General features: G+C 36.7%; 1 protein-coding gene across 1 annotated transcript; it reads right to left on the bottom strand.

Moving 5' to 3' along the window:
- Positions 1-39,782: 39,782 nt before the first annotated feature.
- Positions 39,783-202,481, bottom strand: grin2da (glutamate receptor, ionotropic, N-methyl D-aspartate 2D, a). The gene is made up of 19 exons (XM_055055179.1): positions 202,114-202,481; positions 130,784-131,416; positions 130,525-130,662; positions 126,513-126,779; positions 120,565-120,752; positions 113,425-113,565; positions 94,948-95,062; positions 87,379-87,584; positions 85,238-85,406; positions 78,576-78,729; positions 72,170-72,295; positions 70,466-70,578; positions 68,458-68,574; positions 67,840-68,000; positions 62,328-62,397; positions 61,701-61,818; positions 53,252-53,313; positions 52,880-53,050; positions 39,783-49,060 (listed from the first exon to the last, which is right to left on the bottom strand). Exons 2-19 carry the CDS (start codon positions 131,246-131,248, stop codon positions 45,926-45,928), a joined length of 5,916 nt encoding a protein of 1,971 aa, XP_054911154.1. The 5' UTR covers positions 131,249-131,416; positions 202,114-202,481; the 3' UTR covers positions 39,783-45,925.
- Positions 202,482-278,017: the final 75,536 nt, after the last annotated feature.

Raw genomic sequence — 278,017 nt, 5'->3', positions numbered from 1 at the left:
ATGCTTGTCTTCATCAAAAACAAGCTTGATGAAGCAAGAGTTGATTGGAATTTAGATGTAACAAAATCCTAAAAGAAACTTGTCACAAGCTGCCAAGCTAGCCGTACAATGCAATCCTTTAGATTAAACTCTATATATGTCTTAGGATGGCCCAGTCAAAGTCAAGAGGTATCCACGTGATTCATGTCAAGACTTGAATTACCTGATACTTAACATTATGTTTCTGTTTTTACCATTTGATTCTGACATACATAATGTGGGTAATATTATTCAGGGTTTTTTTTTTAGCAGAAAGTTATTTATTCATATTTCTGTAAGAAATTATTTATGACGAGATACAATTCAATACAGGTTATATACATTGTTATTATATCATTTATGTGCTTGCACCAAAATAACAATTCAGATATTTGTAGATGACATCTCGATGGAATTTATGCACATTGACCTGTTCTAGTTTATCTATTTACATTGAGGGAAATCATTATTTGATACCACTCTGATTTTTTTTAAGCTTCTCGGTTATACAAATTTTCTTTAAGTTCTATGGCAGTTTTATTTTAATATGAGACATATCTGAAAATGTGAGAAACACTTTGCTTAACGATAGAAATGAATTTGCATGTCATTTAGTGGATAACCATCTGTTGGCAAGCACAGCTGTATGACATTTTCTCATTCTGCATTCCAATTACCTCGAAAGTCAGAATTCGGAACTGAGGGTGATCGGATTTTCTCCCTGTGGGAAATCTGGTGGCATTTGAGTTAATTTTTCCAATTGGGAATTAAGAATTTCTGAATTCTGATTAAAAATGTACCACACACTTACAATTGGTCACCAGTTTGCACACTTGTGAGAGATTTTCAACCACCATTATTTATAGAACCTCTTTAAATTCTCAGTGTTTCTTTGCTATTTGCCAATTTAAAGCGTTATGTTCTATATCAAATCTTCTACAGAACTGGAATTGGGAAACACGTTAGCCCATTCCATGACATGAGCAGTATTCTTCTTTAGCCACTAGCTAAATAAAGCATTAGTTATGTTTTCAAAGCTTTTGTCATGCTGGAAGATCCTTTCACAACTTGTCAGTGTTCTGCCTCATGAAAGAAAGTCCTTGTGCAACATTTAAAGGTGTATGAACCTTTTCATTATCCCCTCAGTGTAGTGAAATTCTCTTATGCCCCATAAAGAGTACATAGCTCCAAAGGATAATATTTTTCAATGTTTAGTGTCAAAACACTTTCCAGGAGATTTAATAATGTATCACAAATTTCTTTTTGAGTTTTTCATGAATTTCTTTGTTTTACGTTAAATTAAAGACATACATTTTTAAAGATTCTTGAAGAAACCAATAGAAGTTTATGTAACTTCAGCAAATGTTCAAGCAAACAGTGCAACTGACAAGTTTATCTTAGAGCTCTTTGTACATTTCTCCCAGTACCGTTGCATGTGACATGTGTGTTTATCTGTGCTTGTTCTGCTTCCATAGACTCTGTCATGGTTGAGTGGCCCCATCAGCTCCTGGCGACCCACAGAGTGATACAGTGGGGTGTGACTCATTTTGTGCACAGGCTCCTGTTTGTAAATGTCTGGGTACTTTATTTGTGAGGACCATAAAGAAATTGCTCCGGCTTGCTAACACAGGTAAAGTAAGACACAGCTTTTTTTGTCTGACTATCTGACATTAAAGCAGCCAGTATAACTTTAGCTCCTTTTAGGTCAACTATGATTAACACCTTTATTTATTTATGTTAAAAATCATGCTAAATTAAATAGATCATTATTCCATGATTTTTTTGTTACTTACTTTGATGTTGAAAGTCTACAAGGCCTCAGAAACAAAGAAGCCGTTAATCGTAACCCTCCTAATAGTTTTGGAATTGTCTCAACAGCATCTTATTTTTTTGGAGACATATTCTGAATTCAGATGAAACTGAAGTGAAAGTGTTTGACAAAAGAAGGGGGATGAGGGTGTAGATATCGTTCAGAAAATGCAGAGGCGGCAGCATCATGTGGTGTTGGTGTTTGCTGCAAAATGGCAAGAGGAGTTCAGCAAATAGATGGTATCATAGGAAAAGAAAATGATCGTCATGATTCACAGTTCAAGTTATGTTCAAGCTGTGTTGTGCCACCATCATTTGGTTTACCTGTGCCTTGCCTGGTTGGCTACCTGCTTCACCTGAGTCTCACTCTACTTAAGTGCCTCTCAGTCTCTGTCTCTTCGCCAGATTATCGACCGCCCCATGCCACTGGTGATTCAACATACCCTTCCAAAGCTCCCAGCAGTTTGATAGACTCTCCTTATGCTCACATATTTCTCCTTTCTGCCAAGCCCTTGATGGATTTCTCCTGCTCTTCCAATAACTGGACCACGACTCATGCTCTGCATCACGACCTCCAAGTCTCGCCTTCGCCTATCTGACAATTACCACTCTGTCTGTCTTCTTGTCTTCTTGTGTTTGTCCTCAGCCTGATTATTGACTACATCCTTAAGATGCTGGATCTGTACGTAGTACACTTTTTAGTTTATTAAAACAAAGTGTAACTTTTACTTAAAATATGCAATGCTTATGATTTTACAGTGTCACTTAAATAAAACACAAAAATACAGAAGTAGGATTCTTGTAACAACATCAAACCAGTATGACATGAGCTGCGGATGAGAAAAGATATGTATCATATAAAGAGTTTGGATCTGTCTGTGGTTGCAGCTGTTTGTCATCGGGTGTTCAAATGTAACAACTCAGCAGCAATCTGGAAAGTGTTGTGTGTTCTCTGTGGGATACAAGCTCACCGGTAATCCCATCCTACATACATGTCAAGGTTTGCCTTTGGCCTACATCTTTATCCATTCAAATCAATCAGTGTAATGAAAAGTACAGCTGTAAAATGGGTCACAACCACCTTGGGTGGGCTCTCGTATCTCTCATATCTTCAGGTTAAGTGAGCTTCACTAAGTACGATTGCAATGAAAATCTGTAAAGTTTTCCTAAGAAACTGTTGACACAATGTTAGGGAACATCCCATAGAAATTATTTTGTGCATTAAAACTGAATGTTGTTATAGTTATTTGCATGTTATAACAGAGTAAAAGTTTCTGATAATATAGTGTTGTATATATCTGTGTCACACATCCTTGGCCACCATTAAATAGTTTTGATAACAGATGGCTCATGCTGTTCAGGCTGGGGTAGACTGGGAAATCATAAATATTAGAGTATAGACGACTTTTCAAATTAAATTTAAAGCCAAGAATTAGGAACCCTCCTGCCATTTATGGTGTAATATGTGACTCATAATTACAAACATAGTAATAGCGAGGGAGCACATGGCCTAGTTAATGGGTTATTCCCGAGTCAGGCCAACTGGTCCTGAGTCAAAATGCCTTCTGCTGCTGCAGAGATCAGGGGACGCAAAACATCTGCAAGTGCAGCCATCGTTTTTACATTTGCTTTTGTTTCTTGACATCGGCTTAAAATCCAAAGCAGCAAATGTCAAACTTAAAGTTGTTGTGACTTTAATGTATTAAGCAAATGGAATTTGTGTAAACTAAAAGACAATACCCATTAGTGGTGAATTATTTCTAAGATACTTTCTTAATTATACTTTAAGCCAATTTCATTTCTATGTATAACTGTGTGAAATCAAATCAAATCAGATTTTACTTGCATGGCACATTTCAGCAGCAAGGCATTTTAAAGTGCTTTACATCATAACAAACACAAAAACACAAAGTCATGCAACTTAGAATCAACAATTGAAACATTACATTAAGTCAAGTGTTATCATTAAATCTGTAATTAATTATGTTTCAAAAGCAACTATAAACAAGTGGCTTTTTAATCAAGATTTAAAGGAAGTCAGTGAAGAATAGGAAAACAAGGATTATCATTGACGTCCATGAAGAAACATAAAATGTCGTCAAGAAACAAAAACAAAAGGTTTCTGCTTTGAAGCCATTCAAGTTTTTTTTTTTTGGGACACTTTTTCATGGTTCATTCATGTGTTGAAATTGTTTATTTTTTTTTTATTTAAGTGCAAAGGTTGTTGTGCAGTTTAGGACTGTTAGAGTGAAAGGTAATATGGTTGCCTTATGCATTTACAGAGAAACTACCGGACAGGAAAGGCATCAGTGTTTCTTAAGCTCATGTATACATTTTAGAGTCACTGAGGTGGTCCAAAGGAGTGAAAAAAATAAATTATATTGAATAGTGATCATTATGTAAATGAAGTTTTGGTTCATGTAATAGAGATCTTAAATCACACCAAAGGCAGAGCCAATAGAACCTTAAAACAAAAATAATACACAAGGCAATTTTTCAAGTATCAACATCCTGATCCCTCGAACTCTTTGTGTCAGATTTGTCACAAAACACAATAACAACCCCAAAGTGCCACTTTCAGAACAATAACGTTTTCCAAGATGTCAGTGACAACACAATGGCTTAAAAGTTCAGAGTCCTCAGTCAAAAACAGAAACACTGACCTTTATGAATAACAAATCAAATTTTAGGAAGATCTAATTAGGGCAGGCGTTTTTGTTTCACCCATCACTCATCGCTAAGGAGAGTTAGGGTGATCATTGACCTCAACCAAGAGCAAATCTTCTTTTCTTTTTTCTTTCATTTAGAACTGGAACACAGTTTGACATCATTCCTACATCTGAAATATATTATATCAAATGACTTGCTATAGTAAAAAAAATTAGCTTCAATGTTTTCTCTACAAATCCAGTGGTGCAATTGTGGCTTCAACTTTTTTATGGTTCAGTTCGTTGGATAAAAATATGTAATTTAAAAATAAGATTTTCATTTTTTAGATGAACATGATAGTAGATTAAGATTCATTGAGGAAATAAAATGATTGGTAGCACCATTTAACTGCCATCTCCAGAAAAGCCCTTCTGGAACCACTTCTTCTTCTTCATAGACGTTTAATGGCCGTCAGCAGGCAGAAAGGGTGCCTTAACAACAGCAGCAGCAGTAGCTCTGTCAGCACAGAGAACAAACTTCTGCTTAACACGGCACATAAAAATGTCCCAGTGGACATGGAAACCTACTGCTTGTGCCTGAGGCATCCTTTAAGAGCTCCTCTGTGGGGTAATTGAAGTAAAACTCTCCTGGCACCCAGATGTTAAGGGGTAACCAGGGCACCAATCCACAAATTAATTAATTGTCCATTTTTCTGTCATACTGAATATTTCAAGTAAAATTCCTTTTCTTCTTCCATGTCAATATGAAATCTGAAATTACAAACATATAGAATTATGTCAGAGAAACAGATTATTAATGCAACTTACTTTAATTAGAGCAGAAATGTGCCAACAAAAACATGGGCATAAAAGGAGGGGATGCAAAGAAGCTGCAATGCACCACATGCAGAGTCTTTATAGATTGTCTTTCCACTCTTTCCTTCATCTTTGTGTGTTTGTCTTAATCTCCTGGGATCCCTCTCGCCCCCTCTTTCTTGCCCTATCCTCTATTTATAGCTTCCTGTCAGGGAATTCCAATTCATGAGCAGAGCTAAAAATAACCCGAGCGTGCATTGATCTGCACATGTGAGCAATAGTGTTGAAACAAAGGATTTCTGCATCAGTGGACTGGAGCAGCTTGTACTGCAGGAGAGACAGATGGCAGGTTTCATTATCTTCCATTCATCAAAGTTGTGTCAATTACTTCAGGGATTTTGAAAATTCAAACCTGAAAGTTACCAAATATTACTTTTGTGACAGCTTGACTTTGTAATAATAAGTACTATTTCTGTTGTCGATACTGTAAAGATTTCAAGATTAAATATGTGCAGCATGTTTTTTCTTTGTGGGGTATGCCTTGTCTCCAACACTCAATTGGTGCAAGGTGGGATACACTCAAGATAGAGAAATTGCCATGGAAGCATATGGCAACAGATCTCCCCATTGATTTGATTTGTTTATTTTCTTTTACTGTGGAAGAAAGGTGGAAAAAGTAAAAGAAAACAGATGCAGAACAGTAAACAGCCCTGAACAATCTCAATGTTTTGCTTAATTCTGGAGTAAAATTCTGGATAAACTAATTATCTAATAAAACACATCCTTAATCACTATAAAATAAAGTCTGGATGCTTTTACATTTATATTTGTGTAAAAGTGATTGAGTGTTTTCATGTTATATTAGCAGGAACTTTCTCGAGTGTGTTCAAGAGAAGGAACTTAAAGGAATTTCCTATGCTAAATCCTGCACCATATGGGGCGGAGCTGCTGGGAAACAACACAAATCTCCTAAGAGACTGACAAGTAGCCGTAGATTTCAGTGCTTCAGCGAGTTGCGCTGACAGCTTGCCTGAAGAGAGAAATCATCATATCAAACAACTCCTAATCATGGTTGTATTTTATTCTGGTCCGTCAAATACCTTTTGATAATGCTGGTTTAAGGTCGTAAGAAAATGGCAGTATCCACAGCGTACTAACAAGGACTTTTGACGTTTTGAAATTAGATTTAAAGGGACGACTGAGGCTATGACCTCAGTAATAATAACTGTACTGAGGTTTTACTGAAGAAAATAGAAAATGCATTTGGCCACCAAAGGATTTGTGTTATCATGATGTTGTACAAACGGTAAAGGGGGATTTTGACAAGAAACTCCCTATTATATTTCAGTATTTTATTTGTTGATGGATGTATTTTGAGAAAACTTTAATCAATATCACAAACATTATCACAAAAGTGTTAAACTCACATGATGAATTGGTTTTAGAATCTTTGTCACATAATAAAGAAATTGAACTTGCAGTCTGATGATACATATGCAGTATGCAGTATATATACACACACACACACCCCCACACACAGTTTGAAGGGTGCCCAAGCCCACACCCCCGCACACACACACACCTACACACACACATGCACACACACACACATGCACACACCCACACACACCCACACACACACACACACACACACCCACCCCCACACACACCCCCGCACACACACACACACCTACACACACACATTCACACGCACACACACACACACGCACACCCACACACACGCATGCACACACACACGCTCAAACACACACGCTCAAACACACACGCACAGAAACACACACCTACACATATTTATATACACCTATATATATATATATATATATATATATATATATATATATATATATATATATATATATGTATAAAAAATTCCCTTCTCACCCACCGCGGGTGGTTCTTATCCTCTGAGCTCGGGTCCTCTACCAGAGGCCTGGGAGCTTGAGGGTTCTGCGCAGTATCTTGGCTGTGCCAAAGACTGCACATTTCTGGACTGAGATGTCTGATGTTGTTCCTGGGATCTGTTGTAGCCACTGCTCCAGTTTGGGGGTTACTGCCCCGAGGGCCCCGATGACCACAGGTACCACTGTGGTCTTCACCTTCCAGGCCCTCTCCAGTTCTTCCCTGAGGCCCTGGTATTTCTCCAGTTTCTCGTGCTCCTTTTTCCTGATGTTGCAATCACTTGGTATTGCTACATCTACCACAACGGCTTTCCTCTGATGTTTATCCACTACGACAATGTCTGGTTGGTTCGCCATTACCATTTTGTCTGTCTGGATCTGGAAGTCTTCCCACAGGATCTTAGCTCTGGCGTTCTCCACCACCTTTGGGGGTGTTTCCCACTTTGATCTCGGGGTTTCCAGTCCATATTCTACACAGATGTTTCTGTACACTATGCCTGCCACTTGGTTATGTCGCTCCATGTACGCTTTCCCTGCCAGTATCTTGCACCCTGCTGTGATGTGCTGGACTGTCTCAGGGGCCTCCTTGCACAACCTACACCTTGGGTCTTGTCTGGTGTGGTAGATCTGGGCCTCTATTGCTCTGGTGTTTAGGGCCTGTTCCTGGGCGGCCAGGATGAGGGCCTCTGTGCTGTCCTTGAGTCCAGCTTTTTCCAGCCATTGGTAGGATTTACTGATATCAGCCACTTGGGTTATTTGCTGGTGGTACATCCCATGTAGGGGTTTGTCCTCCCATGATGGTGTCTCTGGCACCTCAGCCTCCGTTCCCTGTTGTCTGAGACATTCACTGAGCACATTGTCTGTTGAGGCTTTGTCCCTGATGTATTTATGGATCTTAGTTGTTTCGTCCTGGACAGTGGTTCTCACACTCACTAGTCCTCTGCCTCCTTCCTTGCGGCTCGTGTACAGTCTCAGGGTGCTGGATTTGGGATGGAACCCTCCATGCATGGTTAGTAGCTTTCTAGTCTTAATATCTGTGGCTTTTATCTCCTCCTTTGGCCAGCTGATTATTCCAGCAGGGTATCTGATTACTGGCAGGGCATAGCTGTTTATCGCACGGATTTTGTTCTTGCCATTGAGCTGGCTTCTCAGGACTTGCCTTATTCGTTGGAGGTATTTAGCTGTGGCTCCTTTCCTTGTGGCCTCATCGAGGTTGCCATTTGCTTGTGGTATACCTAGATACTTGTAACTGTCCTCTATGTCTGCTATTGTTCCTTGTGGGAGTGAGACTCCTTCTGTGCGGATCACCTTCCCCCTCTTTGTGATCAGCCGACCACACTTCTCTAGTCCGAATGACATCCCAATGTCAGTGCTGTAGATCCTGGTGGTGTGGATCAGTGAGTCGATGTCTCGCTCACTCTTGGCATACAGCTTGATGTCATCCATGTAGAGGAGGTGACTGATGTTGGCCCCATTTTTGAGTCGGTATCCGTAGCCAGTCTTGTTGATAATTTGGCTGAGGGGGGTCAGGCCTATGCAGAACAGTAGCGGGGACAGAGCATCTCCTTGGTATATGCCACATTTGATGGACACTTGTGCAAGTGGTTTGCAGTTGGCTTCAAGCGTGGTTTTCCACAGCTTCATCGAGTTTGCAATGAAGGCTCTCAGAATCCTGTTGATGTTATACATCTCTAGGCATTCAATGATCCAAGTATGCGGCATTGAGTCATAGGCTTTCTTGTTATCAATCCAATACACACCCACCCGACACACCAGGTTGGTGTGTCGGGTTTTGCAGTCTCGGGCAACTGTGCGGTCTATGAGGAGTTGGTGTTGGCTCCTCTGGTATTTACACCGATACCCTTCTGTGCCGTGCTCATGTGTTTATCCATGTGTTTGCTTATCTTGGCCGCTATGATGCCTGACATGAGCTTCCAGGTTGTGGAGAGGCAGGTTATTGGTCGGTAGTTGGGTGGGACTGGACCCTTTGATGGATCCTTCTGGATTAGGATTGTCCGCCCTTCAGTTAACCATTCAGGGTGAGTCCCACTTTGTAGCAGCTGGTTCATTTGGCCTGCCAGTCGCTCATGGAGAGCAGTGAGTTTCTTTAGCCAGTAGGCATGGATCATGTCAGGCCCTGGTGCTGTCCAGTTTTTCATACCTGAGACTCTTTCTTGAACATCTAACATCTACAGTTACCGGGGCTTGCTCAGGGAGGTTGCGGTGGTCCTCTCGTAGAGAGATCAGCCACTGTGCATTGCTGTTGTGGGACGCCTCCCTTTCCCATATGCCTTTCCAGTATTGTATTCAGTCTCCAGCCTTGGTGGGTCTGCTCTGTTGTTATTACCCTGCCATTGAGAGTACACCTTAGTTGGTTGAGTGGAGAAGAGCCGGTTAATCCTTCTGGATTCATTCTCCCTTGTGTATCTTTTAGGCGGCTGGCCAAGGCTTGGAGCCTCTGTTTGGCAGTTTCAAGTGCTTCACGTATGGGCATCTGCCTGTACTTTCTGGGTACTGGTCTTTTCATTGTACCCTTGTGGAGCTCTGACAGTTGGCTCACTTCCCTCCTTGTTACCTTGATTTTAGCCTCTAACCGTCTTTTCCATGGGGGGTATTGGGTCTCATGGTTGCTCTTATAGCCAAGTATCTGTTATGGTGTTGGTAGGGATCGTTCTCAATGCTGCATTCACATTCTCAATGAGACTTTCTGATGGTACTTCACTCAGCCGTTGTAATTGGCGCCGAGGAGGCCTGGTTGTCATTCGGGTCATGATTCTCTCTCTCAGGTCAGCAGCTGTCTCGTTCAGCTCTGTTTCGCTCATTGGGGCCGTGTATCCCCTCACTGGGTGGGGACTTGTAGTTAAGTTAATGCCGTAGCATTTGTGTTGTATCTCGTCAATCTCAAGTTGTGATAGCAGTTGCCGTTTGCGGATGTTGGAACACTGAGCTACTAGTTGTTTAGCGCTTAGTGTTGACTGGGGATGTCGAAGTAACCATTCCTTCCCCAGTCTTTGCATGTAACCTCTCTCACTAGGGTTACTTGAGTAGTAGCATTCCAACAGATCCACGTTTTCATCTCTCGCCCATTTCCGTCTTGTTCCAGTAGCCCATTTGTCATCAAGGTGCTCTGGTTCCCCAACACCTGACGCAGACCTTGTTTGGCCGGGCGACGTCTGAGCCGACATGTTACGCAACTTAGTATCTCTCATGGTATGAGGTAGGCAGTAGCTTGAAGGGTCTTGCCTAAGGACCCAGACTGGATTCGAACCCTGCCCTCTCGGGTGATATACTGATGCCTTATGTATTGAGCTATCCAGTCAGCTCTATATATATATATATATATATATATATATATATATATATATATATATATATATATATATATATAGGTATATATCTATATATATATATATATATATATATATATATATATTATAATATATATATATATATATATATATAGGTATATATATCTATATATATATATCTATAGATCTATCTATATATCTATCTATATATATATATATATATATATCTATATAGATATATATATATAGATCTATATATATATCTATATATATATCTATCTATATATATATATATATATATATATAATATAGATATATATATATAGATATATATATAGATATTGCTAGATAGATCTATCTATCTATCCGTCTATCTATCTATACACATATATATATTTTTCAAATCGTTTCCAATAAGTTTTGGTTCAGACTTCTAAAAGTCTGTTTTTGTTCCATGTTTTTTACATTTTCGTTGTCCAAATCTGCCTTCAATGAATAAATGTGGTTGTCTTATTTTCTGTTTCGAGTTAGCAATAAAAATGTTGAAATAGATGAATTTGAGCAGTGATGTTGTTAAATGTGGGGGAAGCCGGAGCGCCCGGAGTGAACCCACACCTACACGGGGAGACATTTCCCCCCGTGCAGTCCTGTCTTTTTAATATTAAAATGTCCAATTAACATCATCTGAACTTCTTTATCCAGTTATTCCCAATCAGCCAGTTTTGAAATCTAATGTGCTGGAGACATAATTTCATGTCTACAGTGGATGGACTTTATTTCTGTTTGTGAATTTCCGCAGAAGTGACGGAGATACAGCCTTCCTAAATCGTTTCCACAGAGATAATTTTTTCATGGGTCTTTCTTGATCACAGTTATCCGTCTCCTCAGCTGACTCTGCAGCATGAGTCTCTGAGTCCTGAGTTGATGTTTGTATTGTATCTTCATTTAATGTGACATTTCTCTGTGGAGGTGATGTTCTCTGGTCTCTCTCTGGTCTCTGGTCTCTCTCCCCTTCTGTCCCCATTTGTACAGAAGTTGTCTGGGAGATCTCTGCTACTATGTCTAAATCATTTCTTGGTATTTTAGTGTCTTGAATCAACTTCTTATTTGTCTCCATTGGGATGACAACACCTTCAGTTTCAGCTCTCGTTGTCATCTGCTTCTTTTTCTGACATTTAGATTCAGTCAATTCTTCTGAAATAATCTGCTGAATGATCACTTCTTCTTTAGTTAGAATCTGGTTTATAACAGAGGCTGTCTGAAGCCCTTCTGCTTCTGAAACTCCCTGTTTACTGCTTGCTCCAGAAACCCTGTCATTATTTAAGGTTTCCAATTCAAAGCCAGGTTTCTTTGACGTTTCTATTCTGTTTTGACTTGTAGATATCTTGTACAGCTTTTTCTGCCCATCCTGGTACCCATTCAGATCAGCCCACTGAGTTTCAGAGGGCTGATCTCTTAGAAATAAAAATATCTCAACTTGCCTAAAAATTGTTTGTCGAACTGGTTTCAGATGGTTTCTGGTGTCCAACACATGTATCTCAACTTGCCTAAAAATTGTTTGTCGAACTGGTTTCAGGCGGCATCTAGTGTCCAATACATGTATCTCAACTTGCCTAAAAATTGTTTGTCGAACTGGTTTCAGATGGTTTCTGGTGTCCAACACATGTATCTCAGTTTGCCTAAAAATTGTTTGTCGGACTGGTTTCAGGCGGCATCTAGTATCCAACACATGTATCTCAGGTTGTGTACAAATTGTTTGTCGGACTGGTTTCAGGCGGCATCTAGTGTCCAACACATGTATCTCAGGTTGTGTACAAATTGTTTGTCGGACTGCTTTCAGATGGCATCTAGTGTCCAACACATGTATCCTAGGTTGCATAGAAAGTTTTTGAGGGACTGGCTTCAACTGATAGCTGGTTTCTTGTGCGTCTTGCTCTGTTTCCATTGCAGCAGACTTGTGATCAACTGTTTGTGGGCAATTTTCTGACTCTGTCTGAGTTTCAACAGAAACCATTGGACTCTTTTCTTTGTCTTCTTACGGACAGTATTTTCCTCATCATGTCTTTCTGTTTTTTAATTTCAGCAGTTAGTTTCTTATTTATTGCAGACATCTCATCAAGTTTTTTTTCATGAGGTACTTCTGTACTGCAATATGGACCAGTTCAAATTCCATCAATTTGGCTACACACTCACACTTGGATGACTTGTTGCCTTTTCAGAGGGGTAGGGTGAAACCATTGAAACATTTTTTGTTCCAATGATATCAGGGAAAAAGCTGATATCTACATGAGGCTCTGAGTCGGGGAGCGTTTTCCAAAAAGTCTTCGGTCCGCTGTTGGGCAAAGCTGCCTGATGATTTTGTTTTTCTGCCAGAGGACCTTTACTAATGTCATCATTTTCAGCAAAAAACGACAGATCAATGCAAGCACCTTCCTCGGGAAGGATTTCCACAACAGTGGGGTCCTCTTGTTGCGCTTACTCCTAGAAAGCTGTTTGTCCCCTTTTTGATTGACTTTCTTTGGTGAGCTGGAGATGTTTTGCTCTTTGGCGTCCGGCTGTGTGGTAGAGATCGCCGTGCTGTCAGGAAAACTTTCCTCTTTCAAGGATGCGTCTTCGTCACGTTCTTGTGAATCCATTGAAACATTTTTTGTTCCAATGATACCAGGGAAAAAGCTGACATCTAATTGAGGCTCTGAGTCGGGGAGCGTTTTCCAAAAAGTCTTTGGTCTGCTGCTGGGCAAAGCTGCCTGATGACTTTGTTGTTCTGCCAGAGGACCTTTACTAATGTCATCATTTTCAGCAAAAAACGACAGATCAATGCAAGCACCTTCCTCGGGGAAGGATTTCCACAACAGTGGCGTCCTTTTGCGCTTACTCTTAGAAAGCTGTTTTTCCCCTTTTCGATTAACTTTCCTTAGTGAGCTGGAGATGTTTTGCTCTTTGGCGTCCGGCTGTGTGGTAGAGATCGCCATGCTGTCAGGAAAACTTTCCTCTTTCAAGGATGCGCCTTCGTCACGTTCTTGTGAATCCATTGAAACATTTTTTGTTCCAATGATATCAGGGAAAAAGCTGACATCTAATTGAGGCTCTGAGTCGGGGAGCGTTTTCCAAAAAGTCTTTGGTCTGCTGCTGGGCAAAGCTGCCTGATGACTTTGTTGTTCTGCCAGAGGACCTTTACTAATGTCATCATTTTCAGCAAAAAACGACAGATCAATGCAAGCACCTTCCTCGGGGAAGGATTTCCACAACAGTGGCGTCCTTTGTTGCGCTTACTCTTAGAAAGCTGTTTTTCCCCTTTTCGATTAACTTTCTTTAGTGAGCTGGAGATGTTTTGCTCTTTGGCGTCCGGCTGTGTGGTAGAGATCGCCATGCTGTCAGGAAAACTTTCCTCTTTCAAGGATGCGCCTTCGTCACGTTCTTGTGAATCCATTGAAACATTTTTTGTTCCAATGATACCAGGGAAAAAGTTGACATCTAATTGAGGCTCTGAGTCGGGGAGCGTTTTCCAAAAAGTCTTTGGTCTGCTGCTGGGCAAAGCTGCCTGATGACTTTGTTGTTCTGCCAGAGGACCTTTACTAATGTCATCATTTTCAGCAAAAAACGACAGATCAATGCAAGCACCTTCCTCGGGGAAGGATTTCCACAACAGTGGCGTCCTTTTGTTGCGCTTACTCTTAGAAAGCTGTTTTTCCCCTTTTGGATTAACTTTCTTTAGTGAGCTGGAGATGTTTTGCTCTTTGGCGTCCGGCTGTGTGGTAGAGATCGCCGTGCTGTCAGGAAAACTTTCCTCTTTTAAGTTTGCGCCTTCGTCACGTTCTTGTGAAACCATTGAAACATTTTTTGTTCCAATGATACCAGGGAAAAAGTTGACATCTAATTGAGGCTCTGAGTCGGGGAGCGTTTTCCAAAAAGTCTTTGGTCCGCTGCTGGGCAAAGCTGCCTGATGACTTTGTTGTTCTGCCATAGGACCATTACTGATGTCATCATTTTCAGCAAAAAACGACAGATCAATGCAAGCACCTTCCTCGGGGAAGGATTTCCACAACAGTGGGGTCCTCTTGTTGCGCTTACTCTTTGAAAGTTGTTTGTCCCCTTTTCCATCTACTGTCTCCAGTGTGTTGGTGATTGGTTCTTTTTCAATTGGCATTGAAGAGTCCTGCAGTTCGATATTTTCTGCAGACTTCTTCAGCTCCTCAGCTGCGTGCAGCTCCCACCAAACTGCAAATGACATCTTCTTCTTTTTGCGCTTGGGTGGCTTGGTTGGTTGTAACTCCCTTTCCACAATGTTGTCGGATGCGACCTCTTCTACTGTCGGTTGGTTGGACTGCATTGTATCCTTTGGTTTATTCGGGTTGTGAATTAAAATCACTTTCTAGAATCTCTGTAAAAATTCAAGTAAAGTTTGATGTCAATCTCCTAAAGAAATGAGCACCAAACAAAGTTGAAGATCTTACTGTGAACTGCTAAACGAACTCTCAAGACGAACGTATCACCAACGGCTGCTAACAGGTTGTGACATCAGTAGATCGATGTGAGGAACTTTTATAATCGCTGGTGATGTCAGAATTCTGCCTTTGGAGTCACATTGTGATGTCATAGTTTCAGAAAATGTCAGTGGGCTTTTAAACTGTCACTGGTTGCCATTACCAGTGACTATGGTAACCATGGCAGGGGAGGCAGGTAAGGCAGAGCCTCACCTGTAATAATGGAAAAATATGATAAAATAATTTCCCTCTGCCATATATATATATATATATATATATATATATATATATATATATATATATATATATATATATATATATATATATGAACCCACGGCGGGTGGTTCTTATCCTCTGAACTCGGGTCCTCTACCAGAGGCCAGGGAGCTTGAGGCACAGCCAAGATACTGCGCATTTCTGGACTGAGATGTCTGATGTTGTTCCTGGGATCTGTTGTAGCCATTGATCCAGTTTGGGTGTTACTGCCCCGAGGGTCCCGATAACCACAGGCACCACTGTGGTCTTCACCTTCCAGGCCCTCTCCAGTTCTTCCCTGAGGCCCTGGTATTTCTCCAGTTTCTCCTTTTTCCTGATGTTGCAATCACTTGGTATTGCTACATCTACCACAACGGCTTTCCTCTGTTGTTTATCCACTGTGACAATGTCAGGATGGTTCGCCATTACCATTTTGTCTGTCTGGATCTGGAAGTCCCACAGGATCTTAGCTCTGGCGTTCTCCACCAGCTTTGGGGGTGTTTCCCACTTTGATCTCGGGGTTTCCAGTCCATGTTCTGCACAGATGTTTCTGTACACTATGCCTGCCACTTGGTTATGTCGTTCCATGTACGCTTTCCCTGCCAGTATCTTGCACCCTGCTGTTATGTGCTGGACTGTCTCAGGGGCCTCCTTGCACAACCTACACCTTGGGTCTTGTCTGGTGTGGTAGATCTGGGCCTCTATTGCTCTGGTGTTTAGGGCCTGTTCCTGGGCGGCCAGGATGAGGGCCTCTGTGCTGTCCTTGAGTCCAGCTTTTTCCAGCCATTGGTAGGATTTACTGATATCAGCCACTTGGGTTATTTGCTGGTGGTACATCCCATGTAGGGGCTTGTCCTCCCATGATGGTATCTCTGGCACCTCAACCTCCGTTCCCTGTTGTCTGAGACATTCACTGAGCACATTGTCTGTTGAGGCTTTGTCCCTGATGTATTTATGGATCTTAGTTGTTTCGTCCTGGACAGTGGTTCTCACACTCACTAGTCCTCTGCCTCCTTCCTTGCGGCTCGTGTACAGTCTCAGGGTGCTGGATTTGGGATGGAACCCTCCATGCGTGGTTAGTAGCTTTCTAGTCTTAATATCTGTGGCTTTTATCTCCTCCTTTGGCCAGCTAATTATTCCAGAAGGGTATCTGATTACTGGCAGGGCATAGCTGTTTATGGCACGGATTTTGTTCTTGCCATTGAGCTGGCTTCTCAGGACTTGCCTTATTCGTTGGAGGTATTTAGCTGTGGCTCCTTTCCTTGTGGCCTCATCGAGGTTGCCATTTGCTTGTGGTATACCTAGGTACTTGTAACTGTCCTCTATGTCTGCTATTGTTCCTTCTGGGAGTGAGACCCCTTCTGTATGGATGACCTTCCCCTCTTTGTGATCAGCCGGCCACACTTCTCTAGTCCGAATGACATCCCAATGTCAGTGCCGCAGATCCTGGTGGTGTGGATCAGTGAGTCGATGTCTCGCTCACACTTGGCGTACAGCTTGATGTCATCCATGTAGAGGAGGTGACTGATGTTGGCCCCATTTTTGAGTCTGTATCCGTAACCAGTCTTGTTGATAATTTGGCTGAGGGGGTTCAGGCCTATGCAGAACAGTAGCGGGGACAGAGCATCTCCTTGGTATATGCCACATTTGATGGTTTGCAGTTGGCTTCAAGGGTGGTTTTCCACAGCGTCATTGAGTTTGCAATGAAGGCTCTCAGAATCCTGTTGATGTTATACATCTCTAAGCATTCAATGATCCAAGTATGCGGCATTGAGTCATAGGCTTTCTTGTAATCAATCCAAGCCATGCACAGGTTGGTGTGTCGGGTTTTGCAGTCTCGGGCAACTGTGCGGTCTATGAGGAGTTGGTGTTTGGCTCCTCTGCTATTTACACCGATACCCTTCTGTGCTGTGCTCATGTGTTTATCCATGTGTTTGCTTATCTTGGCCGCTATGATGCCTGACATGAGCTTCCAGGTTGTGGAGAGGCAGGTTATTGGTCGGTAGTTGGGTGGCACTGGACCCTTTGATGGATCCTTCTGGATTAGGATTGTCCGCCCTTCAGTTAACCATTCAGGGAGAGTCCCACTTTGTAGCAGCTGGTTCATTTGGGCTGCCAATCACTCATGGAGGGCAGTGAGTTTCTTTAGCCAGTAGTCATGGATCATGTCAGGCCCTGGTGCTGTCCAGTTTTTCATATCTGAGACTCTTTCTTGGACATCTGCGGTAACCCGGTAACCACAGTGATGGTTACCGGACTTGCTCAGGGAGGTTGCTATACATATATGTATATGCATGTATGTATACACTGCCTGGCCAAAATAAAAGTCGCCACCCAAAAATGGTCACATATTTAGTTGGACCGCCTTTAGCTTTGTTTACAGCCCGCATTTGCTGTAGTATTGTTTCAAAAACCTTCTGCAGTGTCACAAGATTTATTTCCATCTAGTCTTGCATTAATTTTTCAGCAAGATCTTGTATTGATGATGGGAGAGTCTGACCACTGTACAAAGCCTTCTCCAGCACATCCCAAATATTCTCAATGGGGTTAAGGTCTGGACTCTGGTGGCCAATCCATGTGTGAAAAAGATGTCTCATGCTCCCTGAACCACTCTTTCACAATTTGAGCCCGATGAATCCTGGCATTGTCATCTTGGAATATGCCCATTCCATTTGGGAAGAAAAAAATCCATTAATGGAATAACCTGGTCATTCAGTATATTCAGGTAGTCAGCTGACCTCTTTCTATGGGCACACAATGTTGCTGAACCTAGACCTGACCAACTGCAGCAACCCCAGATCATAGCACAGCCCCCACAGGCTTGTACAGTAGGAACTACTCTCTTCTTACCCATCACTCTGGAACAGGGTAAATCTGGACTCATCAGACCACATGACCCTCTTCCATTCCTCCAGAGTCCAATCTTTATGCTCCCTAGCAAATTTAAGCTTTTATTTTCTACTTAGCCTTACTGATTAGAGGTTTTCTTATGGCTACACAGCTGTTCAATCACAACTCCTTGAGTTCCCTTCGCATTGTGTGTGTGGAAATGCTTTTGTGTTCACAATTAAACATATTCCTGAGTTCTGCCGTTGTTTTTCTTCTATTTAATTTGACCAAACGTTTAAGTAATCGCCTATCACGATTATTCAGGATTTCTTTCCGACCACGTTTCTTTCTGGACAACAATGGTTCTTCACCATCCTTCCAGTTTTTAATGATGCATTGGACAGTTCTTAACCCAATTATAGTGGTTTCTGCAATCTCCTTAGATGTTTTCTCTGCTTGGTCCTATAGTGATGCTAAAGGCATTGATGGAAATACAGATGCAGGATTTCTTCCATCTGGTTCACTGAGGTCTTTGTTCTTCAAAACAGCCTCTTACATTTTATCATTTATCTTTGTGTTTTGTATGGAAAGCACTTGAGGATTATAGATCAGTGATTTCACAGCCTAAAAACTGATTTGTTGATTTAAATTTTGAGGTTCATGTTTGCAGAAACTCGGTTTTCTAGAAAAGACGAACAAAATAAACATATTAAAGGTCAAAGGTCATTTCTTTAATTCTGCTTGTCAGAATAAAGTTTCCCCATGATGAGACGTCCAAAGAGCGAAGAAGATGGAAACGCAGCAGGTTGGTGATGAACACACACACACACACACACACACACACACACACACACACACACACACACACACGCACACACACATAGACACCTATATATATTATACATTAACATAATCTGAAATGAGAAATTAGACCTTCTTTTTCATGTATTTTTATAGAAACGTTGAGAAGTGCTTCCTTAGCACTCTGAGAATATGCAAAAAAACTGATTAAAAAAAAGAAATCTTTAGTGCATCTACTTGCTGACAAGCACAGGACATAATGCAGAATTTAGGATGCTGGTACTGGTCAGTTAGAAAATCCAGTTGAAAATCCAGGCTGCAGTCCTAATGAACAGGATATACATTTCATCCTGCAATTCAGTTCCATTCTATATGTCTGTGGGACCAATTTAGAACAAACTCAACTCAAGTCTTTCAAGATAAAGAATATTCATTCTGTATTATCAAAATTAAATCCAATAGAGTCCAGATTCATTTCATTCCACTCGTATCACATTATGAGTGGAATGAACTACATTAAAAACAAGCAGATTTTGATACTTATGAAATAGTCAGCAGTACAGTAGTGGATGTGTGTGATAAAACGAAACACAAGAAAACAACAGACTGGTTAATCTTATTCTTCTTCCCCGACCTTTCCAACTCCCCACACATTCAACAAATCCAAACCACAAGTAGACTCAGAAAAATAAGAAGTATATGATAAAATCTTTAGCATATACTTTCAGCAAAAAAAAAAAATATATATACATATATAGAAGAGATATAGGAGAAAAGATAAACTGCTATAGCAGAATGAGAGGCAGGGGGATGGAGAAAGACAGAGAGTAAGACTCATTTTGAGTGTATGGGAAATTAGTCTACTGAATGGTGTGTGTGAAGGATTTCGGAAAGGCATTATGTCTCAGCTAAGGCTTTTCTTTCTCTTAATCCTTCCAACTTTCATGTACTGTATTGCAGCAGAGACAACTGTGAGAATCCTTCTAATATATTCCCACTATAATGCCTGAGTAACTTATCACCAAACTTTGAAAGTGCACTAATAACAATGGAAGAAATTTGAATAAAGGAAGAGAAGAGGTGTGGGGCCCATATGGCAAGTGAAGCCTAGAAAGGAGAAATGGGCAATCAGCAGCGAAGATACCAGTGTCAAACCCATATAGCGTGTGCACTGATATGAAGTTTGTGGAATGTTTTAATGTGATGAATATGATGACAGAAGCAACTCGCCCCAGGATGCTTCCATCAAAGAGCACCCAGACTCTTAAAGTAAAATATGGCTGTGATCACAGCTAGAGGCTGAGATGAAGCGCACTGACGTGGCTTCAGTTACATAAGATGCGACACGGCCCCTGTCCTCAAGTGCTTTTGATGAGTCCACGTTTTAAGAGTAATTCTAATAGTCCCTAATAGTCCCAGTTCAAACCTTGTGAACTGCGGGTTAAAATAATAAACTTGACATAGGCATACACTGACTTGTAAAAATATCCTTCCCTATTGTATTCTACCAAGAACATTTATTTTGTTCTTGGTAAAATGCTAAGAACATTTGAATTTAGGTCCCCTGAACCAATACTTTATTGAACAATAGTTATAGCTACAAATCTTGGAGATAAATGCTGAAGCATGAGTCTACCATCTATAAACATTAAGAATGAAACGTGTATCTAATCTTCTTTGCAACAAGCTCAGGGTCAGTCAAATTGAGACAATGGTGTCTGTGAACAGAAGCATTTAAGTGGCCACAAAACTAACTGCATATCACAATGAATACAAAATTTCCAAGATAAAGACAGATGGTGATGTAGAATCAAGGTGTTCTGATGTTTTTATAATGCTTGCACAAATTTTTTTATCAGAATTTGTGGGAAGATGGGAGGTATCATACAAAAACCCCAGATGCCCAAATCTTTTACAGGCTAAAACAGAGTTTCAAATTTCTGAAGGATAATCATTCTGCATAAAAACAAAACATGTGTCTGTTTACTTAGAGTAAAATAAAACTGATGTTTTCTGGCATTGAGAATAAAAAGATTGAAACATAATTATCTTGGCCTCATCTTGACAGAATGTAAATCCAACAAAACAGATGATATTTTTATTTACATAACTGGAAGTGTTTACATTTCCCAAAAAATACTCGACTGATGCCTCAGCTTCCTCTTAGAAAATGCCAGGGGCCACATTAGATTTGCAGAAGCTGCCAAGGCCTGAAGGACCCTGAAGCTCTTATCTTACTCCTTCTCTCCAAAGGTCTATATTTAACCTCATCACCCCAATGCAAAGATGAGTGTACATGTTAAGGACATGCACAGGCCCAGAAACATTATGTATTTTGCCCAGGCTAAATCAGATGCCCCAATGCAAAGTAGTAGCTAACGCTTGCATTAGTTAACAAAATAGATGGAAAAATTTGTGTCTCTCATTTGATGGAATACCATATGACAGAAAACATTGTGTCAACATGAATAAAACAGATCAGGTAATAAAAGTCTTTGATGACAAATGAGGTGTACTAATGATGATTTTTTTTTTTCTCAGAGAAGTCTCATGATGACATTTCTGAAATGTGACCCATGAATATTAAAATATCGCTGCTCCAGTGCATGTGTACACATGTAAGCATGTGTGTGTGTTCAGGTCTGTGATGCCTCCTGACCCACTTTGGGCCTCCTGCTAAGCCAAATAAGAGGCCGAATGGCTGACTGTTTTTTAGCCCTCGGCCACTCAGCTACAGCACATCTGTGACAGACTGCTGGACCGCAGGCTGGACCTGGAGAGCTTCTTCACTGATGGTCTGAAGCTGAACTGATGTGGCTGTGACAAACATTTTGTCAGTTAAATATTTATCATTCTTGTTTAAGTTCAACATCAACAGTCAAATATGCGACAATAGTAAAATTACATGATTGAAATCAGAGTTTTTGTAAATGCAAAAAACTACAAAAACTACAAGCATGCAGAGTTTTTCTCTAGAAAAATTCTGCATGCTAGAGACAAGGTTATGAACATTTGAAAAAACAAAACAAAAAAAAACTAAAACAAAGGTTGCAGTAAAGACATGTTACCACTAGCTGGCAGCAAACCATCTTCTTATTAATAGTCTCATCATGTACATTTTATAATCCCTCCGTGACAAAGTACATCTGTCCACTTCAGTATCTGCACATCACTTACCACTGACTTATTTATCTGTTCCTAACAAAGATGAGTGGATAAAGAATAGGTGCAAAACAGAGATCAAGGATGTGATTGCATCTTGTTTGACCAGATGGTACATAGAAATATTTAAACAAAAAACTACATTTCATTTTTTTAAAATAAATCCAACAAATCATTCACTATAAGAAAAAAGTATTTTTTTATTTCTATAAAAAATTTGAATTTGAATTTGTGAGCAGACGAAAGGGATATCTGCTGTAACAGTTGTTTAATAGTGGGGGCAGAATGACCTTAGCTTTCACTGAGATCAGAATGTGATAAAGAGTTCTCAGAAGATCTTATTTTAAATTACAATGTTAGGAAAGATACACACTGTGCCATAATAAATTAGAAACAAAATTTAACATGAAGTCCCACCATCTGCTGCTAAGTAACTGTCACTTTGTATGATTCACTGTGTAAGAATTAGTTGCTTTACCATTTTATGAGCACATTAATGTAGTAAAGTTAAAGTTGTTACTCAGTAAATATTCAGATTTAAACAATGACTAATTATAAGTGTCTTTTGATGGTGAGGGTTACTGAACAGCTGAAAACTCCCTCCATCCATTATCACACACGATTATTCCTAGTGGGGTCGCCAGGAGTGCTGCTGTCTAGCTCTGTATTTATTTATTTGTTTAATTAATTAATTAATTTATTTATTATGTTTGGCATTCCCAAAGGAATACATTCAATTTTGTTGAAAACAAAATATAAAACCTTTTTTGAAAGATTATGTATAATTCCTTTTATAAAAAGAAGTATAAGTACAGACACCTACCTAAGGAATACTCGGAGAGATCAATAAACCCACAAGTTTATGTTTTTTGAATTTGGGAGCAAGCCTGAGTGCTATCTAATCAAATCAGTCAAACACAATCCCAATCTTTATTCATAATTTAATTAGTTATATACATTCCAGTGTGTTCCTACTCATAATGTAACGCAGTCAAATTCAGTTTATATTCAATCTACCTAAGTAAGCAAATTACATCAAGGGTTTGGTTTTGCAAGCATGTGATGACAGTGGATGGGTGATTCACTAAATGGGCTTTGACTTTGCTGCAATCCTGATTCTCTGCCCTTTAAACTTTAAGAAACCTTCAGCAGAACCCAGCGCAGTGAGGAGGCATTTGGTGTGAGCCGCTGAGGGTTCAGTCAGACCTGACAGAAAAAAAAAACAAAAAAAACTGAAGCTCTTCTCCACAGGTACTTTCAAAATTGAAGAAAAACAGAGTAGTGAATAAAAGCTTCCATCATCAAGGAGTTTAACGGCAGCACAATTGGTAATTCCAAGACGAGACTTGCTTCTGATTAGCCTAAAAAAATTGATTTATTTTAACAAGACTCCTAAGAAATGTATTATTCTATTTTGACTTACATTCTGCCTTTTATCATCTTCCTGTCTGTTCCTGAAGATTGCACAACTGAGAACTTGAAAAGTTTCCATTGCTACAGAAAATGATGAATAAAGCAATTTCTTAGGCAGTATGTATGTTTAAAGGTATTATTTTTCATAAGACTGGTTAGGTTTTTCTTAACAGTCAAACAATTTTGACTTTTACTGTACTCCAAATGATGAAATTCAAATTAACAAGAAAGAAAGGGCATTAAAACTTGCATTTAGTTACCCTGTCCAAGACTCCTTCACAGTTATGGTTTTTAAATCCTGATATTTATGATGTTCAAAATTTTAAGAAGTCTGAAGTGCAAGCAGAGACAAAAAAGAGAAACACGAGGAAATAATGAAGAAGCCTTCCCCGCTGGTATTCTTTTAAAATGTTTTTCATATTTAAACTATCTTCCCTGAACCTACATTTTTAAAGAGTGATATATTCTCAGCAGTCATCAAGCAAAAAAGTGTTTTGTTTTAGACATTTTCCATGGTGTATTGATGGTAAATATTTACGGTGTGTTCCAAAACTCACTGTCAAAGAGAAAATCTACAACAATATTGCCATTTTACTGCACAATCATCATATGACAAGCTATCTCTGTGAGCATCTCCCTTTTCTCCTATATGTGCAATGTCCTCATTTCTGCCTGTCTCCTCTTCTCTCAGACTGAGCTGGGCTCAGAGGGTGTGCTAGACATCATGCTGGCTGTCATCAACCAAGGCACCTCTTTCACACAAGCATACACAGCAAAAAACAAAGATGTTTGTATTTCTGAACACGCCCAGGCAGATAAAAGCTCATTCTCTCACTCAGAAACATGGAAAGAAACATCTTTCACCCATCTCAAGTACATTAAAAATAATTCTACTTCAAATCTTGATATTGAAAGAATAATATTCAGTAAATTGGCCATCCTTATTTTTATTTTATTCTTTGCACAAACATTATCTTAACTCTAGGCAGAGGCATTATCCCTAGATACTAAGCAGGTTGATCTTCTGACTCAGCCAACAATAGAAATGTTGCATACAGGTAACACAAAAATACCTTCTGATCCAGTTTCTTTTACACTTGATGATCCAAATGTTTCTGGCACAATTTCAAAAACTCCAGAGAGAAGAGGTGAGGACTTAACTAGCAAACCATTACACTTTTTCATCTTCTACCATTAAGTATAAGATCAGACTACATAACCACACAATGAGATTAAAATTAGTATATCCTTCTGCATTTAATCTTCACAAATTAAAATGCTGGGTCAGTTACATTATGAGGCCATTAGGTCCCAGAATTCAAGGTCTTTAAAGTTCATACAAATGTTACTCAATGTGATTGCAAGGTAAAGTTCAGCCCCCCTTTGTTTGCTGTAGATATTATTTCAAGTGACAAACGATGACAAACTCAGCAGGTACCTATTTTTGACTGGTGTTTGAAAGAACTCACTGTGCTGTCATTGCTTGTCAATTTTTCAGTCTGTAAAAAGTTTAAAGGTGTTGAGTTTTCTGAACAGTTACACTACCGCTGCTCCAGCAAATCATAAAGAGCCACAAAAAGCTTTGGATGTTTTCATCTGTAATTAAATACATCGGGCGTGACTAACTACAGCTGGACTATTGTTTTTTTTTTTGTTTGCTTTGTTTTGTTTTTTTTGCAGCTGCAATTCATTTTAAATATATTATGCAGCTCAACATGTTTGAGTAAAGATAAAAACAAAACACAACTCTTGATTCTTAGTTTTGTATGTACCAATAATCCGTTTTTTCCCCAGTTGTATGATGGTGACACAGATAAGTCCAAAAAACTTAAAACTTTATAATTTAAAGGGAAGTGCTCGATGTCCTGGTGTAGATCAAAGGTTATGAAAAGGTACGCTTTTTGTTCAGCTCCTACATGCAGCTGTTGTACGAATAATTGAACTATGCACCCTTGCTGCAATTTTTTTGGAACTGATTTTTATGCATCAATGTCTCCAAATGGTCAAGAAATAGTTAATCCCAAGCTTAAAACCTATAAAGTGAATGTCACATGCAGTGCCTTAGTAGAGCATCAAGGTACTTATTTTAAGTTTAAACAGGGGAGGGCTTGTGGAGCTTTGGGTTTCTGCTGGCCTCTAACAGCTACATGCAAATCGCCCACAGATATGCTAAACTCTGAACAGACTAAATGGCTTCTGACACAGCAGCAGAATTGTCTGTGGTGCACTTCCCAGGTTGATCTCTTTTTATTACAGCTCACCTGAATTCAGATCCGATTGCTCCACTGGATTTCTGTCATTTCCACTCACAGTTCAGCCCACACACACTCACATACACACCACATCTGACTAGTACACCAATGGCCTTCGTAATATGATTTATCACGTCGGGTTGAAACAAAGATTAAGTGTTCAGCCACGAAAGGTTTACATAATGTGAAAATTCTTGCATCTGGCATCCTCTGGTGGCAGATTGTTGAAGTGATTTCTCACTTCAGATGTTAAACTGCTTCTAAGGAACTCCACCTTAACATAAATCATTTTATAATTAAATACTACTTAACTTATAGTGGCTTGGACCTCAGAAGGGAAGCCATTAGGCAGATGCAAAACTAATGCAAAATATGTTCCAGAGCAATTGCTTCTAATTTTGTTCAATGCCTTTGCACTCCCCAATAATCATATATTTAGATATAGTAGTTCAGAATCTGACAGGAATATCAGCAAGCAATCTGTAAAATAATAATATGCATACTACACTTATAAAATGCATGATTAATCAATAATCTAAAGAATGTTTGTTCATTTTTAACAAAGTTTTTGAAGCAAGTCAGAATTAAAGCGACACTATTAAAACCATTGATGTAATGTCCTTTATGCAATGGATCTTGTATGAACTCAGATCTGTCCAACACTTTTGGGATGAACTGGATGGCTCAGTGTGAGCCTTAATCTTCTCCTGTGCCTGAATGGGAGCATATCCCCGAAGACACAGTCAAATATCTGCTGTAAAAAAGAAAAAAGAGTGGAAGCTGTTAGGACAGGAGATTGATGGATTGTCTGTGCTCTATTTTCTAGTTTTGTTCTGCCTCCTTTTGGCCCCTTACCCGTTGATCAAAACACATTCTTTTCACCTCGCCTCACTGAAATCAGAAATACATCATTTATGGCACATTCAGTGTATGTGTGAGGTCACGATAACCCATCTGCCCCATGAAGCTTCGATCAAACTCAATTTAGTTGTAAACAGCATGGCATTCATTCCAGACTGAGTCCACAAAAAATTACTCATGTTTTGTGCACCATTCTATACACGCATAATGATACATACATATATATACAAGCATCCATTAGAGGATAATATAAAAATTCTTTGGTTTGAATTGGAGTGCTGATGAGGTGGATGCAGCTGTTGTACAATTAATTGAACTATAGATGTTACAGATTGATTCCAATTTCATTTCCAGTAGGTTAATAATCTGTATTGTCCCTCTACAAAATAACATGCAAGAAATGAAATAAATACAACAGTTCAAGTATTACTATCTTATTTTCTCTGACAACAACGAAGAGAACATTCTCATCACACTTTGTGGTTGAACATATATATACATCTAGTTGAACAATGTGTGTGCCCAGTTGATTTCTTTTTTTTGGGGGGGAGGGACAAAGAAATCTGTGGGAACCACTGCCTTAAGGGATGAGAATGTGAAAGTTTCTCAATAAAACTTAAAGTACATCACAAATTAAATTATAGATTCTGAAATAGAAAGTCCATTAAACAACTACAAGGTCAAATAAAATTCTCATTTGACATGTAGATTTTAAATTTTTGAATAAATACTGGAACAATTTTTTCTTCCTTTTTTTTTGTTTTACTCCTTCCATAAAATAATATAGAGTAATGGTAGGTAAGAGCGTAAGAGTGATTCAATCAACTCTGTCTTCAACAACAAGCTGGACCAGGTGGTCTGGTGATGTGTTTGAGTGATAGAAGTGCAAATATTTCATGGCCCTACTTTCTCAGTGAAAAGAGAAACCCGTCATGGAGATACTACAGTATTGAGTTGGAGGTGTCACTTTTAATTCTCAACATCTTTATGACCGTGTCTCCCTCCTGCCCTGGCCTGACTTATGATCTTGTATCATTAGCCAGCGGCCCCAGTGTAAGGGTCTGTCATTCCATTTCCACACGTTACTCTGCATTGCGTTGAAATGCAACATACAGTAAATGATACATGTGCTTTTTTCTGTCTCTTTTAATATGTAAAGTCTTGCTTTGACAGATATATGAGTAGAGCCTCCCTATTCGGACGCTTATGTTTCCTTTTTGCTTATTCTCTGGTGGATTTCTTATCACCATTGGCACTACTTGGTTAGGTCTACACTCCACAGCCTGCTCAATATGAAAATTCAGGGTTTGAATTTCAACATGACTTTAGAACCTTTAAACATTTTGAAACATGTACTTGTTACACCTAACACTTTCATCCCACTGTTGCCCAACTTCCTTTCAAATGTCAAATGTTCTTGATTATGATTGATTTGTAAAACTAATTAAAATCTAAAACAGGAACTTTGTTGTTAACTCTATGTTTGATGGTTGAACTCCTAAGAGGGTGTCTCAAGAATTTACAACCCTTATGAATGCTGGCTGTCCATTGCCTGTCTGTGCTGAGAATGACTTACTCACCTCAGGATCCCAAATGCCTGAAGTTGAGTTGGTCATATTTTACAGAGATGATTAAACCTTCAATCCAAGACAATCAGGTTTGAACAAAGACTAACAAGCAAATTGGTGACTTCCCCTCAAAGAGTAACTTCATGATGTTGTCACACTGTAGCATATAGGCACATCATGAATGGTACATGCTTTATATACTTAACCAATAAGTACAGAATGTTTAACATCATGTGCATCATTTTTCAACAGGTGTTCTGTATAATGCACAAGACAGACCCTCCAGTTTGCAAACTGACAAATACACTGCATAACATTTTCACACACTTTTTGACAGATATATTAAGAGCTGAGCTAAGAACAGATATATTAAGAGCTTGCTTTCTTAACTCCTATTGAGGAATGACCTTTGAAAATATAAGATAATTGTAATTCAAGAGTCAGAAGTAAGCCACAACTCATGCTGGCTGTAGATAGTATTGGTTATTTCGAGGTATTTCATCATCTAAAGAAAAGAGACAAGAAGTTTCTTCAAAGTCAAACCATAACTATCCAAATCATTAATAGTAAGCTGTGCTGCAATACAATCCAGCAAGAAAAATAAACCAATAAAAGAATAAGTTGAGATCTTTCCTTTTTTGTGCCAGACCTTCTTTTTTGATCCATCACTCTTTCTCCTTTCCCTTACCTTTCATCTTCATTTACCTCTCTCAAGATATCCAGGAGTCATTCCTTATGATCAAAGATATCTCTGCATTTTGTGCACCGACAAACTCACAGGGTCTGTCTCAGCCTTTTTATTTAAGGCATTGGTTTTTTTCTTATAATTCCCTCACTTAGTTCCAACCATTCCCTGTTTTGGCCCAATTCTTTTACTGAAAATTATTCACTAAACACAAACTGAGAACATCATGTTATCATGATTTCACATTAGGACACTGGAACATGTTCACAAAAAAGGGATCCCAACTACTAACACAGTCTCCAAAAGGCACATGCTAAAAGAAGGGAAAAAAATGTGAAAAATATTTTGACAGGCAATCCTACAAACATTGTCACTCCTCTGAATAAATGTGACAAAACTGACAATCAGATTTTACTGTGGTTTTTTAATGTGACTATAGCGACTGTCACATCTACCACACAGACATTTTGAGTAAACATTGTTGCTTGCTGTAAGCAGTTTCCTGAGTAAAGGAATTGATATTTTCTACTATAAAAATAAAATTGTATAGCTGACATATTGTCAAAATATAAATATTTTTGTGATTCCTCTTTGTATCAAAAAATAAAATGATTTATTGGAATTTCTCTAATTGGAATGTATTTGGTCTACCTGGACTAAAACATTTTTGACATGCCTGGACCTTCTTTCAGTTGTAATATAGATGTACTTTGGCAAGGATAGGAAAATAAGGTTCATGAGCTGTCCTCAAACTTAGAAAATTTTGATTATTGACAAATATTACTGTTACAGCATACAAATAATCTACAAACATGTAATTTTAAAAGTGTACCATTATTGGTTCCATCGCAGTTTCTTTGGAATAAATAAACTTTTTTTTTAAATACCAAATATACTTTGTTTCTCAATGATAGTTCAACAGCACTGCGTCATCTGTGTGACAACAGAAACCTGTCCTGTCCTGTTGCCAATTTCCTGCATACATGTCAACTGTTTAGTGACATTAAAATGCATTTTGTCTAAATCTGTTAGAACAGTACAATTATGTTGTCATAATAGTCTTTCAGGTTTTGGCTCTAAAATGCACATCAATGTAAAAGTGAAAGTGTTTTTCACTTTGTTTCATCCACTAAAACTTTTGTGATTTTGTTAGGCGGTTGCCAGGCTGTGACACTCAACCAGTGCATGCAGACTCTTGTTCTGTTTTGTACAATTATAAGCACAAACAACCAAAAACGAATTTTCTTCATACTGAATATCAGAAAGCTGTCGTCAGCTTCAACAAGTATTATCTGGAATTTGTGTATGAACTTACACCAGGCATCTTTCATTAGTCTCTACCTGGATGGAACTGAGGTCGAAACCAAAGCTAGATATAGAGGTGACATGGACTTCTATCTAAATGAGGTTTATGGCTGGTCTGTATGTCCAAATCAAGTCTATTGTTAAATGGGACACTTCAGATTGTACAGGTTGAAGAATTGTGTCACGTACCCATCCGTCAATTTTCTATATCCAGTCGTCCTTTCTGGTTTGTGTGGGAGATGGGAAGGCAGAGGAAACCCTGACCATGTCTCTGGTCAATCACATGGCAACACAGAGACACACAGAACAAAACAATCAAGCACACACATACTCCTACCTAATGGACTTTGTGGCAGGAAGCCAGAATACTCTGAGAAAAACCAGGCATGCATTTGGGAGAACAATGCAAACTCGATGCAAAGGATTCAAGTGGGGATTTGAACACTTATTGCTGCAAAGCAAATATGTTACCATCTGCACTAATGTGTAGCCCATCCAGTAACCATTACCCACATAGTGATAACACATTTTTTCCTAATGAGACAAAATTCTTGTTTTATTTTTTATGCTCAGGAATCTTGTGTGAGATGTTAACTGTAGCGTCTTTGATATTTTCCTCTTAGTGACTTAATATGAAGATATCTCATAAGCAATCCTGACCCCTGATTTTTATATATCACTTGAATATAAACTTACATGAAAATGAAATGAGGCATATGTCTGACTGACAGTTGTATAGTATATTTTCTTCTTCTTTTGCACATTTTCTGTTTTTCTCAACTATTTTCTTTTCATCTATACCTTTCAGGTTAAAATAAAAACATAAAATGGTGTAAATATAATTAAAACTGTTTTGAATCAAATTTCCACTGTACTGGTGACTGCAACAGCACTCAGCTAAGAGCGTGACTTTTTGTAACACAAATAAAATAATATAAAACTCAAACACATGTATTTGAAAGTATTGTTTATTTTTTACCTCCACCTAACTGTAAGCAACAGCCTGAAAGTGGTTCCTGATCTTTACTAATACAGCTAAGCATTCAGTATGCTAGTCATGCTTCAACAATTCAAAATAATCAACTAGAATTAAAATACATTAACATCTAATTGGGATACCAATGTGAAAATGCCAGTTTAATGGGTAATTTAACATCTGGCCAAACCAAGGAACTGCAAACTGCACAGTTCTATTAGTCGTAATGTTAATTATTGTGCAGCGTCACTGGAAAACAAATAAACAGCATAATTACAAGGTCAGAGTTCATTTTTCAATGTGGAGTAAATTGATCAATTTAGTTGTCTAAGGATTAAAGATATAAAACAGAATGTTTTAGATTATACTCATTATGGTAGAAAAAATAAAATTATTTAACTCAATGGTTCTCAAACTGTGGTACAAATGCCACTATGGACAGTTTCACTGCTTGTAATAGTACTCAGAAAAAAAGGTAAGTGCAGATATTTTAATATTGGGGTAGACAGTAAACCATGAACAAATCCTAATGAAGCCAAGGTGTAAATTCAAACTGGAAGACTCTTTAGCCCCACCTGCATCATCCAATCGGTGCATCCCGCTAATCAACGACGACCTATCATCGCTGGACCAAGCCATGTCACAGCCAATCACCGACCATGCCCCAGTTGATAAGGATGTCCATCCAAGGCGTCTTCCGCTTCGCTGCTGCGCTCAACTCACCTCTACCCCTTCTCCACCTCTACTGTCCTGGCTCTCCAGGCATACCTCATTCACCGACCTCCATCACCAGTATCGGGTCCCGGGGATGACATTCCTATCAGCATTGGGAATGCTCATCCGAGCTTATCGCAATCATAGCTCGATGTCTTTAGAAGGGGCCCGAGCGCCAAAGACTTAATTTATGCTGTCAATAAACTTTTTTAATCGCTTTCTTTCTGTGTCTGAGTCTCTCCAGATTGAAATGGTTACTTACGTGGTTTACAGAATAACTCAGAATTTAGGACTGGGATGATGTTTTGAACTTTAGAAGTGTACATTCTTCAGTTTAAATAAATTCCCTTTATTGCAAGGTGACCACAAAAAAGTTTAGAGGAGTAGCTTGTGACTTATATTCTGGTTGAATCTTAATGGAAAAAAGGGGACTGATTTATTGAAAAAATTGTGCCTGTTGGTATTCTTATGAAGACTTTTATCCAACTGGAATGCAAAAAGTGAGAAATCATATCTAAAAGGACATTTTATGGCTGTTATTAAAATGATAAGATTCAGAAAAGGTCTTATAATTTGATTTCATAAAAATCCAGTTCACTGTTTCCTGTAGTGAGGAGTTAACAAGTGAGAGGAGAAGATCTTGGACAGGGGTCTATATTAACACTCACACTACCCAAGAGAAGTGAATCCCTCTGGTAAATAATTCAGATTAACCTACATCCATTAAAAGAACCAAATTTACAATATCTAACGAATCTAATCAAACATTTTACTTTTGAAATTCTGTATCAGAATTTTTGAACTTTCTAAAAAATGTTGATTATGCTTAATACTTGTTGCATGTTTTAAAATGATTTATTTTTACAAAGTATACAGACAAATTGATACTAGCATGACCAGTTTAACAATAACTATAATAAAATAACCTGTGACAGATGTTGTCAAAAAGTTTACTATAATCATATTCAGGTCAAAGAATTCAAATGTAAGAAGATACTGGTTAGAAAAAAGATTATCCCTCTTTTCTCTTCACCTGTCAGAACTGCAAACAGCAGGATGTGCTCTGATATCTCTTCCCCAGAAAGTAGGACACAGCAGGAGGAAAAAATAGAAATCACTTGAGTTTTTATCTCACCCAATGTGTCTCATTTTTCAATCTGATCCTGCACATATCCTCTGGGTATTAAGTGAAACCACTGCATTCCCTAAGTATTAAAACAATTGAAAACAAAACATGCAGAAGTTTGCATATTTGGTGGAACAAAAAATTAGAAGAAGCTAGAGAAATAATTTTCTTAATTCTAAAGACTGTTTATTAATTTATTTTACATCAAATACTATATTTGCATTATTTGCAGTTCTTATGTCAATTTCATGCTGAATGAAAATTCAGAATAGAACTTGGAATGAATATGATGATTAAATGAAAAGCTAACAAAAACACGAACAAGGTGAACATAACATGAAGCTAGGAAGGGAAAATAGGCAAGTAATAAACATACCAACAGGATCCAGACATGAAAAATACCCAGGCAGGATGCAGCTTGATAGTTTAATTGCCAGAATTTGTAAAGCAGCCAATCAGGTAACGACATATATTTTCCTTGGCAGTTATGTACTTTACATCCAAGAGCAAAAATTAGGAATACTGTAAATATTAGATTCACTTTCCACTTCTCCACTATATTTATTCATATCAAGGTATTTAGAGTTGTAACAATTAAAATAGGCAATTGGGAGCATTTTTAGTGGGGATCTTAAGTATTTGCTGATATATCTGCAGCTGGCAGAGTTCCCTCCTGTTAATGCACCGGAAGGACGCACCACAAACTTACTTGTAGTCATGAATAGATTAAACTCAAGACATTCTTTTAGAAACGAAACACTGCTAATCACTGTTCAGAAAATAGAGTAAAATTATATTAACAGCATAATAAAAATGTTATATTTTTCTGCTTTGATGCAACTGGACCGTTTTGATAAAGTAGCTATTTGATGACTCCAAATGAGAATTTTTTTTATGGCTGAGAGAAAATGTATTCAGTAAGTTGTAAAAAATTTTCAAGAAAGAAAAGTCAGCCTAAGTTTATTTGATATTTATGTCTTCTGTTTTCAAGAATACAGGAATAATGAGGTTCCAGAAAAGATAAAGTGAATAAATTTATACATCTGACAAGAAGATAAAAGTGAGAAAAAGAAAAAAATCTAATACATTTTTCATCATAGGCGTTGTACAATGCTTCAAAGAAAAAAATCCATTACAAAGCTGAAAAAAAGAGTTTTCAGATTTCAAATATTTAATTTGCTTGATATTCAGCACTCCAAGAAATTAGAATAATTACAACAGTGATTGCTTATATAGAAGATGATGTGATAATGATTGAAAGTATTCAACAGTGTTCTGGTTTTCAAAAAAAAAAAAAAAATTAGGGTCAAATATGAAGAACATGTATTATGTAATCTTACATAATACATGTAAGATTAGGTATGCAGACAATCAAAATGGGAGATGCACTAATAATTCAGAGGGTGGAACTGAGTGATCTTCTTTTGATCAACCCTAATTCATTAACAGCAAGTTATATCCTCTAAATATTGTTTCATATTCATTAATTGCATCAAAATTACAAATTCTCACCATTTACTTACTATATACAAATGAACCAACTTGCACCATGATTTGACGCAGACAAAGCTTGTGGCCAAATGCTTTGATGCATAAATGAGGATAATCTTGCAATTTCTTCATTTTCTATTGGATTTAAAACCAGTACCTCCTAACAATATGTGGAACGTTTGTGTATTTTTAGTAGTGAACACAAACAAGGATCCTAAGAGGAATGTCATTGTCAAGGCTTACATTTTCCTCATAGTTTTTATGCTAATGGCTTTTCCCCTTCTCATTTGAAATATTTTCCAATTGTAAAACTTGAGTAGAATATAGTTTATGAGAAAGTATTTCTCAAGACAGCATTGACTTTTGGCCTGCTGGTTCCCAAATCTTTGGTGAACACAATTTAATCCTTCAGGGAAGGAAGAATTTATTAAGATTTCATCTGTGAAAGTAAATCTGTCATCAGAAGACTGTTTTAATGAGGTATTGATGTGTCAAGGTGAGCCAAAAAACTGTGGATTAAGCTCCAGCATTATCACCACATCAGGTGATTACACTGATTAACGCACTACCAACCAGGCAGACAGAGCTAATCAGTGGAATCAACAGCTTGTACATGTGACTGGAATTATATCCTCCTGATAAACATTGTAGCTGTTGTCTTCCATCCTTACATGAATCTGTCAAAAAAATAAATCTCTTCATTATGAACATGACTCAGTCGGTTTCCAAAAATCTGTTAGAGCTGCAAATGTCTTCAAGCATGTCTTGGGGCTCTTGAAAGGCAGCAGAACAGGGTTTCCTTCAGTTATCACAGCTTATTCTGCTGTTACCTGCGTTGCCCCTGGATACGGGAGCAATTTCTTTTTTTCTACCATCATGCCGTGGCTCGTATTCTAGACACGTCTTGTGTGTGTGTTTGTGCTTGATGTGCTATGGTCAAGGGCGCGCACATAAACATAAAGAGAAGGTCACATGTACAGGGAAAATAAAAAGATATGCATGCATCCCATCCAAGGACATAAATCCAAAAGGGTCATACACGTTTACACTCACGCTACATTATTAATATGCTCCCACACTGCAGTGATAAACTCAACTGCATTTTTCCCTGATTCATCACCACTTTCTTTTAGTAACAGCACGTCAGATCCAACATCAGAATGAAAACTTTAGTTCTAAATTTTGATGACCATACCAGACCAAATTTGCAATGAATGGTTTTAAGTATTGAACAATAAAAAATGTGTTATAGTGAAAAGAGTTCAAGTTTCTGCAGTGCTCCTCCATGTTACGGCTCCCAGAGGGAAGGCCCTTATTGCCTATTTCAATGCTGCTACTGGATACTCGGTGCAAGTTTAAGCTTAAACAATATATTTACAAGACTCACTGATGTGCAAGACAAAGGGAAATCTTAAGTTTGCAAAAAAAAAAAACTTTCTGTAATCTTTCTCCTCAATGCTAGGTGTCACGATAAAAAAAAAAAATGATACAGAAGGAATTGTACAGCAATGAATGTAACTACAAAAAAAAAAAAGTATAAATCCGTCAGTTTTGGCTGTGAAGTCTTTTAAAAGGTTTTATAATACAAGAAGCATTTGGAAATCAAATGTTGCTTCCATTAAATATATTTAACAAAATCTCTTCCTATAGCACAGACAATGTTTTAAAAATTCAGAAGCGTGCAAGACCAAAGTGTTCAGTGGTCTCAGTATGGGATTAGTTTTAGAGCAAGCCGTTGCTTGGTAAAGGTGACAGTAAGCTGAACCTGAGGCACTTTAGCAATGCCTTTAGTAAAGAACTGTGATAGTGCACAAAACTGGGAAATCAGCACAAAACTGACTCATTGGTTGCTATGGTGGTGCCCCAATTCTGTTCAGCAAACATACATGGAATCAACCCTTGAACATAAAATCCTAAGTCATAAGTAGCACAGTTTTGTAACACACATGCATGCACATACACACATCCCGAGATTCTCAATTATCTCCAGTGGATTATGTAGAAGAACTATTAGGTTAAAGTGTATCTTCAATTTCAATTTTAATGAGAAAATCCATCACTTAGCACTTCTCAGGTTTTAACCACATTTTATGCTGATAAGCAACAAACAGACTTTCATATAAAACTGAATTGAGTTTTTGGATAATTAAATATGTGGTATTTTTAAAACTACTGAACCAATCCCTGATCTAGTTTATCTAATCTCTGCAGAGTGGGTCGATGCATACACTGACAGATGTATAGATGCTTGTTATAGGAAAATTAAATATAGCAAGCATCAGACCTAGAATTCATCACTGTGAGCTCAAATTACTAAAATGACATTAAATAAGATAACTGAATTGTTAAAACACTTTAACTAGTACAATGATTTTTAACATATGTTGCTATATGTACCTCTCTAGCTCTAGTGCAAAATATTCTGGTTTTGGACTACAGTCTAACTCAATCCAATCATTATTTAAATATCTTCATGAACTTCCTCAAATGTACAATAATGTTTCAATGTAAAATAAGATATAAATATAAAAATAGGCTATAGTTGGAAGTTTATTTTGTCAAATTCAAATAATGTTCTGATGAAGCTCTTTGTCATATTTGAAGTAAAAATGCCTCTTGACAATAACTTATATGCAGTTATTACACATGCTTTTAATGAAGAATACATGTGTATTAAAAATGTTCTCATGTGGGACTATAATCTTAACATGTGTTGTAAGTTCCTGTGCATAGAAAATGATCAAAACTGACAGAAAGAAAGGCTTGAAAACATCAGTCTATGTGTAATTTACATCCAATTGTTTTGTTTGGTGAACTGAATAAATGTTTGTTTTTTTCTATTCATTTTGAAAAAAAAATATTTGGTATTCAAAATTTAGGGCAACTGTCTGAAGAATAGGTGGAAATGTACACGTTTATTTTTAGAGCAAATCAAAAAGTGATATATTAATCAAATGTATGTATATTCACTGACTCTTTTGCAAACCATTAATTTTATATTTCAGAAGCCTTTTTGATACTACTTCAGATATTGAGAAAATGATCTGCTGTTTGAGATTCACTACTGAGACAATTTTACTCACACGTCACCCCAGCAGCAAATCTGAACGACCTGCAGTGTCTGTCCACAAATCAGGTTAAAAATAATTGCATGGTAATGTATGCTGCCTCAAGTGATACCTCGCAGGTCAAGGTCATCCTACTGTGTATATGTGTGTGAAGCCTTTTCTTCAAGCTACTCAGCGTTTATTTGATCTCTCTTAACTGTAATTAAATGTGATGGTCATTGTTTTGCAGACAGGCTGATGGGAAAAATCTTCTCCTTTGGTCTGTAAGCGAATATGATGCAACGTGGCTGAGAGCAAAGTCGACATGGGTATCGGTCAGCAGTAAAGCCTGCTTTATCCTAACTTCATCCTGCTTTACTACATTACTAACCCCACTGTTTTTCCAGAAATAAACTTCTTGATTTCAAATTAAAACATGACTTTCAAATGGGGTGGTACTTTATCTTCAGTTGATATACTTTGCCATCAATATATTTTTTATTGTCAACCCAACTGCTTCATCAGCATGTCAACAAAGGGAATGTTTTTTTAGATGCTTTTCTAACAAGTGTGTCTGTTAAGGTCAAAAGCAAGTGAAGTATCACACATTGGCATTTACTACAGGTGCAGCTTATGGTGTCGGTCACACCACGGTTATTCATCAATTTATAACTGACTGAAACCATCTACTAAAAGCAGTATTGAGTGCTGAGAGCAAAGTCTGGAAGGCAATCTACTAATGAACTGTAACTCTGACATTTAACAGCTTTCATACTACAAGGGTTTGAGCTGGAGCTTTTATGCAGTCACACATGGTCTGCTGCCCAGGAACATTATTATTTCAGAATAAAAACAGCACATACCAGAAATGCAGTTCATGAGTTGTTTTTTTATACCAGCTGTTTTTTATAGTACTTTTTTTTTACCTAGAATAACCATATGTGAATTTGTGTTCTAGGTTTTTAAGAATAAAATTTGAAAATGACACATATAGGGATCATTAAAAGATTATGCCTTCTGTTGTATAGAGGGTCCCTCTGTGTGTGGAAATGGCTATATGACCATAATTAATTGCACTGCAGAAGGCTGAAATGGAACAGAGAAAGTGCATGTGTATATGTGTGTGATTTCTCTGTATCTTGTGTTCCTAATGAATGCAGCACTCAGAGGTTGCCAATGGACAGCAGCAATGACAAGCGGCTCTATCTTGCTCTCCAGAAAGCATCAGAATGAAACGCTGCATCATTTTCCTTTCATGTCATTTTTTCACCCATTTTGCTGTCTTAGTTTAGACCTTATTCTGTTATTGTTGCTGTCTTGACCTGGCACTTCTTTTTATTGTCATTCTCCTTCTCCCTTTTCAGTTAATGTTTTCTGCCTGTCTGAATGTAGATGTTGAAATGGCAGAGATTAAAAGACAGGAGCACAAGCTGACTACTGCAAATGAAATGTGACTTTCTTGGGTTGTTTGGATCAAATGTCTACCTTGTTCGACAGCTATGAAACTGAGAGACTTTCAGGAAAAAATGTTAAATCACAATGCAAAATGATTAACTTTTTTTTTTTTAATTGTCTCAGATGTTCCATCATTCTCATAAATCATAATATATGATCCACTTTCAAAGTTAGATTCACAGTCGTATGTTTGGGTATTTTTCTTTCTGTAAGAGCATGATAAACTAAAACTGAATTTAAATATGGAAATGCAGTAAACATATTAATGTCAGCCTGGTAATTCAGCAATGTGCTCTGTATATAAACATCATATTGCAAAAAGTACATACTACATTTTTTTCTGATTGTCAGAAGAAGGAAAATGTGAACTTATTGACATTTGTAGCTGCATGATTTGTGTGAGATGTACATTTAGAAACATTGTGAACCGTGGGCATGTTTAGTTAAAACCTTTTTTTTAAAAAATAATACTCCTATTTAATTGGGCCAAGTGAGAAACAATGCCAGCAGAAATAGTGAATAAGACAAAATAGTTTGAAAATGATATGTAAATGCCTGAATTGTAAGTGAGATTTAAGCAACTTTGTGAAATATTATCTCCATAATGAAAAAATGCAATGCTATGTATTCTTTAAGTATATGGATACAAAATTGTTGGTTTGTTATAAAAAGCAAGTAGCAAAGAGTGGTTTGTCAATGCATGGGCACAACAGAGGCCTTCTGATTTACGAAAAAGAAAAAGAAATCCAAACCAATGTCCTGACCAAATAAATAATAAAAAAAAATAATAATATTAACCAATTCATTCAGCATAGAAGAAGAAAACCTTGACACACATCATGTTTTTATTAAAATCATCTTTTTTATTTTTGTCCCACTTGCATTACAGCACAATGTTGTCATTGTCCCCATTGTTTGGAATATGTGGATAAAGCAGAGTGGTGGCAGCATTTTACCACACCTGTGAATGAATGTGTGATTCTAATGTGAATTTATCATGTTTGCTTGCCTGCCTGTGTGATGTGCTGGCACAAAACACAGAACAGCCAGTTTCCCCATACAGTCAGTCATTACAGCAGTAGTAATACAACACCATAAGACATTGTTCAGATCATAAGCACATCTGCAAAAATTGAAGATGTGCTTCCAGTGCAGGCTGAAACTTAGTTTCACATAATCCTAAACACAATTTTAAACTTGACATTTATCATATCTTCAGTTACTCTTCTCAAACATGTATTCTGTAAAATGGCAACTGTAATGGAAAAAGAGAAATAGGGAATTAAAAAAATTCTAACTTTGTTAAAAGTAAAAATTTAAGTCTGCATCCACAAATGTATTGTCAGCAATTCCGAATCAATTTCCGTAATTTAGAATTGCATATACCGTCACCAATATGTAGAGTTATGAAAGTAGGGCTTGTCATTGACAATGTATAGGAAATAATTTTTTCTTGGACTTCACATTTAACATGAAGTTGGGCGTGTTAGATTTTATTCAGTCCAAGAAAAAGATGTCATAGGAATGTACTGAAGCAAATTTAAAGCTGATATGTGAAAGTCCCCAGGAGGCATTTGTCAAAGTACCACATGTGTAAAACCTTGAAAATGGCAGCTTAGATCCAAAATGGCCTATTTACTGTTGAGTTTAAGGCATACATTGAAGAATATTTTAGCCCGCCCTGCAGATTTATACAAATGTATCTGCTCTAAAATTGCTGTAATTTAAAAGGTGTGTCAGAAATGTAATCTTTTTTTTTTGTGATTTTCTTTGCAACCGATGAGAGATATACATTTTTACTGCTCCTACATGTTAAATTTGTTGAAGTTTCGGGGATGTGTTTAGATTTTAATAAACTAAATACTGCCTTCAGTACTTTAAAAAGGGAAGAAAGAATAATTGTAAATGGCATCATGGCACAAAAGTAGTAATCAATGGCGTAAAAAGTCATAAGCAGGCCAACAATGCTGATGATGATGTGATATATAACATGTAAAAGACAGTAATAGGTGCCAAATTGTTCTTGGCATCATGGGATATTATATTGTTTATATCACTAGATATAAAGCAAAACATTATTGAACCAGTGTACAGGTAAGTAAAAAAAAATCACTTTTCAGAAAGTGAAACATGTTACAATGATCAATAACAGAGTAAAATGTATTAGGTTTTTATTATGATCATTTTGATGATTATGGCTTGCATTTAAAGAAAACCCAAAATTCAGTGTCTAAGATTATTTGAGTATTGCCAAAAAGGTAAATATTAGAAATTCAGTTTTACCTCTGCTAATTAACTCAGAACCTCGAAATGGTTCAGTAGGGTCAGTAGGCTACAAAAAAGGGGAAGAATGTTGGACTCAGTAAATGTGCAGAAAACACCCATTAACACTCTCCACAAGGGGGTAAATCATACAAGGTCATTGCTAAGGAAGCTGTTTTTTCAGAGTCCTATTTCCAAGCAAGGTTGAATGGAAGGACAACCTTCCAATCTTGAGATTATCCTCTCAATAATGTGCAAAGTGGTGCACCACATTCTTGAGAGGATAATCAGGCAAAATGTTTTCAAGAATTTAGGTGAGCTGCACAAAGAGCAGACTGAGGCTATATCCAGCACAAATGCGGCACTATGCACAGTCTCTTGCAAGGTATGAAAACAATGTATTTCTTGTGTCATGCACCTCCTGAAACACAGGTCTCAGAAGTATTTCACCTTGATGAAGAAGAACAAGAACTGGACTGCTGCTCCCCTGTCCTTTTTTCAGATGACATACTATTTTTGTTTCTTTGGAAATTGGAGTGTGGAGGATGAGTGGAGAATCCATATTTCATGTCACCTGTTGATGTTGATCCACTGTATTATCTGAAGCCTGCAGCCATCTAATGGGGCATTTTAAAGCACTTCTGATCTCAAGATTCATAGAGTCTGATTTCAATTTCCACCAGGACTTGGCACATGTGTGTACTGTCAAAGACACCACAGTGTTACAGGGCTGGATTGGCCCACAATCTGACCTGAACAAAACAAAACAAAAGATCTTAAGGGCACCATCAAAGAAACCTGGGCTTCCAATACATCTCAACAATGAAACAGGCTAATGCATTTGTTCATGCAAAACAAGCCCCAGAAAACTATTGAATGCATAGAAATGAATACACACTTTCAGAAACCTGACATTTCATTGACACTAAATTTGGGATTTTTATCATCTGTAAGTCATACTCATTTAAATTACAAGAAATAAATCTTCTACTCTATGTGTAATGAAGTTGTACGAGTTTCACTTTCTGAAATGAGTGGCAGAAAATATTCACCTTTTTCATAATATACATTTTTTTTTTTGATGCACCTGTGTTCATGAAAGCCTTTGATCAGCCCCTTTTAGCCAAAGTGGTAATAAATAGGAGATTTAGCTCTTCTCACAGGTGTCGAAATCAGACATATCAGTTCTGTATTCAGAAAATACAGTTTGCTTAAGAAATATACAATTTTTGTTTGTATTTTTTGTTGTTCAGCACAGCAGCTTGACAGATATGCAATGCATGTTTAGTAAGAAGTAACAAAGTAAGATTTGTGCTGCTCACTACATTGTATTTAAGAGAGATCACAAATGCAATGAACTAAAACCGAGGGTCTAGAATAGGACCCGTTCACATATGAAAATTGTGGTAAAAGCTCCTGCATCATTAAAATATTTAGTTAGCTTTCTATCTGTTGCCCAAGCCAAAAAATGAAGGCCCCTCTGGGTAGACAAACACACACCATCACTGCTACAGTGACGTGGTCTTAAGACACTCATGCTCCCCTCCTTGTTGTCACTATACGTTCAGCTCTTTGCACTAGCTATAGGAAATAGCTAATGTAGGCAGATGGTTGGTCTTAGGTGAGCAAAAACACAGTTACATACTGGTCTCTGTTTTCACTGGGGGTGAGGGAGCTGGGCAGTCGGTCTGAGACAAGGAGAGACACAGACAAAAAAGACATTTTCAAGATAATACCATGAATTTAGTAGACAAACTTATATAACAGATAATAGAGTTTTGAAATATACTATTATATACATAGAGAGAAATGGGCTTTTTCTTGATTAAATAAATATATCAGTAGATACGTTTAAAACAAACAAAAAAAACATACCAGCTTTACAATTGCAGACAGATACCAGCACAATGGATAGACATAAGGGAAAAAAGAGAAGTAGAAAAGGGAAAGATCGATGGTCTTTTTTTTAACAAACACTCAAGCTTTACGTTCAGACCGCTACTAGCTGTTGTGCAACTGACCTTCTGTATAATTACATATCTATAATGCTGACTAACATTAAAGTTTTTTGCGACAGCCTTCACACACATCAAGTCAAACCGTTTGGACTCAAATTTAGGTTGCTTAGTTTGTGAATGCATAGAGGAATGCCCCCCCATGTTTGCTTAGTTTATCCAAAGGCTGTTGATTGTAATATGCAAAGCAAAGATGGCTCACTGTTTTTACATGTGTGAATTTCATTCTACTGTATCTGCTTAGTATGGTTTAATTTGAGACATTTTATTGTTATTTAAACAGATATATATTTTTTAATATCTTACATTTTTTTATGATGGTAGTTATATTTACATATATGAAATATAAATAATTTTATCTCAGTTAAAATAAGACAAACTCTATATGACAAAATCTATATTAAAAAGCTAGTCTTTGCTTTGTTTTCTTCAGTTAAATTAAATTATGGCTCAGATGCAGTTCCAGGGCGATCAACATGAGCTGACCAGAATTTTAAGGAAAGATGGCTCAGGACATTTCAGCAACTGATAAAACCTTCGTCCTTTTCCTACCTCTTCACTGATGCCCAGCCTCCAGTTTAAGAAACCTCTTAACCTAATTTTAAATAAAGTGAATCTAAAATTTGTTGTAACTGCGTCAGCCATGCCATGGATAAAAAGCTATGTCTTATGATCACACATTTACAAGATGAGAAATGCTTTTTAATATTTTTAACAAAATATCACAATATATTCCATTGTGTCTTCCATATACTCTCATTTAGCTCCAACACTTATCACATCACAAGCATCTTCCCTGTGACATCAAAACGGCTCTGGCACTAAATGTATTCATAGGTAAATAACTTTCTGATAATACATTGACATACCTTCTTACTCATACTTAACAGGAGCAATTAGCATAAGGCTAGAAAGTCAAACAATTTGTAAATCACCAACAAGCTGCTTAACTACATGTCTTTTGGTTGATGGCAAGCAAAAGTGGTTTCATAAGCTTTTTAAAATATATTTTTTTTGTTCTCGAGCCTTGGCACTAACTTGAAGAATAAAATAAAGCCAACAAAAAATAGAAAACAAATTAACAAGAAAAAAAAAAGACAATTCCATTCCAATCAATGGCAGCTCCAATTCTTCAGAACTCCACAAGATTCACATATTGTTGCTCACCCCGCTTTGTCAACAATGACCCACATCAACGTTCTATCTATTTCTTTACCATGCATGTAGACCCTCTGAAGTGCTACAAGTTCCATCTTCAAGTGTCTTACAGTAAATGGTGCAGCACACATGTCGGCGGCTGACCTTACATTCAGTCGAAAAACAGGCAGGGAACAGAAACTGCCTCCGGTTTTGTAGTTAGGTAGTTGTGAGAACATTTTATGTGTACCCAAGCTAGAGTAGCATGGCACAGTGATTACATTGTATTAGACTTAATACATGTCTTGACATTTAAAACACCATCAATAGCAACAACAACTATGACACAGAAGTAAAGAAATGGTATTTAAGTATAAAGCTTTAACAAGAACAAATATGGTATAATGAATTGCTCAAGAAGAAGAGTAGATGACTTGACTTGGTAATTTGCATGTGTTCTTACATGTATTGGAGCATTTTTGGGGTTGTGTGGGTGCGTGTATATGCACGTGCATGAGTGTGTGTTTGTTTGCATTAGTGTGAGCACATACAGTATTGGAGGTGATGTAATATTCTGCGAGATAAAAGGAAACACAGCTGGAAACATTATACATGTTGATGTTGAGCTCTACTTAAGTTTGGCACTCAGCTTTTCATTAAGCCAGAAGAATATCAGTCACAGCTGACTTACCCTGTTGTCAAGAATACAAACACAGAAAAGCACAGACACACAGAATAATCACATCAAAGAGAAGAGGCAAGAGGAGAGAACAGGAGAGGAGCTGGCGAGAGAGCTGAAAAAAGACTGGTATGTGAAGAACACAGAAAGAAAGTAAAAAAGAAGAAACAGAAAATGAAAAAAAGGAGCGGGGGCAGAGGGAGGGGGGGACGAGGTAATAAAGTTGGAGGAAAAAGAAAGCAAAGAAAAAGAAAAATAACAGGTAGTAACCATCCTCCTGTCCCTCTTGACAAGAAGGCATTGATCACGCAACAAAGATACTTTAGGTGGCTGTCACAGTTCTGCGGGAGTGTAAACAGTTTGTTTGGGGAAAAAGAAAATCAAGGTAAGCAATTTGTTTAAAAGGAAAAAATCAGAACAGTGTTCAGTGTTAAAGGCTTCTGAGAGCAGCGGGCATACAGTACTATAAAGTTTCTGAGCCCTCAGAAAGTATTGAGATTTCTCTGAATGCACTGACAACTTCACTGCTTTACCTTTTCAAAATCCTTTACTTATAACAGCAAATATGCCTTCTGTATTAGTGATGCTTTTCATATCAGATTACTCTAATGTTAAGCATTATTCAGAGAGTCAATGCAGTTGTTGTCTTTCACAGGATGAGAGAATATTAACGAGGCATCGGTAAGAAAAAAATGGTCCTGTGTTCTCTTGACCTACTCCACTGACTCTGTTTGGCTTTCTGGTTTGTTTGTTTGTTCATTTGTGCAGAACATTAAGGAATGAATGGGCTCAGAGCTGAACTGACTAAGCTACACAACCATATTTGCACTTCCTCTTTTTTATGTCAACTTTGCAGGACATTAGTAGAGCTTTTGTTTTCTTGCTTAAATTCACACTTCACTCTCCACACTGGAGAAATGAGCCGAGTCCCTTCGTGAGCAAAGGCTCTTGGCTTTTAGGGGTAAGTGAGGAGACTGAGGAAATCTCTGGGGTACAGAGCGCAGTCTCTGGTACTGCAGTTTGGCACTTGCCGAAGCCATTGAAGAGGCCTGGATTGCTCCTGGTGCAGATGAAACCACTGAGGGAGAGGAAACAGATGAGGAAGAGGTAGGGAGAGGAGCATGAATTGAGTGAGATGAGGACGGAGGAGCTGGAAGGGCTGGGAGCTGTGATGGCAAGTTTGATACAAGAGACGAAGGTGGGGATGGTTGTCTTCCTCGATCTCGATCCTTTTCTGTTCTCTGTGTCCTTTGCTGGATGTTTAAGTTTGACTGGCTACCAGATTTAGAAAGATTATGTGATCGATCAGGTTTAGATGATAATGAGGAGTCGTGTTTTGGTTTCAGGGGACCACCAAAACTCTGGCAGTGGTGGTACAGCTCTTCCTGGCTTCGTGAAGTCACACGAGCCCATTTAGAGGAATGTGGATGGTGTCGTGGTGAATGACAGGAGGAGCAAGCAGTGTGCCCCCTACTTTTGTCCTTGGACTTGCGCTTACTTTTCTTCTCATCCTGTATGTGAAGCTTGTCTACTGACCAGTATCGACGGGGTGGTGGTGGGGTGAGAGGAGGTGGAGGCCAGTGTGAACCTGATCCCCAGCCTCTCTCTCCTCTACCACCTCCACCTGCACTAGATCCCCACCCACTCTCTGCTGTTCCCCATCTTTCTCCTCGCTCTTGGAAGAGGTCATCTCTGCTGTTGACACTGCCTGCTTTATCCCTAGAGGGATATGTGCTAAAAAACCAACCCCCTCCTCCAATTCCTCCCACTGCCCTACCTTCATGATCCTCCCAGTACCTCTCAAACTTCCCAAATTCTCCTGAAGACCCATCGTCATCAGAGTATATCCCAACTACCTTATCACGTTCCCGCTCCTCTTCAGATATTGTCCTACCTCCTCTATGCCTTTTTCCACGTTCTACTTTCCTCCTGTCTGACTCAGAATCTTCCTCCTCATCCTCTACTTCAGATTCCCACTCATGGAAAGACAATCCTTCCTTAGAATGCATTTCACCTCTTTCGTTCCTTCCTAGCAGTGGCCTCCTCTCTCCCTCCATGCCCACAGCATCTCTGTCTGAGCTTTTGCTTTTCCTTCTTTTAGAAGATACCGGTAACAAGGGCAGAAAGGCAGATGGTATGGCATCAGAAGATAGATTACCTCCTTGCCAGAACTTGACAGATGTAGAAGCCTTACTAGAGCTATGAAGATTCTTGCTGTTTCTTCTCCTGTGTTGTCTGTCTTTTCCTCTATTCTCTTCTCCATCATCTCTCTCTTTCTCATGTCTATCCTTCCTTTCATCTTCGCCAGGGATGTTCCATCCATAGCTTCTGATAGAGCTTTCACTCTTTTTCCGAAATGATTCCCGTCTCAAAGGTGGGTAAGCTGGGAAGTCTGGTGTTGCTGATTTGACTTCCTCTCGTTTTTCTGGATCTCCAACTTCTTGATCTGCCCTCTTTCGCTCTCTTTTTTTCGTCTTATCCTCTTTCTTCCTTTTCTTCTTTGCTTTGCGGCGCTTACGCTCCCTTTCTCTCTCTCTTTCCTCTCGCTTTTTCTTTTTTCGTCCTTTCTTTCTCCTTTTTCTCTCCCGCTCTCTCTCTTTGTGGTGTCTTTTCTCATCTCTACTCACTGCTCCATCTTTGTTTGATGTCCCTCCTCTCGCTCTTTCTCTGTCACTCCATGATGCCCACCACTCCTGCAATTGCGCCAGTTGACTGCTGGTTCTCTCTCTTCCAAAATTTCTCTGTGGATGTGGTTTTCGGGGAGGGACTGGAGGAGGTGGTGGACTACATGGTAGTGAGCGTGATGACATCCTCCGGGAACGAACTTTCTTCCGTGACCCAAGAAGAAGGCTTGATTCCTCAGTAAGAAGATCTGAGTCATAATCATCATCCACCATAAAATCATGATCTCCTGCTCGGTACCGGAAACTGAGTGAGGAGTTGTAGGAGCTGTCACTGGAACATGATGAGGGGGAATTTGATCGAGAAAGTGATCCAGAGGATGAAGAAGATGATGAGGATGAAGACGACGAAGAGGAAGAAGACGAGGCACTGGTGCAAGATGAGTAGAAACGGCATGGAGACGACGGAGTAGTAGGGGTATGTGTAGGGGAGGAGAGGGGCACAGGAAGTGGAGGAGGTGGAGGAGGTCGGCGTCCTCGCCTGCCAACTCCATCACCTGCCCCATATCTTCCACCTCCTCGTCTCCCTAGAGGGAGTATATTCTCATAAAGTGGACCTCCTGAGCCTTTTCTCCTTGCCTGAGCAAGGCTTCCTCTTCGCCAAAAGGGAGGCCTTCGTGGAGAAGATGGGAGTGGAGGAGGAGGCTTGGGGATTGGGTGTCCTTGTTGAGAGCCTTTTGGAGGCAGCCGTGGCATCCCCGGGGCTTTAAAACCTCGAGAATTGGCTTTGGTAGTCTGTTGAGGACCTCCTACTTGTTGGTCCAAGTTAGCCCCTAGCCCCTCTGGGTCTATTGGACCATAGTAGCGCTTATATTCATCTAGCCCTGTGTCACCTCCACCAGGAACCCCTACCTGGAGGCTCCAATGTGTTCCAAGATTCTGTTGATACTGCTGCTGTGCTTGCAGTTCAGTGATGCCACCTGCAATTCCACCAACACCCACTCCTCCACTGCTGCTTCCGCTCATGATTTTTTCTGGCTTTGGCCTGTTCCAGCGATCAACCACAGCCAATCTGCGGTCATGACGAGGCAGGAAGGTGGAGCAAGGCATGGGTCCTTCCAATAAAGGGCTATTGGAAGGACCCAGAGCCATTGCTGAATGTCCTGTAGCTGCTGGTGATCCAGGCAACATAGTGGTATAGGTCTGCCCTTGCTGCTGCTGGTGGTGCTTCTGCTGTTGTTGCTGTTGCACCATGGCGATAGCGGTTGTGTTGTTCACTGTGGCTGTAACAAGGTGTTGTTGGGGGACACTGGGGATAGTAGTAACAGAGTGGTACTGAGGCAAAGAGCTTTTGCTCCCTCCCGGTGCTGTCTCATCCTCAAACTGGCAGCAACTGTACATCCCCTGGGTGGAGAGATAACAGAGGGGCCATAATTAGATCAACAGGCAGTCGTGTATGAAAAGAAGGAGACTGTATGCACATATCCATGTTTTTCAAATGCAGAAAAACATGAATACCAACACCCTTGGTTTGAAAAAAAAGAACAAAAATCAAAAATAGTAAAAATATTCTGAGTAATAAATAATGTAAAAACTATTTTTAAAAGACAGTTTTGATATATTTTATATGAATAAATAATTAGGTGAAAAATAAAGTTGTTTCAAAACTCTACTGTCTAAATTTAGATGTAATCAAGAACCATATTTATTGTGACGACTGTGAAAATAAAATCCCCTTTTACCAACTTTTAATGTTGCTGTTGAAAGAAGAAACTTTCTAACTGCATCAACAAATATTCCCCATAAATTTAAAACATCTTATTTGTGAATTTAAAACATCTTATTTGTGAACTAATGTGTCCATTTTATTTGATAATTTGTATTAAGTTTTAAACGGTCTTATGGTGCAAATTGGTTTAGTTGTTTGGTTTTCTGTTCCTACAGCCTTGTTCTCTTAGTTTTCTTTTTTTTTGTGCTATCTGGTTCTGAAAAGTCTGAAAAAGACTCTTCAAGTAACTGAACCGAAATATAAAACTGCATTAAATATCCTAAATTTTGATCCCTCTTCCACCCTAAAATAAAACATAAGTCAACTGAAATTTATGTCACATAACTAAATCCCTTCTATGACACTGTGGTCCTCTTTTCTTTATTTACACATTAGAGAGGAGAAATGGAACTCAATTAGCAGCTCTCAGAGTGGTCATGTAAATCACCAAATTTCTATTATTCCTCACATGATAGGGGAAGATGACTCATTTGATATCTGCACCATAATAATAAGGCCTCTTGTAAATCTCTGCTCTCCACCCAGATATAGATCTAATGGAGGGGCTATAATAATGGCCCTTCTGGACAAATGAATTGGCACTCCCAGTGACAGAAGTACTACCTCAGTCCCTGGAGCACAGGATGCTGCACACTGTGAAATTGGAAATCAGGGTAAGTTGCTGACTGTGTTCAAGGAAATCACATACAAACAAACTTAAAAGCAGAGGTATATGTTATATATACCCTAATAAATATTTAACAACCAAACTTTAGGTTGAGGAACATGAGGTATAATCAATATTTTCCGTCAAAATGGAAAATATTATAGATAAAAGTTCAGCCAAGTATGCTGACACGATGGGTATATATTAATGAAGAAATGTGAAATTGAACTTCAAATTGTCCAGGATGAAGATCTACTTGCAATATTTCTAAATAACAAGTAAAACAAAGAAAGCAAACAAAACAAAACAACAAACTAACTTTAACTAGACAATCAAAAAGACTGCTGAGAATTAGATACAAAGGTAGCCAGTCAAATGGTTTATTGCGAGTGGTCTACAGTGTGCATTTTTCTGTTTTCTTCCTCAGATTTGTGCCTCAAGACAATTCTGGCTCTAAGGTGTACACACAATACAATTTGGAATAAGGCTATAGAACAATAAGTTGAGTAACAACCATTTCTGACATTACATTCTTAAGGTTCTTGGGGTCAAGGTCAAAGTTCAAGTTCCAAATATCCCTTTACTTAGGGGTTGCTAAATATAGCAGTTTGAAGCAGTTCAATTTAAAAGTTTTACACAAAACTGAAAATGTTCAAAATGTCAAAATGACCAATTTTTGTTCTAGTGTCAAAAAGCTCAGCTTTCAAAAATCTCAATGTAATTCATGTTAACACTTCTTAGGACAACATTCACTTCTGGTTTTTACTCTTATTTCAATTTAGATTTTTTATAGTAGCCGTTCAAACAAACATTGTTTGAAAGCACCATTGTTGTCTGTATTTGAACTTCATATTTCTCACCTGTCTGCTGCTTTCCAGCTCTTCTCTGACCTCACTCTGTACTGTTTTTGTAATTTGTTTCATTCACTTTTCTGCTGCTGGCCTGCACAGCATTTATTATGCTCCACTATCTCGCCACTCAAAACTAACAACTGTCTCATTGACTTCTGGTTCTGCTCTTTTGTTATCTCAAAGCTCCCCTATCTAACAGAGCACCTAAAACTCAGTTTTTTTCTTCAATTACACCCACTTTGAAATTCTTTCATACAATTTTCTGAGTTAATTATTTAACATGCTTGCGAACTACCTTCAATTTCACAGTTAGCCCCACACAAACTGCCTGGGCTTAACTTACAGAAACCCTGCAGACATAAAAAGGAGACAGTTGTGTAACAGCAGAGTAATCACTCTGCATTGGGCTCTTAAAGCTCTTCTTAAAATGATGCCAAAGATAAATGCTGCTACTTATTTTGGCTTTGTTCCCTTGTCCCTGCTGAGTGCCAGAGACAAGTGCCAATAAGATTGATGCCTACATGTGGCTGCACGCAATATAAATCTTGGTTGTATCTGAAAACCTTTTTGTATTTTCTGACTCTATTATTAAATAGGTCTTTGTACTGAAAACATTAGTATTACAAATAAGCATGGTTGATTAAAATCATTCCAAAAACAAGAAAGAACCCAAAACATTTTTAACCTTGAGGTTTATCAAAACATCTGGTCCTGCATAAATTATTCATCAGCAATGTTGAAGTAATCTGGAAAGAAGTTAATGGTTGTTTCACTGATTAGCTCCTTTTTAAGTCAACAGTTTGCAAATTTGTACAATCAGCTACTTCAGAGTCACAGCTATTAAAAACTGATGCCTTTGATTATATTCTATTCTGATTCCCAGACACAGTTTTTTTGTCCATTTTTATATATATTAAATATTAAAACTGGCAGGAGCAGACTACTTTCTACACATGACTCCTTTTTATCTGAAATATATGGTATTTGAAATTTGGTAAACATCTTTAACTGCATTTCCTACTGTTGAATGCATTGAAATATATGCACTTTATACTTCAAATCATGGTTTAATTTAGGAATTTGTGAACTGGACTTCAGTCAAGAACATTAAATCAAGGAATCATAGAAAGACAACACACTATGGGAAAACATATTATTGTGCACTGTCAGTACTAATGTGAATGGTTTTAAACATTTTACCTGGTAAGAATTATTAAAGTAGAACGTACTATCCTACAAGCATATCTATCCAAACTGAAAATAACTTATTTATTATTGAGAAGGCAAAAGGTTGCTGTACTTGAACTTCTCACTATGAAACACCAAACTTTTTATGTGGTCAAAAAAACCAAATCTTTGAGCCAGACAAATTATATATATTTTTTATTCATTTATTTAATTTAGCAATATTTGATTTGGGATGCATTAAGAACATGGAACATGATCAAATACAGGGAAAAATGAAATTCTTTGGGTTTTACCAAATATTGTTACTTTCTTCCTGCTCTCACTGAGAAAAAAAGTCTCTCCTTTAAATCTTTACAAGTCCACTAGGTTGAGACAATAACATTCAGCACTAATTGGTTGGGAACGCAGAAATAGTCCTTTGTATAAATGCATATATTCAACTATATAAGACTTTTGACTTCTTATTGTAAAATAGATTAAAACTACTAGGAAATACACTAAAATTGTCCAAGTTATAGATCATTGTACACCAGTTCCCCTTCACCCAACCATGCTGTTAGCCTTGATTCAAATTGTATCTCTCTGCAGTTATAAGAATGAAACATAGCACATCCTCCAGACATTCATAAAGCTCACTCACTGATTGGCAATAATACATGATTGTACGACTCTTTTTCAACAGTTTACTGGCTTTAAAGGTCATTCTTAATATTAGAAGAATATTTATTAAATTATCTCTTCTTTCTTACCCTGCTAAGAGCCAGGAGAAAGTCCATCCCTCCAGACCTTTTGACACAATGCCTTAGTTTCCAGTACACCAGATGCTCCCAGGCAAACACCAGGAGACTGAGACCCATGGCCACCAGCAGCATGTAGAATACCCCTGCCATGTTGTCAATATCCAGCTTACTGCTCATCACCTAAAGGCACAGAATAATGTAGCAGTGAGAGAAGAAAATTGCAAAGAGAATTCCCCTAAACTGTAGTGAGAATAGACAGAGCTCATCTGGAAGCTATTGGTTGGAGAAATTCATGGTTACATTTTACTGCTTAACTAATCAATAAATACACACAGAACATGGCTCAGTAGACTAAGTTAAGCTTTGAATAAGACATCATACCTCAATTTTATCATTGTGGCAAATTCCAGACAGCCAAAGGCGCTCCAGCATATCAATCTCATCTGAAACAAAAAGGAAAGGAGGAGTGGAAAGAAGATCAAATTGGTGAGAAGATGGAGCTGAGAGGTGATGGGTGAGTGTGTTTAAAGGGTAAAATTAAAATTAATTAAGGTTGAAGGGATACATGCAAAAGACAATTGGGAAAAGTTCAGACAGTACAGCAGGAAAGGGGAAATTAAGTAAAAAATGCAAAGGAGGGGATTACCACCTTTTTGTCATGAGATCAAGGTGTTTGATCCCCTAAGAGAGAGCACTGAAGCATGACAAGTAAAGCTGAAGAGAGAGGAAGGAAAATGTAGTTTCAACAAAAATGAAAGGAATGGATGATGAAACTGAGCATGGTGAGGAGAAATAAGTAGAGGAAAACAATTCTTGTTTTAATATTCCTGCAAAAATGTTAAATAAAACAGCTGGATAGAAACAATATAAAAATAATAATAATAAAATAACAAACAGAAGAACTTGTAAAACAAACCATCAAGTGCTCAGAACAGACAGAAAGTTCACAAAGAGCAGAAATGTAAAATATTTTTCCTTCAAAAGTTATGAGATCGAAAGTAAAAATTGGGAATTAGTGGCAGAGAGAAACTCTTTGAAGCCGATTCTGAAATGGCTCTGTGTCTGAGGCGAGTACACTGAGGGCAGAGTGATGCGACAGCACATGGGAGATGAAAGGAGGAATACACACAAACATTACATTTCCTGCTCAAACTATCCAAAACACACACACGCGAGGCACACACTCTGAACTCCAGTGTGACAAGGCTCTCTGCCCTGGTCATTACTGCATTAATCAAAAAGAATGAGGTTGTGCAAAGGAGAACGGTACCTCATCTTCCCATGTACAGGGCTTTGGGTGTGCATGACTGGGTTGCAGACAACTTCTGAATCAAGCACATAAGCACAGTGTCTTACACATGGGTTCAGGATCTGTCACTGTACACAGTCTCACGACGCCCCAGTTAAAGAGGATCCCATCTTCAATTATAAGCCGACCTTTGGGTTAATTACTGTGGCTTGGAAACGCCTCCTAACACTGTGCCACGTCAATTAGACTTCTACCACTCAGCTAGAATGACTGAAACTTCAAATTTGCTCAAATAAAAAAGAAACAAAATCTCACTCCAGTAATAACTGCTGTGCAAAATTTGACATCCATTAAAAGGCTTGCTTGAATTCAAATGTCACAACAGCCACTGAGATGAATGTTCATTCAATGGTGGCTTACTCAGAGGATCTAATTCTTCACATTTTGATCACAGCTTGTTGGTTTATTTTCTTTGCCCAGACTTTTTTACTTTCTGTATTTTATATGAAATTATTGCAGTCAATAAAGCTTTTATTTAGAGAACATTTTTCACAAGTAAGGCTGCAAAAGCACATGATTCCATTTGTGTCCTTTCTTCCTCACAATAGAAGAAAATATTTAGCATGCAGACCATAAAGTTAAACTCATGGTTCCATCTATGAACAGTTCTTTTGTGACTTGCAATCATTGTAAATTCACTCCTATTTAAATCCACCATTCCTGTATTCCTCCAACATCTATGCAGTGGTTTACAGTAAAGAATTAATCCCCTATAATTTTTAATCCTCTCAATGGCATTGTGTAAAATATTTCTCTTATCCAATCTGTGCAGAAAAGCAGTAAGTTAAGGCTATTATCACCTGAGGCAGTTCTAAGGATACAGCATCACCTGCTGTGACTGCAAAAGCAGGCAAACAAGAGGAATCCTTCCAAGTGCTTTTCACATCAACAGGATTTTCTCAAATCAAATAAGCAAATTGTGTATTTTGTCTGAGGTTATGTCATGTGTTTGACATCCCCTACACTAATGTAAAGAAAACAATAGTTGATGCACAATAGACTCAACACAGAAGAAAAATAGGTATGTCAGAGACTTAGCCAAAGTCTTCCATTCTTTGCCAAACCATTTTCCCTCACTGGAGACAACGGGAATATTCTAAATAAATAAGGCCAAGGAAACCTAATTATCGAAAAGTAAATGTTAGAAAACCACAAAGGATGATTGTAATAGACTGGCATCATTTTAATTTCTAGATAGATGATTATTTTAGTATTATGGCAACAGGTCATCTGTTTTTATTATTGCACTTTTTTTTGTACTTTTAGGACAGGGCTGCATACTTTTACATTGTTCCCCAGTTGAGTGGAACTGGATGGTTATACAATCTTGACTTAAAATGGCAGAGCGAAGAGCACATTTAGTCTGCTCTTTTCACTTTTGTATTTAATAAAAAAAATAATAAAATAGCTGTCATCTTTTTACAGTTTATTCAAATGGAGAAACATACACAGAAAGGACAAAAATTGGAAGGTAGTGCAAAGGCTACTTTGTGAGTGACAGAAGTAAATTATGTTTGGCACTGTCATGTCATCAATCTCAGAGCAAAAATTGCTTTGTCAAGACATCAACAAATCTTTAAAAGATGAGATAATGTTTGAGAAACCAGTTTTAGAAGAAGGATGTTCTTATATTCCAAAGGATGTAAGATGCAAAATATTTTCTTCTTTGTTTTTTTTATACATAACAAGTGCTCTACACTCTCCACTCGCTCACAACCAAAACAAGGATACTGAATAAGAAAAAAAAATCCAAAACACTTTTCTCACAATATAAAATCAGACTTTAGTCAAGGAAAAAAAAATCACTGTTGAGACATTTGTTTTTAACCTGTGACAGTTATATTCATTCACAAAGATTTACAAAAAAATTAATTTGAGAGAACATTGTTGTTGTTTATTCATAACTTCCCAAACATTTTTCCTGGATATACATATGACATGAAGAGGACTATTTATTTTGATCATTTCTCTACCTGTTACAGGGTGCTTGTCATCAAAGATAGTTTAAACACCAAAAGTCTTACTAAAAACAATGGAATCTGTTAGAAAAGTAAAAAGAATCACTATTTGAAAAATGGGTAATAAAAATGTCTATAATCAATAATCAATGTGTCTGTTTGATCCTAATTGCAACACTGATTAAATATCACACATCCTATCATATTATTTTTGTGGATAAAAGAAATGCCCTGGAACATGAAGGCACTCAGCATCTTCATAAGCTGTGCCTGGAATGCCGAGGCAGAAAACACAGAAAACAAAACAAAAAAAAAATGTTTTCTTTGTTGAGCAAAAACAAAGTTTTTTTTTATTACTTTTTTTATTGTCCGTTGAAACTATGAGACCACTGCAACTGTGTGCACTGTGTGTGCGCATTTGCGTTTGGAAGGGAAAAGTAAGAATTGGGCAGTGGTAAATGGTTGTCTGAGTAAAGACATTCACTTCCATATTTTGTGCAAATGAAAAATAAAATATTTTAAATGAACAGAAACCATAAATTGTGTTATCTAAAACATACATAAAACTTCTAGTTTATATACTGACCTTCAATAATGAAACAAATAGGAAAAAAAAAATACTGTTGGATGTGAAAGCAACAACCCTCCACCAGAAACAGATTTTTAGGATTGAATTTGGGAGAAAATAAATCACACACAGAGGTGTATAATCACAGCACAGCATTCAAAGCTCTATTTATTTTATCTCCTCTCTGTAAAATTTACATTTCAAATACTTGCAGACATAAAGCCGATCTGCATATTGCATTATAAATGTACTGTTTTTGACTGCAGGTAGAGAAAGTGCATGTTTATATGTGGCTAAATGAGCAAAAGCTTGCACCGTTAAAACGAAAGCAGGGATGCTGGGTAAAAATGCTATACTACAACATTGCAGATCCACACAAACGGACACATTGTCTGACTCTTCTTTCTGTCTGTAAAATGAAGATCAGCATCTGGGTCAATGGAAACTCAGAGCAATTTCAAAAAGGATGTAAACAACAAAAGAAATCAGTTTCCCCCAGGTGTATTGTACTGCGACAGTTTTCCTTACCTTCAGTGCCAAAAGATGTTCATATTCACTTTTTCTTTTTTGAGTGCGTGCGTTTGTTGCATGCGTGCATACTTGCGTGTGTGTGTGCGCAGGTGATTTTTATTACTTTTGCTCAGTCAGCATGAAGCTGTGTAAGAGGCACAAAGAAACAGTGTAGTGGAGGAAAACTTTGGATGTATGCTGCTGTGGGATTTTCACTGAAATACAATGTCAGCAGTTATAAGTAATTCTTCTTCTGCATCAGGGTGTTTTCATAGCATCTCTTTAAAGGTAGTTTATTTCTCTAAACTCCACTGAAGCCGAGTGTAACTCGGCAGTAAGCTATCTCATCTTAAAGAGATCAATTTAAAAGCACGGTTAGGCCTCAGATTTTCTCACAAACGAACACAGAATTTCCAATTTTGTCAATGCCTTCAATAAAAATGAAGTCCTAGAACATATCCATCCATCCATCCACCCATCCATTTTCTGATCACCCTTCTCCCTAACGGGGTCGGGAGTTGCTGCTGCCTATCTCCAACTGGAGATAGGCACACAGATGGACAACACAGAAATAAACAGGACAAACACACATGCATACACACACACACACACACACACACCCACACACACACACACACACACACACACACACACACCTGGGAAGAATTTGGAAAGACCAATTAACCTGACAGTCATGTTTTTGGACCGTGGGAGGAAGCCGGAGAATCCGGAGAGAACCCACGCATGCACAGGGAGAACATGCAAACTCCATGCAGAAAGACCCCGGGTCGGGAATCATGTAATCTCATTTAGACCTGAAAGTTACCTTTTTTAAAAGATGCTCAATAAAGTAGAGGATTGGATTCTCAATATTAGTTAAAAACGACCCATCTAATCAATACAAGCTTTCAATGTGCAACATTGTTTCTGCACACAAAGGTAATGCAAATAGCTCTAGTCTTTGAGAATGTGAAGCTGTGGCTGCAGTTTAAGTTAATATACATAAATATGGATAAGAATCCAAATGTAAAATTGCCCATTTAATTTCATAAGCACAAAAAGAAGTTGAAGCTTTTTTTAGAAGCAGTTCTGTCCTTCCACCTTATACAATTAGAAAGAAATATAGAAGGACATCAAATAAAACAGCTAGACATCTCATTTTAAAAAGGAACACGAATATTTTACTTTTAATATCCATGTCCCATCAACCAGTCGGGCCATCTGCCCCCGGGAGCTGCTGTCACTGCTTGCACTGAGGCATTTGCCACCATCTCTTGTTCACTAATTGCAAAGAGGCTAAATTACTCCTCAGGGGAGCCAATTTGATGACTGACCATGTGAAAAAAAGGAAATGACATCCCTCTAACAAAGAGGTAGATTACGAGGACCAATTACATATCTCGTTTAGGGCCACAGTGCATTTTACAGCACCTGATCAATTAATATATATTTGAGGTTGATTACATGATTGCTGCAGCTCAGACTTCAGGCTCCAAATGAATAACCCAAAGAGCACAATTAAGCAAAACAGTTGAAGCAAGAAAACATGCTAGTCCCACAAATAAGCATGGAAATTTATTCACACTCCTGGATGAACAAGCATTTTTCAGTATTGCTAAACACATACTTATTGATTTATCTATTTGTCCTACAGTTTGCAATGTTAATAGTCTTTAACAATCCTTTTTGTCTGGGAGAGTTATCAAACTAGTAAATAAATTACACTGAGCTGTACTATTTTTCAGCTTTTTCAGGATTTTCTACACTATGCAGATTTTTGCTCTGTCTTTTTTATACATTCAATAGATGTAGGATGTCAAATACAACTAAATTTTTAATTCAGATAATTTTGCGATTTCACCTTTAGTGAGAAATGGCTTCTACACTTCTCATCTTATACCAGAAACAAACTTGGTTGAATGGAAATTATTTCAAAGCAAATCATTTTCATCTAAGAACTGCACTCCTAGTTTTATGGCATGTTTGACTTTAGGCTACTTCAAAAGTAGCCTAAAGTCTACTTCTTTATTGTTTCTTCTAAAAGCAGCAATGAGACAGTTTTCTACCTTGCTACAAACACAATGTATATTTTTTACAGTCACATTCAATTAAAATTGTTTTATTTGAGTGTAAAACACTAAATCTAATCTATAGAAATAGATTAGATTTTCAGAAATAGAAAGTATATTACTGAAGTAAGATTTTCAACTATAGTTTAACTTGGACCTCATCTCTTGGTGTATCAGCTAACTGTATTTGCATGTGTGAATAAGATATGAGAGCAAGTTCAGAAATGAAAAAAGGAAAGATAATGCATCTTATAAATGAGAGAAAAATGTAAAAATCTTAGTCATGTGTGACTGGTTTGGCTCTTGACCTTAAACGCTGATGTGAACAGCTGTCATTTCTTACAAGTTTTGCTCTCTTTCTTTTAACTAGTGACTTGTATAACTTTTTCATACATTTTAAACTCTAATGAGTTCTTCCACCTGTCTGTTCCACTAATTATCTTATTCATTCTTCACCCAATCAAAACGTCCAGACTAACTTGGAAAGGAAACATTTTCATGTCAATTTTATTGAAATTCAAAACCAATTGTGAAACTGTTTGGCCAAATAAATAAATAAATACAACTATTACAAATAGGCTACTTTATCAGACTTTACAAAGTCCTAAGTTTCTTTCTGTATCAGGATAAAATTCCACCATAAGAATCAGTGAATCCTTACAGCACTGATATTTTCTTTTTTCACTCATTTGTTTATTTAAGAAAAGAGTTGTATTGTTAATTCTCATCTTCAAACCTTTGCTCTGAATCATCACACACACACATGCCAAGATTCTATCATTTTTTTTGCATTTTATTTAATAACTGCCCATCCCTACCCCCATTGAGAGGATTAAATTGTGCCTCCAAGAGTGTTTTCAAGAGGCCAGAAGTATCACAGGACCTATTCTTGAAGACCATCGTTAATCAGTGTTCTTTGTGGCATCATGTCTGATTTATATTAAAAAATCAGCTGTTGTACTGTAGATTTTTCCACCACAGTATTTCCACTGTTAGACTGATTTCCATGCTTGAGTCGATTCTTAATTGGCTTAATTACTCATATTGGTTTTCCGGCAAGTTTCCAGTAAAGGTCCCTGTTTTATTAAGTTTTAAAGCATCAAAATGCATAGAGACAGTTTTATTGCACATATCACATTTTTCCTCATTACAGTACTAACAAAAATTTAGTTTGAGAACAGCCTGTAGTCTGAACCAGCTCATCTCTGACTGGCAACTTCTAAATTTGAAAGCTATACAAAGTATTTCAAGTGAAATTCAATAACTCTGCCTGCTAAAAAGTAATACAGAAGATTAAAAATGGTTCTTTCATGTGAACCAGTGTTTTGTTGCCAGAATCAATGCTGGAGGCAATAGAAACAAACATTTTAGAGGACACCTGGATTTGATGGACTAAACTGAAAACTTCACAAAACGTGATCGAGATGAGGTTGTGTTCCTTTCACCGTTTTCCCTTACAGCCATGTTACGAGCACTTTGAAACCCATGTCATGTGGGTCTAAACGTGGGAATATGAAGGGTATTTGTTTTCTTTCTGCACATTAGGTTCTGGAAGGTCTTTGAAGTTTGTACTGTGCTGTTGATGTTCTCATGTTCATCGTGGGTGTGGATGGGAGTAGAGAACAGTGGGGTTGAATTCTCAATATTCTCCCACATTATGACTAGGGAAGTTATTTTTGTCATTATTATTATTATTATTGTAATTTTTTTTAGATAAAAAATAGCAGGCAGGGTAATAATGATAAAGTCATATACTGTACCATGTTAAATGCAATGCTATTTTGCTATGGCATTGTGTTTTCTATGATGGTAAGAAACTGGTAAGCAATCGGTTAAGAGTGTTACTCATGAGCTCTTAGCTACTCCTTATGACAAAGATTTTACATAAGGTTATCTGTAAACAGCTGCAAATGGAACTGATGGATCAGATGTGTTTAAGTCATAAAATCAGTTTGTGAAACTTCTGTTTCACATATTTTAGATTTTGCTGCTTTAACAATAAAAAAAGCATACACTATTTTTTTTTCCTAGATGAAATTTATGATGCTTCAGGAATTATTTTATCTTCTTTAGTACCTCTGAATTATAGCGCCTCAGAAGTACTTTTCCTTTCTTCAGATATGCTTCACATACCAGCAACCTGGTTCAAAAATTAAGAAGAGATTTATCATTTTTCTGCCTCGATTAGCTGTTCTTGAGCCCCGGAGGCATCTCAAATGTAGGTGTTTTATACTGCTGCTTGACTAATATCAGCACCTGGTTGTGTTTAAATTTTCCTCAGAGAAATTAAATATAAAATGAGTTCTTGCTGGTATGCTCCAGTCTTATTACTCAGTAATATAATTACATGGAATAAAAAAAAAAATCATTTGCTTTCTCCAACTGCATATAATGTGAACAGTCTTTTTTCTCTTACCATCTCCAACTAATTGCAGCAGAGCCAGGTCCAATGGTCGTTTCCAGCGAGAATTCTTGTGCAGGGCGATGCCGTAGCCTGTGGTGGCAAACACTTTCCCAGACCCAATGGTCATCACCTTATGGGATCAAGCACACATAGATAAATAAACATTACTACATCCCTTCTGTCACTGCTGCCTCAGTGCGGTTATCTCTGTTTAAATATTTACGTCCCTTAAAATCCCAGCGCTGGAGAATGAGAAATGGTTTTGGGGAGGGGATGCAGCTTTACATCAGTTGTAGTAATTACTGCTGCAGTGGCTGTTGTATGAACCTGCTGGGAGCGTGGGCCTCACACAAACATCATTACAAATTATGACTGAGAGATTTTTATCCGTCCTGCAAGAGCCGCATCAGATGCAACCTTATAAATAAATCAACATCAGTGCTGTCTAAAAATGACATTATTAATTTAGCTAGAGGCCCAAGGGATCAATAAAATGGCGTTTGATGTGTTTGTTTGATTTATTGAAGGCAGATTCGGCCCTTGTGGAAATGCTCATTTAGATAGCTTACAGGAATCTCCTGCCCATATGTATGAGCATGTCATTGTGCAGAGCTGTGAAATGGCAGACCTATTTCTTACCTTGCAGCCCTCATCCTTCCTGGCCATATAGTTCAGCACAGCAGCATCATAAATAAAGGCATCTAGTTTTCTGCAAGGGAAGAATGAAGGTGGAAAATTACATCACAGAATTGGAAATCACTGCCCTGGAGCTAAATGACTGTAGAACAAGCACACAAAATGATGGAATTGGCAGAAAAACTAGCACTATAAAAACAACCCTGCACAAAAGAAATCTGATTTTAAAGGAGGCCTCTTTCTACGCACAATTCGGTACCAACTTTCAAAAATCTTACAAGGAGATATTTATCATGGTGGAGGCAAAGATGTCATTTCTCCTCCTACAATAGCCACAAAAGAACAGAATACAATGCAGCATCAGGGGAGGCTGAGATTCAAGTAAAAGGGAGCGAATGCCGCTTTAGCTCAGCAGGAGAAAGGCTCACAGTTGCTGTAATCTCCATGTGCAGCTGCCTGCAGAAATACAGATTGTTACATAAATGTGCAGACATGTTGATCTTGCCAGCATTCTCCAGCTACAGTTCTGTTGAAGTCACATTCGAAGTGTTATCCATTTCCCATTCCTTAACATATATGCAGACATTTCATGGACAAAGTTAAAAAGTATCCGGATGACCCAAACACCACAGCTACAATAATTTGAGGTGTTAATTAGCTCTTTTAGTTTACTTTGAAACTTGGAAAATCTCTCATGAAGCTCATGTTAGTTTCCATTATTCCATTATATCCTAAGAGAACTATTCTCTATCTAACTGTATGTCTACTGAAGTAAAACAGGCAAAACTCTCAATTTACACTCCCCCAGCTGTCACAAATAAGGCTAAATGTTAATTTGAAAAAATATGTGTGAAATCGCATTAGTCCAGAACGAGCTCTCAGTTCTATTGTTGACTCAGGCTAATCAGGAAGCTCCCTTGAAGGACAGGAAACCTCCTCTTTGGGATACAAACTAGTAAATAAATTACACTAGTATTTGATGCATTACAAATACCCCTGCACCACATTACTTTTCTGGACCTGTTCTAAAACTGAAGGAATGCTGCTTTTCTGAAACAGCTTCAAAAAGAAACAAAAATTACTTGAGCTTATACGATTAGGGAATTGGTTCAGCTCGATAAACTGGCTTAACCAAAATGTTTTCTGCACATTTTCACTCCTTTCATCCAGGAAAATCTAATTTATTTGAACTCCAAATTGAACATAATGTAGCAGTTTTGCAAACTGTTAAGTAGTGTCTGTTAGCTATTTGAAAGTACTGCAACAAGTGAGGATGAAATTCACATACATTTTTTATAAAACAATAAAGAAACACATTTCTAAGCTGAATCTCAAAGTTGATGGATCACCATAAAAGGACTGAAAGTGTGCAGTTCCAGTGAGGATTACAAACAATAATTCCCTTGATTTACTATATTACATCTGAATATCGTAAAATAAAAAGAAATAAGCCAAATAAAGACTCCCTCTCCTGTGCACTATACACACATAGCACACACAACGTACTAAAATGTTTACCAAACACTTTTAATCAACTTTAAATGTGAGGTCAAGCAAGACTCACAGCCTTAATAAAAACCATAACATAGAACTGCTTCACAGGAATTTCAAATTAGGCAGGATGTGAAAAATGAATGGAGATAAAAAGTGAATTAAAACCACACATAATGAAATAATAGAATAGATTTAACAGATCAGCTCAGACTGATGATGCATATCTGAGGATATGATGATAAATTTGTCAGTACACCTGCTCTTCCACTTCCCATTCATTTATATTCACACTGAGAAAGCAGCATGCTACAACCAGGCCCATCATAGAAGCAGACTGCACTGCAGGAAGGAAAACTGGGAATAGGTGAGGAGGTTAGGTCTACAAAGGAGAGAGGAAGCAGAGGAAAGAGGGATGACGAGGAGATGTTAGGAAGGAGGAGGGAAACACAAAGCAGAATAAATGATTGTAAGGAAAATGTGAGAGGGGAAACATGGAAATGCAATGTTTGTCAGAAATTCCATGAATCTTCATGACATCTGGCTTTGAAGGGATGAACTTATGTTTCCTTTGTAAACAATATCAAGTTGGGATGAATCCAGGGAGATAAGCAGAGTGAGATAAACAGAGAGGGAGTGAGATGAAGAGATAGATAAGGAGAGGTAGTTACTGGTGTAGGAGGCACAAGGATGATGAGCAGATATGATAAAAGGAATGTATCATCATGGAGCATACTAAAACTTGCTCAGTCGTGTCTCATCTGCTTAACCCCCGCACTCCTTGAACAGAATTAACTGCGCAATGTATATTTTACTGTAAGGAGCTTGGTGGTCATGATTTTCCCACCGCACTGCAGTTGTGGCTGGTATGTATTATTAACAAGCTGTTCATTTTCTCTGCCTGTTTGTTTGCCTCTCTTTCCTCCTCCTTCATGCAGCAACAATGATCCTGATGGGACCTCAGAGGTTACAACAGTTAGCTGAAGCTTCTGAGGTAGCACAGATCAATGCGCACAGAGTTTCACAAGAGGATTGTGTAACTGAGCCGAGTGTGGATGAAACAACTGCCACAAATAAAGGATAAAATTTGTCAAAAAATAAAGAGTTTAGAGGTTTGGTTTCTCACACTTTTCATGTCTTGTCTCATCAAATCACAAACTTTAATAATTTAATGAGTTTATGTAAGTGTCCAACACAAAGGACCATATACATTGTTTAAAAATCATGTATACTTTTATTCAACTACCTTTACTTTCACACTTCAAAATAAAATCCAAGGGAACACGTTTCTTAGGAAGTCACTTAATCAGTAAATGTAGTTTATCTGTGATTGATGTCTTATCAGGACAAACCCAACTGTTGTGTGAAGGCATCCATGGCTTATTGTAGTTTATGTAAACTACTGAACATACCAGACATTTCAGGGATAGATTTTTGAATGGGTTATAAAACAACCTTTCACAGTTCAACATTTTATGAAGGACTGTTCAAGTCATTTTTTTGAGAATAAAAATATTATGGAACAACTGTAAATCTTCAAAAGAATGACCATTTAAATAATCTGTCCCCCCCAGGTAACTTGGTAAATAATCAAACAGGCCCATGACTCTGGGGGTTTTGTATCCACAATTCCACAATTCAGGTGATAGAATTTATGAACAGGACAACTATTATCCATCCACTGGACAGATTTAGCCTTTACAGGAAACTGAGAAAAATTAATGCATTTTTTAAAGATGCCATTTCTTCAGTTTGCTGCAAATATGTGAAAAGAATGTTCTCTGGTCGGATCAAATGAAAGCTAGATTGTTTGGCCTATGAAAGAAAAAATGGTATGTATGGTAGAAAACTAAACGTGTACATCACCCTGAATATTCCTTTTGTGCCATTTAAAGATTGAGGTGGCGGGGTCACGCTGTGTTAAAGAGAGATTTTTAAATGTTACAAAAGACTCCAGACAAGGGCAGAGTTTCAACTTGCAGCAGGATGACAACATAAACCAAAAAACATAAAATACAATGGACTGCTTCAGTCTTATGTATATCCGTGTGTTAGAAAGGCCTGGGCAAAGTCCAGACCAAGTTCCAAGGGAAAATCTGTTGCAAAACTTCAAAATTGATTTTCACAGAAGCTCTCTATCCAATTTTACAGAGCTTGAGTTATTCTGAGTCAAAGAATGGGGGAAAACATCCCTCTGTACATGTGAAAAGATGGTTCATACTGCAGTAAAAGGTGGTTTCATAAAGTGTTAATTTTATGGGCCTGCAAAAGAAATGCAAGAATCCAGTTATGTGCTCTACTTTGTGCTGTTCTCTCATACAGACTAAAGTAAAGTCCATTAAAGTTTGGAGTTCAAATGTGACAATAGAAACATTTACAGGATTTAAATAATTTTAGAAAACTGTAAATCAAGGGCAAGTACTATTATAAAAAAGTATATATGCAGCTATAACACTTGATATTTAACACCAAAACAATTTAAAAATCTGCTTTATATATTGTCTTGTGGATGCTATAAGTTTTCTTTTGAAAGAAAAGAAAATGAGACACGAATTCAATAAAGAGCATCACTGTCTGTCTATAGAGTCACAAAATGTACAATTAAAACATTGTAAAGGACATCCAATCAGAACACAGTAACAGCATAATATATCCTGCAGAACAGAATAGCAATTAAGAAGAAGTACAACATTATTAATGTTGCAAGTGGTAGTGTTAAAACTTTAACTGTTTGGTACTGAAAGCTTACAGGCTAAAATAAATCAAACAATATTTTACAAAATGCATCTTTTGGATCCAGCCGCGGGCTCCTCTGTAGAGTTTGACTGTGTTACATTGAAAAAGTGTGTTTTGTGTTTTACATGGTGTTGGATTAAACCCCTAGAGAAATAAGGCCATTTTGTTTGGTCATTAATTATCTTCCAACCACATTAGCCTTCACCTCAGAGTAAAGAATGGGCATCACTGAGTGGATGTTTGCAAATTAATTAGATAAACCTCTCAGTCAGTGAGAGCTTGACTAAAACTGAAAGTTGTTTCAGAATGTATGTAATTTAGCTTTACATTATTTAGCAGAATTAACTTTATTTCAAATAAATGTGTGATGGATATTTATACATAAAAGATGTGGATTCCCACATCTAATTGAGTGTTTATTTGAGTTGCTGGTAAATGTGTAATACCATATGCTAAAAAGGCGCAAGCTGTGAGATCTTTTCTTGGCATCACAGCAGCATCCTGACCTTACTGGTAACTCAATTTGTACAGTTCCACTAACTGTACAGAGTTCACAGATAATTCAATGACAGATAAAGGTCAACAACACAGAAGGGCAGGCTAATTGAAAAATGGAACAAATGCAACTTTTACAAAGATATTTATGAAAAAATAGGTAGGAAAGTCAAAAGCTCACTATTGTCTGGACACCTTCTCAGTTATACCTGTAGCCAGTCAATGCTGTAGCCATCATTGACTGGCATTAGAATGTGGTAATTCTAAAGCTATGTAAATGAACAGCCTTTGTTAATGCCCTCTGACAGCTGATATGGATTGGAGGCATTTTTGTTCTGAAACTCTGAAGGCTGTTTTCTCACTGATCTTGCTTCCAGAGTGCCAATATTCAAATGTCTTTTTTCTCTTTTCTCTTTATTTTTGTCTTGGCGTCCATAGATAGCTTGGAATCCACATAGTAAATTACTTGAAATGCCCCTAGAGAGATTTGTTCCCAATGTTGTCATAAAGAGTGATGTATATTTTTATTAAGCTCACATTTCTGTCAGAGAAATGTTTTTAGTGGCCTGATGTAATACCTAACTATGTTGTTTTCATTAGCTGTGAGTGGAATCATCATAAAAAAAACAGAAGAAACTTTAACACTGTTCTATGAGTAACTTAAGTGTATTAAGTTACTGAATTAAACTAAGTCAATAACACTCTAATTGATCAAAGATGACTACATGCATATTTAAGCAGCCCTGCAGCAATTTCTCCCTCCACCACCTTCATTATCTTCTCTCTTTCTTACCCTGACTTTAGGTTGTCAATGGCCTCCTCCACACCTTTCTGGTTGTTGCGGATCATATACTGGTGCATGTTGGGATAGTTGGAGCGTATGTTCTCCTCAGTGCTCCCATTCGGCACTGTACCAAAGCGCAGTGGTGGGTACTGCTCTGTCGGATGCTGAAACTGCATGAGAGGAACAGATGGGCAGAGATTAACGTGACAGACAGAAAGTGGGAAATAAATGCGAGTCTCTGGAAAAAAATTAGGGAGATGAATTGATCTCCGTTGCAACATGAAGTGGTGAGGAGATTCAAAGTCTGAACTTTCAAAGTGAGGCCTGGAGGGTGGAGTTTTCTAAAGAGATGGAGGAGACTTTAATAAAACACGTGAGGTTTTAAAGTGTCGAAGCAGCAGGATACGGTTTGCGGTTCTATTGACAGGAATCAGACTGAGGAAAGCCTTCACTTTGCTCTCCTGCATGCATCCAGGAGAAAGAAAACAAAAATAGCAAACAATTTTGTGTTGACAGTTTTGCTTTATGTTTATCTTGAATGTTTTTTTTTTCATTTTTGACTTATGCAAATCCACATAAAACTTGTAGTTTGAAATTCGTATCTGCCTTGTCTACTCAAGATCTCACCTTCTTATCAGACAGCCCTGACACCGTGTCAATGTACTCCTCCTGGATCATGAAGGCAGCCAGGTTGGCAGTGTAGGAGGCCAAGAAAATGACAGCAAAGAAGGCCCAAACCAGCACCTGGACATGGAGATGATCAACGAGCCATAAGCATGACAGGAGTAAAAAGTATTTTAAGGTTCTGGTGACAATTTCAATTTCTGAAGCTGCAGCTGAAGGTCTCTGTTGAACAGAGTATCATTTGTCAGTGAGTCATGTTTAACCTCCTAAAATGTCACTGAAACCTTGATATGTGTTCTTTAAACTTGTTGTATAAAACTATATAGCAGCAAGATTACAATGTCAAAAGACATTGTAATTTTCTTTTTCACAGCATTAATATCCTCAAGCAAACCTTGAAACTCTTATCAAGAAAAACAAACCCTAATGACTAATGGTATTCAACCAGAACAGTTTTTAATTAATGATTTAGTTTCAGAAACAGTCTTTAAACAATCACTAAATTTATAAACATGAATGCTTTGGCCATAAAATCCCGTAAATATATTTGAGAAACTGATTTTTAAGTAAGAAAGAAAGTAATTCCTGAATTGTTGTCAAAATTTCACCACTTCTAAATTTTACCAAACTAAGATGAAATGCTGAGAAAGTAGAAGACAAAGTATATTGATATTTATGGACCATTTCATTAGATCTCTCAGAATATATATAGAAAAAAGTTTAATCAAACAGCACAAAATGTGTTGATGTCCAACTGCTATTTAACAGGGCACTGACTTCCAGAATGATAATACATATTCCTTTTCAATAATAATGGGCAGAATTAATTATGTTAACAAAACAAGCTTCTTTTTTATTTATTTTTTGAAGAAAATCAGAAAATCTGCAGTGGAAATTAACCAATTAGTTGTAAACATTTCTGTAGCTATATGAAAATCTTCCGCTTTCTGTAACAGAAATATATACCAGTAATAGTCCAGATCATGTAATTAAATTTAGTTTAATCACTCTGGAACTAGCTTTTCTTAAGATGATTGCTATTTCCAAAACTCCATAACAGAAGCTGTCCTAAATAATAGTCTTGCCAATAACAGAACCCCTGATGTTTCAAAGCACTCGGCATAAAAAGTAGCAATTTAGATGTGACATTTTAACTGCCCTTCATTGTTCAAGTCTGACTTTTAGCTAGAAAGGAAAGGAAATATGGACTGATCTATGCAACATATACATTCTTGCAGTTAATGATGAATGGGGTTTTATGTTTCTGTTTATGTAAACTACATTTTTTAAATATTAGTGATATTTAGGATAATTTCTCAGATATTTGGTATATTTGAATTGACAGATATTGCTGTTAAGAAATAAAAAGGAAAAAATGTTTTTAATATTTAGAGACATGCCTATTGTCACCAGAAATATTAATGTCTGATAATGACAACATAAGTAATTATTTGAAGTCCTTTAAAAATCTTCCATGTGAGCTGGTGAGGCCTCTGACTCTATCAATCTGCAAGAACATGTTTTTGTAGAAAGAATTATTTCTACAAAATAAAATACGGAAATGTCAATGCAGGAAAAATGAATAATAAAGGGATATGTAGGAAAAAATAAAATGTTCCCATTTTGCTATCTCACTAAAAAGACAGATTTTGTTTAGAAGCAGAAAATACATTTGCAAAGACCGAACTAAAACAACCATCTTCACTTTACCTCATTGACCCCGTTTGTAAAGCTAATTGAGCAGCTAATGAGCTTTTGAAATGATCAGGTTTGTTGTCAAAAGCACTTCATTACGAGTGAAAGAAAAATACATTTTGAGACTGTCACTGTAGGCTGAGGTTGTTAGCTTTTGGCTCATTTATTCTGTTATAAGGACAGATATTAAATGTAAGTTTCACAAATAAACTGAAGAAAAAAGTCAGTAAGACAGCTATACAAAAATAAGAAAAAGGACACAAGCAGAAAGCAAATCAGTGAAACTAAAAGTGAATTTAGTGAGCAGAATATTCACCATGATCTTGCTGGTTGTTCCTCTGGGATTTTCTACAGGAACAGAGTTGTTAAAAACCAGCGCCCAGAGCAGCCAAACAGATTTGCCAATGGTGAACTTGGATCCCCCAGTTTCTGGAAATGAGTTAGAAAATTAAAAATAAAGCAGTTTTCATGAAGCAACATTTTAGGGATGCAGTAAATATCTTGTGCTACAAATTGGAAAATAGTAAATGTCAATCCAAAATGTATCACCATTTCCTGACATAGATTCTCTACTTAGATTATGAAAGAATGTGACAGCTTAAGAGCAGGATATAGAACTTTAGGTGTGGTTACCAACAATAAAGGGTTTATGCATGTTTTTCAGTTTCATTCTTCTTGAAAAGCAACTTGTCATGGGCCTCAAACCTTCGCTTTCTAAATGTTAAATCCTAATCTTCAGTTTGACTTTAATGGTGATGTTTGACTTTAATGGTGATGTTTTTAGAGATGAGAAACTGACCTTCCCCCAAAAATCCACAAAAACAGAATCTAGCAGGAAGAAGGAAGGACTAAAGAAATGAATAAAGGAAATAGGTAAAAATATAGAAGGATACAACTTTTAGCTACTGAAAAATTGGACTCAACCCCTAATTATTTAATACAGATTGATTTTCTGACAATTCTCCATATGAAAATATTATTATGTCTTATCAGTTTTGCTAACAAAAAAGGAATAATAAATAGGATGCTAAAGTGTTCAAAGAAAAAAAAAACATACATGAACACTCTGTATCCTCTGATGGTGCTGGTGTGTTTGGTTTGCATTTATTATTCAACGTTCTAAAATAATGTCCACTGGAAACACATCTGGACCTGTTACAATGAGAATTCTCCAAACACGTATTTGAAGGTTTTGTGATAGCGTGCTCTTCTTTGGGCCAGTTGTAATAAAGTAGTCAAGGAACTTTTGCCAAACAACAGAAAAAAGAAATTTTTAGACTGGCTGTTGGACTCGAAAATTTAAATATGTCGTTTTTCAATATTGGTTCTGGCCAGGATGTTTTACTAATCTGAACAGACAGTATATTGGACCTAACTAATTCAAAAGTTTAACAGTAATATCTAAAGGATATGTGGCTCTCCAAAGATGATAAGTTGAAAATTTTGTCCTTTCTACATTTACAGTAAAATAGTTCTGGAAGGGCAAATTAAGATCAAAAACAAATCTTAAATGTGAAATAAAATGCTTGCTCCTGAAGGTTAAACTCAAGAAGGTTTAAAACAGAAGGAGAATCTAAACTGCCTTTGGCCTGTCCTGCTGAAATAGTTTTTTACAACGTGTGTCAATAAAATCAAATATAATGAGAAACATCTCTGGATAATCAAGTAAAATGAATATGGTTGGACAGATTGGCAGTCAGCAAAATTTTGGACTAAATCATAAACTGATAAGTGGTAGAAAAATGTCAAAATCATCCATCACTGCATTGTCAGTGTTTGCTTCATAACATATAAATTAGGCATACTATGGAGTGATTGCTTTGACTTGTGCAGTCAAATAAATAAATAAATAAAATTAGGAAAAATAGGACAATTTGCATAATTTGTGCAAACGTCCTCCTCAAATCAGCCCCCCTCGCTTGCTTAACTGACAAATTGACAAGTTGGTAATAATGGCGTGACATGAGCAGTGGCGGTGGCTTGATTGGCATACTAAAGCTGGAGGGACTCCATCTCTTACTCTTGGCGCTCTGCAGGCTACGGTTGTATCCCACGGGGCTGAAGAACTCAAAGATGAAGACGGTGACAGCCACCACTGACAGGCACATCACAAACATCATCACCCACACCGCCGGGCTGTAGGGCTCTGCAACGCACAAAGAATCACACAGACGTCCATGCAAACATCAAATAAAGTTATAGAAAGGTATCCGTCATCCACAAAGCCCAACAATATCAAACATGAACTTGAATGGATGATGGACAAGAAAAGTTAAAAAAAAGAAAACTGGGCCTTCTACTGGCTTTGACTTTAGCAGTATTGTTTTTATCTGTGAGGGGACTGTTTCTATCTATCGGCAGTCAAATGCTAATTTTTTAAGTCAGCTTAACATTTTGTAATTGTATTGGATCTTGTACACAAAAAAATATTGAATTTGGAGAAGAGTTGATCAGAAAACAAGAGCAAAGATATGTCTTTTCTATTGCCTTTTTAGCCTTGCACATGTAGTTTGAGTCTATAATGAACAACCTAATGACTTTTAAACTTCCAGATTTTATGTATTTTTGGTAAAATATCCATTTTCAATGTCATTCTGTGAACATCAAGGGCTTTAGGTCAAAGAAACAGAAATTTCATGTTCTACTGTTAAGAGTATTGGCTTCCAATAGGTGCAAGAGCAGTTTTTTTTTTCCAAGTAAAACTGAATTTTTTTAAGTGTTTAGTCCTTCCTGATTATTGTAAATTTTTTAACCATCTCTCAACAAGAAGCCAGCTTTATGCAGTAACCATATTATATGTATTAGCCTAAAATATGAACTTGGACTTGAGGAATCCTTTACCTTGGAGAAATTCTTACTTACTTTTTATTAAATGCATGACTGTAGGTGTTCATAATTTTACAAGGACCAACACAAAGTTCGGGAGCCATACAGCTTGCAGTATGAGAAAATACAGGGAACATTGGCTCATATAAATATGAGAAGACTTTCATGGTGAATAAACAATTGCATCCTTGTCACATTACATCAATGCTACTTTTTTGATGAACATATTTACATAAGGAATACATAAGGTTGTGTTTATGTCAAGAATATGTTTATTGTTTATCTCTGTAGAAAGAAATGTAAAAAAACCCAACAAAACTATAACATAAAAAAAGCGAGGAACAGCGAAACTTTTGGCAGAGGAAACAAAAAGATCCACCTGAGATTTTTCACTGTGCAACAAAGACTGAGATCAACAGTTCTAGCAGGTGTGCTGCTAATCAAACTACACTGGAGAGAGAAGCAGAGCTGCTTTTCTCTCCTTCCAGGTGAAGATACTAAATCAAAGTCGACATTGTGCAGGCATACCAAAGAGCTACAAGTTCTGTTTACATACCAGGCTTTTAGCCGAGGCTTCCCTGCAGAGATGTACAGTGAGGGAGCAGGTGGAGACTCTCAGGATTTATCCATTAAACTCGCTGCCTGGCAGGGCTAATATGCTTTTAAGGCTGCAGGAGCTGCCGAAATGCGCGACATGAGGACTGAGGTACTGCTTTTTAGTTCTACCAAGATTTTTCATACCGCAAGAGTACAAATCATCATCACTTTGCTGCACACGCTTTATTATATAATAAATAAGAAATTATTTTATTGGATTGTAGGAAAATGCATTGTCAGAAAAAAAAGAAAAACCTGAAAGAGCCTATTTGCTTTGAATTAGTGCTCCTTAACACATACAAATATTTAATTTTAATGTTTCTGGAGGTTGTACTAATAAAGTGAAATCCTAAGCACTGAAAGTTACTGACTTGTTAGTGTATGCACATGAGCTCTGTTTCATTAGCTCGCAACAAGAGGAACCTGTTTATGGTTTTGCTTCACAATTTGCAGCTTTCAGTCCAGTCACGTGTGCTGTACACCTGTGGATAAATCAAAATTGCTTCGACAAAGGAAGGTTGTAAATAATTACTTTGTGGCCTGAAAATCCTGAAGGTTGCATGATATTTATTTTCTTATAGTCTGGCGGGTGAGAAGAGTAAACAGAAGCAGCATTGTTTTGAAAGCAATGTCAGCCTTGAGTTAATATGTGAGTGGCTTTATTGTTTTTGGTCCCACTCTTCCTAAGAGGCCCACAGTTTTGTCTCCAGCAGATATTTATGCTTTTGGGACAACAATGATCTAAATTTATATCCATATTGAAGCGAAGCTCATCAACAGAAGATAAATTTAATGTTTCAAAGCTGCTCTTTGTAATGTCTACACCGGGTTGATATACAGCCAGTGTGGCTTCAGTGCCACTGAAACACACATGGCTACTATTGAGGTTAATGAGGTTTATTTGTCCTACCTCAAGGACTGGTTGGCAGCAGGTGCTAAAAAAGCAACGGCATCATGTATTTGTTTTGCGTGCCAGCATGTTCACAGCCGGTATTGAGGGATTTAGAAAGATTACTGTCATTCTCTGAGCCCTGGGAGTAGCAATACCAACTAGAATGAGCTATTTTTTAAAAAGAATGATGAGAATAATTTGAACTCAGGAGCTAATCTAACTTTTATAAAGTGGAACATTGTGAAGAAAAAGGACATGCCAAAAACAAATTTCTTCGTTATGCTTTGAAATATATTTAAAGTCATTAGATATTTTTTTTCTCCATGATTATTTCAACTTTCAGTATCTGGCAGTTTTTCCATATTGCTGTGTGTATCGGTCTGTGCATTAACAGTTTAAAGAACAAAACAAACATCTGAGCTGACAGGAGAGTGATAAGAGGATTAAGAGTGACTTCAGCAACAGATAAATGGATGGATTTTAATCAACATTTCTGACTCATCCTGGTTTCTGATGACAAAGCCATTAAAATATGTGAAAATATTTTCGAACAAGAATGAGATAATTTTCAACTGAACTAAATTTTGAACTTTTTTAAGGATTAACTGGAACAACATTATGTACATTTGTCATAAAACAAAAGTAGGTCTGTTGTTACTGACACTTTAAAATATCTGGTATATTTGATGTCAGAATGAGCAAAAATCCAGCAAAACTAACACATAATTTCTAAATAAAAATGGGACGAAGAAAAGATTTTAAAAAATATATATATTTTCTGTTTACATAAAGTCCAAGAAAATTGCTCTTGCTTACATTTTTTATCAATTTAAATGCTAACAAGGAGATGATTAAGCTGTATTTAACAGACATCACTTTACTCACTAAACTTCTAAATGCCTTTTTGCGTTTTATGAGTCATTCTCTACCTCCCACTCAATTTGCTGAAGTCAACTCGTTCTTACTGCGCTTTGTTTCTTCTCTCTGGATTAAATATTTTGCTATTGACTTCTTGCATTTCCTTTTGCTCTTGATTCTCTCTGGCCTTGCATACCTGACATTTTCTGATCGCACTGCATGCAGTCACAAATTGCATTCAAAAGTGCCACCGGACCAATGAGGCTAGAGCGTGGTGTGGCATCACTGCCTGTCCTGCAGCCTGGAGAAAATGAGATAAAAAAGCCTTGGGAACGCTGGACCTCTGTCCAAGCGTGACATGTTTCAGATTGTCTTTTAAATCTCCACTGACAGACGGATTGATGTACTACTGCAGCTGTGATCGAATGAATTAAGGCAACTTAAGGCGTAAAGGAAAAGATCAGGTTTATGAGGAGAAAACCTGATTTTTGGTCAGATCCATGACCTTTGAGATGTAAATGTTATTATAAAGACAAAAAAGCTGAAAGTTTTATTGACTTTCGCTGCTAATTTTTGCATTTTGAAGGAGTTCTTTCCAACATAAAGAAAATGCAACAGCAGCCTCCTTATTAGCTTACTTGCTAAGAAAATCACATCATCACATTACCATGCAGTAGGCTATAACTTAATGAGATTAGAATATGCAGTTTTACCCTAATTATGTTAAATATGCAATGCTGTACAGATCTGTCTGACATTGTTTTACAACTCAAAGCCATGTGCACTGCTTACTGCAGCAAAATGTGCACCGAATTCACACAAGCACAAATGGAAGACTTAGAAAGTAATCGCCTGAGACACCGAACTGTGTTAACGACTCGTTTTTGCTACAGGGCAGTCTCATCTGGCCCATCCATAGCTCACAGACATATATGAGCAGAAACCAGTCACTTTGTACATTAAAGCATCTGAGAGCATTTAGAACGGCTCAAGCCCTCTAACAAAGGCATTAAACCATGCTCACTTACTCTTTTGTGCTACATCTATATTGTACCAAGACTCCCTCTTTCTGTGTGTGAAGCCTCATTTCTTTCTATTTAACACTTTCTTCATCTTTCTCTCTGCCCACATTTTTCTCTCTCCATCATCTTACCATCTCTTTATGTGTGGATATGTATGAAATAAATCTAAGAAGATTTGTTACCCAGCAGGTGTTATCTCTGAAGTGGCCAGCTCATTTTGAGTGCTGCAAAAAAATCACATTTTAAGTCTACATCCATCAGCTTTGGCTTGAGAAACAAAAGCATAAATGAGAGACCTCAAGTGGGAGACAAAAGGTATGTCAGAAGTGAAGGCATTTTACATATCTGATGAATTACAGAGAGCAGTGTGCAGTATTATGCAAAATATCTTCATTGGTTTACCTCCTTCATAGATGTACATCCTCCATTAAAGAAAAGCAAATAAATAAATAACTAAGTAAATGAAAATATTTTCAGTGCATAGTAACTTATTTTCTGAATGTAGCCTGTGTTAATATTGCTCCATGTGAAGTATATTCCTGATATTGGATAATACATATTTGAACAAATATTTGAACAAATTCATAAATGATCCTCGAGTTTCTCTATGTTACTAGTTTGGTTTTATATAAGGCTCATAATTTTCAGCTCAGGTTTTTGGATTTTTAAATTGATTGCTTTTGTAACTTTTATTTCTTTAAGCATCTTAATGTGTGCTCTGCTCCTTCTTCCCGGATAGATCCATTTAAGTTCTACACAGCTAACACCCCTAATATGGCACTGAGCCATGTATTAACATCTTCTCTTCTGACTTTTTGTTTTTCTTTTTGGCCGTTTAAAAAAAATCCCTCATGTGTAAGTGGACTTTAAAGTGGAAGAGGAAAATAAAGAGTATGTTTTTCCAGGGAGCAATAATAATAGCGGGTCAATTCTCCCAAAGATTCTCTAAATAAGCCCTTTCCAACAGCTCAACTGCATCACAACATCGGATTCCCGTTGAGCTGCAAACTGCCTCTACTGATTTTATTCCAGGATTGCTGTTTTTATGAAGGTTTCAAAGAGTTTTTTTTTCTAGACCAAAGTCTAATGCATGATTAGAACCCACATGTGAGAACTGTTTCAGTCTATGTAAAAGAACATATTTAAATGGAAATCTAATTTACTGCCAGCCTTATCTATATCAGTAAAATACTTCAAGAAAAAGACAAAGGAACTGAAAAGTAAATGAGAGAAGAAGAGGAACAGAAAATCTGGTTTTGAAGGTGAGCTACACATAGAATAAAGACCAGATAAAAAATATCTTCCTACATGTAACTTTAAATAAAGTTGGCCACTGGAGTCTTAATGTTGCATGTAGGATTTTTTCAACTTGATGTGGTCAAGTTGACTGAGACTTTGTCTTTTTTCCTACTATGGCAAATCACAGGAAAACTTGATTTTCCCAGAGTTTTTCAAAATTCCTGGGTAAGGTGCCATTGTCTTAGGTCTCCAAAAACCATTGCCTTGCAGAGCAAATATCTTCTGACTTCCTCTTCCTGGTTGAAGAAATTCCCACATATACCTGTGCTTATGTTTGAGTCGGGCACTGTGCTGTGTTTTGAGGCTGTCTTTGTTTTATGCCTCAGTGTTCTGTGGTAACGTCAGTCTTCGATAACTTTTGGTAGCATTGTCAATTTTTCAAAGTTTGGACTTGAAATAAATATGAACATTGTGAAAAACACAAAAAAGTTTGAAAAGTATTGATAGGTGCCCTGGAATGTTTACAAGTGAGGTGATTCTATTAGACGTTTTCTTTTGTTTGTTTGTTTGTTTGTTTGTTTGTTTTTACTAGCTTATCATCTAATATTTGACTGTTCTTGAATTGATGAGACAAGGACAGTACAAACTGTGATGTGGGCTCCCAGCATATGAGAATGCTGGAACAGTATGAGGTGGGAACTGTGAAGCAAAGAGGTGAGGTGAGTGTCAGTTTTCTACAAGTATCACAAGGTTGAGTTAAGTTTAAATTCTATTTTTTTAAGAGAAATAGTGCTTGGTTTCATACTGTAGAATTGTTGCTCTTCAATCAAATGTTTCTGTCATTACTCAGGTCTTAAGAATTCAGATAACTGATTTTTGCAAATTTTTATATTTTCAAAAGCATTACTAATACGCTTCTAATAAAATTAAATTTAAAATAATTAAGTTTGACTTATCCAGATACCTGAAGGTAAATATAAACAGCAGCTTACCAAGAAAAGCAGAAGGGGACACGGTGCCGTTACTGCGAGAAACCATGACACTGATGCCGGTTTCCACAAAAGGAACAGAGAACTCCACGACCTCTGACCTCTCCTCATTAATGGTGAGGGAACCTATGGCCATGTCAGCCCTGTTGGATACAACCTAGAAAACACAACACCTGAAATTATATTTACAAGACTTTTGATGAAATCGTTCATGTGAAACTGACGAATCAAAACATTTTCACTCACAGATGAAGCCTTAAAACTATAAATGATGCTAAAACGAACATACAGTTTATAGAATAACACTCTCAATATTTTAGTAAAGTTGTTATGAAGTTGAAATATTGTTTGACTAAATACTGCTTTCTATATAATTTTTGTTATTAGATCTGAATGCAGAAACATTTAACATCACTAAACTCATCAATTGACAAAACAATTTGCTACTTTATGTTTTTTGTCAGAATTTCACATTATAGTCTTTGTTAAAGGACTAAGTCCTGGATTTGAATTTTTCTTCTTTCTTTCAACATAAATCCGAGCTGTGTTCCTCTTCGAAGCTCCTCCAGCAGCAATAATTGTGGCTCAGGTGGTCAGCAGGTGAAGAAATGAGGGAATTCGCAGCTCTGTCATGTTTCACCTGGCAGCGAACAGGAGTTGCATGACGGCAACTGAGGGACTGTGAAGGTTAGAGAAGCTGGATGCTGACCAGGAGTTCATTATTCTGCTTGACACAAAGAATCTGTGAAACAATAAAGGCTTTGCAGTGTCTGAGCCAACACCACTGAGATGCCTTTAACCATCCTCTTAGGTCCTGAAACTTTTCTTTGCTTTCTACTGACACTGACACTTTTTTTTCTGTACTTTCTTGAATACTTACAAGTTTACTTTACAGTCTTATTGTTGATTGAAAGTATATATACATATATATATTTCACCACAAGCAAATGGCAACCTTGATGAGGTCACAAGGAAAGGAGCCACAGCTAAATACCTCCAACGAATAAGGCAAGTCCTGAGAAGCCAGCTCAATGGCAAGAACAAGATCTGTGTGATAAAACAACTATGCCTTGCCAGTAATCAGATACCCTGCTGGAATAATTAGCTGGCCAAAGGAGGAGATAAAAAGCCACAGATATTAAGACTAGAAAGCTACTAACAATGCATGGAGGGATCCATCCCAAATCCAGCACCCTGAGACTGTACATGAGCCACAAGGAAGGAGGCAGAGGACTAGTGAGTGTGAGAACCACTGTCCCTCAGCACATTGTCTGAGGGACAAAGCCTCAACAGACAATGTGCTCAGTGAATGTCTCAGACAACAGGGAACGGAGGTTGAGGTGCCAGAGATACCATCATGGGAGGACAAGCCCCTACATGGGATGTACCACCAGCAAATAAACCAAGTGGCTGATATCAGTAAATCCTACCAATGGCTGGAAAAAGCTGGACTCAAGGACAGCACAGAGGCCCTCATCCTGGCCGCCCAGGAACAGGCCCTAAACACCAGAGCAATAGAGGCCCAGATCTACCACACCAGACAAGACCCAAGGTGTAGGTTGTGCAAGGAGGCCCCTGAGACAGTCCAGCACATCACAGCAGGGTGCAAGATACTGGCAGGGAAAGCGTACATGGAACAACATAACCAAGTGACAGATATAGTGTACAGAAACATCTGTGCAGAATATGGACTGGAAACCCCGAGATCAAAGTGGGGAAAACCCCAAAGGTGGTGGAGAACGCCAGAGCTAAGATCCTGTGGGACTTCCAGATCCAGACAGACAGAATGGTAATGGCGAACCAACCAGACATTGTCGTAGTGGATAAACATCAGAGAAAAGCCGTTGTGGTAGATGTAGCAATACCAAGTGATTGCAACATCAGGAAAAAGGAGCACGAGAAACTGGAGAACCAGGGCCTCAGGAAGAACTGGAGAGGGCCTGGAAGGTGAAGACCACAGTGGTGCCTGTGGTCATCGGGGCCCTCGGGGCAGTAACCCCCAAACTGGAGCAGTGGCTACAACAGATCCCAGGAACAACATCAGACATCTCAGTCCAGAAATGTGCAGTCCTTGGCTCAGCCAAGATACTGCGCAGAACCCTCAAGCTCCCAGGCCTCTGGTAGAGGACCCGAGCTCAGACGATAAGAACCGACGATAAGCGGTGGGTGAGAAGGGAATTTTTTTATTTTTTTATTTTTTTCTACCTATACTGCATGTTCCTTATGAACATCCATCTATACATTTATTCTTCAATTTCTCAAACCTCCCCCCACTGAAACACGCCAACTTCATTTTTTAAGGGACAGAAATACATTCTCAGACCAGAAGGGCTATTTAGTCCTCCCTGTGTATTCTGGGTCAGCCCTGAGGTCTTTTCTCAATAGGAAGAGCCTTGAAAACCTCAAAGGTCAGGCACACAGGAGGAATCTGACCTCATGATCAAATGCCAGAACTACCTCAACTGACTCTCCTTTTGATGTGGAGGAGCATTTACTCCAAGCTCCCACTGCATGACTGAGCTCTTTACTATTCCCTTAAAAAAGAAAAAAATACCAACATTCTTTTGGGCCTCGACATTTCCTACCACATGAGAACTTGAGTCCAGAAGAACTCAGAGGAAGTCTGCATGGATCCTTCCTACTGCAGAATTTGACAGTGTCGTCATTACATTATACTTCTCAAACACAATACAAACAGAATGTTCTGTCCAGAATAAGAGTAAATAATAAGCTGCAAGAACTATCAAAGATTGTAAGAACAGAATGTCATTTTGTAGAGAACTTTGCTTTTTAGCTCAACTCTTTCCTCACAATGAGACTGATGTTAACTTCTTCTTTGTTGCATTTAATATCCATGAGAATAATCAGTGTAGGTTATATATGTTGGTTTTGCTGAGAATAATTTTAAAATTAGATGTTTCCTGAGCTAAGAAGTATAATATATATCACCAGCTCACATATTTCCAGTGAATAAATGTCAAAATATTCAGAAAGGTGTTCATGAACCTTCCAACTTTTGCATTTTGGGACATTTTTAATGTGCACTTGTCGATATATGCATATAGTCACCGAGGTTGGAGACTGTAGTTTGCCTGATGATTATGTTCAGAATTTCAATATGTTTATTCCAGGGTGGTGTTAATTACAGACATGTTGAATTCAAAATGTCAAAAATAAAATCCTAATTAAATCTGAAGCAGATTAAGGGGAATCCCCTGTGGCGCCGTCTCCTACAGCTGAGTAATTGCACAGCAATAGGTGAAAATGGAGATCCAGTACTCAGCTAAAGAAACCCAAGTATTTTTTCTAATATAAAAAAAATTGAAATATTAAAGCATTATTTTTCAAACTTATAAGCTTATCCCTAATAGCCCAATGTCCATTGAATTCTGAATTTATTATTGTGGATTAATTTGTACAGATAGTACAAATTTGTACATTTGGGAACAGATCTGCGGTATCTTTTAACAAGGTCTGTTTGGTCCAATGACCTCTATGATAAATCCAACTTTGATCTACATTCCTCCAGTGGCATGCAACAATTTGATCTTTTCTTTCTGTTTTAATTGCATGTCAGTCATTTCAGCGACAAAGAGACTGCTGAGACACGATGTGCAGAAGAAACAACAGGCCCTCAATCAACTTCAGAAAAGAAAATGCAAGGGATTAAACCTATGAAGTTCATTTAAAAAAAAATCAATTGCTCCTGGCTGAATCATCAGGAGACAGCTAAGAGGAAACTACTACAGAAATCCTTGGACATATATTCTACTTTTGATAACATTTCAATAGTCTCATCCTTTCTTGTCAGAATCATTTAAACTTTGTTGTTCATTCTTTTTTCCCAGGTAGGTCATTTTAGATATCTGAATACAACTATGGCTGAAAGCATCACCTGTGACACTTTTCTTCAGGAAATGCTTCATTCCAGCAAAGACTTCATACTGGGCACAAAAATGATTTTCTCAGGATGACTCAGCATGTATGATGAGAAAATCTTGAGTATGTTGGAAATTACTGCCTGATTGGAAAGCACTTACACAGGAAGAATAAGTGCAGGGCTCAGGGTCACAATGAGGAATAGCAGAACTGTTGGTTTCAAGGGAAGCGTTCACTATCTGTAAAAGGACACTCAGGTCTGGATGAAAATAGAAATAAAATACGAAAGGACAGCTTTGAGTGTATTCTTTTAAAAGATGTTGCTCATGCAGCAGGAAGTGGCAAAGAAAAGGATGGGATGAGTTTTTTATTTTTTTTTTAACACACTTGCTGCCCCTGCTCACGTGTTTGTGTGATACCGTAATTAACCAACTTAATGAGTTACGGAGAGTTAATGAGAGCTGCTAGACTGGAGACAGCTGGAGACATGGAGAGAGACGGAAACACTGACAGAGAAAAAGAAACCACCTGCATCTCTAACACTTCTGACAAAGTGACAAAAAACAACATATGGACAATACCCTCAGCTAATAAGTCTTGACCAAAAGAGAAGTAAAGTCCCATTTCTTCAAAAATATCTGCCAGCCTCCATTCACACCATTTAAAAAAGATTTAAACGATTCTGACTATCTTTTAAAGTGAAGATTCATTAAAAGTTCTTCAGACTTTCTCAAGGTCTGCTTTGATAGTAATTTTTTTGTCCACTGTTTACTTGATCATGAAAGCACTCACATTTTATTATTGAAATAATAAAATAGAAGACTTAAAAGTCTACAGTAAAAGTACAGTTTTAAAAAAAACTCCCTAGTGCATAAAAATCATCTTTAAGAAGCAGATCCCAAATCAAACAAGACCTGGAATGTGATGTGAGACATGCATCATCCTTCAGTTGATAATGTAATATATGCAAAGTTGTCACCTAATTGCTCTTGGGGAATCACTTTGTTGACGCTAAAATAGTATTTTCTGCATGTCAGACTGGTTTATCATTAGGATTTTTTACGGACTCATCAAAACAGATTGAAAGACGTTACGTCTTGTTGACAGGCTGCTAGTGGAAAAGTGCCTAAAAATTATTCATAAAACTGTTATTTTGTTAATTTGTCTTTAAAGAAAACAGACAAAATAAAAAAATAACCTACATTTTGAATTTTTTTTAAGCTGAACAACAAATTTGTGAAAATTTTTACCAAAACCAAAGGCAAGAGTTTAAAGGGTCCATTATGTATTTTCCAGAAACATGGCAACATTTTATAGCACTTTATAGTAACTATTAACTCTAATGGTTATGAACATTTTGCATATATCAAAAATAACTTTGAGAAATTTGATTTCACAAAAGACACGCTGAAAGTGCCCTGTCTCTTTAAGAATTTCCCAATCATTCTGACACTTCACCTTTACCACATTGTTACAACATGCTTCTTTATTATGCTATGCGGTACTGCAGTTTCACAGAACCTGTCTATGTGGCCATTGTGACGCTGGACGAGTCCTAGTGTTTATATAGCAGCAAGTGGTGGGTATCAGATTGCCATTTATGGCTTTTGGCAGCAGAAAATACAAGCTTGGCTTAATGCTTCTAAACGTTCAATTTACTGAGCTGTTAACACAATCATAGCAGATCACAAAATATAAAACAATATTCTTTTAAGACAAATCTGGCTTGTTCTAAAGAAAGACTTATACCACTTCAATCAGCCATAAAGGTTGTTGAGTGGGTGTTACAAATGACCCAGTGTGGCAGTTCAGTGTCAGTTTCTTTGGTTGTGATTTTACTTTAAAAAACATGTAGCGACAGGAAAAAAAAATGATTATGAAAGCAACCAATCTTCAAATTACAGAGTTTTGTTCTTGAGTTAGACACTTGTCAAAACCAGAGGTCAAAAGCGACCTCTTCTCTTAAAGATTTTGCTCATCTCTGCCAAAACATATTTAAATTTATTTTTTTTCTTTCTTTCAAATGTGTTTCCAAGGGATTTGTGATTCCACTGAATGGAGCAGTCATTGTTCAGCGAGACTTTAATCCTACAGTCTCCCTGAGGAAAGTGTACATTGCTATCAAGGGTGATGATCATGTCATTTTGACCATGCTTCAGACATTCAGCTTAAGACACAATTTATATCTAAAAGACGCTGATAGGAATTGTTTCATTCAATGAACAGGAATTGTACAAACAAGTCACTGGTTCTTATTCACTAGGTTTTAACTTTGACACATGAAGCCGTGCAGCTACTAAGCGACAGTGTGTTTCTATGTAATTAAAACAAATTTCACTGGGTAATCAAAATTAGATTACATTTTAACAGTCACCAAGTGACCCAAGTAATATACTGTAGTTACTAACGATATAATTATTTGGTAATTAATGGACTGTAAAACAGTGAACAAGAAATAGCTACTAGCCAAATAAATTAATAATTCAAAATAGTAAATTTTGTTTTTAACGTGCCTTTTTAAATTTTCAAATGATTCTTAGTTTCCTATTTTGCTGTCTTTTTTCAGCATAAATATTGTGTAAAATACTGCCATCTCAATAAATGTCACATTTTGTTAAATAAAAAGCAACACAGAGGATTCACTGACAAAGAGACTTCCAGTATTTCCAGAGCATCTAAAGTAATGAACAACTCTACTTTAAAAACAAGCCTTCTCAACTTAAATGCCTGAACATGTAAAACATTGTAAAGTCAAAATCACATTCCGGTAATATTAAGAATCTCACCTCTCCAACCATGCCGTTCCACTCCCCATCAATGTTTTTCCCATGTCTGCCATTTGTCACTAGGTAAAGATCATAGGTAAAGCCTACAATCTTAGCCAAGCGCTTTAGAACATCAATGCAAAACCCTTTACAGCAGTGCTTCATGGGTGCAGCTCCGTCCAACACCAAACTAAGAAACATAATGGGAGAAAGGACACATATTAGTAAAAACATCATAACAGTAATAAGATGGTAAAACCTAAGAAGAATGTCCAAAAAAACTGAGTAAATGATGGCATTTTTAACTATATTATGGGAGATGGAAGAAAAAGAAGTCACCTATAAATTATTAACTGGTGACTTTTAGTGGATCAGTACTGGCAATTTGCCAGTGCATTTGGAGAAGGGATGTTTTGATAACTCCAGCAGCTATAGTTTTTCTGAAATGTTCTGTATAATTAAAATAAAATATGTGTTTTGCTTCTAGGTTTTATTGAAAACACACTAGATTTCTGCAATGAGACTGCTTTTCAGACTTTAGGCAGCAAACACCTCAGCATGATGTGCAAGCTACACACAGAAGAATTCAAGTACTTTTTGATGACTATCAGTCAAGTGGCTGCAGTGGCCTCCATCAGCTCTCCATAGCAAGAGTGAGTTTTTATGGCCTCTCAGACACTTAGCTATTGTAACCTCTTGACTGTGTTACCAAGCAACACGGTCTGAACTCTGGGGGAAATTGTTTCAATTAGAAGCTGCAATCACGTTGGGAAAGAAAAATGGGACAAATCACCTTCTCAAAGAAGGTGATTTAGTTGTAAGAATCTCTCAAATGTGCCTGATCTTTGTAGAAACTTAATGAAATGCAGACGACTGACTTGCAGAAGTTTCAATCAGAAATTGCATCATCTTAATTAACATAAATTCAATTTTAACAATTTGTGTATTAAATAATTTCATATATTCTGCAAGCTATAATGTGTGCAGAACCAAAGCAGCTTGTGTGTTTAGAAATTAATTGCATGGCTTTGCAAAATTATTACAAATGCAGAGAAATATAATTATGTGCCAACAGTTAAGACATTGGAGACTTTAACTGTAAGTAACAGGGATCAGATATGGGATAGTAATATCTGTGATCCCAATTAAGGTAGTTATGAATCCCTGGCAATGCAGTCTCTGATTAAACTGATCTCTGGATACCCGATGTTGGCGATTACTATGGATTTTGTGTTAGCTAGTCATTTCACTCTTTAAGCCAATAATTGATGAAGAATAAACTCATTATCTCTTTAACAACATAACACACAAACACAAACACAAATGTGGATTCTATCTTTATTTGACTACATGCATATACAATTAACTGTATGAACATATAAAAATAAATAATCTGGACCAATTTATGTTATAGTGCATGTGGGACATGAAACATCATTTTTGCTATTCCAGTTGTAGTTCATTTTTGGCTTCATGAAATGTTTAAAATTGTTCTAATAACTACGACATTTAAACTACTTAACAGCACATACCCCCATATTTATCGTTTTAGGGATGCAGTGTTGTTCAATAGCTGTAATACTCTGTATAAGTAATCCTTCTTGTTTGTTATTTGCATTCATTAAAAACAGCAGTTATCCTTGGTTTACATTATAGTTTCAAGCTTCCTCTGCAGTTTTAATGAATAGGTTTAACAGACTATTGTTCCCATAAATGTTTGCTTTGATCTGTTGACGTCATTTTATTGTTTACATAAATGCTGGGAAGAAAATTATCTAATCCCCCAGGACAATTAAAAATCTGTTTATATATCCGTATCAATAAGTTTGAGTGGAAAATTATTTCATTAAACATTCTCTGTTTGTAAAGTTCATCCTAGGATGATGTAGACGGTGGCCATAAAGTTTAATAACTGCTTCAGGATCGTCAGCTTGAGAATTGTTTAATGTTTAATGAGATGTTGAACCTTTTTCCTTTTTATGAAGCTGGTTGTTAGAAAAAACATTACGTCACGGTTGGCAATTGACCAACTGCAGTCAATTCATGGAAGATTTCTTCCATATTTTCTTATTACCTGTGTTTATAGCAACAAGAACATATTATTTTCAAGCACCCCTAAAAAGAAAAAAATTGAAATCATTTTATGCATTTTGTTTTACTACCTGGAATTAATAGGCAAGCGACAGGGAACAGAGTCCCGGATGCACGAGCTGGTTCCAGGGTCAGCAGGCTCCACGATGACAAAGGGCCTCTCCTCCAGGGTGACCACTCTGAGGTGCTGAGCATCGTCCAGAGGCTTCAGGAAGGAGCCGTAACGAGACCAAGGATGGTAACGCAGGCGCAGGTGTCCATTCTCCCACCAGCCAACCTGAAACAGAAAAAAACAAAAATAGATCCTTCATTGTGACATATTTAGTACATTCAAAACCTCATATGAACCTTTTCCTTGTATTATTTGTTATTTCAAAACTATTTGTAACATTTGCATTTTGTGGGATTTTTTTTTTAAAAAGTGCTGCTAAAAAACTTTTTAGCCAGCACTTCATCTTGAGATTCTTTTAGTTATTCACCTTCTAATTTCAAAATTGTTGTCTATTACTCAGAAAAAAAAAAAATCTTGCTTATGTTCTGTTGTCCAATATCTGAGCAAAAATATATATTAAGTTGGACTAAATCACTGATCAGTAACATTTAGTTTGTATAGTGATCAGTTATTCTGTGTACCTAAGCTTAGTTTTTTTATTTATTTTTAGGTTGACTGTCAGTGTCGCGATTACCACAGTAATTTTAAAAGAAGAAAAAATCTGGTCTGAATATAGCTATAGTTTAAAACAATCTTTACAGAGCACAAACAGAAATAAAATAATTGTATCTAGTATTTTAACGCCTTCTTTCGTACCTTCATTTTAATGCACAGCAGCTGAAATATGAAAAACATGATGCAACCCGAACTAGACAATTTCTAATCTCAAGTTCTCATGAATCCCATGGTTTCAAATAAAACTTAAAATTGTTCCTTGCATTTAGATTCTGCAGTCTATAACAGGTTTTCTTCCAAGATTGCCCTGTAAGTAGATAAATCCATAATCCCATCAACTGTGGTGGAGAAAAGCATTCCCATAGCATAATGGTGCCTCCAGCATGTAGTGTGTTCATGGTAAAGTGCAGTTAGTTTTCCACCACAAAGCAAAAGGTTCAGCTGTAGTTTCTCCTATCTAGAGGACAAATATTGTTGCTTTATCCCCTATATGACTCGTAGTAAACTGCAAATGAGAATTCTTTAGATTGTCTTGTAATTTTCTCTCTGACATTTCTGCTGTTATTTGGACTTTGTTATGCTGTTTATTCAGTGTTGCTCTCTGAAAAATCTCCAAAGATTTCAGATAGTTTTATACATATACTCTTAGTATATACATATACTAAGATTATCTTTAATTTAAAAATTAAGCAACTTCAAATGTAGTTCATTGCAATGAGTACAGGGAACTGAATAAAATGCAAAGCACAATTTTCAGATTCATGTCGCTCTCTGAAATATATATGAAAACTATTGTACCTGAATCAGAAATTACAATTTAGAGTGATTACTGATGGAGTCCCTACTGCCAGAATAACATAAATAATAATATAAATTATAAATTCCTAAATTTACCCATATGGGTTTGTTGCTGTATTTTATTTTGAAGAGATTTGTTAATATAAAAAGAACATATTTTACAGCAATGTAAAATTAACTTTATCTTGTATTTCAATTTGTCCATGTATGCATTCCATATATTTTACAAAAGTTAACTCTAGTTCACTTAGAGTTAACTTTTTCTTTGGTGGTGGAACACCAAAGGAAAAAAAAACACTTCTGCCAGTCATTTTTCATAGACAGTGGGTATGCAATCATCCATGAGATTGCAGTGGATTTACTGTTTTCTTTTCCAGTCTAGACTCTGCTGGCCAAATGTATGTGCATGGGAAAACAAGTAAAATTTGCAAAATGTATAAAAAGCAAATCATTACAATAAACCTTCTTTTCTTATGCCAAATAATGATGAGGAATTGTAAGGAATTCCATAAAACACCACAAACTTCTAGCCTACTGCAAATCTAAGTCCATTCTAACTGTTTCAATCGAAATCCAATGAGTAAGCACTTAAATCGTGATTAATTAATTATCCTTAACTGGGAGTAAAACATAATTCACAGTATGACTATTTAATAACCCAATATCAAGAAACAAAGGTGCTGTGCACTTATCGGCACATTCTCAAACATGTTGGAAAAATTTGCTTTAATCATAGCCGAATATGCACAGTCTTTCAGTCCCCCAAGACTCTGTGACCCAGCAAGTTAACTCTTCTTTTACTTTGGTGTTTTTTCTCTCAGCCAAACAGCTGCTTCGATGAAAGTTAAAACGTTTTCAAGGAACAGGAATTTAAGTCTCGTTGCCCTTTGCTGAAGTACTTAGGATGTCACATTATGTTGTCGATGATGCACAACTCACATTAGTGTTATTTTGTATTGAGCATGTTTATATTTGCAGCAAAAACATTAAAAACATATTTCAATTCATTTCATTGCACCGTTACATTTTAATACAACACAGCTTCAAGTCAAATCTATTTCAAACTAATACACTCATTGTAACAGCACATAAAGTGGCGCTTACTGCTGAGAGAGACCTTTAGAAAGACTTAGAGCTACCTTGACAACATAATATGTATGTCAGGACATAAAATGTTAAAATAAAAATCTATAAAGCTTTATAATCTAGGACAACTTGTCTCTTTTATAGAAATTCAGACGCGCTCAAAGACTTTTTCAACTTGGAATAGAAACTAAAAGTCTTATTATACGCTACAAGACCGGGAAAGAGAACAGGACGTTACAGTGTTTTACATCACTTTACCAAAACACTGGTGGTTGACTCATTACTAATTTTGACTAAGAAGTGTTGAGAGTACCAGAGTGTGTCTGGCTTGTGTGTGAAACTGAAGCTTGTAATTCTGTTTAACTGAACTAATTAAATCAAAGAGTAAATAGTAAATTCCTGATGCTGAGTTTTTTTTTTTTTTTTGCAGTTTACAAGCAGCAATGCAGTGCATATCCAAGGTCAGTGTAAAAAGCATGTGGCAAGAAAATTTTATTTCACATTCTGTTTAAAATGCAGAATGTGTGTGTAGAATTATTTTTTGCGAAAAAAAAGATTCTTCAAATCAGCAGGTTCTCAAGTTACTCGAAAAGGCTGCGTTCTTTTCAACGTCATTCTGAATTGCTTTTAGAAATTGAAAGCTGACCTTAAAGTATAGACTGACCATGATGATGTATCCTGTGAGGTTTGATTGCAGCTTTACTAAAATTACACTCTGGTCTGTGTCATTTAGGATTCTAACTTTACTGAATATATTTAAATATTAAAAAATATATAAAACAAAAACAATGTTTTAGGTCACTATAAGTCTTTTGACACATCGTGACTCATTTTACACCCCTTTGCTTTTGTCACAGCTACAAGAACATCCATTTTAATTTGATACACAACTGAATCATAGTCCCTACATAACCTACCATTGCACAGATGGTCTGAGAAAAAAAGTCTATGACAAACAGCAAAATGTCCACTATTATAAGTCACTTTGAGTTCTGAAAGATGTGCGTTGGTGCACGTTACAAAGTAAACAGTTCATCTTTTGTAAAATAGATTTATGGAAAAAAAATCACATAAAATATTGAAAATATTTCCTAGAGGGGCTAAACAAAGTACATTTGTAAGTAGAGTCACTAGTTATCTTCTGATTTTGCCCATTGAAACAAATAATATTTTCTGCTGCATTGGATCCCAAAGAAATTTTGCAATTCATGACTTATAAAAAAGAGTAACATCTTGTAAAAAACACATAAATACTTAGATGTTTTCTATGAGCTACGTTTCTAGTCAATACGATTTTACCCAAAAGTCTTTATCCCTTTGGGAGATTAAGGTTTAACACATTCTTTTAATTTTACTACAGTTCTGTCTATTACTAAAAGAAATAGGAGGTCCATTATGAATCTTATGGAGAATCTGTGGCGTTACAGAGATGGTGAGCTGACCGACTAACATCAAATATTTGGATGTAAGCTACAAACCAAATTTGTAAAATAGTAATGAATTTTTTTTTCTTTGCTAAAAATGCCAATAAGGATATTTTTTCTTCTTTTTTTTCCTGGGGTTTTTTGTCTTTATTTTGAAAGACACCTGTCTTAGTTCCCAACACAAACACACTTCCTGGTAAATCAAAGTAATTCAAAAATGTAAATTTGAAAGGGGTTTGAATAATTTTGGCTTAACTGTATATGTTATTATACAAATTTTGTAACATTTGAACAAAGACCACATGAAAACAGGATTTTTTTTTATCTTGCAGTGAATGTAAAGTATATATAGAATGTTTTCATTCTAGTTGCATGTTAAATAAATCAAAAGATCTATAATGTACCGTCTGTGCGTGAAGAAAAATTATTTTTTGTGGGTAATGCCAAATATTTGGTGGTAGTTTTATTTTTTCTGTCTGGGTGTTTAGTTTCTTACACTGGGCTGCTGGCAGACTGCATGTTTGGATTGAAGAGTAAGGTCAGAGGTGGCACAGTGAGCAAATCAAAAGCTCTACCAGCTCTTGTAAGATACTAAGGTCTGACTTTTAAGGAAGCTTGGAGATTTGTGCTAAAAGGTTTCACATTGTTTGAACTATGGGTTTTTTTTTTTTTTTTTAACAGCAGCCTGGAGACTGAGCTGCAAGAGCGTCTCTAAACCTGTGTTGTTAAAGGCAGACAAATGTAAACGAAAATGCATTTTATGACTCAGTTTATATTTGACTGGGCACAGAATAGTTAGAAGAAGAAAATACATATGATATAAAGGTCCAATTACCCTTTAAGAATAAAAGCATCAAGTCTAAAATTCTTTAAAAATATACATATAATTCTCAAATGTAATTGAAAGTTGTAGAAAGGTGAGTCAAAGGTGTAACCTAGCGTTGAAACAAATAAAAAGATCAATGATTAAAGCAATTGATAGAGTTTGGTTTTGCTTTGACTTTGAAAAAAGACTTTGTGGTGATTTGGAAGATCTTTCATAGATTTTCAATGCCAAAAGTCCACACATTAGAACTGTGGACTTTTGTGTATTTTCTTTTAATTTAGGATTGTCGTGCTAAATCATCAAAACAGTTTTTTTTTTTTAAATGCTGTTGAAAACCTTGCCTTATTATTCTTTTTTGTCAGCAAAACACAAATTAGAAAAATCCTTGGAGAGACATAAAATTCTTCAAATTTTATTTTCGCTTTGCATAGTTTCTTTGGATTCGTCTTTCTCAGTTTCCACTGAATGGAAATCATTTATATTTTATTTGCGAATAATTATTTCACCTAATTTCCAGTAAAGAAATCTGTGATGCATCAGAAAAGAGCAGAAAGGAATCAAGGTGATGAACTTCTGTCTGTACTAAATGCTTTTGCTCTACTGTGAAGTAAAAAACTTACAGAATGAAAACAGTTAATAATTTTCCTGTTAAAAATGGTCTCCTTCATTGAGTTCTTTTTGTTTTCAGCTTTTTGTTTCCAACTTTTAACCCCTGGTCCGGTTGGTTTTATGAAGTTGCAGTTGCGAGAAGAATTACAATTTTATGTGTGTCAACTGTGCCATTCTAAGATGTAAAACCATCTTAGAATGAAAATAGAAAAATGGCATGCCATCTCATCACTGTTTTATAAGAATGTATATATTGTTTTCTCTATAATAGTTTATTAACCTTGAACCATGTGCTGAATTCATCATGCTCCAGCAGAACAATGCACTGCATCAGGTTTTAGCTGTTTCCAACTAATTTCCCACTCAGGCAAAGTGCCATACATTTACCACTAATGTCTGCAAAAGCAAATTGAAAGCATACAATGAACCAGTGAAGCACTTTCCTGCTTTCTCCTGGTTGGATTTATACCCAATGCCCTCATTACCTAAAGTGGATACTAAATACCTAGATTTAAATGCAGTATGCTATTTTCAAATGATAATCTCCACTTAGTTTAAAAACTGGCTGGCAAATAAAAAATATACACACATATATGTGTGTGTGTGTGGGGGAGGAGGGGAGTGTGATTTTTTTTCTTTTGAAATACAAAGGTGCAATACTATGCAGAAAATTATTGACTGCAAATCAACCAATCTATAACTGGTATGTTATTTTCCTTGGTGCTGATTTTTTAATGTCCCGAAGACATTAGGGGCAAAGAGAGACTCGCTACTGGTGTGATACTAGGATAGTTTCCATGTATATTGAGTTGTATTTGGTGTTTGAATTATTAAAATATACAGTATTAAGCCATCTTAGAGGGGGTCTCAAATGTTAATTGATTTTAGATATGGGGCAGCTGTGGTCATTAACCCTTGAGAATACCAAAAGTCCATTGTATTCTGCCTACGGTAAGGTATAAGAAAGCTTTAAATGTATAATATTGAATCCAAACTATATGCAGCTTGCTTTTCATGCAACTTCATTCAAATAATTTATTGCTTAATGTTTTTGTGTCTGTGTTGGGAGGAGTGGGGATATTCTATTTTGCAGAAATGTGGGTCAGAAACATTACAGTAAAGTAAGCCCAACATTTTTTTTTTAATTTGTGGAGTATAACCCTAACTCCTGACCCACAGCTTCCACATAAGCTAACTGAAGAGACATTTGACTGTGCATTTAGATCACTGGGGCCTGATAAACATGGCCTGTTACTGTAATTTTTAACATTTTGCCCCAAATCTGCTCTCAGACTAGAGGAATCTGATTGCAGGCATGTCCTTCAATTCATCCTTATTACTGAGCTTTATTAAGGCTGCATGTCATGATAATGATGATGTGGATGTCTACAATCTGTGCAGGTCAGCCAAGATCCTTCTGCTAAATAGAATGAAATGTCAAAATGGGACAAGGCCAACCACTCACTGTAACACAAAATTGGAAATTTGCTAATGTTTATCTTTTTAGCGTGTAAGCCAAAAATGATAAAACAGCAGTGTAAACCTGACAAGGAAAAAGCAGTTTGTGAGTAATGTTATGAGGGCTTTGGAAAGACTCAATGCAAAGAAACCATTTGTGAGAGATATAAATATACCACCTTCATAGTTTAGGGTTTCATGAATTTTGCATAGATCTAAGGTCACCTAACATGATAAACTTATCTCTCTAGATAAATCTCTCTCACTCATGCTCTGAATTAATAGAAAGGTGAAAAGTAACCTCTTATCTATTTTGAAAACTAAAACTCACAAAGCTACACTTCACACTTGAGTCCATCCTCACTGATAAACAGATCAAGTCTTAACGGTCAGCATCAAATGAAGTAGAGGGAAACAAAAGCAAAGAGGTTTTCTTGTTTGTTTCTGGTCGAAGGAGGACTGGTGGAGTTGAAAAGGGCAGACCTTAAATTTGATGGCATTACTGTGTAATTGTTAAACAGGCTTCTGATGGACAGGATATTGGACTGTGAGTTAGCAGTGAGTAACAAGGCTGACAAAACTAGACAAGAGCAGCAAAGGAAAGGAGGGAAAGATCTAATGAGATATGGGAGTAAAAGAAGCTGTGAGACAGCAGAGAGGTGAAAATATACAGTGATGAGTTAGCATATCTGATGGAGTGTGAAATTGCAGTTAACTTATCTTGTTGTTGCATTGTGATATTTAGCAGGAGTGTGCACTGTTGTGTACTGACCTCCTCCCAGCCTCTACCATTGGTGTAGGAAATGACATCGATCAGGGGATTGGACAGGTAGCCATCACTGTTGAAGGAATAATCTCGTCCACTGAGGGAAATGTTGGTGAAATACCTGTAATGGAATTGGGAAACCAGAAAGGAACATATGCGGTTTTATCAGCTACAATATGGAATTTATTTGGTATAATGGCATATACCACACAAAATGTAAACAGATCCAACATTTAATTTGAGGACATCATTTATTCTGAAGAATGCAGATGTTGTTTTTCTCGCTAAAATCATTTGTGACATACTTATTGATCCTCTGCTGTCTGTACTTTATGCAGATAACTTTAGTCAATAAAATAGCAGAAATCTTTTTAATGTACCATTTCAGAGAACACAGAAATAGATCTTTGCTCATTCCTTTCTGAACAGTATCTTTGTTCAGGGTCCTCTCTATGGCTTCCCTCTCTTTCAGAACACCTACAGCTTTCCAATAGCATTTATATCTAGATTTAGATGTAAGATGGCCATGAAGGAATCATCATTTTGTGTCTGGTGAACCATTTGTGTATTAATTTGGTCAATTATTTTTGATAAGTTCTGGTTTCAAAAAATGAGCAATTTTCACTTTCCTGGTAAAGTTTTCCTCTAAATTCCAGCATTTCAGATGCAATGGACTGGAATGTGGTTCATCATGCCATCACCTGAGAAACTGTAACTGTCCATGCTTTCTTCCTTTATTTGACACCAAATCAATCTGGTGTGTTTGCTGTCAAAGATACAAATGTGTATATTTGTGATAGTCGGACAGAAAAGGCTTTTTCTTCTCACAATCCTTCAAAACAAATTGCTGGTATGAAAATAGCATGTGAAGGTAGTGAAGGAAACATGCTGATAATGCCATTCTGCTACGAAGATTAACCATAACTTAGTTTACTTGCAGAATTTTCCACGCAGAACAGGGATATTTTCTATATTTACTCAAGTTTCTAAAATAAATAAATAAATAAATATTAGTTTCGACAGGCATCTCGTAGAGATGCATCAGTTGGTTTATACTATGATAAAAATATTAGAGGGAAAAAAGGAAAAAGAGCCAAATATATCAAAGGTTTAGGTGCAGAGATAAAACCTTCCCTGTACTTCGGGGAGACACACTCTGGTGTATATAATAGGAAATTTCACTGTTGTGAAGTAGAGATCACAAGGTGAAAGAAAAAAAAACACAAGCGAAGGCAAGACAGAAACCGAGAGACAAGATACTGAGAACTTCCAAAAAGTTTCTCCACCTTCAGCTGTGAATCTGTGCAGGCTTACAGAGCAGAAAATAACAAGTCAGATGAAATCAAAGCATGCAGACATTGCAGGAAAAATTAGGACTTAAACTTATATTACCAAAAGGGCAAATGCAAAGAGAATATTAACCATGAACAGATCGCAGGGGACAGAAAGCAAAGGGTTTACCTTTGATGTTTTCAGTAATCAAATCTAACATAAAACAAACTTGAAAGAAGCTAATCAAAACAATCTAATTAAATTACCCTAGAAGCTCTCAAACACAGGCCAAATTAATACATTTTGTAGTAAAAATACAAAAAGAAAATCATAAGCAACCCAAAAACATGAACCTTCCTAAACTGCAGGGTAGATTGAAAAACCTCACACATCAAGAAACGGTTGATCAAAGATACACTGCATGGCAGAATAATTAGACAGTCAAGTATTCGTTTTTTGTAAAACTGTCTTTTTTGTAGTTTCATTGGTCCTGTTCTTTTATCTTTAATGAAATACAGACTCCAAATTATGTATACAGCCAGAGACTTTTGGCCCTGGCTCATTTCTGAAAGCCCATTAAAATTCAGTGTTCATAATACATTTATAATAAATTATTAAATATGCAAAGCTGGTATGTGGTATACACAACATTTTGTGTAGCTTTTCTTTAAGCTATTTGTGATAGCTCTCCTTCCTAAACATATTACTGCAAATGTGTGTGCATTTAACTGTGACCACATGTTCATGTTCTTTTCATGTTGCAGTTTCTGATCACTGGAATCTAAGAAATGTTACAGGTGAATCTTCATTTGAGTGTGATGATCAACTCCAACTAAACCCCCCAAAGTCTCATGGACATTTCAGCCGGCTTATTCTCATCACAGGAGGGTCTCTTTCTTTTCTTTTGAAAATCAGAAATCACATCACTGGCTTATCTGTAGATTATATGTAAAATAAATGCCCACACACATTATAAAACCATAACAAGAAAACATTGTTGTGTCTGCCATTTGCACAGTTTCCATTCCATCTGCTATGTGGCAAGCCTGACATAGGAAGAAGGACAGGAAGACAAAGTGTTCAGCTCAAAAGATTTTTTTTTTACCCCAGGAGGGTTAGTTACTGATAGAAATGTCCCAGAAATATCTGTCAGGAATGATAAGAGCTTATTTCTGTGCTACCTTTATTATCTGAAAAAGCCCTGGATACAATGGGCCATTCTTTATGGAACGAAACAAGATAATGTCATTGCAGACTTCCATAAGGCCGGAGAAGTTGAAGCCATGGTTGTCTATTGTGGGAATGTCACCCAATCAGATAAATATGATGAACAGTTATTCATATTAGTTTTATTAGTGACAAAAAATATTTTATATGACACTTTATGATTTTTTTAATTTTTTTTTACTCATCATGACTTTTTTAAGACCAGTTTTGGTCAAACTTTTGCTTAACTTTATGGAGCAGATGATTCAAAGCATATAGGACATTCTTGCTTGTGTGGTGAAGGGGTTCTGTGCTGATGGACACACAACTGGGGTGTGTTGCATCCAAAATAATAATAATAACAAAAATGAAATCCTCCTGTGAGGAGATTCAGTAAAAATGCACAAGTTTTGAGTTTGATATATGTTTTTGCCAATATAAATATCAGCGCCATGCAGCTGAAAAATGATAGTGAAATTGAACTTCCACTCTCATGAAAAAAAGCAAAAGGATGTATTCACCTTAATCTGAAAGGATAAGGGTGGCTGCTAGCTAAATTACTCTCAGGTTGCTGTAAAATACAATTTTACCACACCCCTTAATCACAACATTCATCACACATTTGTCAGGTAAGCAAAGGAATGATAAACACTGTAACCATTATATCAACATAATATCAGAATATGACTGTGTAAGTAATAATGTCAGCCTGCAGTAGCTGATGTAAATCTTCAGCCAGAACAGATTCAGCACAGCTGTGCAGACACAACTACGCCCACCAGGAAAGCGCAATTCAACAAAAATACACTGACAAATGTGATGCTGAATTACTCTTCCTCTAATTTGTGACAGTTTGTACTTAATTTATGGAGTTTAATAAGATGAGGCCTAAGACCTGCCACCGTGCCCATGAGCAGCTGATGTAGACTGACATCTCAAAGCCTCTGTGGAGTTCCTCTTTTAACAGCTTCTACCTGAAAAAAAATGACTGCCTTCAGGCTCAGAGTGGCAAAAGTCAAAACTGTTCTCCTCGCTTTCGCCAAGTACTGTTAGTCTGAGGATGATTTTAATCTCCTTTCTTTCCTTTTCACTTTTTTCTTTCATCTGCTTATGTGGTCTTTATGACTATCTAACATTACCCTTACCATATAAAGTTTTCTTAATTTTTTTCCCCTTGATGCCGACAGTGGAGTACAACACTTAGAAGCAGAGAATTAAAGGTGAAAACCATGACGAAATGTCATGGAGCAGCAGGAGGGCCAAAAACAAAAGAAAGTGACAAGCAGGAGGATTTGTTGAATAAGAAACAAAAAGAGAGAAAGGTTAAAAAAAGAGTGGGACACAGAGAGAAAAAATACAATCAAGAAACTTAAAGATTTTCAGTGTTCTGGATGACAAGTAGCATCAAACAAAGTACAGAAAAGAAAAAACCAAGCTGTCGAGCTTCCCAAGACAAATATCCAACAAAATTTCAAACGTATTAATATACCACCACAAAGCAGTGCATAATTATGCAACTCCTGTATCCTTGGACATCAGTAAATGTATCTTCCTACATATGAATCTGAGAGGAAAAGCGTCTGTGAAAGAAAGAGGGTGCAAAAGAATGAAGACTGCCTCACAGGTAAACGTGATTCACAGTCAGAATGATACTCAGAGCAGCACACTTGAGATGAAGCATAATTCAATAAACAGATTCGTGACAAAGACACATGACAGCTGTGTTTCAAGCAACAAAAGAATGATTCCCTGTGGAATTAATATGACTTTCTCTCTAATACAATGACAGAGAACATGAGGCCAGAAATGTATGTCAGGAGATTTTGAACAGATGAAAAACTAGGTAAAAAAGGAGAAGTACAAGACAGAGAAAACAAGTCAACAATTGAAAGGCAGTGACTCAGGAGTACAACTGTGGTTCTTCATTCCTTATTTCTTTAGTTCTCCATTTATTCAGCCAACTAAGCCTTAAAAAGACACCTTTGGAATACATCAACTCACTTTGGACTATAAAATGTTGAAAGTGATAAGAGAACAACCTAAAACTATCTACTGAATGAGTGATCTACCCAAACCTTGACTAAAGAGCATCATTGCTCATATTATATATTTTATGGAATTAAAAGTTTGCTGTTTCTAGCCTCAATGTGGTCCATAATCCGTCGCTTGGTGACAAAAGAGTTACCTTCAGCTTGCTGCTCTTCTATTGGCCTACTGTCAGCTCTGCTTTGTTTGCTCTAACCAATCATGCCGAAGGCCATCTCCTGTTGAGCCGCTATCACTGCAGAAGCTTTGGATTGCAAAATAAAAGTTAAAAGCCTGTTATGCAAGTATTCGATTATCAGAGTAATTTTGGTGAAAATAAAAAGTATCTAGAACAATCTGCACTGTTTATTTGTAGTGTAACTATTACTGATGACCAATTAAAATCATCTTCTGAAATCTTTATATGATCAAATACTGAATGATACTTCTGACAATAACACAAATGTAAATAATATATTAAAAGAAACATTACCCAGTATAATGGATAAATGGTGGCTTTTGCAGCTAAGAACGATACTGTGGCTTGATCACAGGATGTCACACATAAAATGTCACAACAGACATAATACGATTTATTCAGGTAGAGTGATGATCAAAACACTGCCAAAGTTACATGCCTGTCTGTGTGATTTACAGTGTGAAATAATGGTTTAGACTTTTGCCTGAATATAAACCAATAATGGCAGCCATGTGTGAAGTTGAGTGATTTTCCATCAGTGGATACATTCTGCCTCTTTCCTGCCTGTTACACAAAAGCTTTCTTTGCAACCATGGCAACCTCTTCAGAAGTAAGAAGAACAGAAAGCAAACAGCGAGAAATGCAGCTTTAAAACAGAGAAAAGATCAAAACAGCAAGTGGGAAAGACAGCTGTGTAAGGCAGAATGATCAAGAGGCATTTCTTCCTTCACTTAATTAAAATACACGATTGTTCAGCATTTATTGATGGTTTGCAAGACTCTGGTTTACAGTTCTCCATTTTAAGTAGTAATAAAATCACTGAATGCATTTCTTGCATAAAAATCTAATTTGGAAACTATAGGGAGATTGCTTCAAATAATTTCTGTTGTACATTCCGACTGAACATAAGAAACTGAAACTAAACGGTTCAAATTTTAAATATATACAATTCAAATACATTTAACAAGAGCAGTGAGCAATACCTGGAAATAGTGAGCACCAAAAAAAAAATCAATTCGACTGAAAATTGTTGCACATTTAGAATAGAATAGAATTCAACTTTATTGTCATTGCACTGTCGCATGTACAAGCAGCAAAATTGCTGTGACTACTTCTAACTTGTGATACAAACTGTCCGTTCACATCAGGTGCTTAAAAAACAACTTATCCTTTTTTGGTTTTTAATCAGAGAATTCTGACTATTGGAATTGTGTTGTTTGTTGCTCCTGTGTCTCGTTTTATGCTTTTCTTAAATTTGCAGTTTATTTAATGTTTTGTTCAACAATTGTTGGATTTTGCTGTTTAATCTAACTAGACTTTAACATTACTGAATAGAAGATAACACCTTCTAAAAACAAATAAAAAAACAAAACTCTCTTAAATCAGGTAACAACTCACAAATGGTCAGTATGAAAAGCTCAGAAAATGGCCCTTGGTACCTTAAAAAATGTTGTCTGAAACAACCAAAACTGAAAGAATCAATTGGTGAAAGGACAAAGGCGTGGTCACAAGAAGTGAGCAATGAGTCAAAATAATCAAACAAATATGCACAGGGTTTTTCTGTAAGTATCCTTGGTACGGGTATCCTGAGGGGCTTGGTTGTTTTAAAATGGCAGTGCATTCATCACTGTAAGAACTGTCATTACTTTTGGTATTAAAACTGAATGGTGAACAACATCTTCAAAGTGCCTTTGAAAGCTATAGGCAGATGAATTATACCAGGGATTCTAGAGTTTTGGTAATATTTACCGGTGACTTGTGTTTCGAGAGAAAGAGGATTACTCAAATGTAATATTCAGACAGATATTGGTTTTGTCAACAGCTTTTAGAGTAAAGTGAAATGACAAAGTATATTCTCCGAGTGAGACGGCTTGCATATCTGCTTTGTTTGATGGTCAGGCTTTGTCCACCATGCAGGATTATAAAAAAAACATTAGTTTTGCCACAGGAATATTTTTCACTCATCCAAAGGGTCCAATTATTTGTTTGTTTCCACTGTAAATGGTGGTTTAATGTTAAAATAACAGTTACTTGGGCCCTAATGACCTGAAAACTGAAAAATGGCAAATAAAAGCAGAGTACATAACCGATAAACCCCGAGAGCGAAAGAGAAAAGTTCTAGACCAAGTCAAGTTCACTAACTTAATTTATTTAAAGGGGTACTATCTGTCTATTTAATGATAAAATTTGACTGCAACTGATCATAATGTCCCCAGAATATGTCGTACATCTCCAGAAATTTAATAGAAACAGATTATACAGTACAGAACTGTTGGTAATAGCTTTTCTGTGCAAATGCCCAACTCCACACTGTTAATTGCTTCCATGGTAAACAAAACTGGTGCATACACCAATATGGATAATTCATTTCTGTTTATGTGATGCTGTACAGCATTTGCAGTAAATTATTACATTAGTGTTACACCCCCTGTAACATCTCTTTATGCATCACATGTACTTGCGTAAGCTTTTAAAACAGACTTTTTTACCTTCTCTTTCCTCTCCTCTTACACCACTATTTATCTCCCCGATGTTTTCCCATTGAAAAATATGATTCATAGTTCATCATATTTCCTGATAGAACTGCTGTGGGGCCAAGTCCCATCCTGTGGAACGCTCTTATATTGTGGAGACTAATGCTTGTATTATATGCAATTGCACACGTAGGCTCAGAATATAAAGGGAAGAACAAGGCCTATGCATGAATCACACCATTCAAATGAAAGGTTTGTGGCCATAAAAACCACAGCAAGAGACCGTTTCACAGCAAGGTAAAGACAAACATGCATCCTGTGTGACTCAGATTTTGCAGATGTACATAAGCTCCCCACACAGTCTGCTATGTGTCATTTAACTGGGTTCAACTGAGCTCCTTAAAACTGAAAAGTCATCAGAAGCGTCAGTTATTCCACTTAAAATAAGTAAAATAAAGCATAATGTTTATACAACTTGTCAGTCACCTGTCTCACATTGCCTCTGACATCATCTCTCCCTACAAATGCTGTGTCCTCATTGTTTCTCCATGCAAAGTCTTAACCAAGTGAACTCATCAAACATGCACATAAATGTCTGTTGATGCAAATTCTTATAATAACTATTAGAAATGCCTGGCCACCATCTGGAGGTTAGAACTATGGCAGACTGCACCTATGTTAGCTAATCTTTATGCTAAATAGCTACAATTTGTCTGTTTCTTGATTAATTTAGAATCTTTTAAACAGCAAAAACATAATATTTTTTTAATATGTTCTTCCAAATAAATTCTGACAAGGGTTTAGTTTGGGAAAAGTTTGTACTATTATGTGATTCAATAATGTTTTCTTTCACTAACATCCTTGAAACACTTTAATTTTGTCCCACATCCAATAGGAGACTGTACCAGTCTGGTTGTTTAAAAGACATGCCACTCAAGGGTATGCATGCACCATAGATTTCATCAATAAGACAAATTAATTATGTTGTGTAAAATACATATTGAGACAAAGGCAGATGTTTTTGTGCATGACAGTTAAAAGACTATCATGCACAAATTGTTAGATACATTGTAATAAATTAACTTAATTGCTGATACAGATTTTTTTAAAGCATAATCTTTCCATCTATCACAGAAACTCTTAAATTACATCAGTCCACATCAGTAACTGTCATGAATGCAGTGAACCTTAACCTCTTAACTGTCACCACAAAAATGCTTACATAATAGTCAGTGGGTCCATGAGGAGAGTGGCGTTGTTATGACAAAGAAGGGGTTTGAAAATACTGTACATTATTGAATATTAGACTATTGTCCCTGTACATTTGGTAAATAGCTGTTCCAATCTTTTTTATGTACAATATACAATACATCTATAAAATGAACCTTTTTTTTCCTAAATATAGTCTATTTGAGAAAAAATATGTTTTTGAACATCTATATACAAGTTTCACAGGTTCCAACAGTCATACTGGGAGGTTTGGCAAAATGGTTGTTGGTTTCAAGATCCAGTATCCACTTCCAGGTGGATCCATACTTATGATCTTCAATCATTTAACAACTGTCACTTGTGAAGAGAAGTGGGAGAGGAAGCCATGTATAAATGAGAGACAGAAGGATGACTGATGGAGGGCAAACCTAAGATTTCAAGGCTATGCAGTCACGTGAGATCCAGCACAACTGGTGTGAAACACGAGTTTGTGTCGATAACATGTGATTTCTGAAATAATGATGAATGGATGGCTCAAGATCTAATAAGAGTCAAGCACTGATGGTGTGAGACAATGAAATAAAATCAATAATGTCTAAGGTGCACAGCTCAGGACTGGAGTTGTCACATGGGAAAAAGGGGTTGTGGAAAGGAAACAGCACTCAACAAATTTAATGGGGAGGACACAGAGCTAGCCATGAGACAAAAATATAAAAAAATGAGATGTGTGAAAAAAATATGCCTTTCCTCTCTGGTCTTAAAATAATAATTGCTTCATGCTTTGATATCTAGATACACTGGGACTTAAAAAAAAACAACTTGCTGGTACGAATGGTATTATTTATGTGGCTGGAGTTTTGATTTCTCAAAGGCAAAGGTTTTGAGAAAAAAGGAGAGTACCATGCAACAAAATATTCATTTTATCAAGACATTGTTTATCTCTTTTCCACTTATTTTATGTTTTTTTTTTTTTTTACATTTATTCTTGTTGATGGGCTTAAATATACTGGCACCTGACAACTGAGACAACTCCTGAGTGAAAGAGTGACCAACTCCTTCTCAAGGAGGCTGGCTTAGGAGACACAGAACTCCTAAAACAATAGGTTTAATCTGTGCAGTTATGCAATAGGTTTTAAAATACTGAATAGTATTACAAATGTCTAACAGGCAAGGTAATTTTATTCATATAGCATCATTCATACACAAGGCAATTCAAAGTACAGAGATTGAGAAGAAAAAAGAGTAACCATCCAAGCTTTTAGAGCTTTGAGAGAAAAAAAACAAAGGCTAGAGCAAGAAGAAGACAAAGACAGAACGCCTATGGGATAAGAAGAAAAGAAAGAAAAGCTCAAAGTTAAGAGAGAATGAGAAATACAGACAGAAAACAACAAGTAATGGAGAGACAGAGCAAGCAAACAGACAAATAATAAGGCAGAAAAAGGTGGAAAAGAAGTGAGTGGAAGGTAACTGGAGTAATAGCTGAGGGAGAGGAGCAGCTATTTAAACATCAAATAGTGTCAGGAAGAATTTAAGGGTGCCTTTTACATTCTCATTTTCATGATTATAAGCAGGAATGGCACTTCTTATGTTAGACTGCAGCACAATCCAGCAACCACACATTCACTCCAGCACTTCACTTCCATCATTATACTGATGTGGCTGCCTTTATTAGCACTGATGGGAAAAGTCGCAGCGAGGATATCAGGGGAGGGTCTTCATGTGCCGGAGTGCATCTGCGCGCTCTCCACTAAGCCGACGGCTCCCACAGTGGTGGCAGAGGAAGCCACAGAGCCAGAGGAGAGCCGCTCATACCTACTGACAACGAGTAATTTATCATGAAGCAAATGTGACAAATCAACTGCATATCAGCAGCACCTATTCTGTGTTTTTCACCTGCGGGGATCAGGTGATCATTTGCAAGCTCCCACACTGATTAAATAAGGTCTCACATAATGCCATTGTTTTCTGGCTTCTTGTGGAGAACATGCCATCTTGTTGGCCTTTCACTACAGGGAGGTGAGTGCTATAGCTGCAAGCTGAGTTGGTCAGCTGCATTTTATGATATGCTCATAGTAAAACTTGTCAAGTCAGGAAAAGAAAAAAAAAGTGTTTCGCTGTGAACTGTCTGAAATGCAGTCAAATAGATTTAGGTTGGTTTTGAAAGCTTTTTTCCCCTTAGTATGTGAAACCATTATTTGTTGACTTGAAATTTTAAGTGTGACAAAAAAGGAAACCAAGTAGAGAAGATGTGATGGTGTAAAATTTGTTGTTGAGTTAAACAACAAATTTTAAAAACATTTTGAGAATCATTTGTTTACCTAACATCAAAGTACTTTTATGCTTGGAAAGAAACAGGTGAAGCTGCTTAACAGAGATTGTTCACAGTGTCTTTCTCCCATCCTGTGCCCAGGGTGTCCTACAAAGACAAAATTTTCATAATTATAATACGCAGCTGTTAAATTGATCTACTCTGTAGTTATTATGCATCATTGCATTTTTGATGCAAACGCATTTTCCAACTCTCCTGTTTATCTTTTCTTTACTTCCATCTATGTGGAATCTCCTTTTCTTTTTCCTACATTGTGTTCCCGTCCTCTGTCCTCTCTTCCTGCTTGCCAGCAGACCCTGTGCTTCCAAATCCAATTATCCTGCTTTAATCCAAGATCATGCATCAAAAGTCTTTGGGGCCACTTTTTCAAGAGTCAGTAGGATGGGAGAGAAAGGTGGGCAGGCCATAAGAGCAGACTGATGGAATGTGATTGGACAGTGAGGCAGAAAAAAAGAGTAAACAATAAGTGAGCTAAAGGAATTTCAAAGATGATGGAAGATTTACATAGTTATCACTTTTACACTTTTAAAAAAAGGATTTTTATTTTCTTAAATTACAATGATGTTTTATATTGTGTAAAAACATTTCTATTTGCAGAATAAATTCCTATGATAAAGAGGAAGATGAAAAAGATTTATTGATGAAAAAGATGACTCCAATTCTTAATAGCATTGAATCCAAGAAACAGGATTCAATGCAAGGTATGTTGCATGACTGAAGAAATAGTCTCACATATCATTCTGAATAACATTTCTTTTATTTCATTCTCAATAAATTATTGGAAACTCTTCTCACATACCAACATTTCCAGTTCACTGGAAATGCTATTTATTCATTGTCACTGAAACCCAGACAGATCACCGTTCACTTTCAGGTCAGACACAAGGTGCCAGGGATAGAAGGGGATGTGTGGAAATGCAGGATCATTGTTGCTTTATACCAGGACTATTCAAGTCTTCAAGAGCCTGTGTCCTGCAAATTTCAGATGTGTCCCTGGTACAACAGGAAGGTAATGGTATTCCACACTGGGGATTGAAAAAGCATTTCTCTGTTTTACTCATTTAAACTGTGGAACCATGTATCTCTGACCAGTTGGCAGCAGTGTTGTCAGGGCCAAAGACAATGCATTTAGCTAATCTCAACATATTACTATGAGAATATGAGTCATACAGTTTTTCAGCTGGGTGGTCCTCAATCTTAGAGATATTTTTCACTTGACAAAACAGCTCAGAATTTTTAACACAAGAAAATCTTTCATATCGATTCTGCAGAACTACAGAACATTCATGATCACTGAGGAATAAACACAAGAATGTCTTTACTTGCTGAAAAGGACCTTAGATGTTGAAGGAAATATATTGTTTGTCTTGTTTTATCAATTCAGAAGATGGTCAGTCATGACTCCTAAATGTTTACACAGCAGTACAATAAGGACTTGATTATCAATCCTGTCTTTATATGTGCTGTACAGGCAAACATGCGTAATTGTACGAATGAGATGTATTGTTACCTTCTAAAGGACTCCTCCCATGGTGACCTCGTCAGTATGGGCCTGACTCTCCCTTAAACTGCAGAGTTTTTAATTGTTCCAGTTCCAGATATGTGAATGTCTTGTACTTATATTGTGCTTTATCAAGCCAGTCGATCCCAAACCGCTTTCCACTACATTCAGTCATTCACCCGTTCACTCACGGATCACGGATGGAGCCAGGATTTGAATCAGGAAACCAGCAATTACAGTACCAACTCCTATCATTATCAAAAGTTGTGAACAGCTCTGTCCTGTAAGAAAAGCTTATTGCCTCAAAGTTTAATGAATTTTCTGATGCTACCCACAAAAATGAATAAATATATATATTTTATGTTTGTCAAAACTAAATAATGCTTCAGCATTTATTCATATGGAACAGCTTGGTTTCAAAGGAATAGAAAGACTTGCCACTTCAGTGTTACTTCGATCTTCAAAAAACCTCTGTAGCAGGATAATCCACTTCTCAGCCTTTAATCTTCCTGTTCGGTGTTTGTAGATTACAGAAACATTGTGCATTCGGACAGAGGTCAGAATGGAGATTTTGCTGTTATTTTAGAATTTAGTTCTAAAATTAGTTCTTCTTTTGTTAATAGCAGCATAAAAGTTGCTTAGCACTTGATTTTTATGTATTCACAGTCTTCAGTCAGCATAGATGACATTTAGATAATGTTACTAACCATCTAATAGCTGGAAAAAATGCATTTAGAATAAAGTTAATATAAATGTCAAATTTCCAGTCACTATTTCCAATACATTTATAACTTTAGTTGTTCTGCCAGATTAGCTATATAGGCTATTAGATTTTTCCATTGTGTTTCAGTGAGTTCCAGTGAGCTGCAGATTGTTCTTTTGCACATATTTTAAATGTCACATTCTGACTGTTCTCTGTGGTTTGTCATGCATTAATTTATCTAATTGCACAAGTTTGCATTCTGGCTCACTGCCGTTGGCTGTAATTGTATAGCTTGAAGTTGCAAAATGATTTCCGAGTAGACAGTCACATCACCACCACCGTTATCTCTGCCTCTGTCTCCTGTCATCTCTGTCTTCCATTTACTCCCTCTCCTCCCTCATCCATCCTTCTCCTCGACACGTCTCAAGCGCTGCCTGCCAAACTTGCATGACACACATTTCCTGCCTTTCAAGTCTTCTCACACATCTCTTTTTTTTTTTTTTTTTCCCTGTGTGTGAACGTCCTGATATTTGTGCAGCCTTCTGTGCAGATTGTACTGCGGAGAATTTCTGGCGTTTTGGTGAATGATTAGGGTCACGAGGCTGTGACAGTGGTGCCTTTTTTCTAAAATACACATTGGTTTTAGCTGTTAGCACACACAAAAAGCCAACAGACTCGTCAATAGAGACTTTTAGGAAGGAAAGCAGCAAAATGTGTGGAGGTTGTTTTCAAACGCCTCTCATTAAAAGATAAAGCACAATGTTGATGAGGCTATTTAAACACACTTTGCATCATGGTGTAAATGATTTATGAGGTATGGTGTGAAACTATGTTTGCAGAATCAACAATTTAAACTCTGATCTCATTACTTTTGAAACCAAGTTAATAAAGCTCTAATATCAGCTTCAAATGAACTTTGTTTTAAGTGGTTTCATATTTCCAGAGTCATTTATTATACTTAATTTTATTGTATTGTGCTTTGCTTTCACACCACCTGAGCCAACTGTCAAGGGGTTTTCAGTTGTGAATAAAAACACTATTGTTCAATAGTCAGCAAGAGTAATGATTGTTTTCGTTAAATGTTGGTTTCTTAAAAAACAGAATACAGAAACTGTCTTTTTCATAGAAAAGCCTCACAACAGATATCACTGCTCAGTATGTCTGTGAACTCAGACAAGAGACTTTGATCTTTTAAAAAGGGAAGCACAAGTAAAGACTTAGAGTTTGAAAGTTAAATATGTTTTATCTGTCTGTACCCTTAAAGTCGATGAAACATATTCTCCTTTTTTGCAGACTGCAGCACATACACATACACAAACACTATGAAGGAAGAGGAACTGTTACTAAAGAGTTGTTAGAATAGCCACCAAATGGCATAAGGAAGTTTTATCAGGCAAATGCCAGAGGATCCTATAATGAATCAATACATTAAGTGAATGACACAAAATTCAAAGGATGCCAACGAAAGAAAGTAACTCCAGTCTTTGAGATTAGTGGAGATCATGTGGATTTGCAAAGGCACAGGTTTTTGTTCCATATATTACCCATATAGGATTTAGCATGGAAGTTATGGGCACCCACACAATAGGTGAAAGTTCTTCTCACCCAACACAGACCAAACCGGAGAGGTGATTGCACATTTAGCGCCAAGCAGTACAGAAAGCTTTAAAATCCATATCTGCTTTCCACACACAGGTTTTACACTCATTATGAAACAGAATGAACTTGTTTATTTTGAAACGTAGATATATCACTTGTCTAGAATTGAGCAATAAACGGCTGAGTCCACTTAGCCAAATGTCTTGAGATTAAATAAATATAAAATGTTAAAAAATTATAAATACGGGTCATAATTCACTTCAGACATAGCTGATAGTCACCTTTATTTCTTAAACTAAAGCAAATTGAAATCATTCTTCTACCGGCCCTGAACCGGAACTGGTTTGCTTATCAAGTGAATATATGATGCTTTCCTTACCAATCAACCCCAGCCAGAAAAGATTGGTAATCACTCTTCTTTTGCTTTCAGCACCAGTTCCTTGCATGGCTGTGTTTTGACTCCACTACTATAATCACAGCACACTCATAAATGCACTGCATGCCATTCCAGTAACACCATCATAACCATAACCATCACTGTCACACTCACTGACTCATTTCAGGAGACAATAAGAAAGCCCATAAAGCTGAGATACACCGACTGGACACATGGTGGACAGATGGTAACTGGGTTCTCAGCACTGTGAAAAGAAAATAACAAATTTTGAAACTGACCCATGTTTCCACCAATAGTGATTGTGTAGAGAGAGTAGACAGCTTTAAATGTTGGCCAGACTCAGATGGATGCACAACAAAATTAATGCGGTGAAGAAGACAGAGCAGTGCCTACATTTCGGACTTGTGACGAAAAACGACCTGTGGAGAAAACTGTTAGCATGTTTTCTAGCTGGAAAACATTTTGAATTTGTATGAAAGATAACAATATCAAGGTTTATTGTACACTCAATAAAAGACAGTCTGGTTTAAACAAAAAATACAAATTAGAAGAAGTATCTTAAGCAGCTTAAGTTATTTAAAGACTTTAGACTGAAGAATTTATTTGTGGCCCTTTAAGATTCATTTGTGCATTCTTGCTATGAAGCTGTATTTACGGTGATCAGTTGTCCTCTTTTTATGTTTTATGATATGCATGCAGTAGTAGGGTGATCTGTGAAACGAATATTATATTTTTTATGTGTGTGGCTGATACAGATGTGAGTATGCAATCTTGCTCTGTGCAAAACATTCAAAAACATGACATTATTCAAAGTACAGCAATTTCCTAGAATGCACGCTTCCAATAAATTGTTGAAAAGAAAAAAAAAACAGTAAATGCAGCAATTCTTTCAAGATGAAAATCTCAAACTTTCCAATGACAGATTTACATTTTTACTGAGACTGGTAAAAATACCAGTTTGATGATGACAAAAACCATTGAAATGCTACTTGATTCGACATTTCTGGCTCATGAAACAAGCCTCGGCTGCAATTTCACACTTGAAGGGAGCAAAGCTTTTGTCACATTGATATTATGATCAGTGGATTGATGGATAAGAGACCATCTGGGAGAGCCAACCTTTTATATCAAGTGCACAGATTATGGATATAGATACAGTTCCAAGTGGATACTGCCGTAAGATCTTGAAATCTTTTGATATCTCTCAACTGTCCAGGTGGTATGAGTTTTTATGAGATTTAGGTATGTAGTTGTGTGCTATTAGCTTGACCATTATTGCATGTGTTTGAGAATCTCATTTCAAAGCAAGAAAGGAAGTAGCTTTTGATCTGTGTTGTCATATTGAGTTACCTAATGAATTTTGCCTGATTTGCTGACAACCCTTAATTACAAAGGAAACCACACATGCTACAATAAATGCACAAACCTGGAATGGATTACCTTAATATGATTGTAGATTTTTTAAGGCACAATTTGCAGATTATAAAACCTTTACTTCATATTAAAAAAAAAAACAAAACATGGGCTTTCATAGTTTCTCTAAAAATCTTAAGAAAATTTACTCCTTTTCCTGTAAAATCTACTTTGTATTTCTCATTATCTTTTATGCTTATTGCATGCTTAAAGCCATGGTTACAAGTAAAGAGAAACAGTAAACTCCAGTGAGATTGTCGATTCATTCACAAACACTTCAAACTGGGATTGAGACAACTTCTGGCAATCGGGTTCTGATTTCTGAAAGAGCTGAGATGACATAACGGTGTTTAAGAGAGCATGCTATTGTTAGGTTTGCAGGTTCAGGTAATGAACTGGAGAGGTGTCAAATCTAAAGAGTAAGGCAGTTTAGGTTTTATTAGCCATGAGAGTGATGTAGCCAATGATTTATGAATGGCCAGAGGCAGAAGGGGCTCAGATGCAGCCATATGCAGCTGTGTTTGCAACACAGTATTTTATTTTATTATTTATTTATTTTTTATTCAAAGTGAGAAATTCTTTGTGTCCTAAATTCTTACATATTTACATGTGAATGTAGCTTCACAATTGTACCAGCTTTGACTTGACTTTTGTCAAAACAGAAACATCTTAGAGAAAGGGTGTATCACTTGAGAATAAAATCCTCCATGTATTACAAGTGTCATTCATGCAACAGTACGGGGGACTATCTCTGCTTTTCAACAAGACTGCCTTGAGCCACAATACCTGTCAGCATGACAGACAACCCTGTCATTGATTGAGAGAATAGAAAAGCAAGACTGTGATGGGCATAGAACGTTTCACCGATTTTTAAAGTGAAACGGCTAACTTTATATAAAAGAACTGGAATTCAACCAGTAGTGTCTATTCATCTGGTTTCTGAAATCTTGTTTGTGTTAGAAAGATGTTATGCTGACATCAATCTACTGTCTCTGAAAAATTTATTTTTGTACATGTTGGTTTTGCGTTCCAGATCAGAAGTAAGTCCATTTAACACTCTGAATCAATAATTACATGTCAGAAAAACGACAGGAATTGCACTTCACAAGTAAAAAAAATTAAAAGTTCCTCATAAATATATAAATTTTAGTACGTTTTGGGATATTCCACCACTCAATTCTCTAACAGTTGCATTTGTAAATTTGAATTTAAATATCCAGAGTCCGAGTGGCAGCAGGTTAACAGCCGTCAGCTGAAAACAGGAAAATCGGATTCCTCCAAACAGTTCCCTAAGGGCAACGGGCCAGAGAGCAGCAGCCAATCAAGCATGCAGTCAAAACCTGGAACATGTCCCTTCCTCATATCTGCATTCCCTCTGGACAGAAAAATTAAATTGTCTAAAATGTGACTGTTTGAATGTCTCAGAGATTGTGCAGAAGTTTGCATCGCCTAAATAAATAAAAAAAATAAAAACGCAACGTTTGTTTTGCGTCTTTGTTTTATGTATTTTTTGTTTCCTTTGGAAATCAAAATTTTAAAATGTCTTTTTTAGTTAATATGGTTATTTGTAATAATAAAACTGGTATTAATAGTGTTCCCTGTTTAATATTTTTGGTTTGTAGTTTAAACAGAAAACCAACAACACATCTATTGTTGACTCTGAATGATTTAGTTGTGTATAAAAAAAACTAGAAACTATTTCCCAGGATGGTTACTGCCAACAACTTATTTCTTCATAATAGATTAATGGATGTTTTTTTCTGGTTGCAGTAAAGAACTTTTAATATCTTGTTTTTCTTTGTTTTCCTCTTTTATGTTCCTTAAATTGATAATGAAATGCATTTAATATTACTGGAAAATAAACAGTGGCATAAAAAATAATCCAGCTTCAAAAGTATCACACTCAGAGACAGTCAATCAGTATAGTGTTAGTCTACAGGTGAACACAAAACATGTACGAAATTCAAATAATAGAACAATGTTAAGCTTCCTTCATTCACAACTTTCACTGAGACTTGTGAGATCTAAGCAACGCATTTCTTTGCTCTGAATGTGGATACCCCATCAAATGTATGGAACAACATTCACTCCTTCCAATTGAAGCTTTATATTGCAATAATAATCAAAGCAATCCCCTCAGTTTTCCGCCCTCTCACCTGATCCTGTCTGGCACTCGGTGGGTCTGGTTTCCATCACTCTGGCAGTTCCCTGCATACTGGGCTCGACTGTTGGCCCCCTGGTCCCTTCGCAGAGCCATCGCCCCATGAGTGAGCACTGAAACTCCCTTGGCAATACGTCTGCAAGATAGCCAAGAGAAGAATGTGAGCCAGGGATAATAGGACATTTTAAAGGTCTTTCTCTGACGCTGCTGAGGTCCAAGGGAATTTTATGAAAAGACAGACTGACTGGGCAAGTGTCATGGAAGCCCAAAAGCTTGCTTGTACACCTGAAGATGTGGAAATCTTCAAATTGCAGAAAGAAATAAAATATACCCCGCAGCTCTATAAAGTAAACAGTAAAAATCCTTAAATCCTCTTTTAATTTAACAAAATATTTGAATACAAAATACAATCCAACATACCTAATTATTAGCTTATCATCTTTGTTTTAATGTAACTTATCCGAGATAAGCCAATTTTGAAGATAAGGATGGGTTAAAGTAAACACGTTGGTAACAACAAATTAAGCCTGGAGGGTGAAAGGAGCCTCATTAAATGATCACTTTACACAGCAATAATTGCTAAAAATGTTTTAGGTTATTTTTAGAGCTTCTGAAATCTTGTATGCTGATAATGATAGAAAATTAACATTTGTTGCTTGATTTATTTTTTGTAGGAAAAAACAAAACAGTATTTATAGGCAGAGGGCTGAATTATCTTCTAATTGCCATCAAACTCCTTTCTGTATAATATCCTGAATCCTGTTTGATGGACAATCACAAGCCTCATGTACCAGATCTCTGGTGGTGTGGTCATGTACCAGATCTCTGGTGGTGTGGTGGACGTGTGTAAGTGGGCACTGTTGGCCAAAATTTCAACATATTTCTACTAACTTTCTCTGCTATCTGTGGCTGAAAACAAGGTCTTATTTGTTTTCAGTAAATTCTATGTTAATGTAAATGGACAACAACAATTCCCATTTGGCAAAAAGAAATGTAATTCATACCACAGAATAAAGCTCAACATCAGAACATCATCAACAATCTGTTTGGGCTCATAAATTATAGGTTCAGATGTACAAGTTTTGACAAGAGTTATTAAAAGGAGAATAACAAAATTGCTCTGTGTAGCATAATTCTTTATAATATATGTAATTCACATGCAAGATGACTTTTACAAATTTGAAATGGAAAATCTTAAGGAATTCCATTCATTTTTGATGTTTCAAGCCTTTATGGTGACTTGCAGACTTGAGCGACAGAACTGCCAATCTTCAAATACACAGGATCTGATCTGGCATGTTGTCAAAGGGCAATAATGATTTTATCTACATTTTCAAAGTATCTCCAAATTGGCAAATCAAATTAAAAGGTACTTAGAATCAACTAATTACTTACCTCATTCAAAATTTGATTTCTGTTATTAATAATCTACCAAGCTTGCTGACTGCATCTGCATTAAACAGGCCAAATCTTTATTTGATCAGGTCAAAGCAGGTGCAGTGATTTTGGAGGATTTAGTAAAGGAAATTGACACTTTAAACCCAGGATTCTTCTAGAGAATGTTCATGACTTAGAAACTGTGCATGTTTTCAAAAGTAATGTCACATTGCACATCAGCAAAACTGTGTAAACACAGCTAATCTCACTTTATTTGACATGTAGTCACAAGATTAGAGTAGCTTTCTAAATGTTGAACTTCTTTGGTAAGCAATTTGGCTTTTCAACATCTTCCCTGCAACTATAGAAAAAGATGGGATGAATTTAAAATAAAATATAGATTTACAAACATCCATTATGCTGCTTTTATAACTGCAAGCAGACACACTTGGTGGAAGTGATAATAGATGTCACACAAGATCAAATATCTCAAGAAGAGTGATGAACACTGAAGGTGTCATCAACTTAAAACAAGTGGGAGAGGCAAAGAAAACAAGCTTTATGAGGTATTTAATCTTTTAAAGGGTGAATATGCCAAAAAAAAAAAAAGAACCAGTGTCTTAATGCACTACCTGGCACCCAAACTTTGCTACACTCGTTTAGCATCATAACATTTCTGTGATAGACCAGATCATGATTAAAGTAGCAGTTTCTTTTTGCCCTTTGACTGAAATATTTAGACTTTAACAGTTAATTTGAAAAAATTGGTTGGTACCCTTGAAAATTGTGTCATAGCAACAGTCTTCAAAATGTTTTCCCTGTTCCCTTCACAGTGGTGATGATTTTTAAACATCTTTCTCATGGTCTTTTCCTTTATACCCTTCCATAAAAACAGATTTGTTAAGTGCACCATTAATAGGTGTCCTGCTAAAAGATTCTATCACCTCCTGGGAGCTTTTGAGAGTAGCCCGGGCAATAGATCTCAGCAGCACCTCCATACTTATGCCCTAAGTAAGACTTTTTCCTCATTGTGTTTTAGCCATGATGGGTTGAACAGAGCTCTATGAGATCTTCTAAGCTTAGGACGTTGTTTATAGAATAACCCTAAGTAAACTGCACCACCTTTAGCCCTTAATCTGCTATGCTTCTTGGACTTGATTTTTATTAGCTAAGACATAATAGAAAACTAAATATTGCTATTATGATTGCAATCTGTCAAAGCAAAAAGGTGCATGGGATATGAATCCATATGCACCACACCGTAGATGGAAGCACAGCATATCTAAAAAGTAGTTTGATTTAAAAAGATGCTAAAACATAATGAATGAATCAAAAAAAGGAAATAATATATTAAGAAGGAAAGGGGAGGTGTTAAGGCAATGTTCAGGGCATGAACATTGCCTTGAATGTATGAATGTTGTTCTGTTAGTTGGAATTATTGCTTTACATGAATAATTCCTCTGCTGATGACTGCTTAAATGAAGAAAAATAAAGCAAATCATGTTGATAGATCTAAATCTAACACAGCAAGTGTCAGTATCATGCATCAAAGTCAACGTTCTAAATTTATTCAGGTGCTCAGTAAATAAAAATATCTTGTTGTCTGTCTTAGGGAAATATTAATAGATCAGTCATTGATCTGTGGAAAGCTTGAAAGAATGCTGACTCTTTGTGAAGGCACTACTTTCTTATTTAACTGTTGACACAACTGATTTTTTTCTAACAAAACCTATCAATTATTTCTTGGATTCCATTTGACATGATGATAAAAAAAAGAAAACAAAGCAACCAAAAAAACAACATTAAAATTATTTTTAATGTTATCACATTTTTAATTCAGACATTGAAAATGCTCACAAAGCAGCTGAAAAAGCAAGAGTTTAAAAGTTCAAAACAACAGAAATTGGAAGTGTCACAATTCATGCCGTCATGTTAGCTGACATGTTTTCTGGGTGTTTCAATTTAAGTCCAAGTGCTGTAATGTGTCAGTAGATTATAGCCAAGAATACAACGATATGCCTAAGAGTCCTCAGACCCTGATCCAGAGACATTTCTTAGAGGAAAGTCAACCAAAAATTAAACAACCAAAACAAATTGAGAAAGAAATGCACTAAGAGAAGTAAAACCACTTAAACTAAGACGGTAAGAAATACATGCAAATTCCACTAAGACTCAAAGTGTCATGATCTGTTTTCCTGTGTGTTCATTTTGAGTTTCTGTGTCTCTGAGTCTCCATGTTGTCCTATCTCCCCTTGATTGTTCCCAGGTGTTTCTCGTTCTGTGATTACCCTCTGTATTTTACCCCACCTGTGTTATTTGTCCCTCATCAGGTCGTTGTCTAATGTGATCCCAGTCTGTCCGTTCTGCTGTGACATTCAGTCATATAACCTGCCGCTACCAGCGTTGAACCTTAGTTTCCGTTCAGCTGTGCTGACTGGTTTCTGGATTGTGTTTTTAGTTAAATTCAGTCATTAAAACCATCAGTCATTAAAACCATCATTCATCTTTACCTGGATCTACAAGTGTCTGCCCACCATCACGACACCCACACTTCCTGACACAAAGAAGCTAAACCAACAATACACTGGGAACACAATAAACCATAACATTTCTGTGAACACAAAAACTATCCAGATGAGAGTAAAACAATTTGACCAGCATTAAAAGGCACACATACATAAACATCCACAAAAATGAGCAAAAAGTAGCTTAAGGAGTGGAAACAACCACTCAGCTTTTCCTCTTGCTTTCATTTCAAACAGGAACAGATAATTTATTTCTTACATGTTCTTCTGGAATGCTTCCTGATTATACTGGAAGTAAAAGTGATGAAGTTGTGATAAATGAAATTCTTATCTTGCAGGGTTTGATGTTTTGAATCAGCTTATGAAGCAGTGACAATTTAATTTTACATATGACTTGAAAGAACGGTTTAGCTGCGGGTGAAATTCCAAACTCTGCAAAAAGGGACATGTTTTTTTTATTATTATATTCACAGAACTACTGATCCATGTCACAATTATCACATATTTCCAGTGAAGAAAAGTTCTCTGAAGAATCTCCAGCAACCACAAAGTGCTGTGGCAGAAATACTAATGCAGCTGAAATAGGCACTTTATTTTAAGGCCAAAAATTGAGATCTTAAACCGTGAAAATGTCCTGTTTTTTTTTAATTTTTTTTAAATGTTTTAATATCAACTAAGTACAAACCCAATAAAACAGAGCTGTTTTGTCTTTTGTTATTATGTCTTCCTATTGCATTGTATATTCTGAAACTGACAGAAAAGTCAAAGCAGTGTCCCAGGAAACATAAATCCAACCATACCATTAAATTACACTGTGCATATAAAACTAAGATAAGGGCTTAGTGCCATTGTTCCTCATCTTGTAACTCGACAATTTCTGTATTTGTTACAGATTTATAAACCTACAAAAAATGGAAATTTTAACCATATTTACCCATCTTTTGTCATGATGTAAACCCCTTTATTAGAAAAGAAATTTACTTTGACAATTAGTATATTATCTACCTCTAGATATTTCATACCGACCATCATTTTGGTTGATACATAGTCTACATGAAGGAAATGTGACTTCATGTGGTAAATAACAAACTACCAGCCGGAGGTTGTAGTTGTTGCAGGGTTTTTTCTTTTTGTTTTTGTTTTTTTTCTGGTTTGGTAAGGATTCATAATCTGTCAAATATCATTTGATTTCATGTTGTAGTTCACAGTGTCTTCATATTCAATCCCTGGATATATCACTATGGATTTTGTTTGAAACAGATATAAAGTTAAAAATAATTAATCCTGAAGAACAAATGATAAATGGCCTCTACTTGAATAGCACTTTATCAAGTCCAGTATCACCAGCTCCAAAAATTACCAACATTAATTTCAAATCCAGTAAAGTGACTAAAATATTGACTATTAATTAAAGATTTTAAGATACCAATAAACATTGTATTAATAAATTCTTAGTTTTCCATGGTACATTAACATAGCATGTTATTCCAGCTGCAGTAACAACAGTCTATTTTTTTCTTTCTACATAAAGTAAAAAACATTAAGTTATACATAATTCAGTAAATCATAACATTGCAAAATTATGGTACTTTTGATCTTCATATTTAGAGAATCTCATTTAAGCCAATGTCAAGTTTTTAACAAGCAAAATGTGAAATGTTTTTGAGATGTATTATGAACTAAAATACTGAACTGAAAAAGTAAAAGGGAAATTTATTTTAAAACATCTTCATAATGATTTATATACCAACTTGTGGTAAAAGAGTGGATTTTAATTCAAGGAGAATTATGTTTTCTTTCCAGAAAGGTTAAACACTGAATCAACCTTTTCACCTGGGAAGGAGGTGCTGGGCTCCATTAACTATTTAAAGGGACATGTCTCTGTTTATCACATCCCTTTAAGTATGCTGCCCCTGTCTTCTTACATCTGTGTTTCAGAACGAATTACAACAATATGCACGGTAGTGACAACTCTGCTGCTCTCTTGGGCTTTCTATGTGCAAAAATTGGTTCTGCAAGTCTGATGTAGGCAAAATGCTGCTTGTCAAAAATGTCAGTGGATTCATGATGGACGCTAACCTTTAAAAAACTTGTATTTTGACATGTCAATGACAGAAAACCAGACATGAAATAGTAATGTATTCTTTACAAGTGTTTATTTTTATATCTTTTCAATTTAATAAATTAGCTACTTGTAATGTGGAAATACAGAATAAAATTACTGTTGAATTTCATATTTTTTCTGCATTGTGAAGCTTATTTAAAATCATTTTTATTTTTTGTTTTTTCTTTCCTTGAAAGTAAAAGGAGAAACAATTATGGTACTTCTCACCTTGATCCACTTAGTCAATCCATTTAGAAAAAGCAAGGAGAAAAGCTTGGCAGTAAAATGAGGTCATGGAGGATGGAACATGCATGGAGCGGTGTTGTCTTAAAACGGTTTTGTGTACCTATGTGTGTTGCAAAGCTAAAAGAACCTGGATTTGCAAAAAGTGTTTATCAAGGATAAAGAAGAGAATGTTTATTTTCCCACTGATCCTCATGCATTTTTCAGATCATCTGGTTGGGTTTTTGGTGCCTAAAGGCTCAGAAGTGCAGAACTCTCCTAATCCTTTTAAATTCTTCATTCAGCTAAGAAAAAAAAATACATCAAACTAGGAATAAAAAAAAAAAAAAACTTTCTGAAATAGGAGAAATCAGGCATTACAACAAATCCATTTTAGTAAATTGTAATCAATTAACTGTGCAGACACATACAATGGCCAATGTTAAGTGACATTTTAGTCACTTAACAACTCCTGAGGAAGGTTTTAACTCAAGAGAATCCAGTGGTTCACCGACTGTGTCTGGAGTAATTAGACATTTGCTTAAGCTGCTTTCACAGTGTCCTATCTTTCCCAGTGTGCTGGCATACTAAAATACATGTGTTGCATGGGTACTAACATGAGAAAATTAAAGGGAAATTAAAATAAATATTATGCATAACCTATACATTAAATAGGTACTTAATGTATAGGTTATGTTTTTAATGCAATATTATTCTGAAAAAATATTTTTGACTTTTGCTATGCGTGGGCTTCATTGAGTTTAGCTGCGTTAGGCTTTGTGATAGAGTGGAAGGAAGAGCTGATTTGGTGGAATGAGTTTGCCATTAATTTTATTGGAAAAACTAAAAATCTATTGCAACATAAAACCCAAACAGACGAGTAGGGAACCATCTGCTTGGTGCCTACCTGCGTGGTTCGTCCCTCCAGCCCTGAGGCCTGATGGCAAACAAGGCTTTTGGCAGTCCCTCCAATCCCAGTCCAGACAGGGCGGGTCCAACGACAAACCACATGTGACTCGGCCCAGCCTGACCCGCTGCCCAGGCTGCCCGAAAAATCAGCTCAGCCTCTTCCAGGGAGGAGTAGAGCAGACGGACCTGGAGGTGAATGATAAGACAGAGGGGTTCAGATGGTGTCCATAATCAATAGGGTAATAAAGTACAGCATCAATTAAAATGAAGCATGGTGATAGATGCAGGTGAACAACTGGATCCCATTTTAATCATCAGTGTTTTTTTCTTTATTCTTTCTTACTTGATTCTATGATATTTTATAAATTTCTCTCACAATTATACATTTTCTTCATTTATACATTGGCATCTAACAGATTTCTGCCGTTTGTTAAGTTTATTTTTAGCTAAATTAGCTGTACTTGAAAAATGAGGAATCTTGTTCTGATTGCATTTTCTTTTTCCATTCATACGTTATTAAAAAAATGGGAGGGTAAATGAATCTGTGTGAGTCTGACTATGTGTGTGTGTGTGTGTTTAGGGGTTGGGGGTTTATGAGAATCCTTGAGATGATTGCTCAGAGGAAGCACTTGAGGAAAATGTGTGCCACCATTTCGGAAGACAATGAGTGCGGGTATAAAAACTCAAATCAGTCAACACTGGAATATGGAATACCAGCAGTAATAGCAGCAGGCGTGTGGCGTTTGAATCACATGCTGCGTGTTTACTGCTGTGACTCACGTCAGAGAAGATGGCCGGATGACGCCGATCCTCCTACTCAGCCGACAGCGCATAGGATCAAGGTCGGCATGAGGTCTACATAGACATTCAATGCCTGTCACACACCTCCAGCAGTCAGCACTCATTCAAAGTCTTTTGTATATGAAATCTGTATCTCCTGAAAATGATCTGTTTTTTCCTCTTGTAAATTGTTGTTTTGGTCTAATATTTGAAGAAAGATGTTCACTGCTACCTTAACAAACAACCCACAAAAACTCTTTTTTTCTTTAAATGTGTCGTTAATCACTTTGTCAGAACAGGCATCCATTTTTTTTAAGCATCAGTGTTCCATTGTGAATTTCTTTAGACAATTGTGAGTCTTCATATTGTACTTTGACAAAACTTAACTGTCTTAATCACACTAGAAATCTTGTACCAAGCAAAATAAATCTGCATCCACATATAGGGAAGACATCGTGCTGGTTTCACTGCAGTTTTGATTTAAATCTGTGCTGTTGAAATTTGCGTTTGGTTATTTAAAAGTTATTAATGAGAGAATGACAAAGCTTCGAACCTTTTCTAAGTTAATCCTTCCATTGTGTGGTTTTCTGCAATGGACAGTCGAGTTAATAGCTTGATTTTGCCTTGGTTATCTCTTGGCAAGCTTAGCTTTAGTATCCACATTCCATAATTTAGCTAGTTTGTTTTTGTTGCTTAACTTATCTTAGTTAAAATGTTATGTTTTGGGACCAAGTAAGTGCTTCTCTTTAGTGTTTTTATCATGTCTATAAAAAGTCATAATAACATGGTACACAATGACATTGTGTGTTCTACTATCACTATATATGATGCTGTTTTTCTTTCCTTCAGTTACCAACATCATTTGCATATTGTTTTATTATACAGAGGTGTCTTCTGCGTTAATCAATTCATCTTTTAACATTTATTCATGATGTAGCCAGTACATTTTTTTTCCCCCTCGGTATCCTGTTTGATTCCATTACACAAAGACAAAATGAGAAAAGAAATAGTCCAAAAGCCTGTAATAATCTCAAATCTTTTTTGAAATATATATAATTCCATTCCTCGTCTCAGAGAATTTGGGTTGATATGAACTTATGATGATTTAAGAAGCTTTCAGGATGTGTCACTTGAATAACTTTAAACTATGGTTAGAAGTAAACTTCTTAGCAATCAAATTAAAGTGTAAAACAAAGGCAACAAGTACGCATTCTGCATCTGGTTTCTTTCACAATGTGTGTTTTGTCATGCATTTTGTGTTCTGGTTCTGTAATGATAACCTTAAGTGAGGCATGCAGAGGAAAACCAGCATGCCTGCTGCCTTGGTTACCAGTCACAGTACTGAGATACAAATCATCAAGCAATGCCTGCCGTATGCTAATTAGCAACAGCAAGCTCTGAAGTAAAATAAATGGCTCATACAGTGCTGCAGTGCTTTAGATTACGAACATAACACGTACCATCAATGCATTCATATTAACAGGGTTCTCAGAGGTTATAGGTCTGTCTATATTTTTCAGGAGAAGGACATTTTTTGGATGGATCAACACAAGCTATTTCTAATTTGAGGTGTATATAATAAATACAGTCTTCAAATATCAATTTAAATACACCAATGTGTAAATAAAGAATCAGGTGCAGTAATAAAATAGCATAAAAGTGACAAGAAACATTGTTTTAAGGAGAAAAGTCACAAAGTCTCTGCAAGACATAAATCTTTTTATTGTCACATCAGAGCAGAGGAGCCAAATGAAATCAATAATTCCAGTACTGACTCGGTTACAGAGTGTATGTGTGAAGACAATTTAATACTTTCTTATTGCAAAGCTTTTAGAAGAAATCTGAACAATTCACAGATTAAATTCCATGAGAACAAGCTACCCATTTCACAATTGAAAGATAGAAAATCAATGTTTTTTTTTTTTCAAAAACTGTGAACTCATTTCAAATGAAAAGAAATATAAAAAAATAGAATGGACATGCTGAATTTTTCTAAACTTAAAAAAACGGCAATTGGTGGTAAAAACCTAATTTGACGTCTTTGCTTGTTTGTCAGATGAAGGCAAAACAAAGTCCGGGCAAGAAAAGAAATGTTTGAAAAAGAAAAGTTTTCTTAAAGATGAATTCTTATCATTTGTGCATACCTCAGTTACAGGAACCCACAAGCTACAATCATTACAGTTGCCACCAACGCAGCAAGAAATATAAAACCTTCACAGGAAGAAAACGTTTTTTTTGCTTGTTTTTTTTCACTAAGAGTTAAATAAATCAAGGTACTTAAAGCAGTAGGAGAAAATCAGGATCAAAAACATTCTGAATGAGTTTCGAAATCAATAGATGTCCTGAGTTGTGTTAATGGAGGACTATTATGAAAACAAGTGGATTGACTCATAAAGGATTTCACTCAATAAAAATGCAGTTTGTGACGTCCCTGAGCTGTGTGTTCAGGACTATTGTCTTGCCTGGCATTCCACACTCATTTCATCTCTGTATTCTCATCAAGAAACGTTTAGTACATTTTTCTATTGATCTTTAATTCAGTTATCAAATCAAAAGATTAGATTTTTCAGTTATTGAAAAATTGATAGATTTTCTAACTATGGGCTGTCTTACAATAAATAATAAGACAGCAGGATGTTCCCTATACATTATATTATAAGACACTATGATGTTCCCTTCTGGTGTAAAGTGCAGAATTATTCTTCCTCCTAACCTGTTGTAAGAAATGTTACCGAAAGAGTTCAGCTTTAGTCTTTTCTTAAGAGGTTATAAGTGTCTTGCTGGTTTGTCCATATTTTTGGCATCAAAAGATAAACAATCCCCATCATGTTTTTTTTTTTTTTTTCTTTAGCAGCGGAGTCTTGCATAGCAAATGGTCTGAGAGCCATTGCATTCATGGGCGGAAAACTGCATGTACTCGCCCTAGTATTGACTGACATTGACTTGCACTTACAAGTAAAGCTTTTAGATACTCTTCTTTTATACTTTAATGGAAACATGTGTCTTTACTTCCAATTGAGGAATCCTGGCACTGTGCAAGCTCATCAAGAACTCTATTTGCTTTTCTTAAACTGATAAAGAAACTCCTGTTTGCACAAATTTAACATAACAGAAGCAGTTGATAAAAATAGACTGGTGACTTTCCCTACGAATAGCTTGCAGTTGTTAATTTTTTCTGTCATGGCCAAAAATATTGTACTTTATACAGCATGCATCAACAAAAGCTGCTTCTAAAATTTCAAGGTAAACACAGAAAAAATTTATATTTTTTCCAAGGAGATGCACATTCATATAGTTGTTGAAAATACCAAATTTAAATTGATGATGCTGACACAGGAAACAAGAAGACAAAAGTCTGAGAGCAAAGGAGGTCGGAAAGGCAAAAACAGGCATGTTTTTGGAGAACTTCCAAAAACATGACCCATCCATCACGGTCAGATTTTTATTTATCCTTGTTATTGAGGAGGTGGGTCTCTGAGGGGGAAGCAGGAAAGAATAATTCAGCTGCCATAGAAATCGCTTAAGCAGGTATTTAGAAGAATGCCAGTAGAATGTCAGCTGCTGACATTTTTCTAAATAATGTCTAATTTCGACTCTTGGATTCAATATTCTGAATATTGTGACAATAACAAAAAATAAGGAAACATATCTTAAAAGGAATAGCATATGTCTGAAGAGTCAGAGCTGTAGAGTCAAAAATAATCTGACACATCACAATTACTTTTATGTCCCCCCTTTAACATGTCACATCACTTTCAGTATAATTACATAATGTTCTGACTTTGCTCAAGCTGCCCTTGCTGTCTTTCTTTAATTTTTTTCAGACTTATCTTTACAAAGGTCATTTGCTGTAATATCAGTCAAAAAAAAGTGAGAGTAAGGATTGAATATAAATTAAACTGGTAACGCAATAAAGAGAGAGGTCATCTCAGGTAACTTTGACTCATGCAGAGATGAGAATTAGAAAAGAGAGAGGTGGGGAAAAAGATCTGCAACATGAATAAGACAACAGTAAGGCCAAGCAAAATGTTTATTCAACCATTACTCCTTGCAAGTACACCATTCTGTGCATTTTTTATGAAACCTCCCATAATCTTTTAAAGGTAAGAAAAAGTCTTTGGGTAGGAATAGAGAAACAGTCTGATACCAAATTTATATTAGATTCCATTTTTGGAATGAACCGCAAAAATGCAAAACAAGAATGATTCTAAATCTAAGTTTAAATATTTATAATACACATTCATAGAAGCCCTGAAAAATTTTCAATTGAATATTAGATATATGTCCCCAGAAGCAATGGTGACAATCTACAATATGTTTTGTTTATAAGAAATATAAATCTATAGCTTTGCAAAATCACGGGCAAACTTTAGTGTTATGACTTGCTCCAGGTGTGACTGTGAAATTAGAATGATCTAAAATTAACACAACTGTACTCCATTAGGGTTAAATGAATGAGAGGCGGTGAACAGTCTTAACAGATCAACACTTATATTTGCATAAAGATTGGAGAAATTAATGGGTTAGTTAGAAAATTAGGACTTGTTTTACTGACATTTACAAAAATTACCAGTCAGACCATTAAACAATCAATTGTGGTAACCTCACCGTTCTGATGAGGTCAAATTGATCAACTTGAGGTTTATTCTCTTTGAATTAACCTAGTAGTACATCTACAGTACTAGTATAACAGTACTAGTTATACTAGGTAGCTTTTAGTTAGAAAAGAACTTAGCTTTACTATTTTGCCAGTAAATAAATTATATATTTTTCAGGTTTACCTTTTGGAGTTTGTGTATGCATTTTATGATTTTTATGTACAAGTGTACATGCACATGTGTGCAAATGAGTTTAACAACAGGGAAATGAGTGAGTTTTCTTTGGGGAGAAGCATAATTTGCTCAAAGGAAAAAAAAGTTACGAGACGGTGTTATACATAAGAAAGATAGGAACATTTAATTCTTAGATACTTACTTCTACTGTTGTTTGACAGATATTAGATTTTTTTTATAACCACTTTCTTTTCAAGGGCTTTTAGGCACACTCAGATAAGTGGCAGGTGTTTCTGGAATCCCATTTTGTTCAATTGATTTGAGCTAAGATGAACCATTTTACCCTGGACTTACATCTCAATCAAAAGTGGCATTTGTGCTTCCCATCACTCACCTGGGCTTCATTGTCTTTGAGGAGTCGTTTGGTGCGAGCCCCGCCGGGGTCGTCTGTCACATTAAGAACCACCACGCTCTTCCTTTCCCAGCCAATGAAGGAGCCATCTGTCATACCCTCCACCATGGCCAGGAAGTCCTCATAGCCATGGTGACGGGTGGTGACAACAGAAAACGAAGTCCAGTCATATTCTTCAAGGACTTCGAAGATTACCTCAAGTTGGAGCATTGTAGAGCAAGTGAACTGAAGGTAGATTGAGCCGCTCTCCTATAAGCAGAGAGAATGAATTCGTGAAGCACAAATAAAACGTGTGCATTTCACATATAAGTTAAATTTATTAAATTCCAGAAAAGTTATTGTTTTCCCCTATAAACTGCTAATTAGAGTGGTGCACCATTCAGCTGTACTGAATATGTGTGGTATAAGATTTAGCATATTTATTCAGCAGATCTGCAGGCAACGTCACACTGTTCCCATTCATTTCAGCTCTCTTTCTGCGTTGTGTCTGACTGGTTTAAATCTAAGAGGGGCAGGCTCAGAGGAAAGACGCAGTCTGTCAAAACAAGTTTTGGCTTTTAAAAGAAAGCTTTCAAGCATGAATGAAAGAAAAAGTGATGGCCTTCCTCTCTGCCACTGCAGTCATATTTAATGTTAGTAGATGAGCTGTGAAAATAAAATAAAAAATTCATTGGCTTCACTGTATTTTTGTCGAAACAAGAGCAATGTACAGACTCTGAAAGACATAAATATAAAAAAAGAAGTCAAAATGCATATTCGTAGATGGTTGGACTGAATGTAAGTTTATGCAAGAAAATAAAATGCTTCTTTTTTTCCAAGAATTGCACTTTGAAATACTGTATGATTTTTTTTTTTTTTTTTTTTTTTTTTACCGGGAGTTGAGGGAATATCTGAAAACGAGTAATCAGGGCTCTGCATCTGTGCATACATGTGGATGATCAAAGGGAACAACGCCAGGGAATAACATTCCATCGTCTCATGCTGTCAGTGCTCACCTCCAGTTATGATGCACTGAAGTATATCAGATATCAAACCAGCAGACTGACTCCCAGTGTAAGTGTGTTTGCTTTGCTTAACCTCCCATAGAAAAGGTTTTATCGGAAACTTGCTGGGAGTGAATTCTGCAGCTGAAGACTAAAGACTGTTTCAGAGTTCTTTTGTAAGATGAAGCAAAAATAAACTCACTAGCACCCTTGAGTACTCACCAGAAACAATGAATGTCTAATGTTGCGTCCCAAGTCCCCGTTTTAGAAAATGTATTGCTACAAGGTCTACTTATTCTTGATATGCTTCAAAATAGAAAACAAAATGATGATTCATCATCCCAACACTGTGATCACTGATGTACTGTTATAGCAACATTATGCCTATTTCCACATTTTGTCACATTAAATATCTTTAATTGAATTTTATGTGACAGACCAACTAAAGGAATCATAATGTTATAAGAGAAAAGAATTTCACATAAGATTTTTCAAATTGAATTCTATGGTGTGTGCAATGCCCCTTATTCTGAAATTTCTGAATAAAATCCAGTGCAATTAACTGGCATGAAAAGGACCAACTAGTGAATAGTTTTCACTTTGCAACTTTGCACTGCTTTTTAGTGGTCTGAAATAACTAAATTTGTAGTTGAACTGGGACAAAGTAAAGGGAATGAATACATTTATAAGCACTGAAAGATGATCTAGCTACTTTCCTAATGTCAAAGTGAAAGGACATTTGAATGTGCTTTGTTATTCTTTAAAGAAAAAGATAAGTCTTAGTGAAAAATAGGAAACTGGCTGCCTGGAACAAGAGGGACTGAAAATGAAATAACTTTTATTCATAAATTCTAACAGCGTATTCATATTTTGTTGTTTTAAAAACAGTTTCCAATGGTGTGTTCAACAGATTATGTAGAAAAGCGTGCTTCAAAGATGCATCTTTTGTTTCATATTTTGCTTCTTCTCAGTTTTTGTCATTCTTTTTTAGAGTCTGTGTCATTTGTCCAGGAGAGCTTGTTGTGTAATCATGCTGATTCAGTTCAGATTTGATAAATTATAGCTAAACCAGAAAACAAAATGCAAGATATTATTAAATTTGTATTTACTTGGGAAGATATGATTCTTGAGTGTTTAAGTCTTAGAAAAAATCCAAGTCATGAGATCCTGAAAGTTGAAGCAAAGGAAAGATAATCTAAAAGCCAGAGGATACGAGCCAAATGTCTCCATGCTGGATACAGCAGGTTTCTCAGCTATTTTTCTAAGACAGTTCATTACACCACTTCTCAAATGATGGTTGCTCTGATGCTCGGAGGGGCCAGTTGTCATTTAGATGCCTATGAATAACTTCAAAATTTATTTGAAAAGTACTTTGAAACAAGCAAGCACTGATCAAAGAGCTGGACACATTATCAAAATATTGTGTTGAAAGCCAAACCAAAGTGTACGTCATGAGAGCGGATTGAGCACTGGCTAGATAAGAGGCCTTTGTAATCTCCAACAGCAACTATCCCATTATTAGGAGCCACCTCAGCAAAAGCCCAATCCTGTCTGAGCTTCCTGTGTCCTCAGCATTTCTAGCTACAGATAGTTGGCTGATCTGAGTGACTGAGGCTTAAAGGCACATGTGAGAGGTCATAGAGGGATTCTAAAATGTCAGAATGCAAAAAGGATGCACATTTAACAACACATGATCTCTGTAGTTTTCAGTAGACAATAAGTAAAGTACAGGGTATTCCTTTGCATCACTGATTGTCAAAACAGGTACACAACTTCCTGAAGGTGGGAACCAGTTGATGCTTCACAAGGACAAAACATGCTGTGTTCATTTCACACCTGAATTTATTTGTCAGGAACAAAACAGCAACAAATTCAAATATGAAGTGGGTGAAATGAATTAAGGTGCAATATGTTAAAAGGTTAATGATACCTGCATGACATAATGTCTCGTGCCACTTCAAAGTATCTTCACCTCCTGCTGTAAACAAATCTGCTTCATTAATGAATATTTTAAGATGCTGTTAGCTTGGTGCCAGGTTTACTGTGTTAACTATAGCAGCAACCAAGTCATGAAAGAATCATAACCCATCATGCTGTCAATATATCTGTTTTAAACAGTCTGGCCCACTCACTGAATATCACACCTGTCATTGCTATAGTGCTTTGTTATCTGGATCTCTGATTGTGGCCTATCCTCAACACATAAGCAATCAATTTATAAACAATTGTGTTGATTTATTTTTTAAAAATTCTCAAACAGGTTGAATATTATGAATATTCTAACTAATGTCTCTTCCTACTTAGTGAATTTGATGCTGACCTGTTAACAAATAGCAACAACTGAAACTAAAGCCTTCCTGAGAAAGATATTGCAATGCCTTTCTTCTCCATCGCACATTCAAAGCAGTATGTCTTCCTAAAAGAAGTTGACACTGTAGATTTTAATCTCAGATAAATTGGAGATTGCTCACTGAACTTCAATTTCTGCTGTCAGAAGATATAGAGAGGATTTAATATCCATAACACTGCAGGCCTAAGGAATTTGTCATCCCTAAAGAGAAATGTGCATTTTTGCAAGAAGCAGAAACTGTGATTGTGTAATGAAAAGCTTTGTAATAAGATACCTCAGCATTAAAGGTCTCACTGACTCACTCTTTGTAATTAATTGAATACTACCTGCTCCTGTCAAACAGCAAACCAATAAACTTGTAGGTTTGATATAACATGAGGTACATATTTCTCCAGACACTTTTTTTTTACTATTTTTAGTCTAAAGACTGACATTGTTTTATTAAAATTACTCTACATTTTCTCTTCATTAAATTTCCCATTCACATATAGATCACAACTTCAAAGTGTTTTGTAACTGAAATCTGCTCAAGAAGGCGGAAAACGTGTTCGTATCTTTTAATTGTTACATTCTATCTTGTTTTTCACAGTCAGTTCTTTCTTTGGTTGCGATGAAAGAAACAGGGACGATGATGATGCAATAACAAGTAACTCATGCTTACCTGTGGCTCTCGGCCTAGACTGGCTCCTCCCCCGACAGCAACAACAGGAACTCCAGTCTGAGCGGAGACAAACTCCAGCATTGGGGCCAGAGGGGCACGGTTTGGCGGGGGTGGTCTCTCCTCCTCAAACACCAAACCCTGAGTTAAACAAAGGTGAAATATCAGGTGAAACATCTTTAAGTAGCTCAGAATGCATATCTATTTAGAATCAAACATAATGTAAGATTTAAAGAAAAGTATTTTGTTTTCCTGTGCCTACCTGTAGAGGTGTAGTGGCCAGCAGCTCACACAGCTGCAGCAGCAATGTGCCTGGACTGCTCTCATTCACTGCCAGGTAGATGACGTTTGCTTGACCTGATGGTGTCATCACCGTCTCCGTGGAAAGTGCTGCCAGCGACAGGTATGTTGAGGAGGACAAAGAGGCCATGGCCACAACTCCTGCAAGTGAGGCTGTATCTGTCACCCCCCTTCCGCCTCCGCCGCCTCCTCCTCCCGGACCGTTTCCCAGACCGGACCCGAGACCCGGCTCGCCAACCCCCGCGCCTCCCACCACCGCCGTCTCCGGGAGCAGGGAGGAGCCAGAGTGGACTACGGCTATGTTGATGCCACCCGAGTCCCTCTCTCTCTCCCGGGGCCGGAGCAGCAGGGGGGGCGAGGGGCGTGCGGGCCCCGTGCAGGCCAGGATAGCCAGTAGCAGTGAGAGGGTGGGCCTTGGGGCCACCATGGGGTAAAGGGAAGGCCAGTGGTGGTTGTCTGATGGGGTTTTGCCAGGTGAGGCCAGGTGGGGTGGAGGGATTCTGTGTAAAGGAGGACGCCTCTTGAGGAGGAGGGAAGGTAATGGTGGCAGGGGCCTGGCAGCCTACAGTGCTTCACCTGGTATGGAACAGAGACCCTGCAGAGAAAGAATGAAGCAGAATGATTAAAACTGTGAGTAGCTATGTTTCAATCTAAGTGTCATGTAAATTTTAAGCAAACTTTTAAAATGTCACAAAAAAGAAATTACAAATTGTGGATGTTTCCATCTGTTTTGGAACAATTCAACCTGGCTTGACAAAGCATAATGTCATCAGATGTTGAGATGCATGGCTGTGATAAACATGTTAGCAAACTGGCATGCACCACTCATTAAAAAAGAAAAAAAATAAGAGTCATCCCCTCCATATTTCAGACATGGTCATTTTTGGGGGGGCAAATATGTTTTCACAATCTGGAAACTAAGACCTATGAATTGTAGTCTTTATCAGTGTACGTATCAGCTTTTTTCCTCAGTGAAAATCTTCCCAAAAACAATAATGTTTTTTGCCCTCTCAATCCAGCACAGACTGGATCTGTGCTGCTTTATGACAGCACAGGCATGGTTTCAGAGGAACAATGACAATAAACACTGAAGACACACAGAGCCGAGACACAGAGGAAGACCTACAGGCAAGAAAGGTAGAGCAGATAAACAGCGAGTTCAGGAAAGAGATTAGAAGAACAGAGTGTAGGTGCAGTCGCACTTAAACAGCAAAGATCTGCTTTTGTATAAGGAAAAATAAAACACAAAAAAAACAGGGAAAATATCAAGAACTGCAAAATGTCTGAAGGTGCTACACTATGTCGTATAAATACAACAGAGACACAAAAAACAACAATAAAAAAAAAACAAGCACTACATTTACAATGAGACTCCAAAGATGTCCCTTCTCTTCAGTAAAAGGATTCCTGGTCATGAGAGGCAGTTTGGTTCATTATGCTTAAAAGTGCACAAAGTTCAAATCTTCCTACTGGGCTCAAACACTAAACAAAATTAGAACTACAAACGGAGAACTGCTCAAGTAAAGTTTCTCAAACACAGACACACAATGTGAACATCTGCTCCAGTATTGTTTTTGCATTTTTTCCAAACTGAAGAAGGGCCTGATTGTAAAATATGAAGACTATAAATACTGTAACACCTAATTTAGATCAATTACATATGATCTAATCACAACTCTAAGCATCTTTACTCAGGTGTACCAATAATTTTTCCCAAAAAGGTGATAGAACAGCCAAATAGTCCTTTGTCATTCAGTTTTTAGAAAGATTGGACATTGAAAGATGCACAGAAAAATTAGTCAAAACTGATTTTTTTATGGTTATTAGTCTTGACTGCTTATCCGACAATGAGAAAGTCAAAAATCTGATTTTTGTGAAAGTATGTCAGCTCTACCAGCAAGCACTGGTGTGGAAGTAAAGACAAAAAAAAAAAAAAAAAGACTTCAGTGAGTTAAGAAGTCAAAATTTTAACAGTTACATTCTTTAATATAAAGTCAGAAAAATATGCGAGATGTAAGAAGCAATTTAAAAGAAAATCATTTTCAACATGTCAACGCATGTCAGCAGTTTCTTCAGGCTGCAAGACAGAAAAATACTTTCAGTTGATAACAGAAGGGACTTTTGAATCCTGTCTGACATGGAGCATGCTAACCTTGGGAAAACATTTCAATATCTCAGAATTAGGGTAAAGACTTCTTGAAAATATGAACACAAAGTGTTCAACTTTAGTGTAAAAGTGTCATATCAGATGCTTATATAGATTGTATGTTATGCTGGAAATGTATCAGATATTTGCTTCTAGGACAGAGACGAATTTTATGAAATATTCATATCACAAAAGACTGTTAGGAGTGTAATAATTATGTTCAGTGTCCTGAACCTATATTTTTCCATGTCATATGGACATAATTTATTCCCATCACAGACTCGATAAAATTGTTGTTTTATGTAAGGCTTTGTTGAGCAAGAAAGATCATCAAACTTGATGGATTAGAGCAAAGAATGCAAATTAATCAAAGCTTGAATAATCTTCAGATTAAAAATGAGCAGCTTCTTTATTTTTGGCATCAGTGTCACAAAATGAAAAATGCATTGGAGATTGCAAGGAAAGCCTCTGTAATGTGAGTCATACCTGTTAGTATTATTACCAGTGATTAGTCATGTTGTTGGCCTAAGCTGCCCTGTCTGTGTAAGCTCAAGCTGCTGACTCTGACATATATTGGATATAACAATGATGTGATGTATTCTGGGACAGACATGCCAGCTGGGAAGGTACTGGCATGACTGTAATCATTTCTGCTTGCATGTTCATTTGGGAAATGTTGCAGCTAAAACACAAGTAATCATTTTTATGCCTGTTTGTTTAAATCCTGTAGGGGGAATACATTTAAAGCTGATTTATGAAATGATTAAAAATGCAATTGATGTTCCCAGTTTGACAAGATTGTAGAATTTGCCATATGTGACTTTTTATGGATAATACAAATGTGATAATAGAAAATAAATGTTCCTGTTTTATATCTGAGTCTGGTTGCTATATTGTCTTTCTCTCCATGTGCACTGACCTACTTTCCACAAATCATTGTTAAAATCTCAGCTCCTTTTATGTTTCTTATCTTTTCAGAGGACAAGATTACCTTCTCTGTATTGATTAAAGTTAACAAGTGTGCTGCTGACAGTTTGAAGTGCAGCACTTCTCTCTGCTGCTTCTTCTTGAAACATAAATTACATTTACAGAGCTGAAAACATCCTTGCAGAATAATTGTTTTCCTCGTCTTACAATGTGTACAAAAAAAAATAAAAAATAAGATAAAATAAATATATTCAAATACACAATTTTGAAGATGTTTCTGTCATCTTATTGGTTTTCAGTGAAAAGTTAGGAGAAACCAAGCATTTTTTTTTTTTTTGCTCATTAAGGACACAGATGTTAGAAAATATATTTAATCTACCAGACAAGCTAGAATTACACTTGCAGAGAGTTCTTGAAAAAAAAGCATTTAGACTTCAGAAATGTGAGAAACCTCCTGAAATAAGAGACAGAGCAACCATTTCAGCCAAATTAACAAAATAATCTTAGGTAAGTTTTACAGTTTTATTGAGAATGCATTTATTTTAGAAGGTCTAAGATATTTTCCATTTTCACCACGTTTATGATCTGTCATCAGTATGCGGTCTGTTATCTGTCCAATATGACAACTTCAAAACCTTATGAAACGTTTAAATGACTAACTGTAGTTTGTAGCAGTACAAACTACCACTGTATTATTGACACCTTGCTAGTGAGCCACCATGTTTGTTGTGTAACAGTTTTAAGACATTTAATGTTCCATTACACTTTGCTTCCAATGATGGCATTTTTGTCTGACTGTTTCTGAAAGTCTTCCAATTTTTTTTCTACATATTGTGACTCAGTTCAGTCCAGTATGTGAGTATTTTACAAGAATTGTTATCCCACTCAACTCTGAAAAAGGCTCCTAAGCTCCGGTTGAATCAGAGCATAAGAGACAACCAATTTTAAATTGACTCTTTCTTTGCTAGTAGCAGCCTGTCAACCTGACAATAGCAACGACTAAAAAATATTAAGGTGAATCCCAAAGAGCTTTCAACTGAAAAGATGGCATATAAACCATTAAGTTCAAAATTATTCACACTGCTGTCAGATTTAGATTTCAAATTATTTTCATTGTAAAGTTTGTTTATTATAGTAACATTTAATGACATCAAAGGGAAATAGTACAATGTAAGGTGTGTATCAATTATTACTTTTTTAAATAAGTATGTATTTTAATTTTTATAAAAATGACATGAACATTTTGAGTTACCCCATCATTTCAAAACTGCATCCAGTCTGGAGGGTCATCCTGATAAAACTAAGATTACTTCAAAGCTAAATTTGTCAGGGGTTTGAATAATTTCAATTTACACCATTGATGATCAGCTGAAAGGTTATTAAACTTTCAGCTTCTATGGCATATGTTTCTGTATTTTGTCTTGCTGTTTTTTAAACCTTTACTTTAGTTTTTACCTTCTTTTTTTTAAGTGACACGTCCTTCAGTCTCCACTTTTCCACCTTGCTCTTTTTGAAACATGCCAACATGCTTCCATGGTACGTAATGATAGAAAAGGAGTAAAAACAAGGTTGCCCAGTAATCTCCTATGTCTTGACCCACTTCAGTAAAAAAAAAAAAAAAAAAAAAAAGGTACCACCTGATGAGTAAAAACAAATAAGATCCAATTCAGTACTCACAATGTGCTCTCCCCTTCATAGAAGAACTTTGAAAAACTTTCAGAATGCCTGAAGAATTATTGATCAAAACCTCTTTAAAAAGTTTTAAAGAAAGTTTTGCTTCTTGCAAGTAAAATAACGTGAGTACAATTTTGGGTGGTTCAAAAACATTTGAACTGAAATATATTACATTACATTACTCAATTGAGGATATGTAATGCTGTTATTTAATAAGGTTTAAATGCTCAAATTAAAGTCCTTTTGCTGACATTGACATAGAACAAGTAATGTTCTACCCAGCATACTCTTCATACTCTGATGTCAAATTCTACCAACATGTCCATAACTTCAGATGCTGATTTTATTTTTTTCTTTCTTGGAAGCCGCCACACTTGTGTGTAGGTGTGCTATATTAAAATGTTGCTATTTGCATTTTGTAGACATAACAGACATTGAAAGATGTATGACATGCGTAACGAGTCATGGAAGTACAGGTGGGTAATGCAGTACAGTGAACTTTCACCACAGAATTTCACAAAATATAAACTGAGCAACAACCAATTTGCTCAATTGGTGCCATCAAACTGTGCCATCTCCAATGTTCGTAAAATGTAAAATTGTTTCAAGTGTATGATGTGGCAATACAGACAGTGCAGCCAACTGGATCGAGGACTCAGGACAAAAATACAGAAATCACCTATCTTTGCTGAATATGAGATGCACAAAATTTCTTGCCATCCATTTGAATCACACTCCCATGAAGAATGCCAAGACAGAATGCTTTGCCATATTAAAGCTCACATTTATGAATGATCATAGCTTTTAAAAGAGGATAGAGAATCACTCTGGTTGCATGCAAGATATGGCTAGCTGGTAGACTTGGGCTCATTACAAGTCTGTCAACCTGGGGATCCTTTTTGGCAAACATAGTGAGTGATGTAGCAGTTCTGCATGAAACACAGTTGGCACTCAAAAGATAATTTTAATGGAATGCCATATGGTTTTTACAAGAGCTTGGCTCAAAATCATCACAGAAGAAATATTGCTATTTCAGCCTTCTCTGAGCATCTTTACAAATAGACTTGATGAGTTTCTTTTATTATCACCAAATTGTCTTTAATTTATTGCTGTTTCTCATTCAGCTGAGAAATAGTGTTGCAGCCAAACAGACACTGGATGGAGAAATTTGAATATGAAAAAAAATTAATTATATACAGTCAGATTAGATGTTTTATGTGATGTATGCGATGTGTGTTTGCGTACAAACTTCTTTTTGAGATTGTAAGATTTAATCTTGATAAAATTATTGACTACTTTCAAACTTGTTTGACAAACAATGTCATGTTGTTGCTGCTGAAGATATTTGATTTCACAGAAAGGTCTTACTGTTCAACTGAAAAACATTACTTTGCATAACCTGCATTGTAAAAGCATCCGTCACTATTTATGTCAGTATCACTATTGTAAGACTTCAGAAAATTCAGTGTGGAAATCTACAACAAATAGCCTTGTTGGTTTTGAATTTATTAAAACCCACATGTGAATTAAACTATTGTTTGAAAAAAAAAAAAAACATCCTACACAACCAGCCTCAGGGGATGGAGAACAAGAAACTCTGTCAAAGCTGCTGCTTGTTGGGTTGATCTCTAGCATATTGCGCATTTAATGTAGCAGTGTTCATTTTGTTTGCTCTCGTTGTCGAGCTTTTAATGTATCATTGATTGTCAGTCAGTTTGCGTTTGACTGAGAAGGGGGGGATGCACCTAACCTGCAGGCAAATCTGAAACTGAGAGCAAATCTCTTGAAAGCCAGTCAAACTGCATAAAGCTGATTTTTTTTTAATTCACAGGACAACTGTTCTGCAAAAACACAGCTTTGAAAAAACTAATTCAGTTGGTGCACATTATTTTTCTTTTTTATGTCTGCCCTGGTGCTTTACATGCATGCCTGTGGGTGTGTGTATATGCGTGTGACCAAAAAAACACATTGTGTTTAACACAGCTGGAATGGGAACACATTGTGTCCCATTCCGGCTGGGATGGGACACATACCTTTTCTCCAGCACTTTTAAAGAACGAAAAAGAAAAAAAAATAATGCAACAAACAAAGAATGCGGAGAGATTGTATTAATGGTGATCAATATTGTAATATTCAGTGCTGTTTTATTATTCATTTATTTCCACTAAGCATTGCAGGTATATGACTTAATTCAGCTGTTTTCTGTTTATCTATGTAAGCAACCATTTAAAGCATAGCACTTGTTTTGGAAATGTGTATTTTATTTATTTAGTAAAATAAATATATTTTTGATAATTAAGATGCTACTTCGGGGCAAAGTTCTCTTAAGTTTCTGGTGGTTTAGAATGTTTTAATGTTTTTATCCTTATCTAGTTCTAACATGGTTCTATCAAAAGGATTTTTAACACTCAAACATATCTTTTTCTGTTTCATATTCAGCATCATGTTACTGAAAATATTATGTTTAAGCTGCAGTGTCATATGAGTTGTTTCATTGTTCTGCCTGTAGACATATTTGACTTCATATAAACAAATGATTGTGAGCTTGGATCAATATAAAATGATAAAGAAAACTGACAAAGCTATTCAATAATGTCTTGTTTGCTTGCATTCTATTTGTGAATTATATTTAAAGACTGACGGTGTGTGCAACAAAAGGAAAACGAGGTGGTATAAAGAAGCTATTAAAGTTTGTGATTAGGGTTTTTATTGAATCTGAAAGAGCACGTCATGTTAGAAACAACCAGAGAGCATCTTTAGATCGGGTCACTCCAGCTATAACAGCAACTAATTCTCAGATGCCACATCTTCATGAACCATGTCTTCAAGGTTTTCTAACTGAATCTGGCAGAGCTGTGTTTAAATGCTTTGTTAAAATGGTAATCATCAGAAAACAAAGTACTTCTGTGACTACTTCATGCCACATATTGTATTCACCTCACACACTACAGAGAAAACAGCAGCAACACATGGAAACAGTAATTAGGTGGAATTTAACAGTTTATCCACAACATAAAAACATTTCACAGAACGTCACACAAACATCCCTGATCTATATTTCACTAAATTACAAAAGATCTCTGAGGTCAAAGGCACAAAACGAGTGAAGAAGAGTTCAAACTGGAGGACTCCAGTCAGGGAGGTTGACTCATTTCTGTGTCTATTCGACAATTAGTACTTTGATTTCAATAAGTTGGTGGAGACACAAGAACTGGTGATAGTGAAGTATGACAACATATAATTAGTTCCACAAAGTCCAATAAAGTACCAGTTTGTCTGAGGAATTCAAAAGTAGCCTCCAATACATCTGGTTGTATAAATGACAATATACCATAGCTGTTTAAAATGAAGATTGCTTTCTTAAAGGGTGAGGTAAAGATAATTCATGCATTTTACTTTTCACCAGAAAACAGAAAAATCTAATCTTTTCCAAATCTGTGAATGCACCATAATAAGCTCTTCCAGGTAGAGTTGACGACAGTTCTCTAAACTGTGCACGCTGTTCTTGACAGAATGTACTGTAACAGACTCAAATTTAGCAAATGTCAAAGTCAGTAAGATGGTTAAATGAATCAGAGGAAGCACATGGATGTTAAAAGCTTCTAAATCAAAATGTATTATGAACATCATGTCAAGACGTGTCTGTTGTTCATCCGGGCTGTAAAGGAGCAAAAGAGAGCAAGACATCAGAGTTGCTGTTTAAGCCAAACCTACCTATTCTCCATCACACATTTTTAAGATTCTTTAAAAATACATTGTGAGCTTCTTATTACTTCTATTCAATTATGAAAACAATGTGATATTTAAAAGACAGATCAGATTTGACCTGAATTGTAGTGCACTGCTTACATATTGTATGAACTTCACATTAGATAACTTTAATAAAAACTGTTTACTCTTAGTTTTCTTTGATCGAAAGCACCATATTTTTGTCAACATAATTTAATAAAAGCTTCTCACTGCAGCTTTAATAATGACAGAATTTGCCAGCTATTTACCTTTAATGTTAAGAAAGTGAATGTTATATCTAATTGGAAATAAAATGTACTTGAAGGTACTATTAAGATAAAATACTAAAACTGATATAATGATAAGACTAAATTTAGGTGTTTGGTTGTGTTAATTTGTCAAAAACCCTGATATGAGAGAAAACGTCTAAATGTTCACTGTGATGATTTCTACCCACTGAAGCTTCCAGTATTTGCAGATCAGCCTATTAAAGAACAGAAGCCACAAGGCATTGAAAATGCATTAAGATAATGTGAAACTCCATTTTGAAGTTTGCTTTTCATCACAAAAACTCAGTTAAAAAAACTGCACATAATGGGTTCTCTGGGAACAGTAAAAATGACAAAAAAATTCTGCTGTTTTCAGTTAAAAAGAGAGCAGTGGGAGACTGGACTGAATTATGTTTTTTTTTTTTTTTGTGATCAATCAATGAACCCATGCAGCTTCACACTGTTTCTTTCCTCCCTCGTTATTCTCTTTTATTATTTTCCTTCGCTTTTCCAAGCATTCTCTCTGTCCCTGCCTCATCTCCTCAGCCACGCCTTGGCTGCTGCTCCTACCCTTTCTTCTGCTCCTCCTCTCCCTCCTCCTGTCTTCCTCCCCTCTGTCTTCCATGGGCCATCGGAATTCATTATAGGCTGAGCTGATCCATGGCTCTGTCTCACATCATTGAAGAGCATGGAGGCATGCCTATAAATTTGCAGCTATATAGTATTCCACACACACATCAACAGGTATACTCATACAATACCATAAAGCACACACTGTATCAATAAACATCAGCATATCAAAATCATGGATAGATGAATATGAGAAAGAGCATGAAGGTAGATACACGTTACTACCATTCTAATTTGCAGAGCACAGTGACATTCACACACCACACTGGGGCATGTAAAACACCAGTAGTCATGAGCACAACCGTCACCAAGCAGATCATCATTAGAGGCAGCAACCTGCTGTGTGTCCTGTTTTATATGTGAGCAGCCAGCGACTCCTGGCTTCATAACAAGCAGGGGGCTCAGGGTCATGACACTAAACAGACACTCAGCAAATAATGACTTTCCTGTTTGTGTGTGTGTGGTCATGTTTGTGTGAATGAGGCAATGAGAGAAAACAAGATAAAGGGTAATACAGCACCACGAACAGTTGCCACAGGTTTGTGATTGTGGAAGTTGCGACGGTAGGGGTCTTTGAGATAGAACGTATCCAGAGGACGCTTTGCATACAGAAAGGAACAATGCCTCACATTTGTTTTTATTATTGCTTTATTCACAGACATAAACTATGTATTAAAGCTGAGGAAGTTTCCCTTCACAGACATTCAGAAAGAGACTTGAATTTCCGTAAGGATTAGCAACAAAACACCAATCGCCTCTATGCATACAATTGCTGCATAATGTATCCAATTTATAACATAAGACAATAATGGGTTCACAAGAATTAGATTTTAGCAATACTTTTTATTTATTTATTTTTTACTTTTAGAAATTCCTCCTTTTTTGCAGTTTACGAAAATGTATCTCACAAATCACATACTTAACCCTTAATATATTCTATGGCCAATTTGTGCCAGATGTTTTTGTTTTTTGTTTTTTTTCAAGACCTCTTGGTGGTTTTAAATGACAAAACTCAAATTTGATTTGCAGAGGGTATGTATTTTTATTTCTCTTTACAATTGTCTTCTCATTACCTTGAATGAGTTTTAAATTGCCAAGCTACACAAAACCTGACACATTTTCTCCTCAGGATTAAAATGTTCAAGTGAAACACACTAAAAATACAATTATGATCCCACAGTTATCTGAACTGCTAACAATCAGATTTAATTTTTGCCCAAAGTGCGCTGCTTTCACACAAACTAGCAATTAAAACCGTATTAGAATTACAAATTAACTTCTGTATGTTTCTACTGGAATTTTTGACAAACTTGAACCTCTCTGGCTCGGATTCAGGCTTCCAACATGGCTTCCGCTGTAAAGAAACATGTTGCTAAAATTCAAAGACTAGATTAAACATAAATATGCCTGGGGTAAAACTAATTTTAAGAATTTTTAAATTTAAATGTAAATTTTCTAAGTATGAGCTTTGTGGACCACTGTAGTATAAATTCCAAATTAACACTAAACTTATTAAAATACTGTAATGCCATCACAAAGTGCAGATAATAGATGTCTACAAATATAATTCTATTTTGGATATAATCAAAAGTTTGCTCATTATGTCTTTAAGGAAAACAAAGAAAGACCTGAAAGTTACAACAGTGCACACCGGCATATATCTGAAATTATAGTAATTTTAGTCATTTATGTGTGTACTTAAAGGTAAGCTTGTGTATGTTTGTCTCTGCGTCAGCCTCCCTGAATAAAATATGTCAAAGTGATGGTTCGACTGGGAGTACTAGAACTTATGAACCAATGCATCATCTTCAAGTCTTTGAGCTCACTGCGTGTCTTAAACACCTCCTACACACATCCTTTGTCTTTTCCCTTTCATTAGCCCCAGTACACAGCACCTTATCCCAATCACTTTCTATAATTATCACCCTCCTTCCAACTTCTCCCCTCAGGATCACAAGAATCCACGTCAAGGCACAGAAACACACATTTTCCTCTGTCGTGAGCACACACGACACAATTTTAGCTTTCCAATATTACTTTGAACACGTTTAGAATCTTTTTTAGAATGAACCATTGCACTACAAAATGAGCAGTTCCAAGAAACAGTGTCCAATTCGAGGAAGAAGACCTGAAGTCATACATATGGATGTTTGTAGGCTGCAGACCCCGTTGAGCTCTGACAGACAGAGAGCTGAGAGGACGGTTGTGGAAGCAGCAGCTGAGTTGTTTATCATGTTATTCCACCATGCATGGACCTTGACTAAACAGCTCATTGACTATATAAAACATTTTTTGAGATACAGCCTAAAAAAGCAAACAATATTAAATATGGACATAAAAGCTGCACAAAACAAAAAGACTACTACTTTTTAAACATAACATTAAATTCTATTTTTTTTATGAACCAAGGGAAGTGGAAATATTTTTTTAATACGTAAAAATGTTCAGAATATGTACATCTACTGTTTTCAGGTGTTACATTTCTCCATCATGCACTACATTTTGTTGATCTATAATATATATAAAGGCATTTGGAACAAAATATGAAAGATAATAAAATAAATACCTTGTCTTAATCTCATCAAATAAAATAAATCAAACATTTTCTTATTAGCTCTTCCTGTTTATGTGCAAGGAACATAGCTAGAAATATGGCAGTACTCTTCTTAATAAAAAAGACGGTATAATTTAACAGAAACTCTAAAACAAATTGTTCTTACCCAGCCTTTTTTAATTACTGCTTCTCTAATTCAGAGAATTCAAAAGTGTTACACCAATATGAAAATAATTTTCCACCCACTGCTGGACTAATTGGCCGAGTTGTTTCCTTCTTGGCAATTTGTTTATACACATCCTCATGGTCTAGAGCAGCAGTCTGATAGTTGGTGGTGTTACAAAGTTGCTTTCTAATATTGCAACTGTCTTCCTTAAGTCCAAAAGAAAAATCAGTGGTGTACTTACTTTTCACACAGCTTAAAAGTCTGTTTGAAAAATACTACTAATGTTTCAGCTACTGTGATTGGACACTTGACAAAGAGGAGATTATTTCTTTCATGCAACGGCACATACAACATTTAACAAAAAAGTGGTGCACTTTCTTTTTTTACCTCCCTATATTGGTAATGTGTATTAAAAATGTCATGCAGAGTCATGGTATTAAAAAAAAAAAATAATACCAGCCAATAGAATATTTATTTCCTACATACTCTCATATTCAAATTTCACATGACTAAATTTTCTTAAATAGAGAAAAAAATAATTCCCATAATGTAGTTTTGTTAATTGTCCAGACGTCTCAATATAATGAACCAAATCCAATCTCTCCGGGTTTACAAAGAAATCCACCAGTCAGACTGTAGCCACTCAAACACTCTCCTTTGCACTACTACCATGCCTGTAAACACACAATCCATAACTGTCACACTCCTCTGAGATTGGCTTTTTTCCCAACATCACTTACTAATAAGCCTGACGTAATACAAGCTTTCCCTCCCACCTCATCAGTCTTTTTCTGACTCAACCACCCGTTTCCTTCCAAACTCTCCTGGGCTTTCAGTCAGTGAGGATTCTCAAAGTATAGGGGAACTAAATTGAAACTGAAGATTAAGATGATAAAAACTTTTCATTTCAGGGGTGAAGCAGGATATGAGCACAGGTGCATGGTAACTTTGAGGAAAACATAATTCAGAGAAAAAAATAAAAAGGAAAAGAAAAAGAAGGTGACAGAGATGTAAGTGCACATGATCACATTTTATTTTGTCTATATTTTTGCTGGAGAGATAGAGCCATAAGAACCAAACAGAAAGCTGTCAGAGCAATAAATTACAGTAAGTGCACTACATAATGAGTAGAGCATCAAGGGGAGAAGTGTGAGATACTGAAAATGTGGTGCATGGAGGGGAAATGGGGAGAAAATCATTATTAAGAAGAACGAAAAGAAGAAATATTCTGGCTATCTTCCGCTCAGGGTGTGCTGGGCAGTGGGGGCTGCAATGAGGGAACAGACAACCTCTGATTTGTGAAAAGACTTTTGCATTATTCAGGCATATAATAAAGGCCTCATACAGCCACCGGCCATGGTGGGAAATGATAGAGAAGTGTGTGTGTGTGTGCACGCGTGACCAAACCGTATGCGTGGAAGGAGACGATATTCCACACAGGATACCAATGAAGTTGTCTCTAAGCTGAATCAATTCCCAAAGAGGATTTCTTTGACTCTTGCCAAAGTGAGACAACATCATTACTGTTCGGAGAGTGGAGTTGATCTTTGTTACAAAAGCAATTCTATTAGATATACAGTATCCTCAGTTCGACCTTTTCCAGTAAATGATCTTAACCTAATTTTCATTCTTCCAGCTACTTGAAGTTTATTTGAATTGAAAGAGACAAAATGCTAACTAATAATATAGGAAAAAAAACCTACATGAAAATTAAACATTGATTTGGATGACACTCAGGAAAATGAATACTTTATTCCCTGCAAGCCAAGAGGCACATGGCTCAATCAATCTAGTACAGATTAGACCTAGATTCCCACAGCATTATAAACTTATGTAAAAATATTAAAGTTTCATAATATTGTGCTACTGGCACAAATATTACATGAGTTAATTAGTGCTATTTAAAATAGTTCTATTTGAAATAGCTAAAATAGCTACTATTGGCAAGTTTATAGTTTGCCAATAGTAAAGCAGTTAAAACTTAACAAGCTTGGCAGGTAAATTTTCAGAACCTCAACTGTTCATGTTTTTGTGATCTGTTTTTATTTTAAGTGACACAGCTGCTGATGGTGGTATTTAGAATTGTAAGAAGCCTAAAATGACCATCAGTTGTCCTTGATTTGGATCTCCAGGCAAAATCTGGCCTAACATAATAAGGATGATTATGAGACAGGAGCCGGCCATGACTTTGGATTTAAGTCTGGTAGCCTCCTGTTACTGTGTAGAAGGCTCATTCTGCATCCCCAGTGACTTTCTAAAATGTTTGAATAGTTAGCAGACAGTGCAAAGTTTTGACAAGACCAAAACAGATTTATCTGACATTGACTCAACCCATCATGTTATGAACCATCATTAGATTCAGGTGTGTTGATCCAGAAAATGCCCAAAATATGTAATACAGCATGTGTCAAACTCAAGGCCCGGGGGCCATATCCGGCCCGCCGTACCTTTTATGTGGCCCTCCACAGACTAAACTAAACACTAAGTGTGATTAAATATTATATTATCAATCATATCAATGCAATTTCTATCTATTTACTGCCAATTTATATCAATCAATCCCTCCAGTTTCTTCAGAATTTAGTTGAGATATGATTATAGTCCATGATTTATACAGCGAGTAAATAAACAGTCGCATTTATGATTAGTTCCAGAAGGGACTGAAAAGATCTTCAACACTATTATGCAATTTTAAGATTCATTGACATATTAACATATTAACAGTTTGTGAACAGGTTTTATCAAAACATTCTGGCACAACAGGCCCTTTAAGAGCCTTCATGATCTTGATTTGGCCCAAAACAAAAATGAGTTTGACACACCTGTAATACAGCATCCCAAGAGGACTAATTATATTCACTGTGGAGTTACAGAATTTCTGCAGAAGAGTGGACCAAAATGCTTTCTAAGATATCAGCAAACCTGGTAGACAAATAGAAGAAACAGATTGCTACTCTGCTTGTCAGAAAAGGTTTCACCACTAAGTTCTAAATCAAATTTTGCTTGCGGTTTAAATACATAATTCATTGAGAAGCATAAAAAATACTATTTTATGCTAATGTAATGTGGGTTTTTTTCTGAATAAGTTACATTTTTGACACGCTAAACCATCAAAAACTAAATCCTGATCTTTTTTTTTTTGTGAACAAACTTAGAATTTCAAAAGGGGGAAAAAATCATTATTCCCTCTTCTGTATTTATAATTTAACTGCCTACAAGCACTAACCATCCCAGGCTTTCATGTTGCTAACATGCTGTAGTCACTGAGGGGCCAAGAGAAGAGAATCTGTAGTGAAAATATTTCACTCAGCAGCTGCTATTGACCAAACTTGGTGGATATAGTCAACCTTCTAAACAAGTATTAAGCAAAGTGATCATCATCTATCACCATATACATATTTTTTTTTAGATCAAACTACTTTTTGCTTAAATATGATGTGTTTCAATCAAAAGACATGTAGAAATGAGTGTAAATGCAGCACAATTTCTGAAAAATGCAAACACTTTCCAAATGAAGAGTTCCAGCACCTTATTGTGACGATGAACAATAAAGATAACAATTGAATCTAATCAAAGCTGCTTCCCACAGTGATGTCAAACCTGCCAAACAGCACAAAAACAATGAATCTGTGGAAGAGCAAAGTGCTGCCTTGACACAAATCGAAGCCTAGAGCGAGGTCAGCAGTTTAGCTCCGATGAAACTGACACTTGTAAAGTTCAGGAGGTGCTTCAATTTTCCTTCAGAGTTTTGTTCCTTTTCTGTTTATTTATATATTGCAAACAACAACTTTGCTGAGTGTCGCTTAATATTATTTAATACTGTTAATGTTCTGAATTATTATTGTTTTAATCATAAAGAGGTTTGATAAATATTGTCTCTGTGCCTCACATTGAATATTGTAATGGAAAAAGAAAAAGACTTTAAAATAACTTGCACCTGATATTCTCTCTCCTCAGCGTTTTTTTAAGAATTCTGTGCAGATGTTGGAAACACAAAGCACAAAAAATTCCTTACAACTAAAGGCTGAGGTGGGTGGCTGTGTAGGGAAAGATATTTGATCACTTCATTGCTCCTGGAATGTATTTAATGTGTCTTTAAAACAAAGTCAGCGGTAGAAATCATCCGTGAATCTTTGACCTTCCTTTTCAATCTACCAGCTGACCACACATGCTGATTCACTTTGCAATTCTCCGTTTTCTGTCGCTGTGCAGTGCTCCATAACACTCCCTTCTCTCACCCCCCAGAAAGCAAAAACAGCCAACAGTTATGCTCTCCTGCAGGCTGTCAAGTGCTATCCATTGCACTTTTACTGTGAGGTTTCCCCACAACTTGCTGGTGTTATGAGAAACTGTAAGCGAATGTGTGTGTGCTTGTGAGAAAGTGTATTGCTGCTGCCAGGCTTATTTGTGTGTACAAGTGTGGAAGTGAAAAGTTTCTGCCCAACAGGCAGCGGGTTGGGAGCAGTGTAGCTCAGCAAGAGTTGAGCTTTGTGCTCACTATAATTGCTTTGTGCATGATGTGCATTCATGACTTGAAAGCTTCTTGTGTTTTTGCTGGAAGGCGCAAGGTCAGCAACTTCACATCGAGTACACATTCACACAAAACTCCATATTTGTTCTTAAATGCTTGTTGAAAACATAATGAAGTGCATCCATTACCACAGTAATGCCCAACTAAACCACTAAGCGCTTTTACAGTTACCGATCATTTTCCATCACGGACCTGGATTAAGGTTTAAAACTTCTTAATAGTATTTAACTAGAGGTGTTTGTAATTTAATTGTTTGTAATTTAATTGTTTTAGACCAAAAGTATAGCAATATTCAGTCCTAAAGTACTCCTGTAATCTGGATTTCAGTTTCATGTGACTCCAAGGATCCAAGTTCAGTGAAGCATGTACAGCTCAAAGTGGAACTGTGGTGATAGTTACTGGGATGAACATCGACCAAGATTGATGTTCCTCCAGTCACAATCATTATCACCGCAGTTTCTCTTTGACGCTTCACTGGGCTTGGACCCTCACCGTGTTTCTGCCATTTTAACATTCAGTTGCTGTAAAATATAATTTCCAACAAGGTAATGTCACATGACTCAGAAATGTACTATGGAAATTCTGAAAAGGGTTAAATGTCAGATCCCTTTCCAGCAAAACATTTTTTATATAAAAAAAAAAAGTTTGAAAAATAAATAAATGAATAAAATAAAATTTAAAAAATTACAAAAATTAATAGCAACTATATGTTTCATCCTTAACTCTGTGTCAAAACAACTTGACACCTAACCAAATATTTTAAATAATTAATGGACTGATGAAGTCAAAAACAAAGTTTTGGAGAAAATATTTGAAAAATAAGTATTTTTATCAAGAAAATAATAAAGAAAATGTCATATTTGATCAAAACCTCCAATGACTCATACTGAAAGCCAATGAAGAAGACAAAATCTAAGCACAAGAATGAGAGGTAATTTTTTTTTCTTCACAATATTTCAAGTAAATTATGTAATAGTTACACTTCCTTTTGGGATTACTGAAGTACTCTTAAACTGAACTACACTGCAGTAAGTAGTGCACATATTTTTTTATTCCTGACTGAGAACAGTTGATAAAATATGTTTGTGGTTTTATTTTATCTTAAATTGCTTCAGAGAATAATTATAAACTCTCACTTTGAAACAGTCTAAACTGTTTTTACTTGACAATCTAAGTTTCTGCATGTTGTATTTAATTTTTAGGGAAAAGTCAATCCAATCTTAGCTGGACTCTTTGATCCAGATATTTTGGAGGAATCAGTCATTTTTTAAATTTTATCTAGATAGTAAATAGTCACAACATAAACAAAGACAAGACATCGGATAAGTTATGATAGTCTTAGTAATAAGTTCACGATAGAACAATGTTAATGATGCTGTATGAAGAACATTTTGTTGTTACCTTTGATTAAGCATTCATGGCAATAAAAATACTCATGTATTTTGAAGAAGTTTATTTGTTTTATAAATTGTTGTATTTTATCAAATATGCATAATACTTGCATCAAACAACTGATGTTATCATTCATGTTTTCTTTGTGATATGTTATGATAAGAGTCAAATATCCAAATCCATTTGATTGCTACTTTCCCATCAAGATCTATGAATTATTCCTGATCTAAATCTCTAAGAGAAAATATGTTCTGCATATAAACGTGACTAATTCTCAAGGCCAAAAAGTTGCTGCTTTTGAGAAGATGTGTAAATCTGGAAGGCAGAATTAACATTTTCAGGTAGACATGATAAAGAAAAAAAATTTATTACCTTTGGGATGCCATCGGTTTGACTTTTTGGGGTCTATTCCAGGTCTGATATTAAGTATTTTGCACACATTTTCTTCTTCTTCTTTCATGCCAACCCTAAATTACTGCTGAACTGTAAAGTAATTTGCAGCAAAATGACCATGACGCGACATGCAGAGTTCTTGATTTGTAGCTTGCCATAATGGCTTCTCGTGTGAGTTGGAGGCTACAGAAGCAATTCTACTTTGTGCCTGTGGTGCATTTTGGGATGAGGACAATAGCATCCAAGAGCAGCAGAGTGATGCTGCTGATCCAGGAACAGTGCAGGGACATATTCCTGGACAGCAACTTGCTCAGATGTCACAAAGCACTAAAACATATAGATAGTAGGAATGTTGTTATATGGAAGAATAAATGTGAATCGCTTAAAGATATCTATGGAAAAGCTTAGATATGTTTATTCATTTTGTTACTTCTCCATAGAAGTGTCAGCACTGTGGATGTATAAATCATTAAAATAGTTCAAATATAATGCTGCAGATATCCCAACCAACCAAAATGAATTAACATCCTCATTATAGCCTGACTGCATTGTTCCTGGAACCCAAACCTGTTCTCATTAGGAAGTGTACATGTCCACAACACCTGCAGTTTTAGATATTCCAGTAACCCCTTTGGTTATGACATTCACTATCTCCTCAGCCATCCACTGCAACCAGTGTCACCAATATCTTGCCAGTTGTCTGGCTCTCAGCCCTGCCAGTCCCAATACCAAGATTATAAATACATTCTGGAGTGATAAGCACCAACATTAAATATTCCATTTGTCACAAAGTTAAATAACTGGGTCTAAAAAGACCTCTAGGATTGTTTTCATTTTTTTTAGTTAAATTGCCTGAAACGTCAAATATAATATATGTGGACTCCCCATCTAGCGTAAAATAAAAAGAGAGAAGATTAAGCTAGGATAATTTACTCATACAAATAATTTGAGTAAATACCAGTGATCAACATCATTTGCAGTTCTGTAAAAGTGCAGCCTGAGACTGTGTATCCAATAATCACGTGCTCCTTCCTGGTGCGAAAACCAGATGGTGATTTGTCAGTTTAGCAGAAAAGGACCTTCTGAATATTTCACTCTCATTTATCCTGAACAGCTTCAAGTCCTGAGTTGGTGAAACTGAAATATTCAATTCTAAGAAAAAGAAAAAAAAACACCATTTGTTATTTCTGTCTCTTTGAGAATATGATGTTTTTTTTATTGCAAATTGATGTTAATTTTCTGTCACTATATTTGTTAACCCTCTCAGGCTCAAATTACTTGCAAAGACTAGCTAAGTAGCATTTAGCTGTTGCAAATCTGCAACATCTGCCAGAGATGGTTCCTCATGTTATCTTTTGATAACATAAATAGGAAATGGATCACACTTGCATGGAGTTTTATCAAGTCTGTGGGGTCCAAAGCACTTTGCACCACAACCAGTCATCCACTCATTCTTATTGGTATTGTAGCCACAGCTGCTCTGCAGCAGACAGACAGAAGCAAGGTCGCCTTTCAGTCAGCAGCACTGTTATTAGCTGTCAGTGTTTCAAATCCAGGCAACAAAATATTCACCCCCTTGATTTCTGAGACTTAAGCAGATATTTGATCTGGAGTTTTAATCAGATTTTTTTTATATGAGGATATCACCTGTTTCTTTTTCTCCATCAACATGCAGTTTATAGTGGAATTATTTACCTTGTTCATTGTTCACTTTGCGTCTTAGTTAACTACAGGCTCTCTTTGTATCTTTAGTTTAGTCCATTATTAATCAAGAGAAAGTATGAGATTGAGAAATACTTTTCTTCTTTGTAAGTTTTGGTCATTTCTTAAAACATCGTTAAAAGTTTCTTTTCTTTTTGAGTGCAGTTTCTAACTCTCCCTAGGGGCTAATTTCCAGATAGCACTTGTTTTGATAACTAAATGGATTTTTGATACCCGGTCAGACTGGTTGTTTTCTAAACATCAATGCCATTTGAAGTAGTGATAAAGTATTGTTTACTTCTTCTAAACAATACAATCCATGTTTTACACTCTTTACACTTATTATTGGACACCAAAGCTTGTCAATGGCCTTTTCCACCACTAACTATTCCTCTGGACTTTTCTGCACTGACCTTAAATCTCAGCAGCACATTAGAGGTGTAGTAGCCCGCTTTTACTTCGGAGAGACTGGAAAGTTCAGACGATTCAGCCCTCCAGAGGCCACTGAAAGATCACCCCATGCTTTTATCGCTACAAGGCTGAATTACCGGATTGTGAAAACACACAGTCACTCACTTCCACTCATTTAGGAAGAGGTTGCTAAAAGGTGTCTTAAATTGCTAAGGCAATGCAAAGCGGTCATGAGTAATGTTAGAGGGCTTTTCCGATAAGGTGTACTTATCTGCTGACCTCCAGTGGAGTATGCTTTGGTATATTGTGTCTGTTTTGTAGTTTTGTTATTCCCATAATACATTTGAAATCATTTTTTTCTTTCGTCTCTCTAATGTGTACACTCATTCATGGCCAAGAACTGGAGTGGAAATCATGGATGCATTCATAAGGCCAGCAATTTTAGAATGAGTAACATTAATTTAATGGAACCAGGGTGAATGTGTGTATGTACTCTGCACATCGCCTTTCCCAAAGAAAATAAGGACTTTTTTTTTCCATTTTCTTGCAGAGTCATTATTTCATACACAAAAAGGTGGAAAAAAAAAAAAAAAAGATTTTGAATCGTGCATTTATTCAGTCGGATAATATATACCATGTAATAAATATCCTATATTTCTCAAATGAACTAAACTGCAATTATTGGCAAACTTGACTTTCCCTATATTTTTTTTGTGTGTGTGTGTGCAACCTTTACTTTTTTTTAAGACTTGAAGCAATATGTTACTTTGTGCCTCACTTGTATATTAATGTGGTATAACAAACAGATAAATTTCTCTCATCTATCAAAATAGAGCCTCTCAAAGACTGGATACTTGCATAGTTTTAGAAAGGGTTTTAATAAAGGAAGAATGAGCCATGGTTTCTTCTTCATAAACTATTTCTCTGTCAGACTCTGTGTTTTTCCTCCTTGTCAAAAGCAATGGAGATCTTTAACTAACGCAACACTAATAAAAATGCTGAAAAAAAATGTATATCTATAAACTTTCAAGTCTTCCCAAGCAATGTATTCAGACCTTACACAGCCTTGCTGGTTACCATCCACTGTTGCACTCACTGTGTGGATTCAGCTGGCATTACCAAACCAACTGAACATTTTACTTTTTTCTGTTTTTCCACATTGAGCCAGAACAATTTGCATGTTTTTCTGTTTGAGGTTTTGCTCAATCAGCTGTTTCCAGCGGTATGCATTTGAAGCAGCTTGTTTTTACAAAGGTGACTAAAGTTTAATTAGATTTTAAGGCGAGTTCATAAAGAGTTTAAGTTGTCACTTTTTTCACTTGGAATCATATGGGGATTTGCTGAGTTTTACTTTGAGCCCTTTTACAGTTGTTTTTTTTTCTGAGGAAATTAATTTTTTTCTCTTTTCTTTACATGAACTGATTTGTAAACACCAGTCTACAAATTGCAACAAAACAAAATATGAATGCAGCAAAGTACAGGTCCCATTAAAGGATGCAGTTTGTGGATAAATGTAATAGTTTTAAGTGAAGCATAATAATTTGATAGAATGGACAGACCTAAATCAAATCAAGAATCTGCTACAGGACTTGAATATTGCTGTTCACACTTTACATCTAATTGCACTTAGTTCGACCTATTTTGCAGAGAATGGGAAAGCTTCCACTTCCTAAATATGCAAAAATGGTGGAGACATATCAAAACTCCTATAAAGGTAAGTGCAGTATTGACCCAGAGTATTGCAGGCTATGCACTTAACATGTATCACTTTTCCCTGTTTTGTGTTGTGCATATCAAATCCTACATAAAATCCACTAAAGTTTCTGACTATTATGCCACAAAAAATGAAAACAAATTAAAAAGTATGAGTACTTATATGAGGCATTAGATGCAAAATTTGAATGAAATGTGCATGGATTTTTACACATAAACACTCCTATTTCCCCTTATCCTCCACAAATAAACATGTCACCTTAATTGGCAACTCTAAATCACCCTTAGAGCTGTATACATGCATGGCTGTTTATCTAATTTGTCTCTGTGTTGTCCCTTTAGGCGACTGGTGAGTTTTCAACTGTTTACAAGAACAAGATTAAGCAGGTACAAAAAAGTGAGTGAGCAAGAGTGTTTTTTTGTTGTTGTTGTTGTCGTGATTCAAGGTGCGGAGAACGTGAGATAAAAAAACAAAAACAAATGAAAGTTTATAAATGCTCATCAGACAAGATTTGGTCACTCTGGTTTACATGAGATTTTTTTCAGGATAATAATGGACGTTCAGTAGTCATTTGGCTAAAGGAAGAATACAACATAGGCAATTCATGAGACATAACTAAACTGCATTTTAGTCAGCAATAACAACACTGTTTTTGCAAAAGCTCAATCAAATTGCACAATGTGCAAATTATCTTTATTTTCTCCCATTTCTACCAGAGAAAAAAATTTATTAGATAAAGAAAATGCACCAAAGTTTCTAAAGTATTGCTTTGACTTTCTGCCCGTTTTGGAAACTCAGCCCATGCTATTCTGGTTAGAGGAACATTTCTGCAACCACTGGGCCATGCCACTGCCCAAATATTGCATGGTTGTGCTCAAGGGAACTTTGTGTGACCCGAGTTAATCTGCTCAGTATCAGCCTGCTGTTTGCGTTTGAGCTTCAGCAGCTTGGCAGGGACAAAAACTAAGTAAACAGAACAGCCATGTCATCATCTGATCTGTAACATGGGCAAGATACTCTACACATATACAGGGACAACCCAAACTACAAAGTTCACATGAAACATTCACACTCACTGTGCGCTAAAACCTCACAGCTGTTTTCACTTTAACAAGATGCGGCAAGTTCACACCTCAGTTCATCACTTTGGTGGTTAAAATGCTCCCAAATGCACATGCAAGCAACCAAATGGGCAAATCTGACAGTCTGCGACTCCCTGAAGGACCACTCCCCAGCCATAAAATGAACACACGCCGCAGCAGCAGAATAGATTACGGCTAAACAAGCAGTGCTGCCCCCACCATACGCTGAGCCAGCTGTTTCTAGATCTGCTTGCACAAGTGTATGTATAAGTGTGAGGATCTATGCATGACAGTTAAAAATCTATGTGCGGTTTTATGTTATTGACAAAGCAATAAGATGTGTTGGTGAGTGTGTGTAAGTGAAAATGTTAAAGGCCAGTATAGGGGTGGCACTCTTGTTTGGAGTAATGCAGAAGAAATCAATAGCTCCCTACACCCTTGACCCCAATTACCTGGTGTCAGTTCAAATTACCCCTGCAGGAGATGTGTAGATTTAAACAATTAATAATAATAATGCAACTAATGCAAGAAGACAGCTGAAAACGATTAAGTCAAAGTATTTGAATGATAACTCAATTGTTATTCCTTAATTCTTGATACAGCTAAAACTTAACTTGGCTTCTGTGACTCTTGATGCTCTGAACAAGCATCCCTAATTTATATTCACATCACCTTCCTTCATTGTTTCACTTGAATTGCAGCCAAAAATGATCGAAATAAACTTCCAGGCTTGAACAGATTTATCATTATCCATATTTGTTTATTAGCGAGCGAGGAGGATCGGCTGTTGTTTGTGAAGTTGATCTTGCATGACAGTCCAAAATTATACCATCTGAAAGACAAATTATTGTCATAATTTTAGTGACTCTGAAAGTGATGGATTAAAAAAAAAATCAAATTCTTTGTGGAAAACATGGATAAAGATAGCTTTACTTTGAGAATTAAATGAAGTGAAGAAAGGTTATTTTTTTCAGATCAATCTAAAAATGCCTCTGAATCACTCAGCTCTGTGGCTAAAGTCTGTGAAGAGCAGATGTTTCATTTGATATCTATAGTAGTTTGTTTTTACATTAACAGTGCTTCAAGTAAACTTCCAATAGAGACCAAAAGCCATGTGGACTGTCATCACACTGTGGAACAATCAAGCTTGGGCTCATGCACTTCAACTCTCTTGACAATTATTGATCCATTGTGCTTGAAGGCAGTTGTAGTGTTTCAAATCGGAAAGCAGTTTGTCTGCAATAATTGAATTCAAATTCCCATGTCTTCCTATTATATAGCTCTGTAGATTTACCTGAGTGTGCGTGCTTTCTGGAGGAATTATTCACATTAAGTCTCAGAGAGAATTAGGTAAATGTAAAACTTTTGCCACATATTGCTTGATGTGGGAACTAGGAAGAGGCCTCACTGCAAAATTTGGTTGATGTTATAATGACAGCTTGTTAAAAAAAAAATCTAATCAAAGGAGCCCAGCCAATTGCCTTTCATCATTCATGTTGCACCAATCCCTCCTCCTGAGCAAGTATGTGGTGACAGTGGATTAACCAGAAAAAAAATAAAAATATTCAGCAGAGTTTAGCTTTGTGTGGACAGTCACTGGCCCTAATAGGCTGAGGATTGCGAAGACAGGAAGAAGAAACTGAAAAACACAGCAAGACTGAACCTGGAATACTTTCTATGACACATATAAAGACAATTACAATGAGAAAGGAGAAATTTCTAAAAGAGTGCACAACATTTATTGAAGCAGTACATCTGTAAATGGTTTCATCCATTAGAGAGAGTTAAACACAAAGACACAGCTGAACACAAAACCACTGGGTAAAAGGTATGTTAATACTTTATTTTTAAAGTATGAAAAGTCACCAGTCAATACAGCTAAACCATTTGGCTCACATGTCCATATCAGACACAGATCACCCAAATAGAAATCTACAATATACACAACACATACTGAATAAAACATTTACCACAGTCACGTTTATTCTGGGACGAAACATCCCTGAAGCCGACCTAAAACTGCTGTCTAATGGACACTGACTAGTGCACTTAGACAGACAGACTCAGAGACATGATGTCAAGGCCTGATCCAGCATAGCCTGACACTGAGATCGTACCCAGTATTTCTTCCAGTGAGCTTGTTGACACGTTGGCAGATAGTCTGCTTGCATTCAAAAGAGCAATAGCTGTCTGCCCTGTATCCCTGCATGCCTTACCACTGAAACTCTCACACAGATGCAAGCCTAATGTCTGACACAACCAGTAGATCCCAGTAAAGATGAATAAAATGTGTGCACATTCACTTTTATATCTACCATAAAAGAACATGCAGTTAAAATCATGCAGATATACGGAGTAGTCATGGATCACTCTTTACAAATTTAAACAGGAGCATGACATAATCCATCAAACTGCCTCTGGGCCAATAAACCTAACAACCTCCTCCAGCCCTATTCCTTTCTATTGTGATAAGAGCCATCCACATCCACCCTCAGAGACACAATCACACATAATGTAACACACAGAAGGTCACACAGTGATTTAAACACTCAACATGAGACACCCATCTTCCGGCTGAATTTTAAATGTCCAACAGAGAGGAGCACACAATTCAATTTAGAAACTGCTAACTGCTTTTCACGGATGCTCGCAGGAGTGAGCATCTGCCTCAAATGGAAATTTCATGCACTAAAGCAGGTTTTCCTCAAGACACAACAAACACATAGCTTTAATTCTGAATTCCTCAGACTGTACAGCTCAGACCAGGGACAGACACGCCATCTCGTCAACAAACTTATAATGAACAAAGACAAAAAAGATTTAGTGCCATGCTCATGGACACCTCAGGAGATTCTACCTCACAAAGAAAAAACTATTTTCTTTAACGACGACCACCCAATTTTATGCTCAGCAGCTGGCTCTTTGCAAGTTGACAAGTCTTCATGTCCATCCCTGCGGCTGTTGCTTGTTTTATTGTAGTGTCTGGATCGTAACGACCACTGTGAGCAGGAATTTAGGATTTTACAAGGCCAAACTCAATGGAGGAGCACTTGAAGCAATTTCTTTTAAGCAGATTAATCCTGAATCCAACATTTTCATTTAGAACATGATTCAAAACCATCACTGTTAGTCATTTCTTTCCCAAACTCATGGGATGTATGTTTCTGGATGGAAAAATGAAAATACTCAAGATTGTTTTTATGTTGACAACATCAAAACAGTTTTGAGTATTTTCAATGCCCTATTTTTAAAACTAAGAAAACTCCATTCTGTACATTCTGTTCAGGCACTTCCAGACATTTTTTTTTTTTCTGAAAGAGAATAACTCATAGATAGTAATGACAATGAATGAATGAATTTGGTTGTTTGGAAGTTAACTTTAGGTTCTGGAAAGCTTTTATACAGTTACTACAAAGAAGTAGAGTATAATTACATGGTAATCAGTCCACGGTGAAAACACTAAACCCTTGAAAACTTTTTTGGTTAACAAATTTATTAGTGTATCTTCAATCAAAAAGACTCTGAGATTGACTTTATAAAAAAATCTGAAATTAGGTTGTCACATGTCTAATGTTTGAGTAGGAATCAGCTGGGGTGATAATCATTGTTATTTCTTAATACATAATTTATTGTCTCTGATTTTGTCAGAGTTGGTTATATTTTCAGAGCTGGGAAAAGAAAAGAGCCACTGGGTGAAGTTTATTCAGAAACAAAGTTCTTAGAAAAATTACATTTTAACTCAATTTTATATCCAAGAAGCTGTAAAACGTTCATTGGTTTGTTTGGGAAGTCTTTCTAAGTTAACACATGCAGAAAAAGCAGAAAAGAGCAGAAAAATAAAAAGATTATTTTATCATAAAGATTATTGGTGATGTGCAATCTGGTGACTCAGTGACTCAGTTGCCTGAAGCCTAAGTGGTATTAAAAAGACGACGAAGTGTCAAACAGCTCATCTAATGACTTTTCTGTGAGTGCACATAAAAAAAAAAATATGGAGCAAAACTCTTCACTTTCACATTGTGTGCAAGAAAAGAAATAGATTTGAAAAGAAGAATTTGATCACACATTTTAACTGCAACTCGTTAGAACTCCTTACACAGTTGCGTCATTGATTCAAGTCTCTATCCACAGGTTTTATGGCCCAGTTTGTCAATATTTAGACTGATTGCATTCAGACTTAGTGTCTGAAACCTGATGATTGATCTCTTTAACAATATTCTTTTTATTGCAATAAAAACTTTATAATGTAATCTTTTAGAGTAAAACCACTGTCAGCACTTACAGTGAGATTTTTTAACAAATCTTTCTACCAATAATTTATAAATTCTTTGCAGTACAATTTTTATTCAAATAAACCAGTCCATTTTATTAACATAAGTTAATTTAATTTAAATTAAATTACTATTAAGAGGTAAATGATTTTCACAAGTTCACATATTTTTAAGAGACAAAGGTAAAAATTGTCACTTTTACTGAACACAGAAAGCCATGCCTAAGCAGTCTTTTTCCATCTAGATGTGATTTGTGAATGTGCATTTATGAATGATTTATTTTCTTCAGGCAACTATGTGCACTCCAGTTTTTGTGACCCCCCTTCTCCTTCTCCTCCACAAAACTGTGTGAGTTGACAGTGAGAATAAATCTCCCACGCTGCATGCATGCCTAGCATTTCAAGAGCATAAGAAGATGTGCAGCTTTAAGTACATAACACTTGAGGACTGCTTTTCTATCCATCTAATACTATGCAGTTTGATCATCAGCCAAGCCAGGTTTCTGAAACATTCCATGGCACGTTTTGCAACTTGAGAGGCCATATATATATATATATATATATATATATATATATATATATATATATATATATATATATATATATATATATATATATATATATATATATATATATATATATATATATATATATATATATATAGATGCTTGACTGCACAATTTACACAAACCCTGTTGGAGTAAAATCTGACAAATAAAACAAACAAGGAAGAGTTTGAGTCAAAACATGATTTGAATGAGTGTAATAACTTCTTGAGCCATCATGAGATCTTACAATTTTCTTGATTTTGCACATATAAAAACATGGAAAAAAAGTGTGTATATTACTATAGTAATGCTATAGTATCATAGCGTTACTATATGGCAGTAATGCTTCATATATGACAAGAAAACTAGATGTTTGTTCTAAAAGTTTAACTTGTTCATGACAGTTCATCTCCCACTCACAGCCCAGTAACTAAAACTTGTTCTTGCAGTTGTTGAAATCAGTGGGTTGATATTATATTATGCATGCAGAAAAGAGTTTCCAGAAAATTGGTGAAAATGTACAGTCTCCTGCATGATGATCATGTGAAATGGAAGTTCACTAATGGTAATTGCTATCCCTGTCCAACTTTAAACATTTTAATGTTTTTACTTTGTAGCACAACACCAGATGAAGCACAAACTCCAGCTCAAACATATCCAGTCATGTAAAATAATACAATTTATATCTGTCATTTCATGCCAAACATTTGGAAGTGTTACTTATTCCTGCCTATATAACCTCTAGCATTAGAAATATGTTCATCCCTTGAGTCATTACGCAAACTGCAAAACTGATTTAGTTTCACTTGTCATGCTATGATTACTAAAAGGTTGAGTAAGGCATGACATGAAATTATTGTTTCTCAAGAGGCAAAACATGGTTTATCATTGTTCTTTTATTCATGACAAGTTAAAATCCCCAATTACCAGCCAACAGCTTCCCTTGTGTCTGTTACCTGCTCTGTTGTCCTGTGAAGACACAGACAGCTTCTGCTTGTTACTACTTTCCCTCACAGAAGTTTCACCAGCAAATTGCATGAGCAGCCAGCCTGAACTGCAAGTGCAGGGACAAGTTATGACATCTCTTTTTTATTCCAGCAAGTTACAGACATTAAAAAAGCTGACAACTCTAAAGGATCCCACTGTTTGAACTTCTTCCACTGAGTCTCTTTTTACAAGCTCAACTTGTCTGCTTTTGTCACATTTTTGGAGCAGCGGAAAGCAACACTGGAAGTCTTGAAGAAGAAATCCAACAATGTGTAGCCTGAATCCATATTTTACCATTCATGGCTTCACGAAAGCACAAATTTAGAAAATAGGGGATTCATGGAGTTTCAGGATTGCAAGCTTGTAAGTTTTAATAGAAACAGCTCAGTGTGTTCATTGTTGAGTGCTGGAGGACAGCATTATGTGGATTTTAGAGGCAGTTTCAGACCGGACATTGATATTTGAGATTTTCCCCAGATTGTGTGATCATAAAGTACATTTAAAAATATATTTATTACAAAAGCAACATATTGGCTCCCTACCAGTTACATTATGTAATTTTTACACCATTTATCCTAAAACACAAGCACTGTATCAAACAGTGGTGCATCATATTGTAAGAGACACACACACATTACAAACATGATGTCACAATATTACCCTGAATCTAATCACCGTAGATTTGCTAACATATGTAGTAGCATAACAAAACTGATCAACTATGGTATGTTGTGTTTAGAAATGAAAGCTGAATGTGTTATGATGCCTTTCATCATAGTTTAGTCAAAGCTATTAAAATGATTTGTTTGTATTACACTGAGGAACACTCGGCTCAAAGGGTGGCATACTTTATTGCATACTTTATTATGCTGATGTTTACAATTACATCAGGAGAGATAATGTCAGATGCTAATTGCTTAAAAAGATGTCAGAAAATGAAGCAAAGTTTGACAAGGTAATGTTTACTCTCTCAAACAAATTGAACAGATGTTTCCCTGCCACTCTTCCATCTACACCATTTACAGCTAAGTTCTCTGCTGCCTTTGCAAAAGCTGCTGACAAAGTCTAAAGTCTTGGGTCTTAAAGGCATGAAAAGGCTCTTACCAATGCAAAAGCTTATCACCTTCAATTTATTGTCCACTCAGAACCCTCATTGCTTGCTGATATGCAGTTTCTCCTTACACTGATTGTGAGAAAGTACTTTTTGCATTCAGCCTACTTGACTTTTACTGCTCTGAAACATTTGTCTTTTTAGAAAAAAATCAGTTTGAACAAAAAAGCTTTAGACTTTTCTTTGTTCAAGGAACAACTCTGTTAACTCAGTTGAAACTTTAACACAGATTCCCTCATAGGAAAGCTGCTTTGCATCTCAAATGCCTGATAACGAAATGTTAATCCTAATCTAATCAGCCAAAAATTCAGATTCAGTTCAAACAACTGTGATAAATGTATAGCTATCAACAGTTCAAATTGCAGTTTAGAAAATGTTTATAAATTTCTAGATATTATTTAATAAAACTGCTATAAATACAGAACTAAAAAAATCATAAAACACAAAAAGTAAAGACAGAGTTTTTCAGTTCTTCTACATTGTAGCCCTAACACGAATGGAAATCATTCATTGCTTACCACACAATAAAAAAGCCTTCTTTAACAGACACTTTCAAAAATTTTAGTTATAGCCTGTGAGAGAAATTATTTCAATAATTACCACAAAGCATTACTATAATTCTGCCTGCTGTTTACTTTCATCTTACCAAGCCTGCTTTTCTCTTTGGACTTATCCGCTGCTGAACACATCAAATGTGGTCCGCAGGGGAGACCAAAAAATATGAAGTAAGAGGGAGGTTTGAGAGCCAAAAGAAAAGAGGACCAGGCCAGACGTTTTCAATCCCAAACTGAAGGCAAATCCAATTTACAATTTGCCATGCAGAACAAAGCCAATGGTTGTTAATCAGACATTGAAGGAGCAGATGCTTTTCAATAATTCATCAAGAGATGATTTTATCAAGTCAGAGCAGTCCACTGCCATTTTTTCATCGGAAAGTTACATTTATCCTCATATAGTTTGTGCGCTGACTCATATCTCGTTTCATTAATATTGTTATGCGTGAATGGTTCAGTAACTGAACCATTAAGCGCTTTGGAGTCCTCTGGACTAGATAAAGTCCTATAGACATAGAGGCCGTTCACCATGTATTATGTACTTTAATGAAAAAATGTTAATAAAGCATTATATGAAGCCGTTAAAGAATATAACTTGCAAAGCTATGCTGTCCATGTTGTAAAGACCTACTTTAGCACAAATATACAATGTTGCAGAATGTTGCACCTGTTTATACAATTGGCAGCTGATCTCGTTTCTCATAGGAGTTTACAATATGTTATAATATTTAAAATTACATTTTACAACAATGTTTAGAGATATTGCCCCCAATAACTTTTTATGTTGCTTATAATTGTTCTCTCTGCTCCTTTATTAACAGCAAGTATTCAACAGAATTTATAATCTCTTGAGACTCATTGATTGATTTACAAGAGAGACTTGTTATATACATCACAAAAACACAGGACAATAATACTTTTTTGAATTGCTCAGAAAAGTTGGATGTAATATACACTCTACAAGTCAGGATCTGACTATAAGTCAAAATTTAACTGAAATGCACTGGGTTATTTTTTATTGAATTTGGACCAAAATAAAATTCAAGATAAATTCATATGAATAAGATTCTAACCAGCTTTGAATTTAGGCCCATAAGATCATCTAAGAAATGTGAGACAGAAATAGATGCTGGATAACGTTCAGCTGAACTCAGAAGTAATCCCAAAATGAAAACGAAAAAAGTTGTACTGTGTCTTTTTCAATTGTCCTTTTGTACTTCATCAGTATTTGATTCCATTGATTCCATACACAATGAAAACTCATGACATAAAAAACTAAATAAAAAGCTATGTCAATATGCTAACTGAAAAAAATATTGTAAACAATGCTGAACCGGTTGCACAAAAGTTTTGTGTAAGCATTTATAATCTACGTTTTCTTACCATATTTCCAAAGTTATGTTATTTGGTAAAGAAAATAAATGAAAAATATTTGGCATTTCCTAAGAAAACAAAATAATACCTCACATCATTTTATTATTATTATTATTATTATTATTATTATTATTATTATTATTATTATTATTATTATTATTATTATTATTATTTTGCTGTTTTTTATGGTAAACTGCTGATGGCTTAGAAAGATAAAATATTTTTTGAAAAACAGGGTGCCTCAGGATAACCTTCTGCACCAACACAATGATTATGATACATGAGTTTGCTTACTGTTGCAGACCATAGCTTACATTATTAAATAACTGGTGAATATTTAACACTGAAGATATGCCGCAGGTAAGTTAGGAATCTGCAGTAGCAGTAGCATTACCTCAAAAGGAATGACTGAAACTTAAATGCTCTGTTAAGCTAACATGATGAGCCTGATATTTTATACACTGCTTTAGAATACAAATTTTATTTTTAATGTTCTTGCTTTGTAGGATTTTGTAGATCCTTTGTACTACATCCAAGTCGCCAGTCATATTTTTCTTTAAATTCTCACTCCAAATTTTCCTTCACAAACTGTGTCCTGGGCACTTTAATGGAAGGAAAGTACAACATCTGACAAAACTGAGAAGATGAAGTTTATAGCGTATACTCTGCAGTGGTACTCTACCACTCTGCAGTGGTTTTGATTCATGTTTCTTAATAAGGGCATTAAAAGTGAAGTGGTGCTGCAATCTACAGTCATCAAGATAGATTTGAGTAGCATTTATATTTAAATGTCTTATATTCAAACATAAATGCCAGCTTAATTTGTCATGATGACATTAAACAGTTTATACTATGGACTGTAAATCCCTTCAGGCACATTGAGTACTGTAACATAATCAATTTAGCATTTTCCACAAGAGACGTTATGCTTACAGAGATAGGAAGCTATACATTTTCTGGGTGTACCTGTCATTACAAAAGCTGAGGTTTCCTTAAATAAGGATTTAGGAATTTAGTGCTGTGTGGCATCAGCAATAAACTTAAACTGTAATTGTTCCAGCTATTGCAAGGTTATTTCAAAGCAATCTTGAGTGTGTCCTTTTGAAGACGGGAAGAAAAAAAATGTTAAGGACACTTGTCAGTCTTCCTTGATTCAATGTCCCTGCAAATCCACTCCAAGGTCAGATTGAAGCTTTGGGAGAGTGCAGTAAAAAGTTGTGCAAAGGATGGCAGAAGAAAAATCTATATACAAAGCTCTCCACGTCTTGGTTGGTATTTAACTCTAATCAACTGTATCTTGTTTGGGAACTGTCCCTTTAGGAATTACTAAATTGGAAAAAAAACACAACATATGCAAATAGATTAAAACCAATGAGAAAGTATATTAATAACAGGAGATATAAAATAGGTTTTGTTTTTGACTCAGTGACTTTTTGGTATACAATTCAGAAAATAAGTTATTGAGTGAATGGTATGTGTGGACTTCTTTTTTTTTTTTATTTTGTTTTGCTGTTTTAGTGAGATGAACTAATACATCATTCAGTGTGGAATTTGACAAAAAGTGACATGAAATCCAATGCTGAGGTTGCTGGTCTAGATGCAAGGCATTTTAGAATGTTTTAATTTATTGTGCGTTTCCAAGTTCAAATCATTTTCTTCAGTTAAATGTAACTGTTTGCAGTCAGATATTGTGGTTTAGTTTTGTGAACAAGCCCATATGTTATCATTTATACAATCAAACAACCATTTTTATTAGGAAAGCTGCAAAAAAAAGGCAAAAAAGACTGGAAGAAGGCATGCAACTGCAAAAGTGCCTAGATTGGAAAGACATGCACAAGACTTGAGTATCTTCAAAGTAATTACCAAGAGGTTAATTTGTGACCTTACAGGTGGCTGATGGAATTTGTCGTTACAATAATTGTATTTTAAAAGGAATTGCTACAGAGGGGTAGACAAGATGGGTGGAGGGGATGAAAGCAAAGTCGCAGCTGGCAAATACAATTCACTTTACTAATGGCATAAAAAGACAGAACAAGAGAGAAGTTTCCTTAATGACTTTGTGTTTATCTGGCTGACGATGCCAAACTTTGACCTCAAGAGATCTGAGATTACATGCCTGAGGGGTGGAAGGAGGGTTTTCCCAACCCTCTGTGTGTTTGAACCTTGTGAATGTGTTTGTTTGCGGTCTACTTTTAAATTAGTTTGACTGTCCACTATCTCCAGAGGGCAAAGCATTAATGAAGTCTACTGGAGTCATTAAACAGTTGCTGCAGCTATAAGAGCTAATTATTTCACTATTAGATTGTTTCACTGCTGTGTCCAGGCTGCAGTGAAACAGGCAACATGTATTCGTTTACAATTAAACTCACAAAGATAAATCACGTTTTTGTAAAAAGCACTAAACCTAATTGACATTCACATTTTGTAACTTTTTCAACATACAAATGATTTTTTTTTCTACAAAATAAACCAAGATTTAGAAAAAAAATATCCATGGCTTTGTTAAAACAAATTTTGGATTTAACGCTGAATAATCAAGTAAAAGGTTATGTTCAGTTAATTTGGAAAAATAATCATTTACCAATAAAAGTAAATGAAAATCCACTAAATCCTTTAACAGCAAAAATGTAGAAAGAAGTTGTTTCCAAGATAACCAACCCCTGTACTGGCTGATAGGTATCAGTGTATCATTTCCATAATGAATTCTCTGGGTTTTGTTTAGACCTCTGCCAGAGAATCAGGAAAGAGCTAGTTAGATATATATTAGTGCTGATGTGAGATACACATGTTCCGTAAATGACATAAAATGTGTCACATGAATTTGAGAATGCAAATGTCGGTTCTGCCGATTGATATTTTAGCCATTTAACATTTAGACTTGTTGATGGTTCCAAAATAAGATTCAGATTTTTATTTTTATCCCAATGGGAAATTCATTTTACAGCAAGTCACAATAAAAACAAAAAAGAAGCCAGCAATTAATACTTAACTGGAGTGTGTGGAAGTAAATTCAACTACTTCAACCAATAGTGGTTAAAAAACACAACACATGTCCATCAAAGACATAAAATGCTTGTAGGACTAAAAGGTGTACAATAAATAAGCTAATAAATATGCATTACTTAAAAATTTAAATCCATCACATTTAGAGGCAACAACACACCATCACAACTATATAACAATAAATAATGTTTCCATCAAACATAATATCAACATCCATTGGGAGATAGCATTAGCAATATCTATTGCTACAAAGAAGAAAGACCCTAAAGCACTGACCCTCTTGAACGCATAAATATCAGAGCACATCATCAGTTTTTGCTCTTAAAGTGCATTTTATATGTATTTATAAAATCACCTGAGTAATAAGCAATGATACTTTGCTAATAAAATATGTATTCCAATTTAATCTGTAAACCAGTCAGTATGGACAAGCTGCCTGGTTTATTTCCTCCAAATCCTAAACAGAGTTAGATTCTTGAGCGATAGGATTTAAATATTCACAACAGTCCCTCGTCAGATCCTTCCACAATATTATACCACAATGATAAATCATGCACCTGTTGAATTGCAATGAGAACATCCCTGTGAGCAGTGAATAAGACGCCACATCGTGCCAGCATCAGTGCCTCTTCTCATTCAAAAATAGCCACATTTGTGTGTTTCAGGCCAGAAATCTGAATTGCAAATCCCACTTCATGTCGAATTAGAGAACGTGAAGTAAGATGATGTGTGCAGGGTCGAGCATGTTTGTGCAGGTTCATGTCAAGAGTGCTGCATGAAGGAGGAACAAACACACACAATATATATGCATATAGTTATGTACATTGTTTATAGTCCGTATAAACCACGTATGTTCATACCGACTTGTCACATATGGACTTGTCACAGAGAAAGATTTGTATATGTTTGGTGACAGTGCAGTGGGAGATGATGGAAGGACTCTTTCACGGTTGCTCCCTTTGGCTGAAAACTTTGATCAATGCTCAGTAAACAATTTAGTATCCTCACTTAAAACTCACAGTTCAAATGAAAGAGAGATGCCATCTGTTCCCCACTCATCGGCCCTCTTATGCTCACACATGTCAGAGAACAAGCCCAGTAGAGGCCATTTGCAGCCAATCTCCGGCACATATCAACAACTCAAGGCTGAACATTTGAATGGGAGCAGTTGGTGACTATCTGCAGCCTTTGGTTGCTATGAGAGGATATAAAACTTCACTATAAAACTCCCGGAGTCTTCAATCTCCAGATTAATCCTTAGAACAAAAAAAGCACAATGGCTCTTTTACGCAAGATTAGAAACGTAAGTATAGTGCAATGAAGGATATGAAAGCCTTCTCTTATCTGCTCTCTGGCATGCAGGAAGCATTTAACCATCACATTCCAGTTTGAACTCAGCAGCAGACTGAAGTTGAATCAAGCGCTGAATGTTCTGAGTGTGAAATGGCAGGAGGTTTGTTCTTGTTTGTGTTAAAAAAAAACAAGCAAAAAAAAAATGTGGTGCCTAGCTGTGGCAATAAATAGTACTAAAAGGGAAAACCAGCTCTTCTGGTCCCATGTGGGCGGTGGTGGTACTGGCTGCATCTCCTGCTGAGGGATTTCAACCTCACTCCTCCCTGAGGGGTGCAACTGCAAAAACCACAAGCACATCCTTGAAGTTGGTCCAGGCTCCACGTTGGCAGATGTCTGGCTCACCATCACAGCTGAGCCAGATGGTAAAGGTGACAGCATGCGCCAGAGAGGATTGTTCTTCTTAAGTGTGTGTTTGTGTCCTGGATGGTGATCAAGGCATAGTTTTACAATATGTTCCCCCCGACCCCTGTTATCTTTTTCTTAAATGACAGCCACTTGCTTTTCTTGCAGTTACAAAAATATTGATTCTCCTTGTAATCCGCTTCTCTACTTGTAATGAGAGTAATTCCATTTTGTCACACAGTCCTCACCACAGGTAACACGAAGCTGCTAATGTGAAGTACTTTGAGAAACACAGGCACAAAGCAACCAGAAACAGCCTCAGCAGTTCAAGGCTATGAAACTAACAAGAGGCAGGAAGCTAATATTCTGCAGCTGTGCTCTGCTGTAAATACAGCTGATTTACTGGCCACATTGGCACATCACTATCCATCTCATCTTCCTCTGTTTCAATAACAAAGAGGCAAAATAGCAAACATGTCAGTCTGATGAAGATACTTTAGTTTGCATTGGAAATGGCAAATAGATAGTCAAAATTTCTAGTTAGTATTCATTTCTCCCATAAAACAGCAATTGACAGAGCCATACAAAAGTGTCCATAGCGTTAACACACAATAAAGCTTCAAATGTCATAAGTTGCACATAGTTATATGGATGTATGGCTTTCAAGTTTGCCTATTTCAAATCTGAAATATGTGAAGTGAAACAGTTGTGCAAATCGTTAAAGCAGCATTAAATGATGTAGATTTCTCAATCCTTTGACATTTAATATAAAGTTCACTATATTGCCTGAAAAAAAATAAAAAATACACTAACCGCAGAAGCAGCAAAAAGGCACATGGTAACCCAGGAGGAACTGCAGAGTCACAACTCAGGTGAGAGAATCTGTTGACATGACAACTATTAGTCATTGGTGAAACAAATCTGGTCTTTAAAGAGTGGCATGAAGAAAACCATTGGTTTGGTGTCTGCCATGTATCAGACACAACAGATATGTGAAAGTCGGGGGTCTTGTCATAAGATCAAAACGCAATGTAAGGAAAAAAGTTTAAGTTCAAAATGAATAAAATAATCTGTTGATCACACTGAACTCAACATTCCCAGAAATGGTGATGACAGTAGCCCCCTGTGTGGATGCATCTTTCCTCAGATACAGAGGAGATTCTCAGATCAGTGGAGAAATACTGAGCATACTTTAAGGAAAATATTTTAGACACTGCAAAAACCTGTGTCTGATTGAATTTACCATCCAGCAGGAGAACTGTAAGCACACAGCCAGTGTTTTAATGGAATGATTTTGTTCTGAGCAAAGACTGAGCAAGACTGGTTCACTCAAAAAGCCAGACCTAAATATATTTTATCAGTGGCAACACCGATGTTCACAGGCTCACTTGACCCAATTTGACAGAACTGGATCTATTGTGTTAAGACAAATGGACAAATATTCCAGTCTCTAGGTAGAGCCTTACTATTAAAAACTTCAGTTGCATCAAAGGGCATTTCTATAAAGTTCAAGGCGAGTGACAATGAAGCGGTGGCCCACTTCTCAGAATTGTATTTTACTCTTCTTATTTTACTTCACATATATGTTCCAAATTGTTTTGATGCATCCCATAAAATCTCAGTAAAATGCATTGATGTTTGCTGGTGCAATATGTCAAAAAATTAAAAAGTTCACAAGGATGGAATATTTTAGCAGGCAGTCTTACCATGTCAAAAAATAATTAATATTTGTAAGTCAAGATTGAAGAGACAACATTGGACACGCTCTACATCGCTTTGGTTAGGCTGATGTGAAAACTTGCCAGATGAATTCAAAGCACAATTTATTTTCAGAGATGTGATCTCAGGTGCACAGACTGTTGCTCTCAGGTTTTCCTAAATACATATTTTATATTCTTAACTATTAATGGAAACTGGTGTTCTTACTTGTTTGACACAAGGGAGACAAATAACTGTAATATCCTTTAGATACATTTACACTGTGTGTTGTCCATGCATCACCAGATAAGATCTCTTCCATAGTCTGCACACTTATTTCCTCTGTCTGGGCTTTTTCAGCATGAAACTTGCTGCACCCTAAATGTAAACAGGGCTTTTATGGCCAGAAATGCAGAAAAAGTTTTGAACAATATTTTATTTTTCCAATGTGTTCTGGATGTTCATCAAGCTATACATAAGCAGATAGTTCATATAAAAAGTTGCCTGCTTATTTGGGAAACTTTTTAAATAAATTATGACCAACCTATTTGTCTTTGTTTAACAAACATTATGAAACTAGTCACACCTTGGAAAGGATCCCTGTTTCTCAGGTTTGTTTTTTACAATTCTCAGGTTGTTAAATGGGCAGAGATTAATGCTTTCGATATAAACCGCGATTTTTGTCTTCTGAACTTTGTATGGAGAAAGTCTTGTAGGTCACGTTGTTTAATCTAAATAATCCACATTTCTGTTTCAGTATAATTTTCTTTGTCAATGCTACAAGCTTCCAATCAGTTGTTTAAACAGAGATTTAAAGAAAGGCACTGAAATCACCAGGCTGCAAGGCCATTGAACTTGGATCAGGACGGTACATTTACATTCTGTGACTTTTATGTTGTGTCGTGGTTTCTGATGTTGTCTTCTGTTTGAGTCATTTGGTTTAATTTGGTTAGACTTTGCTTATTATGGGTCTTAATGCAGACTTGTTTCTATTCTCTTTTAAGTTAGCTTAATTTATCTAATTGAGTTATGGTTTCTGACTCTTAGATCCCTCACTCTTTGATCTGTTTACAGTCTCACAATCTTTTTTTTTTATTTCATTTTTTTTTTTTTTACTTTAGACCCAATGTTTGGTATGACATCATGCAGAGAGATGGTGATATGTTGGTGATATGTTCAGATTGGGAACATCACTATCTATGATTATTGTGCAAACATAGTGAGCAATGTGAAAACATCTTAGATTGGAACTATTATAGAAAAAGACGTTTCACAGAATGAATTTAAGCACAGCTGAACGCACCATGTTCAAAGACTCTGAGAAAGTGTTTTGGAAAGGAATATTATAGGGAGAAAAAGAAAATGCATGGTGTTGCATGTACATGTTTTGCCTCTAGGGTGCTCAACTTTGCCAAGTCCTGGTGTATTATTTACAGGCCTGCCAAAGGATGTAGAAAGAGGACAAGACAACACTGAAAAGAACATTTGAACCTCTTTCTTGCAGTGCATTTGCAGATATAATGTTTGGACCACTATTCAGTGTAAATGAAGATTAAGTGACAGCACTCAGCTGATTGCACAGAGAAGCATGCTGTGAGATGCAACATTTCCAATGATTCCTGAATCTTGCTACAAAGACATTAAGACAGAAATTTTAACTCAAATAAATGTACTTATTTTTTCCCCGAACACTTTTACTTTCTAAAGTTTTTAACATGACTTGTTTTTAACAAGACAATCATCCGTTCTCCACGCTACGTTTATGATGTATGAGGTTGAAAAGGAGTCAGTGAGCTGAATTCATGAATTCCAATTATTATACAGCTGGTCCATTCTTAACATGCTACCTTTAAGTCAAATGGCGACAAGCAACAATTAGTAACTTCTTTTGTTAACCTATGTCTAAGCTACGCCTCAAAGGGGGCAATCACTAGTGTCATGTCCTCTAAACAGAGCTCTCCTTTGCAAGTCATTTCCTGTAGGTTTAGCTTAGCAACTAGCTAGAAGAGATAGAAGGAAAACACAGAATTTTATCCTCAACAGTATCAATGACAGAAGAAACACTTGAACTAAATTTCTAGAGTAACTTTAACAGTTTTCTGCTTTCCAATAATCCACATTTGATATACCGGTAATCTAATACAGCATCAAATTGCAGTTGATCAAGAAAACTTTAACATTGCCAAAATATCATCTTCCTATATATTCTCTGAAAATAGAGTTGCAATCATTCCCCTGCAATTAAAGGTTTGCAAAGGGATGGAGACCATCCAAAATGACAAAAGTTTGGGAAAATATTAGTTTTAAAAAATTCTTGAATTCTTGTTCACAAAAATGTCCTACAAAATATGCTAATTATTCAACTTACGCTTCTCAACTTTTTGGTTATATACATTTTGCCCTGTATTCAGTTCCAAAAGAGGCCAATCAAAATAATTCAGAAACAGAGCCATTAATTAGATCCCAGCATAAAATCAGGATGATGAAGGTTTTTTTAGGCCACTTTTCCAGGCCGACTTTCCTGAATTCCAAAATGAAAATATTATATTCTAACTTCTTACCTAACTTTTGCAGTAGAAACATTCGCTGAGTCACTTGTGTTCTGTGTAATATTCCCTCACAATGCTCAGGCACTGTTAATGCAGCTCAAACTTGAGGGACAGACAGCTGAGAAAGTTGAAAGCTGTTGGAGCAGGGATGCAGCAAAACCTGAAGAAATTCTGACCCCTGCCCTATTTTTTGACACTATAAAAGGAGTGTTAAGCAGAATGAAATCAGTACCCCATCCCCCCAAAAAATAACAAGATAAAAGCTCTGAACTCTTTTAACTGATGCTAGATTACGTGTTCAGAGTTTTTGACAGCATGGCAGACAAACATTCTTGGACAGCTTGGCCCAAGTCATTGTGATAGTATGTGTGAAAAATTAATTAGATATCAGGGGTTAGAGAAAACAGCTTGGAAAAAAAGACAAATGCATCATTAAAATTTAAAGGTCTGTCTATTCAAGACAAAAAGCTGTCAGACGTTTAGATATTACAGGGCAGCCACAATTTGCAGCGCAGTGAACGGACTGACTGTTTGAAATGAACTTTTTCCTTGGCTCGGTACTGTGTGTGAAAACAAGTTTCTGCTTGTTCCCTTGAGGAAAAGCTGAGAGCTAGTGAAAGTTTGTAGAAGAGCATTGAATTCACTCTGAGGGAACACTTGCATTGTTGTTTTCCATCAATTCTTGAGCATTTTATGTATGCATACAAGTTCAAACTTTTCGTTACATAATATTTTAGCCTGGTGTGTAATGCTCTTTTTCATAAAACTGAGCATCATTTCATGAGTGATGAAAAATCAACTAAACAGACTAATCAAGATAGTCAAAGAATAATATTTTGGCAGAACTGTGATGCAGTTACAGACAGACACAGATCATTCTTCCTGATAGAACTGGTGTAACTGAGTTTGGTTCATACGATGCCTTACATTCTCACAGCTTTTCAGCTCTTCCCTGAAATCCTCTGTAGGATGGACAACACATCTTTGTGCAGCATTAACTTTATTGTCCTTAAGCCCATTTGAAACTTATTTGGTATGTTCAAGTTTATTGATCCGTCAGATCCATTACCAATGGTTACCATCTGGAGATTTTTCTTCAATACTTCCACATGATGTTATTATTAATGAATAGCTTTGATATCATCATTCAGAGTAATCACTGTGCATGTCAACATAAGAGGTGCACCGATTTATCTGTGCTAATTTTCTTAATTTTGTGAGATTGGTGATGGGCATGTGAATTTGAAGCTGAGCCTCTGCAAAAGTCTTCTGCTCTCCCATGAGAGTCACCCACTGAGCAAATTTCCTGCTCTATATAGCAACATTTCACAAAAAATAAATAAATATAGCAGCGGCCAAAATCTGAATCGGCAGGTCAAGCTTTTTAAAAATTGATAATCAACGATTGGTCAGAAGACTCCAATCAGTGCACCGCTAATGTCAACTTCTGCATTTCATGAAAAAGAAAGACATACTCTAATTATTCTGGCAATGATCTAATATAAATATCTTTTTGATTCTCACAAACAGGAAAACTATTGTCTGATTTAATGTCAAACAATGTGAAAATTGGTTGCATGCAGTAAAAATACTGGGGAAACTGAGCCAAAAATTTATAGATAGTTTTGAATATTTTGTTGTTCTGCTGCAAGACTGTTTTTACACCACAATATTACACATAAAAAAAAGGCACAGCATAAACTCCAATCAGTTATTGCTATGTCATTAACTTTTACATTGCAGCACCCTTGATGCTGTGGCAAAACAAACAGGAAGATAAAAGTGTCAAGTAGCTTCTGTTTGACATAAACTCAATTGTTTTCAATAACACTTGCTTCATTCACTGCTGATATTTTCCTAAAGAAAAAATGTTTTTTTTCTGTATTTAAAGACATTTATTCAGTGACAATTCAACTCCATTAATGAGAAAACTGAATCGAGGATAACTTACTCTTGATATTCAAAAAGCTGTGAGTGGGAGCAATTAACAAGTAAATATAAAAACCTTCAAACATGTAGGATTAAAAAGTGCATGCTTGTATATTACATGACAGTTCATAATGTAACAGATCTAACAGCAGAAAGGACTTAAACATCACCAGTGTTCATAACAACGCAAAATACAAAATTGTAATGCTGCTGAGACTGTTGTAATTGTGGTGGTTTTGTTGAGAAAAATTTCAAAAGTAAACAAATTGGCATTTTTTCCTCATGAGAAAATCACCAGGTATCCTATGCATTTAGGAGCCATATAAACTGAATGTTATCCCTTTGTTGTATTATTCTCTTCATTTTTTGAAGAGTGATAGTAAATCTATGGGATGGCGAAAAATAAGCATGCTATTTTTCGCACCTCTCAGGTCTTCTGGTTCTGCTTTGCATCCCCAGAACCAGAACCAAGAGAGGAGAAGCAGCTTTCAGCATCTATGCACCAAAACTTTGGAACAAACTTCCAGACAACTGTAAAACAGCGGAAACCCTGACTTCTTTTAAATCGCAATTAAAAAACCCACCTATTCAGAATTGTTTTTGAAATGTAATATGAAACAATGTATTGTTTATTCTATGTTGCATGACTTTTCGTTCTTGTGTTTATGATGTAAAGCACTTTGAAATGCCTTGCTGAAATGTGCAATACAAATAAAATTTGATTGATTGATTGATTGATTGATTGATTGATTGATTGATTGATTGATTGATTGATTGATTGATTGATTGATTGATTGATTGATAGGCTATTATTATGTTTTTAACATTCTTGTGACTCTATTTAATGTGGTTTTAAATTGATCTACAATTTATTTTCTCAGGCTGCCATTGTTTGTCATTAATTCAGATCAACTAAAATTCAAATTTTCACTCTTAAAAAAATTGTATTATTTATTGGATCTTGTGAAATAACAATTATTAGGTGAGCTCAGCCTTTTCAATCTTCTTTTGTTTTTTGCAATAATTTTTTTTTCTTTTGTTGTCTTGTTTTGTTTGGAACAAACATCCTCCTCCAGAAATTAATATCCTTATATTTCAGTTTTTTTTTATGTTGTATCATTTCTCCAAAATATTTAAAATAAGCAGAGAATTGAGCATTTTGACTATCATTTTTTATATGTCAAAAACACTTTCATTGCTCACATTAATTTCTTAGCTTGTTAATTCATTGTGCACATTACAGTAAACACCTAATATGTGTATGTGTGTATGTTTTTGAGGGATTAGCATTTAGACTTTAGATTTTTACCCCATGCAGTGCCACCTACTGACTAACCAGTGTAAGTGCACAAAAATGTATTCAAACCAACATAGCTGACTCTCAGCCAGCGACTCCATTCACCTGAAAAATAATTTTCTATACCACAGCACTTTTGCAGATACATGATGTTTGAACATTTTCATTTTACTTTGGGGCAAAAAATATTCAATTAATCTTTGTCTAATAAAGCACACCCCCTGCATCACTACTTAACAACTAAAATTCAGACACATAGTTGGAATACAGCAACAGTTGGAACCTTTTCAGTAAAATCATATTTATCCAAAACAATATTTAACAGCTTTGTGGAGCCGAAGTGAGTGCACGACATAAAGACATATGGGAAGGTAATGGAGCTAATATCTGAGTCAAATAAGAATAATGGCATTGACAGAACCTGTGAAAGCTTGTAGAAAAGGAAGTGCTGGTACTGGGTAAATGTAGTGACTGTAGAGCAGAGCTGAAGATCCCAAGGGACGTCAGGATGCTTAAGATGCTGAAATAGCTAAAAAGGAGGATGAATTCCCACCTGACAAGATATCAGATGAAAGTGAAAAACTCTTTGAAACACTAAAAAAAAGAAACTTTGTGGTTTCCATTGTGAAATTATAAGTATGCATGAAACGGTAAACCTGTTATCCCATGCAAAGAATTACATAGCGATCAATTGAAAGATAATTGATTGTAAGGTGACTGTTAAGGATTTTGAGGATATTTTTTCTAACCAGTACCTCAGAGAATCCCACTAGATTTGACTGGAATTTAAAAGGCAGGTTTTTATCCCTAAACTGAAAAAATGCTTGATGCTGCTACACTGACGTGCCTTTGAGCAATGCGGTAACCCCTGGGCTCCTCACAGAGAGCAGCTCTGTGCCCGGCAGAGGAGGACCGGAGCCCTCCTTGTTGCTGCATACCATCATCCTCTCTGCAAAATGCTTTTAACACCTAAACAAACAGACTGTGTAATTATCGTTAAACATATTTTATTGCTGTTCTGCAGCAACCTAAGGCTGACACAAACTGCTGATTAAAATTTACTGAATGCTCATTTGCAGTTCATACAGTGGGTAAAACCAGAACACATGTCGGACGCTTTAACAAGCCCACACCACAACACCTACTGCTTCAATTAAATATGAATTTTTTGTCCTTGAGTCAAGCATGCACCAGGAAGCAGATCATTAGCTGACTAAGATACAGTTTGACCGTTTCCAAACATAATTTATTTCTCATGAACAGTAACTCTCTGGTGGATTTCTGGAAAGCCAAAGTTAAGCTTATGAAGGGCATTCCCCATGCGGGCCAACAATACAAAATTAACGGTCAAGTGATGTAATTAGAGACCCTAAAGCCAATAGAGGCTCAGTTCATAATAAATGTTTTTATTGTTCTAAAATTTAAATGGAAAAAAAAAAATCAACACCACAACCTGCGTAGCAGGAGATCCACTTTGAAACAGACACCAAAAGCCCCATCAATGTCTGGACTGCCACAAACAGATACAAAACCAACACTGTTTTTATGCAATTATAAGTCTCCAGACATCAAGTAGTCTGAAGAAGTCATTGTTTACCTCGGTTCGGGGAAGTTAAGGTCAAGATTTGAGTAGGTTACAAAGACAAGAGCCAGGAAAATTACTCTGTCGCTGGCAATCAAGTTACGTTGTATGCCTCCTGTGACCTTGCCGCCGGGGGTGGCAAACCTCAGACCAACGCTTAAGGTGGATGATTTACTGCTGCACTCCTTGTCCTCAGTTTTATCTGTGAAAGAAGGATGAGTGCACTTCCTGAAAAGTGCTTCATATTTCTTATTTATCATTGTTTAAAGTTATAAGATGATGTTTCATGATGAACCATTTCATAAAGCCAAAATTGGTTTAAGATTAAAGCAATACTTTTCAGGAATTATAGCCCCTTATATCAAATCTTTAATAGCACTTTAATAAGTTATCTTACCATTATTAAAAATTACCTAAGTTTTGTGATGATTTCACAAGAACTTCCTAAGTCCTTCACATTAAATTTATATTACACCTTTTGGAACATCATTTTATTTCTTTTTGTGACCTATTTTAGTGGTTCTTTTCCCTGGGTGGACTTATTATAAAACATGCAACTTTAATGATTTTCTTCATAATTATATTTTTTGTGGACTGTTTCTAATGCACACAGGGTAAAAATTATACTTACAGATTCATATATGTTGGTGGACCCTCTTTGATATTTGATAGAATTTTTCTTTGCAAGTTTCACCTTTTTTGGCATAACTGCAGCTGAAAAGGATTTTTTGTAGAACTGCTAGTTCTTTAAGCTAGTAGGCATCTTGCTACTGACCTGGGTTTAAACAAAGTGGATACATTTCAGTAAGTTTAGGTCGGGGCAATGCCAGAGACCTAATATCAACCTGCTTTATTCACTTCAGAATCAGGCTGGATGTTTGTAAGGGAACATTGCACTACTGGAATAGCCAACCAACTTCAATCATTCAATTGTTGATTTGAAGTGAAGTTGGAGAGAAAGAATTGAAAAACTTTGCAAAAAGTGGGATGTCTACAAAGAAACATGAGGCTGGCAGTGAAGCAGGCCCCTGACATGACCTTAACATTATGCCTTACAGCTTTTCACTCTTCTTAAGTTTGAAAGCCTAACCTTGATTCCTCTGAACATTCTCACTGTGACCAAATACCTCAAATCTTTGTCTCTTCTTACAGACATTCTCCCCAAAGGCATTTTTTTGGCTTGTCTTTGTGGGTTGCTGCAAATTTCAGTCAAGTGATGACTTTAAAGTGGGTTCATATTTTGTTGGCACTCTCTCACTCCTTGTTGATGCTGAACTGGCTTCACTGTCCTCGGGAAAACAATGGTTTAAATTCATCAATAAAAGCCTATATGAACAGATTCATGCCAAAATGAATACATTTATCCTTCTAATCAGCTCAACCTTAACCTAACATGAGTGGGTTTGGAGATTGGGAGAAAGAAATTACATTAATGTTAACAGAAAACCCAAATGATACACACAAAACACAACACAGGAAAAATCCCTGTAGAAAACAGAACCCAGGCCAATACAAGGCAGGACTATTAAAAAATAATTAACTGAGGAAATATGGTAAAAATTAAAGTGAACCTTAATGAGCAATCCAGCCAAAACCACAACCCTGACTGAGAACCAGGGACTCTGTTAAACAGCAGGAGGCGAAACCCAAAATTAGGTGTAAAAACAGCAAAAAGTGTAAAAATTGATTCATGGAATCAAACACGAGCACCAATCCCACAACTAAAGCAACCACAGAAAAACATATACCACCTGAAGAAAAGCTTAAGATAAAGTTTACAGATTTTTTTTTCTTTTTCTATAAGCCTACTCTGCACAACTTATATCAAAAAGTAATCATTTTCCAATAATCACATGGCAATCATGAATTGTGTGATATACACCAGCAGGATGTATCAGATGGTTTATAATATAGATCCATCTGGGGTGCTGTCGATCTAACACAGCCAATCAGTTCAGATCAATCAAGTGGAACCAGCTGGTAAATTCAAACTCTTAGCAAAAGCGTTCAAGAAGAAAAGCATCTGTTCCACTGAGAGAGAGAAATAAACTTTTTTAATGAAGAAAGTTCTAACATACTTATAGTATATCAACATCTAAGTTATCATTACTAGAGATACATTGTACATGACTGACTAACCTTCACTTTAATAGTAAACAAAATGGATTCCTTTAATCTGATGTTGACTCAAGAATCAAATTTTTTCAACAAGGTAGAAGTCAACACATGATTATATTTTTTAAAAGTCCCGATATCTAAACAACAGCAATCAAAGTAGTCTTCCAACAAAGATAAGCAAGCATAGACTAAAAGAGCACTCCAAGGATAAATTGTGATTCAGTGATGCTTCAAATAGAGCTTTGAATATTGACCCGCTAACAACTTATCAAACACAAGATTAGTTTACCCTTCTCATGAGAAAACAAATCAGGCTTTTTGTAATTGAAAAAAAAAAATCCAAACCAAATGTTTGACCTGGTAGCAGAAACGACATCTGTAGTTCAAGGTTGTCTCTGTCAAAATGACATAAAACTGTGAATTTCTTCAGGGAAATAAATGTGATACAACCTGATTTGATCAGAATGTAGCCAGTGCAGTTTTGACCTCAGCACCAGTAAAATGTCCTTCCTTTCTTATTCAAGACTTTTCCCACTTTTTCAATCTGTATTGAAAAAAAAAATACATTTTTGATTTTATAGTTTGTCTCTTGACATTCAGGTTTGGTTTCTGTTCCATTTGTGTGCAAATTTTGAAGATTAGCTTTAATGTCCAGTGGGAGCTTCCTCCTTCAAAGATTTCTGGGATGGTTTTGATGAATAATTTTGGCACAAGATGTGTTTGGATTGCATAGATCACATTGAAAGTAATAGGTCTGTTTCAACTGCATTTATGAAATTCAGAGTTTAGCAGTAAATGCCATAAACATGGAGTGAAAAGTGATTCTACCAATCTTCCTTACTTTACTTCATAGCTCTTCAGTGTTCCATTTTGTATGGTTCTTTGTTTATTTTATTTTGTCATATAAATAATTCAATATGAATAAAATTATGTAATGGCAGTATAAACCACAACTTTACTGCAAGTTACTTGCTGAAAGCTTCAAAAAACATACAATCATTTTTCCTTCCACTTTCAAATTATGGACTTTTTTGCATTAAGTCAAAATCAAAAATTAAAGAGACGTGAATACTTTAGCAAGGCACTGCAAATAACAAATCTAATTTAATTTAATCTGTTGATAGGGACAATGACACAGATATATATTCACTTTTATTAAGACTAAACAAGGTTAAAGTTGTTTATATTTGAAAAACAAGAGAACATTTAAGAAAAACTGTTCAGTAAGAAGAATTAGTTAGTTACTGTGTAACTAATGAGGATAACTGTTTAAGAGCCAAATAATTAAAAAGTTTCTCTGCAGCATCCCAAGAGAAATTGTAATTACTTTAGGCCATGGAACTGCAACAGAAAGACAGAGGGGAGTTTCTGATTGGACAACATTATCCAAAGATATTCATAATCAGTTTTACAGCAACAAGCAATTATTCAGAACAGTATGATTTATCTGCAGTAACTGTGGGTTCCTCCACAAAAATCTAATTACTGAACTTAAATTTAAAAGAAAGGTCTTACAAATAAACGCATATTCATCCAAATAGAAGTCATGGGGATCAAAATACTGCTGACAAGAAAAAAAAATCCCAAAAATGCAGAGTTGCAGTGAAACAGAGGAGAGTGAGGCAACATAGAGAAGAGCATTTCTAAAGAAAGAAGGGGGCTTGAAAAAAGGATGAGGAGGGTGTTAATCAGCTCCAGTGCAAGAGTACGCCAAAGAGATCATAGAAATTTCACATTGGTTGCTTTCATCTGCTTGAAATTCAAACTTCAACTCACTTGGGGATCTCTCCAAAATCACTAAATCTACAACCAGCATTCCCACTCCTAACGCTCACTGGTGCCAATTAGCTGCAGCTGTGGCATGACTGATTTTCTACGGCTGTTCACCAGTTTCCTTTCGAGTGCATATAATAAAAGTCAGATTAATGCAGTGGTGACGAAGTGAGCTTGTGTGCCATACAATAAATTCACTTCATCAGTAACTGACTGAAACCTTTTTAAGCTTTTTTTTAAAAATAGGTCATTGTTACACATAAAACTGAAAAAAATCATTCTACCAACTCACAAAACTGCTACATTTTTTTCAAAGAACTGGATAATACTTAAATCTCTTAGATTATTGACATATTCCCCCAGTGGCAGTGTTTTAGGAGCAGGTGTATGTGGAGTGTTATCCTTATGCTTTAAGATTTTAAGATATTTTGTCATAGTTTATGATCCTCCAACAATGTTTAGAAATAAAATCTGAAAATACAGGAAATTGAAAGTATAGTCCTTAGCAATGAGAGAACAAAGAATGATTCGCAAAAGCAAGATATTCCTCTAAGCTGCATAAAGGTGAGAAAACTAAAGAGGGAACATTATATTTAAATCCAAATTAAGTACATGACCACAAACTTCAATTGTCATTTCATGTGACTGACTCACAGAACATAATTGTGAAGTGGAAAGAAAAAGATTCTTGGCTTTCAAACAAACACTTATGTCATGCAGTTTCATACTGATTCATCTCAGTAAAAAGTCGTGCAACCTATCAGCCTATTAGTAAGTGGAGTTCACCTCTGTGTAGCCTATATCATAACGTAAATATAATCCAAGAAAATGCAAACCGGTGAGGTTATTTGTTGAGGGAAAGAGTGTGGAAAAACGAGCAAACAGGCAGACAGAAGACAGACGAATAATAACACAGAGGAAATAGAATCAGACAATAAGAAACCAGGGACAAAAGAAACCAAAGAGAAGAGAAAAATATTAAATGTTCGAGGAAAAGAACACAATAATAAACTAAGATACCATAAATGAAAGAATAAATACAACAAAACTCTACTTGCAATAGCAACTTCCTTTATCCAAATCTATTTTTTAACAATGATAAATCCAGAATAAATCAGAGAAACATAAAGAAAGCCAAAAAACAAACATCTGAAGATTGTGACAACTTTATCAAAAAATACAAACTTTCTTTCTATAAATACCTTTAGAGGTTTGTCAGGAAACAGTAAATGCTTGAAAGTCTAGCTTTTCCTAAAATTTGTAGTTATGCACTGCTTTTAGTTTGCATTACATTACTGTTTGTGGTGGTAAAACAAGAGTGAAGGTAAAAACCAATAGCGTTTAGTACAAATTTAGGAATCTGATGACTCAAAAAGAAATTCAGCATTGGAACTAATTTCTATAATTTAATGTATCCTTTTTGCTTACTTATTTCCTAAAGTAACAAAACAAACTAGATCTAGCATAAAAAAGCATCTCTGCAAATCCTAAACAAGCTTTCCTAAAAAATAAAAAATAAAAACAGAATGCAAGCAAAGCAAACGCACAGGTTTAAAAACTTATAAAGAAAAGGCAAACTGAAAGATTCACAAAGAGGTCAACAAAATGTGACAAAAATCTGCTCTATGCTGTCAGCTGCTGCCATGGTGTTGTGGTGTTGCATGCTGTCAGAAGAGAAGAGAAATACAGAGCAAACGAAGGTAGTGGGACAGATATGAAGCTCCAAAAAAGTTGAATCCGGAGACACACAACAAAGTACCCTGCCATGTGGACGGCAAGGATTAGGGATCCAAATAGCCAGTTTGAGAGCTTTAATTGCCACTACCTATTGCTACTGTTTAATGAGACCTTTAGTAAATGCAGATTAACATTTTCATCCAATCAGGTTTTAGTATGGCCTCACTCTGTTTTCTTAAGTAGAATGTGATCACATTCTGGTTCCAAAAGCAAGCAGTATATTTTTAGGAATTGTTTAGAAAACATAAAAATGTGACCAGGGGATTATTGTTTCCAAACAAAATAGTAATTACAATGAGTAAAATACCTGTGGGACTTGCAGAGCTGATATTAGCAATGAAAACCCTGCAGGCCAGCAGATATAACCTAAACACCCAGGATTCACCTGTGAACACCTCACAAGACTAACAAAATCCATCCTGTGTGGCTCAGAGCCTTTTGTTGGCACAAGGTGGAGCTAAAGAACATTAAGCAGATGGTTTAAAAATGATGTCCCTTTTCACACTGTGGTTATGTGAAATGCATGCAAAGATAATCCTCTCTGTAAGTAGTCTTTGGCACTTCACACGTGAACCAATCAAGCCAGCCAAGCCTCCTGACCGCGTGCTACCACGCAGAAGGCCAGCACCACTGAAGCAGTTGAGTGACAGCACTGTTGGTTAGAATGGGGTGCTGATTACGTCACACTCTCAGACATCCGATTCCACCTGGCACATTGTGTATCCCAGGGCCAGCTGGGAAATTTAATGTAACAATGGGACTTGATTGGTGCTGGATTTTAAGATCATATCATACTCAAAGGTCTAAGATGAGAAAAACCAGGGACACATGGAGATTTTCAAACCTCCGTCTGTTTTGTTTCCAGGTGGAGTTAACATTTGGAGATCATTGGAACAATGACCTATGACTCATAGGTCTTCCATCTGGTCTATTATCAAGAGTTATGATAATAGATTTAATTGAAAGAATCATTTGCAAGCTGGAAAGCCAATGGATTTTCCTCATTGTTGTGGTTCTAAGCACTAATAGTAATACAAGCAGAAAGTGATGTGTTTTTTCAAATCAGGCAAAAACATTAAATACCAATTAAAAATCTTGATGCCTTTCGCTTGGGCATGAAACTAGTTAATATCCTACAAGTAAACTGTCAATTTTGATGTTGATCATGTTTCTTGAGGCTTTAGTTGAGTTTTATTTCATGTTACTTTTCTTGACTTTTTTCTTTAAATTTATAAGAAGACTGTCTTGCAGTTAGTTTGTATTCTGACCCAAACTATTAAAGTTCTATTTTAACCTGAGAACTGAGCTTTTCCTGGTACTCTAAGTGAAGTTATGCCCTCTTCTCTCCAGGAGTTCTTTTCCATGACTTTAACTCTGTTTGCTCCAGTGATTTGATGATTTTATTGTTTCCACTTGTCTCTTGTCTACACAGTTCAGTTTTTCCTTTAGTCTTTAGTTAGAGCAGCTGTTCATTTACCCTGCATCTTCACTTGGCCGCTGTTCATTGACCCTGTCAGATCCTGGAGCTCTCTGTTGATTTACCTTCCTTCTCCTCACCTGGATTTATGTTAGGATCTACTCCAGCTGATTACTGTATCTGCTTTGGTATAGCTCCCAAACTCAGTTGTTATTTGAATTTGGCCTACTTGGATTTATTTCTTGTCTCATCCAGCAGCCTGTTTGATTATCATGTGTTTTTTTTTTCTTCTTCTGCTCCTCAGTCTAAGCTGTTTTGTTTTCCCACCAAGCACCTGATGCAACACCTTCAGAGTGCTTTTCTCTTCTGTAGCTTATTTACTTTAAATATTTATGTATTTTCCTTTATTTTACTTTCACCTAGAATTACCTCAAGTGGCTAATGAATAATATTATTACTAAGCTTTTCAGACATAATTAAATTCTCAGAAATGTGTTGCCTTCCAGCAGGAGATGCCCAAGAGCCAACAAGGTTCTTTGTAGGACTGAAAACATGTGAATTATTTACCTCAGACTCTAGATAATCACAGTGTTTCCTGAGCAATCTGGACTCAGGACACGTCGTGATGCACATAAACTCACAAGGTCAGTTTTATCTGAGGTTAGAGAAAAGAGGCTTTCACCTGAGGAACCTTGAAAACAAACACCAAGGGGGGAAGAAAAGACAATAACTTTGATTTCCATTTTAGAATTTACTGCAGCAAAATGTTGTAATGCCACAAAGAGTGTATATTGGCTTTCTTCTGGTTGTTCTGGTATTTTTTGCCTCCCTGAACATCCCCAGTGGTTCTCCACAGGTTTGAAGCTCTCTCTCAATGAACAACCCATTTTTCTTTCATTTCAAAGATTCCCTCTTACTCTATGGCTTTCTGGCTTCTTTCTGAGCCAACCTTAGCTCCTTAGGCATCTGTCCATCTAGCGACTCCTAAACAACTTTCACTCAAGAACAGGTTTTTGCAGATTTATCTCAGCCAAGCTGTTTGGTAAATCTCCAGATTTATTTAGGGAGCAATAAGACATTAAAGTATAATAAATATTGGGTTATGTACATGCTTGGCCATAAAATATATGCATTTTGAAATTATGTTTAATTGGATATAATTTATTATACATATTATTTATTATGTTAGGAGCTTCCATAGCTACTTGGGAATGCCCTGAACTTGATGTCTTTGCCAAATTCCATATTTAATCAGTGAGTTTTATGAACTATAAGTGAGTTCCCTTGAAGGCAACAACATTCTGTCCATAAATGAGTTAGGTTTATATATCATAGTATGAAGCACTTATAAGTGTTTTTAAGCAAATTGGAGGCAGAAGTGATCTGTTGATGGGAGACATAATATGAGAAAAACCAGGGACACAAAAAAAGAAAAAAAGGCTCAACATGGGTCCTCTAAGATACTCTACATATTTAATTTAAACTTTAAAAATATGTCTATTGTTTTAATTATTTTGAATAATAATTATTGCATATTAACAAATGCAACTGAATCATATTTTGTACTTATGAAACCAACCAATGCAGAAAAAGAGAAATCATGAACATTTAACTCAATAATTTAACACTAAAAGAATTATGTCAAAAAAAAATTCATTTTAATTTTTTTTAAATGCAAAATGTTAGGTAAAATTTATAGTATGTTTTATCAAATATATCCAATTAAAAACTCAAAAGAAGCTTTTATTTAGCATTTAACAAACATTTCCTAAGAAGAAGTAACTAATAGCTCACAAAATTGGAATTTGCTGAAAAAGTTCAATATCATTTTCACTCATTTTATAAATCAAATCTTATATATTATATAGCCTAACTGTGCGTACAGTGGAAAAAACAAGCCTTTTATTTTGCAGTGTTGCTGAATGTGGCTGATGGATAATGAAAAGCAAAAATCCAAGATCTCAGAAAATGTGGATATTATGAATAAGTTAAATATTAGAAAAGCCTGCAAAGCTTACAAGTATTCATGTTTTCTGATTTTTTTCTCCCTACTGAGATGCAGCAGCGGAGTTAACCTAATGAGAGAAAAATTGAGTTGAAATTGCATACCGTCTTAAAATCATGAGGTTTGCAAGCATGATTTAACATTGCTTAAACACCTGGCACATGGTAGTAGATCAATAGAGATATCACTCAGCTGGCATTCATTCCTTATTTCTTTGCACAAAATACTATAATCCTGATTGCTGTTTCTTTTAGGGTACCATTATCATCACTATGTAGTGTATTATAGGGTTCCACTTAACACTGAGGTACAAATAGGTTGCATCCAAGTCATTGCAGCAAACAAAGATACTTGGCTTAACTAACAAATCCATACAGTCACTTTTGACAAAGCACTGAGAATGTTTCATAGGATGTGCCAATTTTTTTAACTGAATGTGAAACAATTGTTAGTTTCCCAGAGAGGTGGCAGTGGTGTTGAATAAAGCCAACATGTAAACCTACAGTTAAAACTGGCTTCTTTGTTTTCTTACGTCCCATTGTTCCAGAGTTGTACCTGGTCCTACAGGTGGCGTATCACACCTTTCACACCTTTCTTTTGCAACTACTGCCAAGGTGAGCAACAAACAGATCAATAATATGGCCCAGTGGGACAGAGTAAACTCTGGAAACTGTAAGATTCCAGGCTTTTCCTGAAATCAATGTGTTGTGCAAAGTCTTCAAGATTTTATTAGAGAAGAAATGGTGCCACAAACGGAGCAAGCACTGAATATTACAGAAACATTTTTATTTCAATAATTTAGCTGACACCCTTATCTGAAATCCTCACAATATAACAATGAGTAATCCGATCATGTTACCAGAAACAACAAAATTACATGGAATAAAGCTTTTTTTTTTTTCCAGGACAACAATGCAAAACAAACCCATCAAATGTCATTTCCTGTGCAAGATACATGCAAGTTCAAAGAGTAAGAGGCCGACAGTTCTCTCCCTGACTACAATAACTCATACATAGCAGATTGATTATGTAATAGCATTTTTATCTCTGCATACAATGAACAATGGATGTCAGTGGGAAAATTGGCTAATTAGAAGAGATTTAGGTAGAACTAAAGAGATCTTCTGAAGCAAATGGTCCTTATTATCCTATTAACCTAGTGGACTGTGAGAAGATGGGACGGATCTGCAGAGCAAAAGTCTTTGGTGTCAAAGGAGTAGAGATTAAAAGAAAAATATTTATAGCTTCAAACCAAGCAAGCTTGACAAAGATTTTTGTTTTTTTTTTTAAAAAAATAAATAACTTCAATAAAATATTACATTGTCGGCATCATCATTATCTCTTCAGCAAATATATGACTCATTTACTGTGTGGGAGTCATGAACTCAGACACACATTATGGTAATGACATTTCTGTATTCAGATATTGGGAATTATATGCTTATATTTTATATTTACTGTTGCACCATAGCTATTTATTTCTTTTAAATGTTGAAATAATTTTCCACAAACATGCCGCTATAATGCTGCAAAAGGGACGAACATTATCAATTACACACACACACACACACACACATATACATATATATATATATAGACTGATAGAAAGACAGACAGGTATCCATATAGTATGAGTGTCACTGATTGATAATCTTAGTCCCTTTTTGTGTATGTATAATATATGCAGTGTTATTAGACGATCCCCAGATCGCTATTGTCCCAAGTGGTGAAACTGAATATCTGATATGAGAAGTTTGTTGTAAAGTGTCTGGAGCCGAACAACTATCATCAGTCATATCTGTGTAGTGCATAGAGAATAACTTGTCGTTCAATGTCAGAAGAACCAAGGAGTTCATTATTGATTTCAGCAGAAAGGAGGCAAAGATAAACACACCTGTCTACAGCAGGAAAGGATCAATATCACAGAAAACATGTCATGGTCATAATTCAGTTTTACTCTGACTAAGAAAAGGCACAAATATCTTTACTTCTTGCTAAAGAGAAATTGACTAAATATGAACAATGGAGACAGAAAAGTCTTAATAACAGCAAATATGCCATGGACCCTTAATGGTTAAGGCAGAATAACTCTTCCAATGTGCATAAACAACTTAAAACAGCAGTGCTACCTATCCACTTACCATCAGTGATGTTAATGAAGTGTCTGCTTTATCCTCAAAGGCTACTCAGAGGAAAATACTATCCTGTGCCCTCCTTGCTGTGATTGGTTAAAGTATCTCCAGCACAATTATATTGTAGTTGTGAGGCTGCTGAATTTAAAATCTATTCAGTAATTCTAATTATTTCCTCGATGTTGATTACTTATTGATTTATTATTATCTGCATTAGTAATTAGCTATTATTAAACTAGATCCAATTCTTCTGCACAGTAGCAGATCTTTTAGTATGTGGTAATTAAACAGAGTCTTGATAGTTGCATATTGAACTCTTACCAGCAGTGTTTTGAATTCAAGCAAAATCTTCACTCAGCTGCCCTATTTGACACACCACCAACCTAAAAACTTAAGTTAAGTTTTCTTTTTTTTTCCATCTGATGTAAATAAAGGAGACCTGTTATGCCTCCATGAAGAAGTTAGGCCTACAGTAGCGTTTTTCGGTTCCCGCCCTCAGGGACCAGTGCCCTACATAATTTAGGTGTTTCCCTTCTGCTACACACCTGACTTGAACAAATGGGTGATTATCAGGCTTCTGCAGCACTTGATGACATGCAGAGGAGGTCACACAGTCATGTGAGTCAGGTGTTCTGGAACAAAGACACATCTAAAACATGCAGGGCAGTAGTAGTCCCTGAAGACCGGAATTGAGAAACACTGATCTGCAGGCTACAAAGAGCATGTTCAATCCATTTTATTGCACAAAATCTCAGGAAATGGGATTTTAAAATGGTCCAATTTTGAGCATCTTGCAGAATGAACTGTTTTTGGGCCTCTTGTCACTTTAAATCTAAATACCCTGCTGGCTCCAAACCCTAACTTAACATTTTTACTTGCATTTTATGCACTTGAATATGACTGCAAAGAAATGTGCAATTGTACGACTGTACATTTTTGATCCTAAGCCAGAAACAGAAGAAGTGAAGCCTCTTGTGCATCAAGGATGCAGCAGTGGTGTCTGGATGCTAATTTAATAACAAAGTACTCCTTTTTTTCAGAGTACAGAGAGTATAGCTGTGAAATCAGCTGACCAATCCGGCTTGAACTTGACTTAATGATTGGTACATTTTTAAAACAGCTCATTTTCAAACGGAAAAATACATTAACTAATTGCCAGAAAACTTATGGAAGCACATCAAATTTAATTTGAATAATATGTCCTCTTTAAAGACAGTTTAAGTTCCAATATCTGACGAGTCTGTATCAGTGGTTTCATTGTCTGACCAGAGTGCTCAGTGATTTGTTTCTGTAACTGAGCAGGCATCACAATGTGATCAGCAGATCTAAAGATCTAATACAGCAAAACTTAGAAAGTAGAGAACCAAGACTGTGGCCCAAGAACAGATGGATAAGAAGTGCGTCTCTGGGATTATGCTGATAATGCAACTCATATAAAATAAAGTAATGGATCATATCGAAGTTCCAAGTTAGTATGAGCACCGTGTTTTAAAACAGCTGACACAGAGTCATTGATTTTAATCATTCTAATGTACTCATAATGTCTATGCATTTGTTAGTGTCGGCACATCATTAATCCTAAATGAGTCACACCAACATCAAGGGACAAAAACATTTACTGGGATATTCGTTATTAAATGCAACTACAAAAACAAGATTCAGTCAGTGAATTCAGACATGTTTGTGTAATCTACGTGGGTTGATGCTGCACAAACATATTTTTTCTGTGCATATGAGATCAAAGCATACATTTTCCTTTCAAGCATAAAAATCATGCATCTGAAATTTGACAATTACAGTAACACATTTTAATGTGATGGTGTGAAATAAACATAAATTATGCTAAATCAACATAAACCCCATCCAAATGTTTTAAAGGGTTCTTTTCTTCACGTAGTACATAAATAAGCAATGCTTAATCATGGAATTTCTAATGTGAAATGGAAAATTAATGGCTTGCAAAATATATTTTGAATAAGAATAAAAAAAACTATATGGTCACATGAAAATATTTGGGAACAGATTTTATTACAAGTAAAATAGATAAAAATAAAATAAATAGAAAAAAATTGCAGTGGAATTTAATTTTTGAGTTTGTTAGTATTATTGGGTTGTAAGTGATTGGAACACACCCACCTCCGCTTGATCCTGACTAATACATTTATACTGATTCTAATTTTGCAGAATTAGCCCTGGAAACTTCAACAAATTTTAGGAGTTTTGTGAAAAGATAAATATTCCGTCCTACTCTTTTTAAAACAACTTTGTTATTTTTATCAGTGATAGAACATTTAACTGCCATTCTAGAAGTCAGTGATCTTAAGATGTGTCGCAGTGTGATGCAATGAGCTGTTTCACTCATGTACAGCGTCACTATAATCCTATCACTTCACTTGTGTATAACCACAGCAGTTCATTTGTTTCAAAAGGAAGCTTGGGACACAGTGCTGTGTCTTCCTCCACTTTGGCAGCAGTCTTAAAACAAAGGGAACGTCTTACTCAGATCCCGCAGCGGTCTGCGCAGTGATTCGAACCCTGCCTAAGTGACAACATTGCATTCACTGCACTACCCACTGAAACCCTGAGAGGCAGAATCCTGTCTAACTTGAGCATTGCGCTTCAGACCGAAGGGTCATGCAGGCATTCTCTGAACAGCATGTCTCCCTCCAAAAATCCTCTAAGAATATTCAGCTGGAATATTTTGGAATATTCAGAATTTTAGCTGGAAAGGGCATTCACATTGGCTGGAGGCTTATTCGGCAACAAAGTCAGAAATGTACAGTGGCTGGAGGGTAAAAGGAAGACAAACCTGAGCTGAGCTGTCTATCGGATTGAAGCAAATAAAAAACAAGGAGTGAGCAAAGAACAGGGGCATATAAGAACTCACTGGGGAGCACCTGAGCTAAAAACAAGAGGATAGATAGAAGTGTCCCCAGGTGAAAATATACTACAGGTGCAGCCTGTTCATCCACCTTGCTTTTCTTCACCTTCTTCTTTTCCTGCCATCCTTTTTCTCACCCACTGTTATTCCACTGTGCCCCTGTCTGTGAGAGCTACATCAGTTAGGGTTACAGGTGAACTGAACAAATTCCTTATTCCCCTCTACTTGTTTCCTCCTTCAGTCGGGTAAAGCCACATTAATCCACTGATGTAGATTTGCGGCGACAGAAGGGCCCAGTGAGCCCCTGGTTAGTTCACTTCAATTCCAGAATGTTCTACTGAATGTCCTTTTTCATCCTCCTCTCTCTCATCTTCTCCAGCTTCCACTCGCATTCCACAACTGTTGTGCCTTTGACCCAAGAGATCTTTTACTTTAAATATGTGATGCACCTGCTTGGATAATCACAACCGAGGGATTAGCAAGGTATGTAGCACAAACGGAAGGAGCAACCAGAGATCAAGATAAGCTCAGTCAAACACACTAATACCAGAAACCCTTAATCTTTACACACAATGTTGGGAAGCAAGTAAGGCTAAATGTGTTAGTAAAGATCAACTCAGAGCCCAGAGTGAAGCATCTGCATTCAATATGAAGGGAAAATGCAGCAGCGTGATCGAGCTGCAGTTAGCAGGGCTGCAGTTGACTTTAAGTTGTGTAGACATTTCTGAATTGTGTTAGCTTGCATGCAGTGTATCATTTCCACACATCTGGCTCTAATATGTGGACTGGTCCTAGAGCTCAAATGGCTCCATAAAATCACAATAAATAATATGTTTTTTCAAAAAGAGAGCCATGAGAGATCCATTATTTATCACATGAGCTTATTTAGCATTTTCAGTCCTGATTGGTGACTGGACAATCAAAAATGTAGAAAAAAATCAGGTAAGTTAGGAGCAATACGTTTCAAAGTGGACACCTTTACTTAGGGCTGTTTTTAGGTTTTTCATCTCTGTCACGAAACATGCAGGATCTGGAAATGCTGGCAGCATTTCACATTATAAAACTGAAGACAAGAGTCTACATTTTGCATAATAGACACAAGAGGACTAGCGTTTCTGTAAAACAATCCACATTATAAGATGCTATATACATCTCAAAATGTTAGGAATGAATTCTCACTGTTGCCTAATTTAATGGTCGATCATGGAAGGAAGGGTAAAAGATGACTGTATTGCATTATGCTTCTTAAAAATAAATCAAAATATTAGAATATATTGTCAGCATGTTAAATCTTTACAAAAATGGTGACTTTTTCTTGCTCCTTTTTTCAACCAGGATCTAGATGCAGCTTCATTTCTAAAACGTAAGATTGCGAACAATATCTGTAAACTGCTTCAAAATAAAATTTTATAAATTTTGTCATTGGATAAACAACAAACTACATACTTAATTTTTGTTCTCCACAACCCCAGTTGAAAAATGTTCCTGGATAAGAAAAAAAAATCTCATTAAATAGTATATATAATGTTTCATCATTTTGGACAAGTTCTAATCTTTGGTTCCTAAAATATAAGGAATCTATCTTAAGCATGGACTGTTGCTAGTCTGTCGGTAAAACACCTTACCTCTACTGCTGTTTTTAAATCAAGGTCTTCTTACAAGCGCTTTCTTCTTTTGTTCACAAAACCAGACTCAAGCAACCTTAAAATCCCTAACAGACCAGGGAAGGCTCTGCAATAGCCACAAGAAGAGAGTTGCTAACTTGTGTTTTCTATCTCCTCTCAAAGGGCAAGAAAAGAATGTTTTCCTTGTTTAGAAAATTAATTTAGGTCAAAATTAGCAAAAAAAAATCTCCCACAAAATGCAATTAACCAAAGACATTGACCCTTTATGTGCACACGTATGATTCCCATGTGCAGCCAAGTACTCACCAAAGGGAAACCATTTTCTGTTGCACACTTCTGTAAAGGCCACCCCATTTATCAAAGGGAGGTCTGATGATTGCATAGATGAGAATCCCTTGGCAAAGTGAAAATGTGTCACATGAGTGGAAAGGGAACAAGATTTTGACAGATTTTTTTTGGTTCTTTTTGTCTAATCAAGGTCAAATAAAAGAGCAAACTTAATTTGGCTCAGATTTAATCACCTCCATAAATTTAGTTCATAAATTTATGTCATTAAAAAAAGTCACAGGTATTTGATTAATTTATCATTCTGAAAAGGTGGCCTAATGCTTTCTTTTTCCTTTTGTGTTGCTGCTGGAAACACACCCACACAATGGCATCATTGTTAAACGCCAACAAATGTTAGCTCTGCATGTTTCGATTAACATTGACACTGCAGTCCCTTGCCTCAAACAGATGTCAGCCGCTGGCTTCTGTCCACCATCTCTTCTGGTCTTGCTCTCACCTTTCTTATGGCTTTCTGGTCTTTTCCCCATCGACTCATGCCGCATACTCTATGCATTGTTACTTCTTAAGTGTTTTCAGTTTTTCACATTGTTACTTCATTTCTTTTGCATGCATATTTCTTCATTCTTCCCTGCCTTTCTCTGGGCAATTTATATCTTTCATGTATTTTTATTCATTCAAATCTTTTTTTTTTAAATTTCTTAGAACATTGTCTGCAGCCTCCTTCTGCTAGTTTTTATTTCTCTTTAGTTTCATCACCTCCTCACCTATTTTCCATCAACATTTCCACCATTTGCTTATTTTTTTATTCTTTAACCCTCTATTTTTCTTCTCTTCAATAATTATATTAGCAGTCCTCTCCTAATATGTCATCCCTGTGTTCTGCTTAATTGCTTGTGCTCCTTCTTTCAAAACGTCACCATACTTTCTCTTTGTCTGATACTACATGTCCATTGCCACTTAGTTTTATGTCCACAGACATGTGAGGCCAGTATCAGATGTGCTGAAGGAGAGTGTGTTAGTATGTTTATGCATGAGGAGGTGGAACATTGAGGACAAGCGAGAGTGATGTCGAAGCTTGATGAAAAACACCTAGGAGTGTATTGTGGTTCATTCATCTCCTTGTTCTCAGGCATCCATTCAAAGAATCTGATTTAGTGTGCCGATAAAGAGGAGAATGAGAAAAAAAAATTTGCAGATATGAGCGGCCCGGCTGAGAGCAGGAGGATCCGGAGGAATGAACAATGAATTAAAGAGGGAGGGAGTAACGTGAGGGAAATTACAGAGAAAAAAACCAAGCTGAAGACTTGCATAAGAAGATCATTTGGAAAAATGTATAGAAAAAACAAGAGGAAACGTGATGGATGCAGCAGAGTTGGTTTTCACAAAAAAAATTCAGCTGGATCTGGTAGAGGAGAGAAACACAAGACTAAAAGGAAGACGGAAATATTTATATTTAGGCCTACATCTGAATATGAGTTAAACTGAGTTGTAATGAATTGAAATGCAGATAATAAAGAAACTGAAATGTTACTATTTTAAAAAATGCCTGAAAATGACTTATTTGTGAAGTGATGATGAATGAAAAAAAAATGGCTGCATATAATCCCTTGCCATAAACAGGCTGTAACACATAGTGTAATCTCTAAAATGAGACCAAGGTAAAACATGAATATATTTTCCTTTTCTGAAAGGATGACATTTCTGTACAAAATAATGTTGGGATTTTCTGATTTAAACATATCTGGCCACTTGAAGAAAGAGCTTACCAGCCGATTACGTATTTATGTAGAGCTTCCTCTGTAAGGTGGCCAAGCTAAGTTTTAAAGGTGAGTTCAGAAGATCAGACTCCCATTGAAGAATAGCTTATAAAGGCTGTTCCTGTGCACTGAGTAAGAGAGCTGAGTTGGTTCAGTATCTGATCAGGATGGCCAATTAAAAAAAAATCTATATTTTTGTTTGAGTGGACTGCACGTTAAGTTACTTCCTTTCCACCCATGTTAGATTTTCTGTTTTGCGTTTTATTGTTACTGTTTATTCTCAACTCTAATCAGAAAATAAACAGCCGCCTGTAGTTCATCAAATGAACTTTATATAACTGGTTTGCGAGTTTAAATTCAGTAAATTTAAACTGAAGGGTTTTCCTGTGAAAACCCCTCTACTGGACCTAGAACCTCCTCAATGGACTCTGTGTCCCTTATGGCCCAGAAACAACTTGGGATTCACCACAATAAGCTGGAGAGTAAGCCTGAAAAAAGGGATGTCTGACTCTCAATCCTTGACCTGATGACCATGGTTAAACCTCAGTGAAGTGAAAGCCAGCCTGACATTGTAAAGAATATGAATGTGAATAAAGTACAAAAGCTGAAAAGAACATTAAAATAGGAAAAATAAACTGGAAAAAAGAGACAAAGAACAATTGATGAGTAGAAAGAGAACATCAGCTAATGCAGGTATCAGTTAAATATCCTCAGCAGTATAATGAATAACCATTAAAAATTTAAATAAAGAAGAGAAGGTAAGAAGAAAAAAATTTAAGAGGAAATGAGGAAAAGGGAATGAAAGACTATATTATAGGAAAAAGCATTAGGAAAGAGATTAATTTGGACATTAAATCTACAAAAAAGAGAATAAGTAAGAACTGAAGATATTTGATGAAACGGCATAAAATTGACAGGAGGTAACAAATTAAGAAAGAAAGAAGAAGTGGAGTGGAATAGGCTGTAAGCCAAAGAAAATATGAAAATGGCTGAACTTATTTAGTCTGTTGTCAAATTTTTAACTAATACTGACTATCTCGCTTTCACATATACTGACATGAATATGAGAACACTTCAACAGCATTCAGAGGATTATCTGAAAGAAATGATATATTCAGCCGACTTAGTGTTACAATTGAACTTGTGTGATTGTAGCGAAGAGAAGGGGGGACAAAGAGACGGAGGGCGAGAGAGGAAGATCAGCTGCGCTGGGAGAGCAGGAGAAGGATGGAGAGAGAGAGAGACAAGTCTGCTCTGCCTCGCCACCACTAAGCTGTGATGGATTGTGGGAAGTGATGACACATGACAAGCTCTAGTGCTGTATTCAAACACAGCAACACAGCAGAGCAGGTGGCAAGTTACACAGAGGCGCCTCCGCACAACAAGTGGGGGGTTTGATTCTTGTTGTGCCTTCATTTTGCTCTAATCTATTTCATTTATCACCCCTTCCCCTTCCTTACTCCATTTCCTCTCCCATGTCTTTGGATCAGCCCTCGTTCTTCAGTCCTCTCTCATGTTGCAGGTAGGATTAAACATGTCTAACATCCAAAGGTCTGTTGCTAATAAGCAACATTTACTGCTAACCTCTCCAGCTTTATTCTTAGTCATGTCACATACTGAAAACCTCAGAGACCTCAAGGCAGGTCGAAATATAATTCCAGATTCGAGCAATTTTGACTAATTTCACACATCTAGGTCTTGTTCCAGTTAAATGATTCACAGACCTATACAACCACAGGTTCACTGTTTCATAAAGCACAGCTATATTAACAGCATACACATTTGATTTAGGTGAGGTCCAGTTTGCCTGCACTCTGACTCATATAACAGCATACCGTGCAATTAAATTGCCCTCTGTGTTTCCAAAACCTGCTGTGCTTTCTCACGTGTGATTATTGCATTATCGGCAGTACAGGCAGAGCAGTATAATGTCAGAAGCTGTTAAAAGTTTGTTTTGTACTGAAACCAAACCTAGTAATAGAGAGATGCACTGAAATACAAGCACACAGAGAAAAGTGTTTCTCCACTCTCAACACATAAGACATGTTATGATTTTTAAAAAGAATTTCCATCAATTGTAAACTTTTGCCCTCTAAATTCCCTAGGAAGTTAATTGATCCCACAAACTTCTAAAAAAATAATGGATTTTTGCCAATAATTTTAGGAAAGTAATAGTACACAGATGTGGTGCAAAAAATATTAAACTATGATGCTTTCCAGTTTCTCAAAGTTTTTTGTTTTTTTTTTCTTTTTCAAATGGATAAAGTTAAAGGACTTGACAATTATCTAAAACATCTTACCACATTTATAAGAGCTGTTTTCCTTATTAGGGTCATTCAAACAGTTTGAAGTTCAATAGGAAAGTCTCTTACCTAAACATTTAAAACTCTTGTTAAATTTCCCATGTGTAGATATTCAAGTAAATTCAGCCCGAAGGTTAGACAGTCCAATGCAACAAATGCACAGGAAGGTCATGGAACTGGTTGGGTTGACAGTGCTGTTTAGACAAATTCCTGCAACTATCAAAATCACTGAACAACTCATTTAACAAATATAGTGGGTAACAGTCATACAACAGGTTTACCAATGAGCTTTAACCTGTAAATGACTCAGAAACTAAGCTTTTCTTCAGAACACTCTCAGCTTTCAGTGAAAGATTGACTGTCGACACTTCAGCTTGCAAAGAAATCTTGTGGAGGTGTAAATAAGAAGCTCGCCATCTGCTGCTCCTTTACCTTTCCAGACTACCAGTGTTACTTCCAATGATTGATTCTTTTATTGGAGTCTCAGATTCAACTAACTGGATCCTCTCTCTGTAGACAATGCTGTGCTTACTACTCACTTTCCCATTTTGTTTTCAACCAACTCTAGCAGCTTTGCTGTTTGCCAGCACTTTTTGGAAACATTTCTCTTTAAAAGTCCTTTTTACAGCTGCTGCTTATTATCTCTCCAGCCTGGATGCCTCAAAGACCTCAGTGATTTCGGGATTGTCTGAAGTTCTGTAGTAAAGGATGCATCACCTACAACAAGGTTGCTTTCAGAAAGTGCAAATGTTTCTAAGTCTGTTTTTACACCACCCTGTAGCTCTCCATGCTGAGAGCTCTTTATGATCCCTCTACCTTTCAACACTTTTTTTCATTTTAACAATGCCCCATGAAATTCTAAAGCTTGATGTACTTGCACACATGCAGAGATCTTGCTGACAGCAAATGTTTTTTGGAAGATTGTGGTCAGTATGACAGGTGACAACAATTCATAGAGAACTCAACAGTAGTGACACGTTTTTAATCTAGACAGTATCTTGTATCATTTAACCATATATGAACGGTAAAGTAACATGTCTGTAGAAAGGTGACCATTGCCTATATATTTTACATAGCTGTTCTCCATTGCTATAAGGCCACAGCACTTTTATACTGTGTTTCATGTCAACAGCAATACCCTTATGTTGCATTAAAGTGCACCTCATACATTAAATTATTCATTGAAATACATCCTAAATTAATATTCCGTCTCCTCTCCAATGGTCACTTTTGCAAATGTTAATAAATATTGTTTACAGAAAGACCTCAGCAATATTTTTGATTAATGGCTAGTAAGGGGACTTTAATAATACTCTACAGGAGCTTTTAATTTTGGAAACAGCACGTCTTCGATTAGGTTCAACTGAAGCTGGGGCCACAATACATTAACTTCTTCCCCATTTTATCCCATATTCCCAGTTGGGTCAAATCTGCATCAGTCTGCTGTAGCTGCAGTCAATCAGCAGGAAAAGTCACAGCAAAAATCTGTTAGCGTAAGATGGAATGAAGACTGGGGTCTGCAAGTCTGTGAGGAGTACCGATCCAACCCGACCTCCGTCACAGTCAAACAAACATGGATCTGGCTAGTCGGCCAGTGTGAACTCATCATTGACCCAACTCCAAAAATCTGTTGCCAAAAGCTGATGACAAAAGAAAGGCTGGGATACAGAGACAGCTGCAAGGCATAAATACGCAACAGCAATGGACATATTGCAAACAATTACCCAACAACTTGCTATCACATTATGATAATAAACAGAAAAGCAACAGAGACAGATAGTTGGATAAACACAGAGAATGTAATGAAGGGTCTCATTGAAATAAACCAAACAGCTCACTTATCAGATTCAAAGTTAATGGGGGACATCCAACATTTAAAGTACCAACCCGACAGACAAACTCGCAATCTCAATTACATGTTCCAAACTTTCACCACGACAATAATAAAGAAGACTGTCAGCAAGATCCAAACCACATTCACTTGTCTGTTAAGCTTAACTTCAATTTCCGTTTATTTCATTTTATGGAGATTTAACAGAAATACAAGTCACTAGAATTCTGATAAAAGCTTCAGTTGCCGCCATCTACTGATCTTTTTGCGTTTTCAAGCTATTATCCTTGTTTAATGCACTCGTGAAACTTTCAAAAGTATAATAGAATTGGTATCAGTTACGATCATCTTCCTGGGCTTGAAAATAAAAATTGTTTCTAACTTGCTCGGAGTATGATTCAGTTTCTTGTTCTCTTTTCTATTTCTGCAAAAATGACCTGCAGGTGGCAGAACATTTTACAACAACATCTATTTCAGATGTATGCTTGTGTGCAAAGAGGTTATTTAGTTTAATGATATGATGTGCAAAGCTTTAGTAATCTAATGAAAAGCATTTTGAATTAGATGTACCAATATTTTGTCAAGATTTCACCCGAGCTGGAATTATCAGGTAATGTTTTCCATGAGAGACATTGGAAAACATGTCTCTTATATTTGGCAAAAGATTTGGATCACTTAAGATTGAAACACTCTCCTGCAGAAAGCTACAAGTAAATCACATGTACCTTGACTGAATATCATGTATTATTTTGTTGAGATGAGGAGTCTGCACAGAGACTAAAAAAACTGAGCTGAATTTCCTCCCCCTATGATGCAGAAGTATCACTTGATATCTTTTTCACTTGACTAAGGGCAGATTTGTATTTGATTGTGAACTATTCATTCTGGATGAGAATGAATAGTATTCATATTAAAGTGTTGCATAAAATCAGTAATGCAAAAAAATAAAGCACCACATTAACATTTGTTTTTTCATTGATACTGATAAAAGAAATTTGTACTTGGAAAGTCAGAGGTTTACAAGCAATCGTGCATTCAAATTTAATATGGCTGCCAACCAATAGTGAACCTCCCAAGAATAAATAGTTTCTTTGAGCTTCTGTCAATCAAACCAGTGGGACATGAACAGGGTGCGGTTCAATCCCAATTTGTAGGTTTTGAATTAAGAAAAGTAAGTTATCTGCTGGTATTGCTGATATCAGTAAGCAGTGACCCTAACTATTTGCTAATTCAAGTCAACATCTCAAAGTTGTTGTGCACCTCTAACCATTATTTTTAACAATTTCTGCTTTTCAGGATGGCACATTACCCTGGTAAATGTTACCACAACCACAAAGGGATTCTGTTTCACTATGGTCCTCAACAATGGATTTTGTATATGTTACATGTACCAAAAGCACAAGAACTATCACATAGTGGAGAGCCGGAATGCAAGGAGCAAAGCTGGAGTCAGTTCTCTGAGACATGATGTAACATCCACTTTTATCTCAGAACCCAGAAATTCAGAACATTTTTCAAAGTTTCACACTATTTCTAAAGGTTATGCAGCCCCATGGTGACAAACTGTGGTGCTCTGTTAATGCTCACTTGATCACTTGTGGGTGGTCATAATGTTATGCCTAATCAGTGTATTTAACTAAAGAATACAACAGGGTTTGCTACCGTTTAGTTACATTCTAGCACATTCCAAAACTCTGGTTTTAAGAGCATGCCGCCTGTCACTTTTTTTAAATTTATTTATTTTTATCAGATCGTCTTCCCGGCTCTGACCTGGGAATTAAGCAACAACTCTTGGTAACTGTCTTGATCATTTTTTATTTATTTCAAAACATCTGATATGACAAAAGGAAGCCTTGCTCACACTCCACCTTTGAAGTAATTCTACACCGATGACCAGACACTCACCTTGGAGGTGATTAGCCTTGAAAAGTGGAGGGTGAAAGTGAATACACCATAAGCTCTTCATCCTTTTACAATCTCAGACAGAAAGCAACCATCTTTATCAGTTACACAGGGTCCAGCTCTACAGAAGACTCGATGTTTTAGTCAAACACCAGGAAAACACTGCTGGCTCAGCAGCTGACAGTCTCAAAATGGAGGAAGCAGGAGGACAGTGATGCCAGAGTTTTTTTTTTTCTTTTTCTTTTTTTTTTTTTACAGCAACGGCCACAAGGTCATACAACCAAGTGCAAAATGATAATTCTCAATGGTCTATGCAGCTGTTTGGATACACAGTTTTGAATTTTGAAATTTGGAACAATTTTTACAATGATTTATTTTATATTTTTATCATGGGAGTATCAGAGTTAGAAAGCCATTCCCACACATACACACGCACACAGAAATGATTACTTCATGCCCTGTTGTTTTCCCAAGAAAATATCATTTTTTCCTGCTAATGCCACACTGGCCATGAGCTCTTACTCTGCCATATTGCTCTATGCAGACTCACACAGGCAGCTGTAAAGAAATAAAAGAATGATTAGTGTGTTTTTGCTACATGACTGGAAATTCAATCCACAGCGGACTGAAGCGAAGCATGAAGACAAACTGTTGAATCAGACCCACACACACACACCAACACAAACACACGACCAAAATGGCACCATCATCATTAATCCCTGAAGTGTTTTATCTCATCAAGCTTTGAGGAACTGTGTGTATTTTCAGTATTGGGAGAGAAGGATGGATGTATGGATGCAAGGAAGGAAGGAAAGATGAAGGAAAGGAAAGGAATGGTCATTTCTCCTATAGCTCTGAATCCCAATCTCCCCTGTCTGTCCTAAGGAGTGATCTTCACAACAGCTTGTTCCTTGCTGGTGCACCAGCTGCTAATGCGCGCACACACAAACACCAGAAGACGGATCCCAGATCTGATAGGTGCCCCACAGCTAATAACACTGAAGGGATGAAAGAAGGAGATGGAGGGGGAAGGTTTCTGGAGAAACCCATAACTCATATGATGGCTATGCGCAACAACCAGCTGAGAAATTGCAGAATGCAAATGTCTGTGCGCTGATCGCAGGCGCATGTATGCGGGTTTTCAGAAATGTCACCTCTGAATCACAGCTGCTTGCTTCTGCCACTGACGAGAACTTATGCTCTGAGTTTATACGTGAGGGAGGTGTGTGTGTGGGGGGGGGGGGGGGGGGTGGAGGGACCAGACCAGACACCGGTCTGTACGCTTGTGCGCGTCGGGGTTAAAGGCAGCCAAAAAAAAAACAGCACGAGCAGTTTGGCGTGCGTGCATGCGCATCAATGACATAGGGGTCAAAGCCTCGCGCACCGGCCGGCTGCGTCCTGCCCGTAACAGTGCGAGCCGGTGGAGAGTCAGCACGGGAAGCTTCAGAGAAACGCAGCAGCATCACACAGTGGAGAGCCGGAATGTGAAGGGCAAAGCTGGAGACAGTTCTCCGAGACGTGGCGCAACATTTTCACCTTCAAACGTGAGAACCCAAAGGGGGGAGAGGAAAACAAGTGTCCGACAGCAGACAGGAGAATTTACTCACTGTTCTCAGCAGCCTCGCACTCTTCCTCCTCTTCTTCCTCTTCTCTTTTTGCTCTCCAGTTCTTCTCTCCGTACACCAAAATCCATCTGTCCATCCCTCCGCTGGACATTTCCTGCGGCATGCAGCCGGATCAATACTAACGTTGCGGGATAATGTCCCCGGGATGAAACGGAAACATGTTGCCCCCCCCAGAAAAGAAAAGAAAAAAGAAAAACAAGGCAAGGAATCAGGCGCGCGCACAGTTTGGACCTTTCCTCCACTCGGCGAGGCTACATGTTGCTGGCTGCTACCTCTCTGTCCCTCTCACTCACTCTCTCCTCTCCCGTGATTTTGTTAAAATTCAGTATGTACGCTCCGTCACCTAGCAACGTCTCTCTACCTCCCTCTCTCCTCTCCTTCCTCCCTTCATCTCCCTCTCCTCATCACTTCCTCACGACACGTGTTGAATGCTAAACTAAGTTGGCCGATTTGGAATCTTTCATTTCACATTTACCTAACTGGGTCTTTCCTTCTTCTTTAATTATAATGTGTCTTCAAGCACCTGATGTTGTTTTCATTTCTCCCTTATTCCTTTACAGACACGTATAGGAATACTCTTCTTCCATCTATTATAAACATCAATGATTGCGTACCTATTTAGTTGGACACCTCACACAAAAATAAATAAAATAGCTACATACTAACTTTGTCTCATACCCAAGTACGACCTGCGTGGAAGTCTTTAAACCATCCTTGTAATCCTTGCAAAACTATTCTGACTAACCTTTCCTGTTTTGTAACATTAAGACCACAAACCATTTTCTTGGGATGGAAGGAAACAGAGTAGCACATAAATAAAGAAAATTATTTCATTGTTTTGTTTGTTTACCGAAAAAAAACATAAAAAGTGTGATTTAAATTGTTGACTCAGTGAGATTATATTGCAGACATCTGCACACCAGACTGAAAATATTTCTGACTAAAGCATGGTGGTGGTAGAGTCATGCTGATAGGACAATTTTCCTCTGCAGTTGACCGGAAATCTGGTCAGAGTTGATGAGAAGATGGAGGTAGAAAAAATGTGGTTTAGGTCTCATTTGAGTAGATATAAAAGCAGTGACTCAACAAACACATATTTTCTGCGTTTTATTTGTGAAAACTTGAAAACAACATACAAGTTTCCTTTGATTAATAATTTGTGTGTTACATGAGTGGAAAGGGAACACATAAAATCTCTTTAAATAAACAGAATATTCTGCCTGTAACTTAAAATGTAAAGCAGCTCATCTAAAGGATGATTCATCTCTTGAGTCCTCTTTATTTTTTCAAGGTCTTTCTTATGTATAGTGTCATTTTTTTTATCAGATAATGCTGATCTGTTTAGTATTAAAAGACTCTTGTGATTCATTTTGTTTTTCAGTTGCCTTTTGATCTGTTAGAAATAACTAAAGGAAAAAAAAACATTTTAACAGGCTCAAACTATCTCACCATAAATAACCCTACATGTGCAAATGTTTCTTCACTACCACACTGAGTTCTTTTTGCTGTTTCCATAGATTTAGCCAAAGAAATAGAAACTCTGAACATTTTGACCAGCTGCAAGACAATAACATGACTCAGTGAGATTATCAATACAATTTTTAAATGATTGGATGTTTGGAGATCTTTGTCTTTCTCTTTCTTGTCAAATCAACTAAAAAAAGAGCTCCAGAACTGGGAAAAACTCCTAAAGGAAAATGTTTACAAAAACTGAGAGAAAGTCAGAGGAAGTGCTGTTCAAGGACACTTTAAAAGAGCTGAACAACTCATATAAAGAAAAAAAAAGTCTTCCAGAATGTAATTACGCTTAAGTTGTGCAAAGAAATTTTTGCTCCCTCTGCGTTTTGCTTTGAGTTCACCTCGAGTCCTGCCTCATTTCCCTTGTTTCTTTGCTTAGATTATTTTTTTTTTCTTGTATGTGGTGCTGTGCATATATTGATGCGCTTCTTGTTTTGATGCTGATTTCTAATCAGTCTTCAGTACATTCAAAGATGATGGATGAACTACTTTATAAAAACATGCACTTAACATTTTCCAATTTCTCCTCCTGATTGTGACAGAGCAAAAAAAAAAAAATTGTTTGTTCTCGCTGACACTTTCCAACACCGAGGGGAGTCAATGATAATTACTGCTTGGTATTTTTTTCCTTTACATCTTTTGTATTCCTTCCACTTCACTGTTTTACACATTCTTTTTCACATTCTTCCACTTAGTTATAGAGTCAGTGCTTAGCTTAAAGAACAAATCATTCACATCAACACAAAATTTGCCATGTTTTTCATATCAGTTATAACAAAATTTTCATTTATTGTTCCAGAGTCTTTCCAGAATCCTGTAGAGACAGAATGTTGTCATATTAGCACTAAAGAGGAGGAAAAAGCTCTTGCTTGCCTCAGTCTGTAGAACTGTAGATTTATGAGTTCTGTGTTTATCTTCCACCAGTCCATTATGGACTTTTATTTCTCTGAAAGAAGGAAAAAAATAAAGACAGAAAAACAATGATTCCCATGAAGTATTTATTTTTTCTTTTACTTTTCATAAAGACCTTTTTTTAACCCGACTGCCTCTGTACATGCATTCTGGCTTAAACATAGAAAGGAGATGGCACCAGTCACTTGGCCAGGTAGCCGGCTCACAGACATGTAAAAATAGGCCCTAATTATCACAGGATAGCTCAGAAGCACTGACGGGCAGACATTTTGGGTCTTGTTTACACTCCAGTGTTGTGGTGGTAAATTGGACACTGGGATTCAACTTCTGGCCTCTAAAAGCCCTATCTGCCAGGGTGCAAGTAAACTGGAGAGAAAATGTTCAGAAAAACATCCTGAATAGGACTTAGTAAACATAATCACATCCCTGTACCATTGCATCATTTTGCCAAACATAGAAGATATTTCCAACCAAAATAATTTTTGACAACTTATAACTAAAAGTTGTTAACTAAACCTAGTTCGGACATGACAAAATTATGCCTATTTTTTAAAATATCAACATGCTGTGATCTGGAAATGAAAATTGAGTTTCCTATTCAGTACTATTGTCCCTAAAGTGCCACATAAATAGCTAAATTCAACACTATTAAATAAATAGTAAGCAAATCTTTATTACTGCAGAGAGAATGTCTGCATTGGGAAATATATGATCAAACAATATTATTGGGTAACAATAATATTTAACATTTAACAATACATAAAATTGCTCCCATTCTTACACTACTAACAAGCTCAGAAATGCAGTTGTCTGATAGGGTTCTAAGTGTACACAGTGGCTAGATAATTTATTTTCTCATCTGATTATGTTTTAGAATATAAAAAAGTAAAACAAGTGTTAATATGTATGTTTTAGATTTATTCAGCATGAGATGCCAGTGTAGCTATAGAAAAGGATCCCCAATTTTCAGAGACTCCTTTCTTGGCAGGATTTTGATTCCTGACCTCAAGATCTTTGCAACATGCCTCGCCCTCTCTGCTTTGCAACTCTCCTATCTGAAATAATCATTGTGTTTTCTGCATTGTCGACAATATCACATACAACAGCAAACCTTTGTAACTGTAGCTGGTCTACAAGCTGTCTGCAGGAATCATACTGTGATAAAACTCCTTTATAAATAAACAGAATCTTGAAATATTCAGTAAGACTGTCAAATAAATAGCTGCAACCAAACCAGTCTATAGGGCTTACATTTTCTATAGCAACTGCAGCTAAAAAAAAAATAATAATACATGTGCCTGTGTCCTCCCTGAACCTTTAAAGGAAAACTGAAATGACTTCAAATTAACTAAATGACTATTTTAAGTCTAATATCTTGGGCAAGAACAACCATTAAGCTCTTACCTAATGGTTATCATTTGAGGATGCTGGTGCACCATCAGCTATGGCCCCATTTGCTTCAGCAAATGATGTCTGTGTTGTCTTACACTAAGAGGTATAGTTTCATAAGAATAACCTTCAGTACTCTATGGAAAACAGAATCTTTACGATCAACTTCTGAGGCAAAATGCACAAAATGAGAGTGCATGAAATGGGGTGGGCTTGGGAGCAACAGAGTTGTTGTTAGGCTGGAATGCCTTTGAGCTGACCTGCAGGGAACAAGTACATTACTGTTTTTTCCCGCTGATGTTCACCTATCGGATAACAGAGGGAATCGTTTACAGTGGCAGCATGTGCACATGCAAGTAAACTCTAGAGTTTTTGTTTCTGATTGATTCCACAGCAACCTCATTGAATGCAGCTGGATGTACCAGCAGGGTGGCACCGATCATTCTCCAATCAAGATGAAAAAGCAGTGGGTCTGCTGCCAAAAGCCCTAAACTGATGCTGTGGAACATAAAACCCCAAAGATTATGAAAATGATAGAAAGTACCATCAACCAGCAGACAATCCTGCAGTTAGATACCATGGAGAAGGTAGCTACTATTTGTTATAGATGAGACATTTTGTTTTTTTACTTAAAACCGTCAGTGAAAATTGTCAGCACTCCTATCTTTGAATAGGAGTCAATTATTTAACTGTACAGCTTCTCATCTCTTCATTCCTTCAGGTGTCACTTAAAGACAAGTTACAAATTTATTGTGGGTCTTTTAAGAATATAAAAAAGTAAAAACAAGTGTTTGTGTCAACATATGAATTGACCGTCCTCATTTCTCTCAAGTCACAAGTGAGCACTCTGCAAGTTCAAGGCAGAAATCTTTAACATTCATAAGGATAGAAAGTTTTGGTTGTCATAAGACAATATCAAGTATAGCTTTTTGGCTGATATGTATTTTTAAAAGATGTACTGCAACATCACCATGGCAACTTTTGACTTAGCAAGAAATATGGACTGAGACTTTCTCCAGACACAATGAAAGTAGATAAGTGGTTAGTCAATCCAAGTTGTACATGTCAGATGGATAGTACCATTACGCCCATTCTGTCAAACTACACAGAATGAAATGGTGTGATTCTACTGTGTGTGCTGTTGTAACACACAGCATGACTTAGTGTTTCATCAGACCAGGCTACACATTGCTTCACATAACATGGCATGCAGTGAAACAGTAACAATTTGAAAAATCGTAGAGAAGTTTGTGTGGTTTATGTGATATTACATGAAACAAGGATGAGCTGTGGAACCCAAAAAGAAAAAAAAAAGAAAAGAACTTCAGAAGTAGGAAATAAGGTCCTCTTTAAATGTTGATGGGTTTAAAATCTGAATTTATTTTCAATCTGTCATAACAAATCTTGTTTTAATTTGGACAAGACTTGGTTTTATTACATGCCACTTTTTGTTTACTCACATTCTGGGTTTCTTTCTGCATTCTGGCCATTTCTTTTATCTCGTATTTAAACCAGTTTCCCTCTCGGACTTGTTCTGCTCTGTCACATTTGGTCTGTTTGCTAATCGACAATCACCTACAGTTTTTCTAAAGTTCTCCCTCCTACATATATATTCCATCTCTCCAGATGAAACTGAGTATAGCACTGCCACAAGGCACAAAGCAAAACATCACACCTGCAGAAAGAAACAATGGTAATCCAAGGTGAAGCTTGAAGCTGGATGACGACCATGAAATATGTATTACTTCTCACCTTCTGAAGCAGAGCATGATGGGTAAGAATCTTCATCTAAAACAGCCTTTTGTCTTTTACCCAAGAAATGAGTTTGTAATAAAATCCCACATAAAGTGGCTTGTGAAACTTATTGTATGGGACTGATGTTTCTTCAGAAGCTGACAAGAGATGACAAGAGATGTCAGCTTCTGAAAAAAAAAGTCCTGTATCCCAGAGAAAAATTAAAATCCTTTTTGATTAATAAAAAGATATATAATCCATTCATGGATTCAGTATTAAAGAATTGTTTCCTTTGGTTCTCTGCATTTTCTTATTTTATATTTTTATATTCCCCTCTTCGATAAACTGGATTATGGTTTTAATTTTTTGTTGTGTCCATAATGATCTTTCGTTCCTCAATGCTGTTTAAATGATTGTTTTCTACTTCCCTAAAGTCAAACAGTTGTAATCTTTTAAAATGAATTTGATCAATAGTTCTTCTGAAATTAAAAGTCAGTTTCACCTTCAGTCTTCTGTGATTTATTTTATTTTATATGCTGACCATGGCAACACATTGAGGGGAATTTGCTGTATATAAAGACTGACCAAAGGGGGACAATGAAATGACAAAAAAGTATGTGGAGTAATAGAAATGAGCACAATAGATACCGACTTGGGATGGGAGATCCTGACAAAAAATAGAATTGTTATTAATAACATGGAGATGTAACTCTTTTTCAGCAGAAACTTTTTCTGTGTTAGTTTCCAAACTTGACTGATGACTTAGTGAAACTTGACTTTGGAGAGCCATTCTGAATGACACTCTCCAGCTCATTCTGAGAAATCCCAAAACGTCCCCAGGCTAGAAGGGGTGTGTAGTCCCTCCAGTGAGTTATGAGTTTGCCCGGAGGTCTTCTCTGAGTGAGAAACACCCAGAAGGTTTCTGGAAAGAGCCATTTTGTAGAAGTTCTAATAACAGGACTAAATAACCTCAGCTGTATCCTTTGGATGCAAAAGTTCTATTCCAAGTTTCCCCTGCATGATAAAGCTCTTCACATTTATGACTAAAAGCAGTCGCCCTACGGTAGAAGGTCATTTCAGTTGCTTGTTACTCTGTCTATTTTTTTCTAGTGGATTTCTGTTCATTCATCTCAAAACACAAAAAAAGCTTATTTGTGATATAGAATTACTCAAGGGATATAATAAAAACCATTATAAAATTATGTAATGCTCACATTTTGTTTTTAAATGTTTAAACAGCTTCACCTTCATACGCAAAAGTTTACATGTCCTTGTAAGCAGTTCACTTGAATTGTTGGGTTTCTTCTGCCGACTTACAGACTTCACTATCCACATAGCTCATTAAAACTAATCAGTGCATAAATTAATCATGCATTGATGTAACAAAGTGCTTTACAGAAGTTAAAACGGAATGAACATGAGCATCAACACACATTCAGCAAATCATGCAGAAAGGAAGCAACTTAGTTTTCAACACATACAAATAAATATAAAAATATACACATTGACAAAGTGATATTTCATTATTTCAAGTGTTCCTTTCAAGAAATTTACCATGGTCACTAAACCAACTATTGGCAGTTTTGGTAGCATGAGAAAGTGCCTGCCTTAAAAATAAAATGTGCATTTCCTGTTGCTTGGTCAACTTTTTTAGCTCTACCTTTCAGTCAGTTTTCCACTAATATGCTGGGAAACAGCAATTTGCAAGCCTGTGTCTTTAAAAATGACCTTTTATGGTTTACCCTGGTTGTAGAGAGTGTCAGTGAAAGTCTGCTGAGCAACTGTCACCTCAGCAGTCTACCCCGAGACTGCATCTTATAGGAGAAAGCAACCATAATAGCTGAGTTATCAAAATATTTCTCTTATTAATTTCATTGTTTTAATTAGCATAGCAATAAGTAAAAAGCAGAAAATATCACAATCTTTGTAACAACTACATATATCACTTTTTTTGTTTATTGTTAAATCTATAGATATTGACTCATAAAACCAAACAGGTTGATGTGAGCCTGAATGTGTCCTGCTGGTGCTCTCTATGACATTTATGAGCTTATCAGTTTGCCCCAGTTTATGGACTTAAATCCACTGAGAAAGAAATTTGCATCACAAGAATCGACAGAGAGCACAATCTGAATGTGTGAAGAACAGCCTAATGACACCATTGATAGCAGTGACCAGAACTCTGGAAGGTTAGAGAAATGTCAGCCTTGCAAAAGAAAAAAATGCTAAGGTTTAAAAATACAACATTAAGAGGAGCTTTCTCTCCATGTTCAATGTGTCTGTCCAGATTAGATATGGATTGTGCCACAGCTGTAAAACAGTTTAACTCTAGCCCTCCTTTCCAGATTTCTTTTGAACTTTGAACAAAATATTTTACATTTAATTAAATTGACTAGAGACATTTTTTTTGAAGATGAACAAGTGTGATATATGCATAAGGCTTGTAAATATAATGTAAATGTTAAGTCAAGTTGTAATTTAATATAATTTAATATGGCCAATAAACTTATTTACTTTCTGTCTGTGTACTAATGATAAAGTAAAAAAGATAAATATCAGGCACTATTGATGTGTCTGACACATTATTGTTTCTCTTCTATTTACATATGATACTTTACTCCAATGAATACATCAATGTACTGTTTATCATATGACATTTCAACACATGAAGAGGAAAAGTGGTCAACCACGTAACCAGTGTATGCAGTTTCACTTTAAGCTCAACTCCTCTACCAGATGAGCAAGACTCTGAAAGGATTCCAGTACATCAGCCACTTCCTCAGTCTGTCAATGGTATGCATCATTCACACACTTCTCTCTGGGTTTCTGCTGCCTAAGACATGCGCTTGGCAGTTTGTCGTTGGGGAGATAATCCAGAAATACTCCTAGGTTGTTCTATTTCATGCTGAATGGTAGATTTGAATTCCACCAGTCCTTGACCTTCTTCATTTTGTTTCGCAATCTTTGAGTTATTGTGGAAAGAAATACTTTAACAGTAGTCTGGACGAAAAGAAGTAATACATTTGTTAAAACCTGTGAGAACAAAACATAGAATCAGGTGAATCTGTCAGTTTAGTCTTGCTAACAGTTAATTCTGTGACAACGGGTTTTCACTGTTTTTAGCTGTTTCCCAACAAAGTCAAAAAAGGCTTGATTGAACTGTAGGTGTGAGGTTGTGAATTGTTGTGCACCAAGAATTTTGTGGAGCTCAGTACAGATGGTTTTGTCTTTTGCCTTCTGTCAAGAGAAGAGGGCTGTGTTCGATGCTAAAGAAGACAACTCTGATCCTGATAAGTGCTGGGTCAGGAAAGTGACACATTGGATTACTCCAAAGCATCATGGATGTATTTCCTGCTGCTTTAAGACACTGTAAGGGTTTGTGAGACCAGCTGACCAATCTTATGACAAAACTATTCATATTATATGAAAAAAAAAAAAAAAGTGAGGTAGAAGTACATTATAAGACAGACCTGGATTTATCAGGAAATGTTTTATAAAACCAAGCAAAATATTTTGCTTATAATAGCAAAGAAAAAAAAACTCTATTCAACATATCACTCACCTAATATTTGTGCTTTCAAACACGCTACCCTAAAATAAAATTTCAATAAGTATTAAATAAAACAATCCAAGAATGATAAGGAATTTTTGCAAACTCATGTGTAATTGATTATAAATAAGATTTTTTTATTTTTTTTTTTATTGGACCAAGTTTGTAATTTAAGCATAAATTACAAACATACATATATTTATCAAAACCAACAATCGGTTTAATCTTTGTGGAAAAATTTATAATCTTCTAGGCTCTGCAGTAGCTGAACATCTACTTGTCAATCAAAATGACTAATGTAAAGTCAGGTGAAGAGATCAAATGTAACATAGATGGACCTCTTATGGACAATGGTTGGGTTTTGCCAACTTCAGTTTGTACACTTGTTTCCTACCTTGTTTCTTAAGGCTGACAGATTTATCTTTGGTGCCCTGAAGCTTGAATTTTAAAGTTCAGCCATTCTCTCTGCAGACGGATATGCCTTGCTCCTTGTTAATCCCGGTGGACTTTCTGCTGCCACAGGCCAGTCACCCTGTGAGGGACACTGGAAGAGCAAATGTATTACTGTAGACTCAGTCTGCAAAATAAAAATGCTAATATTACCGTTCTGAGGCATTCAACAAGCAAAATGAAAGGTTTTGTGTAGAAACTAAATGGTTAACACAGTTAGTGAATGTACTAGTTAAGGAAACTACACAGTGCTGCAGTTGGTAGCACCATTTCCGTGAAGCCAGAAAGTCCTGGGTTTGAATCCCAGCCTGGTTTTTCTGAATGAAAATTGCATGTTCTCCCAATACCTGGATGTGTTCTTTCCAGGTACGCTGGCTTCCTTTCATTGTCCTAAACCATGACTGTTTGGTTAACTGGTCTCTCTAAATTAGGAGTGAGTGCACATGTGGTTGTTTGTCCTGTATGACCCAGTAATGAACAGCTGGATGAATTATATGATTCACTTTTTTGGAGGTCACCTTAAGTTCAAACAACGCTGATGTTCGTTTTAAGAACGGCACTGTAATATAAAGGGTCCAGATCACAGTAGTTTGTACAAATTGTCCTTCCTTTTCCTTAATTTTTTTCTGAGTCTTTCAAAGCTGTTTGAAAAAGCGCACAAGAATTGCCTTTACATATGACAAGAAGCATCTGAAAGTCCTTAAAAGTCAGAAAAAAAAAGAGACTAGACATGATCAGGGGCAGGCACCAGGTCAGACCTGACTGAATTAATACATAAAACAGTATAACTCTATTTGGGGTGGATTCTAGATGCTGCAGTATGTGCAGAAAGTACTTGCTTTGAGAAACTCCACAAGTGTCAAGAGGGTGAAGTCATCAAGCTTTTTTAAAAACTTAACACTCTGAAACTTCTAATAATCATTTGAGAATTTGCATTCAATTTGACTTCATGGTATTAAAATGTTAATTGATTTTTATAGTAGAATTGGCCTGAATGTGACTCTACATAATTAGATAAACTAGGGCTGCTGAACTTAGCTGGATTCTTTATTTTGAACTGATGATTAATAAGAAAACCAGATTTCATTTACTTCCCTACCTAAAAACACAGAAGTTAATTCAAAAGAGCTGGAACTCTTAGTCACAGAAAATTAGATGAATCACTTGTTTTTTTTTTCAGTGTGTGATAAGGTCAATGAAGTTTCAATGAAACAAAGGATAGCAAATCAAAAAAGAAAGACAAATGTTTAAAACAGTTCACACGTAACTTAAGCATTAAAATCTGAAGACACTTATACATACTTTATGGAGGGAACTGTGGCAAGAAAAAGCCCATTTTGCAGCCTGTTTGTTTAGCTCACTGTTTCCTCCACTTCCTTGTTGCTGGATTGAACTGATGTATTCGCTGTAGCTCCAGTATACCATTGGCACCTGTTTCTGTGACCAGTACCACTGAGACTTACTTGAGATTGTAAGTCTCTTTGAGCATTTTTCTTGCCTGTCCAATAACACCATGAAACAGTAAAATAGCTTGGAGTAGTTTTCTGCTGTAAAGCATGATAATGCTCGCAGCCAATAATGCTTTGCAGCAGTTATTGCAAATCTTGTAAGACAACCTCAAAAATCTGCTCCAGTATTTGCAGCAAAACTACTGGCTCAAGGGGACTGAATAGATGTACACTCCACACATTTTTTTTTAATTGCAAATAAAAAAAAGTTGGGAATCATATATCCTGGTTCTTCCACTTTACTGATGTACTAGGTCATAAAATACATTTTCTCAAGTGGTAATGACAAAATGCGAAAAACATCAAGGATTACATTTCTAAAGCACAGTAACTGGCATTGGAGGGGTTTCTTTATCATCACAATTTAAAGTCAAGAACGCAAGCCAAGTTACAAACTGCCTGGCAAACATCAACACATGAGCTCACAAAAAGACAGACCCTTCAAATTATCAAAGTCATGCTGAGAATCAGAAGAAATCTGCCTTCTTTATTTTTAAACACCGAATTTTGTTCCATGTGGGTTTGCTAACAGCACGATGAAACAAATGCTCAGACAGCATGAATCACTGACAAATGTGTGGTCGGCTGTCTGCTGTTTTCTTTTTTTTTATTTACAGACTTATCAGGTTTGACTCACATATTCACTCCTAATTGGTCACATTTGTCAAGTCGCCTGAACATTGCCAGGACTGAGAGCCAGAAGGCGAGTGAGCACAGACCAACAAACTCATCTGTTATTGGTCACCTAGAGAGGAGGGATATGCACTGCTTTCTGGAAGTTTAGTTTCTTGGAACCCTGAGTATTTTGATCCATCTCTACAAAATCAAGCTTGCATGGAGATGTTTATGAGAGTGGAGTGTATAGATGTGTGTGTTGCCTGTGCTCAATGAATACAGCACATTGAATCACAGTAAGTTCAAACAACAAAGTAAATGTCAAAGCAACGTACTCTGCTGACAGAAAAAATGGATTATGTTGGAATTCTGCCATGGAAAACACAAAAGGCCTTCCTGCCCTATTTTAAAGGATTTTTAATTTATAGAGTGGATTACAATTTACAAAGTAAAGCAGCGTTTGCATATTTTTAATTATAAAAGGCTCAATGCAAAATTAATGCACCTGGGGAGGCTAAATTACATTTATTAGATTATCTCAAATAATTACAAACTAAGCAACCAATCATATGCTGGCAACCAAAAATGCAAAGCATTACATGAAAAATACATAAATGATTTATTTATCAAAAGCACTCAAAATCAGACTGACTAATGAAAAAGAATAAAAAGTAAACAAATGGATGAATCCTAAGTTACATAGAAGGCAACTGCACTTCTTCATGTTTTGAGAGAGAAATAAAAGAAAACTAAGTTATGTGAAGAACAAAAGAGTGGGCTTCAAATTGCATTTTTCTAGCACTTCTGTCTCCCTGGGCAGTTTTCAGCACTTTGGGACATGAGACCAAAACAACTCAAATGGGATCATTCAAGGCATGTTTGGCTCGTAGTGCAAAAACACTGAGCTGAATAAAGGCCAGAGCCACCGACTTAGGCAAGCTGGTTGCCACATTAATGATTCCAATAGTGTGATAATTGTGACTACAGTTTATAAACCTGTGACATTCAGGCATGCTCAACACTGACAAGGCCGTTTGCGTAAGAGTTGAATTGTCTACAATAAAGAAAAGATATCCAATTATCTTCAACTTACAGAGGCAGTATTATGTATTGTCAAGATACATAGTTTTGGTTAATAGCATAATGAAATAACATCTACCTTCATTTATGAAAAAATGCTCAGACATGACTTAAAAGAAATTTGACTTTGCAAGTTAATACTTTAAAATTGAGTGTCTGTTTCTTTAAGAAGCTGCGTCATAACGTCACTTGATGAAAGTGTTGGACTAAGAAGTAGTTCCTAAGATGAGCTCAGGAGAAGCTCATCATAGCTTATCAATTAGCTAATACTACCAGGTGCTCGCTAATTGCTGCTGCTAGTCTGAAGGAGCTAGTTGGGAGTCACAGGGAAGGGGTGCTCTGTTTTTTGTGTGGTTCAGGATAGTGTAGAAAACTATGGCAGTCCTACTATGAGTTTAAATGTTGCTTTTAGACTTTTTAAATGTTTAAGAGTTACTGGAATTTGCTCGCACAATATTTCTCTTTCTTAAAAATTTTGACTTCTTCAAAATTTCTACATTATCATCAATCTATTTTACTTTGTCAAAAAGTATTTCAAAAACCTCGATGGTGATATATTTAGCATGATTGAGGTTTTTTTTGTTGTTGTTTTTTTTTGACAAAACTCTTAATAAATCCTATAAGCTACTCGGCTGTTCTGTTGTCTACATTTGGGTCTGGTGCTCCAGACAAACACTTAGACATGGATTTCATTTCTTGTCAGAGAGAAATTCCAAAAGCAATGTGTTAAAACCCAGATGAAATATTATATGAAGACCTCAGGTTTCCACTTGTCCTGGACGGTGCCATGAATAAGAATGATGGAACTCATCTTATGTGCTGTCACAATTTTTCTTGAATTTATTTTTCAGGACCGGTCTGAGTGAGACATCACTGACAGTTAGTTGTGAAAACCAAACACATGCAGATTCTCATCAAATGCCTCATGATCCCTCATAATCACTACACACTGACGATTGTAGTAACATCCAGCCAGCTTTTCCAACATTGGTTATAAAACGAATAAAGTCCTACACACCTGTTATATAGTAGCTATTGAAATTTCAGTAGAATGACTGAAATGATAAGAATATAAACCACTAGTTCTTGTTTAAGGGATTGTTTTGTTCGAAGGTACTGTATTAATCAGCAGCAGTGATGAAAAATGATGACTTGATTCCTCAATTGGCTTGTCAGTGATAAATGTTTCTACAACATAATGTCCTTGATATTCATCTTTTACATGGACTCATTGCTGATCTTGTTGACAATAAAGTTAACTGGGGAATACTCAAGATTTATGGCAGGTCTAATCTATGAAACTGAACTTTAGGCAAGAATGACAGCAGGCCTACTTCACTTTATTAAAAGCACATTTTGATATGTGGATTGCATAAACTAACCAATCTTATAAGCAACTAATTTCTGAGGGTCATCGAGCAGAGAGAGGACACACCACAGATGGCTTCAAGCACACACTTTACAGAAGGGACTCATCTGACAAGTGTAATAAAAGCACAGAAATCTGTGCGGGTGGTGTTGGCATACTTGCATCATACAGGCTGTCGCACTTGCTATAAGAATAACTAAACTTATTAGGCTGTGTGAACAAATTGTTCACTGATTGCTATATCGTGACACAAATATCAGAAATGGAAGATTGCTCATACATATCTCACCACTTTATGCCCAAAAGTGTTTTAATTATTTAAACTTATTTACAGTTTCATATTGTAACCACAGTTTCAATGTATTTGGAGGGATATTGTGATATAATCAAACAGAAAGTAAGTAATTGTGAAACGGAAGGAAAATGACTGCTTAAAAAAAATCAGAAGGTGTGAAACACATTTCAATTAAAGTCAAGAGAATGAACATTTTGTTGAAGCATCCTTTGTTTGAGTGAGTAAAAAGGTACCAGTGAAACTATTTCACATTTTTATAGATCTTTGCAAATCTAGAAATATGTAAAGTTATTATCCATTTGTCGTTTCAAAATAGCTATTTCAGTTCTGAACTTTGACTGGGCCATTCTAACACAATAATACGGTTTGCTCTCACCTGTATGTAGCTCTGCCTGTATGTTCTGGATGTCTAATAGGAAAAAAAAGACTAAATTTAAAATCAAATTCAACTTGTAGGAGGATTTCTTCAAGGATTGTTTCACATTTAATCTAATAGATCATGCACAGCTTTATTCTGGTCATTACAAAAAGTGCTAAAAATATTAATTTAAATTTATGTTCTGAATGTAACTAAATCTGATAAAAATTAAGGCGGTATAAATAATTTCACTTATCACTGTCCATAACTTTTACCCCAGAAGTAATGCAAAGCAGGAAGCAAAAAACAATTTTCACCTACTACTATCCCTACAGAATTAATGTTGGTAATCCTGTACAGTAAACTTTAAGTCTTAATTTAGGAATCTTAATATTATGGGCCCGGATTATATCATGTATTTGGATGAATGTGGATGAATGTCAAAGAACACACAAGTTTGAGTGTTGGTGTGGTGGAAGCAATGGGAAGCACAGAATTTGTTGCTTTGTTGCAATGAACACCTGACAGGGGCATGACGAATCAGGGAAGGAGATGTAGTGACTCATAAGAACTAGACAGGATGGCAATGTGGGCGCATCTGTCATTATTTTCAAAAGTCTCAGTTTTTCTATGTCACTTCAGTTTTTTCCACTCAATTTATTTACTTTTCAGACCACATCAGGCAATCCTGCAACTTTATGCTTTGACTTAACTAATTTACTGGAAGACAGGCAAAGGTGTTGCCCAGTGCACACTAAGCCTTGCCAGATCAATGAATATATATTTTTTTAAAAATACTACCATGTAGGAATATGTTTTAAAAAGTAAGCCCAAAGTTGTGTAACTCATTTGATGATATGATTGCAATATAATTTATGTTTATCATATTTCTTCCACCTCTAACAGGATCAAAACCTCCCATAAACTGCAGTGTTTTCATCTGTTTCATTGAGTGTCGTCTGTGTGGATAAGCTGTGGGGTGAAGAGGCAGAGGTCTCACAGATCTCACAGAGAGGACTATGTGTGCACTTCACACTTGTCTGGATGGGGAACAATCTTATGTGAAAGACTTCTGAAATGAACTTATTTTGAATAAAGAAACAGGCTTAAACTCTTAGAATCTGGACTTGTACTTTAGTTCTTTAGGTAGATAATTTCTAGCTTGAGGCTAAAATAAACATTTACTGCTAACAAGTTAAAGGTAATTATTTTAGTTGTAGAGATTTACAAAAATGTACCTTAGGGTTTCACCAGTATTACCCAGCACAGAGGAAGTTTTATCTCTAAAGAATTTGGTTGGCATTTTTAACTAAATGTCAAAATAAAAGAATAAAAACAGATTTTTTGCAATGTGTAAAATTTTGGTAATTTACAAACGTGTTTAACTCTTCCCTCCAACCCCCAAAAAACAAATTACCAACTTTATAGAGGAATGTTTCAAAATGTTCTCTTAATAAATACTAATGTTTTAACTTCGACTCAGGAGCTTGCTGCTTAATTACAGCTGAGATCACCTGACTGGTGTATTTATGCTTTTGTCCAACCCCTTTGTAGATAGATGTGGCCAAATCATAAATAACCCCTAATGGTTTCTACCATGGATTTGAGTCTTGATTTGATTCTGCTTTTCTATTTGCGAAAGGTATCATATGGTCGATTTTATGTAAACATTGTTGTTAATAGATGTAATTCTATATTTACATGTCTGTGTGACTCTTGAATATTCTCAATCTAAACCACTCCTTTGTTACTCTTGTTGTATATTTGGGGGTCATTATTTTGCTAGGTGGTGTTTTTCCATTTGTATAAAAAGGTATGAATAATTTGCAATGCACTGCAGTTCCTGACCTGAGGCCTCCCAGCTTACTAGATCAATTCCTATAACAAGATAAAAGCCACATAAAGAAAATAAATTGCATGCCAACTGAATTCTCAGTTTTCAAACTAAAATGACTTGATTAAGTTTTAATCAATTTAAAGGATCTGGGAATCAGAAAATTGGAAGTTGGAGGTTTTTCCATTTTTCATTCACCTCATGCCACAGATGCTGCAGGAAATTGTCTAAATTTCCAACCTCAGAGGACATGGCAGGCATTTAGCATGGATGCCAAGGCGTTTCTAAAGAGACAGATGGCTTAAACAACTCTCTCTAGCTTCACTATGATTTCACCATGTGGAAGGAGCTCAAGGCTGCTTTAATCACAGAACACGACAAGGTCCTGGAGCAAGAAAGCTGTGTGTTGTCTAAACAGGTACATGCAGCCAGAATTTCAATTTCTACCACAGGTAAGAGATTTTTTATTAGGCCCTGGATTTATGATCTTATTTTCCTTTTTTGTTTTCCTTTATATCTTCATATCTTTCATTTTCACATTATCCTAGTTCTCTAACAACACTTTCTCTTAAGGACATCACGTGTTGATCTGTGTATTTAGTGTCTATGTGTTTGTGTTTTTTTATAGCTTCATAAAAATGTGATTCAGACGATAAGAAGAATGTAAAAATAAAGTTCACAGTACTGCTTTGAGCATAAACCTGCTCCTTTAACAAAAGCTGTTTAAGTCTTTATGTAAGCATGCAAAGGGCTTCGTGAGGGCTGAGGACAGGACACGCTTTTACACTCAGACTAAGAATTTGTTGACAACGTTGGGATATTACAACAGCTCAGTTGTGTTGTTCAGACTCATTCTACTTCCTGGCACAAAGACATTCTCCCACACTCTTACTTCTGAAATAAATGATTAAGACTTACTGGGTTTTAGTCTGATTAAAGAGGACCAGTTTCAAACATTTGAGATTAGATTGTGGAATTTTAATAACTGAACTTGAGTTGAATTTGTTGTTCTTAAATTTAAAGCTGCAGAATTTCCCTGCAGTTTTCCTCTGATTTTAATTTTTACTGTGTTTACTTGTTTCAAGTCATCACATGAACTGATGTCACACAAACATTTTAAAATGTATTTTAAAATGATAATTGAATTTGAGAGAAAATTTCCCAAATCAACTGTGTTAACTGTGATCTGAAGCACATTACCAATTGCACCTATGGAAAGTGTCCTAGTCAAAGTTAGCTCGATGTAGACTTGAACAGGCCATTTTTTTAACTCAAAAGAAGCGTGAAACACAGAGACATTACAGCGATGTTAGATCAAAAATGCCTGATGTGATTGCCACCAGGGATTGTGCAACCACTTATTTAAGGTTAAGGATGAATTATTGTAAAGTTTGATAACTTTTTCTTTCTACTTAACAAATGGAAATGTTATTTGAAAATCTAATCTTGAATATTTAACTATAACAAAAAAAATAAATCAGAAGAAATCTATAAGTGGACAAGCACTTTTTCCACAGCACTTTAGCACTGCTTTTTCTCTAATGAAACACTCCAGTCCCCTGCAGCTAATAGCGAGGATGATGGATTTGATTTCCAATGAAGTGGTCATGTCCTGGACAAATTGGCTCAGATGTTTCTTCTATTTTTTTGGCCGAGAAGTGGTCACAGATGTGGATCTAGTTCAGAGTCAGGCAAAAATGCACTGGCTTAGATTTTGAATAAAACATGAGGCACGGTTCATTTGTCTTATCTTGTAAAAGAACACGTGTGATTCTTTCAAAGTCAGCCAAAGTGGAAAACACATATTAGGGATGGTTTCATCATATTGATTCACACCTTCTTTGCATTATTTTGCCCTTGCTTGCTTTATTTGACTTTCTGTGCTGTGTGTCTTTTTTTAACCAGGATATCTGAATAACATTTAAATTATTCAATATGACTGTCAAAATCATTTTCAGTAGTAACTTTATCAAACATGTGGCTAGAATGGTCAAAGAATTTATCAAAAAACAAACGAGACTATTGTCACATTAAATGCAGCTGTTCTCTTTGCTAAATCTGATACAATCACTTGGCCAGAACAAGCTTATTCTAAGCAGAAAAATATTTTTAAAAAATGAGGATGGCTGCCAATACAGTGAGTGCTCAAAAATTTATAATATTTTACTTCTTTCATTTATTTAAATGATGTAATTATGTGGATTAACTCATTGATTTCCTAGAACTTTTAGCAATTATTAGTTATCTAAATATTGTCATTTGTGGAGATCATAGTTCTGCAATATATGATAACTCGACAAGATTGACACCCATTGACTTCTTATTTGTAATAAGTGACTACAGTTTGGGATTCTTCTTTACCAGAAAAAAAAAGATCCATAAAGCAGCATTCATTGGAATGACCAGTTCTCTGAAAGTAGAAATGTTAGACCATGAAAAAAAGATAATTTTTTTCTGACAACTGTATGTAAGTGCACTTCATTTAGGTGTTTTTCAGCTTTGCCAGGTTTTTAAAACAGAAACAAAATGTCACCCTTAGATGACAAGAAAATGGTTTTGAACATTCAGTTAATAACCCATGAACCACAAAGGGTGCTGGGAACTGCGATACACTGGTGTCGCTTCCCACAGTGGAACTGGTTTTACACCACAACTCAGATACCAACATAGAAAGTAGTTCATGAACAACACCTTCAAACTGGACTGCAATCTGCCACTGCACACATTAACAACATTAAGATCTGCTGGATAAATGTCTTGGACGCAGTCAAGACAAAATATGTGGAGTGGACAATCTAATAGTGGAGTTCTACTCTGAGACCATTTTTCCAGAGTTATTCTACAAATTACTTAACATTAAGTTTTTGTGACTTTCAGCCACTGCTACAGATAACAGAACATGGCAACATAATACCACTGGCTGATGCAACAATGATCTCACAGTTATCGAGGTTAAAAATAAAAGAGGCTGGCTGCACGCACATGCAAAATTAAAGAAATGGCAAATGGAAAAATACATTTTGTCAGATACACCATTTTTATCTGAAAAGAAGTCATAAAACACAAATTGATGTGAAATTAAAATGTTTTTTTTTTTCAATGAAAGTGAATTTTTATTTTCTTTTGACCCAACTAATGATTAATATTAGGCAATTTTCTTCATTAAATTTTCTCCATAACAACAATTTATTGGTTCTTGTTAGAGTATCATTTAAAGTCTAATTTATGGTAGCCAAGATTATTTTGTACCTCGATTAAATCAAGCAAATGTGTTTCAGGATTCAAACTCTACGTGAAATAGCGATGTTGACAGGAAAGAGCTTTGGAAAGTTAAAGCATAAACCAGTTTCAAGATAAATGAAAAGACATATTTGAAAAAAGAATAAAGTATATCTGCAAAAACTGTCTCCATGAGTCTGACAACTAAATCTGTACATATTTGGACTTTTTGTCCTCCAGGCATTTATTAATCCCCAGAAAATCTATCTGTTTATTGATGTCATATATAATTTTTTACAGTAACCATAGTCTCTTTACACTCAAAGTAAAATAGAAACACTATTTAGTATTCTGGAAACTGTGAATATACACATTAATTCAGAATCGAGTGCAAACAGAAACCCCAGGCTTTCCACTTGATAGTGTTTGAACACAAATTTTAATTTATTGCTGAAAGCAAACATGGGATAAACCCTGACAGTTGGAATTGTGCAGCTGGTGTTTGCCTTAAATATCACATGAACGTGTTAAAACATTTACATTTCATATTATTTTCTAATTGTCGGGATCTTTGATTTTTTTTTTTCTTCTCAACTCAATGTCTACTTTTGTGCAAGTTTAAAAAGAATACTTCACTGTTATTCCTTCTGAAACCATCTGAGAAAAGGCTCAGAAATAAGCGAGAATTTTAGTTTCATGTAAATGGGGACATGAATAGCCTCTGTCATTAAGTATCAACATCTGGTGGGGTACGAGGCTTACATGCAGTTTGATAATCTGATGAATAAAATAGTGTGATGCATTTTGTGGCTGAAAAGACATTTAGTTTGGGTTTAGTTTGGTGAAGCAAATCCTTTAATATCCATTTTAGTCACAGCTTGGTATCTCTTTTTATAATGTACATTTAAATCCAACCTTAAATAAAAACAAATCCACAAACAGAAATACTGAGCTCCCGCATTTCCCTTTGTGTGAAACTGGTCCCCTGAGAAGTGGAGATTAATCTCTTGAAATTGGCTTTTTGCAATCATAATCTTATTCATGAAAATAAACTGCAATGTAAATGCATTTCCCCTCAAGCACAATTCTCTCCTGTCCTGCTCCTTCAGTTTTTCTCAGTCTTCTCCTTTGAAAAAAGACAAGAAATAGGACCTGTGAGGCGCTTTCCTCTCAGTCTTTGGTGGCCTGTTCCCCTGACGCTGCTGCTCAGGATGTTTACAGAGCTGAGGGAAGCCAAAGGGACCTGACAGCCTGCTGGGGATTCATTCGAGTGAGGCCACATTTAGAGAAGTGTCGGCTGCAGAACGGCTACATCGGAGTCCCTCATTCACTCTGATCACAATTAGCAGTGAATGAAAGAGAGATTACTGAAGGAGCAAGAAGTCACGTTTTCAGCAGCTTCCCCTCAGTTAAATAGTCAGTGATTTGTGTTTTACACTGACCATGCATGACATCACAACCACCTGCCAAATGATGTGTTGGTACCCATTTCACAGCCAAAAAACCCTGACCCATTGAGGCATGGACTCCACCAGACCCAGATGGCACCCTGATGTTTTTTAAGATTCTTTAAGCCTTTCAGTTGTGGCATGGCACCTCCATGAATCTGACATGTTTGTCCAGTGAATCCTTCAGATGCTCACTCTCATCCTGCTCTTTAATTCAGTACTAGGCTATTTTTGCTAAGGAAATCCATTCTCATTACTGTAGCCAGGGATTTTTCTTCTCTTGTATTTTTTTATTTAGAATGTATCCCAAACCACAGTTCTGTTTACCTGTAGTAGACCAGGATGTCTCACCAGAATTTCAAGCTATGTGTGCTGTTTGGATGTGCATATGTGTGTGTGAATATGTATAAATGCAGTAATATTCAATAAATTAAACTATATGTACTTACAGAACTCCTACAGAACATTTTGTCAGTTCTTCTAATCACCACAAATCTGGAAAATCCCCACAAGTAAAAGAAAAAAAGGCCTGAAAACATCTATCTGTACACAATATATATAAAATCCACTTAACATTCTTCCAACAAAGATGAAGGATGGGGAAAGTTTATGCAGACATTTTTGGTTATGCTCAGTTCTGCACTATTCCCTTATTCTGGTCCATTAGACTGTATTTTTTGCTTCTCTCTCCAACTTATTTCCAGCTGGTTGAACGTGTGAAATCGTCAGTGAACACTGCCAAAGTGTGGACAGATGTCCCAGCAGCAGCTCTGTTTTTAGTGGCAAATGTGATTTTAGTCAATTTAACCACTGCTGGAAAACTGCATTAATCAGTAATTATAAAAAATAAACAGTCACTGCAAAAACATTTCAAACTATTTTTTTCAGAAGCAAAAAATATAATTATTGTATATGTCTGCAGGATTTTTTTGTGTTTGCTTCATGGTCGTTTTTATACAGCAGAACTTTTCAGACCACAATGGTCATTTAAAATTCTTCAATTGCCATAAGCAAAAGAGACCTATTTCCACTGCATTTTTGTCTTTATGTAAAATTATCCAACTGATAATTTTACCTGATTCCATTCACTTCATATTTGCATGTGTTGACCCTGTATAAGGGAATGGTGAACACAGACACGGGAAACAGACACGGACACGACGTTACGTCTTTCACTTCCAGTGTTGTAATGCATCTTCAAGAACAGTTTCAAATATTACATAACCACATACCGAGTGCTGAACATTGTACAGAAACATTATGGTTATCGCCATACAGTAATAAGAAATGTAGCACCGGCCGTTGCTAGCCAGAAAGCTAATGCGGGTGTAACGCTTAATAAAATTCAAACTACTGCAAAGAACTCAAAGACTCCCTGCTTATTCGGCAAACAGAATAAACTTAAATACAGGTCTGAACCTTATAAGTTGTAATTTTACCTGTATAAGGGAATGGTGAACACAGACACGGGAAACAGACAAGGACACGACGTTACGTCTTTCACTTCCAGTGTTGTAATGGAGGAACAGAAGTAACGCGTTCCACTACCCCGAGTCAGACGAGACCAATCGAAACACGATCAGACACGATCAGTAAACAGACAAAACTAATCGAGGCACGATCTGTAAATAAACTCTCAAAATTTTGGATTTCATATTAATAACATTAAATGCGTATTATTCATATTAATAACATTAAATGCGCATTATACCCTACAACACATGGTGAGAGTCACTGAACATCTTTTACAAAGCTGGACTGAGCAGAAACTTGTCAAATCTCTGTGATGGATGTGTGGAAGTAGCAAAACCTGTATATATGCTGTATATATTTGTGACAAAATACAGAATGTGTTTACACAATTTCCCTACTCTATGTAGATTTACTTTTTGATAAAGAAAAGATACTGCACCAATCACAAAATCAAAGTGAATTATGACATGAATATTATTTCAGACTTCCAGCTGAGTCTTGTTGGATTTGATACTGATAAGATACTTGTTTGTAAGAAGGAAAAGAAAAAAGAAATAAAATTGCCTCAATAACCCTGAAGGAAGGTATGTCCTTTTAACATGAAGGTGTGTGTGTATGCAGAGGAATCTGTAATCACAGCATGAACGAGTCACAAGCCCGATATGAAAGAGAAGCAGCAGGGAATACAATGTGAGACACCAGGGATTAGAGTCTGCAGCCTCCTACTATACATAGTTGAGATTTTCTGGATATATTTTATTATTACATATAAAGCTTCACTCCATCATGACAAGAGATGATAGGATGTGGTTTGTAAATGATTATTTTTGAAGAATGTTGAATAAACCATGAAGAAAACATGATTTGGCAGACACTCAAAGTTAGATTGAGAACAACTTTCATAAAAATGTCACAACCTAAAATGAAAGCTCAGGATTTAGGAAACAATGGGATTGTGATTGAAGATTACTTTCCTTTTGTTGCAGATGGATCAAAAGTCAGCCTGCAAGAAGGTAAATGAGTTCATCAGTGCAACGCTCTAGGTTATTGATATTGGTACAAAACCTTCTAGCCCACTTTTAGATAGCCAATCTAAAAGTTTGACACCCTATTGAATCTATGCCTAACAGAATTAAAGCTACTATTAAAGACAAAAAGAGATGGCCAACCCAGTAGTAGAAGGGTGTACTTAAAAAATTGGCCAATTATTCAACATTGAAAGTGCATGGCAGGAAAAGAATTACAACTGCCTGAAGATGATAAACTCTTCACAAGAAGTGTAATTTGACCTAATTGAGTCAAGTCACTGATGGTGACTCAGCATTTATTACGGCTTTGAAGAACAAAGAATAACTGCATGTTGAGATAAGACAGAGATTCAGTCTGAAGGAAAAAGCTCAATCTAAACTGATTATGCTGTTGCAAATCAAAAGACAAATCTAACAGAATAAAAACAAAAAAATTACAATCAAAGGTTTAGAAATGAAGAAAAAAAAAAAAAAAAATATATATATATATATATATATATATATATATATATATATATATATATGCACATGTTTGACCAACTGTTGTCATTATCTGAAGTCCATACATTAAAGACTCAGTAAACTGAAGTTTCATCATCTGCCTTTTGGCAGTCCCTGTCTGTGCATTCAGCTAAACCATCAGAATAATCTGAAGAGGAATCAAAGACAACAAGCTAGAGAAAAGAGCAGGGTTATGATTGGGTAAAGCAGGATTGTTGGGGCTAATAGAATGAATGACTCTGGGGCATTTATCCAAGTCTTGTCTTTAATCTGAATACAGGCTATTAACATGTCTGCCTCTAAAGACACCAGAGGATGAAAGGCACATCGGAAACCTTATTCCATCACTCATCTCGTTCCCTTAACACATTAAGGCACTCTATGGCCCTAACAAGCTCTCCCATGACACCTTCATGAGCTTAATGGATTGAAAATGTGTGTCAAACAGAACAGTGTGTGTTTTCTAATGAACAGATGTCTTTCACGTACGCACAAAATTCTAAAAAGGAACATCTTTACAAATTACGTTGTAAAATATGTGTTTTAAATGATCATAAGGACAGCTTTGATGTGCAAATAACAGTAGCCTCTGAGGTGCAATTACAACTGCTTGAACAATTTTTGTTTTGCAAAGATACCCACATGTCATATTGTATAAATCTGTGGTCTATTTAAAAACACATTTATCTCGAAACCAATAACAAAACTTTTATCAGTCTAATAAGTTAGTTCTCAGTGTGTGTGTGTACGTGTGTGTGTGTGTGGGGGGGTGGAGGGGGCGTGTACATGTGTGTGTGTGGGTGTGTGTGTGTGTGTGTGTGGGGTGTGTGTGCGTGTGTGTGTGTGTGTGGGTGTGTGTGTGGGTGTGTGTGTGGGTGTGTGTGTGTGTGTGTGTGTTTGTGTGTGGGTGTGTGTGTGTGTGTGTGTGTGTGTGTGTTCATCACCAACCTGCTGCGTTTCCATCTTCTTCGCTCTTTGGACGTCTCATCATGGGGAAACTTTATTCTGACAAGCAGAATTAAAGAAATGACCTTTGACCTTTAATATGTTTATTTTGTTCGTCTTTTCTAGAAAACCGAGTTTCTGCAAACATGAACCTCAAAATTTAAATCAACAAATCAGTTTTTAGGCTGTGAAATCACTGATCTATAATCCTCAAGTGCTTTCCATACAAAACACAAAGATAAATGATAAAATGTAAGAGGCTGTTTTGAAGAACAAAGACCTCAGTGAACCAGACGGAAGAAATCCTGCATCTGTATGTCCATCAATGCCTTTAGCATCACTAGAGGACAGAAATGGGAGAAATATTAAATCCTGGACTTACATTTCACTTCAGGAGGTGGAGGACATGTTGGAGTTGGAGGACATGTTGGAGTTGGAGGACATGTTGGAGTTGGAGGACATGTTAGAGTTGGAGGACATGTTGGAGTTGGAGGACATGTTGGAGTTGGAGGACATGTTAGAGTTGGAGGACATGTTGGAGTTGGAGGACATGTTGCCTGCAGTGCTCTGCTCAGATTAACTCCTGATGAAGGAGACATAGGTTCGGTTTCACCATGTGTCACAAAAAAAAATGAGAGAACATTTTGCCTCTTGCTTACCTAACAAAACAGAAACATTAATACCAATAAACTAAATCCAAATGGAAGGTCAGTATTGATCATTTATCGCACATATGTCAGACAGTGACGTCAGTCACACGTTACTGACGTTGGACCACTTTTTTCAGTAATGAGTAATTTAAAGCGTTTCTATTTCAAATCAGGTAGTCCGATACCAAGCGACTGCAACATCAGGAAAAAGGAGCACGAGAAACTGGAGAAATTCCAGGGCCTCAGGGAAGAACTGGAGAGGGCCTGGAAGGTGAAGACCACAGTGGTGCCTGTGGTTATCGGGACCCTCGGGGCAGTAACCCCCAAACTGGATCAATGGCTACAACAGATCCCAGGAACAACATCAGACATCTCAGTCCAGAAATGCGCAGTATCTTGGCTGTGCCTCAAGCTCCCTGGCCTCTGGTAGAGGACCCGAGTTCAGAGGATAAGAACCACCCGCCGTGGGTTCATATATATATATATATATATATATATATATATATATATATATATATATATATATGGCAGGGGGAAAATTATTTTATCATATTTTTCCATTATTACAGGTGAGGCTCTGCCTTACCTGCCTCACCTGCCATGGTTACCATAGTCACTGGTAACTATGGCAACCAGTGACAGTTTAAAAGCCCACTGACATTTTCTGAAACTATGACATCACAATGTGACTCCAAAGGCAGAATTCTGACATCACCAGCGATTATAAAAGTTCCTCACATCGATCTACTGATGTCACAACCTGTTAGCAGCCGTTGGTGATACGTTCGTCTTGAGAGTTCGTTTAGCAGTTCACAGTAAGATCTTCAACTTTGTTTGGTGCTCATTTCTTTAGGAGATTGACATCAAACTTAACTTGAATTTTACAGAGATTCTAGAAAAGTGATTTTAATTCACAACCCGAATAAACCAAAGGATACAATGCAGTCCAACCAACCGACAGTAGAAGAGGTCGCATCCGACAACATTGTGGAAAGGGAGTTACAACCACCCAAGCCACCCAAGCGCAAAAAGAAGAAGATGTCATTTGCAGTGTGGTGGGAGCTGCACGCAGCTGAGGAGCTGAAGAAGTCTGCCGAGAATATCGCACTGCAGGACTCTTCAATGCCAGCTGAAAAAGAACCAATCACCAACACACTGGAGACAGTAGATGGAAAAGGGGACAAACAACTTTCAAAGAGTAAGCGCAACAAGAGGACCCCACTGTTGTGGAAATCCTTCCCCGAGGAAGGTGCTTGCATTGATCTGTCGTTTTTTGCTGAGAATGATGACATTAGTAAAGGTGCTCTGGCAGAACAACAAAGTCATCAGGCAGCTTTGCCCAGCAGCGGACCAAAGACTTTTTGGAAAACGCTCCCCGACTCAGAGCCTCAATTAGATGTCAGCTTTTTCCCTGATATCATTGGTACCCAAAATGTTTCAATGGTTTCAGAAGAACCTGACAAAGGCGCATCCTTGAAAGAGGAAAGTTTTCCTGACAGCACGGCGATCTCTACCACACAGCCGGATGCCAAAGAGCAAAACATCTCCAGCTCACTAAAGAAAGTCAATCAAAAAGGGGACAAACAGCTTCTAAGAGTAAGCGCAACAAGAGGACCCCACTGTTGTGGAAATCCTTCCCCGAAGAAGGTGCTTGCATTGATCTGTCGTTTTTTGCTGAAAATGATGACATTAGTAAAGGTCCTCTGGCAGAACAACAAAGTCATCAGGCAGCTTTGCCCAGCAGCGGACCGAAGACATTTTGGAAAACGCTCCCCGACTCAGAGCCTCATGTAGATATCAGCTTTTTTCCTGATATCATTGGAACAAAAAATGTTTCAATGGATTCACAAGAACGTGACGAAGGCGCATCCTTAAAAGAGGAAAGTTTTCCTGACAGCACGGCGATCTCTACCACACAGCCGGACGCCAAAGAGCAAAACATCTCCAGCTCACTGAGGAAAGTCAATCAAAAAGGGGACAAACAGCTTTCTAAGAGTAAGCGCAACAAGAGGACCCCACTGTTGTGGAAATCCTTCCCCGAGGAAGGTGCTTGCATTGATCTGTCGTTTTTTGCTGAGAATGATGACATTAGTAAAGGTGCTCTGGCAGAACAACAAAGTCATCAGGCAGCTTTGCCCAGCAGCGGACCAAAGACTTTTTGGAAAACGCTCCCCGACTCAGAGCCTCAATTAGATGTCAGCTTTTTCCCTGATATCATTGGAACAAAAAATGTTTCAATGGATTCACAAGAACCTGACAAAGGCGCATCCTTGAAAGAGGAAAGTTTTCCTGACAGCACGGCGATCTCTACCACACAGCCGGATGCCAAAGAGCAAAACATCTCCAGCTCACTAAAGAAAGTCAATCAAAAAGGGGACAAACAGCTTTCTAAGAGTAAGCGCAACAAGAGGACCCCACTGTTGTGGAAATCCTTCCCCGAGGAAGGTGCTTGCATTGATCTGTCGTTTTTTGCTGAAAATGATGACATTAGTAAAGGTCCTCTGGCAGAACAACAAAGTCATCAGGCAGCTTTGCCCAGCAGCAGACCAAAGACTTTTTGGAAACGCTCCCCGACTCAGAGCCTCAATTAGATGTCAGCTTTTTCCCTGGTATCATTGGAACAAAAAATGTTTCAATGGTTTCACCCTACCCCTCTGAAAAGGCAACAAGTCATCCAAAGTGTGAGTGTGTAGTCAAATTGATGGAATTTGAACGGGTCCATATTGCAGTACAGAAGTACCTCATGAAACAACTTGATGAGATGTCTGCAATAAATAAGAAACTAACTGCTGAAATTAAAAAACAGAAAGACATGATGAGGAAAATACTGTCCGTAAGAAGACAAAGAAAGAGTCCAATGGTTTCTGTTGAAACTCAGACAGAGTCAGAAAATCGCCCACAAACATTTGATCACAAGTCTGCTGCAATGGAAACAGAGCAAGACGCACAAGAAACCAGCTATCAGTTGAAGCCAGTCCCTCAAACACTTTCTATGCAACCTGATATACATGTGTTGGACACTAGATGCCATCTGAAACGAGTTCGACAAACAATTTATACGCAACCTGAGATACATGTGTTGGACACTAGATGCCGCCTGAAACCAGTCCGACAAACAATTTGTACACAACCTGAGATACATGTGTTGGACACTAGATGCCGCCTGAAACCAGTTCGACAAACAATTTCTATGCAAGCTGAGATACATGTGTTGGATACTAGATGCCGCCTGAAACCAGTTCGACAAACAATTTTTAGGCAAGTTGAGATACATGTGTTGGACACCAGAAACCATCTGAAACCAGTTCGACAAACAATTTTTAGGCAAACTGAGATATTTTTATTTCTAAGAGATCAGCCCTCTGAAACTCAGTGGGCTGATCTGAATGGGTACCAGGATGGGCAGAAAAAGCTGTACAAGATATCTACAAGTCAAAACAGAATAGAAACGTCAAAGAAACCTGGCTTTGAATTGGAAACCTTAAATAATGACAGGGTTTCTGGAGCAAGCAGTAAACAGGGAGTTTCAGAAGCAGAAACAGAATGGGTTCAGACAGCCTCTGTTATAAACCAGATTATAACTAAAGAAGAAGTGATCATTCATCAGATCATTTCAGAAGAATTGACTGAATCAAAATGTCAGAAAAAGAAGCAGATGACAATGAGAGCTGAAATGGAAGCTGTTGTCATCCCAATGGAGACAAATAACAAGTTGATTCAAGACACTAAAATACCAAGAAATGATTTAGACATAGTAGCAGAGATCTCCCAGACAACTTCTGTGCAAATGGGGACAGAAGGGGAGAGAGACCAGAGACCAGAGAGAGACCAGAGAACATCACCTCCACAGAGAAAGGTCACATTAAATGAAGATACAATACAAACATCAACTCAGGACTCAGAGACTCATGCTGCAGAAGAGTCAGCTGAGAAGACGGATAACTGTGATCAAGAAAGACCCATGAAAAAATTATCTCTGTGGAAACGATTTAGGAAGGCTGTATCTCCGTCACTTCTGCGGAAATTCACAAACAGAAATAAAGTCCATCCACTGTAGACATGAAATTATGTCTCCAGCACATTAGATTTCAAAGCTGGCTGATTGGGAGTAATTGGATAAAGAAGTTCAGATGATGTTAATTGGACATTTTAATATTAAAAAGCCAGGACTGCACGGGGGGAAATGTCTCCCCGTGTAGGTGTGGGTTCACTCCGGGCGCTCCGGCTTCCCCCACATTCAACAAACATCACTGCTCAAATTCATCTATTTCAACATTTTTATTGCTAACTCGAAACAGAAAATAAGACAACCACATTTATTCATTAAAGGCAGATTTGGACAAAGAAAATGTAAAAAACATGGAACAAAAACAGACTTTTAGAAGTCTGAACCAATACTAATTGGAAACGATTTGAAAAATATATATATGTGTATAGATAGATAGACGGATAGATAGATCTATCTAGCAATATATATATATATATATATATATATATATATATATATATATATATATATATACACACACACACACACACATATATATATGTATGTGTGTGTGTATATATATATATATATATATATATATATATATATATATATATATATATATATATATATATATATATATATATATATAGCTCACTGGATAGCTCAATACATAAGGCATCAGTATATCACCAGAGAGGGCAGGGTTCGAATCCAGTCTGGGTCCTTAGGCAAGACCCTTCAAGCTACTGCCTACCTCATACCATGAGAGATACTAAGTTGCATAACATGCCGGCTCAGACGTCGCCCGGCCAAACAAGGTCTGCGTCAGGTGTTGGGGAACCAGAGCACCTTGATGACAAATGGGCTACTGGAACAAGACGGAAATGGGCGAGAGATGAAAATGTGGATCTGTTGGAATGCTACTACTCAAGTAACCCTAGTCAGAGGGGTTACATGCAAAGACTGGGGAAGGAATGGTTACTTCGACATCCCCAGTCAACACTAAGCGCTAAACAACTAGTAGCTCAGTGTTCCAACATCCGCAAACGGCAACTGCTATCACAACTTGAGATTGACGAGATACAACACAAATGCTACGGCAAAAGGGAGGAACCCGGATGTCAGGACTGTGGGGACTTAACTACAAGTCCCCACCCAGTGAGGGGATACACGGCCCCAATGAGCGAAACAGAGCTGAACGAGACAGCTGCTGACCTGAGAGAGAGAATCATGACCCGAATGACAACCAGGCCTCCCCGGCGCCAATTACAACGGCTGAGTGAAGTACCATCTGAAAGTCTCATTGAGAATGTGAATGCAGCATTGAGAACGATCCCTACCAACACCATAACAGAAACCAATGAGCTGATCTACAACTCAGCATCAGTGATCCTTGAGATACTTGGCTATAAGAGCAACCATGAGACCCAATACCCACCGTGGAAAAGACGGTTAGAGGCTAAAATCAAGGTAACAAGGAGGGAAGTGAGCCAACTGTCAGAGCTCCACAAGGGTGCAATGAAAAGACCAGTACCCAGAAAGTACAGGCAGATGCCCATACCTGAAGCACTCGAGACTGCCAAACAGAGGCTCCAAGCCTTGGCCAGCCGCCTAAAGAGATACACAAGGGAGAATGAATCCAGAAGGATTAACCGGCTTCTCCACTCAACCAGCTAAGGTGTCTCAATGGCAGGGTAATAACAACAGAGCAGACCCACCAAGGCTGGAGACTGAACAATACTGGAAAGGCATATGGGAAAGGGAGGCGTCCCACAACAGCAATGCACAGTGGCTGATCTCTCTACGAGAGGACCACAGCAACCTCCCTGAGCAAGCCCCGGTAACCATCACTGCGACAGATGTTCAAGAAAGAGTCAGGCATGAAAAACTGGACAGCACCAGGGCCTGACATGATCCATGCCTACTGGCTAAAGAAACTCACTGCTCTCCATGAGCGACTGGCAGCCCAAATGAACCAGCTGCTACAAAGTGGGACTCACCCTGAATGGTTAACTGAAGGGCGGACAATCCTAATCCAGAAGGATCCATCAAAGGGTCCAGTCCCACCCAACTACCGACCAATAACCTGCCTCTCCACAACCTGGAAGCTCATGTCAGGCATCATAGCGGCCAAGATAAGCAAACACATGGATAAACACATGAGCACGGCACAGAAGGGTATCGGTGTAAATACCAGAGGAGCCAAACACCAACTCCTCGTAGACCGCACAGTTGCCTGAGACTGCAAAACCCGACACACCAACCTGTGCATGGCTTGGATCGATTACAAGAAAGCCTATGACTCAATGCCGCATACTTGGATCATTGAATGCTTAGAGATGTATAACATCAACAGGATTCTGAGAGCCTTCATTGCAAACTCGATGAAGCTGTGGAAAACCACCCTTGAAGCCAACTGCAAAGCACTTGCACAAGTGTCCATCAAATGTGGCATATACCAAGGAGATGCTCTGTCCCCGCTACTGTTCTGCATAGGCCTGAACCCCCTCAGCCAAATTATCAACAAGACTGGCTACGGATACAGACTCAAAAATAGGGCCAATATCAGTCACCTACTCTACATGGATGACATCAAGCTGTATGCCAAGAGTGAGCGAGACATCGACTCACTGATCCACACCACCAGGATCTACAGCACTGACATTGGGATGTCATTCGGACTAGAGAAGTGTGGTCGGCTGATCACAAAGGGGGAAGGTGATCCGCACAGAAGGAGTCTCACTCCCACAAGGAACAATAGCAGACATAGAGGACAGTTACAAGTACCTAGGTATACCACAAGCAAATGGCAACCTCGATGAGACCACAAGGAAAGGAGCCACAGCTAAATACCTCCAACGAATAAGGCAAGTCCTGAGAAGCCAGCTCAATGGCAAGAACAAAATCAGTGCGATAAACAGCTATGCCCTGCCAGTAATCAGATACCCCGCTGGAATAATTAGCTGGCCAAAGGAGGAGATAAAAGCCACAGATATTAAGACTAGAAAGCTACTAACCATGCATGGAGGGTTCCACCCCAAATCCAGCACCCTGAGACTGTACACGAGCCGCAAGGAAGGAGGCAGAGGACTAGTGAGTGTGAGAACCACTGTCCAGGACGAAACAACTAAGATCCATAAATACATCAGGGACAAAGCCTCAACAGACAATGTGCTCAGTGAATGTCTCAGACAACAGGGAACGGAGGTTGAGGTGCCAGAGATACCATCATGGGAGGACAAGCCCCTACATGGGATGTACCACCAGCAAATAACCCAAGTGGCTGATATCAGTAAATCCTACCAATGGCTGGAAAAAGCTGGACTCAAGGACAGCACAGAGGCCCTCATCCTGGCCGCCCAGGAACAGGCCCTAAACACCAGAGCAATAGAGGCCCAGATCTACCACACCAGACAAGACCCAAGGTGTAGGTTGTGCAAGGAGGCCCCTGAGACAGTCCAGCACATCACAGCAGGGTGCAAGATACTGGCAGGGAAAGCGTACATGGAGCGACATAACCAAGTGGCAGGCATTGTGTACAGAAACATCTGTGCAGAATATGGACTGGAAACCCCGAGATCAAAGGTGGTGGAGAACGCCAGAGCTAAGATCCTGTGGGACTTCCAGATCCAGACAGACAAAATGGTAATGGCGAACCAACCAGACATTGTCGTAGTGGATAAACATCAGAGGAAAGCCGTTGTGGTAGATGTAGCAATACCAAGTGATTGCAACATCAGGAAAAAGGAGCACGAGAAACTGGAGAAATACCAGGGCCTCAGGGAAGAACTGGAGAGGGCCTGGAAGGTGAAGACCACAGTGGTGCCTGTGGTCATCGGGGCCCTCGGGGCAGTAACCCCAAACTGGAGCAGTGGCTACAACAGATCCCAGGAACAACATCAGACATCAGTCCAGAAATGTGCAGTCCTTGGCACAGCCAAGATACTGCAGGACCCTCAAGCTCCCAGGCCTCTGGTAGAGGACCCGAGCTCAGAGGACAAGAACCACCCGCGGTGGGTGAGAAGGGAATTTTATATATACCTATATATATATATATATATATATATTATATATATATATATATATATATATATATATATATACAGTATATGTATATAGACACACATATATATATATATATATATATACATTCAGGTGACTGGACTGGATTTGGATGGATCCTCTGACTTTGACAGTGGAGGTCAAAGGTCAAACAGCCAACAAGAAATCAAAAGAATCATCTGCACAGAGACGCGATCTTAATCTGATAAACAGTTTTTGGAACGATGAGACGGAAACTGAGAGCCAGACGACGACATTGTTAATAATCCAAAGTCACAAAAAGCTTTTCCATTTCATAGGATCATTAATGTCAAGGTGTGGTGTGTTTGTGTTTGTGTAGGTGTGTGTGTGTTTCTGTGCGTGTGTGTGTGAGCGTGTGTGTGCGCGTGCGTGTGTGTGTGTGTGCGTGCGTGTGTGGGGGTGTGTGTGTAGGTGTGTGTGTTTCTGTGCGTGTGTGTGTGCGTGTGTGTGTGCGTGTGTGTTTGAGCGTGTGCGTGTGCATGCATGTGTGTGGGGGGGGGGGAGGTGTGTGTGTGTGTGTGTGTGGCGGGGGGGTGTGGGTGGGTGTGTGTGTGTGTGGGGGGGGGGGTTGTGTGTGTGTGTGCATGTGTGTGTGTAGGTGTGTGTGTGTGCGTGTGTGTGTGCGTGTGTGTGTGGGGGGGGAGGTGTGTGTGTGTGTGTGTGTGTGTGTGTGGGTGTGTGTGTGTGTGGGGGGGTGTGTGTGTGTGCATGTGTGTGTGTAGGTGTGTGTGTGCGTGTGTGTGTGTGCGTGTGTGTGTGGGGGGGAGGTGTGTGTGTGTGTGTGCGTGTGTGTGTGGGGGGGAGGTGTGTGTGTGTGTGTGTGTGTGCGGGCTGATAAAAAGGTTCAATGATCAAAGCTACAGTGGAGTATGCTCAATCAGTGCTGCATGTCACATGGACTGTGGGATAAAGATGTGCTTTTATACTTTGCAGATTAAAGTCATATGAGCTGAAGGTTTTTGAAATAATGAGGGCACTGGAGACACATGTATGTTTTCAGGAACATTGGAAATGGTGAAAAGTATCAGAGCTTCTGAATTCTGAAGGAAGAAAAGTTTGAACAAAGTTTGAAGAGAGCAAAGTCTCTGCATACACCATTCTCCAAAATTATTGGCACCTTTGTTTAAGATATGTAAGAAGTCATAAAATGAACTCATCTTCAGCATGATCACATAATGACCATTTTAGAAAATAAATGTGATAGTTCTTCCTGTAATCAATGGGTTGCTGGTTCAAACTCCCGAACAGTCATTGTGTCCTTTGGGCAAATGACTGTAAGGTAGCCTTGCTTTGGTGAGTCTGCCCCAGGGCTCCAATGTATCAAATAATACTAGTTTGTTAATGCCAAAAACTTGGCATTTTAATAGGGGTGTGCACAATTTACAGACAGTGTATTTGTAAACTGTTAAAACTTTTGAGGATTAGAATAACAATGACGGCGTCATGTCATGCCAGTTAGCTCTAACCAAGGCTTAGAGAGTGTTTGACACATTATTATGTCAGACTGTACACCACATCCTCTGTGGACACATCATTTCTTTTCATTCAGAAATCTTCCAGCTGGTGAAGCTGCCAGTGAAAAGTAATTTTCCAGACCTCCCAATCTCAGATCTTCTATCAGCCAATGATAAGCTGGAAAGCCGTTTTCTAGGATCCCCATTCAGCAGTAGAAGTTCTGGCTCCTGATTAATCGCTTTCTACCCTCTTACTCTAAGATGGCCTATGATTTAAAATACAAAAAAAATAACATTTCAATTCAAGTCAAAGCTTTGAAAATCTGTGGCATTTGTGAACAAAACCTGCCATATAAAAGGCAGGAGGCCTGAAGAAGTGTCTAAAAAGATATAGATTTAGTTGAAGACTCATGCAGACAAGCAGCCACGCAGGAGAGACAGTAGGACATTAGCAAGGAGGGAGGGAAATGAGCAGAAGGACAACTAAACGATGGAGCTGCCTGAGCAAGGGAGACAGTTTGACGGACAGGCAGACAGAAAGTCTCGAAGGTCGACAGGTTTGCGTACAGTGAGACATTGTTACCCTGGAAACCCTGTCATTCACAGACTGCAGAGTTCAGTTCAGTCAATCTTTATTGTCCCCAGGGGACAATTAGGAAGGGTTAACACGGAGACACATGAGCAGAGAGACAGACAGAGCACATCGGGTTGACAGGGACAGACAGACGGAAACAGTGACTCAACGCACCATTGGACACTTAACACACATTCCTTCTACATAAGCCATGTGACATTCAATGCTGATGTTGTCATAATAACTGAAATAAAGATGCACATTGACATCAGGACACGATAGCAGAGAAATGGACAAAATATCACTAAAGATAAAGCGACAACATTAAAAGCTCCTCCATATGCAGAGTTTAATGACAGCTCATTTACTCCAGTTATCGTTAGTTCGTGGCCTCTGGGTCACTTCCAGTCCGTCAGCTCAGTTTATGTAGTCTGCAAAATAATATGCCGAAGATAAACGGGAAAGAGTCTGATACAGAAATCAGTTCACTTACGTCAGAAACAGGTGCAACAATAACTTATCCAGTTTAGCCAATCAGAACACTTCATCAGAGCATGTGATTGTAGCAGTGAAACACAGCAGGCGAACAAACTCCAGCTGTGTGCAGTGTGGTCAGTTAACTCAGTTTGATGCAGAAAATCCCCAGGAAGGCAACATTCTAAGGTTTGAAACTCATGTAGAAAAAAAAACTGTTTTTTAAGCCAGTGGTGGATGAAGACGTTCAGGTTCTACAAAACTCACCTTTGAAGCAATTTTCGATCACAATTCATCATTAGAACTAGGATTAGCTTTATTGACTAAATTTGATCTTAGTGTTAAAGAATTAGAAATATAAACACAAAGTTGATGGCGACATGTCTTTTTTTATTGTAAGATGTGTCTTACAATAAATTATTTTTCAATAAAAAGTTTATTTGTTCATTGAAAAATTTTACTTATCAAAACCTGGACTTTTAAGTTTAATTTGTGCTCGAGGTTTTGATCATTCTTCATTCCTCTATAATTCTGTTTACTTCTTGCAATAGACTTGGGTTCCTCAGATCAATCTTCTTTCCTGTTTAGAGATTATGTTAGTCTCAGGGTTTTTTTTTTATATCTCTGTGGTTTCCCTGGTACTCAGCTTTATTTGTCTTTCCTTCATAGCTGTTTTCCATCTCCTAATTTCGTTTCCCTGTGCTCTCCCGCAGCTACTCCACTTCATTCTGAATAGCTCCTCTTGTTCCTCTATCATTTCCACTCATTCCTCAAAGTATATAAGCTTGGCTATTCTCATTGTTCTCCACTCCATTCCATGAGTCCTCATTACAAATCCATTATTCCATCCCATGTCTTCTCTGTTGTTCTGTCTTGCTCCAGTTTTATAAGCTTCTTCATTGTTTTATTAAACATGCACTCAGTGAGGATCTTGTCTGCACTTTGGTCCACTCAAAGGTAATCAAACTTTGATTTTGATTTTCAGACATGATTAAATTACTGAAAATATTTATAATATCAAGACATTTATGTTACCTGGAAACCTTGGATGGGCTGAGGGTCATGTGGTCATTTTGTCCTGTCAAGGTGTGACACTGTGATTTGGAAAAGACGAGACTGAGCTTCCATTAGCATCAAGAAGAATGGCTTATTATTCTTCTGTGTAGTGAATGTACTCTATATTCAATACTTTACATACAATACTTCAAGTATCGTTGAGTAATTACAATACTTAACCCTTTCGTGTGAGTACTTCACAAATGTCTTTAAAATCTCTTTAAATTGAACATTACAAGTTTGACAATGACAAAATCAGTCTATTCACAGATGGCTTTTGATACAATATACTTTATACTTTGATATTTAGCATTTTAGCTTTTAACTGCATCATTGTTTTAGTAAAATAATGGTATTTTATCTCTTATACAAAAAGGTCAACTCTAACTTCAAAACAAAAAAGTGTAATGCTCCTTTAATGCTGTGTTTCTTTACTAAACTTCACACGCAAGCATTCATTATTTTCTCAGCAAAAATCCTAACAATGTGGTTAGTTTGTTATCTGCAATTACCAAATACAACAAATTATGCAAATGGGACTAAAACAAAACCTTTTTGCTGAAGACTGCAAGTAGATTTAGCTAAAAATAACTGTATGTCTACTATCAAATATGTTCAGGATCTTTGATATCCTGGGAACCATGTTAGCATGGAATTGTAATATTAATTAATACAGTTGAAAGCAATTCAGTACATACAAGGTAGTCTAATTTTTGGATGCTTAAATACATCTGTGTAAAAAAATGCTGACTGTCATCCTCGGCAGGCTCAGAGAAGAGCTGATGCTCCTTCACATCAGAAGAAGCCAAAAAAAAAAAAAGCCTCAGAATGCCCCCTGGGTGTCTTCCCTTGAAAGCTTTCCAGTCTTGTCTCACTGGGAGGAGAACCTGGGGCAGAAACTGAATTTGCTTGAGGGACTGGAAATCCTCTCTGGCCCGAGAAGGCATTGGGATCTCCCAGAATCAGTTGGAGATTTCCATTGGGGAGAAGGATGTCTTGGATAACTGGAAGACTGACCATGTGAATGTGCTGCGGGTTTCTTGATAGAAGATGAAGTTTTGGACGTTGGGCTCTATTTACAGTACCCTTTAGATAATTTTCCAAAGTATTTACAGTGTGAAGGAGCAAAGTTTTTGTCAAGCAGTGTTCTAGCTTGAGGCCATTCAAAATGAATGAACTGAAAAACTTCATAAAACCTCCAAAACCCCTGATCTCGGAGGTATTCGGAGGTAACACCGAAAACTGCCACGGGCAATAATACAGCCAAAGGTGCTGGCGAAATTTGCTGGGAATATATCAAGGGTTTGTTGGAGTTTAATGTAGATTATTTTTTTTCTTGTTCTGCCATTCGTAGTGTTGTAAATGTAAAAATGTGTGTGTAGGTTCCAGTAGCTATGTGTGTCTCTGTGTTTGTATGCAATTAAACTGAGTTTATCACTGCTCCTAGATTTAGTTGAAGAGATTGGAACAAATTTATGAAAGAGAAAGTCTGGTTAAAGTCAGATCTGTAGTCTTAAAACTGGAGTGATTTGAAGTAGAAAGTGCCTTTATTATAATACCCAAGAAGCCTGCAATGCTGATGCTCAAGACAGCTTCAATAGATTATGAAAGAAAGTCTGGGTCCTTTTCAGCAAAAATGTGAAGAATTGGGGGATGGGTGAGATAAGAAGAAAGTTGCAGATTAGAGAAACAGGAGAGAACTAAAAGAAAACTGTTGAATGGGCTGCCAATACAAAGCATGAATAAACATGAGGAAAAAATACCAAAAGTGATGACAATTTTCTGAAATAGAAAACAGGAAAACAGGAATTAAATGAAACACAGGCAGCAGACCAGGAGAAGAGAGAACACCAAACAGTGTAAAGACCAACATTACAGAACCAAATCCCAAAATTCAAAAGTAATGTCCTATTGATCATGACAGCTTTAACAAGAGGAAGAAAACTGCATTTTGTCATGGTTTGAAGTACTATTGTTACCATCAGCAGTCATCTAAATGAAGTAGAGTAGCAACAACAGATGGAGACAAAGGATAGCTAAGCCTAACACATCCATCTCATAAACTGATTGGACCTTGTTAGTCTGCATCAGCCCTTGAAAGAAATATAAACATTCACTATTCCGTCTTCTAAGTCTCAGTCATTCCTCTAGCTTTTGTTTATGCAGAATGGACATGATGCACTTCATACTGGTTTTCTATGTATATTCAATAAGTATAAACGTTCATCTATATGTAATCACAAGATCTCATTTATTCACTGCCAGATGGTTTAACAACACCTAAGCATTGACATTCATAGAAACACACGCACACACATGCACATGCTCTAAGTTGATTCACAGAAGCACCTGTCCTGCCCACCTACATCTGCACACTCATGTTTACTGCTGTTATATGCGCGATACAAGGAGCTATTACACCAGCTCACTGACGAGCGACAAGGTAATTTCCTCCTCCCTCAGGCCTCCTATGAAGGGAAAAATAAACAATGCACAGATGCCACTGGATGTGTTATCTGCACAATACACTAAAGCTATTTTCATTTTTTTTTTTCATTTGTATTACCCGCTGCAGAGCAGCACCTTTTTAAATACACATATTTTGTATGGAAAAGTAAGTTTTGAGCCACACCCAGAGATGAAACAGACATGTGCAAACTAAATAAAATACAGTTGAAGACTCTACATAAACATAACAGTATAATGTAATGTATAAAACAACTTGCATTAATCCCTAGATAAATTCAGGTAGTAACTGCTGCTTAGAGTGTGTAGAATAATTGTTATTAAATAGCAAATTAAAACTAAATCACCATAAAGCATGTGCTACTATGTCTTGTCTTGTGATTTTAAGAAAGTGTCTTGTCAGTGAAAAATCCAGTCTAGAGTGGAAATATGTAACATTTAATCTAATTTACCATTCCCTCAATTTTTCTTTTAAATTTAAAATTTTCAGCTCGTGAATAGACATGTTTTTCTTTAAATTGATATTACCATAACTGAAAAAAAAATTAGAGGAATTCATTTATTCTTTCTTAATCGTATATATGAGAGTGCTATTCTTTAAATAAAACTCATACAGTAAGTCTTTACCACCTCTTCTCTGAGCCAGCCATATCACTGCTATAACTCTTTAAAGCTAATCCAGTATGTTCTCCTGGAAGTGTTATATTAGTGTAGTTCATCTTCCACAGTGTGTTTTCATCAGGATCTGCTGATGTTGCTCCCACTCAGCACTCATCACAAATCCTCTTCCATATCACATGAGCCTTCATCTTCAGTGGCAGCTCCTCCACTTCTCATATACACTCCCCTTACAAAGTATGTTTTGTTTTTGATCTTTGCTCCTCTGAAGAGGTTGTATTGTCATGTAAACAACTTTGAAGAGAGCAGATGGGGGTCTTTCTGTTCAGAGTAGTCTTTTTCTACCAGATAGGAGCTTTTTCTACAGTGGCTTCATGATGCAGCATGAATTTCTCACAAGAAAAAAAAAAAAGACAATGGAAAAAACTGGACTTTCCTTGCATACATTATCTTACTTTTACAGTTTTGTAGGTAAATAAAAGTCACATGTTTCTTTCACAATCTTCATGTGCATTCCAGTTTATGGGAGCAAATGACAAAGGCTACCACTCTGAGACCTTTAAGAAATAAAATGAGAAACATCTGATTCTGAGAAATGCTGAAGGCTTCCAATGGCCGACCTTGTCTGGTCAAGAGGCCCCTGCTGAGCTGCTCTGCTGTTTGCTGCACCCTGCCGACTCTCTCCATTGTCTGGCTTCCCTTCCTCCTGGCCAGCCTTGCTCGTTAATCATGATTAACATACTGCTGGAAGCCATTCATTACTAGCTACCTCCTAACACCTGTGGTCACAGACCCTCGACACAACTCAATCAATTCCTCCTGGCCATCAAATACGATAAAAATGAGGAGCAGATTAGAAGCGTTTTTTTTTCTAAGTCAAAAACTGTAAGTGATGAAAATAACTATTTTGTCATGTTTGGTGTTTTTCCACTATATGGGTTGGCATTTATATATTTTAATTTTATTGTTTTAGTAAGAGGTACACAGGTCCAGGGTTTATTTTTTATTTCCATAACAACCACAATCAGTGACATATGTCATGAAAAAAACTCTACAATAACACGTCGTGTAGAAGCTTTCTTGAAGTAAAACACAGCGATGGTAAAAAGCTGTTGGTGATGGCCTGTCATGTCAAGCTTTTAGGTTATCATCTCATCATATTTTGGCTGATAATTTTAGAGTCAAAACTCTTCACTGCTGATCAGAATAAACACAGTCCTCGGATTGCTTTAGTCCAATATTAAGAGAGAATATCAATCTCTCTTAACCCAGAGAGATTGATATTCAGCCAGACAGACTGGTAAACAGGTCGAGTTGTTGGCAACAGTACAAACCAAAACACTGGCAAACGGACAGACCTGCAGCATCCAGGGGATTGGATTGATTGCTGAAGGTTCATTTAATGACTTGGCAGTCAGCAGTAGCAAATGCACTGACTGTTTGGAAAACTAAACCAGTTAGCTTGTTTTTGGTGGCCAACTGTGAACAGCTTTTGATTACAAAAGAGCTGCAGTGTGTCTGAGTAGAAAAAGGACTTTCACTAATGTGAGACTTTTAGTTTATGAGAATCCAAAAGAACAGAGCAGCACTTTCAAATCCTTGTTTTAACAAATGTTGATGTTTGAAACAGTGGCAGAAAAAAACTTTAGGAATTTATTTAAATTTATCCTGAAAGCTTAAAATAATTTTAGGAAATTTAATTTCCTAAATTAAATTAGCTGACAGACTTCTTTATTGAAACCATACTGAAAAGAGTAAACCTATAATCATAAACCTATAACATATAATCACTTTCATTGGTTTTTTTGTGAGCTCTCACTTCAAACCTTATCCTGAGCTGTGAGAGTTGAACAGGTCAGTCAATGATCTATCCTCAAGGGAGAGTTAGAGGAGTTTGCTCACACTGCTTTAGAAATCAGCTGATCTGCTTTTGGTGCGCACACACAACCATGGCGCCAATCAAACAGCCAAAGGTGAGCACTAGCAGTTTGATTGGAAAAGTCTTTTTTTACACCAGTATAGCGAACACTTTTTGCAAGACTGAAAGGACCGCAGGTGCTTCCAGTCATTTAATATTGCTATGGCAGGTGTGTCAGCCACCAAACACCATGGAGAGCTGGTAATATATCTGAGATGCCAGAGAATTTGATAAAATGGCAGTTTTGAAAATTGACTGGCTAAAGCCAGCTCATTCCACTTTGCACCAGAGTCTGAGAAATTATTCTCCCAATAAATCACACCAGTTCAGGTTGTTAGAAATTTAAATAGCATGACAAGCAGTTTGCAGAAAGCTAAAAAGTAAAATTCCATAAAACATTCCCTATATTAGAATTTTCAGAAAGGTACAGCAACTTCTTATGATGACAAGGTTAGCAGTGCTGATACACACTCACTCAACATACCAAGTGAAATATTTACCTCAAAGTTTTGCTGCAAGAGTAGCTAAAGGGGATCACTGAAGCTTTGGGATCCAGGTAGTGAGTTTAAGCATTTTTGGTTCAGGATTTCAATAAACTATTTATGCATATGGCATAAATAGTGTTAGAGCCAGAAAAAAAAAAAAAAAAATCATCTGTGACTGCTTACTGCCAACACAGAAAAGGATGGAGTGACTAAATACATAAATAGCATATCTATTCAAAACAATTAGTCCTGGTCTGAAACGTAGGAATGAAGGAAAAACATTAAGCTGACTGAAGAAATCAACAAGCTCAAGCTGACAGATGGCTCTCTACAGGGAAGTCAACAACAAGATCATTAAGGTTATTGAAGATGTTACCAGAGAACAAAAGGTTATTTCAGGTAAGAAAATCTATTGTTTTATTGTGGTTCATTATTTTTTTAATCATCTTTGGGTGTCTTCATGCTCACAAAGCATCTGTTAATGTCCAGTTCATTAATTAAATCAATAACTTTCCAAGCATTCCACCTGCATGTTTACCTACAGTAAATCAGCTGCAGCAGTGAGTCTTTATTTTTTCACTGTCTGTCACAAATGAATGACACAGACTATATGTCAGTATTTTGATTTGCCTTCTTACCACCGTATGGTTAGCATTTTGTTGAAGGCAGTCGTTATAGCCAGTTTAAATATTATTGTGAGAAAACTAGTTGGAGACAGAACTATGGTGCTTTGTGATGTTTTTCAGACAATTATCACAGTTTAGTTCAATCCTGTGATTAAAAGGGAAACTTTTTGCTTTTTTCTTTCATAGCAGCCTGTTTTACACTCACTCCACTGTGCAACTTGTTTATCAGAGTAACAATACTGGTCAGAACAGCAAAGATTGCTAGTCCAAAATCTGCAAGAATCTTATTTCTCTGGTGTTCTTTTTATTTTGATTTTTATTTGTTTCAAGCAGTTTACCTCAGATATGAAAGTGAATGTAGGCCATGATGAGCTGCAAGCCTGAAGACAACACAAGAATGTGAAAAATTATTCAACACCATGATTTATGTTGAATAAATTATTTAAAAAGGGCACAAATAGTGCCACTTATTATAAATTATGCATGAAAACAGGAGGATGTAAATCTTGCTAAATAAATATCCAAATATAATTTTGCAATAATTATATTGCAATGACTATTAATCTCATTAGAAATCTGTGAATCCTGCATACTCTAGTCTCAATTCTATATTCAATTTCAATGTTATAGCAGACCCTTTCATCTTCTACTTCTCTGTATACAAACATTTTAAAATGCAAATCTTACTTTCTTTTTTTTCCACTTAAAATTTGCATTCATGCTACAAATCAAAAATCTGGGTCAGTCTAATCAGCAGCAGGGTATGTTTTACCTTTTCCGCTCAATGAGAAGAAACACAATTTGACACTTTCTCACAGAGTGATTGATTGCAACTGTGTTCCTGTCAACATCGACAAAAAGATAACAGCTATTAGCTTAATTTTAATGCTCAGGTCAGATTTTGTAGAAGTTTGAAAAGGTTTAATGTGACCTGGTTTTACTCAAGTAAAATTGACGATCAAATGATGAGATTGGGGCAGATAAATAATGACAGGTCATTTTCTTGCATTATGCATATCCCTAATGTTGCATCCATCCATCTTTACTTCATTACTAAGGCTTTTTTGTCTGGGTCAGGGTCGCAAATGTATCAAGGTAAGCAGACTTTCCCCTGCAGCTCCTACCTAATGTATTATCCACCATAAAGAAAGCACCATGTCAACATAGCCCCCAAAAGAACATCACAGATTGTGAAGTTTTCAGACAAACCAAAAAAATAAGCTCAAGATTAATCTTAACTCATAAAATTCCTTGAAGAGATAAAATTTCTCATTTATTTCTCACCTTTGAGGCCATTCTTTCTTCTTCTGGCAAATGTAAACCAAACGAGACAGTCCTGTGCACAGCTTTATTTGAGCTGGGGAACAGAAATGAAAAAGTGCTGAAGTGCAAAGCTAAATTAATCCTATGCATAGCAGCTCTGTGGATCTCAGAGGAGCCACCAATTCTGTCAGGAATATATTGAACTTTTGACGATAAAGAGCTGTTGGGAGTAAAGCTCCCTGACCCATATGTGTACCTCGATGAGCTGTCCTATATTACTTTGAGGATCAAATTATCTGCAGGTTCCGAATTTAAATGCCTGTTATTGATGGGAACCTCTTTTCAAAAAAAGCAAATGAAAACAATCAAGTTTTTATCTGAATTATGATTCTAAGCCATACTTCACACACCAAACCATTCAGGTCCTTTTTTACTGTGTTTTACATTTATTTCACTCTAGGTGGCGCAGCAGAGTAAATGAAACAACAAGAAGCTTCGGACCAAGAATGAAGCAACTGGATCTAAAACTTTGAAACTTTCACCAGGTCTGGGTAAATTCAGGGGTTCTTGGTCTGACCTTGGAGTGTTTGTATCTGAGGTGAAGTCTGCAGAGAGGGCAAGAGGTGGGATTCAAACAGGTTCCTGGGAGAACACAGAGAGTCAAAGCTAAACTCTGTGGCATGCTGGGACAAAGGTTTCCACTGTTATTGATTATTCAATGACGACTGAGTGTCTCTCCAGAGGTGAGCTGATGAGATAATGACCAACTTTCTTACATTCTTTAAAACAAGCTACAGCAACCACACCAATGTGAGACTGTCTGGAATTGTGATGCTGGTCTCTTTCCAGTTTTTAATTATGATTTACAATTTGTAAACAAAAAATAAGAATAGGTATAAAGTTGTTTCACAATAGCCTTCCATGATTAAGCAAATCTCTAAAAATGAACCTTGTAATTCCTAAAAGATGTTAGCTTACAGACTCATGATTGTTAGACGGTACCATCAATACAATCAGAACCACAAATGAAGTTTATGTTGCAGGACAGGATCAATATCTTTGCTTGTTTTGACCAGATTTGCTACTATATTAATTCATTGCTATATAATTTAGCATTTTATATAAATGTATTATAAGATATTAATTGCAGTTTCATTTCATTTGGTTCATTAAGTCATTTCAGCTTTTGAAATCATGTCAGAGATTAAAAAAATAAATCAAACGTCACCATTGAGGAAGAAGCAGTTTCCCTCAACGTAGCAAATTCCATCAAGGATTTTTATAGTATTGAGTTTCAACTTATGCAACAATCTGTTGCATCAATGAAAAAAAAAAAAATGAATTAAGATTTTCTTACATTTTTCTTTTATAAACTATGGTTATGGTTTGTTGAAAGAGCAAAGTGACTTCTAACCTCAGCATGATCTTGATGAGGAGACCAAACCTTAGAGGGATCCACCCCCCCAAATGAGAAGATATTATGACTGTGCATTAGCTGACTGCAAGGTGGACAGGTGTGTGTGAGACTGTGTGTTTGTTGTGGTGGCTGCAGCTGCCCCGGGCTGTGAGCCCAGATCCGGCAACATGCAATTAACATCACTTCATAGGGCAACCTAATCAACAGTTTCACAGCAAAAGAAGGCATCTGCCATTTGAATTAGAGGAAGCATTTTGCTCGTTCTGTTCACATTTATAAGTGTGTTAAACAAACATAAAAAATACAGCATGGCAGTTTTCCTACAAAACTCAAAAAGCCCTAAAGGAAGCAAACGGTCTTAAATTTTTAAAATTATTAATGCAAATCAAATTTATGACCTCTTGAATAGAGGTTTTATTCAAATTTTTCAGTCTGCACAGTAGTAGCAATAGCAGGTTTGGATGAAGGAACATCGCCTCTGGGGTTGAGTTGAAATGACTGATGTTAGATGATTCTTCCACCCCACCAGGATCAGAATTTAACTCAATCTTTCATGAATATTAAAAAATGGCTGAAATTTGCCCTCCATTAGTTACCAAAGACATATAATTAACCGAGCATGATTCCTGGCCATTTTCCAAGGCATGCTTTTTTTTTTCTTTATTTTAAATGCGCCTTGGTGACCAGCTCAGTTCAATTCACAGAAACATAATCTTAAAAATTAGCTATGAAGGTTTATATTTGTCCATGAAAACATATTGGGGTTTTTTTATAAAATTTTTAGTGCTTTCTGAGATTTGTGACATTGACGTGCCCCTGAAGTAGCAGAACCTTTAAAGTCTGGTCAAAAAGATTTCTGAAAAGATTTTCCATGATTGCAACAACTTGAGTATTTTTTTTATCCTAAATAACCCAGAGGAGTTGTACATTTGAATACTAATGTCCTAATCAGTCAGGTAGGACACTGCAGGCTTGTCGGCTGCCTGAGTTCTGTGGCTGATGTTACTTTGAACTCATTGTGTAAAGTAGAGCAGCTGATTGTTCAGATGATTCATTTCTGAGCTGATGATGTTTCAACTACAGAACGTTTTTCTGCTTGCATAAATTCTTAACATTATCAGGTGGAATTATTTTCCCCTAAAATGCATCACCAAATCACCAGTTCTCTTATATAATTAAAACATGTTTTCAATAACTATCAAATGTAGAGTACTCAAGCTATGTACACTTTACTTACACTCCACAAGCAAATTCAGGCCTAATCATAAAAGCAAAAGAAAATGAGCTGTATGATTCTAAGAAAAAAGAAAAGATCCCACAAAACGAAACATTTCACAGGGCACTAACTTATGGCATGTGATGTGAGCAGAGGGTGATTCTGGAAAATCCAATTTGCTGAAATTGGTAATTTAATTTTGAGGAACAACCTTATGGGGTGAAATATGTTACTAACAGACTCATATGGCAAAAAAGTATTAAGAAGTTAGATACAATTTTAGAAAACAATCAAACTGATAAATTTCCAGATAGAAAATAAGGCAATTTTAAAGGAACAAAAAAAACAGCCATCTAGATCTAAAAAAAATTGTAATATGTACCTTGCTAAAAAAAAAAAAGAGAGAGAAAATATAACCAATGGAGCTCTACAGCTCTCAGTTTTTCTGTGTTTAGTTGTGTTTCATTGGATGAAGCCATTTAGTGAAATATTGCTGCCACTAATTTTGTTTTCATAGAAAGTTATCTTGGTTCCCTGCTTCCATGCTCACCTCTCTCTTTCCTTGAATGGATTATTGACTGAGCTTTTGCTGCAGTTAGCTATGCCTGCTCTCTGTTGCCTCGTACTAAACAGCTCCTTTATTTGGTTGCTATAATAAGGCCCTCCCTAAACTGCCTTTGGCCCTTCTTGTATGGTTGTGGGCTTTCCTAAAAAGAAACCTGCATTGCAACAACTCAGGATGGCTGGAGGGAGGAGCTCATCTATCCACCCAGCCATTCAACCTCTCTACCTGCTTAAACTCGCAAGGTTTGGTTGTTGGTTACCTGCAGTGGTAGTTGGGCATAATCTGACTTAAACTTTGCCTGTCAATCGCATGGAAACTTAGGAGCATTCAAGAGAAATGGGAATAAATACACACACTCACTCTCCCGTGGTGGCTCAAAAAGTTATTAATTTTCCAAACTTGTGTTGAACTGTGGGAAGAATCAGGAATACCATACCAAAAATAACCTGTATGAAAAAACCCTGCAAACTTGTTCAGAAGCTCAAACCAAGCACCTTCTTGCTGCAAGGGAATGACACTAAGAACATTTGTGTCCGGCATCTACAACTCTCCAAAACACCTTGGTGGCAGTAGGTGGATATCAACAACTTCAGCTTGAATATTATATATGTTTAATTTCCATGAGGATCATCAGAAACTTATCATGACTAAAGCACAGTGATTGTTTGATCTCCATCCAGCCAAACTCATCCAATATAAACTAATTTCTCAAATTTTCTGCCATTTCTGGGGCTGGTGTTGGTGCCTCATACACTTAGGATGTCAGTAGTTGAAACCAGTTTGAACTGTTGGTGGTTGTCAAAAAATCTAATCCCCATTTCTGTTGTCTTAACATCCTGCCAATAGCTGCAGATCCGGCTTGGCCCTCCATAAGTAGATCTTTAAAAGGCCACATGCTTGCTCTGTTTGAGCAATTCTTACAGTCAGTGAATTGATGCACTATCTCAGTATTTGAGACGGCATCATCTCTACATTTGAGCTATTTACTAAAATAAAATTAAGGTTTGTTAAATAAAAAAGATAATTCAAAACCTTATCTTATTTTATGATTATTACTGAGCGCAGAACCATCTGCTTCTTTCAATGCAAATCATGCAGTGAAAAGAAGCACATTCCCTTTCTACTCCTCGTCTGTTTGTTTGTAACCTATTGACAGGCAAGCATTTCGTCACATATGGCTAACACCTTAAAAACTAATCACCGCTGCGCAGCCCTCACCATGTCTAACAATGTTCCACCAGCAGATCCAAGTGGACAGCCTCCAACACAGAGAATTAAACTAAATCAGTCACCTTGCATGGGGAAATTTCCAGAAAAGAAGAGAAAAGCTCTGTTTCTTTCAGCCTTATTTTCCTGAACACCTGTGGAGGTGAGTCACAATTGCACCTTGTCCTACCTGCTGTATTTACTACCACTGCTGTCTGCAGGGACATCAATACTCTGCAGAATGCTAATGTTCTCAGTTGCAATTTACACTGATGTCAATACACATTGCTAATGAGCTCTGGTGATTGTTTGGTGACAGCATGTCATGACGGCTTTCAAGAGATTATTTCAGGGACAATTTATCAAGGTGTCCTTTGAAGGCAAGCAGGGAAGCAAACACAGAGACACTCCTAGAATGCAGCTTTCAACCTTCAGCAGCCGAAGTATAACTGTAATTTATTTGATCGAGGTATGCGCATGCATGGTCATGCCTGTGAGATTGAAAAACTTTCACTGAGCACTCTACGGGTGTCACATTTGAAATGATTGTGAAATTAATTTCTGCAACTCAGCTAATGGTCCCAGTCTACTTCTCTGGCAGACACTTTTCAATTTAATCGAAGCAGAAGATTGATTTTCCATAGCAGATTTCACCGCAATGGAAACTCTGACTGGAGAAAAAGGTCCTTCTGTCAAGAAAATTATTTTAAGCTGACTTGTTTTACTTGTTATTACTGTGTGGATAGAACTGATATATCCACAGCATAACCAAACAAAGAGTTGCTTTTCACAACTGATTACTTTCTCAAAACACTGTCTGGATTCTAGGAATATTTTTGTTGACCATATTTCTAGATAGTTGACTGGACATGAGAGGAAATGATGACATGTTTGGACCAATTTGGCAGGGAACAGTGGCATCTGACAGAATCTCTATCCCTGGGCTGAATTTATTTATTTATTCATTTGTTTACCCAGCTTTTCAATCTCAGTCTAAGTTTGGCAAAGATGTGGGCTGAACTGAAAGGGTAGCAATTCTTTAGGATAATTATGCCTAAAATAGAACTCTACTAGGCTGGTATATTTGTGACAACAGTGCACTTTACTTAAGTGGACTTTCATAGAAACATAAAGTATTTACCTGAATTTTCAGGTGAAGTGTACTAAAATGTAATAATAAACTGAGAATCAAACCCAGAGTTGCAGTACAATCAAATCTTGTGTATGATTACATGTAGTCGGCATGCAGCAGCAGGAACATTTATCTCAATCATTTAGACTGAAAGTCACTTGCATCTCCACATATATGAGCAGTAATCTTATTCATAAAATGCAGACTTTCTCTCTCTCACACACACACACCTACACACACACTCCCTCAGTGTAGTCTCCAGGTAAACAAAGTTATCATCTTCCATTAGCATCCTGTTGACCCACTCATGACTGATATTAATCAGCTGGTAATTATGTGATCAAGTTGAGAGCCGGAAAATAACGTTTTGAAGTTTTTATAGATTGTTTATTCACAATATTATCTGATTCAACATCATAAGACATGTGCAATGTCATTTTAATGCTCAATGTTCAGTTTACTCTGGTATTATTTCTTAGAAAAATACTTGTTTCCATTTTGAAAAACAGAAATTTTCCTTAACCAATAGTCTCACAAATATGTCACAACTCATCGTGGAGTGTAAATATCTGCTCTGCACATAATGCTCTGATGTTGCTGGGTAACTGGTGTTTACATTTTAAAATAGCATATTGCCTGCTTCACCAATTTCTATAGATTAATTCATATAGTTTACATTGAAACTCTTATTTGCTTTAGAGCCACAAGCAAAAGTTGGAGATAGTTTTTTTTCTTCTTTTCCTGATTTTTTAATGTACTCTAGCTTCTCAAACTTAAGTGAACTTTCATAGAAACATAAAGTACATAAAATATTTACCTGAAAGCATTTACCAGTTGGTTGTGGCAGACGACTGCGGACTGATTCTGGTTCTGCTGGACATTTGCTCTTGCTGAAGGGAACGTAAACACGACACAGTTTTAAGAGTTCTATAGAAACATACTACATATTTCCAATATTTTTTTTCTTTGTAATTCTCTTTCAGAATTAAAAAGGGGGATGAAGAGTCACTAACAAATAACAAAATAAATATTCCTTGAAAGGTTTTTCTTTTTTTTTTTTTTAGCTTTGCAGAGGTGTTGTTGTCTTCAACTCCAAAAATTCAACTTTCCTTTTTAACCATTTTCAAGTTCAATCAATGCATCTCTGTGCAAAAGAAATTACCTGCACTGACTCCATGGTGACTCAGCAATATTTATTATTATTTTAATATATTTTTTTTACAGAATAAAATCAAAATCTCTTTCTCTCAGCCCAAGGCTGCCAAATAAAGGTTTGGTGATAAGCAGAGCAGCCAAGGTTTCTGTTCACCTTCATCTTTTGAGATGTAGAGGTTTAGCAGCACACATAAATATTACATTTCTCAAAGAGAAAAAAAAATAACAATTGTGAGAAAAGGTTGGCGGTTCCCAGATTTGATAATATTTGAAAGAAAGGGATAAAGATTTTCCAGACATTCTTCAATGTTGTTAATATTCTCCATGTTACTTTCTTGCAAATATTAATTACCATCTACAGTCAATACATCCTAAGGTTTTAAAATTAAGACTCAAAACATGATACATATATTACTAAAGAGCTAATCATTTGTTTTATATTTTGTGCAGCAGGGGACACATTTGAGGGGATTAATGATGTTCACTTCAGCAAAACAAATACTTAATATGACACAATCATTTCACCTCCGTCATTGCATTCTGTTCAGTTAATTTAAGCTAATATTCTGTATTTAATGTAATTTTGTATTTCAATGTCTGGTTGAGAAGAAATTACCTGAAATCCCACAGCCTAAGATATTCATCTGACAGTTTCAAAGATATGATTTTATTTATTTATTTCTGCTTTAATCAGATTATTGTACAGTATTTCTGCAGAGGGGAGAAGGTGCCAGATGGTGGCAGCACTGTGCTGCCAAGCCACAAAATCAGGATGCACGGCAGTCCTCTCCTGAGATGTAATTACTTGAGGATGGGGTGTTTGTGTTTGTAAAAAGAGTGCTGCATATACACCATATTTATGAAGAATAATTCAAAAAAATCATACAGCTGAATCATAAAAAAGGAACATTTTCTCTCACCGTTTCTCATCAATATTCAACTTCACTGTTATTATCAGTGCATTTTGATCCAGTCTTACAATCCAAAAGGTGTAGACTTTACTTTTATAAAACATAAATTAATGAGAACTCCTGCAGGGTTGATTTATTTAGATGCATTCTCTATCTCAGGCAGAAAGATGGGATGAGGCCATTTTCATATGCAGCAGCCAAGATTCCTTCTGAAGTCTAGAAATATAAGATATGAAGTCAGTGGAAAAACAACAGCTGTCAAAAGGCTCAACCCAAGCTAGCTGAAAAGATGTTACTGAATAGGAGGACTAAGAGAAATTATAAAAAGTGCCTAACATGAGGTACGTTTTATTCAGATCAGCTTTTGCTGAGCCTCCAGCAAAACTGTTAAGTCTGCTCCTCTTTGGGTTTCAGCAAGTTAGACGGTTCAAAGAAATTGGAAGAATTCAGTCATGCTGTATTTATATGCCATAAAGATCAAGTCTCCTGCTTTGTGGATTCTTCCTGAAATGGCAGTTCAGAAAAATGCTCTCAGTGGCTCCTTCGACTCTGTTGATAATATTAGATGCATTTGTCATAACCCTCCTTGGTGCAGGTTGTCCTTGCAAGCTGATTGTGGAGTTCCAAAGAATAAGAAGTGTAATGAGTTTGGAACAGTTTAAGATCTCCCACATGTATGGATCCCCAGGTAAAGAACTTCAGCTGAAATCTAAATTGCTTTTGATTTTTTTTTTTGCCTCCTGAAACCTCTGAATCCTCTTCACTGTACCCACACACTCACACCAAACGTCAGTTTAACTTTTGGTTTAGCAAAAATATATCTAATAGTTAACCTGCATGGCCAGACTTTACTTGAATTAACTAATTGTGGTTGTAATTTTGTAAAGTAGAAAACAACTCTGCATGATTTATTCAACTCAGAGACAATCCAAAGCAAAAAAGCATAAAATCAAAAAGATGAAGTGCTTAGAAATGCCAAGGAAGAGTTTGAATGTCATTGTTCAACCCTGGTTTCTATAAGTTAGCGCATTATAAACTGAAGGATTTGATCTGGCGAGCTTGTTCTTAGCTGATATATAAATAAGCAAGGAAGACAATCAAATTTAAAAATGCATTTCTTCTCAGCACTTTATCACTAAAATCTGTGCAGTTAATGACCAAACATAAATTCTTAAAGTTTCTCTTTGAGTTGTTTTGATCTTTTTTGCTTTTAACTAACTTCACAATGGACAGTGTCAGTGTGTAAGACCAATTTTAAGGTTGGGACAACAGTATGTGGACTTTCATTAGAATGGCTGCAGTTGTTAAAGCAAAGGGGGGTAGAAGCAGGTGAAGGAGTGAGAAGAACTAAGACATGGGATACTATTTGATGTATTTTGCCAGTGCTGATGGTCTTGGAGGCCTTGGATGGATTGTGAAGATGAAAAAACAAAGAGAGGAACTGGGGAGAGAAGAAGAAGAAAAGTCAGAGAGAAAAGGGAAGTTTTGAAGAAGCAGAAGGAGTGGAGGATGATATATCCTTGTTACTCTATATGGAGTCCTGAAGTCTCCGATGGGCTTTTCACCAGTTTGATTATCAGCATAGTTATCGTTTGATTTGTACTATTATGTATATTGAAGATGTGCATAAAATTGGATGGCTTACCTTTTACTTTGTCTTAAAGAGGTAATCAGTTTTTATTATAATTATCCATAAAATGTATGCTTTTCAGAAAACATTTTTGTTATTCATAAAAAATTCCTTGATTCAAAGAACACCATGATGTGGTATTAGTATACCTCATCATATTCTTCCTAAAGTTTGACTTTAAGAATATGATGTGGTTTGCTAATGATGTGGTTTGCAAGACAGTTTGACTTTAAATCTCCATTTAACCTAATGAATATCTTCTTGGATTGTTTATTTAGGTCAAGCTGCATTCAGATAGGCTTTTCTTTTAAAAGTCAATAAAAACCAGCTGAAATGTTTAGTGAGTCAGCAAATTTTCAGAGTGAGATATAATTGTTCACACATTTATTGTTTTATCAGAAATCTATTATAAAACTTGATAAAGAGAAGTTTGATACTATTGGTCTGAGCTGAATGACCGTGTCTATACAATTTATCATATTACTAAGGTAATATCCACAGATAAATTATGGGATTTTTCAGACTTTTTGAAAACCTCAAATTTGAGGATAAGATATATATTTTTTTAATCTGTAAAAAAATCTATTTTTAAAATATTCAACATCTGTTAAACCTTCCATAGACTTTGTTGGTCCATCTTGACATGACATCAATATTGCTGCAGCTTTACCAATTATGTATTCATGATGAGCATCTCCTTTTCCACCACATCCCAAAGGAGCTTCATTAGATTCAGATGTGGAAGACATGAAGACAATCAAAAAACATTGTTCTCATTGTCAAATTTAAGAACCCACTTTAAATTTATTTAAGTTTTGTGACTTCTTTCTCAAGAAATTCATCTGAAAATCATAACTGTGGGCATAAAAGGGAGAACATAAAACTCAGGGAGCATGTTGTATTTGAATTGTGTTCGGCTTTTTCAGAGGAAATCAAAGAACGTTAAGAAAATATCCTCCAAACATTTACACCACCTGTTGTTCTTCTATTGGTAGGATGGATCAATATTTTCAAGCCATTAACTACAAAATTTTGTCCCAGAATAATTGACAGTTGGGCCATCATAATTGTTATTTTTTGGGAAGTCTTTTGTTCATTTCTGACCTCAGTTTCCCATTCTTTCCAAGCTGAAATAAAATAACCCCTTACGACTGTATAAGAACCTACACTGTGTCAACTCTGAAAACTGCCAATAAGAAGACAACCCTGTTTGTCCTTGCAGGGATTCTGTTAAAAGAGAAACCACTTTCTGATCTAACCTAAAGCATTTTTAGTAGAGGTTGCAACAATTTGAATTTGAAAAGCCAAAGAAGACAGGCGGCATACTGACACATCTCTATTTCAATCACAGTTATTGACTTGTTAATGGCTTCAAAATGACAACCTTACCAACCCTCTCATCACACATTTATTCAGCCATAGTTACTTATGCAGATGAGAAGGTGCGCAGGAGTCTGCGAGACAGAGGAGGAGGGTATAATTTACATGCTAAAACGTTCCCCATTTGTCGAGTTGAAGATTCTTAGAGCACACTGAAATATGAATCCCCTGCAGGCAAGGCACTCAAGTGATGGAAGGGTAAAAGAAAGCTTAGTATGTAGAAAAGCAAAATTTCTGCAATTATGGGCAAACTGCAAGTTGGAATTAAAGCAAATGGAGAAGAAAAAAAGAAATGTAGACAAGATCTTTGTAAGGAGGCGGACCCTGCAGTGTCTTATCACAATCAACTAATGATCAGGCCTCTCAACAAAAATGACACCAATTCTGTGGACAGTTTAATCTGTTTTTTTAATGATGCTCATTAAAGATCATTTAAAAGCGCATGATGAGCTGAAACAGCCTAAAAAGATGTTCAACAGTCATGATTCTTGAGCCAGAAAAGGGTAGAGTGCCTTCTTCAGGTCAGAGGGGATGTCCTGCCCCAAGTCCTGTCCTGTCCCAAGTATCTTGGGATCTTGTTCACGAATGAGGGAAGAAGAGAGCGGGAGATCAACAGGTGAATTGGCGCAGCGTCTGCCGTGGCTGGAGAAAAGGAAGTCTGGGCCTCCCATCAGAAGCTGCTACCCCGGCGACCCAACCCCGAAGAAAGTGGAAGAAGGTAGGTGGGTAGGGGGGTGGGTAGGTAGGTAGGTAGGTAGGTAGGTAGGTAGGTAGGTAGGTAGGTAGGTAGGTAGGTAGGTAGGTAGGTAGGTAGGTAGGTAGGTAGGTAGATAGGTAGGTAGGTAGATAGATAGATAGATAGATAGATAGATAGATAGATAGATAGATAGATAGATAGATAGATAGATAGATAGATAGATAGATAGATAGATAGATAGATAGATAGATAGATAGATAGATAGATAGATAGATAGATAGATAGATAGATAGATAGATAGATAGATAGATAGATAGATAGATAGATAGATAGATAGATAGATAGATAGATAGATAGATAGATAGATAGATAGATAGATAGATAGATAGATAGATAGATAGATAGATAGATAGATAGATAGATAGATAGATAGATAGATAGATAGATAGATAGATAGATAGATAGATAGATAGATAGATAGATAGATAGATAGATAGATAGATAGATAGATAGATAGATAGATAGATAGATAGATAGATAGATAGATAGATAGATAGATAGATAGATAGATAGATAGATAGAAAACAAGAATTTACTAAATGATTTATTGATACATTTTTACATCCAGCACCATAAAATTATTTTTACAAGGTACTCTAAAATAAAATGGCATCAACTAAAGAATTACACTCCCTTCAAGCTATTTTATTGGAAAACAGGAGTAATTCAAGCATGTTTTTATTGTGGTTTTTCTCTAATACACCTCATGTCAGAGCTGCTCTGATTGAACTGGAACTGCTGCCCTTTTGTATTTCATCACTCTCATTATTTTTAACGAGCCTTTGAATGGCTAGAATGGTGTATGTATTGATCAACTCAAATCTTTCATCCACAGCACTATGATTAGTGCTGTTTGATGCTGCTGTGACTATTTCATTTGCTTTTCACAACAGCAACAATTTCAAACCTTGCCAGGAACGATTTATTTACCAAAATTATTCCAAGAGCACAACTAGTACTCATCGAAGACGTCAGTCAGAACAAAACACTGCAAGCCTCACATCCCATTTAGCTAAAAACTACTGAGCTGATATTGCACTAACTCACTCAAAAAATATATCATTTAGCCAGCTTACAAAAAGTCAATTTAGTCCCATCATCCAGATTGAAAGTCAAATACACAAATTTGAAAGTGATTCTAATTATCCAACAATGATGTCAAATTCTATTTCTTTCTCAAATTGGTTTAAAAATCTTCTATCTTCGAAAATCCAGCAAATTGCATCGAGTTTTTCGCTTGCAATGTTCATTTTTTTTACAAACATATAGCACCAGTGGACTGTCACATGCTTTGTTTTGATTCCACAGCATTTCTTCATACTGAGCATTTATGTAGTGATGATGGAGAGGAAACTCCTCTTAGCTCAGTGTTCATGCCTCAGTAAATCAAATAATAGAGTATGATAAGCGAAAATGTACTGAAGAGTACTGAAACTGCAAAAACCTCTGATGGCTTAAAAATTAGGTTTATGTCACATTTGACACAAAACCATTTGATAACATCTAAGATCTTTGGGAAAACTTTATGCTGACAAGGCTGACGAGAATAAAGTGGAACCTAATGGAGTGTGTCTCTCCTGCTACTTCTTAGCTAACACAGCATTTCAAAAGTACAAGGTTTACAGATTTAGCATCTGGAGGATTTGCTGAAAATGAAGGAACCATTCTGCTTTCTGATGCATCTCCAGCAGACACTCCTGAAGGACATTATCTGGCCATTAGTTTGTGACCTTAAGCTAATTTTCACTTATTTGTTGGCTTTTCACAAACTAAGGGCAACTATACAAATATAAGTACAGAAAAAGACAGACAACATAAAAGGGACTTTTATGTTTTTTTTTACTAGAATGAATGGAGCCATAGGGGCATTGAAAAAAACATAACTGATTCCAAGTGTTGTTTGAGTGAAAAGACTTTGATATCTGCAAAAAACAACATTTCAAGTCATTTCTTTTTTTTTATTTTTTCTTTTGCCTGAAAGATTTTGTAAAAGTACTCAGAACTTTTTTTCAGGCAAAGAGCATCAATTTTACCTGAAGCACAAGGTTAAAGAAAGTATTTCAAGAATGGACCATTTCAGGATAAATTGTTTGGACTTCAAATGTAACACATGAAAAAAACACAATATTTTAAGAACCAGCTTCTTACAAGTTGATTGAAGAATGATACACTGGAGTCTACAGTTATGACAAAATGTGAAAAACTTAAGGGGTATGAAAACTTAACAAGTCATTATCAGCAATAATTTAGGGTGCCTCAGCATGAACACATCTGGATCTAGGTGGAGAAAGTCTTCATTTGTGGGTGATATTTTCTGAAATAATGTGACATCTGAAAACCTCCTTCCAACCCCCCACATCTGGCACTGAGCCTCGACACTGAATCGATTGCTCTCCACTCCTCATCCTCCTCTTGCAGTCAGTATAGTTGATTTTTTCTCTTCATCATTCCCCATCCTGTTTTCTGAAACTCGCATCTGAGTCTCTGCGGCAAACAGATGCAGGCAGACCAGAGATGTGTTGCCAAAGGGGGAGAAAAAGGGAATGAGTGTGAGAGTTTTTGTCGGTTGGGAGGCTGAAGATGAAGACTAATGAGGCCACACAGAGGAGAAGCTAAGAGTGAAGAGTCATCAAGATGATGGAGCCTGAGTAACATAACACTATCATGATGGGAAATGCATGGAAGGAGAGACAATCAAAGATCTGTGGCCCTATGAAGATCACATAAAAGAGAAAGGGTAGGAAGATGAAGTGAAGGCTGCAGGAGCCCCACCTTCTCCAAAATACGCCCAAATCCAAATCTTTGCTCTCAGAGTACACAGACTGATAAATCCCCTCTGAGGCAGAAATGCAGCACAGCTTACAGCCACTGTGTCCCTTCTCCATATTCCAAATCCCCATGATGGTATTATTACCATAATCGGCTCTGAACAGAAACAAAACAAGAAGGCGCAGAGAGCCAGTCACTCAGTCAAACAGCCAACCAACAGCAGCCCTCTGACATGGAATTTATCTTCCATCATGGATGTTTATGCATTCCACATTTCAAAACAGCTTGCACCGTTTTGCTAAACATCTCAGCATGCTCTGAAAAAAGTGAAACATTAATTGATGTGTCTGTGACCTAAAATGCATAAAATGAAATCATACAATCACATAGCATGACTGCAAAATTACACATCCTCTGAATAAATTAGGATATCATAGAAAAGTAAATTTATTACAGATATAGATTATTTGCACACAGATTGAGGTGTTTTATTTTTGCTAATTATGATTATTTTCTTCTTAAAGTTAATAAAAACACAATATTTGAGATTATAATGTGACATCAGATCAATAAAAATTTGAATAAAGAAATGTGGGCTGAATGAAAAGCATGTTTAATTCCTTTATAGTTATTATTTTCAAAAGCTGCTTTTAATCTGACAAATGAACCTCATCTCTACACATATATATTCTAATTTATTGAATATGACTGTAACTAATCTTCAACTGAGAGTCGGTGTGGTAAAGATCAACATCCTACTATCTAAAACTAATCGTTGCTACAGTCATTTCTGCTTTAATAAAATCCTTTTAAATGTTTTTTTTTTTCTCAGCTTACACACAAGCTAACTTGCCCTCATTAATTCAATAAATGCCTCATTCAGAAAATGTTTTATGAAAACATTGCGATACTTCCAATCTGTTTTGAACTTTATGTAATAATTACACATCATGTTGGTGTTCTTACACAAACTCTGTAGTGCTTAATTAACAAACTTTCTCAATTTTCATAATTACAGACAAACATGGCAAATTTGAAGCTGAAGGCTTGTAGTGAGAAGAGTCAGACATGATACAAACTGAGACATATTTAACTGTGGTTGTATTAAATTTCACACAGATGTCTTGGAATATTCATTTTTTTAACGTCTCAAATTACTTTGTGGATTAATTGATCACACATGATGCCAAACCAGCCAGTTTGACAGATTCCAGGCAATTCCTCTAATGGCTAATCTTGTTAAAGCATTAACTCAATCCCATAACACATGCACACATACACACGCAAACATGTTCACACAGACTCAGCTAGATAACAAGGTCTGCAAATGAGACTAACCTCGTGCAACAGAGGAGCCAATTAAACCCCAACAGCCTCGTGCTACACCGCCGCTGCTCATAATGACGATGATGGTGGTAATGATTCAGCCTGCATCGCAGAAAGCTGAAAACATATGAAGCTTTGCCTTCCTGTAATCTTTCTTTGGTTTCACACAGAACCTAAAAGGACAGAAAGGGAAAAAAAGGTGTGCATGGGGGAAAGGGGAGAGAATAGCTGAAAGCCTTGATCAAAATTTAAGTTCTTCAATTTCATATCATCTGCCTTTAGATCCGCTGGTAATTATTTCCAAATGTTAGTAAAACAAGCCAAATCTATATCCAACTGTTTGCAAACAGGTAGTGAAGGGAGGAAAAACCACCAGGGTCCGGGGATGTGTTTATATGAATTTCAAATTTGGAAACCTTGAATAAACATGCCTTCCAAAATACCACAAAAAGTTCTGAGAGCATTAGACATTGCCTTAACTTTAGGTTTAATAACTGAATTCTTTGAAATATAAATATTTCACCTGAAACATCAAACCTTTGTTCTTATCCATACCATAAAGAACCAGCAATATGTGATACACAACGTAACTGGAAGGATGGGATTTTATCACTGGTTGATTTGGAGTCAGAAAATGTGAAGGCTTTTCTCATAAACCTTTTGATGTCAAAAAATACGTAATAACAAAAACTCTCAGAAAGATGAAACCTAAAACATAACATATAGGGTCAGAGAGCTGAGAAGACTGGATCAGTTGCCACATTACACATCGGATCAAACTATTAGAGTCAAAAGCATTTTTCCATCTGGCCCAGCTTTTAACAGTTTGAATTAGCTCCTTCAGCTGCTTGGTCAAAACACAGACAAGGAAATTGATTTTCATCTTGTAATTTAATACTCAGAAATTGTTTGACAAAATTGTCAAACAATTAAATTTTCACCAAATAAAAGATTTAGGGTCATGTGGGTTATTTTGAGAAGTGGGCTCTCATTCAAATCTACTATTACAAGCTGAGCACTTGCACTCACAATGACAGCTTTGTGGGCAGTAGAGAGTAGCTGTCTGTCTGTTTATGTTAAATCTGTGTTAGAAATCTTCTCAAGACCTTTGTGGAAGGTGACAAAGTCTGAATAAATTGGGCATTACTAATGTTTCCTCAGCCTACAAAGCAAAGAGCAAAGCAGAGGCAGGAGATGACCAGTTATAAAACTTTAGTTCTTGGATCTTAATTACTAATGTAGTTGATTAATGCTGTTTCTGTAGACCACTGAAAGCATATGTTTTTTGGGTTCATTAAAATTATTCAATTTTAACCCTAATAGTGTTGTGAGTGTTGGCGTTGGACTCAAATGCAGCAGGTTCAGCAATCTTCTGAATAAACTTTTGAGTTTATTCAGAAGATTTAATGAAGAATGAAAAATCAAAATATTACACCAAAAAAACCATGAACGATGCAGGGAGTCAGAATATAACAAAAATGACAGGATCAACAGGGAGGTAACAGAATAGACAGGATTAAACAGGATTTAATGAGAGGAACCAACAAGGAGGAACTGAGAATGAGGCGCTAATGTACTGGGAGGGTGAATGCTGAACAAAAGACTCAGGCTAATGAGTTAAAGGTTGCAGGTGTGGGAAGAGAACAGAAGTCAGGCTGAAGAGAGAGAGAAAAAGGAAGTGACACAGGGGACAAGAGAGAGCATACTGGGGAAAAGAAAATTATTCTGAAGAAACAACTAGACAAAAGGAAAATAAGAACTAAAGTAACTAAGTAAAGGACTAAGAAATAAACTTAACTGGAATCCCTGAAGAACTGAAGTAAAAATAGAATCAAGGCAGATCTAATAAGAACTAAGAAACACATAATAACAAAACCCAAAGACAATTCAAACAAACAAGCAACGATAAAACAAAAAAAGAACAGAAAATTGCATTGGCTCCTAAAAAAATTTCTCTAAAAATCTTCAGAAACACAGGTCTAAAAATTAAAGGTAAATTTACCCCTAACTAACTTAAACTGAACAATGAACTATTGACTTTTTAAAAATAGATGTTTCTCGTTATTTGAATAGTTTCATGCAATAAACATGGAAATTATACCTACTTCTTGTTTGCTCCTTTATTTCTTCTCATGGCTGCACATACCAACCACATGTTCACTCCGGGGGACAATAACACTAATCTTAATATTCCACAATGTTTGGAGAATTTGGCTTTCTTCTTTCCTCCAGGCCTCTTTAGTCTATTTTGTAGAACAGCTGTTCCTGCTAAGATGTTCATTATTTTTAATGTGTTGAGATTTTCCATATGCATTTGAAAATCTTTCTATTCACCTTTTTAAGCTTTTCTTGTATTTGTTTTGTATAAATGGTTTGGGAATTAGACATTTCTCCTTTTTTTACCCTCAACTCAACAAATCAGCAGCTTTTTCTCGCTCTCTTTAATTCTTTACAGCCTGTTCTTTGGCAGATTTGCCTCTCCTGTCTCTCCCTGCTTGTTTTATTTTCTCAGATCACCACCTCATTCATAATCTGGTCATTCTTTGGCAGCTTGGGGCATGCTTTAGCAAATAAACACACACACCATAAAGCTTACACTGAGCTTCAGCTGAGCTGCTCACTGATGTAGAGAAGCAGCTTAATTCAGTGTGTGTGTGCGTGTGTGTGTAAGCTCATCTTTCTTTAGGTAGTGCCACCCAGAGATATAAAGCCATGCATTTTATTGCATGAAGTGACTATAATTTTGTGGAAATTTTAAAATTATTCTTCACTGTCAGTGATCTGCACCAACACTGATATGTGTGCAGACACAGAGCTGTGCACTCATGGATTCAGAAACAAACATTGAATTAATTCACATTCATCTCATGGAACCCAATTTGAACTTATCATGTCAAATTCAAATGCTTAACCTGATCTTAGCCTGAAATTTAAAGAATTTATGCTAAGAACCTGAGTTTTTATCTTCATAACAAGTCTGTATAAAGAGATTGATGTCCCCACAGCCTGAGTAATACCTGGACCACAAACACACAGTTGTGTCCTAAAACAGCTCTGCACCATGCATACTCAGACTACCATTGGAACAGAATACTAATGTAAAAGGATATGGCTGTCAGATGTGGCCCAGCACACGCAAACAAGCACTCCCTCCCCCTGAGCATCCACAAGTACAGCAAAGGCCCCCAAAAAGTCAAGCAAGGTGATTCTGCAAATAACCTTTTTTCCATTCTTCCACATTGTTCTGAAAACAAACTTCTTTTTCACAACAGAACTTGTTTACAACCCCTATAATTACATGCTAAGCACACGTCCATCCACTTTGCAAATACAGAAAACCTTTACAAGCTGTTTCAATTCTGAAACGATTTCAGTGCTACACACAGAGATACAGATTAGCATGAATAGAAACAATTTTTTTATGTAAAACTCAGAATCACCTGATCCACCTTGCAGGGCAAGAGATGCACCACTATCACCAGAATTCCCATCAACAGGGCATCAGTTTCCATGACAACATTCAAACAGCACACTGCAACAGAGAAGTGCTGGTCGTGGCAAATTAACCCCAAAAGAGGAAGAAAAGATCAGAACATTGCCTTCACAATCAGGCAACTGCTAGTTTACCGGTCTGACCGAAAGGAAATCCATTCAGAATTTATTTATTCAGAATTTATTCAGTCAAAAGTTCAGCGTCTTTTTATAAAACCTTTTTTTTTTTTTGATGAAACTCAGTTTTGACATCAGTGAAACTTTGCCTTGATGCTCAGATCTTCAACGTGACATCAAATATTCTCACCCTGCAAGTGCAGCAATGTGCAAATTAGATTTGGAGCTCTTCCTAACAACAATGTGTTACCCTGCGTTTCTCCTCATTCATGTCAGTGTGCCATAACGGCGTTGTAATTAGCCAAAGAGCATGCACTGCGCTGATGGAGAGGCGAACCACTCTCAGGGGCAACACATTGTTAATTACAGTCTATGACAAACAAATCTGTTGCAATTCAAAAAGTGATATGGTTCAGCTGAGATATGAGATGGGAAATGAGGCGTAACAAAGAAGATTGGGAGCATCCTGTGTGCATATATATGTGTTTATGCTAGAGGGAAAATTCCAGTGTGTGTCTAAATCTAAATACATCTTTCCCATGCCTGCTCTCGATTGATTAAATTCAGAAACATTTGTATTTTCCTAAATTTTCTTCAGCTTTATCTATCTACATTTTAAAATGTTCATGTATCTATAGATAAAGACCCATACTCTGAGGTAGGAGCTCAGCTGAAGAAGATTGAGCCCCTGTATTTGTACGAGTGGAGAACCTCCTTCAAAAAGCTTTTCCCTCAAAGTCATTAACATTCATTCACTCAGGCAGCCTTCCATAAACAGTCATTAGAGAAGGAACATTTACAGTAACGCCGGATCACTGAGCTTCTTCACACTCCACATCACCGCCTTATTCCTAAGTCACCGGTTTAATTTGAAAATCTATCAAGCTCTGTGTGAAATAAATACTTTGCTCTCTGTGGTGCAACCTGAGTTTGCAGGCGAGTGACTCGCTCATGCAGGCTATCCTGGATGTAGATGTTTTATTGGCACATTCATAAACTTTTACTGGTTTCATTTAACAAGGAGGAAACTTTAATTTTGCTGCATTGCTGTGTTTAACTTCTTGGTATAATTAGAGTCTAATTAAAAGCCAACAATAGCCATTTAAAAGAGCCATGCAGCAAAATCAGATTTTATTTTATCATCCAACAACTGGAATAGGGTTCCATTAAATCCTTGGTTTTACTGTTGTTTACTGTTTAATGGAAAATGTGATTAAGTTTGAAAATGTAATTGATTTATGCTCTAACTGAAAACAACACTCGTAATGTCTGAAGATTTAAGCAGTGCAAAGGAGATCAAGTCAAAGTCATTGGAATACAGAACAAAGTGAATTCAATTCAGTAATTATCCAACAAATATATGCATTCAGACCAACTGTTGTGTTGAGATAGTTGATAACATTGTAGTGAAGCCACTGCAGAAAAATCAGCCAAGTGAAGGGATGTGTTCTGGCAACATGGAACCAAGGTTAAACTTTCTGGCCTACATGCAGAATGCTGTCTGAGGCAGAAAACTGCCTCATTGCCCATCAGCATAAGCACAGCAGCACCAAGCTGTGAAGTTCAGGGAACCCGGTCAGAGTTGACGGGAAGATGAATGGAGAGCAGTGAGGGAGGAAAATCAGTTGGAAGGTGCAAAAGACTTGAGAGGGGAGATTCACCTTGCCAACCGCACATCCTGAGCAAAGATTATGCATGTTTTACATAATCCTGGCCTAAAAACCAGAAGCTCTGGAAATACTTTAACATTAATGTTCACAGATGCTCACTAGTTGACTGGGCTTCAGCAATTTGGCAAAGAAGAATAACTCTAGATGTGTACAGTATATCCCAAGGGACTTGCTGCTCTAACTGCAGCAAATACAGTTGGTCTTCATAAAGTATTGACAAATGGGCTTAGATTCATGTGCACACAACATGGCCCAGTTTCTTTGTGCTTGTTGGCACAACAATCAAAATAACATACACTAAAATTTGTGGTTGTAATGTGACAACTTCACATTTTAGGAAAACTTTTGTAAAGCACTAATATTTTGAAATTTGAACACAATGAACTTTTATCTTATTTAAAAAAGCAAACACGTTGAAATGCGTAATGTTACCTTTTTAGGATTAATGTTCTGGTTTGAATAAACAGCTCAACCACATTTCATAAACTGCAGAAGGTCAATGCATGTGCTAATGTTCAGTGCCTCAAAACTAAATCCAGAACATATTTAAATAATTCAGACAAGAGTGTTAAATGGGATGTTTGTCTTTTTTTAATTTATTTAAAGGTCTGTCCTGCCCTTTGCTGCTCTCTAATGACCAATTAGATTGACCTTTGCTTTCCTGGACTGCAGTACATCCCCAGAGCCGACTTGCTTCCAGGACAGCTGTAATCTGAAATTATGTTCCTGCAGATTTCAGTTTAATGCATAATCCTGGCAAACAAAACTATATTCAGACAGTTTGTGCTTTAATGTGATGCAGGAGGTATTCATTATCACCAAAGACTTAATGTTTTAACATTTGCATATATTTAAGATTTAGTTTTGAGTTTATTGTAAAGAAAGCACAAATTAAATGTCCGTTTCAGAACATAACCTCTGGAATTAGTATTTTTGGAGGATATTTATGAAGCATGATTACAAATTTATATAATCTATTATTTTTATTTAGTAAAATATGACTCAGAACTTTGTAATTAATGTCAATGTTTTACATGGAATGGAAGAAAGAAGGAATCACTCAAACTTGATGAAATGATTACCTCAAGTGACCTTGCAAATTGGATTTCCAAAACAAACACCGGAGAAAGCAATCAGGAGAGCTTGCAGACTTTGTTGAACTGTTGCACCTCACTGAGTGACAGTGTTGTGGTTCCAACAACAATGCTTTTGATTAAAGGAGCAGGAAATTATAAAACTCATTTGGGAAGGTAAGTCATCACGAAGTGTAGTTAAACAAGCTGACTGTTATTCTGCAAACATGTGCATTGTGGCCCAGTAGAAAACGCTGCAGGGATATTTCCTCACAATGAAAAGTCTGACCAACAAAATGTAAAGCTTTTTAAAGGGAATCAAACATGAAGAGCACAGAGGGCAGGTGAGCAGAGAGGAAGGAGGAAAATACCTAGAAAATATTAAATATTTCAGGACCTATATGATGGAGACATACATAACATGAACTTATCATGAAAAGAAAAAAAGAAAATATAAGCACATAATCATTTCCATTTACAAATGTCGTCTTCATTTACTCAGGTTATTGTTGTTAGCTTGATGATGTGAAGCCAAAGCAAAGGCAGGTGAAATGTGTAAATGGCCAAATATGTCTATACACCACTTCCTATGTCCACATAGAAATCTTTCTTCTGGATAGTCATTTCTTTCAGTATATTAAGGCCGCCTGAGAGCGAAGAACACAAATTCAATTTACTTTATTTATATTTCAGAAATTCACAACCAACGTTGTCTCAAGGCATTTTACAAACAGAATTAATTCAATCCAATAATACAGACAGTTTCCAAGTCAATTACGTTGCAAATTGATCAAACAATGTAGTCAAGTACAGTTTATTATTCAAATTGGTTAAAAAGTGGTTACAGAGACTTGAGTCGTCTCAGCTTTCTTTGCATTTGGCACCAACCAACTTTTAAAGATATTTTAAGGATTTTAGATATTTCTGGACTTGCCTGCTTCTTTCTACATTAAAAAAATTGTAACAACAAAAGGGTAATATTTGGATAATAATTGAATTAAACACAAATTTTCTTGCTTATCTTAAATATTTCTTAAGTTGATTTTATCTTAAAAATGCAGAAGGTTGATAAGAGAACAGGGCTTTATCCTTAATCATGTTAAACCTTAAGAGACTTTGGCCTACTGCCAGGTAACAGCATGATGATTATCTCACATCCTGTGTCATTCATTTTATCCCCCCAATGAATATTCCTCTAAAATACCAAGATTTGAATAAACTTTCCTCCTTTTGTCCTGTAGAAGTTTATGTTTTTTAAACACACACTGGGTTGAATATAAGTAAAAATAAAATAAACTGGAAAATGTTCAAAGACCATCTTGAAAAAAACTTCATAAAATCTACAAAGTTGACTCCAGCACAAAAATTACATCAGCTACATAAGATGGCCTTCAAAAAACAAAAACGTATCTTTAAATTTAGTATTTTTAACCTTTGCAGCTTACAGACTAGTTTGCATTCACAGAACAGAACAGTAATACAATTAAGGATAATTCAAGGCAATCTAATAAAGTCCTGCTTTGCCCCTCCTCTGATGCCAGTTTGTGCACATAGCCTTATTCCTTTGCATAATTTTTGTTGACAACCAACACTGGAATCTAATGAGGACAAATCATGAACACTGCTGCGTCACATAGTTGCAATAAGCGCTGCACAACATCGTTAGCAGTCTTTAAGTCAAATCAGCTCAATGTGGTGATGAGGCTCGAGGGAAAAAAGGATCATCTGTGGTCACAGGAGGGAATATTATAGAAAATTAAATAGTTTAGATGGAGCATTGACTGTATTTATCAAACCTGTCTGAGGTTTCATTGAGCAGCCACTGCTCTGTAACCATCAGTAAAAATAAAATTTGTGTTCTGATCCTCAAAGCAGAGGCCAATATGGGTCTGGATCGATACCTGAAGCTTACTGTGGCTTTTTAAATCCAAAGGTTACGTTCTCCAGTCGGCAGTTCAGTTTTGTGTCTGAAACAGCAGAGAAGGTGCATACAGCACTGGGGAAATAAATTATGCACAAGGCTTTTTAATTTGAAGGTACAAATTGCTAATTCGTTATACAGAACAGCCTTTGCTGAGCATGAATTGCACATAAATTGATCCTGTCATAGTCGCTGCAACAGCAAGAGCTGAAAATGGTATGAAACTCCAGATTATTTTTCAGAAAAGCAGAAGGTGTTGTCAAATAGCATTTATAATGTTGTCCTTTGTGCATTTTAACCTCCTTCATAAGTTTTTCTATGAGTTTACAGATCCAAAAATACACTTAATGACGACTGGTTGACGATTTGCATGAAGATGACACCATGAGATATTCTTCTAATTCAAATGCTGCAACGGAAATGAGATTGTAAATATAATATTTACAGTTTGATGACTGGAGTTTTCCAGCCCAAAACAATAAAACTGGAAAGAATCTGTTCAGTTCCATTACTTTCATATTCATCATTCAGCTTTACTGGACCTTTCTCTGGAACATCGAGCATTGCTCTGTTTTTAAACAGCACAGGAAACCTGCAAAAATCCAGCACAGGTAGTTCCCCTTGTCACCATCCACTCAGAATGAAACAACTGACTTTGGGTAAAAAGTGCTCAACATAATTTGTATAATTTGTGTATTCAAATATCCATGTGCAAACACAGCTGCATGTTCATGCAAACATGCTAATACAGAAGTGTTGGGTATGTTTCCTCTTTCTACCCAGCAACAACCTTCAAAATCTGAAGCATATGAAGGAAAGTATAAAGTATAAGTCTTTCTTAGGCAAATTCAAACTTTTTAAATCCAAAGTTCACATTGAGGTAAAAAAAAAAAAGTTTAAATTGCTGTATTTTTAGTTTAATGAGAAATGACCTGAACAGGCTGAACTCATTTCTAAAAGACGTGGTTGAAAAGCTGAAATGTTGAACTGTCTAAACTTTCAGACTGTCAAGGCTTCAGACCGTCTAAATGACCTATCATAATTGTGAGCTTCTGACAATCACCAGCTGCATAAATGTGAGGAAGTTAGACTGCAGCTAAATATTCAAGACTTTGTTCTGTCCTGACAGATATGTGGAGCATCCTGTTTTTTTTTTGTTTTGTTTTTTTTCCATAAATATAAAATAATCCTCCAGTTCTTGAATGTTAGAGAAGTTACAATTATGTTAGGCTGAAGGAGCAGAAGCATGTGAAGTTGGTTTAAAGAAAGCAAAATTTATATGTAGACCAGCTACAATCTGAGAGACACTATTGCTTCTCTTCCAGATTAACTGAGCGACTTCGATGACTGCTGGAGCAGTCAGATTTTGTGGTTCAACAGTATTACAGTCAAAATGTATATGAATGAGTTTGTAAATTTAATTTCTTCAGACATTTTTCTTCCCAGATCAAATGTCTACATGTTGATTAAGAAGCACTACTGCATTTCTGGGTCGCAGTAAAATGCTTTGAGCACATCATCACAATCTTCACAGCATCCTCGCTAACTGCCGAATATTCTAATCATAAAGGGTCCATAGACATTCGTCTGCGCACTTTACTCTGCTGCCTGTAGAGAAACACATGCAGTCTTTAAATATGGAAAAACTTTTTATATAATTCTAACCCAACTTCCCATGAGACGTCAAGATCTGGATATCAGTGTTTCTCTATGAAACTGAGCACCTTAAGATGCAGAAAAAAATTGGCAGGAACCTAAAAGCCATTTTCTCTCTCGAACATAACAGTGGTACTCCTCAGGGATGTGTGCTGAGCTCCATGATGTACTTACTGGTCAGCTACCATTTTACCAACATAATTATAAATTTGCACAATAATTGCAACAATTGTATTGATGTTTAAATTAAATTAAAAGATTCTGTGATGTTTTTTGGGGGGGGGTTTAACAAGAATTAAAAACATCTTTTGAGTTCTTGCTGATTTTGAGTAAAAATGTTCTCACCAATTTGTCGGTTGATCTCCTGACACCGTATGATTTAAGCCAAATAACTTTTTTTTATGCTCCTGGTCACATTGAAATCCTTATTTGTTTGTTTTGTTCTTGTCAACATTACAATCAAACTTATGCTTGCTGCTCACAATAGAGCAGTCTGATTTAATATTGAGCATAAAATGTTTTCTTTTACTCAAGTAGCAACAGTTAGTGTTGATGAACACCCATCTGCTTAAAGCGGCTCCAGAGAACACATTAGTCTCCTTTGACTCCAACACTCTGCCGTTTCAGATCCATCCTTGCCCATCATCCCTCATCCCCCCCGCTGTCTCCCTCTGTCCATCTTCTCATTAATCATGCTTCACCTTTCTGTTAACTCTCGTCCTCTTACAGCCCCCAGAGGAACCTGGAAATGTCAGCAGACCTCAACAAGGACACATCAACGCAGTGAAGACAAGGGCAACCGAGGCCAGAACCGCAGGATATTTAGGTTTACTTACTTTTTTAAAAAAAATAAGACATTTTATTGACACGGGTCAAGGAGTTCACTTACAATAAAATGCTAATTTCATAAGTCTGAAAGGATTAGTAGATAGGACCATAACTATTTTACTCAAAAATATGGGTGCAAAATACCAAATATTTTGGCCTTTGTGACACATTTGAATACCAGTGATCTAAACGGTCATAAAAAAACAAACAAACAAACACATGAACAAAGGCACTTTATATTGTAAACTATTAAGAGAAGTTGACTGAGGATTTAGCAGAGAACTCTTTGCAAAAGCATCCACAGTCTAAGTGAGTTAAGGCAAGCTATTAACAGAATAGTGATAGTGTTGAGAGGATTTATAGCTCTACTCAGGTTTCCTGTAAGTCTCATAAATTCTTCCCCTCTTCTTTCCCACTTCAAGAATACTCTAACAGAGGATTAGACTGTAAGATTAATTCAAAGAGATTTTGTTTACTGATACCAAAACATACAGATTAATGAACCTAAACTAAGCACATTTATTTAGTTAAACACAAAAGCTGCCTTAAGCACTGCTCTGTGATTTACATGTTTCTCTTCCTCTGATACAAGTCATACATACATGCATACAGTCATACATACATGCATACATTCATACATACATGCATACATTCATACATACATGCATACATTCATACATACATGCATACATACATGCATATGTGCATTCAGACATACATGCATACATACATGCATACATGCATTCAGACATACATGCATGCATACATGCATATATGCATACATACATGCATACATGTATATATGCATACATACGTGCATACATTCATGCATGCATGCATACATGCATACATACATACATGCATGCATACATGCATATATGCATACATTCATGCATGCATGCATACATGCACTTCTCGTTCTATGATATTAAAGCACAGTGATTTTATTTTTCCTGAAAGACATCTGAAAGTCCACCAAGGTTTAAGAAGTCTTTGAAGACTCATCTAATCCAATTCATTTATGAAATCCATGTAAAAATAAATGGTTGACTAAAGTGCTATAAAAAAATATATTTTCTTATTGTGTTGTCCACAAAATGTTGGACAACACAATAACTCAGATAAAAGAACAAAAATATCATGCTGTGTTGAACAACAAGGAAAGAAGATGAGTCATCAAAAAAGAAGATGCAAATGTCCGATCCCATCTGAGCTTCAGCTGGTCAGTTGATTTTAAAGGCCGCGAGGGAAGAAGGTAAGGGTGAATACATTAGGACATTTAAAAACAAATGAAAGAATATTCAAATCAATTTTGTTGTTCAATGGAGCCAATAAAGAGCAACCAGCACAGGAATGATATGTCCTGATATGTCCTCACAGCTGTGATCCAGTTAAAAGATGAGCAGCTGCATTTTGACAAAAGCTGTAGGCGTAGACGTCAGTCTGCCTGACCTCGAAATACAGCACATTACAATAACCAAGGTGTTAGACAATTAAAATGTGAATGATGTTTTCAAAAGTAATTTTAACCCAATTAAAATTCTGTGGTTGGTTCGAGGACATAAACTGGAGAATATGAATCAGGTAGATGCCGTTGCTGGTGCTGAGAAGAAGAAGAAGAAGCAGAAGAATGCCTCTATAAATACTAAAGATGTTGTTTGTTGATAAATTCCTCAATAAATCATTTTAGGTGAAATCATGCAGCGTGGCCAAAAAGATCAAACTGGAAAGTTTGCTAAATGCACACTGTGTATGAGTGCTAAAATCTCCAACCAGGACTGTGAGTTTAATGCATTATCATGTTTTATAAATGATTTTAAAAAATAAAACCGACTTGTAAACCCAGAGACATTTTTTATTTCTTATCTCTTATAAAATTATTGTTATTCTCTAGCAAGTTTAGAAATATAAGGAAGAAAAAATTGAAACAAAAAAACTCATATTTTTTTCCTCCAACGATTGCCCTCATGTAGCATAGAAATAAAGTGGAAATATTCCATGTTATTGCTGAGTGGAGATCCGCATGAACACAAAACACGTCCCCTATGTAAAGATGAACATCCGCATTACAACAATCCGCCTCAATCTGGGCCCACAAGGCCGCATTCATCAGTGAAATTGCTATGAAAAATTCTGCATTCTGAGATCTCAGGATCGAGTTCCAACAATGCAGCAGGCCTGAGACAATTATATCAGAGCCCCTGATTCTCTCATCAGTATTCTGCAGCTGACATTTCACTGCCTGCTTCATTGTCACACAAACACACCACCAGAACCGGGATGCACTATAGGAGCTGTGTGCGGTGTGAGCGAGTGTGTGCGTGGGTGCCAGCACGTATTTAGTACCATTTTGACTGTCAGTGTATAAATCCACTCGTCATTTGTGATATTCATTTTATATCAACTGAAAATGCTTTCTGGGGTAATGTTAAAAAAAAAATCTGAACAATTCAAGACCCCAATATTTGTCACAGTTTAACTTTCAGCAGTTCCATTTCAGGTATAATAAAGAGTCAACAACAACAGGAGACTTTAGAGGACCAACTAAAAAGACTTCCTCTGAACATGAAACCAACTGCAGGTGTGCTGACAAGGAAGGCAAGAGATTAAAGATGATATTTAAAACGATGTTCAGAAAGAAATGAAGGGAAGCGTGGGCCTCTCAACTGCTGCCTAGTCCCAGACCTCTTCTTTATTCTGCCTTCCTGACTTTTTTAGCTTTACAGTTTTCTTTATTCTTTTCAATAGTCCTGCACAAACAGGACAATGCGGTGGACTGGAGAATAGAAATTGCTTTCAGATATGTGTGTGTGCATGCATAACTATTTATCCTGTGTGTCTTCGTGTTGCCCAGTGATGGACGGGTGACCTGTCCATGGTCTACCCTCCTGCTCCTCCAGTGAACGCTGAGCATAGGCAGCAGCCCCCCAATGTGACCCTGCAAGGATCAGATTTGCACATGTGCTGCACTTTTCCTAATTCACAACAGTTTGGTGGTTGACAGTAACTTGCAACATAATCCAGTCCATATTTTCTGCAAATTCAGAATTTCCTGATGTCTTTCTGGGGTTACTCAACTTTAATATTTATGGCTGGATTCCAGTCTCTCACTCCCTCGTCTCCCATCCCCAACCGCGTCCAGCTGAAAGTTTGTTTTAGGAGAGGAGTCTGTTGAACAGATTGTACAGCTTACAGCAACCATAACCATCTGTTGGTCAGTTGGTTTTATTACAAATATATATGCTTAGTAACTTATGACATAATAAAAATATGTTTTTTTAACTTATTTATTTAAAATATCATTATGTCATGATAGTATAATATAATCTCTCTCTGTAGAGAGAAACAACCAAAAAAGCCTGTGAAGGGGAGTCGACAAGCGCATGCCATAGATGACTGGCAGCATTAAGACCCTCCTCCTGGCTCTAATTGATTGTTTCTGACAGAGAGTCACACATTTGTACAGATGTGATTAAGATCACTGAGAGGAGCCAGAGGAAAATGATTTTTTATTCTTTTTTTAACTCAGTTTTAACCTAAATGCAAAAAGTATTTTTATAAAAGTTGCCTTCTGCAGTTTTAAGTAATATGACAGATTATCACCCCTGATTAAACAAAAATAGTTCTAAGTAATATTTGGTTAAATATTGAGTTAGGATTCTACAACCACATTTTCTTAAAACAAGTAGATTTATTTACCTCAACAGCAGGTTGGAAATTCAGAAACTGTCCCACCTCTGTATGGAATGGATCCAGAGTAGATGGATTCCACCATGTCTACAAAATGAAACTCCTGAAACTAAAAAGTAAAAAAATCACCTGCATGTTATGTGATACTCCTTCTAAACACTGCAAAGACAATAATCATAAAAGATTAAACATTTGCTCATGAACTGTAACTTTAAAACCTGATTAAAACTTCACGTATTATTTAAAACAAAAAAGTAGACAAGTAATTTGGACCGGTCAGCTTCTAAATCCCTGAATGCAGACAAAAGAACTCTTGGGTTTAGATCTGCAGTGGGTTTGTGATTGACTGCTGGTTGGGATCAGCTGGAGAAGCAGCTGATTGTGTTTGAAGGCTAAGGGAGTCTCAGAGGGACATTCGGAGCAACATCCTCACAGTGAGATGAAGAGTGCAGCAGCAACAGATGTGACAGTTAAGCTGCGATTTGACCTGCTGCCCAGGCAAGGTTAAACAAAATGACCAAGGTGTTTCTGACAATGTCTGTCTGATGAAATCGTCTGCCTTTTTTGTTCCTTGTATTGACGTTAAAATGTGAAATAGTTGCAGTTTATTTTCCTTTTCGCAGAAGGAATGGGTCGTGCTTGCGGCCCTTCTCTAATATGTTGTGAGGTTAAAATGTGAATTGAGACATTTACAGATAGATTCACAATGTGCATGTTGTGAATCTATCACAACAGATTCACAATGTGAAACATTTGTGTGAATAGATACACAATTTAACTATTGTGATAGGTAGATTGTTAATCATTGTTAATGTTAACCATTGTCAATTATTAACAATGGAAATTAAAGTTTGTTTAATTTCCCTCGTCATTATTATTGTTTATAATAACATTAATAATGCTTATTATCATCATTATTGTCAGTATTACCCTCACTGTCGACAGCAGCAAATTGTTGCTGCCTCCATGTGAAGACTGGGGTTGTACTTCGAGGAGTAGCGTTAAAACACGTCACATTTCTTCTTCAATACTTATTAAAGATTCCATCAACTTAGGAATGGTGTAGATTCTCATTAAACTGGTTCTTACTA

Source organism: Poeciliopsis prolifica, unplaced genomic scaffold (genome assembly GCF_027474105.1).
Source record: "Poeciliopsis prolifica strain line A6 unplaced genomic scaffold, Auburn_PproV2 SCAFFOLD041, whole genome shotgun sequence".
Taxonomy (NCBI): domain Eukaryota; kingdom Metazoa; phylum Chordata; class Actinopteri; order Cyprinodontiformes; family Poeciliidae; genus Poeciliopsis; species Poeciliopsis prolifica.
The sequence above is the reverse complement of the archived record's forward strand: the minus strand, read 5'-3'. Positions and strand labels throughout refer to the sequence as shown.

Coding starts and splice junctions, on each gene's coding strand:
- grin2da (XM_055055179.1), bottom strand. CDS start 131,248: ATGGTGGCCCCAAGGCCCACCCTCTCACTGCTACTGGCTATCCTGGCC. Junction 70,579..72,169: donor TAGCCTGCAGAGCGCCAAGA/GTAAGAGATGGA, acceptor ACTCATTTCCAG/AAACTGGGGGATCCAAGTTC. Junction 68,575..70,465: donor GAACAACCAGCAAGATCATG/GTGAATATTCTG, acceptor CTCCATGTCCAG/GTGCTGGTTTGGGCCTTCTT.